We start from the raw sequence: 234,101 nt of genomic DNA on the forward strand, positions 1-234,101 counted from the left end.
GGATTTCAGCCTTTTCTCTGAAGGTGGGAAGCTCAATTGCCTAAACAGTTACGAGCCTTGGAGTTGCATTCCTTGTCCTTTGAGACAGATTATAAAATGTAAGGAGATATGTCTTAGCCTCTTTAGAGATTTCCAGACCGTCCATTTCAACCATGGAAACGGAGTCCTAAAACTTTTTTAAAAAATATTTCTATATTTATTTGACTGCACTGGGTCTTGGTCACAGCACTCAGGATCTTCAATCTTCCTTGTAGCATATGGGATCTAGTTCCCTTACCTGGTATGCAACCTGGCCTGCTGCATTGGGAGCTTGGAGTGTTAGCCACTGGAGCACCAGGGAAGTCCCAGGAGTCCTACAACTTTCTTGGGCTATAAATTGTTGACCCATTTTGAAATTTATTAAATTATTTTCACCCATAAATTTACACCAGAGTCATCCAAAATTAGGCCTAAATAGATTTCATTAGATCTTAAACAAAGGAGTACGTCTCTCCTTCAGTGTGTTACGAAGGGATACATTCAAAAGTGGGTGATGAAAGAGCCTGAACAAAATAGCTGAAAACAGAGAAGTGTGTAGTCTCACTCAAACCTGCAAGTGCATCGCGGAAAAAAGGCACATTACCTTTGGAATATTTTTTAGGAAAAATCTTTATGATACTAAGAGAATTTTCTAAGAATTTAATATAAAATATAACCTACACATATATTGGGAAAATACATAGAGTACAAAGGCATCTATTTGTATGGATAATAAGAGGTCTCAGACATGCCATTTTCACTAAAAAGGATGGGAGGGATTGGGGGCAGGAGGAGAAGGGGAGGACAGAGGATGAGATGGCTGGATGGCATCACTGACTAGATGGACGTGAGTTTGAGTGAACTCTGGGAGTTGGTGATGGACAGGGAGGCCTGGTGTGCTGCGATTCATGGGGTCGCAAAGAGTCGGACACGACTGAGCAACTGAACTGACTGAACTGAACTGAAGACTTCATTACAATAAAAGGGGAGGAGGGTTTATAATAAAAGGAACAGAAAGTATCAAGACATGAACTAGGGCAAACAAGGGAAAGGATGTCTTAGGAAAACAATAATCTGTCTTGACTGGAATGTAAAAGGAGTATGGATTAGAGCTGCAGGGTAACAACAAATTTTTTGGTTGTGCATCTAATTTGGTAGTGCATTTGAAATAAAGGTGCTGTCTGTTTTACTTACCTAAGACTGGTTTAAGGATTATACGTAAGTTTCAAAATGGGAGTGTCTAAGAACTTTCGATTCCTCTCAAAGATTTACCAGTGATCAAACTCATTACACTTACTAATGTATAAATTGACTGGAACTGAGTATTTGAATTAAGGAGTATTTGTGTATAAAATCATATAGTAAAAAAAGCACTGATTTCACTAAAATAAATATACTTACACAATATTTAGTTTTATAAAAGCAGATGTATGCTCAAATACTAGATTGGTCTCTTTAACAAACTGTCAGGCTCCTTTGTACTTAATGGGAAGGTTACATATATGTTAAAATGCTGAGCAATATAGTAAAATAAGTCTAGGATTTTTACTTTCTCTGTTTTCCAAAGATTAAATGTTTTTATCCACTAACAATAACCTAGTTAGTTACATCCATACTAGTCATGATACTAGTCATGCCAGTGTTTATAAATACAGTAGAATCACTGAAGATATTTTTGCCCTCCAAAATAAAAGCTGTATGCTTTATGGAAAATCTTTAATGAAGAAAGAAGAATAAAATGATGGCAACATTTAAAAGATGATGGAAATCTAGACAATATCAGATTTGAAGGGAAATTTTGAATAGTTTGTTCTTTCTAAAAAATAAAAAGACAAGATATATATTAATAGATTCAAGAGCTTACACTTTGAGGAATAGGTAGTTGGGTAATATTCAGTTTTCTCAGGCAACCTCCTGGGGCCGCTGTTGACCAAAGGGAAGATAAACGTTTTCAGTTCTGCAGGAGTGGCCGGCAGTGTTTTCTTTCTTGCTTTGTCCTGTACACATCGGAATGCAGACGCACCTTCTGCAAATCGTACCCTCAAATCACAGAAGTCCAGGGTGCTGTGTTGATTATTTAAACATTCCAGAGACATCTTGAAGAGCAGCTTCCCAGGAAGTTCAAGAAATGCTTAGGAGCTTCAGAAAAGCTGAAACAATGAAAAGTCAGGTACTGTTTCTCTTCCTGCTGTCATTGTTGCGCGGGGCAATCTCCCAGCAGATCCAGTACTCTATTCCAGAGGAGCTGGACAAGGGCTCATGGGTGGGGAACCTGGCCAAGGATCTAAGGCTCAGTGTCCAGGAGTGGCCAGCTCGAAAACTGCGGATTAGTGCAGAGGACTTTTTCAGTGTGAGAGCAGAGAATGGGGATTTGCTAGTGAGTGGCAGGATAGATCGAGAGAAGATTTGCGGGAGAAAATCTGAGTGTGCTGTAGAATTTGAAATGGTTGCTGACAATCCAATGACTATTTTCCATGTAAGTGTTGCAATTCAAGATATTAATGACAATGCACCACGTTTCATTGCAAAAAGCATTGACTTGGAAATCTCTGAGTTAGCCTTACCAGGGGTAAAATTCCCTCTGGATTCTGCACAAGATGCAGATGTAGATGGTAACTCACTGAAGAAATATTTCATCAGCCACAATGAGCACTTCTCTCTGTCAATGAAGGAAAGTCCTGATGGAAGTAATTACCCAGAATTACTGCTGGAAAAACCTCTGGACAGAGAACAGCAGAATTCCCACCATTTAATCCTGACTGCCATGGATGGTGGGGACCCACCTCTAAGTGGCACTACCCTGATCAGGATACAGGTCACTGATGCCAATGATAATGCTCCAGTGTTCAGCCAGGACACTTACAGGGTTAGCCTCCAAGAAAATGTGCCCTGGGGAACCTCCGTGCTGCACGTGATGGCCACTGACCAGGACGAGGGCATTAATGCAGAAATCACCTATGCCTTCCTCAATGCCCCAGCAACTACCAGCCTCCTCTTCATTCTCAATCCAAATACTGGTGACATCACAACCAATGGTACATTGGACTTTGAAGAGACAAGTAGATACATGTTGGGTGTTGAAGCCAAGGATGGAGGAGTACACACGGCTCACTGTAATGTTCAGATTGAAATTGTTGATGAGAATGACAATGCCCCAGAGGTGACATTCATGTCCTTCTCTAACCAGATTCCTGAGGGCTCAGACCTGGGAACTGTAATAGCCCTCATTAAAGTTCAAGACCAGGATTCTGAGCAAAATGGTTTGGTAACATGCTATGTTCAGGAAGAAGTTCCCTTCAAATTAGAATCCACCTCTAAGAATTACTACAAACTAGTGATTGATGGTGCCCTAGACCGAGAGCAGAAGGCAGAGTACAATGTCACCATCGCAGCCACTGACAAAGGCAAGCCTGCCCTTTCCTCCAGTACAAGCGTCACCCTATATATCCGCGATGTCAACGACAACGCTCCGGTTTTCCACCAGGCCACGTATGTGGTCCACGTGGCAGAAAATAACCCACCTGGCGCTTCCATCGCGCATGTCAGCGCCTCCGACCCTGACCTGGGGCCCAATGGCCACGTCTCCTACTCCATCGTGGCCAGCGACCTGGAGCCGCGCGCGCTGTCGTCCTACGTGTCCGTGAACCCGCAGAGCGGAGTGGTGTTCGCGCAGCGCGCCTTCGACCACGAGCAACTGCATGCCTTCCAGCTGACACTGCAGGCCCGCGACCACGGCTCGCCAGCGCTCAGCTCCAACGTGAGCCTGCGCGTGCTGGTGGGCGACCGCAATGACAATGCGCCCAGGGTGCTGTACCCGGCGCTGGGGCCCGACGGCTCGGCGCTCTTCGACACGGTGCCCCGCGCCGCGCAGCCCGGCTACTTAGTCACCAAAGTGGTGGCGGTGGACGCCGATTCTGGACACAACGCCTGGCTGTCCTACCACGTGCTGCAGGCCAGCGAGCCCGGACTGTTCAGCGTGGGGCTGCGCACGGGCGAGGTGCGCACGGCGAGGGCCTTGGGCGACAGGGACGCGGCCCGCCAGCGCCTGCTGGTCGCTGTGCGCGATGGGGGACAGCCGCCCCTCTCGGCCACCGCCACGCTGCTCCTGGTTTTCGCCGACAGCCTGCAGGAGGCGCTGCCGGACCTCAGCGACCAGCCCGCGCCGTCTGACCCCCAAGCTGAGCTGCAGTTTTACCTGGTGGTGGCCTTGGCCTTGATCTCGGTGCTTTTCCTCCTCGCGGTGATTCTGGCGGTCGCCCTGCACCTGCGACGCTCCTCCAGCCCTGCTGCTTGGGGCTGCTTTAAGCCTGGTCTCAGTTCCAAGTCTGCACCTGGGGTTCTCCCCAACTACAGTGAGGGAACATTGCCCTATTCCTACAATCTGTGCGTTGCTTCACAATCAGCTAAGACAGAATTTAATTTTCACAATGTGACCCTGGAAACGGCTCCCCCTGGGGATCTCCTAGGTGAAGATCCCTCTATGGATATAGGTACCAGTAATGAAGATCCCCAAATCGCCTATGATTCCTCTTTTTCCCATCACGTGAGTTTTTGCAGACTTAATTAAATTTTATTGCTGTATTTTATTTTCAATAGTGCATCATTAATTTTGGTCCTTGTTCACTGTTCTAGTGATGGTAGTGGGAGAGGAGGTATGTTGGATGGGTTGAGATTGGTTTCTTGATTGCTCAGTAGTCTTGATGGTTAATTATTACTGGTTGTTACTTCTCAATTTGCACTCTTGGCATTTCTATACATCAGCAAATCCTCCTAAAAACAGCTTTTTCTGTCACCGCCCTTAGTAATAGCACTGCCCTTACATAGTTGATGTGTAATGTGCCTTTTTTTTTAAACGTACTAACATTTCTTTCTTCTTAAGTTAAAATTTTTGTTCATTTTCATCAAATACATTTTAGTTGTTTATCTTTTTCTGTGATGTATTAATATAACCTTCAATAATTAAGTCTCAGCACTTTTTTGCTTTATCATACATAGCAAAAACTGACAGGTTTCATATTTGAATCACTAACTTTGGGTCTTTTTTCCCATTTTGTAAACTGTCAAGAGTAATTTCCTTGACCATCCTTAAATAATTAGTTTTTGTACCCTATCTACTTTGTCACTGCTATAATGAGGAATGTAATGGACATTTTTTTGCATACAGAGACTTTTCCATAATTTTTTAACATAGACTTCTGATAAGTGAGTCAAATTTTTTTCAAAACATTATATTTTACCTCCCAACCCCCAGAAAGTTGTGGGTTTTTTGAGGACTGTGAAAAATACCTTCAACCTACTCTCCAAAGTCAGAGAATTTTAAAAGCTCTGAATAATTAATGGAGTTTTGAGTCTGGTCAAAATTTATGAGTAATTTCTAGAAACTAAATATTATGTGAGTAATAATTAAAGAACTGAGTACTTGCTGCTTTATCTCAAATTTTCTCAGATTAGTAAACTGCTCTAAGTATTCATTAATAAGAAAGCTATAAAACATGCATTATTAAAATATTTCCTTTTTACCAATTATTTCTAAAATCAAAACTAAAGTTATAAGTAATAGTAAGATAATACCTTCTGGATGTGTCCTAATATGGAGAAGATCACTGAAACACCATATGCTCTTTATAGTGCTTCAGTTTAACTTTTCTTTTTACCTTTATTACTTCTTTTAACATCAGTTATTTATGCCTTGTTTTAGGTTTTGCAGCTTCATTAATGACTCGTTCGTTAAGCATTGAAAAATTATTCGAGTATATACTCAATGAAATATGCTATTCTAGAGTTTGAGGACTCACTGTGAACATGATCCTCACAGATATAACCTGTGGTCTCAAATCTTCTTATATAAAATCAATGAACAAATATCCTTCCCAAAGCTATTATCATATTTGTCAAGCCCATTTGCAAAGGGGTAAAACTAGCTCCTAAACAGTAGATATTTTCTAACAAGGGAATTAAAAACTTGCCCCAGATTTTAAAGGGTCAATCATGTGAGAAAACTTGTTTCTGTGTAGGTTGGGACTAGAACCCAGATCTCCAACTTCTTGGACACTGTCTTTTCAACTATTTATTCTTCTATTTTTCAAGTATAACCTTGCTTTTGGGGAGGGGTAAACATAGCCTTTTTGCAATGCAAATTGAAATTGAGCTATGAGAATAATGCAACAAACTTAAAAGAGGTAGAAAAATTCTTCAAAAAAACTTGTCTCTGAAAAAACAAATTACTTTATCAGGCTTACTGTACAGGAAGCTTTGGATCAATTATAGATTTTCACTGCAGAATTAAACAGCAGATGTTTGGTTTTGATTATTTTGGAGAAAATTGAACACGGAAAAGAAATGGTGTACAAGCGATCCTTTCTTTACCAAGAATAGATTGCAGTAACAGGTTAGGACTCTGAGTGTCGCTGTTCACCAGTCGGGGGAAAAAAGAACCAGGAATTTAATCCGTACCACAAGATTTCTGCATCACAACGCACTGGCTTTGGGGTTTTAGAAAGCTTCTTCGAACAGGACCCCCGAGAGCTCCAACATCCAACGGTGAAAGTACCTTATCCTAGACCCCAAAGATCCTGGGAATCCCCAAGCCTCCACCAAGGGAACACCCAAGCGCGCAAGCTATTCCGCCGCGGGGCTGTCATGGCGTCTCCTCCTTTCTGCCCAAGATGCAACCGGCTAATCTGGATCTGTGTTCTCCTGGGGGCCCTGTGGAAAATCCGGGCCGAACAGATCCGCTACTCGGTGCCTGAGGAGATGGAAAAGGGCTCCTTCGTGGGCAACATCGCCAAGGACCTGGGGCTGGAACCCCAGGAGCTGGCGAAGCGCGGAGTCCGCATCGTCTCCAGAGGTAGGACGCAGCTCTTTGCTCTGAACCCGCGAAGCGGCAGCTTGGTCACCGCGGGCAGGATAGATCGGGAGGAGCTCTGTGACAGATCTCCCAAATGTGTAGTAAACCTAGAGATTCTCTTAGAAGACAAAGTGAAGATTTTTGGAGTTGAAGTGGAAATAATTGATGTTAATGATAATGCGCCCGACTTTGGGGCAGAGCAAAGGGAAATAAAAGTCGCTGAAAGTGAAAACCCTGGGACAAGGTTTCCTCTTCCTGAAGCTTTTGATCCGGATATAGGGATAAACTCCCTACAGGGTTACCAGCTCAGCTCGAATGTCCACTTCTCCCTAGACGTGCAAAGCGGAGCTGATGGGATTAAGTATCCTGAGCTGGTACTGGAGCACGCCCTGGACCGTGAGGAAGAGGCGGTTCACCACCTCATTTTGACCGCCTTTGACGGAGGCGACCCGGTTTACTCTGGCACTGCCAAGATTCTTGTAACACTTGTGGATACCAACGACAATGCCCCAGTATTCACTCAGCCCGAGTACCACATCAGTGTGCGGGAAAATGTGACGGTGGGCTCCAGGCTACTCACTGTAAAAGCCACTGATCCAGATGAAGGAGCCAATGGAGAAGTCACATATTCTTTCCGGAAAGTAAGAGATAAAATATCCCAGCTATTCCAGTTGAATTCTCTGACTGGGGACATAACGATATTGGGAGGTTTGGATTATGAGGACTCTGGATTCTATGATATAGATGTAGAAGCCCATGATGGACCTGGTCTCCGAGCCAGAAGTAAGGTACTGGTGACAATTCTGGATGTAAATGACAATGCTCCAGAAGTCACAGTTACATCTCTCACCAGCGCTATCCAAGAAACTTCTTCCCCAGGCACAGTAATTGCACTTTTCAATGTGCATGACAGTGATTCAGGAGAGAATGGCCTTGTCACGTGTTCCATTCTGGATAACCTGCCATTCACACTTGAAAAGACCTATGGAAATTATTATCAGTTGTTGACACTCAGGGCTCTAGATAGGGAAGAGGTGTCAGAATATAACATCACTGTAACTGCCACTGACCATGGAACTCCGCCATTGTCTACAGAAACATACATCTCACTAAATGTGGCAGACGTCAATGACAATCCACCTGCCTTTCCTTATGCTTCCTACATGGCCTACATTCCAGAAAACAACCCCAGGGGAGCCTCCATCTTCTCTGTGACAGCCCAGGACCCTGATAGTAACCAGAATTCAAGGGTCACTTACTCTCTGGCTGAGGACACACTGCAGGGGTCGCCTCTCTCCACCTACGTCTCTATAAACAAGGACACTGGAGTCATGTATGCTTTGCAGTCCTTTGACTATGAGCAAGTTAGAGACCTGCAGCTACTGGTGACTGCTAGTGACAGCGGGGACCCACCCCTCAGCACCAACGTGTCTGTGAGCATATTTGTGCTGGACCAGAATGACAATGCACCCGAAATCCTATACCCCGCCCTCCCCACTGATGGTTCCATGGGTGTGGAGCTGGCACCCCGCTCCGCAGAGCCTGGCTACCTGGTCACCAAAGTGGTGGCAGTGGACAGAGACTCGGGACAGAACGCCTGGCTGTCCTATCGCCTGCTCAAGGCCAGTGACCCAGGGCTCTTCGCCGTGGGGCTGCACACGGGCGAGGTGCGCACAGCGCGGGCCCTGCTGGACAGAGACGCGCTCAAGCAGAGCCTGGTGGTGGCAGTCCAGGACCACGGCCAGCCCCCTCTCTCGGCCACCGTCACGCTCACGGTGGCTGTAGCTGACAGCATCCCAGACATCCTGACTGACCTAGGCAGCCTGAAGCCCTCAGTGGACCCTGACGACTCAGGCCTCACACTCTACCTGGTGGTGGCGGTGGCCGCGGTCTCCTGTGTCTTCCTCGCCTTTGTCATTGTGCTACTGGCTCTCAGACTGCGGCACTGGCACACGTCGCGTCTGTTCCAGGCTTCGGGCAGCGGGTTGGCTGGCGTGCCGGCGTCTCAGTTTGTGGGCGTGGACGGGGTGCGGGCTTTCCTGCAGACCTATTCGCACGAGGTCTCGCTCACGGCGGACTCTCGGGGGAGTCACGTGATCTTCCCGCAGCCGAACTACGCGGACACGCTCATCAGTAGGGAGAGCTGTGAGAAAAGCGAGCCTCTCCTGATATCTCAAGATTTACTGGAAACAAAAGGAGAATCCAGTCTTAATCAGGTGAGTCAAATCTTGCCACACTGAAACGTAGGGAGAGAACTCCATAAATGTCTCCAATTATATTTCATATATATATGTGTGTGTGTGTGTACATATATAGATCAATAAAACACTTTTTTTTTTGTATTCTGTTGCTTTAAAGTGGAAAGACAGATGATTCTTCAGTTATTATTTATCCTTTGTAACCTTCATTTGGTTACACTGTCAGTAGCAATTTCTTAATTTTATACTTGTAACATCTCACATCTTTAAAGCCATTATTCTTTAGGCATTACTGAAAGGATAGACTAGAATTGTAAAATAGGAAGCAATTGTGTAAATTCATATTAACACATTCTCTTGTATGAGGCTATTGTTTCATCTCTATTGAGTATTTTTAAATTTCCTCTTTACACCCTACTGTGTTTTGCTTGAAATTTGCTTCTCTTTCCTTTGAGACAGGTGTTTTCCATTATGATTAAACAATAACAACTTATAAATATTGGAGAATATGTTTAAATTTTGGATATAACTTTCACAGGGATAATTTCTCAATCAGATTGATACATTTCACATATTATGATTTTACAGTTTCTGATGTGAAGTGACTATGTATGATTTCTTTGGTGCAGGTGATTGTCAAAAATATTACCAATTTAATTCCACTCATATTTAATAGATTGCGGAAGTGATTTTAATAACTTTTAAATTACCTATTATGGTATCACTGTGAGACCCTTTTTGATTTCTAAGGAAAGCTTAATTGGACTATGCCTCAATTAAGCTTAAGAAGAAGAGTTTGAGTTTCTAAATGCCTTTGTCTTCATGGGAAATTGTGGTGCAATCCATAGAGTAAAAGAAGAATGTGTATGATACATGTAACTGGCATGGAGAGTGGAAAAAGAAAATACTGATAATAAATGTATATTGAGAAGCAAATCGTATGTGAGGAGAGATCATTTAAAATAGTGAAGCTTAAAAATATAATTTGGAAATATCACTTGTCCTGAGACTATGACAGACATATTTGGATTCTTGCATTTAAAATGCATTTCTAGAATCAGAGTGATACTTTTTTTTTTTCAGTGCCTAGGAGGTAGGTAGGTTATTTATAACTAGTATAACATGAAAAATACATTGTTGTTTGAGTAGACATCGGGTTTCTTTTATAAAATAATATTTCTGGTTAAATTGTTGCACAATTATATGATGGGCTAGTGCATAACTATAAGAAATTAAAAAATAGGAAACCTCTTTATGTACTACTGTCAGAAAATGTTATCTTCAAGACATAATGAGTGAAAGAAGCAAGATGTAGAACATGGAATATTGTTTACTTCATTTTGTGTCTCCCTATAAAGGGAGAACATTTATAAAATTCTACTGAATGATACAAAACACACTAATGGAATAATACACTAAAAACATAACACTGATTTCTCCTGAGAGAAATGTGTTGTTTAAAGAGAGGGAGAGCCAGGAAAACATGACATGTGTACCTTTTGAATCTGGAACTTTATGAATGTATGCCTATTTAAAAACAAATATTCCTTTTAAGTTTTTTTTTTTTAAAAAAGGAGAAAAAAATAGTTTTTTGCAACACCTTTAGAACACATTAGTGCAGTTTCTGGGAAAAACCTCTGGGCGTCGCTGTAGGTCAAAAGAAGGGAGAGAAGATAATCAGAGATGCATTTGGGAGCCTCTAAGAGGTTGACTTCCTGCTCAAACAGAGGAGGCCAGTACTGGTTTGGATACAAGAAACAAAAGCAGGAAAAAGTGACCCTACCCCGGATTTTGCCACCCCGGAGGGCTTATTTCTCCTCCCGACCAAGAAGCAGAGCAGCAGTGGAGGGAGACGGGATGAGGCTGAGCACTGAGACGAGCGGCCGGACGCGGTGGCGGCAGGTACTGTTACCGTTCCTGCTATCTTTATTCCGCGGGGCTCTCCCAAACCAAATTCGCTACTCAATTCCCGAGGAGCTGGCCAAAAACTCGGTTGTAGGAAATCTTGCTAAAGATCTAGGGCTCAGTGTCCCGGACTTGTCGGCCAGGAAGCTGCGGATTAGCGCGGAGAAGGAATATTTCGTTGTAAAACCTGAAAGCGGTGAATTACTTGTGAGTAACAGAATAGACCGAGAAGAGATTTGTGGGAGGAAGCCTCTGTGCGTTCTAGATTTCGATACTGTCGCCGAAAACCCACTTAATATTTTCCACGTAACAGTAATAGTAGAGGATATAAATGACAATACTCCGCTATTCAAACAGAGTAAGATTGATTTAAAAATTGGAGAATCCACTAAGCCAGGTAAAACATTTCCACTAGACCCGGCACTAGATTCGGATGCTGGTCCTAATTCACTGCAAAGATATTACCTTAATGGCAATGAGTACTTTGATCTCAGAGAGATACAGACTCCAGATGGACGTAAATATCCTGAGCTGATTCTGAAACATTCTCTGGACAGAGAAGAGCAGAATTTTCATCAACTGCTACTGACAGCTGTAGACGGTGGGGACCCACCCCAGAGTGGCACCACCCAGATCCAAATCCAAGTTACAGATGCCAATGATAACCCCCCGGTGTTCAGCCAGGACGTGTACAGAGTCAGCCTGCAAGAGGGTGTGCCACCTGGCTTCTTAGTACTTCGAGTGACAGCCACCGATCAGGACGAAGGAGTCAACGCGGAGATCACCTACTTCTTTCATAATGTGGATGAACAAGTGAAACAGTTTTTTAACTTAAATCAAAGAACAGGAGAAATCACGTCAAATGATGATTTTGATTTTGAAATTGCTAATAGTTACACTCTCCGTATAGAAGCGAAAGATCCTGGAGATCTAGCAGCCCACTGCAGTGTCCAAGTCGACATTCTTGATGAGAATGATTGTGCACCTGAAATGATTGTGACTTCAGTATTTACTCCCCTACCAGAGGATTCACCACCAGGAACACTGATCGCCTTGATAAAAACTAAAGATAGAGACTCTGGAGAAAATGGGGAAGTTTACTGCCAAATTTTGGGAAAGGCCGAGTTTATATTGAAATCTTACTTGAAGAACTATTACAAGCTAACAACAGACAAGACCTTGGACCGAGAGGAGATCTCAGAATACAATATCACAGTAATGGCCACCGACAGAGGTAATCCGCCCCTCTCTTCTAGTATAACCATCACCCTGCACATCGCAGATGTCAACGACAACACTCCGGTTTTCCACCAGGCCTCCTACGTGGTCCACGTGCCAGAAAACAACCCACCTGGAGCTTCCATCGCGCATGTCAGCGCCTCCGACCCTGACCTAGGGCCCAATGGCCACGTCTCCTACTCCATCGTGGCCAGCGACCTGGAGCCGCGCGCGCTGTCGTCCTACGTGTCCGTGAACCCGCAGAGTGGCGTGGTGTTCGCACAGCGCGCCTTCGACCACGAGCAGCTTCGCGCCTTCGAACTGACGCTGCAGGCCCGGGACCACGGCTCGCCAGCGCTCAGCTCCAACGTGAGCCTGCGCGTGCTGGTGGGCGACCGCAACGACAATGCGCCCAGGGTCCTGTACCCGGCGCTGGGGCCCGACGGCTCGGCGCTCTTCGACACGGTGCCCCGCGCCGCGCAGCCCGGCTACTTAGTCACCAAAGTGGTGGCGGTGGACGCCGATTCTGGACACAACGCCTGGCTGTCCTACCACGTGCTGCAGGCCAGCGAGCCCGGACTGTTCAGCGTGGGGCTGCGCACGGGCGAGGTGCGCACGGCGAGGGCCTTGGGCGACAGGGACGCGGCCCGCCAGCGCCTGCTGGTCGCTGTGCGCGATGGGGGACAGCCGCCCCTCTCGGCCACCGCCACGCTGCTCCTGGTTTTCGCCGACAGCCTGCAGGAGGCGCTGCCGGACCTCAGCGACCAGCCCGCGCCGTCTGACCCCCAAGCTGAGCTGCAGTTTTACCTGGTGGTGGCCTTGGCCTTGATCTCGGTGCTTTTCCTCCTGGCGGTGATTCTGGCGGTCGCCCTGCACCTGCGACGCTCCTCCAGCCCTGCTGCTTGGGGCTGCTTTAAGCCTGGTCTCTGTGTCAAGTCTGCACCTGGAGTTCTCCCCCACTACAGTGAGGGAACGTTGCCCTATTCCTACAATCTGTGCGTTGCCTCTCAATCAGCTAAGACGGAATTTAATATTCTCAATATCACCCCAGAAGTGGTTCCCCCTCAGGATCTCCTCTGCGAAGATGCCTCTTGGGTGCCAAGTACTAATCATGGAGATGCTGGTGTCCCATTTGCCTCGGATACTATTTTAAAGGTGAGTTTTAATTCAATTCACTTATTTTGCGGTTTCAATGTTTCTTAATAAATCACCTGAGTGGAGTAGAAGTCTTCAATTCATATTTCATTGTTTTGTAGGTAGAATTTAATTTTTTTTTTTTTTTTTTTTTGCCTAAACGTCTTAGTCTTATTTAAGCAAATCTTTGACATAGGTTGCATATCTTATGGAGAAGGCAGTGGCAACCCACTCCAGTACTCTTGCCTGGAAAATCCCATGGGTGGAGGGGAGGAGCCTGGTAGGCTACAGTCCATGGGGTTGCGAAGAGTCGGAGAGGACTGAGCGACTTCACTTTCACTTTTCACTTTCATGCCTTGGAGAAGGAAATGGCAACCCACTCCAGTGTGTTTTGCCTGGAGAATCCCAGGGATGGGGGAGCCTGGTGGGCTGCCGTCTCTGGGGTCGCACAGAGTGACTTAGCAGCAGCAGCAGCCTATCTTATGGGTGGGATTTATTTATCCGTGTGGGTGCTCAGTTGTTCAGTCGTGTCTAACTCTTTACGATTCTATGGATGTAGACCACCATGTTCTTCTGTCCTTGGGATTATCCTGGAATACTGGAGTAGGTTATGATTTCCTTCTCCAGGAGATCTTCCGGACCCTGGGATCGGACTCACACCTCTTGCATCTCCTGCATTGGCAGGCAGATTCTTTACCACTGAGCCACCTGGGAAGCCCCTTATTTACCCATAGTTACAAACTTTTCTACATAAGATACTTTGGTTTCTTCCTCATCTTTACGTTCCTTCCCTCTGGAAGTTTATAACTGTTGAGAACTTAAGCTCTTTGTTTTTCCTTCAGAGTCTTTATATTAGTTTCATTCGTTTTAGCTATGCTTCCTCTTAGAAGTATAGTACTTAAGAGTAAAGAGATCTCCCAATCTCACTAGTTTGGAAAACTGAGAACCCAAGAAAGAAGAATTTTAGTCAATGATATGGCCTGTCAACAGCAGAGCATAGGTAGGACTGACATGAACACCAGCACTCTAAGCATCTTTACAAGCTAAGTGTCTTGGGATCCCAGATCTATTTTAAAAGGTCATGCAAAGTTTGAGGTATGCAGTGTCTGCTAATAAGAATGTGTTTAATAAATGGGAGAAATGTTTTCTCTGTCATGTACAGTAACAAATTGCTCTTTTGAAAAATCATACATTGAGAAAATTTTTGTGACCTTTTCTCACACTGTTTACTTAAAACTTCATTTTTAAAGTTTTCTAGATATAAATGTAAAATACTTTTATTTTCTTCATTTTCCTGTGAGGTGTCTTTAAGTAAAAATTGCTCTCTCACTTAATGGACTCTCTGAAATCACCTTTCTTTTTAGTCATGACATATTTCTTTTTTGCTATCATATAAAGATGATAACATTAAATATCTGTCTTAATAGAAAGGCCACTTACTGCCTGCTCAATGATAAGTATCTGGACTTGTTTTTCTGTTTGGGTGATGAACTAAATCCTTTTCAGCCACAATCACTATACTGATTTTCCCCAGGTGTAACTGTAAAACATCTAACTCCAACTCAGACATAGTAATTAGAAAATATAAATAACGCATAGTTAATTCAACTCGAAATCTCAATGTGATATAGTGTAGCTGCCAAGTGTGAAAATCTTGAAACTTTCTCAAAGACTTCAGAAGTAACAAAAAGCAAAAAAAACTAAAAACCCTTTATTTCCTCTGCATATGACAACTAATACAATTTGCATAATACAGTGGGCCTTTTTTCAAAGGTCTATTGAGAGCTAGGATTGTTTTCTTGGTGTTCTTATGTACAAATGGGCATATTTTCATAAACATATCCTAATTAAAAATGAGATCTTAAAGCCTACAAAAACTTCTGATGTCCTAATTAGATGGGCTCAATATAAGTAAGTGAATAAAGGGCATAGGCTCAATGGCACATTAAATAAAACTTTCTAAAGAAGTAAAAAAGAGAGGGAGAGGATATATGTATACTTATGGCTGATTTGTGTTGTATTTAGAAACTAACACAACACTGTAAAACAATTATCCTCCAAATAAAAACATTTTTTTAAATAGTAAAAAGTGCAAATTCTCAGGCCTGACTCCAGACTAACTGAATCAGCAGTTCTGGGCCCACCAGCATTTCCTTTCTAACAAGCTCTCGAGTGACTCTCCAGGTGACTCTCTCACAGGCAGAGCGGGGGAGAACCAATTCTGCCTGATCTCCAAACCACCCCTCACCCCAGACCAAAATCTATGTCTGGTCCCTTTCCAATCTATATGATGTGCATGGTTCATCAGAGTTTCTGCCATAAACCAAAGAAGAAGAAACCTGCCCCATTTGAACAATAGGAACACCCTCTAATCACTTAATTCTCTCTTCAAAGAATAAATAAGAATTTTTAAAAAGTAAAAAAGAATAATTATATTAATCTCAGAATTAATCTTGTAGAAGTCTTTTGTTATTTCAGAATTAAATATTATTTTTATATAAACAATGTCATGTAATCTATTAAGGATACGGAAAATTATTAAAATAAAATATAATTAAACATTTTTGACATGAAAACAGAATTGGTGTAGTAACTAGTTATAACTCTGAGCGTCGCTGTTCACCAAGTGGGAATGAAGCTGCCGCTGATGCGATCAGACTCCGCTCCTTCCGCACAAAACACGCGCCGATCAGAGAAGCTCCTGGGAAGTCGCCCTCCCGCGCCCCTCTTCTCATAAGGGAACTGTTCCCGTTGGCTTTAGAGAAATAAGGAAACAGCAGGCTGGAACCAGGACTAAGAGAAAACTGGTCTGAGAGAGGCAATGGCGGATCCACTGAGGGGTTGGGGCTGCAGTGAGCCGTTCCTGCTCTTCATTCTCCTGGGGACGCTGTGGGAAGCTGGGGCCGGGCACATCCGCTACTCGGTACCAGAGGAGCTGGACAAAGGCTCCTTCGTGGGTAACATCGCCAAGGATCTCGGGCTGGAGCCCCGGGAGCTGGAGGAGCGCGGAGTCCGCATCGTCTCCAGAGGTAGGACGCAACTCTTTGCTCTGAATCCGCGAAGCGGCAGCTTAGTCACTGCAGACAGGATAGACCGGGAGGAGCTCTGCGCTCAGAGCGCGCGGTGTCTAGTGAGTTTTAACATCTTGGTTGAGAATAAAATGAAAATGTATGGGGTAGAAGTAGAAATAACTGATATTAATGATAACTTCCCGCGTTTCCGGGATGAGGAAGTAAAAGTAAAAGTCAATGAAAATGCGGCAGTGGGAACACCATTAGTACTTCCCTTCGCTCGAGATGCGGATGTGGGTGTGAACTCCCTCCAGAGGTACCAGCTCAGCTCCAATATACACTTCTCTTTGGATGAGAAAAGCGGAGGAGATGGACAGAAATATCCAGAGCTGGTACTGGAACAGCCCTTGGATCGCGAGAAAGTACCTGTTCATGATCTCCTCCTCACAGCTCTAGATGGCGGAGACCCCATACTCTCTGGTACTACGCACATCCACGTGATGGTCCTCGATGCAAACGATAATGCTCCCCTGTTCACCCAACCGGAGTACAGAGTGAGTGTTCCAGAGAACATAGCTGTCGGCACTCGGCTGCTCACACTAACTGCTACGGATCCAGATGAGGGAATAAATGGGAAATTGACATACTCTTTTCGCAATGAAGAAGAAAAAATTTCAGAGACTTTCCAACTTGATTCCAACTTGGGTGAAATCTCAACTGTGCAACCACTGGATTATGAAGAATCCAGATTCTATAACATGGAAGTGGTAGCTCAAGATGGAGGTGCTCTTCTTGCCAGCGCTAAGGTACTAATCACAGTACAGGACGTGAATGACAATGCGCCTGAAGTACTCCTCACCTCTCTGTCCAGTACCGTCTCTGAAGACTGTCTTCCGGGAACCATAATTGCGCTGTTTAGCGTACATGATGGTGATTCTGGAGAGAATGGCGAGATTGTGTGTTCTATTCCCAGGAACTTGCCCTTTAAACTGGAAAAGTCAGTTGATAATTACTATCACTTATTGACAACTAGAGCCCTGGACAGAGAAGAGATCTCAGATTACAACATCACAGTAACTGTCACTGACTGTGGAAATCCACCACTGTCTACAGAAAACCACATCTTCCTGAAAGTGGCAGACATCAACGACAACCCTCCCATTTTCCTTCACACCTCATACTACACCTACATCCCAGAAAACAACCCCAGAGGCATCTCGATCTTCTCTGTGAATGCCCACGATCCCGACAGCGGCAAGAACGCCCAGGTCACTTATGCTCTGGCTGAGGACAAATTTCAGGGAATGCCTCTGTCATCCTATGTGTCCATCAACTCTGACACGGGAGCCCTGTATGCACTGAGGTCTTTTGACTATGAGCAGGTTAGAGAACTGCAACTGTGGGTGACAGCCAGTGACAATGGAGACCCTCCACTCAGCAGCAATGTGTCCCTGAGCCTGTTCATCCTGGACCAGAACGACAACGCACCTGAAATCTTGTATCCTGCCCTCCCCATCGATGGCTCCACGGGTGTGGAGCTGGCACCCCGCTCTGCAGAGCCTGGCTACCTGGTCACCAAGGTGGTGGCAGTGGACAGAGACTCAGGACAGAACGCCTGGCTGTCCTACCGCCTGCTCAAGGCCAGCGAGCCAGGACTCTTCACAGTGGGGCTGCACACAGGCGAGGTGCGCACAGCGCGGGCGCTGCTGGACAGAGATGCAATCAAGCAGAACCTGGTGGTGGTGGTCCAAGATCATGGCCAGCCTCCTCTTTCTGCCACCGTCACGCTCACGGTGGCTGTGGCTGACAGCATCCCAGATGTGCTGGCCGACTTGGGCAGCCTCGAACCCTCCACTGACCCTGACGACTCAGGGCTCACTTTGTACCTGGTGGTGGCTGTGGCCTCGGTCTCCTGCGTCTTCCTCGCCTTTGTCATCGCGCTGCTGACTCTCAGACTGCGGCGCTGGTACACGTCGCGCGCCCTGCAGGCTTCGGGCAGCGGGTTGGCAGGCTTGCCCGCCTCTCACTTTGTGGGCGTGGACGGGGTGCGGGCTTTCCTTCAGACCTATTCGCACGAGGTCTCGCTCACCGCGGACTCTCGAGGGAGTCACGTGATCTTCCCGCAGCCCAACTACGCAGACACGCTCATCAGCCAGGAGAGCTGTGAGAAAAGCGAGCCTCTCCTGATACCTGAGAAGATAAGCGCAAAGGAAAGAGAGCTAGAAGTTCTTCAGGTGAGTTTTCTTTTTCAGTAGGGATGCTTGGAGCATTTTCTTCATTTGTTTTCATCATTTTTCTCCCACATTCAAAATCGCTTAATTATGTAGTGAATCATTATTTATTTGCTTTATTTACTGATGAACTTGATTTAATTTGATAATTGATGTTTTCTCCATTTGTTTTCTCATTATATTTTGAGTTTAATGTTTCTTTCTATAATGTGTGGGTATTTTAGAAACTCTAGCTGATCTCCAGATGCTTAAGTGAAGCAAGGATTTTTTTTTTTTAAGTGGCTATACATAATCATTTTATCCAAAGACTTTCTTATACTAGAACTGTTTGTTAATAGGTGTTTAATTAGTCCTAATTGTTGGATGTAATGTTCTCTTTTGAATATTTGCCTAAATACCATAGTACATACATTTGGAAAAAGTATTCCACAGCATTGGTATTTTAGTACCTGCAATTTAGTAATAATAATTTGCATAAATAAGTGGAAGAATATAGAAAACATGATGAATATCAGAAAGACAGATTAAATTTATAGTGATAATATCTGTGGCATTCTAAAATCTGGAAAGCTTGGGTTAAATTATGTAATAATTGGACATGTGTATTTGTTGAGAGAGGAATTCAATAAGATGGAGCCTTTGAATTGTGGTTTAGAATAAATTCTGTGATGCAGTTTAAAATCTCCAACTAGATACAGTCATTGAATACAAATATGCCATACGCTTGGCATCTTTTGGTTACACACAACCCCTCCACCTTTCAGGATCAATATGGACCTAAATGTTTGCATTTCTGCAAGTGCAGGTACAGTTCCACTTTATTACAAGAGTTTAAGATCTGTATTTGGAAAGTCAATTAATGAAATAAAATTCAACTGATGAAATAAGACAGGACAAGAGAAATTAAAGATAAAATCCTCTGTGTTTGTTTTATCCTCCTCCCTCCCTAGTATGCAGCGTATATCTGCATTACAGGCTAACCAGAGCTCCTCAGAGATGGGAATGCCTGCCTGGCTGTAAAAATCAGTATTTTTTTCTTCTGATGCTATCTGTGTAACTTCTTAAAAGAATAGTGCTCTTTCCCAGCTCTGTAGGGGGTCACAGTGACTTTCTGCTTGTTTTGTACTGCTTACCTGGACCATGGATCCTTGGTGAACTTTACACAAAGTATCAGTACATTATTTTTATATATGATCCTTTGTCTCTAAAAAAATGCATATTACTGTGCCTTCAACTTCTAACAGGTGGAGCAGTTCTCAGAACTTTCTGAGAAGCTGCTTCCTTGGTTATAATCCTCAGTTTGGTTTGAATAAAATTCCCTTTTTTTTTTCTTCCTAACTTGATAGTTAATTAAATCTTCACTGACACAACTTTAAAAAGACTTGAAAATTTAAAAAGTATTTCTCAGGGATGTACTCATCTTAAACTATGAGATTTTTCTGATGAAATACGACTTACTGGTCTATGTGTCTCAAATTTCATGAATATGTCTTATATAATGGACGAATTGTGTGCCCTATTCATTTTTGTATATGGTTTGCTGGAGATGATTTTTAGATCTGTTTTTAAAAAGATTTTTCAATCTTTTAAATTCTGTACTTTCAACAACTTGAACATCAGCTGCAAATTATGAATAAACAGGGAAAATGGGAATATTATTAACAGACCTGTAGGTTACATTACTTAATAACATGAAAGGGTTATCATGCATTTGGGAATGTGAGACCACTTGACTTTTCTTTTTTAATATTTATATGAAGGGAATCTAATTATATATGGGTAATTTTGACCTCACTGCATACAATGTGCAGACTCACTGAATAGTGAATTCATCCAAAGAGTAGCAAGAGACCTATCTCTGTGATAGGTACAGATGCCATTCACTCATGCATGAAAACTCACTTTTCATTATTTTTGAAGTAAAAGAATACTGTATAGATTTGGGTATATGCTCTAGGCTCTTTTTCATGCAATGGGAAAAAATATTTTCTATATCTCTATAACCTTCAATAGCCTTTACATAATAAAATGTTTGATCTACACACTGTGAGTGTATATACTATGTATACTCTATACTCTTAAATATTTGAATCTTTAGTTTCATATGTGTTCTGAAAAAAACTTCCCTGTACTAACTGAAGTGTTCATACAGTGGTAAAAAAAAAAAAAAAAAAAAGAAAAGAAAGGGGGGCACTTGCTCAGTCATATTTTGAAGCAAAGTCTTGTTATTTTATGTTCGTATTAGAGATACCAGTGAATTTCTGTTTAGCATCCTGGATAAATCAGTTTTTCCACTGTAAGATGAGTTCTACATTGTTATACATCTTCTAAGCTTTATAATGATAATGTATTATGTGGTTAAAAAACTATTTCTGAATTAATATTCTAATATTCACCTATCAGAAACATGGAAATTGGAGTGCTTATTGATATGAAAGAGTGTCTATAACAAAGAGTTGAGATAATCAGATAGTTGAAAGGCAACCAAGAAAAAGTGGACTACGTAGATCACTTTCTCTGGAATATATCTTTATGAGGATTCATACTTCACTTCCAAAATCCAAATAATTCACCATTGCTGAGCTACATAAGAAGAAACAGTACAATTAAAGACAATGGTAACATAGTGTGGAAAAAAATAAGCTTAGTGAAATAGTTTTAAAATTATGGTCATTTAATAAAAATAGACTTGGAAACTAAGGAAAAGAGAGTTTCTTGCTTCTTACCATACTTCTGTTTTATAAGGACAACCAGTCTCCTTGCTATCCATCAATTATTTGGAGAAGATTATAACATCTATCTTTACTAAAACTAAAAGCTGTGAGATTTATAACTTTTATAAGTTAGAAGGAAAGAAAGAGCGAAATAACAATACATATCAAGATATTTCATGAATTTTAATATTATACTTTCTGCCACCACTTTCATTTGTGTCACTTTCCGGATATTATTTTATTTGGTCCTCAATTTTACTAAGGCACACAGGAAAGATGTTATTATGGCTACTGTATGAAATGGAAACTAAAAGCACGATGACGCCAATAAACATCTTCAGCAAGATACCTCTGGCTTTGAGGAATAAAAATCACCTGATTTGGAGGCATAAAGTTCAAGTTCGAAGAAATTATAGAGAGAAAGAAGATATAGTAAATATTTGAAATGCTAAAATCCTTATAGCATGGGACAAATGAGTATATCAGGACACAATGGACCTGTCTTCTAGCCGGCTCTGTATTTGGAGCTGATTTAGTAATCACTAACGCAGTTCTGCAGCCGAGTCGCGGGGCGCCGCTGTTGCCTAGTGCTGAACAAAAAGTATCGGCTTCTTCTGACGCAAAGGAATCTCCTGTGGACCGCGAAATCGCGAGATCTGTGCACTTTCAGGTTTTCTGCGGCGGAAATATCTATGCGAGAATCGGTCTGTCAAGATCTGTCAAGGAGTCTATCCTGCTCAGAAGTCCTTGGGATAATTTAGCGGTCACAGCTCTTCTGAATCAGAAAGGCAAAGGCGCGGAGGGTGGGATGGGACACCGCTTGGGACCGAAGCTCCAGGCTGGGCGGAGGCGAATGCTGTTTCTCTTCCTGCTGTCTTTGTTCCGCCCGGCGCTTTCAGAGCAAATCCGCTACACTATTCCAGAGGAGCTGGCCAGGGGCTCGCTGGTGGGGAACCTCGCCAAGGATCTGGGGCTTGGCCTGCGAGATTTGCCTACTCGGAACCTGCGGGTTAGTGCAGAGAAGAAATTCTTCACAGTGAACACCGATAACGGAGACTTACTTGTGAGCGACCGTATAGACCGAGAGCAGGTTTGTGGCAGGAAATCAACGTGTGTTCTGGAATTCGAAATGGTCGCTGAAAAGCCTTTGAACTTTTTTCATATAACCGTGGAGATTCAGGATGTCAACGACAACCCACCGACCTTTAGCCAAAATGTCACTGAGCTGGAAATCAGTGAAATGACCCCAACTGGAGCCACCTTTGCCCTGGAATCTGCACAAGATTCAGATGTAGGTGTCAATTCCCTGCAGCAGTACTACCTCAGCCCTGACCCCCATTTCTCTTTGATCCAGAAGGAGAACCCAGACGGCAGTAGATACCCGGAACTGGTAGTGAAGGCTCCTCTGGACAGAGAAGAGCAGTCCTGCCACCACCTGGTCCTCATGGCTGTGGATGGGGGTGAGCCAGCCAGAAGCTGCACTACCCAGATCAGGGTAGTTGTGGCAGACGCAAATGATAACCCCCCAGTGTTCACCCAGGACGTGTACAGGGTCAGTGTTCCAGAGAACCTACCCCTGGGTTCCTCTGTGCTAAGAGTGAGGGCCACTGACTTGGATGAGGGCATCAATGCCGAGATCGCCTACACTTTTATTAACGTTGACAAGGCAGTAAGACAACTGTTCAAGCTGGACAGTAAAACAGGGGAACTCACCACCGTTGGAGGACTGGACTTTGAAGAGAGAGAGAGCTACACGATTGGGGTGGAAGCAAAGGATGGTGGACATCACACTGCCCACTGCAAAATACAAATAGACATTTTGGATGAAAATGACAATGTTCCTGAGATAACCCTGGATTCTGAATCTAAATATATAAAAGAAGACACTGAGCTTGGGACTGTTGTTGCTTTGATCAAAACACATGATCTAGATTCTGGATTTAATGGGGAAGTCTTATGCCAAATAAAAGGAAATTTCCCATTTAAAATAGTTCAAGATACAAAAAACACGTACAAGCTGGTGACTGAAAGAGTCTTAGATCGAGAGAAGACTCCAGAATACAATGTCACTATCACAGCTACGGACAAAGGCAAGCCGCCCCTTTCCTCTAAAAGAAGTGTCACCTTGAAAGTCGCCGACGTCAACGACAACGTTCCGCTTTTCCACCAGGCCTCCTACGTGGTCCATGTGCCAGAAAACAACCCACCTGGCACTTCCATCGCCCAAGTTAACGCTTCGGATCCCGATTTGGGGCCCAACGGCCAGGTCTCCTACTCCATCATGGCCAGCGACCTGGAGCCGCGCGCGCTGTCGTCCTACGTGTCCGTGAACCCGCAGAGTGGCGTGGTGTTCGCGCAGCGCGCCTTCGACCACGAGCAGTTGCGCGCCTTCGAGTTGACGCTGCAGGCCCGCGACCACGGCTCACCCACTCTCAGCGCCAACGTGAGCCTGCGCGTGCTAGTGGGCGACCGCAACGACAACGCGCCCAGGGTGCTGTACCCGGCGCTGGGGCCCGACGGCTCGGCGCTCTTCGACACGGTGCCCCGCGCCGCGCAGCCCGGCTACCTAGTCACCAAGGTGGTGGCGGTGGACGCCGATTCTGGACACAACGCTTGGCTGTCCTATCACGTGCTGCAGGCCAGCGAGCCCGGACTGTTCAGCGTGGGGCTGCGCACAGGCGAGGTGCGGACGGCCCGGGCCTTGGGCGACAGGGACGCGGCCCGCCAGCGCCTGCTGGTCGCTGTGCGCGATGGGGGACAGCCGCCTCTCTCAGCCACCGCCACGCTGCTCCTGGTTTTCGCCGACAGCCTGCAGGAGGCGCTGCCGGACCTCAGTGACCGCCCGGCACCCCCTGACCCCCAGGCTGAGCTGCAGTTTTACCTGGTGGTGGCCTTGGCCTTGATCTCCGTGCTCTTCCTCCTCTCGGTGATTCTGGCAGTCGCCCTAAGTTTGCGGCGCTCCTCCAACCCTGCTACTTGGAGTTGCTTTCAAACTAGTTTTTGCTCCAAAACTGGACCTGGAGTCCTCCCCAACTATGGGGAAGGGACTTTACCTTATTCCTACAATCTGTGTGCTGCCGCACATTCCTCAAAGACTGAGTTTAAATTTCTCAATATAAAGCCTGAAAATGCTCCACCACAAGACCTTCTATGTAATGAAGCCTTTTGTCTTGAAAGTACCAGTAATGACAATGCCCAAGTGACTTCTAATTCAGTCAATTTGCAACAGGTGAGTTACTTCAAAACCTTTTCCTCCCATAAATATCATTAGGTTTCAGATAATTATTTTAGAAGTTAAAAAGTATGCAGGCTAACTCTAGCAGTTTTTGGTGTTTTCTTGATTTTTCTGGGCATAGAATGGGGATGAGAGGGGGTCTTAGAAATTCTTTGATCATTTATCTGTGTTGCAGTAGTTCTTTCATAGAATGCCACTTAGTAATACTCTTGAAATTTCTATTAATTCTAAAACAGTCTGTCCAGAAACATTTTTAATATGCTAGTATCTTACATTCTCACTGTAAGATGTTATTTATATCTATGTAGACAATTAAGTGAATTACATAAATTCAGGGTAGTCAGTCCTAAACATTGTTATACATAATATAAATATAAGAATACTTTTTCACTGTAGCCTATATATTTTCACTTTCATTGCATTTTCTTTAAAGTATACACAAATATTGGCTAAATAGTGCAGTTCTTAATCTATGTTAATAAAAATAGGTAATAACATCTAAAAATGACAACTCCTGTAACATAGTGGTGGATTGGTTCTAAACCTGTTCGTGGTTGTTGGTGCCCTTATTGAAAATTAGACAAATATAAACGATGGTGGAGTGTGGAGTTCAAAATTTACCGAAAAGTGTAAAAGTATTTGTGTTCTCCAAGACCCTAAGAGATGTCACAAAAATAAGCATCATTCCAAGAAACATTTAAAATTTCAGAATATGATATTTTATTTTTCCAAATGCTTTTAATTCTTGGGGAGAGAAATATTGAGTGTCATCTATACAGATTTAGCAGAAATAAGACCCTTTGTATTGATGGTTTCCGCAGAACAGTGCAGTATTAAGATAGGACTCTAAGCGTCGCTGTTCACTAACCCGGGTAAGGAAAGCGGTGAGAACTCGAGTTATATCCTCAAAGCACAAAGCAGATTATACAGGAAAAGCTCTGCCGCTGCGCAGAAAGCCTTCCCTAAATCGATTCGCATCTGATCACTGCTTGTTTATTGGCCTTGACCGCCAATTCTGAGACGCTCCAAACTGATGCGAACGTGTCCCCCCAGCTCATAATCCCAGGGAAGTCCAGAACGAGCCAGTAATGGCGGTTCTGCAAAGCCGCTGGCATTATAGCGGGTTGATCCTGCTCTTCATACTCCTGGGGACGCTGCGGGAGGCCAGGGCCGGGCAGATCCATTACTCCATTCCTGAGGAGCTGGACAAAGGCTCCTTCGTGGGCAACATTGCCAGGGATCTCGGGCTGGAGCCCCAGGAGCTGGCGGAGCGCGGAGTCCGAATCGTCTCCAGAGGTAGGATGCAGCTCTTTGCTCTGAACTCGCGAAGCGGCAGCTTGGTCACCGCGGGCAGGATAGACAGGGAGGAGCTCTGCGCTCAGAGGGCTCGATGTCTGGTGAATTTTAACATCCTTGTTGAGGATAAATTGAATCTTTTTCCCGTGGAAGTGGAAATAGTGGACATTAATGACAATGCACCCCGATTCTTAAGGGAAGAATTGGAAGTAAAAATTATCGAAAACGCAGCCTTATCCTCTCGATTTCCACTAATGGAGGTCTATGACCCGGATGTGGGAGTGAACTCTCTCCAGGGCTTCAAGCTCAGCGAGAATAGTCACTTCTCCGTGGAAATGCCGGGTAAAGCTGATGGGCCCAAATACCCAGAGCTGGTGCTGGAGCGCGCACTGGACCGGGAGGAACAAGCCATTCACCGCCTGGTCCTTACTGCCACGGATGGTGGTGACCCTGCCCGCTCCAGTGTGGCTCGAATCCTGGTAACTGTCCTAGATGCAAATGACAACGCTCCAGTCTTTACTCAGCCTGTGTATCGTGTGAATGTCCCTGAAAATCTGCCAGTAGGTACGCCAGTGTTGTCGGTAAATGCCACGGACCAGGATGAAGGAGTCCACGCAGAAGTAACATATTCTGTAGTGAGGATAACAGAAAAAATCTCAAAGACTTTCTGCCTGAATGTTTTGACTGGAGAGATATCAACTTCTGCAGTTCTAGACTATGAAGACACTAGCTTTTATGAGCTGGATATTGAAGCCCGGGATGGCCCAGGTCTACAAGACAGAGCCAAAGTCTTAATTACTATCTTGGATGTAAATGACAATGTACCAGAAGTGGTAGTTACATCTGGAAGCAGATCAGTTGCTGAAAGTACACCACCAGGCACAGTGATCATTCTTTTTCAAGTATATGATCGAGACTCTGGACTGAATGGCCTGGTAACATGTTCTATCTCAAAAAGTTTGCCATTTGAACTGGAAAAACCAGTAGACAATTATTATCGACTAGTGACGAGTACAGTTCTAGATAGAGAACAGGTATCCACATACAACATCACTGTGACAGCCACCGACAAAGGAATACCACCTCTGTCTACAGAAATGCTCATCTCCCTAAATGTGGCAGACATCAATGATAACCCACCTGCTTTTCCCCATACCTCCTACTCTGTCTATATTCCTGAGAACAATCCCAGAGGTGCCTCCATTTTCTCAGTGACTGCACATGATCCTGACAATCGTGAGAATGCCCAGGTTACCTATTCCTTAGCTGAAGACACCATCCAGGGGGTACCTCTGTCCTCCTACATCTCCATCAACTCTGACACTGGCATCCTGTATGCATTGCACTCCTTCGACTATGAACAGTTTCGTGACCTGCAGTTGAGAGTGATTGCAAGTGACAGTGGGGACCCACCACTCAGCAGCAATGTGTCTCTGAGCATATTTGTGCTGGACCGGAATGACAACACACCTGAGATTCTGTACCCCGTCCTCCCTACTGATGGCTCTACTGGTGTGGAGCTGGCACCTCGCTCTGCAGAGCCAGGCTACCTGGTCACCAAGGTGGTGGCAGTAGACAGAGATTCAGGCCAGAACGCCTGGCTGTCCTACCGTCTGCTCAAGGCCAGTGAACCAGGGCTCTTTGTGGTGGGACTGCACACGGGCGAAGTGCGCACAGCGCGGGCCCTGCTGGACAGAGATGCTCTCAAGCAGAGCCTGGTTGTGGCAGTCCAGGATCATGGTCAGCCCCCTCTTTCTGCCACCGTCACGCTCACGGTGGCTGTGGCCGACAGCATCCCAGATGTCCTGGCGGACCTGGGCAGCCTGGAGGTCCCTCACGACTCTGACGCTTCAGGCCTCACGCTGTACCTGGTGGTGGCTGTGGCTGCGGTGTCCTGTGTCTTCCTTGCCTTTGTCATCGTGCTACTGGCTCTCAGATTGCGGCATTGGCACCTGTCGCGTCTGCTCCAGACTTCGGGCAGTGGGTTGGCTCGCGTGCCCGCCTCTCACTTTGTGGGCGTGGACGGGGTGCGGGCTTTCCTGCAGACCTATTCGCACGAGGTCTCGCTCACGGCGGACTCTCGGGGGAGTCACGTGATCTTCCCGCAGCCGAACTACGCGGACACGCTCATCAGCCAGGAGAGCTGTGGGAAAAGCGAGCCTCTCTTGATTCAGGAAGATTTTTGTAAAGCGCAAGACTCCACTGTTCAGGTGAGGTTATTTGTTTTATTGTTCTTATTTGAACAGTAAAAGTTAAAATTCTCTCGGTTCAGTGCCTGATATTCTTAGTCTTTTGCAGTGAATTATATAGTTTTGAGAAGATTTTTCTTTTGTATCAGTAGAGGTCTGTTAAATCTTAGTTTTCTCAAATTTCACCCCCAAACCTTAATAAAGTATGTATCGAATTTCCTTTAACTTTTCTCCTCTTGGCAAGCTCTTTGTGCCATGGGTTGCTTTCCTCTTGCTTCTTAGTTATTGTTTTTCTATTATGTGGCATATCTGAGATTCTTTGTTTTATAATGTGAAAAAACCCAGAATTATGGCATCTGATAAGGAAGATCTTTTTTCTTCCCGGTGTTAACTAAAGCAAGTATTTTCTAAAATGATGGAATCTATGAGAGATATTTTCCCTCTTAACTAATTAGGAATAAAAAATGATTTTATAATAAATAAGAGAAATTGATGTATGAAGACCTGAATAATATTCCTAGAACTATCTGTTATTCTTTTCAGGACAATCGCAATATCTATAGCCTTCAAGTTAAAATTTAAGTTAAAAAGACTTGTCTTATATACCTCACATAAACTCTGGGAAAAGAAAATAATTTTATTAAAAAACATTCAAACTATAAAGTAGTACAGTGAGCAAATACTTGTTTACATCACCATTATTATAATTTTGGATTGATAACAAATAAGTATAAGTGCCTGATGCTGTATGCCTACTACAATGATTTTTTTGCAGTCTGCGTGTTTGATAGTATTTAAAAATGAATGTGAATTGTTAGATGTGGCAAGTAGTGTCCACTTACAAGATGTATCTCTAAAAATAGAGGACTAGTGAATGAGAATGAAGGATTAATAGTATTCAAATAAGAATTTAAATGATTTATCATATTTAGCCCAGATAAAATAAAGCTTTTGTTACTCGGGAACTCTATTCAAATATTTAAGGAAGGAAGAGTTGTCATTTAAAAGAATGATTACTCAATTCATCATAGCGCAAAGGTGTGAATAAAACTATGGCTTGAGTAGAAAGCAGCAAAGTTCTGAGTTGTTAAACAGAAAATGAATTGCCTTAGGAGCTAGAAGATTCTGTTACTGGTGCTTTTCAAAAATAAGTTGATGGTCCTGAGATTAATGGAATACAGGAGATAATATAATTTGATGAGTTGTTGAACTTCAAGCTAGCCAAGCTCTTTTCCAATCCTGAGTTTAGGGTTCTATTATTTGATAATACAATGGATTTGCCACTTGTGCATCTTGATTTGGTATGCACATGTAAAATAGACAATTCAGAAAATGCCTTGAAAATGAATGAGAACCTCATTTGTAACCTGAAATTGTCAGTATTCATAAAGAAAGATAATACTGAGTTATCTTTAAGTTAACCGCTAAGGATAGTTAACGCATGTTTTTCTAAATCAGTGTTTACTTTCAACAATTGTTATATAATTATTTATTTCAAGGTTTCAAGTGTATATGACTAACCTAAAGATTACAATCATACACATTTCAAATATAATTTTTTGGACAACATTTGTGATATGATTCTTTAGTGGTTTAATCAGAATTTAATGGTAAATAATTTTAAAGACTTCAATCCTGGGTATTGGTCATGGGAGTCAGATGGGCTTTTATAGAAATATTAAGATTTGTTTCATGTACTCTGAGAGTGTGTTATTTTAGTATAATACCAACTCTGGATGATTAAGCTAATCTTATACATCCATTGTTAAAAAGCAAAGCTCACTAATGGTCTCATGGCTGGTAGACTGGTTTATTTTCTTATCTGCTGAGTAACTGAGATACGAGGCTAGTTTTCTTTATTCTCTTAACTGAATTACCTGTGAGTATTTCATTTAATCAAATAAAATGTCTCACTGACAGAAAACCTATTAGATTCTACTCTCACAGTAGTCATTCGTTCATGTGAACTGACCAAGTCTCAAATCCTGGCAATCATGGAATTTGCTACGTTGTGACTGAGGCTCCTTTGACTTACATACTACAGGTCATTATTAATAAGATAAGAAGTCTGATAGTTTGAGCATATAATGATTTGGAAGCACCAGGGGAAAAAAAGTCTACCAAAGTATTGGGCTGCTTTATTACCCAATTCTGATGAAATGTTTGGAATGGAGATCAAAGGGGAAAGAGTAAAATCTCTGAGAGGATCATTGGAAGAAATATACATCTTTGCCTGGGGGTGAATACCTAAACACAATGCCAAACAAATGTTTCTTCAATAGAAAAAAGTTGCTTAAAGAAAAGAGAAGACTTCCCTGGTGGTGCAGTGGTTAAGAATCCATGAGTTGGATCCCTGGTCCTACAAGAACCCACATGCTTTGAGGCAACTAAGCCTGTTGCTCCACAACCACTGAAGCCCTAGAGCCTGTGCTCCAAACAAGAGAATCCACTACATGAGAAGCCCATGCACCGCAATTAGAGAGTGGCCCATGCTCACTGAAGCTAGAACCCAGCACAACTAAAAATAAATAAAGGGAAAAAAAGGAGCAAAAGTAAATAACTTACTGCCTGGGAAGACAAATAAACTTTCCATAAATTTTTTTATGTAAATAAATGATTCTTCCCAACAACTCAACCAATAATAACACACTCCCTTTAAAAGTACAACATTATTTCAATCTTATGCAGTAATTTTATGTTATACTTAAACACCTTGGTGGTTGAGTAGAGATCTTTAATATTTTATGTTGTAGAGTAACTTAAAAAACTTGATTATCTCCTTTATCTAGATTTTGTTTAGCTCTAAAGAAGGTACCCAGAAGTGTTAGGTTAATCAAAACTTTTTAAAAATAGTAGAATAAGAGATGGATATGAGATAATGCTATAAATTTTGAAGTATCAGGTAGAAAAAAATCATGACATTGGGAGTCATGATATCTGTACATGAAAGTTTTATTTGAAAATGTCTGCAAGTACTCATGATCTTTAATTACCATATACTTATACCAACAAGAAATTCAAGATTGCTACTGAACAAATAGTTTTAAATTCCTATTTATGTAGTTAATCTGAAATACTCATATTGTTTCCCTTGAACAAAAAGTAAGATCTTTTATCTACTTGAAAGTGAAAGTGAAGTTGCTCAGTTGTGTCCCACTCTTTTCGACCCCATGGACTGTAGCCTACCAGGCTCCTCTGTCCGTGAGATTTTCCAGGCAAGAGTACTGGAGTGGGCTGCCATTTCCTTTTCCAGGGGATCTTCCCATCCCAGGGATTGAACCCGGGTCTTCCGCACTGCAGACAGATGCTTTGCCGTCTGAGCCACATAGTGAAAGCAAATATGATATGAATTATTTTGATAGATTAAAATTTCTAGATTGATAGATTAAACATTTCATTCAAAGTATTCCCTGTATTTTGTAGTAATGCCACCAAAGACCAGAAATAGATTACTTAGTTGCAGACTTGTCACCGACTGAGGTAAATTTGTATAGTATTACTTCTAGTTCTCCCTTCTGGTGCTGCTAGCTACTCCCCAGGGCTTAAAATAATTTATAAAGCAAGGCTATTTCTTACCAGGTTTTCATTTCAAAACAGGCCACTCTCTTCTGCAACTATGTGAAAGAAACTTTGTTTTATTTCCACCAGCAAAGAGTAACCTCGGATCCATCAACAATTGAGTTTTACTTCATTAATAGCAGTGGAGCAATGAGTACCTCTAAGGATCTGCTCAGGATAGTCCAGCATGTATGCTCAAAGGTTGTTCAGAGACCCATCTTTTCTCAAGTATAGGGTATGATGATTATTTAAATTGCATAATTAAAAGAAGCAGTGATACCAACACTTATGAATCCACAGCCAGTGGAATCTGCAAATTTCTGTCTTCTCTACAAAATGAGTTGCTTCTATAGCTGATTGTAGCTGCTTGGCTTCTCACCTATTTCTAATGGCACCAGTCAAGGCCAACGATGATTCCCTTTTTTTCTTCTTAGGAGATTGGGAGTGTGGATATTTCTATTCCTACATTGGTTCTATGATTATATAGTCAAGGATAAAGCAATTCCCTCTCATTTTAAAATTTATTAAAATAAAGGAATTGAACTAAACAGTCTCTAAGGTTTCATTCAATAAAAAGTTATTACATTACTCCTCTGTGTATTAAAGATAAAATGGACTCTCTGCCTTATTACATAGCTGTGTCTAGAACATAGAATATGTTCAGTATTATTGAATTAATTTAAATATGCTGATATAAATGTTTCTACATAATATCTTACATATACAGATCTTTTACACACCTTTTAAAAATAAATCATACTTGTTTTATCTCCATGACTGATTTTTATCTATGTGAACTGAAGTGTGAGGCAGTGTCTAACAATCATTTCAAAGTTGCAATGCAGAGCAGAGAATTTAAAAGAAATTATCTGGGATTAATAAACACCCATCCATGAACATTGTTACATTGTCACAGTTTTTTAAAATTTATTTTAAATGATATATCAGAGATGCATGAATTGAAGAAATAAAAGAATTTCAAAGGATAAAACAACTTTCTGAAAAATCAGTTATTTTGCTTCAGTATGGTGCAGTAACTTAGTAAGGACTCTGAGCGCCGCTGTTCACCAATCGGGAAAAATGGTTCACAAGATCCGCCGGAACCACTGAGCTTTTACATCACAAAGAAACGCCAGACTGAGATAAACTGTCTTCCAAGCTGCACTAAATTCAGGCCTCTATACCACTGGATTCTGGGTTTCTTTTCCGAATACACAGGGCTTCACGCAGACGTCCTGTCATCCAGAAATACAACAGGAGATAGGCCAGTGTCTAAAGATCAGCAGGACAAGAATGGCGGCTCGGCAGAGGGGAGGGGACTACAGAGCATTCATCCTGCTCTCCATCCTCCTGGGGACCCAGAGCGAAGTCTGGGCAGCACAGATTCTCTACTCCGTGCCGGAGGAGACAGAGACGGGGTCTTTTGTCGGTAATATCGCCAAGGATCTGGGACTGGAGCCAAAGGACCTGGCGGAGCGCGGGGTCCGCATCGTCTCCAGAGGTAGGACGCAGCTCTTCTCTCTGAATCCGCGAAGCGGCAGCTTGGTCACCGCGGGCAGGATAGACCGGGAGGAGCTCTGCGCCCAGAGCGCGCGGTGTCTGGTGAACTTTAACATCCTGGTGGAAGATAAAATGAATCTTTATCGTATAGAAGTGGAAATAATGGATATTAATGACAACGCTCCTAAATTCTTGACGGAAGAAATGAATGTGAAAATAATGGAAAATACAGCTCCTGGGGTACGATTTCCGTTAAATGAGGCTAGGGATCCGGATGTGGGCACGAACTCTCTCCAGAGCTACCACCTCAGCCCCAATCGCCACTTCTCCCTGGTTGTGCACACCGGAGAGGATGGAACTAAATATCCGGAATTAGTGCTGGAACAGGTACTGGACCGGGAAGAAGTGGCAACTCACCACCTTCTCCTCACCGCCTCTGACGGCGGTGACCCACCACGATCCGGAACCGCCCGTGTCCAAGTAACAGCGGTGGACGTGAATGATCATGCGCCATTCTTCTCTTTGCCCCAGTACCAAGTAACTGTCCCTGAGAACGTGCCAGTGGGCACAAGACTGCTGACGATAAGTGCTATAGATCTGGATGAGGGAGTGAACGGGGAAGTGACATACTCTTTTCCGAAAATTACTCCAAAAATTCTACAGATATTCCAGCTGAACTCTCACACAGGAGAATTATCGACTCTAGATGGCCTAGATTATGAAGAATCTGGCTACTATGAAATGGAAGTTCAAGCTCAGGATGGTCCTGGTAGTATGACAAGGGCTAAAGTACTGATCACAATTTTAGATGTGAATGACAATGCCCCGGAAGTGACTGTAACATCTGTAAGCAGCTCAATCCCCGAAGACACTCCTCCTGGAACAGTAGTGGCGCTTTTCTATCTTCAAGACCGAGATTCTGGGAAGAATGGCCAGGTGACCTGCACTATTTCAGAAGATCTGCCTTTTAAATTAGAAAGATCTATAGACAACTATTACAGATTGGTGACAGCAGAAAACCTAGACCGGGAAAAATTCTCTACGTATAACATCACGCTGAAAGCCACAGATGGTGGAAGCCCACCCTTGTCCACGACAACTCACATCGCCATGAATGTGGCAGACACCAACGACAACCCACCTGCCTTCCTGCAGTCCTCATACTTTGTCTATGTGCCTGAGAATAACCCCAGAGGCACCTCCATCTTCTCAGTGACTGCACATGACCCTGACAGCAATGAGAATGCCCGTGTCACATACTCCCTATCTGAAGATACTCTCCAGGGGCCATCTGTGTCCTCCTACGTCTCCATCAACTCAGGTACTGGTGTGCTCTATGCACTGCACTCCTTCGACTATGAGCAGTTTCGGGACCTGCAGTTGAGAGTGACTGCAAGTGACAGTGGGGACCCACCACTCAGCAGCAATGTGTCTCTGAGCATATTTGTGCTGGACCAGAATGACAACACACCTGAGATTCTATACCCTTCCCTCCCCACTGACGGTTCTACTGGTGTGGAGCTGGCACCCCGTTCTGCAGAGCCTGGCTACCTGGTCACCAAGGTGGTGGCAGTGGACAGAGACTCGGGACAGAACGCCTGGCTGTCCTACCGTCTGCTCAAGGCCAGTGAGCCAGGGCTCTTTGTGGTGGGACTGCACACGGGCGAGGTGCGCACAGCACGGGCCCTGCTGGACAGAGACGCGCTCAAGCAGAGCTTGGTGGTGGCAGTCCAGGATCATGGGCAGCCCCCTCTCTCGGCCACTGTCACACTCACGGTGGCTGTGGCCGACAGCATCCCAGATGTCCTGGCAGACCTGGGTGGCCCGGAGGTCCCGCATGACTCTGATGCTTCAGGCCTCACGCTGTACCTGGTGGTGGCTGTGGCTGCAGTGTCCTGTGTCTTCCTCGCCTTTGTCATCGTGCTACTGGCGCTCAGACTGCGGCGTTGGTGCAGATCTCACATGCTGCAAGCTTCGGGAGGTGTCCCCGGAAGTGTACCGGCATCTCAGTTTGTGGGCGTGGATGGGGTGCGGGCTTTCCTGCAGACCTATTCGCATGAGGTCTCGCTCACCGCAGACTCTCGGAGGAGTCACGTGATCTTCCCACAACCCAACTATGCAGACACACTCATCAGCCAGGAGAGCTATGAGAAAAAGGATCCCTTGTTAACATCCATAGATTTTCTTGAATGTAAGGATGAAGCCCACAGTATTCAGGTGAGTTCAGTCATTCATTCATCTTTATATGGTCGAGAAATTATATTTTGTGTAAATGTTATTGTTTTTCGAAATGCGTGATTTGAAGATGGAGTTAAAAAAACTTTCAAGTGATAAAGCAAGATTGTTTATTTCAGTGGTGATTTTTTAACATGGAACACTTATTGACAGAGTGTTTTAGTACCATATTTACGGTGAAAGCATATGGACAAGATTGTGAATAAGTGGATAATCACATTTTTATGTTTTGCAATTATGTTCCTCATGGTATTCTTAATTCATGTATTTTATAAATGAGAATGAATTGTTAAATCTTATTACACAAGGTTAGCAGGAAAGTACACCTCAGCCTCCTCAGAATTCTCTTTAGATCAGATCTGTAAAAGGTTGTTGAAGACATTTTCAGTCTGCAAACTTTTTTTTCTGTGCCCTGCTTCCACTTCCATGTACCTCTCTTTGGTGGCCTTGAAACATCTTAGTTGCTCTTGACCTATTTAAACTTTAATCGCCTATTAAAGCCAGATTCTGGTAGAAGTTTTGTTGATGCTTAAAGGATGAAATTTATGTGTCAGGCTTCACTAAGATCTTTATCAATGACAGACATGGAGTCTAATGGCATACTAAAGATTGTTGTCCAAAATCAATAAAATGAGATATCAAATAAAGTGTTAAGTGTTATAAGTAACATTTGTGAAATAGGCCATTGCATGTTTTTAACCCAAATTTTGATGTGTTGTCTTAGTGATGCAGTCACGCAAAGTGTGTATGTTGGCTCTACAAGTAGGGGAGTTGGGATGCTGGCTTTATGAAACAACCATGTCATACACTCAAGTCCTAGAGCAGAAGTGAATTTTACTTATTGGGTCTGTTGAAAAATTCAGAGACAATTTAATCTGTAATTAACTACATCTTCACTTGTTATATAACATTTTAGTAAAACTCAATACAGCAGTTGACTAGTATCAAGAAGTAGTTGATGACAAGGTAATCTTGTTTGAATGTTAAGAGAACAATTTTTTTCTAGCATAAAGTCTAGCATATGTTTTTCTTCCATAAGGTGGTGGTTTGCATCTAAAGATCTGTGCAATCCTGTGGAAGTACATTTCATATATTCTGTAACATTCAGATGTACAGTCACTAGGGGGAGAGGACAGTGTTACATTTTGTGGGGCAGAAATGTGATTATAAGATATTTTGAAAAAGAACCCTCCAATTAAATTTATTATTAAAAATACTTTTAAACAAAGGGGAGAGATCATCACTAAAGTCAGTGAGCTATTATACATTTTCTAGGGACTGTTTCCTTCAACTGTCATTATGGGATGTGATAAGTACAAAAGTGGGAACAAGTGCCTCAGTACAATAGACCTTGTTAGTGAGTTTGTGATGCAAAGCAAAATATAATTTTCCCCTGGTAGTTTTGGAGACTCAAGTTGAATTTTATACCCAGGAAAATAATCATGCAATGGGAAGGAGAGGATAGGCTCTTTTCTGAAAGGCTATAATCATTTCTTCAAGTGAGATCTCAGAATTGAAAACCAAATGTTACTATAAAGAAATTGCTAAAATTATTTTGGAACAAGAGAGGGATGTATAAATTGTGCCTTTTGAAAGACATAATTTCACCATTACTGTTGCCATCTGGGAAGAAAAATGGAAATAGGTACAAAAAATGTAAGGAAGAATAAGGAAAAAGGTGACAAGGAAAGAAAGATGAAACCTTATCCAATATATTGCTAATTAATGAGTACTTACAACAGCTATGAGCTGAGATCCTTTGAGCCAAATCTGTGTTATAGTTATCCTATTACTAGTGCGGATTTGAAGGTTGGGGAGTAATTATGTCAACGTATAGATGTTTATGTATTAAACCTACCGATTGACCTAAAAACCTGGAAAGTTGGGATGATGACGCTTCTAATAGTACGAATTAAATATTACCAAATATGCGTGCGTACTCAGTCGCTAAGTCGTGTCCAACTCTTGACACCATGGATTCCTCTGTTCATGGGATTTCCCAAACAAGAATACCAGAATGGGTTGCCATTTCCTTCCCCAGGGGATCTTCCCGACCCAGGAGTCAAACACGCGCCTCCAGCATGACAGGTGGATTCTTTACCGCTGAGCCACCTGGGAAGCGTGTTCTTAAACATACTTACGTCTTTAAAAAATGATTTTTCAGCTGGATACACGGTGGTAGTGACGGTAGCTGGTTAAACTGAAGCAGCAGGGGCTGCAGTTTCACAGTGCGGACTCTGGGCGCCGCTGTTGGCCAAAGTCGAGAGCTTGGCGCTGGCGATCCCGTCGCGCAGCCGCAGAGCACTTTCCCTGTCAAGACGCTAGGGTTGTCTTTCCACCGATTCCTCCTCTGGAGAAGAAACCCTGCCTGACCCTCACGCCGAAAATAAAGCTGTTGGGAGCTCCGGACAACTGCAACATTATTTGTAATCCGGCGTCTCCAAGCCGGTGAGCAAACTAAGGGGGGAAGCAAGAGGGATGGGGAGCGGCGCTGGGAAGAGCGGCTGGGCTGAGAGGCGGCCAGTGCTCTTTCCGTTCCTGCTGTCTTTGTTCTGCCTGGCGCTCTCTGAGCAGATCCACTACAGGATTCCCGAGGAGATGCCCGAGGGCTCGGTGGTGGGGAATCTCGCCAAGGACCTGAGACTCAGTGTCCACGAATTACCGACTCGAAAACTGCGCGTCAGTTCGGAGAAGCCTTACTTCACGGTGAGCGCGGAGAGCGGGGAGTTACTTGTGAGCAGCAGGCTAGACCGGGAGCAGATATGCGGGAAGAAGTCAGCTTGTGCTCTGGAATTTGAGGTTGTTGCTGAAAATCCATTGAACTTTTATCACGTGAATGTAGAGATCGAGGATGTCAATGACCACACGCCTAAATTCTCGCAAAATGCCTTTGAGCTGCAAATAAGTGAGTCCACAAAGTCCGGGGCACGATTTATTTTAGGATCTGCCCATGATGCAGATATTGGTACCAATTCCCTACAGAATTACCAGCTCAGTCCTGATGATCATTTCTCACTTGTGATTAAAGAGAAGTTGGATGGCAGTAAATACCCTGAGCTGGTACTAATGACACCTTTAGACAGAGAAGAACAGAAATCCTACCACTTGACCTTGACGGCCTTGGACTTCGGGGATCCACCCCTGAGCAGTGCTGCACAGATACAAGTCCTGGTAACTGATGCCAACGATAACCCTCCAGTGTTCAGCCAAGAACTATACAGGGTGGAGCTTCCAGAAAATGTGCTTCCAGGTACCACTGTGCTTAGAGTAATGGCCACTGACCAAGATGACGGTGTCAATGCCGAGATCACTTTCTCTTTCACTGAAGCAGGCCAGATTACCCAGTTTGACCTGAATTCTAATACTGGGGAAATTATTATTCTAAATACATTAGATTTTGAGGAAGTGAAAGAATATTCCATAGTTTTGGAAGCAAAGGATGGTGGAGGAATGATTGCCCAGTGTACAGTGGAGATAGAAGTCCTAGACATAAATGACAATGCCCCAGAAGTGGTATTCCAATCTCTACCGGATTTTATTATGGAGGACACCAAGCTGGGAACACACATTGCTTTGCTCAAAATCCGAGACAAGGATTCCGGACACAATGGAGAGGTTATTTGTAAATTAGAAGGCGATGTTCCATTTAAAGTACTGACTTCTTCAAGAAACACATATAAATTAGTTACAGATGGAGTTCTAGACCGCGAACAGACCCCTGGGTATAACATCACCATCACAGCCACTGACAAAGGCAAGCCACCCCTCTCCTCCAGCTCAAGCATCACGCTGCACATCGGTGATGTAAACGACAACATGCCAGTTTTTGAACGGGCTTCCTATGTGGTCCATGTAGCAGAGAACAATCCTCCTGGTGCCTCCATCACTCAAGTAAGCGCCTCCGACCCTGACCTAGGGCCCAATGGCCACGTCTCCTACTCCATCGTGGCCAGCGACCTGGAGCCACGCGCGCTGTCGTCCTACGTGTCCGTGAACCCGCAGAGCGGCGTGGTGTTCGCGCAGCGCGCCTTCGACCACGAGCAGCTACGCGTTTTCGAACTGACACTGCAGGCCCGCGACCACGGCTCGCCAGCGCTCAGCTCCAACGTGAGCCTGCGCGTGCTGGTGGGCGACCGCAACGACAACGCGCCCAGGGTGCTGTACCCGGCGCTGGGGCCCGACGGCTCGGCGCTCTTCGACACGGTGCCCCGCGCCGCGCAGCCCGGCTACCTGGTCACCAAAGTGGTGGCGGTGGACGCCGATTCTGGACACAACGCCTGGCTGTCCTACCATGTGCTGCAGGCCAGCGAGCCCGGACTGTTCAGCGTGGGGCTGCGCACGGGCGAGGTGCGCACGGCGAGGGCCTTGGGCGACAGGGACGCGGCCCGCCAGCGCCTGCTGGTCGCTGTGCGCGATGGGGGACAGCCGCCCCTCTCGGCCACCACCACGCTGCTCCTGGTTTTCGCCGACAGCCTGCAGGAGGCGCTGCCGGACCTCAGTGACCGGCCCTCGCCCTCTGACCCCCAGGCTGAGCTGCAGTTTTACCTGGTGGTGGCCTTGGCCTTGATCTCGGTGCTCTTCCTCCTGGCGGTGATTCTGGCGGTCGCCCTACACCTGCGACGCTCCTCCAGCCCTGCTGCTTGGGGCTGCTTTAAGCCTGGTCTCTGTGTCAAGTCTGAACCTGGGGTTCTCCCCAACTACAGTGAAGGAACTTTACCTTATTCGTACAATCTGTGCGTTGCCCATACTGGAAAGACAGAGTTTAATTTTCTAAAATGTAGTGAGCAGTTGAGTTCAGGACAAAACATACTTTCTGGTGATTCATCTGGAGCCTTATTTCCCTTTTGTAATTCCAATGAGTCGACTTCTCATCAGGTGAGTTTCCTGTAAGTATAACCCGCTTTTTATTGTGTCGACAGTTCTCCATATTCATAGGAAAAAAGTGGCACATCTCTGTTTTAGTTCATTTTGCTTCATTGAGGTTTGAAGATACTCCAGTTTTGTTTTGATTTTTCACATTGATGATTTATGGCAAGCCTGAGTCAATCAAGTCTATATTCACCATTTGTACAACAGCATTTCCTCACTTCATGTGTCTGTGTTGCTGCTGCTGCTGCTAAGTCGCTTCAGTCTGACTCTGTGTGACCCCATAGACAGCAGCCCACCAGGCTCTGTGGTCCCTGGGATTCTCCAGGCAAGAACACTGGAGTGGGTTGCCATTTCCCATTTGGTAAATCTCAAAGTATTTCAAACTTTTTAAAATTATAGTCATCATGTGAAAGTGAAAGTGTGAAAGTGTTAGTCCCTCAGTCATGTCCCATTCTGCGACCCCATGGACCCAGCACTGGAGACCACCAGGCTCATCTGTCCATGGAATTCTCCAGACAAGAATACTGGAGTGAGTAGTCATTCTCTTCTCTAAGGGATCTTCCCTACCCAGGGATTGAACCCTGGTTTCCTGCATTGCAGGCAGGTTCTTCATCATCTGAGCCACTAGGGAAGCCCTGTGGTGATCTATAATCAGTGATCTTGGATGTTACCATTACAAAAAGATTATGTTCGACCCACCAAAGGCTCCAGTGATGGTTAGTGTTTTTTAGCAATAAAGTATTTTTAATTAAGGTATGTACTTTTTTAGATATAATGCTATTGCATACTTAAAACATAACTTTTATACACACTGGGAAACCAAAACTTTCGTGACCCACTTTATTGTGCTGTTCTCTTTATTGTAGTGGTCTGGAACCAAACATAAAATGTCTCCAAATGCATCTATACAAATTTTAGATCTAAACATTGTCTTAAGAATGTAGTAACCAGTCAAAAAGCTGTCATACCATTTTTCAAAGGAGGTTGAATTCAGAGAAATTATGTGTCTTTTAGTGGTGTCTTACCGGGTTCATATTATAAAGCAGTGAAGTTGTGTTTTTTTTCCACAGGGGAAACTTTTGGCAATGTTATATGGTTTCCCATAAAGCTACTGAGATTTTTCTCTAAATTTTTCTTTCTACAGATTAATAAATGATTTTTTTTTCAACTAGACATACTGTAAATGTAAAAGTAGGCAATCATATAAATCTTAAAAGAAAAACAAGCTGAAATTAGATATTTTTCTTAATTGATTTAGCTGTTATTGTTTCCATACTAATCTGATACTTTGTTTCCTATATTTACTTCTCTTTTGCTTCAAAGCACTAGAATAAGGTCGATTAACCTAGATTTTTATGTAGATGTACCTACTGTAATTCTGTTCATTGTACTATGTGTATAAATGTGTGTAAAATCATTTTACTTGACTAAGTGCAGCACAGGTTCACTATGCTCATCAGAAAATAAAAGCATGTTCTCCTTACTTGCAGCATAGGTTTTTCAGGATTAACCTGTAGTAATGCTCATTCTATAGGCTCCTCCATCAAAGAAAACACAATGTTTTGGCCTCTGTTGTTCCTCTTACACACACTTCTCCTACATAATTTTTGAAATGTCTGTTTTGCAGACCTAAACTAATATAGCTAGAGGTCTTCTAGTCATTCTACTATCTCTAGGAGAAAATGGAATGTTGAAATCTTCAAATTTAGACAAGATTAGCAGTCTCAAGTGGATACAGTTACATATACAAGATAGCAATACATTGTATCAGGCTTTTGCTGTACTTCCCTTAGTAACTGCTTCAATTAATGGCCATTTTACAAACTGCTGAAGGAAAAAGACATTTATTCTTGCACTGGCACTTTTTGACTCAGTGATAATTATGTGTTTCTTACTTTTGTGATTCTTTTGATCAAAGTAGTAGTTAAGGTAAAATTACCTTTAGGCTATTTGTTTACCTTTAGAAGTTAACTAAGTTGGCTTTAAAATGTAATCACCTCTCATAGGCAGAAGAATAGATAGAAATTTGCTTTCGATTATATATTCATTTGTACCTTTCAAGTATTTTCTATTCAAATAGAAATTATATAAAATTTAGTCTGTGATATAACTTGAAAGTAAAAGCATTTATCCTATTAAAATTTCACAATATTAATTTCAAAACACTACTGGGTGACTAAAATGGCATTTTAAAAAGAAAATTAAAAGGCAACCACTCTACAGAAAGTTTACTATATTGATTAAATTGGTTTAAAACCAAATAAAACAACTTCTGAATCAGTCATCTCCAATAGGTATATTTTAGCCTAAAAATGAATTAATTTCCAGTAATGAGTGGGATTCTTACTTAGTTGATAATAGATACTGAAGATATTAACAATAATGCTTAGAGCATAATAAATAAAATTTTATTTTTAAAACAGTAAATACAGTACAGAACTTTGAGTAATTTAATATGATATAAACCCCAAAATCTGGTTATGTAATAATACTTTGTAAGACTTTAACCCTATTTCATTCCATATTCTTGGAAATTATTTTTAAAATATGAGTTCAGGGATAATTTATTCCAAACAGACTATAGAAAACAAGTAGCAATTTTCCCCCTAGCAATCTAGCATAGGATATTACAAATGTAAGTGACTGCAGTAACTGCCTAGGACTCTGAGCGCCGCTGTTCACCTACTTGGAGATAAAGTAACCAAAAACCAGCCGGAAACTCAGGGCTCTCACCTCACAAGAGATCCGCAGATCTCACAAACCAACTGGAGGCCTGCGGCAAAATTCCATCCCTAAATTTGGGATACTCCAACTTTCCAGAAGATGATCTCTATAACTTCAGGAACAAGGTAAACAAAACATATATGCCCAGTGAAGATTCTGAGTGGATTCCATAGCGAAAGAACAATGGCCGCTCCGAAGAATTACGGAGGACGCGGCGAGCTGGTACTGCTGTGCGCGCTGCTGGGTGCGCTGGGAAAGATCGGGAGAGGACAGATCCACTACTCTGTGCCTGAAGAGACCGACAAAGGATCCTTCGTGGGTAACATCTCCAAGGACCTGGGGCTGGAGTCACAAGAGCTTTCGAAGCACGGAGTCCGCATCGTCTCCAGAGGTAGGACGCAGCTCTTTGCTCTAAATCCGCGAAGCGGCAGCTTGGTCACCGCGGGCAGGATAGACCGGGAGGAGCTCTGCGCTCAGAGCGCGCGATGTTTTGTAAATATTAACATCCTAGTTGAGGATGAAGGGAAACTTTGGGGAATAGAAGTAGAAATCACTGACATCAACGATAATAACCCGAAATTCCAGGTCGAAAATCTGGAAGTAAAAATTAACGAAATTGCTCTGCCCGGAACACGTTATCCATTGCCAGAGGCTGTGGACCCGGATGTGGGCTTGAATTCCCTGCAGAGCTACCAGCTCAGCCCCAATAACCACTTCTCCCTGGACGTGCAAACTGGAGACGACGGAGCTGTAAGCCCAGAGCTGGTGCTGGAGCGCGCCCTGGACCGCGAGGAGGAGGCTGCTCACTACCTGGTCCTCATCGCCACGGATGGAGGCGAACCGCGTCGCTCCAGCACAGTGCACATCCGAGTGACAGTGTTGGATACAAACGACAATGCCCCGGTTTTTGCTCAACCGATTTACCGAGTGAAAGTCCCAGAGAACGTGCCCCCGGGGACCCGGCTGCTTACCGTAAGCGCTAGCGACCCGGATGAAGGAACCAACGGGGAAGTGGCTTATAAATTCTGGAAAATTAGTGAAAAACAATCTCCGTTATTCCAGCTGAATGAAAATACTGGCGAAATATCAACAGCGAAGAGTTTAGATTATGAAGAATGTGCATTTTATGATATGGAAATACAAGCTGAAGATGTGGGGGCACTTCTGGGGCGGACCAAAGTACTCATTTCAGTGGAAGATGTCAATGACAACAGACCCGAAGTGACCATTACATCTTTGTTTAGCCCAGTCCTGGAAAATACTCTTCCTGGGACAGTAATTGCCTTCTTGAATGTGCATGACCGAGACTCTGGGAAGAATGGTCAAGTTGTCTGTTATACACGTGATAATTTACCTTTTCAATTAGAAAAATCTATTGATAATTATTATAGATTGGTGACTTGGAAATATTTGGACCGAGAAAAGATCTCTATGTATAATATCACAGTGGCAGCCTCAGATCTAGGAACCCCACCTCTGTCTACTGAAATTCATATTGCCCTGCAAGTGGCAGACATCAATGACAATCCACCCATTTTCCCTCACGCCTCCTACTCAGCCTATATCCCAGAGAACAACCCCAGAGGTGCCTCCATCTTCTCTGTGACTGCTCATGACCACGACAGTGGCAGCAATGCCCAGGTCACTTACTCTCTGACCAAAGGCAGCATCATGGCGGTGCCTCTCTCCTCTTACGTCTCCATCAGCTCTGACACTGGTGTCCTGTATGCTCTGCACTCCTTTGACTATGAGCAGATCCAAGACTTGCAACTACTGGTGACAGCCCGTGACAATGGGGACCCTCAACTCAGCAGCAATGTGTCCCTGAGCCTGTTCATACTGGACCAGAACGACAATGCACCAGAGATTCTGTACCCCATGCTTCCCACTGATGGCTCCACGGGTGTGGAGCTGGCACCTCGCTCTGCAGAGCCAGGCTACCTTGTTACCAAGGTAGTGGCAGTGGACAGAGACTCAGGCCAGAACGCCTGGCTGTCCTACCGCCTACTCAAGGCCAGTGAGCCAGGGCTCTTCACGGTGGGGCTGCACACAGGCGAGGTACGCACGGCACGGGCCCTGCTGGACAGAGATGCGCTCAAGCAGAGCCTGGTGATGACAGTCCACGACCATGGGCAGCCCCCTCTCTCAGCCACCGTCACACTCACTGTGGCCGTGGCAGATAGCATCCCAGATGTCCTTGCTGACCTGGGTAGCATCAGGACCCTAACCAACTCTGAGGATTCAGACCTCACACTGTACCTGGTGGTGGCAGTGGCTGTTGTTTCCTGCATCTTCCTTGCCTTTGTCATCGTGCTGCTGTCGCTCAGACTATGGCGGTGGCACAAATCAAGACTTCTCCAGGCTTCCAGTGGTAGGTTAGCAGGCCTGCCAGCCTCAGGATTTGTGGGCATGGAAGGAGTACAGGCTTTCCTGCAGACCTACTCCCATGAAGTCTCCCTTACCTCTGACTCTCCGAGGAGTCACATGATCTTCCCCCAGCCCAACTATGCTGACATGCTCATTAGCCAAGACAGCTGTGAGAAAAATGATTCCTTGTTAACATCCATAGATTTTCATGAATGTAGGGATGAAGCTGCTGCTGTTCAGGTGAGTTTGGTTCATTGTTTATGTTTATTTCTTAGAGGAATTATATTTTTTTATAAATTTAATTTGTGTTTTGAAACATGCATTGTAAAGAAAGTTTAAAGATAGCTTTTAAGGTGTACCACAGAGTTTGGGGTTTGTGTTAGTGATACAATAAAATTGAGTTCTAATCATAATTGTTTCATCTGCTTTCCAAAGGCTTAGACAAGACTGTTTAAATATGAACTCTTAACTTCTTAAAACTTTTCATATTTTACCATAATTATCATCTATTCATTTAAGAAATAGCTACCCAACCACATAAGGTCAGTTCATTTTATATATAGGAATATATATGTGTGTGTGTACATGTGTATATGTATAGACACATAAAGGTATATATAAATTAGAACTTACAAAAATTATTGAGGTTTCTTAACCCTTGTATTAGCTTAGTAAAAGTAAAATACATGTCAGAATTTTTAGGATTCTTAGGATTTCACCTAAAACTAAGTTCTTGAAATTTTTCTTCAGTTTAAACCTCTTTTATGAGCTCTGTGTCTGTATCAGTACCCTTCAAAGCTTTAATACTTCTTGTATCTCAAAGCAAACATATTTTAAAGGGTGGTGGTAGGTAAGATTGGTTCCCAAATGTTGTGTGTCAGTGGTCACCCAGGACTCATACCAATGGAGACATGGCATCTAAAGCCTAAAATGGCCATTGCCCTCCCCATCAAATTTGAAATAAAATGTCATCTTAAAATTGTTGAAAGTTACCTCTGTAAAATGCAGAAGAACACATTTTATTAGAATTCCAGTGAGCTGTTTTGACTGTACAGTCATGTGAAATGTGCTGTGTTCTCAAGGTTAGAGTTTGAGAGTGTTAGTTTTAAGAAAAGAAGTTACATGTACACAAATTCTAAACAAACCAATTGGTTCAATTAAAAATGATTCCATTTGGACTTCTGCATCCCTTGTTATAGCATTTAAATAAAACTAATGGTTGATTTGTCATCAGATGAGAGTGGAAAGTACAATGAATTATTTGTTATCAACTAAAAAGACATTTCTGAGGGATTGTGCTGTTTCTCCTCCAATCCACAGATAATGGTAGGAATTAGCTTTATATTCTGTAGTGTTTAGGTGTACAGTCACTTACGGAGACAACTATTTTGTTGACACTTTGCAAATTTAAAAAGTGAATGGAAAGTTGCCCCAGTACTCTTGCTGAAAGCATTCACTAATTGCAATAATAATAATAATAACAACCAATGGAGTAAAATAATGAGAACAAATGTCACTATATTCAGTGAATTTATGTAAATAAATTTACCATGAACTCAGTTCCTCCAATTCAGTATAAAATGTATACATAGATAAGGAAGTAATGCATTCTACTAGAATATCCCTTTGTGACTTTGTATTGACGGACAGACAAGTATTTCAATACATTTTAAGGGTGAATTTATATAAGATGTTGGGTATGACATGAGCCAGTTAATTCTGAGAAATGAAGTAGAAGGTACACCAAATAATCTCTGGCTACATCATAGGGACAGTTTCTTTGAATGAATACTTCTTGAGTTAGAGTAAAAAGAAATTATTTTGTAAAGAGAGTGTTGATATCAGAGATGTTTAAGGATTGGTGCAAAATTACACAACTTTACAAAATAATTTGCACTAGTATTGATGTTCTCTAATATATGTGACATGAAGTAGCACTGATTATGTAGACATATGGGGTAAACTAGGAATCAACGAAAGAAGCTTTAAAATTTTTTATATATCATAGCTAATAAACAGAAATGATTCATGGAATTGGTAGACAACAAACTCTCTGAGGGCAAGACCTGTGTCTTTTTCATTGTTCTATTGCCACTGACAAGGACAGTGCTTAGCACAAAGCAAAAGTTCAGTGTATGTTTGCAGAATGGTGAAATAAATGGACCAATATATATTAACTTTGTAAACAAACCCAACATGAATGATATTTCTAACAATTTAGAAACAAGACTTTAAATAAGCCTTGATGATTTAAAATATTAAATATATTAACGTAAAAATATGGCTTGTTAAATTTTAAACTGAAGCTGCAGGGGCTGTAGTTTACCAGTGCGGACTCTGGGCGCCGCTGTTGGCCAAAGTGGAGAACTTGGTACAGGGGACGTCCTCGCGCAGCCGCAGCTCACGTTCCCTGTCTCAGACTCGCTAGCGTAAGCCTTTCCAACGTTTACTTCTCTAGAGAAGAAACCCTGCCTGACCCTCATAAAGCTGCTGGGAGCTCCGGACGACTGCAACATAGACATTAGTTGTAATCCGGCATCTCCAGGCCGGTGAGCAAACTAAGACGGGGGGTAGCGGGGGCGGGCAAGAGGGATGGGGAGCGGCGCTGGGAAGAGCGGCTGGGCTGAGAGGCGGCCAGTGCTCTTTCCGTTCCTGCTGTCTTTGTTCTGCCTGGCGCTCTCTGAGCAGATCCACTACAGGATTCCCGAGGAGATGCCCGAGGGCTCGGTGGTGGGGAATCTCGCCAAGGACCTGAGACTCAGTGTCCACGAATTACCGACTCGAAAACTGCGCGTCAGTTCAGAGAAGCCTTACTTCACGGTGAGCGCGGAGAGCGGGGAGTTACTTGTGAGCAGCAGGCTAGACCGGGAGCAGATATGCGGGAAGAAGTCAGCTTGTGCTCTGGAATTTGAGGTTGTTGCTGAAAATCCATTGAACTTTTATCACGTGAATGTAGAGATCGAGGATGTTAATGACCACACTCCAAAATTCTCGCAAAATTCCTTTGAGCTGCAAATAAGTGAGTCTACGCCGCCAGGCACGCGATTTATATTAGAAGTCGCGGAAGATGCAGATATTGGCTTAAACTCTCTGCAGACTTATAAACTTTCTCTTAGCCCTAGTTTCTCGTTGATAAATAAGGAAAAACAAGATGGTAGTAAATTCCCGGAACTGGTATTGGAGAAACCCTTAGACCGGGAACAACAGAGTTACCATCGTTTAGTACTGACTGCCTCAGACGGTGGCGATCCACCCCTAAGTGGCACTATTGAGCTCCAGATCCAGGTCACTGATGCCAATGATAACCCCCCGGTATTTACCCAGGACGTATACCGAGTCAACCTTGGAGAAAACGTGCCCCCAGGCACCACTGTGTTGCAGGTGTCAGCCACCGATCAGGACGAGGGCGTCAACTCAGAAATTGCTTATTCCTTCTACAGGTCCGGGCAAGTCTTCGGTCTGAATTCAAAGAGTGGGGAAATTACAACTCTAAAAACACTGGATTTCGAAGAAATCAAAGAATATTCCATCGTGGTGGAAGGGAGGGATGGCGGAGGACTGGTTGCACAGTGTACAGTTGAAATTAGCATTCAAGATGAAAATGACAACAGACCAGATATTACATTCCATTCTCTAGTCGAAATGATTCTGGAAAACGCAGTGCCGGGAACTCTGATTGCTTTGATCAAAATACATGACAGAGATTCCGGGGAGAATGGGGAGGTTAATTGTCGATTAGAGGGTGAAGTGCCTTTTCAGATAATCTCTTCCTCCAAAAATTCATACAAGTTGGTAACAGCCGGGACCCTGGACCGAGAGCAGATCCCGGAGTACAATGTCACCATCGTGGCCACTGACAAGGGCAAGCCGCCTCTCTGCACCCATACAAGTGTTACCTTGCATATTACTGATGTCAACGACAATGCTCCGGTTTTCCACCAGGCCTCCTACGTCGTCCACGTGGCAGAAAACAACCCGCCTGGAGCTTCCATCGAACAAGTCAGGGCCTCTGACCCTGACCTAGGGCCCAACGGCCACGTCTCTTACTCCATCGTGGCCAGCGACCTGGAGCCACGCGCGCTGTCGTCCTACGTGTCCGTGAACCCGCAGAGCGGCGTGGTGTTCGCGCAGCGCGCCTTCGACCACGAGCAGCTACGCGCTTTCGAACTGACGCTGCAGGCCCGCGACCACGGCTCGCCAGCGCTCAGCTCCAACGTGAGCCTGCGCGTGCTGGTGGGCGACCGCAACGACAACGCGCCCAGGGTGCTGTACCCGGCGCTGGGGCACGATGGCTCGGCGCTCTTCGACACGGTGCCGCGCGCCGCGCAGCCCGGCTACCTGGTCACCAAGGTGGTGGCAGTGGACGCAGACTCTGGACACAACGCCTGGCTGTCCTACCACGTGCTGCAGGCCAGCGAGCCCGGACTGTTCAGCGTGGGGCTGCGCACGGGCGAGGTGCGCACGGCGAGGGCCTTGGGCGACAGGGACGCGGCCCGCCAGCGCCTGCTGGTCGCTGTGCGCGATGGGGGACAGCCGCCCCTCTCGGCCACCGCCACGCTGCTCCTGGTTTTCGCCGACAGCCTGCAGGAGGCGCTGCCGGACCTCAGTGACCGGCCCTCGCCCTCTGACCCCCAAGCTGAGCTGCAGTTTTACCTGGTGGTGGCCTTGGCCTTGATCTCGGTGCTCTTCCTCCTGGCGGTGATTCTGGCGGTCGCCCTACACCTGCGACGCTCCTCCAGCCCTGCTGCTTGGGGCTGCTTTAAGCCTGGTCTCTGTGTCAAGTCTGGACCCGTGGTTCCTCCCAACTACAGTGAAGGAACTTTACCTTATTCGTACAATCTGTGTGTTGCCCATACTGGAAAGACAGAGTTTAATTTTCTAAAATGTAGTGAGCAGTTGAGTTCAGGACAAGATATACTTTGTGGTGATTCGTCTGGGGCCTTATTTCCACTCTGTAATTCCAGTGAGTCGACTTCCCATCCCGAAACTCTAATGGCGGTGAGTTCCATTTAAGTATCTACTCTTTTTCATCATCTTTGCAATTTTTTATTCACATGAAAATATATTGCATTTTTTAAGTCTAACGAGTTGCTTAGGAATAATTAGAGCTCATCCGAAAGCTGTATATCCAGCCTTCAAGGGGAATGGTGAATTAAGAATAGATATGTGACATAATATCTTACCCAGTTAAGATTTACCAAGTTGAGAGAGTATGCTCTATGCTTCACAACAAAAGTCTTTTTGCCAATTTCTTATCTCTTTTCTAATCTAATGAAATTTACCCATTGCTTTTTTATTCTTCATTTAACATATTTAGATGTTTGTTATATATAAGTAAACATTAAATTTAAAGTAGGTAGTCACTTCATTATTTACAGCAAAAAAGCTACTACTAGGTATCTTCCTTCACTGATTTCACTGGTAGTTTACATCTCTTTCTTATATTTATTCCTCATGTCTAGTTCCTTAAATCTACATATCTGTGAGTCTTTGAAGTCCTTAATATTTAGAGAAAAAAATACAGTGTGGTATATTGTGTGAGAAAGACTCAGTGAACTCATCAGAAAATCCAAGTCATTATCTAAGTTCCTTCAAATTTCCTTGAATGCAAAATCCTCTTCTTTATAGTTAACAGAAGGAGATACTTGATAAGAGAAAAGGAAATGCTGCTCCCTCTATCACTTGCTCTCACACCTGACCTATTTTTTTGAAGCAGAAAGAGAGGAAAGTCACTGTATTTGTCTTATTACTTGGAGCCCTAAACATTAGTGACTAGTGACATCCTTCTATCTGTAGGAGGGAAGGAGAATTCTGAATTACTTTTAAGGCAAAAATCTACTAATTTCAAGCACATAAAAGATGCCATTACATAAGCATCTGTCTTTTGCTTGTTTTCTATTAGGAACTGCTTCAGTAAATAATTTCTTTACAAATTGCTGAAAGAAATTTCTTATTGTGGTACATAATTTGTTCTACATCTTGTGGGTTTTTTTACCTCAAATTATTACTTGAGTTTAGATGACCCTTATAATAGGAAGTTTAAGATTATATTAATATTGCTAATTTCTTGATGAAAAAACTGAAATAGAAACTTACTTTTCAGTGAATGTTATTTGAATCTTCCAAATGCTGTAGGCTGTGCATGCACTATGAATTCACATAGAAAACTAAATATTTTAAAAATTAAAATAGCTTAAAAGTTTAACAACCATAACTATGTAAATTTTAAAAATCCCAACCTACTTAAAGTTTAGCAATATTAGATGAGAAAATCTAGTATCATTATGTAATTAAATTTTGTAAACAAAATCTTAAGGAAACTTTACCCCAAGAATCTCACCATGAAAGTTAATGTCTTATAAAACAGCTTCAAATTGAGTAATCTATATATTCATTCAATATAATTATGTAAATATAAATGTACATATAAAATAAGAAAAATATGGATATATTTCCAAAGAGGATTGCACATTTTAATCACTTCAGAAATTAACGACCTATAGAAAACAGTTGAAACATTATAAAAATGAAATTTGAATAATTTACATATCTAGAAAGAGCAAAACGCTATAAAAATGATAGTAAGGTTGTCTGATATTAATGACATTTAATAGAAATTTCATGTCATTTCACTTCCAACTAAAATATCCACAAGTGGTCATTGCTTTTGAAATATAAATGCACGACACAGAGAAATCTAAAATCATAATGGTAAGAGAGTAGTGTTTTGTCAGTCATCTATAGCAAAAATATTTCACATCTCAGTGGGTGTAGTAACGGCTTAGGACTCTGAGCGCCGCTGTTCACCAACTCTAAGAAAAGCTCAGTCAGCTTTCGGTCCCGGTATTAGAGTCTGCAACTCCACAAAGCCGCTCGGATCCCACAAACAGACTCCGGGGCTGCAGAGTAACTCAGCCTCTGAACTTGGGGCACTACGGGTTTCTCCTGAGAAAAAAGATCGCCATAATTTGCAGGAGGAAAACAGAAGCTAAGGAATCAGCGTTCACAGCAAGTATTCCGAAGAAAAAACCTTTAGTGAAGCAACAATGGCCGCTCCAAGGAATCGCCTGCACCACAGAAGACTGTTCCTGTTGTGCCTTTTCCTGGGGAGGCTGTGGGAGACGGGGGCGAGCCAGATCCGCTACTCGATACCTGAAGAGACAGAAACAGGCTACATCGTGGGGAATATCTCCAAGGACCTGGGGCTGGAGCTCCGCGAGCTGGCAGAGCGGGGCGTCCGCATCGTCTCCAGAGGTAGGACGCAGCTGTTTGCTCTAAATCCACGAAGCGGCAGCTTGGTCACCGTGGGCAGGATAGACCGGGAGGACCTCTGCGCTCAGAGCGCGCGGTGTCTGGTGAACTTTAAAGTCCTGGTTGAAGACAGGGTGCAGCTTCACGGAATAGAAATAGAAGTCACTGATATCAACGATAATAACCCGAAATTCCAGGTCGAAAATCTGGAAGTAAAAATTAACGAAATTGCTCTGCCCGGAACACGTTATCCATTGCCAGAGGCTGTGGACCCGGATGTGGGCTTGAATTCCCTGCAGAGCTACCAGCTCAGCCCCAATAACCACTTCTCCCTGGACGTGCAAACTGGAGACGACGGAGCTGTAAGCCCAGAGCTGGTGCTGGAGCGCGCCCTGGACCGCGAGGAGGAGGCTGCTCACTACCTGGTCCTCATCGCCACGGATGGAGGCGAACCGCGTCGCTCCAGCACAGTGCACATCCGAGTGACAGTGTTGGATACAAACGACAATGCCCCGGTTTTTGCTCAACCGATTTACCGAGTGAAAGTCCCAGAGAACGTGCCCCCGGGGACCCGGCTGCTTACCGTAAGCGCTAGCGACCCGGATGAAGGAACCAACGGGGAAGTGGCTTATAAATTCTGGAAAATTAGTGAAAAACAATCTCCGTTATTCCAGCTGAATGAAAATACTGGCGAAATATCAACAACGAAGAGTTTAGATTATGAAGAATGTGCGTTTTATGAGATGGAAATACAGGCAGAAGATGGTGGGGCATTGAAGGATCGGACCAAAGTACTCATTTCAGTAGAAGATATCAATGATAATAGACCTGAAGTGACCATTACATCGTTATTTAGTCCAGTGAGGGAAGATGCTCCTCAAGGAACAATAATCGTTCTTTTCAATGCTCACGACCGAGACTCTGGTAAGAATGGCCAAGTTGTCTGTTCCATCGAGGAGATTCTACCTTTTCAGTTAGAAAAATCAGTAGAAGACTATTATAGATTGCTGATAGTCCAAAATCTTGACAGAGAAAAAACCTCAGAATATAACATCACAGTGACTGCAACAGATAGAGGAACACCACCTCAGTCCACGGAAATTCACATCACCCTGCACGTGGTTGACATCAACGACAATCCACCCTCCTTCTCTCAAACTTCCTACTCTGTCTACCTCCCAGAGAACAATCTTAGAGGCACCTCCATCTTCTCTGTGACAGCCCATGACCCAGACAGCAACGAGAATGCTCGAGTTATTTACTCGCTAGAGGAAGACACCATCCAAGGGGCGCCTCTCTCCTCCTATGTTTCTATCAACTCGGACACTGGTGTGCTCTTCGCACTGCGCTCCTTTGACTATGAGCAGTTTCGAGATCTTCAAATGCAGGTGAGGGCAAGCGACAGTGGGGACCCACCACTCAGCAGCAACGTGTCACTGAGCATATTTGTGCTGGACCAGAACGACAACGTGCCAGAAATCCTGTATCCTGCCCTCCCCACTGATGGCTCCACGGGGGTGGAACTCGCACCCCGCTCTGCAGAGCCAGGATACCTGATTACCAAGGTGGTGGCAGTGGACAGAGACTCAGGCCAGAATGCCTGGCTGTCCTACCGCCTGCTCAAGGCCAGTGAGCCAGGACTCTTTTCTGTGGGGCTGCACACGGGCGAGGTGCGCACAGCGCGGGCCCTGCTAGACAGAGATGCGATCAAGCAGAGCCTGGTGGTGGGGGTCCAGGACCACGGCCAGCCCCCTCTCTCTACCACCGTCACGTTCACGGTGGCTGTGGCCGACAGCATCCCCGACGTCCTGGCTGATCTAGGCAACCTTGACTCTCCTGCCAACCCCGAGGACTCCGACCTCACACTCTACCTGGTGGTGGCGGTGGCCGCAGTCTCCTGTGTCTTCCTCGCCTTTGTCATTGTGCTACTGGCGCTTAGGCTGAGGCACTGGCACATGTCGCGTCTGCTCCAGGCTTCGGGCAGTGGGTTGGCTGGCGTGCCGGCGTCTCAGTTTGTGGGCGTGGATGGGGTTCGGGCTTTCCTGCAGACCTATTCGCACGAGGTCTCGCTCACCGCGGACTCAAGGAGGAGTCACATGATCTTCCCGCAGCCGAATTACGCTGACACGCTCATCAGTCAGGAAAGCTGTGAGAAAAGCGAGCCTTTGTGCGTTTCAGATGATTCCAGGTTTCCTGTAGAAGACAGCCCTTTCGTTCCAGTGAGTTCGACTTTTTCTTTACTTTAAAAAAAAAATTGGTTTTCTCTTTAAGTGCTTTCATTTAAGGTAAGTTGATGTTAACATATTTCTCACCATACATTTAAATTTTCACTAAGCCTGATTTTTTGCTCTAACATCTGTAAGAGTCAGACGCGACTTAGCGACTGAACAACAATATAGGAGGCATTTATTGGTTACATCGTTGAAACAATCTTTGCTTTTTCATAATAATTAACCTAGGGTCAGTGGAAACCCTCTTGGGACAGCCCTCATCATCAGGCACTGGGCATGGCTCTTTGGCTAAGGTTGCTTGAGTAGTGACCACAGTTCACTACTAATTCTTAGGACGGGTTTCTATTCCTGAAATTTATTATTTTTGTTGTCTGCAATGGCTGCATTGTGAAATTCTTACTCTAAAAACATGTCTATAGCTGATGCTATTTTTGTAAGGGTAAATTAATAAGAAATACATTCTATTTGGAGAACTAAGTGAAAGCTCAAATTCAATGCTTCTCTTCTGTTTCTATGACCAGACAACACCCCTTAGAGGTGATGTGTTTCAGGTCACATGTTTGTAGACGTTGTTTGCATTTAGAGATCATTTCTGAGGATGATTCAAGCTTCAGTTATTAGTTCCATATCCTCATACAGTATGTTTTATTCTTTTAATGGTGAAAAAATGCTCTTTATAAACAATAGACATTTAATTTCAGTGAAAAATTTTAACACCATTGGTTCTCATCCTCTTAATACTATAATTATTAATAGTTTGAAACTCTCCTATAGTTTATATTTGCTGAAGAGCAGTTTCTTAGACTGGACCCTATGAGAAGACAAAACATGGGAAGCAAAAATTATTCTTCAAGTGTTACTTATGACCCAATACTCCAACTTTTGAGGCTAGAAATAAATTTGGATATGGGAGATGCTTTAGGAAAATATTCTCAGGAATTACTAGGGAGGTTCTAAGAATATTTCACTGGCTTTTAGATATAAAGAAAATAATTATTATTATGTAATGTGATTTTTAACACAATGTGATTTCAAGTAATAAATGACATTGTAGGAGACTTTGAAAATAATATTTGAAATTGACTCAAAATTCTATTTTAAACATGCTGAACATAAGGGCTAAACATGTCTGTCCGTCATACAGATGTTTTAATTATTTCAAATACTCTTTATTCCTAAGCAAGTAGGAAAGACATAATGCATTGCTCAGGGTCATATTTTTAACCATGCAATAGGAAAGCTATCATTTAAAGTTTCTGTCTTGGGGAGTAACCTTTAGTACTTGGTATACATAAATACTAAAATATGTGTTAATGTGGAAAAAGTAATAACAGAAATATTTATGAAGACTGTATATCATGGTAGGTGACTACTATTCTCTGCCATAAAAGGTGACTTGTCTTTAAAAACAGTCCATAAGGCTCTTTGGATGGATGATTGGGCAGACTGTGGAAAATGCTGAATTCTTGTTTTGTTAAATCAGGCAGGACTTTTGCATTGGTAAACAGTTTATATAATAGGCTTAAGGATAAAATTCTTCCCCATATTAATGTCTTGTCTTTAAAGAAGAGTTAATTAAAATATCTTGGATATCTTCAAAACAATGAGGTAATGAAATATGTAGTAAAGAATACCTTGTGTTGACCATCTTTGCAATTGGGTGAGGGGTAAATGAAGGTTCAATAATAATGCTCCCTAACTTCTTTTATAAGTTTGAAATTTTCCACAATAAACTTCTTGAAAAACTAAGTATAAAGACACTGCCCATATACTTTACTAAACTTGGGCAATTACATAACTATATATCTATAGATAGATATATATTCTGAGCTTCCTTGGTGGCTCAGTGGTAAAGAATTTGCCTGCCAATGCAGGAGACACCGATTCGATCCCTGGTCCAGGAAGATTCCCCGGAGAAGGAAATAGCAACCTACTCCAGTATTCTTGCTTGGAAAAAAAACATGGATAGAAGATCCTGGCGGGCTACAGTCCATGGGGTCGCAAAGAGTTGGACACAACCTACCGTCTGAAAAACAACACATTCTGAAGAGAAACTGTCTCAAGACGACAATATGAGACTGCGATCCCACACGAGGCCTCTGGGCGCCGCTGTCGGCCAGTGCAGGGCTAGCGCTGATACCCGAGATTCCTCAGCCTCCAGGCTGGGATTTCCAGCGCAGCTACCGATAGAAGGAAGCCCGCTCACACACCCAGGCTCCTCTGTGCCCAGCACAAACGGATTCCCAGCTCTGCCTGTCCTGGGCAGAAAGTTTTTCTACTGATGCCGTGAACTGCAGTTTCTTTGGCTTTTCGGAAAGATTGGGACCCAGCGAGAACTAAAGCGCGCAATGGGAGGGAGCTGCACGCAGACACGCCCGGCTGACCGGAGGCAGGTACTGTTTCTCTTCCTGCTGCCTTTGTTCTACCCCGCGCTCTGCGAGCAGATCCGCTACTCGATTCCCGAGGAGCTGGCCAAGGGCTCCGTGGTAGGGAATCTCGCCAGGGATCTAGGGCTCAGTGTCCTGGATGTGTCGGCTCGAAAGCTGCGAGTTAGCGCGGAGAAGCTGCTCTTCAACGTAGACGCGGAGAGCGGGGACTTACTTGTGAAGGACCGAATAGACCGTGAGCAGATATGCAAAGAGAGAAGAAGATGTGAATTGCAGTTGGAAGCTGTGGTGGAAAATCCTTTAAATATTTTTCATATCATTGTGGTTGTTGAGGATATTAATGACCATGCTCCTCAATTCGATAAAAAGGAAATACATTTAGACATTTTTGAATCTGTATCCGCAGGTGCACGAATATCCCTGGACCCTGCCACTGACCCCGATATAAACATGAACTCAATTAAAGATTATCAGATAAATCCTAACCCTTATTTCTCATTAATGGTTAGAGTTAATTCTGACGGTGGCAGATACCCAGAATTATCCTTGGAGAAACCCCTAGACCGAGAAGAGCAGCGATCCCATAGTTTGATATTGACTGCCTTGGATGGAGGGGACCCTGCACGAAGTGCCACCGCTCAAATAGAAATCTCTGTCAAGGACACCAATGATAACCCCCCGGTGTTCAGCCAAGATGAATATAGACTTAGCGTTAGTGAAAATCTACCCCCCGGGTCCTCCGTGTTGCTGGTGACAGCCACTGACCAGGATGAGGGGGCCAATGCTGAAATAAACTACTACTTCAGGAGCACTGCTCAGAGTACAAGACACAAGTTCTCATTGGATGAGAAAACAGGCATGATTAAGAATAACCAGTCATTGGATTTTGAGGATATAGAAAGATACACCATGGAAGTGGAAGCAAAGGACGGAGGTGGTCTCTCTTCCCAATGTAAAGTAATCATAGATATCCTCGATGAAAACGACAACATCCCGGAAATAATCATTACTTCTCTCTCTGATCAGATTTTGGAGGGTTCTCTACCAGGAATGGTTGTTGCCCTTTTCAAAACACGGGACCGGGATTCTGGAGGAAATGGAGAAGTCACCTGTCATGTAGGAAGAGATGTTCCTTTCAAGATTTATTCTTCTTCTAATAATTACTACAAGCTGGTGACAGATGGGGATCTAGACCGAGAGCAGACTCTGGAATACAACGTCACCATCACAGCCACTGACCGGGGCAAGCCTCCTCTCTCCTCCAGCACTACCATTACCCTATGCATCACGGACATCAACGACAACGCTCCGGTTTTCCACCAGGCCTCCTACATCGTCCACGTGGGAGAAAATAACCCGCCTGGAGCTTCCATCGCGCAAGTCAGCGCCTCCGACCCTGACCTAGGACCCAATGGCTACGTCTCCTACTCCATCGTGGCCAGCGACCTGGAGCCACGCGCGCTGTCGTCCTACGTGTCCGTGAACCCGCAGAGCGGCGTGGTGTTCGCACAGCGCGCCTTCGACCACGAGCAGCTACGCGCTTTCGAACTGATGCTGCAGGCCCGCGACCACGGCTCGCCAGCGCTCAGCTCCAACGTGAGCCTGCTCGTGCTAGTGGGCGACCGCAACGACAACGCGCCCAGGGTGCTGTACCCGGCGCTGGGGCCCGACGGCTCGGCGCTCTTCGACACGGTGCCCCGCGCCGCGCAGCCCGGCTACCTGGTCACCAAGGTGGTGGCGGTGGACGCAGACTCTGGACACAACGCCTGGCTGTCCTACCACGTGCTGCAGGCCAGCGAGCCCGGACTGTTCAGCGTGGGGCTGCACACAGGCGAGGTGCGCACGGCGAGGGCTTTGGGCGACAGGGACGCGGCCCGCCAGCGCCTGCTGGTCGCTGTGCGCGATGGGGGACAGCCGCCCCTCTCGGCCACCGCCACGCTGCTCCTGGTTTTCGCCGACAGCCTGCAGGAGGCGCTGCCGGACCTCAGTGACCGGCCCTCGCCCTCTGACCCCCAAGCTGAGCTGCAGTTTTACCTGGTGGTGGCCTTGGCCTTGATCTCGGTGCTCTTCCTCCTGGCGGTGATTCTGGCGGTCGCCCTACACCTGCGACGCTCCTCCAGCCCTGCTGCTTGGGGCTGCTTTAAGCCTGGTCTCTGTGTCAAGTCTGGACCCGTGGTTCCTCCCAACTACAGTGAAGGAACTTTACCTTATTCGTACAATCTGTGTGTTGCCCATACTGGAAAGACAGAGTTTAATTTTCTAAGATGTAGTGAGCCTTTGCATCCCCCTCAAGACATAGTGTGTGGTGATTCTCCTGTGGCCCTAATTCCACTTCATAGTGGGAATGACTTGGCTACACATCCTGAGACCCTGACACCGGTAAGTTTCATTTTTTTTCTTCTGTAATATTCTATTTTTTTCATATGTTGGGCATACTATTTCACTTTTACATCTAGAATCATATTTAGAAAATCCATAACTAATCACTGTCTTGTCTTTTCAGTTTTTACTGACTACATTTTCAACACTCATCTTGTTCATAAGTTGCTCTGTAATTCAGAAAGGATGTAACTAAATTGGAGATATCTTTTCAAGCCTAAGTTAGCAAAACAGGCTGTGGTCTTGGCTTCTTACCAGATAAATAAATAGTTTGAAGTTTAATAATATTCACGTACTCCTTAAATATCAAAGCAGATGCTCATATCAAAGAAACATGTGTTGCAGATAATCCTGTATGTGCATTCTGGTATCTTCATTTATTTTAACATTTTTAAAAACTGTTGGGACTTCCCTGGAAGTCCAGTGGTTAAGACTCTGTGCTTCCAATACAAGAGGTGGGATTTCAACCCTTGGTCAGGGAACTAAGATCCTGCATGGTGCAGCCAAAAATAAAATAAAATAAAACTAGATTATAAAAAAATATAAATAAAACTAAGCATTTGAGGGGACATAGCGAGCAGATCCACGAATCCCTGAAATTGCATGCAAAGTTACAGATGTATGCAGTTTTCCTGGCAGAGGAGTCAAAACTTTCATTCTATTGCCAAGTGTTGCTACGGGCCCCAAATCATAATACTACCCTAGAGGAATTTCTCTCTTCAATTTTTGGTCCTTCTGGTTTTTCTTTTATATATTTTTTTCGTGGTACTCAAATTATACTCTTTCCAAATCTTTTTTCCTCTACATTGAAGATAAGGAATTTCCCAGAAAGCAAATGAAATGTCATTGTGCTCTGTGCTCAATCTCTGACTCTGATTATCTTTGAAGACAAAAGATAAAATCTTTAAAGAGTTAAATGGGGGGGGGGGGGAAGCATAATGACATAAATGTTTCTAAAGAACCTGTTCTCTCTTTATGAAAGAAGTGAACCTCCAAACTCCTCATCTTTGAGGAGAGACCTACTACTGGATTGATGGGGATATACATCTGAAGATGTGGGGGCCAGTTTATTTTGTACTTCCATATAAAATGCAAAGAGATTATTTATAGTGCCATCAACACCCTGGTGAAAACAGGTCATTTGATATGCTTATTCTTTAAAAACCCACATTACTATTTCTAACTCTGTTTTAAAAAATTGTTTTATAGCACTTGTATGTATTCTCTTCCCATTGCAATAGAGACATGTTCCTTTTAGTTTGTGGCTACCAGCTCAACTCATTTGGGTCAAGTTAACTTCTAATAACCTATAATAAAAATACATTTTCCAAAAAAATTCATTGAGGCACAATAAAACTATTTTAGAAAAATTTGAAAGCCCTTTACACAATCTTAATGCTAAACAAATATAATTAGTTAACCAATATAAAATTTAAAAATCTTAAGTGAATTAAAAGGGATTATCTCATAATAATATCTATATGAATGTCTACTAAACACTGTTGGACCATTTAAATCAGAATTTCAAAATAAAATTGTAAGGCTTTTCTGAATATAGCTAGAAGCTCACAGGAAAGAAAAAAAGCATTACTTACCTTTAAAAGTGGATATATTTCTATTGGGAAAATAAGTGTTGCAAATATAAATTTAATCGACCATTATTTAATACTCCGTAGTACTTTCGTTCCACTTTATTCCACCGAGTAATGGCAGTCCACCTCCAGTATTCTTGCCTGGGAAATCCCATGGACAGAGGAGCCTGGCGGGCTACAACCCATGGGATCTCAAAAGAGTCGGACGCGACTTAGGGACTAAACAACAACAAGAAAACTACAGATATCCGTTGAGAAACCAAAGAAGAAATGTAAAATAAAATAAAATATACAACAAAAAATAGAGTCCCCTTTGTTTTCTATTGCGTACATAAGTGGGTGCAGTAACTTCTGAGGACTCTGAGCGCCGCTGTTCACCTACTACGAGAGAACCGCAGCCAGCGCTCAATCCGGATTCTCAGGGCTCCAGCTACACAAAGCCCCACGGTTCCTGCAAACCAGCTCCAGGGCTGCAGCGAAACTCACTTCAGAATTTAAGGTGCGCAGGCCGCAGAGACTTCCTGCACCCAGAGTAAGAAAAAGGAATCAGCCAAAACACAGCGTGCCCAGTGAGGACATAGCGAGAATCCAGTCACCAGACAACAATGGCCGCTCAAAGGAATCGCTCCTACCTCAGCGCGCTGGTCCAGCTCTGCCTTCTCCTCTGTATGTCGTGGGAGACCGAAGCTCGGCAGATCCGCTACTCGGTTCCCGAGGAGTTAGAGAAAGGCTCTTTTGTGGGCAACATCTCCAAAGACTTGGGACTGGAGCCCCGGGAGCTAGCGGAGCGAGGAGTCCGCATCGTCTCCAGAGGTAGGACGCAGCTTTTTGCTCTGAACCCGCGAAGCGGCAGCTTGGTCACCGCAGGCAGGATAGACCGGGAGGAGCTCTGCGCTCAGAGCGCGCGGTGTCTGGTGAGTTTTAACATTCTTGTGGAAGATAGGGTGAAACTTTTCGGAGTAGAAATAGAAGTAACTGATATCAATGATAATGCACCAAAATTTCAAGCAGAAAATCTAGATGTAAAAATTAATGAAAACGTCGCTCCAGGAATGCGTTTTCCTCTCCCGGAAGCTGTTGATCCAGATGTGGGCGTGAACTCCCTACAGAGCTACCAGCTCAGCTCCAATAAGCACTTCTCTCTGGCAGTTCAAAGCCGTGTCAGTGGCGTTAAGTCCCCGGAGCTGGTGCTGGAGCACGCCCTGGATCGCGAGGAAGAGGCAATGCACCGTCTGGTTCTCACTGCCGTCGACGGGGGAGACCCTCTCCGGTCTGGCACTGTCCACATCAGTGTGACTGTTTTCGATGCAAATGACAATGCACCCGTTTTCAGTTTGCCTGAATACCGAGTGAGTGTTTCGGAGAACTTGCCTGTGGGCTCACGGCTGTTGACAGTAACCGCCACCGACAGGGATGAAGGTGCCAATGGAGAAGTGACATATTCATTCCGAAAATTACCTGACACACAATTGTTGAAATTCCAACTAAACAAAAATACTGGGGAAATAAAGCTATCAGAAAATCTAGATTACGAAGAGACCGGTTTCTATGAAATAGAAATACAAGCTGAAGATGGAGGGGCATATCTTGCAACTGCTAAAGTATTGATTACAATAGAAGATGTAAATGACAACAGTCCAGAGGTAACCATCACATCTCTGTTTAGTCCCCTGATGGAAGATTCACCTTTGGGGACTGTTATAGCTCTTTTAAATGTGCATGATCTGGACTCTGGGCAGAATGGACAGGTCACCTGTTCCATATTGGGGAATCTACCATTTAAATTAGAAAAATCGATTGATAGTTATTATAGATTGGTGACACACAAAGTTCTTGACAGGGAACAGGTATCCTCTTACAATATCACATTAAAAGCCACAGATGGAGGAAGTCCACCCCTATCAACAGAAACTCACTTCATCCTTCAAGTGGCAGATATCAATGACAACCCACCTACCTTCTCTCACATCTCCTACTTTACCTATATCCCAGAGAACAACCCCAGAGGGGCCTCCATCTTCTCAGTGACTGCACTGGACCCAGACAGCAAAGAAAATGCCCAGGTTATTTACTCCCTGGCTGAAGACACTATCCAGGGGGCACCACTATCCTCCTATGTCTCCATCAATTCTGACACAGGAGTCCTATATGCACTGCGATCCTTCGACTATGAGCAGTTCCGTAATCTGAAGATTCAAGTGACAGCCACTGACAGTGGGGACCCACCACTCAGCAGCAACGTATCACTGAGCATATTCGTGCTGGACCAGAATGACAACGCGCCAGAAATCCTGTATCCTGCCCTCCCTACCGATGGCTCCACAGGCGTGGAACTGGCACCCCGCTCTGCAGAGCCAGGATACCTGGTTACCAAGGTGGTGGCAGTGGACAGAGACTCAGGCCAGAATGCCTGGCTGTCCTACCGCCTGCTCAAGGCCAGCGAGCCAGGACTCTTCTCTGTGGGGCTGCACACGGGCGAGGTGCGCACAGCGCGGGCCCTGCTGGACAGAGATGCGCTCAAGCAGAGCCTGGTGGTGGTGGTCCAGGACCACGGGCAGCCCCCTCTCTCGGCCACCGTCACGCTCACAGTGGCTGTGGCCGATAGCATCCCAGATGTTCTTGCTGATCTGGGCAGCTTGGAGGTCCCGCCGGCCTCTGATGCTTCAGACCTCACCCTGTATCTGGTGGTGGCGGTGGCCGCGGTCTCCTGCGTCTTCCTCGCCTTTGTCATTGTACTGGTGGCGCTCAAGCTGAGAGGCTGGCACACGTCGCGTCTGCTCCAGGCTTCCGGAGGCGGATTGGGTGTACCAGCCTCGCACTTTGTGGGTGTGGACGGGGTACGGACTTTCCTGCAGACCTATTCCCACGAGGTCTCTCTCACCGCGGACTCGCGGAGGAGTCATGTGATCTTTCCGCAACCCAACTACGCGGACACACTCATCAGCCAGGAGAGCTGTGAGAAAAAAGATCCTCTGTCTTTGTTAGATGATTCGAAGTTTCCTGTAGAAGATACCCCTTTGGTGCCAGTGAGTTCTATCTTTGCTCCTTTTCTCACCTTTAAGAATTATGATCAGTTTTACTCCTAGGTTTGCAGCATTATCGTGGGATCCTAATCCTATTTTTTTCACGTTTTCCTCCATTTCAGTGGCATTCACTTCTTGCTAAAACATTGAGGAATAGAACTTGATAGTTATTAAGACTGATATGTTTTTACTTTCTGGAAAATATTCACTTAATCCCAGTGAAGATTTATTATCATAGGCTATTATGCTTAGCTTCACAGAGTCTTGTGTTTTATAGTTTTGTTGTATGATACTGGCAATTCCTAAGAGAGGACTTTCATATGGAAGTGTCTTGTCAATTTGTGTGCTCTCCTGGTGGCTACACGCTGAAATCCTTAGACAACCCTGCCTCTTGTTTTGAAGTCAGGCCTAGTAAGAATAGGTAAATGTCAGAAACAAATGCATTAGCTTACTGGAAATCCTACCCATTTTCAGTAATATTCCATTAACAATTCGTAACAACGTGTGCTTAAATTTTTGAAGTATAATCATACCTGGTAACACTGCAGCATCCATTTTGCCAGTGATTCTCATTTCATGCTGTCATGTGGAAGATATACCATTTTAATTTTACTTTCCTTGTTCTATAGGGACTCTAGAGAACCGATAAAAGGTATTATGTTAAGCAGACTTGAGGTTCTGCTTTCTCTGTACTTTTTTGTTAAATTCTCCAATCTCTAAGGCTGAAATATATATATAATTTAGGGAGATAGATTGGTACATGTTCCCAAGTACAGGAGCAAAGAGGTATGCCAAAGTCATTTCAGTGACTATAGAGAGAATGGAAACTGAAACTCTGAAAACTCTGAAATTTATAGTCAAAATAAACTTAAAGTTAAAAAAAGTCATTTCTGCATGAGAGGTGAATCAAAGCAGAGAAGTACACAGAATTCTGAACAGATGATCAGTGGAATTACTGATGAGTCCATTTAAAGTGATGATAGTGATGTGTTTGCTTTGATCTCTTACTATTCTATTAATTTATTATTAATATTCTTCTAAACTAATATGGTAGCATAAGGTCAAATCATGCCCTAATGTGTTTTAAAGTGTTTATGAGACCATAATTTTTTTCCCCATGTCATTCAACTTTTGTTCAAGGATATGTCTGTGGAAAAAGAGCATAGTTATTATCTTTGGAGTTATAGTTAATAATTTTTATTTTTTAACTTCCAAATAATTGAATCATTTAAATGTCTGACCATGAGAGTCAAAATTATTCTGCATATATTTCAAATAATGTTATTATTTTGAAAAAACACAGGTTTAAAAAAACCTACTCTGTTGGCATGGTAGCTATTGTTAGCAAATATCTTGAAATATAATTATTTAAAAGCAATATAGGTCACCTTAGATGATGGTAATGAATACTAAAGTGGTTGTATTCTAGTTCTTAAATATGGTGGGATGGATTAAGCCTAGATTGAAGACCAAAAATAATTTTTATGCTTATCTTTAGTACTTTCCTTTGTGGAAACTTACTCTTAAAAGGATCTACTGTGATTGCCTCTGGATAGAACTGGATAGCAGAAAGCAATGGAATAGGAGACCTGTTTTGCATTCTACATTCTTCTGTGCCTTTTAGATTTTTTAAAGAACTATTTCACCCTATTCAAAATCTATGTAAAATTTTAACATATAAAATATTGGTTTAGCCAAAAAGTTCGTTCGGGTTTTCCCGTAAGATGTTACAAACTTTTGGTCAACCCAATATATGATAGTTTTGACCATGTGAAAAAAAAAAGTTTCATGAAGAAAACAGAATCACCGGAGGAATAAGGTTCAAATATTTCAGCTGCGATCATCTTGTCTTTAAAGACTTCCTGAAATAAAGCAGAAAACGTAATCTGCGGTTCCACACGAAGCCTCTGGGCGCCGCTGTCGGCCAGTGCAGGGCAAGCTCTGAAGCCCGGGATTCCTCAGCCTCTAGCCAGGGATTTCCTGCGCAGCCACCAACACAGAGAGAAGGAAACCCGCTTATACACTGGAGCTCCTGGCCGCGCATTCTCCCTAGCACACAAGGATTCCCAGCCCCTAGACTGGGGGTTCCGCCTGTCCTGGGCCAAATGCTTTACCGGTGTGCCATGTGCACTTTCTCCAACTAGAAAGACTGGGACCCAGCAAGAACTAGAGTGCGCAATGGGAGGGAGCTGCACGCAGACACGCCCGGCTGACCGGAGGCAGGTACTGTTTCTCTTCCTGCTGCCTTTGTTCTACCCCGCGCTCTGCGAGCAGATCCGCTACTCGATTCCCGAGGAGCTGGCCAAGGGCTCCGTGGTAGGGAATCTCGCCAGGGATCTAGGGCTCAGTGTCCTGGATGTGTCGGCTCGAAAGCTGCGAGTTAGCGCGGAGAAGCTGCTCTTCAACGTAGACGCGGAGAGCGGGGACTTACTTGTGAAGGACCGAATAGACCGTGAGCAGATATGCAAAGAGAGAAGATGTGAATTGCAGTTGGAAGCCGTGGTAGAAAATCCTTTAAATATTTTTCATATCATTGTGGTTGTTGAAGATATTAATGACCATGCTCCTCAATTCCATAAGGATGAAATATACTTAGAAATCAGTGAATCTGTCAGCCCGGGGACTGGAACAATTCTTGAGCCTGCAAATGATCCCGATATTAGTATGAATTCACTGAGCAAATACCAACTAAGTTCTAATGAGTATTTCTCGTTAGTGGTGAAAGACAATCCTGACGGGGGCAAATATCCAGAACTGGTATTGAAGAAGGTCCTAGACCGAGAAACGGAGAGCGTTCACCATTTGGTGCTGACAGCCTTAGACAGCGGGGATCCGCCGCAAAGCGGCACAGCTCAGATCCGAGTCCTGGTGGTGGATGCCAACGATAATCCCCCTGTGTTCAGCCAAGATGTGTACAAGGTCAGCCTTCGGGAAGATGTGCCCCCAGGCACCTTCGTGCTGAGGGTGAGCGCTACCGATCAAGACGAAGGCGTCAATGCAGAGATCACCTACTCATTCCTTGGTGTGGCTGATACAGCCCGGCACGTGTTCTCTCTGGATTCTGCTACAGGAAACATCATAACTCATCAACCCTTGGATTATGAAAATGTAGGAAGATACGCCATGGTTGTGGAAGCAAAGGACAGAGGATCGCTCTCTACACGGTGTAAAGTAATTATTGAGGTTTTGGACGAAAATGACAACAGCCCAGAAATAATCATCACCTCTCTCTCAGATCAAATTTTGGAGGATTCCCCGCCAGGAATGGTTGTGGCTCTCTTCAAAACACGGGACCAGGATTCCAAGGAAAATGGAGAAGTCACGTGTAATTTAAGTAGAGACATTCCGTTTAAAATTCATTCTTCTTCTAATAATTACTACAAGTTAGTAACAGATGGGGCCCTGGACAGAGAACGGACTCCGGAATACAACGTCACTATCACAGCCATTGACCGGGGCAAACCGCCCCTCTCCTCCAGCACTACCATTACCCTACGCATCACCGATGTCAACGACAACGCTCCGGTTTTCCACCAGGCTTCCTATGTGGTCCATGTGGTAGAGAACAACCCACCCGGCGCTTCCATCGCCCAAGTCAGCGCTCGCGACCCAGACCTGGGACCCAACGGCCAGGTGGTCTACTCCATCGTGGCCAGCGACCTGGAGCCACGCGCGCTGTCGTCCTACGTGTCCGTGAACCCGCAGAGCGGCGTGGTGTTCGCGCAGCGCGCTTGACCACGAGCAGTTGCGCGCATTCGAACTGACGCTGCAGGCCCGCGACCACGGCTCGCCAGCGCTCAGCTCCAACGTGAGCCTGCGTGTGCTGGTGGGCGACCGCAACGACAACGCGCCCAGGGTGCTGTACCCGGCGCTGGGGCCCGACGGCTCGGCGCTCTTCGACACGGTGCCGCGCGCCGCTCAGCCCGGCTACCTGGTCACCAAGGTGGTGGCGGTGGACGCAGACTCTGGACACAACGCCTGGCTGTCCTACCACGTGCTGCAGGCCAGCGAGCCCGGACTGTTCAGCGTGGGGCTGCGCACGGGCGAGGTGCGCACGGCGAGGGCTTTGGGCGACAGGGACGCGGCCCGCCAGCGCCTGCTGGTCGCTGTGCGCGATGGGGGACAGCCGCCCCTCTCGGCCACCGCCACGCTGCTCCTGGTTTTCGCCGACAGCCTGCAGGAGGCGCTGCCGGACCTCAGTGACCGGCCCTCGCTCTCTGACCCCCAGGCCGAGCTGCAGTTTTACCTGGTGGTGGCCTTGGCCTTGATCTCGGTGCTCTTCCTCCTTACGGTGATTCTGGCCATCGCTGTGCGCCTTCGAAGCTCTTCCAGCCCCAGCGCTAGGGGCTTCTTTGGGTCTATTCTTTGTTCTAAGTCTGGTCCTGAGATTCCTCATACCTACAGTGAGGGAACGTTGCCCTATGCCTATAATTTATGTGTGCCTGGGAATCAAACTAATCCAGAACTTAATTTTCTCACATCTGTTGAACACTGTCCTGCCACACAAGATATTCTCAACAAAGATAGCTCTTCAGTGCTATTGGATAGCATTTTAACTCCTAGTATTGAAGCAGATAAGAACACTTTTAAACAGGTAAGTACTTAATACTTTTTATATTCCAGTATGCCAATATATTCTAATATAGCACTGTTATTTTGAGATTTTAGATTCCATCTCTTGATAAAATTCCTAAAATAAATCTATTTCAAACTCAAGGGTATTACTGTTAAGACTAAAGTTTAAGACGCTGCAAACCCTCTACTATTCAAATATATTTTAAGGTGAAGTATATAGAGAAGGCTCAGGTCGATTTTTCATGAAATAGAATACTTTTTTTTTTTTGGCGGTGGCATGTGGGATATTAGTTCTCTGACCAGGGATTGAAGCTGCACCTCTTTGCACTAGAAGCATGGAGTCTCAACCACTGTACCACAAGGGAAATCCCTAGAATACCTTTAAATTAAGGATAAAGATTTATGCTGTGGTATTTTAAATGACAACTCTAATGCGATCCACATTGTCTCCAATGTTTATTTTACGCAACAAAGAAACATTGGTAAGAATTACAGTCTTAATCCTAACTGATAATTTTGTTGGAACCGTGCTAGTTACACAACCACAAATACTGCTCCCTTTAGTCAATAAAAAACAAAGGGAATCAAATCTAACCTGCAAGTTTTCAGTTCCAGTAGTCTGAAATTATTTTAGCAAGCCTTTTTAATAGTTATTCTTTTCATAAGTGCTCTTGGTAAACCTTTAACATCATATCACATAACTTTATTGTCTGCAATTTTATGCTTTACAAATACTTGTGATTCTCAAAGAGGGGAGTGTAATAACTTCTGAACAGGAGCAATAGTTGCGTTTTTCTTTCTCGTTGCAATAATAAGATTGGGCTCCAGGCGCCGCTGTTCACCAATTAGGGAACGAGAAGCTGCAAGCTACAGAGTCCCTCTCTCCCTCCCTCCTACCTCTTCCTCACAAAGCTGAGTGAGGTGGATACTTACAGATCCTGATGCTGAAAACTTAAAAGTACTTCTCTTCGCTCTCTAATATATTTTTGGATGTAGTCAGCCAGGGACTTCGTAGATACATAAGCTGATTCAGAACCTAAAGGCTCAATAAACCGCGGAATATCGGCTCAGCCATGGCGAAGCGGCAACTGCTTCTGGATTGCAGCGGGCTGGTCCTACTGTATATTTTCCTGGGGACGCTGCGGGAGTTGGGGGCCGTGCAGATCCGATACTTGGTGCCGGAAGAGACAGACAAAGGCTTCTTCGTGGGCAATGTTTCCAAGGACCTGGGGCTGGAGCCCAGGGAACTGGCGGAGCGCGGAGTCCGCATTGTCTCCAGAGGAAAGACGCAGCTTTTCGCTCTAAATCCGCGAAGTGGCAGTTTGATCACCGCGGGTAGGATAGACCGGGAGGAGCTATGTGAGGCGATTTCCTCCTGTTTTTTAAACATGGAGATACTTGTGGAAGATACCCTGAAGATTTACGGAGTGGAGGTGGAAATAATGGATATTAATGATAACGCCCCTAGCTTCCAGGAGGAGGAAGTAGAGATAAAAGTCAGTGAACACGCAACTCTGGGATCGCGATTTCCTCTTCCTAACGCTAGGGATCCAGACGTGGGAATGAACTCCCTCCAGCGCTACCAGCTCAGTCCTAACAGTTACTTTTCCTTGCAAGTACGAGGCAGTATGGATGGGGCCAAGAATCCTGAGCTAGTGCTGGAGGGGAGCCTGGACCGGGAAACACAGGCTGCTCATCACCTCCTCCTCACAGCCTTAGATGGAGGAGATCCCATCCGCCAGGGCACTGTTCCGGTTCGCGTGGTGGTCCTCGATGTAAATGATCATATCCCCAAATTTACACAATCTACATATGAAGTGAGCGTTCCTGAGAACCTCAGCTCTGGAACTCGGGTGCTCACGGTGAATGCAACTGACCCAGATGAGGGAATCAACGGGCAAGTAGTGTATTCATTCCGAAATGTGGAAAGCAAAGCTTCTAAAATATTCCAGTTGAATTCTCTATCTGGAGATGTCTTAATACAGGGTTCTCTGGATTTTGAGAAATATAGATTCTATGAGATGGAAATTCAAGCCCAAGATGGCGGAGGTCTCTCTACCACTGCTAAAATGTTGGTCACAGTTGTGGATGTGAATGATAATGCTCCAGAAATAACTATCACATCTTCTACTAATTCGGTGCTGGAAAACTCTCCTCCGGGTACGGTGATTGCTCTTCTAAATGTGCAAGATCAAGACTCTGGAGAAAATGGTCAAGTTTCCTGTTTCATTCCAAATAATCTGCCTTTTAAACTAGAAAAGACTTACGGAAATTATTACAAGTTGATAACAAACAGAGCATTGGACAGGGAGCAGGTTCAGAGCTATGATATAACACTGACAGCAACAGATCAGGGAAGTCCACCCTTGTCTACAGAAACTCACATTTTACTGAATGTAGCAGATGACAATGATAACCCACCCACTTTTACGGACTCCTCTTATTCTGCCTACATTCTGGAAAACAACCCCAGAGGGGCCTCCTTCTTCTCGGTGACTGCACTTGACCAGGACAGCAAAGAGAATGCCCAGGTCACTTATTCTCTGGCAGAGGATACCCTCCAGGGAGCACCTCTATCCTCCTACATCTCCATAAACTCAGACACTGGCATTCTGTATGCTCTGTGTTCCTTCGACTACGAACAGTTCCATGAACTGCACTTGTGGGTGACAGCGCATGACAGTGGGAACCCACCACTCAGCAGCAACGTATCACTGAGCATATTTGTGCTGGACCAGAATGACAATGTACCCGAAATCCTATACCCCGCCCTCCCCACGGATGGCTCCACAGGCGTGGAGCTAGCACCCCGCTCCGCAGAGCCCGGCTACCTGGTCACCAAGGTGGTGGCAGTGGACAGAGACTCAGGACAGAACGCCTGGTTGTCCTACCGCCTGCTCAAGGCCAGTGAGCCAGGGCTGTTCTCGGTGGGGCTGCACACGGGCGAGGTGCGCACAGCGCGGGCCCTGCTGGACAGAGACGCGCTCAAGCAGAGCCTGGTGGTGGCAGTCCAGGACCACGGGCAGCCCCCTCTCTCGGCCACCGTCACGCTCAAGGTGGCTGTGGCTGACAGCATCCCAGATGTCCTGGCTGATCTAGGCAGCCTGGAGTCTCCAGCCAGCCCCGAAGACTCAGGCCTCACACTCTATCTGGTGGTGGCGGTGGCCGCGGTCTCCTGTGTCTTCCTCGCCTTTGTCATTGTGCTACTGGCTCTCAGACTGCGGCGCTGGCACATGTCGCGTCTGCTCCAGGCTTCCGGCAACGAGTTGGCTGGCGTGCCGGCGTCTCAGTTTGTGGGCGTGGACGGGGTGCGGGCTTTCCTGCAGACCTATTCGCACGAGGTCTCGCTCACCGCGGACTCTCGGGGAAGTCACGTGATCTTCCCGCAGCCTAACTACGCGGACACGCTTGTCAGTCAAGAGAGCTGTGGGAAAAGCGAGCCTCTTTTGATAACTGAAGATTCAGTTACAGGTTTAGGCAAATGTGATCCTACTGGTAATCAGGTGAGAGTTATTTCCTGCCTTCCAATTGTTGATGTCTGTGCATAGGTCTTTTAAGATTACTTTTTTTTCCCCCTGAGCCTATTGTATGAACTGTTTGGGAGGGGGTGTATGTTCTTGTATAAAGCAAAGCATGTGAAATTCTGTACTTTACCTTTAATCAGGTTATCATCATTTTCCAGGAAGGTTTTGTGAAAGTTTTTTTCTTCTTTTGGTCCTGGCAGGTTCTTTTGTTTCTTTGTTTTAATTTCAGAGGTCCAGTTCTGTTATCATTGGTTTTAAATTGAATTTTAGTAATATTTTTCTATCATCAGTGTTTGGCTATAAATGTAAACTGGTTGTGTTCAAGTTAATGATTCATAAACATTTTTATTTATTTCATTTCAGCTTTGTATTGCCTCCACAGATTTATACTTATATTCTACCATTATTTGTTTTACTTCTAATACTCATGTTGACTCAACAGCATACTTACTCTAGCTCTTTTTCTTCATCTATAATACATATACACACATACTCACACATATACACTTTTACACATAGAAGCTTTTTTTTCTGAGCACAAAACAATTCTCTTTTGACTTTTGGTGATTAGTAATGTTTAGCTTCTGTTGATTATTTCAACCTTATCTCATTTCTTTGCCTCATTAAAATAAGACATACTGACTCCCTTTTAAATATGAGGCTCTCTTGGGAGAGAAAATGTAGAACATATTTTTCACCTTAAGTTCTAGACATCTTTTCTATTTATACAGTGAAGTCATTAGATTGTTCTGAAGAAGTAGTTGAATTGTAGAACTGGTATTATTTCCTTTTATTCTTTTACTTGAACTTCAGTGTCTGTGTATTGTTGAAGAATTTTTTTAATGTAGTAAATTCTCCTATAGAAATAATTTTTAATTTTGATCCAGTGCTTCTCAAAAAGCTATTTTCAAATCTGCTAAACATGTTTACATTTTTTAGATTTATTCATATGGAATATTTTGTGAATATAAGAGATGGAGTGGGTATTTAGACTTCATGAGATTGATTTAGCTGGTATTCCTCTGGATATTTTGTTTGTTTTCAGTATGCTTAGGAGTCTTGGACTCATCTTTATTTCCTTTGCAAACTCACTTTAAAGCATTTTATTGAAGTATGGTTGATTTACAGTGTTAATTTGTGCTGCATAGAAAGATTGATTCCATTCTGTGGAATACACACACACACACACACACACACACACACACACACGGGCTTCCCTCATAGCTCAGTTGATAAAGAATCCACCTGCAATGCAGAAGACCCCAGTTAGATTCCTGGGTCAGGAAGATCCTCTGGAGAAGGGATAAGCTACCCACTTCAGTATTCTTGGACTTCCCTTGTGGCTCAGCTGGTAAAGAATCCGCCTGCAATGCAGGAGACCCTAGTTAGATTACTGGGTCAGGAAGATCCTCTGGAGAAGGGAAAGGCTACCCACCCCAGTATTCTGGCCTAGAGAATTCCTTGGACTGTATATTACATGGGCTGTCAGAGAGTCGGACACAGGTGAGCAACCTTCACTATATACATACGCTTTTTTCTCATTACGGTTTATCACAGGATGTTGAATATAGTTCCTTGTGCTATACAGTAGGCCTTGTTGTTCATCCATCCTTATAATAGTTTGCATCTGCTAATCCCAAACTCTCAATCCTTCCCTCCTTCACCCCTTCTCCCCCTTGGCAATGACAAGTCTATTCTCTATATCTGTGTGTAAACTCATTTTTTAAATTGAAGTATAGTTGATTTACAACATTGTGTTACTTTCATGTAAACTCATTTTTATATTAAATAGTAGTACACTCAATTCTTGGGGCTTCCATGATGGCTCAGATGGTAAAGAATTTGCCTACAATGAAGGAGACCTGGGTTTGATCTCTGACTGGGGAAGATCCCCTGGAGAAGGGAATGGCTACCCACTCCAGTATTCTTGCCTGGAGAATTCCATGGACAGAGGATCCTGGTGGGCTACAATCCATGGGGTCACAAAGAGCTAGACACAACTGAATGATTCATACTTTCACTTTTTTTTTTTCATAATCAGTTCTTACGTTCAGAACCACCTTGTTATTGAACCTAATAGTTACCTAATAGTGTGTTATCTGAAGCAATGCTTAGGAAAGTTAAGGGAAGAAAGAAAACTTTTCTAGGGTATTGATCTCAGGAATCATCTCCATAGTCAACAATTCAGCTCAACACTCTCACAGCACTTCTAGATATTTCGCCCAGATTACTTGCATATTCACCTTTCCTTTTAAGATATCCCTTCTCATTTCAGAACTGACCTTACTATGATTAACTATAAATTGAGTATCTAATGTTTGAGCAAAAAGAATTTCAGCTGTAAGGAAAGGGAAGTCCTGCAACAGCTGCCTAAATTTGTCTTGAAGTCAAAAAAACGTTGAGTGTTTTGAGCATCATCAGGATAGAATTTATGCTTATGAGATTCCAAACTGAGGAAAAAGATTTAAGGCATTTTACTTGAATGAAAACTAGCTGAATAAAAAGAATATGAGGCTTTTGCTGGGAGAGGGAGGTTGTTCCGTATTTTTAAAAAACATAATCTGAACTAGTTAGGAGTTGGCAACCAAGATCTTAGAGAACAAAATGGAAAGGCTGGTTTTGACACTTGAGATTAAGAAGGTTATTTTGATTAGAGATATCTTAGAGAACAAAATGGAAAGGCTGGTTTTGACACTTGAGATTAAGAAGGTTATTTTGATTAGAGATAGATAAAGTTCTGTTGAGATGCAACTTAAGGTACAGTTAAATAAAAGGATAAAACTAAAACGCTCACATTTCATGTCATCAAATTCCTATAGTAACCTACTAGGGTACCCTTTTACATTTATGATGAAAGTGTAAAACACTTCATAATTCTTTTCATAAATCTCTTTGATAAGTAACAAGGAAGACTTTATGGTATTGGCTATTCTTATCCTGAGTAATGCCCTATACAGCTCCGATCTCACCTTCTCTGATGAAGGGAGGAAACTCATATGCATATCAGATTGAAGATAATACTGGGTATCATTTCACAGCTGTCAAAATTTCCCCAAACCACTTGGTGGGGCTGTTTTTCCACGTGGTCTTCATGGAGAGAAGACTACTTTTGTTCTTCCAATATGTGCATTTCCTCTGATTAGAAAAAGACAAACTTTCCTCATTATTGGATTAATGGCTCTTCTATAGGATCTCACCTCTAAGGAGCCCTGTTTGGTTATAAACACTGGAGAATAGACCTATCCAAAACTCCTAAACTGCCTCATTCACCATAAATCAGTTCAACATATCTGCTGGAATACTGAATCCCATTATTTACAAAGCTTCGGACCGCAGTTTGCTAAATAGACTCCGAGCGCCGCTGTTGGCCAATGCGCTGCAAGAACTAGCTTTCCGTGTCTACCCGAGTGATTTCTTGAGCAGTCACACAATCAAGTCCGAAGAAGAGTAGCCAGTTCTCAGGTTGCTACTCCGAAAATCTGATTCCGGAATACCGATTGGGTTGTCTTCAAACTGGGAGCGTTGAGTTTTCTATGTGGTCGATGTAAATATTTTAAACGAAATTTGCAAACCATCTCTTCACATCGGAGGCTGCAGCATCGCAGAGAAGAATGGGAAATAGGGCGAAGCAGAGAAGCAGTACCCGGCGCCGGCAAGTAGTCTTTCCTTTCTTGCTGCCTTTGTTCTGCCGGGCGCTTTCCGAACAGATCCTGCTATTCTATTCCAGAAGAAATGACCAGAGGCTCCGTGGTGGGGAATCTGGCCGAGGACCTGGGGCTACATGTACAGGATTTATTGACCCGCAACCTCATAGTTCTGAGAAAGTATACTTTACTGTAAACACGGAGAATGGGAACTTGTGAGTGACAGAATAGATTGGGAGTCGCTCTGTCCCCAAAACCCTTTGTGTGTTGTACCCTTGGAAATTGTAGCAGAGAATCCTCTAAATGTTTTTCACATAAACGTGATGATAGAAGATATAAATGACAATCCACCTCATTTCCCCCAAAATAACATCGTTATACAAATCAACGAGTTTGCAATTCCAGGAACTCGGTTTGGTCTGGAATCAGCTATCGATGCAGATGTAGGGCCTAACTCTCTTCAGAGTTACCAACTGAGCTATAGTGAGCATTTCTCTCTGATGGCTGAGTATAAGGCTGAAGGCAAGAATGCCCCAGAATTAGTGCTGGAGAAGCCCCTGGACAGGGAGCAACAGAGTTCCCACCTCCTGATCTTCACAGCAGTGGAAGGCGGTGATCCCGTCCAAACTGGCACCACTCAAATCAGGGTCAAGGTCACTGATGCCAATGATAACCCCCCAGTGTTCAGTCAGGATGTGTACAAAGTTAGCCTGCGTGAGAACTCACCCCCAGGCACTTTTGTGCTAAAGGTGAAGGCCACTGACCAGGATGAGGGCATCAGTGCAGAAATCACCTACTCCTTCAAAACACTGCGAGGTATTGGAAACATGTTTGTGCTGGATCATCAAAGTGGAGAAATTAAATCCAACGATCCTATAGATTTTGAAATCAGTAGCAGTTATACCATAAGCATAGAAGCCAAGGACGGTGGAGGCATGACCGGTGAGTGTAAAATTATATTGGACATTGTAGATGAGAACGACAATGCCCCAGAGGTGGTTTTCACTTCGGTGTCTAGTTCCATAACCGAGGATGCAGAACCCGGAACCGTGATTGCTCTGTTCAAAACACATGATAAAGATTTGGGAGAAAATGGGGAGGTCACATGTCTCATAAAAGAAAAAGTTCCTTTTCGAATTGAATCTTCCGCCAATAATTACTACAAGCTTGTGACAGATGGCGCCCTGGACCGGGAGCAGACCCCGGAGTACAATGTCACCATCGCAGCCACAGACAGGGGCAAGCCGCCCCTCTCCTCCAGCAGAAGCGTCACTCTACGAATCACCGATGTCAACGACAATGCTCCAGTTTTCCACCAGGCCTCCTACGTGGTCCACGTAGCAGAGAACAATCCACCCGGCGCCTCCATCGCGCAAGTCAGCGCCTCCGACCCAGACCTGGGACCCAATGGCCGTGTCTCCTACTCCATCGTGGCCAGCGACCTGGAGCCACGAGCGATGTCGTCTTACCTGTCCGTGAACCCGCAGAGCGGCGTGGTGTTCGCGCAGCGCGCCTTCGACCACGAGCAGCTGCGCGCCTTCGAGCTGACGCTTCAGGCCCGCGACCACGGCTCGCCAGCGCTCAGCTCCAACGTGAGCCTGCGCGTGCTAGTGGGCGACCGCAACGACAACGCACCCAGGGTGCTGTACCCGGCGTTGGGGCCCGACGGCTCGGCGCTCTTCGACACGGTGCCCCGCGCCGCGCAGCCCGGCTACCTAGTCACCAAGGTAGTGGCGGTGGACGCCGACTCTGGACACAACGCCTGGCTGTCCTACCACGTGCTGCAGGCCAGCGAGCCCGGACTGTTCAGCGTGGGGCTACGTACGGGCGAGGTGCGCACGGCGAGGGCTTTGGGCGACAGGGACGCGGCCCGCCAGCGCCTGCTGGTCGCTGTGCGCGATGGGGGACAGCCGCCCCTCTCGGCCACCGCCACGCTGCTCCTGGTTTTCGCCGACAGCCTGCAGGAGGCGCTGCCGGACCTCAGTGACCGGCCCTCGCCCTCTGACCCCCAAGCTGAGCTGCAGTTTTACCTGGTGGTGGCCTTGGCCTTGATCTCGGTGCTCTTCCTCCTTGTGGTGATTCTGGCCGTCGTCCTGAGCTTTCGACGCTCCTCTAGCCTGGCCACCTGGGGCTGTTTTTAGCTGATCTCTGTTCTAAGACTGGACCTGAGGTTCTCCCCAACTACAGTGAGGGGACTTTGCCTTATTCCTACAATCTGTGCGTTTCGGATTCTCAGAAAACAAGGTTCGACTTTCTCACCTTGACACCAGAAGTGGTGTCCCCACAAGATCTTTCCAATGAAGCTTCTTTGGTAGTAAGTGTCACTGAAGAGAATAACAAGTTAAGCTGTAACTCTGTTGCCTCTATTCAAGTGAGTTTTAATGAATGTCTTTCATCTGCATATGGGTTTGGATTATTTTGAAACCAATATTTAACCAAGAAAAAACCTTAAACAGATTATATCTACTATCACTTCACTTTTGTTTGCCCACTCTGTCTTTTCTGTTTCTTTCTGGGTAGATCAGCAACTCTTATTATTAACCCTCAAGTATTTTAAATATTTTGACAATTTCATGAGTTATTCTATTATCCCCCCACAAAATCTCTCTTACTGTGAGATGTGGATACTATAATGCTGCTGCCATTCAAATATTTTTAATGGAAGCATAATTGTTTTTCCTGTGAGTGTTTCTCTTTTTTAGAACATCAATATCTTAGCATATAAGGCTTTTCTTTACTCTCTTAACTACAAAGTTAGAGGGGAATGCATACAAACTTTAAGGACATAATAATGACTACATAATATTTAGGTACATTTGCTAGGGATTCTTTGAGTACCACTGAACAGATAAATTTTATGTCCTACCTTTTCTCAGAGCTACCTGTTGATTTCATTGCAGTGTTAAAGATGTTATTTATGGTATACCTGCCACTTATGCTTATCCTCATAATATAAATATTTACATATGTGAAAGCACAATAGATTTCCCCCCCTATATTTTGGTGGGCTTCCAAATATATTACCAGTAAATGTCAGTAACTGGAATTTGGTGTTTCCCAGAAAAAGGTGAGTTTATAATATTTTGGTTTCTAATTTTCCTAGACATTGTCTTTTTTAACTGAAGTATAGTTGATTTACAGTGTTGTGTTAGTTTCTTATGTACAGCAGTGATTCATATATACATATTCTTTTTTCAAATTCTTTTCCAATGTGGTTTATCACAGGATGTTGATCCTAAACATTCTTTTGAAATATATTAGTACAGTCCTACCCATATCCCCAGCAAATGCTAGTTGGAATGCTTTCTTTTTTTATTTTATTGTGATTGTGCCCTTCCTACCATCTCATTGCAGCTTCTCCTTTGACTTTGGATGTGGGGTATCTTTTTTGGTGGGTTCTGCATCTTTCTGTCCATGGTTACTTAGCAATTCATTGTGATTTTTGGCGCTCTTGAAGGAGTTGGTGAGCACATGTCTTTCTACTCTGCCATCTTGAACCAGTGTCTCTGGAATGCTTCTATTTTGTTCTAAAAATGTGTGTCTTCTTCACGTGATTTCCTGTCAAGTGTGATTCTGATAATGTGTACAATCACATTTCTTATTTTTAGGTTGCCGTATTATTGTAAAAATTTGATTTTTAAACGCTAAATGTCAACAACCTGTTAAAGTAGTTCTTTCATTTAGGCAAATTTAAGAATCTACTGAAAAATTTTGCCCCAGATTTTAGTTGAGTGAGAATTTTAAAATTATTGTTATATAATTTCTCAAAACATGAAACGCCTTACGAGATTCCCATAATAGGTATGTATGTGTGCTGGGGGTGATACCAAAGCCGGTGTACTAAAATTACATGGTTAAATTTACTGTGTATAGAAACTTCATGTAAAAGCTCATCAGAAAAATCAGAATATACATACAGGTACAGAAAATAATCTCAGGAAGGTGGCTGTTTATGAGAAGTTTAGGGAAATAAAAAGAAGTTCACTGAAATTCCAAAAAAGATGAAGTAGTTTTAGTTGGGTCCACTTTCATCCCTATTTGAAGAACAGTAGGTGGAGCTATTTAAGGTCTAGAAACCAAAATGGTTTCCCGGACTTTAAGACTGTGCAGTAATTGGTTAGGACTCTGAGTGCCGCTGTTCACCAACCAGGGAGAGAAGAGCAGAGAGAGATCCTGCCAGCCATGCACGCGCGTGAAGCACAAAGCACAGAAAAAAATTAACCATCTCTCGGACTGTGAGGAAACTGAGCAGAAGAGCTCGGTTCCCCAAACTGTAGACTGTTAAGGACGAATGAGCTGATCCGGACTTCGGTGATCAAGGGAAGAACTGGAAGTAATACTCAAGGAAAGTGACAATGATTCCTGCGCGAATGCACGGGGACTGCAAAAAGCTAGTCTTGCTGGTAGTTCTCCTGGGGGTTCTGTGGGAAACTGGAGGCACACAAATCTATTATTCAGTTCCCGAGGAGCTGGAGAAAGGCTCTAGGGTGGGGAACATCGCCAAGGATCTGGGGTTGGAGCCTCAGGAACTGGAGGAGCGCGGAGTCCGCATCGTCTCCAGAGGTAGGACACAACTTTTCGCTCTGAATCCGCGAAGCGGCAGCTTGGTCACCGCGGGCAGGATAGACCGGGAGGAGCTCTGTATGGGGGCCGTTAAGTGTCAACTAAATCTGGAGATTCTGATGGAGGATCAAGTGAAAATATACGGGGTAGTGGTAGAAGTGAGAGACATTAATGATAACGCCCCATATTTCCAGGAAGGTGAATTAGAAATAAAAATGAGTGAAAACGCAGCTAAAGGGATGAGGTTCCCCCTTCCCCACGCTTGGGATCCGGATATAGGGAAGAATTCACTCCAGAGCTACCATCTCAGCAGTCATACTCACTTCTCTCTTGACGTGCAAAGCGGAGCAGATGGTAATAAGTACCCGGAATTGGTGCTGGAGCGCGCCCTGGACCGCGAGGAAAAGGCCATTCACCACCTGGTTCTCACGGCCTCGGACGGGGGCGATCCAGTCCGCACTAGCACTGCGCGCATCCGTGTGATGGTCCTTGATGCGAACGACAACGCACCAGCGTTTGCTCAATCCGAGTACCGTGTGAGCGTTCCAGAGAATGTGGCCTTGGGCACTAAACTGCTTCTGGTAAATGCCACCGACCCTGATGAAGGATCCAATGCGGAAGTGATGTATTCCTTCCGGTATGTGGACAATAAAGCGGCCCAACTTTTCGAGCTAGATTGTAATTTAGGGACAATTTCAACAATAGGGGAGTTGAACTACGAGGAATCAGGATTCTACGAGATGGAAGTGCAAGCAACGGATAACGCAGGATATTCTGCACGAGCCAAAGTCCTGATCACAGTTTTGGATGTGAATGACAACGCCCCTGAAGTAGTAGTCACTTCTCTCTCCAGCTCCATTCCGGAAAACTCTCCCAGAGGGACGTTAATTGCCCTTTTAAATGTAAATGATCAAGACTCTGGGGAAAATGGACGAGTAACCTGTTTCGTCCAAAGGAATCTGCCCTTTAAATTAGAAAAGTCTTATGGAAATTATTATAGTTTAATGACAGACACACTCCTAGACCGAGAACTGGTTCCTAGCTACAATATCACCGTGATGGCCACTGATCGAGGAAGTCCGCCCCTGTCCACGGAAACTCACATCATCTTGAACGTGGCAGACATCAACGACAACGCGCCTGCCTTCTCTCAAGCCTCCTACTCGGCATATATCCTAGAAAACAACCCCAGAGGAGCTTCCATCATCTCCGTGACCGCCTATGACCCCGACTATGGAGAGAATGCCCAAGTCACTTACTCCTTGATGGAGGACACTCTCCAGGGAGCTCCCTTGTCCTCCTACGTCTCCATAAACTCAGACACTGGTGTCCTGTATGCGCTCCGCTCCTTCGACTATGAACAATTCCGAGACTTAGAGCTACAAGTGATGGCACATGACAGCGGGGACCTTCCACTCAGCAGCAACGTTTCTCTGAGCCTGTTCGTGCTGGACCAGAACGACAACTCGCCAGAGATCCTCTTCCCCGTCGTACCTACCGATGGCTCCACAGGCGTAGAGCTAGCACCCCGCTCCGCAGAGCCCGGCTACCTGGTCACCAAGGTGGTGGCAGTGGACAGAGACTCAGGACAGAACGCCTGGCTGTCCTACCGCCTGCTCAAGGCCAGTGAACCAGGGCTTTTCGCCGTGGGGCTGCACACGGGCGAGGTGCGCACAGCGCGGGCCCTGCTGGACAGAGACGCGCTCAAGCAGAGCCTGGTGGTGGCAGTCCAGGACCACGGGCAGCCCCCTCTCTCGGCCACCGTCACGCTCAAGGTGGCTGTGGCTGACAGCATCCCAGATGTCCTGGCTGATCTAGGCAGCCTGGAGTCTCCAGCCAGCTTCGACGACTTAGGCCTCACACTCTATCTGGTGGTGGCGGTGGCCGCGGTCTCCTGTGTCTTCCTCGCCTTTGTCATTGTGCTACTGGCGCTCAGATTGCGGAGCTGGCACATGTCGCGTCTGTTCCAGGCTTCCGGCAACGGGTTGGCTGGCGTGCCGGCGTCTCAGTTTGTGGGCGTGGACGGGGTGCGGGCTTTCCTGCAGACCTATTCTCACGAGGTCTCGCTCACCGCGGACTCTCGGGGGAGTCACGTGATCTTCCCGCAGCCGAACTACGCGGACACGCTCATCAGTCAGGAGAGCTGTGAGAAAAGCGAGCCTCACTTGCTCTCAGGCGATTCCGGGTTTTCTAAAGATAATGGTGCATTAATTCAGGTGAGTGCATATCAAGTATTCTCCTAGCTTTGAGCAAGATACCTCTTATTATGGGTGATTAATATTTATTCGGAATCTATTAAACAGACCCCAAGATATTTATATGAACATTGTGGACACCGATGACCACCCGGCGGTCTTCCTTCAGGCCCTCCCTCACACCTTATTTATAATAATTTAAAATATATATTGTATATTCATATATTAAATTTTATATCTACTTTATGAAGTACTTTTTAATACTATTATTTTTCTAATTTAATTTACCAGCCATACCAATTCTTATGAGTTACCAACTCTTCCTGGCTTTCATTGATGTTTTAATTTTTCATTGGCCATGCAACAGTTTTATGTTGAACATCCGATGATAGTTTATCTGTTAAGAACACAGACTCTTCTAGAGAGGATAAATCTCATTCAATGAAAAGTCTATAAATGATATTTTATGTAAAGTTTTATAAATAGAGGGACTTCTGCTGCTACTGCTGCTGCTGCTGCTGCTAAGTTGCTTCAGTCGTGTCCGACTCTGTGTGATCCCATAGACGGCCTCCTACCAGGCTCCTCTGTTCCTGGGATTCTCCAGGCAAGAACACTGGAGTGGGTTGCCATTTCCTTCTCCAATGCATGAAAGTGAAAAGTGAAAGTGAAGTGGCTCAGTTGTGTCGGACTCTTAGCAACCCCATGGACTGCAGCCTACCAGGCTCCTCCATCCATGGGATTTTCCAATCAAGAGTACTGGAGTAGGGTGCCATTGCCTTCTCCGAGAGGAACTTCTAACTACACACAAAATTGTTTAACAATTTCGTAAATTGCATTTAGTTTCTTTTAAAGTGCAGTGATTCTGGTCATTAGAGATGTATACATTATACTTTCTCAGAATCCTAAGTCATTTCATGGTTTCAAATTATTCACAAAATCCCAAATATCATGAGTTTATTCTTATGCATTTAAAACTTTCTCACTGAAATATATAGTGTAAGTGTTGTCATGAGGAAAAACTGAAGAGATTATTTTTTCAATCCCTATTGTAAATTTCAGGAATACAAGTCTGTATGTTCCCAGGTTAGATATTTCTTTTGCCCGTTTTATCTACATGGATGATCTTAATGATGTTTCTGTGAAATATTCAGAGTTGACAAATTGTGTTTTGAGCACATTTTTGATATCATGGTAAATTTATAATAATTCTTCAAGTGTAAAATTTCCCATAATTCTCACATACATGGAAAATTTTCTTGAAAATGTACAAAGTCTGTTTTCTTGTATCCTTATGCTTATTGTAGAATGTCAAACAGAAATCAAATGCTATAATATATTACTCTTGGGAAAGCATTGCTGGAACCTATGAGAAGCCTGGTTTCTTTTGTGAATTCTTATAAAGGGGTAGGAAAGTATAGCATCCTAATTATTTTCTCCTGACTTGTTGCCTTTCTATTTTCAAAAATATAATAGTTAATTAAAACCTAGACTTATAAAAGAGATTGAAAACCATTTGGGGAATGAAAGATAATCACATTGCCCTAAAATGAGACAGTTGTTGCTACTGAAATTTACATGTCACTTTATGGTTCTTAACCAAGACAATAAAAGGAAGCATAGAATGGGTCTACCTGTCAGATTTTTTTAATGAAGTTTTTGAGCTTATTGAGAATAGCAGTTTGTATTGACATTAAGTTCCAGATGGAATTTTTAAAAATAATTTTAAAAAGTATGTATTTACTTATTTGGCTGTGTCAGGTCTTTTTGTGGCACACAGAACCTTCAATTTTCTTTGCAGCATATGGTATCTTTAGTTGCAGCATGCAGGCTCTTTTGGTGGTGTCATGGCATCAGAACTCTTAATTGCTTCATGTGGGATCTAGTTCCCTGACTAGGATTTGAACCTGGGCCCCCTGGATTGAGTGCACATAGTCCCAGCAACTGGACCACCAGGGAAGCCCCCCAAATGGAATTTAGTAAGTAGACCTTTCTAAATAATATCAGGGAAAACAGAGGGAAGCATAACTTCTATTGTTTTGTAAAAGCTATCAAAATGTTTATCAGGTGGCCAGTTTCATGTGTCCGTTGATTCAATGAAAGATGTAAATTAGTCCAATTATGTTTATTTCTATTCACATAACCTCATTTAGGGACAAACCATTCAGAGCTAGGGTAATGATTAGTGATGACCTTTAGGCTGTATCTCAAGTATCAGTGATCTCAATTATGCTTCCAGTATAAGCTAAATTGGTTTCATTAAATACTTGTTGAATGAATGAATGGACAAATTTATGTGCTCTGGACATTACCTAATATCGGTACTCTAAGACGTAGTGTGATAAACAGCAGCTGTATAATGAAGTGTGTGTGATCTTTAACATTATTTAATTGCTTTCAGGTTCAGCAAAATAAGAATTGTAATATGGAATCTGAAAGATGGTGGTGAAGACTAGTGATAACATATAATATAAACCATCTAGTTCATAATATGTACTTAATTAACAGGAAATGCCCCCCCTTTCTTTAAAACATTGTCAATAGAAAAAGAAGTTGTGCTTTCATTATCACAACACTTAATATTCTGTTGGGAAAAATAATAACTTGTGTGCATCTCCAGATAATACAATGGGATGACCCGTGAGTGGAAGTAAAACTTTTCTAAGAAGTTTATGAAAGCTGCTATAAAAATCTTAAGCGCTTAGGCACATTTGAGAAGACCCTGTTTCAAGTTGTAAAAGATAGAGGGAGGATTGTTTTTGATGAGACAATTTTATGAGTGTGAAGTTTGCTCTGTCTGAACCATGGTTTTACTTAAATAAGGATCTTATCTAAGGACCATTTACTCCAGTAGAATTGCCAGGATGATTTAAGTGCAAAATGGATCACTGAAACCTGAGAGTTGGAGTTATTTGGTTTTGGCCACCTGAGAATTTAAGTTAATAGCTGCACAAAATATCAATCTTAGCTTTAGGTTATTTGTTGATAATTTCAGATTGATAGATAATTGGGATATTTGTTGATTGGTTTTTTAGAGTAATTGGGCAGTAGGTTTGGATGTTTATGTTTCTTCTGGTTTCAGTAATGAAATTATGTAAAGAACTTTTATCTTCCTCTGTGTTATATGAAAGGTGGATATGCATTCACTTAATCTATTAAGTTAATCAAAGTATTCAACTACCACTTTAAAGTTGTAGTTCCACTATTTTACAGCACCTAAAATTGGACTGTAATCTGTCAGCAGACATTCTTCCTTGACTTCCATTCTGTAAGAGATATTATCTTCCTTAAAGCAGCAGTGGCCTAGGATCCTTGCTAAGTCTGTACAACTTGTTGAGACTACTCAACTCATAGATTATTTTAAATGGTATTAAAAGACTAATGATAAATGAGTAGATTGTAATACAGTTTCCTCAGTTACACTTAACAGAGTATAACTCTGATCATAAATTGATTCAGTTCAGTTCAGTTCGGTCGCTCAGTCGTGTCCGACTCTTTTCGACTACATGAATCACAGCACACCAGGCCTCCCTGTCTATTACCATCTCCCAGAGTTCACTCAAACTCGTGTCCATCGAGTCAGTGATGCCATCCAGCCATCTCATCCTCTATCGTCCCCTTCTCCTCCTGCCCCCAATCCCTCCCAGCATCAGAGTCTTTTCCAATGAGTCAACTCTTCGCATGAGGTGGCCAAAGTACTGGAGTTTCAGCTTTAGCATCATTCCTTCCAGAAAACACCCAGGGCTGATCTCCTTTGGAATGGACTGGTTGGATCTCCTTGCAGTCCAAGGAACTCTCAAGTGTCTTCTCCAACACCACAGTTCAAAAGCATCAATTCTTTGGCGCTCAGCTTTCTTCACAGTCCAACTCTCACATCCATACATGACTACTGGAAAAATGATAGCCTTGACTAGACAGACCTTTGTTGGCAAAGCAATGTCTCTGCTTTTGAATATGCTATCTAGGTTGGTCATAACTTTCCTTCCAAGGAGTAAGCATCTTTTAATTTCATGGCTGCAATCACCATTTGCAGTGATTTTGGAGCCCCCCAAAGTAAAGTCTGACACTGTTTCCACTGTTTCCCCATCTATTTCCCATGAAGTGATGGGACCAGATGCCATGATCTTCGTTTTCTGAATGTTGAGCTTTAAGCCAACTTATTCACTCTCCACTTTCACTTTCATCAAGAGGCTTTTTAGTTCCTCTTCACTTTCTGCCGTAAGGGTGGTGTCATCTGCATATCTGAGGTTATTGATATTTCTCCTGGCAATCTTGATTCCAGCTTGTGCTTCTTCCAGCCCAGCGTTTCTCATGATGTACTCTGCATATAAGTTAAAGAAGCAGGATGACTATATACAGCCTTGATGTACTCCTTTTCCTATTTGGAACCAGTCTGTGGTTTATCTATATGTAAAAAGAAATCAGTATTTCCACAATTTCTCCAAGAGAAGCCATGAAAGGATCTAATATGTTTAATAATCATTGAGAACAAGTGTAATTTCTTAGTTCATCTTTAGTTCTCTGAAAAATTTCACACAGTAGTTTGTATACATTCTAAATAATAAAAGGCTTGAATTCAGTGATTAGAAAGTAGTATCCTGGGAGAAAATCATAATGCAAAACCCATTTTATTTGTGCTTTCCTTCTACATCAAACTCCTAAAAAGAGCCAACTCTCTGATCTATCTAACTCTAAGGAATTGGAGATTAATTAAAATTTTAAAATAGATGCCACAGTCCATAAGATTTCTATATTGTGAAACTTCCTAGAAGCTTTCTATATGTTTACAACTGAAGATCCAGCCAGTAGTTCATCCTGAGACTGTGTCTATGAAAAAAGTAAAGTCTTTTCCCCACCAAAAAATAAAGAGGAAAAACATTAAAAAATAAATAAAAAGAAAGACTCAACCTAATAATATTTTTAAATGACAAGAAGAAATAAAAAGAAGTCATCACTTCGACTGCGTATGCTGGAGTCATCGAGAATATAAATCTCCAAGAATATTTAATTGCCCAAGTAAGACTGTGCTACTGCCTTTCAGCTTGCAGATTCCAGTAAGAAACAGCTTTTTCTCTTTGTTCTCAACTCTTCAGAACCTTGGCTTCTGATTTCTTCAGTTTGCAGTTCTAGAGTAGAGACCCAGAGTACTGCTATCAGCCCATGTGGAAACAGATAAACAGGAGATCCCATTATGTTTCCTCTGGGTGGCTGTCCTAATCAGACCTTGTGAAAAATCTGGGGCTGGTTGTCCAGAAATTAATGGGCTCAGAAGTTTCAGGTTAATGTGGAAAAACAATACCTCACTTGAAGTGAAGAAAGTGGGGATGGACCTGGAGCTGATATGCCCACACACTACGTTTTGTATCAAACATTATAAATAGTAGTTGAAAATTCTTTTAATGTTTTTCACATTAATATATTCAAAATATAAATGATAATACTCCCCAGTTCAGCAGGAATGCTGTTGTGTTAAATATGTTAGTTGACTCAGCCTGGAGCAAGATTTGCAATAGTACCTGTAAAAGATCCTAATGTTGAAAGCAGTTCCTTTGCAAAATTATCATGCTAGCGGCAACTGTGTATTTGTCTTGGAAGTGAGAGACCAACAGTGGAAACAAATAGACTGAACTTGTTAGAGAAATCAGTAGCCTGAGAAAAGCAGAGGTCGAATCACTTAGTCCTGACAGCATTAGATAGCAAGGAGCACCAGAAGCAGGACTGCTCAGATCCCAACTGAGTTGGTGGGATCCAACTGAGTTGACCCAGTTGGTGGTCAACACCAACTACAGCCTCCCAACCTCCGATTTCAGCCAGACTCTATACAGAGTCAGCCTTCAAGAAGACATGCCCCTGGGCATCTCTGTGCTGAGACTGAGGGCTGCTGACCTGGACAAAGGCATAAAAGTGGAGATCAGGAATGCCTGTGGATCCCAGCATACCCATATCCAGTTTGGCCTTCATCGTGGTAGAGGAGAAATAAAAACTTCAAATAAATTGGAATATGAAGAGATTAAAGAGTATTCCATGGTTTGAAAGGAAGGAATGAGGGGGTGTGTGTGAGGGCGGGGAGGGTGGATTGATTTCCCAGCATTGTTGAAATCAAAATTCTAGATGATGACAACAAAGTACTGGAGATTTTTTTTTTGCCATACCTGATGGCTTATGGGATCTTAGTTCCCCAATCAGGCATTGAACCCTCGACCTCATCAGTGAAAGCTCAGCATCCTAACCACTGGACCACCAGGGAATTCCCCCAGAGATAGTTTTTACTTCTATTCTTGTAATTCCTGAAGATTCTGCTCCTCAGATAGTAACTGCTCTGTTTTAAAACACAGAATCTAGATTCAGGAGAAAACAGGGAGGTCACGTGTCTGGTACAAGAAAATGCACTTGTAGAATTGAATCTTCCACCAGTAATTGCTACAAGGTTGTCATGGATGGGGCCCTAGAGTGGGAGCAAACCCTGGAGTACACTGTCACCCTCACAGCTGCTGACCGAAGTAAGCCACCACTCTCCTCCAGAAGAAGCATCTGGCAGCACAGTGGCTAGCAGTGTCGACAACACGTGCCAGTTTTCCCTCAGGCCTCATACGTGGTCCACGTGGATGCAAACAACCCTCCTGGCACCTCCACTGCCCAAGTGTGCATCTCACATCCCAATCTGGGACCCAGTGGCCATATCTCCTACTCAACTGTGACAGATTCAAATACTTCAAGCGAATTGGAGCTAATGCAGAATGCCAAATCAAGACTGTTCCTTGTGACCAGGTAATTTTACAAATGGATCCAAATAATGGTAGCATACCATTTTACCAAACTTGCAGATTATAAACAATTCAAGAATTATATAATAACATTTGCAAGTAAAACTCCCAATTGTATTAATACTACAAGTTTTTTGGAAGCTTGTGGTCTGAAATAGAACAACCACAACCACACACATGAAAATAGTTACCTTTGGAAAGTGAAAATAGGTAAAATGGATAACATGGAAGCTCTGAAAAAAGTGAAAGGAGGATTACTGGTAAGTAAGGAGAAAGAGAATATTAAGAAGAAGATGCATTGGAGTGTGCCTGATTTTTAGTCACGGTAGGGTTCCTTTGTTGGTGTGGATTCTGTTGTCCAAGATATGTTAATTTTATTATAAATTCTGCTTAGCTGTTGGTTTCTAAAAGGAATTCAACAAATCAGATAATTTGGCATCTTCAAACTGGATTCTGATGCTTACCTGAAAAATTTGCTAAAGCTTGAAAACCAAGAAAAGGCAAGCATTTCAACAATATGTGTCACTTTATATATTGGATTTACCTTATTTAACATTGTTCTGGCAGTATGTTAGAGAAGGCAGTGAATATTCCTGGTGAACAAAGGGCACATATTTGACTCTTCTATTGGAGAAGGCAATGGCACCCCACTCCAGTACTCTTGCCTGGCAAATGCCATGGACGGAGGAGCCTGGTAGGCTGCAGTCCATGGGGTCCCTAAGAGTCAGACACGACTGAGTGACTTCACTTTCACTTTCCACTTTCATGCATTGGAGAAGGAAATGGCAACCCACTCCAGTGTTCTTGCCTGGAGAATCCCATGGACAGAGAAGCCTGGTAGGCTGCAGTCCGTGGGGTCGCACAGAGTAGGACACGACTGAAGCGACTTAGCGGCAACTCTTCTGTTTACCTTATTTAAAGTAGATTTTTGCATATGTGGTACGAGGCAGTGATTCAGTGAGGTAGGGGTCAAGATTCTTTTTTCCCATACGGATACCCAGTTTTTCCAACATCACTTGTCAAAAAGATTTCCCTTTTCCTATTGAACTGCTTTGGCACCCCTGTCGAAAATCGTTTGATCGATATATGTGGGTCTGTTTCTAGATTCTCCATCATATGTCATTGATCTGTCTATGCCTTTGCCACTACCACCCTGGCTTGATTATTCTAACTTTATAAGTCTTGATGTCAGGTAAGAACGTCTCCCAAGTTTTTCTCCTTTTTTCAGTGCCGTTTTGACTATTCTTAGCCCTTTGCCTGTCCACATAAATTAAAATTGTCTTGTCATTTTCCATAGGGGAAAAGCCCTCAGGGATTTTAAAGGGGATTGATTGCCTTGAATCTATTATCTATTGGTGGAGGGGTTATCTTAACAATGTTGAGACTTGCAATCCAGGTGGATAGTATATATCTCATATTTCTGTTTATTTAGGTCTTAAGTTCTATCAACAATGTTTTAGGTCTTGTATATCTTTATTTCTACACATTTGATGGTTTGGGATATTGTAAAATGTATTTCTTGTTTCATTTTCTGGTTGTTCATTGCTCGTTTATAGAAAAACTATTGATTTTGTATATTGCACATGCTTTTGAAAAGCAAGAGGTGTGAGATGCTCTATTCTCATGTCGTGTGAGAATATAATGTAAGAGAATATAGTATTAGCTTAAACCATCTCTACATAAGTTCAGCCTTCCCCTTCTCTGCAGAAATAGGTTGGAAGAGTCCACCCCAAACCAGAGAAAATACTAGTGTCTGCCCTTAGTCTAGTAGTGGATTGATCATTCATTCATTTTTGTAACAAATATTTATTAACCGCCTACTATATGCAAGGCACTGTCCTAGGTGCCAAGGATGCAGCAATAACAAGGCCATTATGATTTCTGCATTAATGGGCCCCCAGTCTAAGATACAAACCTTTACAGGTCTGATATATGCCACCAAGGAGAAAAGCAGGATGCTAAGAGAGCTTGTAATATAGAAGGCTATTCTGGTTTGAAGGGTCAGTAAGTCTTCTATCAGGAAATAATTCTTAGCATGCTGTCTGAAGGATGAATATAAATTAGCTGGGTAACAAGGAGATTAAAGAAGAAATTGTCAGCCAGAGGGAATAGTAAAGGACTTTAAAAAAGAAAAAAGGTAAGCAATTAAAAAGGGCTGCAGAGGCTAGAAACGGAAAATGAGTGAGATATTTTTTAAGTAACCTTGTACTTAGGAGCTATTGAAAGATTTTATAAAAGGCAGAGACGTGCTATGATTTCAGTTTTTAAAAGATTACTCTGATTGCTGTGTGGTGAATTGATTTATGAGGGTTATAAATGGAAGTAGGGAGAACAGATGATAGACTGTTCCTGGTAAGAAATGATGCTGGACTGCATTCAAGAGAAGGTTGTACATATAAATTGGGTAGATTGGAGATATATTTAGGAAACATATTCAACAAGACAATAATGGAGTGGGTTGGATGTAAACTCCTTAAGGCCAAGGGACTGTTTATTGTTATAGTCTTAATTGGGCTTCCCTGGTGGCTCAGACGGTAAAGCGTCTGCCCGAAATTTGGGAGACCTGGGTTCGATTCCTGGGTCGGGAAGATCCCCTGGAGAAGGAAATGGCAATCCACTCCAGCACTCTTGCCTGGAAAATCCCATAGATGGAGGAGCCTGATAGGCTACAGTCCATGTGACTTCACTTCACTTCACTTCATAGTCTTAATTGAACTAATCTTGTTACCTGGCACATGATAGATTCTCAATGAAATACTGTTGACTGAATAAATACAAAGGATGAAAAGGAGGACACAAGAATCATTTCCAGGTTTCTGAATGAAGGAACTGGATGCACAAAGGTACCATTTAGTGATATGTGGAAGGCTAGAGAAGGGTAGATTTCAGAGAAATCAAGAATTGAGTTGTAAGCATGTTAAGTTTAAGAGTCTGAGAAACATCCAGGTGCCAATATTGAGTGTGGTTGGACATATGGTCACCATTTTTAAAAATGAACTTATTGAGGTATTATTGAGATATAAAAAGTTGTACTTATTTAATACATACAACTTGGTGAGCTTAGAGATAAGTATACTCTAGTGAAACCATCGGAGAAGGCAATGGTACCCCACTCCAGTACTCTTGCCTGGAAAATCCCAAGGATGGAGGAGCCTGGTAGGCTACAGTCCATGGGGTCGCTAAGAGTTGGGCACGACTGAGCGACTTCACTTTCACTTTTCACTTTCATGCATTGGAGAAGGTAATGGCAACCCACTCCAGTGTTCTTGCCTGGAGAATCCCAGGGACGGCCGAGCCTGGTGGGCTGCCGTGTATGGGGTCACACAGAGTCGGACACGACTGAAGCGACTTAGCAGCAGTGAAACCATCACCACAACCAATGCCACAAATTTCTATCACCTCCAAAACTTTCCTCCCACCCTCTCTATTTCCCCTGGAGAGGGAAATAGCTACCCACTCCAGTATTCTTACCTGGAGAATTCCATGGACAGAGGAGCCTGGCGGGCTACATCCATGGGGTTGCAAGGAGTTGAACACTACTGAGCGACTAACACTTTCTCTTTTTTGTGTATGTGTGTGGTAAAAACAAAGTGATTATGTGTTCTTAAAATCTTTTTATAAAAGGTTTCCACTTGCTGTAGGAAAAAATACCCAGTGTATGACTGCATGCTATTGCATGAGCTGACCCCTGCCTACCTCTTGAACTTTTTCAAGGCACTCTTCCCCTCATGCTCTACACTATATTATTTTTCCAGTTTGATGCAGGAATGATGCATTTTTTTGTTTTCTTTGCCTGAAACACATTTTTCCCCCATTATTCCTCTCTTCATTGACTAACAGAAATCAGAAATCTTAATATGCAGATATGCAGAAATCTTACTCTTTTTTTTTTTTGTGAGAACCAATGCTGTTTTTTAAAAAATTAAACTTTTTATTTTGAATTGGAGTATAGCTGATTAACAATGTTGTGATAGTTTCAGGTGGACAGCAAAGGGACTCAGCCATCCATATACATGTATCCGTTCTCCCCAAACTGCCTTCCCATCCAGGCTGCCACAGAACATTGAGTAGAGTTCCATGTGCTCTGTTTTATTATTTTGATTTTTGAACCATGTAAATGTGTTTCCTATCATAAAATAAAGAAAATTACTGAGATTGAGGTAGATTGCAGATTTACAAGGACTTGAAAAGACATCCCTGAGATATTTTTAAGTGGGAAAAGCAAGTTGCAGAACAGTGTATGTATTGTAAAATGATCCCTGTTGTGGAAACAAACAGCACGCACGTTCACGTATACATAAAAATGCTTGAAAGTAAACATAATCAGGTACTAACAGTAGTAACCTCTTGGGGGTGAGTCTGGAGGTAAGGTGAGGGTGGTGAGGGGAATTTATTTTCTTGAATCTCCTTTTAAATCAAAGTATTATTTATATACAGTGAAATGCAAGGGTTGTATTTTTGAGTTTTGACACATGTATACACCCATATAATCTACCCACATGAAAATATGGGAAATTTCTATACGCTCAAAGGCAAAAGAAGTTCTATGACCATTAATAATGTTGATTTCTGGGAATTCCCTAGAAGTCCAGAGGTTAGGGCCCCAGGCTTCCACTTCAAGGGGTGAGGGTTCCATCCCTGGCTGAGGAATTAAGATCCCACAAGCCTCACGGTGCTGTCCAAAAAATTACTGTTGGTCTCAACTTGATGCTTAATCACTGTTATTTCACATAAGGAATATTTATTTAGAACAGGGGTCCTCAAGCCCCGTGCTATGGACTGGTAGTGGTCTGTGGCCTGTTAGGAACTGGATTGCAGAGCAAGAGGTGAGCTGCTGGCAAGCAAGTAAAGCTTCATCTGCCTCTCCCCATGGCTGACATGACTGCCTGAACCATCTTATTTCAACTGCTGACCACTGAAGGGCCATTGCCAACCATTGGTCAGGACAATAACTTGCTTTTTGCACTTGCCACAGGATCTCCCTCCAAGGGGAACACATTAAATGTTCCCCTTTAATGTGTTAAAGACACATTTACACACAGGGTCCTTTAATGACCCTGGGACTGACAGTTAAGTCCCCAGTGGTTTGGGTTTGCATGTGCCACGGGGTATGTGAGCAACAGAATAAGAAAGGAACTTATAGATTTCATCTGTCTTCTATCTGGCCCCACCTCAGAGTACTAAGGTAATTAATCAGAGATACTTCCTGGAGAAAAGCACTGCTGTGTTAACCTGTGGTCTTGTTATTCGTCCTCTTCAGTACTCAGCACAGCTGGGGATGCTGAGAGAGGACAGGCCAAGACCAAAAACTCAGGCAGGGCTGGTATTATCTCAGTGTTGTTACTGCTTGTATTTTGCTCAAAGGTCATGATATTTTCTGTACTGTGCCTATTAAACAGGAGAAGGCAATGGCAACCCACTCCAGTACTATAGCCTGGAAAATCCCAAGGACGGAGGAGCCTGGTAGGCTGTAGTCCCTGGGGTCGCTAGGAGTCAGACACGACTGAGCGACTTCACTTTCACTTTTCGCTTTCATGCATTGGAGAAGGAAATGGCACCCCACTCCAGTGTTCTTGCCTGGAGAATCCCAGGGACAGGGGAGCCTGGTGGGCTGCTGTCTATGGGGTCTCACAGGGTCGGACACGACTGAAGTGACTTAGCAGCAGCAGCAGCAGCAACCTATTAAACATCTTACATTTTATCCCTAGGCGGAGCAGAGGGAATCTGTTCACAGACTGGGCAACAGCGGTGGCCTCACTGTGAAATGTGTGTGATTGCTGGGTGTGCAGGGAGATGCTTCTATTGATGTAGAGTAGCAGGTAGAAGTACTGGCTAAACATACATGCCTTAAATAATACTAGACATGCAATAACTCTCCTGTCTGAGGAGACACACCAATGAGACAAGTGGTCCTTCAAAACAGGATGGCTCTGGACATGCTAACAGCAGCACAAGGTGGGACCTGTGCTCTCATTCAAACTCAGTGTTGTGTATATGCCGGGTGACTCCCACAGTATTTCCTCTGCTATGAAAGCTTTAGACCAGGACAACACTACCATAGATTCCTTCTCCATCGAGCTGGTAAGCACTTGTCTCTAGAATTTGCCCCTATCCTGGTGAATGACTATTTTTGGCATACTAGGTATCTCACTCTGGAGAAGGCAATGGCACCCCACTCCAGTACTCTTGCCTGGAAAATCCCGTGGATGGAGGAGCCTGGAAAGCTGCAGTCCATGGGGTCGCTGAGGATCAGACATGACTGAGAGACTTCACTTTCACTTTTCACTTTCATGCATTGGAAAAGGAAATGGCAACCCACTCCAGTGTTCTTGCCTGGAGAATCCCAGGGATGGGGCATCCTGGTGGGCTGCCATTTGTGGGGTTGCAGAGAGTCTGACACAACTGAAGTGACTCAGCAGTTATCTCACTCTTGATAGTCTTTAGCTGCAGTATTGCGTTGTGGTATGTGGTTGCAGTGCACTTATGCATACCTGACCCCAGGGATATCCTGGAAGAGAGGGTGGACCAAGTTGTAAAGGTCATGCTGAGTATGTAGGGGCGGAGTATATGATCAGGGCACTCAGGACAGCTGTTTTCTTGCTCAGTCCATCTGCTGTTTTACCAGTCCCGGCATCGCTTACCCCCTACTCACGTGTATCCACTCGTCTTAATATAGGGTTTAATGAGTAACTAAGTGCTTGCCCCCTGCCCCAGCAGCTGGTTTCCCTGGTAACTGATAAGCCAACCTGACCTCATTTCCCGCCTAAAAATGGTAGCCTCCATTTTCCATGAGTAGCAAAGTTGGTCGGAGAAGGCAATGGCATCTCACTCCAGTACTCTTGCTTGAAAAATCCCATGGATGGAGGAGTCTGGTAGGCTGCGGTCCATGGAGTCGCTAACAGTCGGATACAACTGAATCGACTTAGCAGCAGCAGCAGCAGCGAAGTTGTTGCCAAGTCCTGACTGCTGTGTGCTGTTCACAGTGGGGTATTGCTCCACGACCTTCTGACTTCTAAAATTCCCTGTCCGACAAATTATTGATGTCTCTGTCACGGTCTCTGGGCTTTCTTCACTTTTGCAGCTGGACAACTACAGAGCTAATAGGCCTGCAGGCTGCAGCCTAACACTGTAAAGGTAAACTTAGTTTCTTAAGTATCCTTTCAGCGTTTCTTTATACAAATATGGGTGAATTGTGGATACGTGTTTTTATTTCCCCACTTTTCTTACAAAAGAGATAACATACTGTACACTGTTTTATATCTTGCTTTCTTCACTCCTCAAAATGTATCCTTGAAAAATATTTTCATATAATACATTAAAAAGTTTTTTTTTAATACCTGCTTAGTGTTCTATTGTGCTGTTAATCAGTCTCCTGGTTAATAAATTAATACATGGATTGTTCCAGTCTTCAAACATTACAAACACTGAGTTGAATAGCCTTGTACCTACATTATTTTGTATGTATACAGTAAATTTGTGGGATAACTTTTCAGAAGTGGAATTGCTGTGTCAAAGGAAAAAAATAGGCTTGTAATTTTGATAGGTACCTTCACAGCAAGTGTTTTTAAACTTTTTATTTAGAAATAATTTCAAATTTACCAAAGGGTTGCAAGAATTGTACAAAGAATTGTATACAATTTCCCTACTTACTGGTTTTAAATGTTTATTTGTTTGGCTTTGTTGTAGGATGTGGGAGCTTTAATCTTTGGTTGGGGTGTGCGGGATCTCTAGCTGTGGCATGCAGGATCTAGTTCCCTGACCAGGGATAGCACCTGGGCCTCCTGCATTGGTAGCGTGGTCTTAGCCCTGGACCATTAGGCAAGCCCCTACCCACTTGTTAATGCTTTGTCTTTTGCTACATCTCCTTTACATTTCTCTCTTTATCATTCATATATGTGTGTACACATGTGTGTATACCTATTCATGTCTGTACACGTTACTATTTTTATGAATCATTTGAGAATAACTTGTAGGTATGTCTCATTATTTCTGAGCACTTCATTATGTATTTTCTAACAAGGACATTCTTTAGATAACTGAATATCAATAATGAAAATCAGAACGTTTAACATTGATACAATATGATTGTCTGTACCTTGTATATTCAAATTTTACCCATACTTTACAGTAATTCTTTCAAGTCCAGGTGCACACATTGCATTTAGTTGTCATGTCTCTTTAGTTTACCTTAATCTGAAACAGTTCTTCAGCCTTGCTTTGTCTTGTGCTGATATTTTAAAAAAAACTGTAAGTCATGGATTCATAGAATGCCCTTAATTTTGGTTTGTTTTATGCTTCCTTGTGATTATATCTAAAGTAGGCCTTTTTGGGTAGTGTATTGGTTATCCATTGCTGTGTAACAAATTAGCTCAAGATTTAAAGACTTAACAAACATTTATTATCGTGAACATTTTGTGACCAGGAGTCTTGAGTTTGGTTTAATTCCTCAGAGGTTGCTGGAATGAGGGCCTCGGCTTCTCTCTAGCTGTTAGCTCAAGTCCTGCCTTGGTTTCTTGTCGTGTGCACCTCTTGCGTGGATGTTTGTGTGTGTGTGTGCTCAGTTGTGTCCGACTCTTTGCCACCCACCAGGCTTTCCTGTCCATGGAATTTCCCAGGCAAGAATACTGGATTGGGTTGCCATTTTCTCCTCCAGGAATCTGGCTTCTATCAGTCAAAGTACTGTGCTCAAAGTTACTTGTAATATGGTTATGTTATTCATTTGAAATTAAGTGTATTTGTTTCTATTGCATGCAATTTTAGTTTTTCCACACTCTAATAAGTGCTGATTAGTATTTTTGAATATGTAAAGCATTTACATAATTAAAGTCAAAACTTTGTTTTAAGTTATACTCAGTAAATTGTCACTCCTCCTTTATCTCTTCTGCCTCATTCGTAAGTCACTGTGTCTTTTTGCAAAAAAAAAATGTATATATATATTTATATTTTCTTATTTCTTTCTTACACAAAAAGTAACAGGCTATGCAGTCGTTCCTGGCTTTTTACAGTTACAGTATACATACATTTCACTTACCACAGTTGAAATAATACCATTCTCCTAAAAACAGTTCAAACTTTGGTCTCCGTAGTATATTAACTGAGTAACTGCATGAAGTACAAATTTTGCTGTTGACCCTCTTGTCCACAGATTACTTTGCAAATAATAAATGTGCACCATGATCAGTGACCAGTCGCGTGGCTTCTTCCAGTCAGGTAGTGACTGGTCATTGTGCGTCTGTCATTTAGCTCATGTACAAATAGCAGAGCATATAGTTGTGTTGGCGTCTTGTCTCCCAGTGATAAAACCACATGACATTGTATAAAAATGTATGGAGGGAATTGACGGACAAAAATGAAAGTGCAGCCAAGAAACAAAAGTGTAAAGACTCTCAGTAAAATTTGAATTGAACATAGAGTTACAGAATAGATGGTGGCCACAGGAATGTTGACACTGTTGCCTTTAAGAGTCTGGAGAAGTGCAGCCAAAGGAAGTTAGTGAAGTTGAACATAATGACACAAGTGAGGAAAGTGGCTGTGATGAAAAAATGATGCTCCAGGAAAAATATGACACCAGCAAAATGTTCACATTACAGGAACTCTCAGAGATATACTTTTGACTTTGAAAGCTCAGAGGATACATATCATGTTGGAAGTTGATCCAAACATTAAAAGGTGTATGACAGTTGGCCAAGGCATAGAAAAGATGCTTGCTGTGTAAGTTATAGGATGAGAAGAAGCCAAACCATCTTCAAACTCTTCTTGATAAGTTTTTGTTCTTTGGCTGTGTTGGGTCTTCGTTGCTGTGCGTGGACTTTCTCTTGTTGCAGCAGCTTCTCTTGTTGTGGAGCACAGGCTCTAGGGCACTTGGGCTTCAGGAGTTGTGGCGAATGGGCTTAGTTGCCCCAGGGCATGTGGAATCTTCCCAGACCAGGGATAGAACCTATGTCGCCTGCATTGGCAGATGGATTCTTTACTACTGGACCACCAGAGAAGTCTGATAAGATTTTTATTAAGAAATAAAGCCCTTTAATTCTCAGTGGTTCTAGTGTTTTAGATTATGATGTGGTAATTAAATATTGCTGTTTAATGGCCCTACAAGGGATTCTTTAATGTTTTCATTTTAAAAATTGTAAAGGTCATGGAATAATCATATTTCCCCACATTGTTTATTAAGGTCACTTGTTACACAGTTTCAGCTTACATGGTCATTTTTACAGTCCTGCACTGCCTTGCAGAGTGAGAGCTGATTGTATGTACTCTTTTGAACTTTGCTTTAAAATTTCTTTAAAGTCAATTTCATTGCAGTATTATATATGTGTGTGTGTGTGTGTGTGTGTGTGTGTGTGTGTGTGTGTGTATAATGTACCTTTTACAATTATACAGCCAAGGTGGATTTTGACAGATAGTTACACCTGTGTGACCACTGCTATAATCAAAATATAGAACATTTCTATAACATTAGAAAGTTCCTTCATGCTCCTTCAAAATCAGATCCTCACATCCCCGGCTCCAGGCCAATACTGATCTGCTTCCTGTCACTGCAATCCAGAATTTTATCTAAATGGAATCCTACAACTTGTACTCATTTGTATCTGCCTTCTTTTGCTCAACATATTTTTGGAATTCATTCATATTGTTGCATGTACCAGTAGCTTGTTCGTTTTTATTGCTGAGCAGTATTGTGTTATGTAGGCTTCTCTGATGGCTCAGTGGTAAAGAATTTCCCTGCCAATGCAGGAGATGTGGGTTTGATCCCTGGATGGGAAAGATCACCTGGAGAAAGGGATGGCACCCACTTCCGTATTCTTGCCTGGAAAATTCCATGGACAGAGGAGCATGATGAGCTAGCATCTGGGAGGTTGCAGAGTCAGACACGACTGAGCATGCACACATATGCATGTTGTATTATGTAAATATCACAATTTGTGTATCCACTCACCTGTTGATGGACATTTGGGTGGTTCTCAGTTAGGTGGTGTTCTGGATTAAGGTTATATGAACATTTATTGTACAAGTCTTTTTGTATGTGGCACAGAGGTCTTCCCAGGTGGCACAGAGGTAAAGAATCTGCCTGCCAGTGTAGAAGACACAAGAAACACAGGTTTGATCCTTGGATCAGGAAGATCCCTTGGAATAGGAAATGGCAACCCATTCCAGTGTTCTTGCCTGGAAAATTCCATGGACAGAAGAGCCTGACAGGCTACAGTCCATGGGGTTGCAAAGAGTCAGACATGGCTAAGCATAGCACAGCAACCTCTTTTCGTAGGCCTTATTTTGTAAAAAAAAAAATATATATATATGTGTGTGTGTGTGTGTGTGTGTGTTATTTCTTGGATAAATAACTAAAAGCATGATTGCTGGGTCATATAATACAGAAGGTTTATATTTAGCTTTAGAAGTTTAGAAACTGGGTTTCAAAGCAGTGGTATCACTTTACATTCACATCAGAAGTGTAAGAGAGTTCCACATGCTTCATATCGTCACCAATGCTTCCTATTGCCAGACTTTTAAATTTTAGCCACCGTAGTGGGTGTGTAGTACTCTATCATTGTGACTTTGTTTTCCTGTTGAATAAAGATAGTGAACATCTTTTCATGTGTTTATTAGCTATTTTTCCTTTTTTAAAAGATAAGTTAATTTTTGGTTGTGCTGGGTCTTTGTTGCTGTGCCCGCACTTTCTCTCCTTGTAGAGAGTGGACGCTACTCCAGCTGCAGTGTGGGCTTCTCTTTGCAGTGGATTCTCTGGTTGCAGAGCACGGGCTCTTGGTCTCACAGGCTTCAGTAGTTGCAGCATGTGGGCTCTGTGGTTGTGGCTTGGTGGCTGTAGGTTGAGGGGGCTTCAGTAGTTGCAGGGGCTCATCAGTCGTGGCTCGCAGACCCTAGAGCATGCGGGCTTCAGTCGTTGAGACACATGGGCTCTAGAGCTTGAGCTCAGTAGTTGTGGCACACGGGCTTAGTTGCTGCACGGTATGTAGAATCCTCCCAGAACATGGATCGAACCCGTGTCTCCCGCATTAGCAGGTGGACTCCCACCCACTGTGCCACCAGGGAAGTCCCTTTATTAGCTGTTTGCATGTTTTCTTCTTGAAGACTGGATCTTTTGTTCATCACTATCTGAGTTGTCTTCTTAAAATTGAGTTATGAAAGTTTTCAAAAATGTATTCTGTATCTGAGTTTTTTAGCACATGTTTTGTGGTTATTGTGACTTGTCTTAAAGGCTGACTTTTCATTTTCTTAGTATCTTTTGAAGAGTCAAAGTTATAATTTTGATAAAACCCAGTTTATCAATTTCTTTCTTTTATAATTGTATTACTTATGTTCTGTTTAAGAAGTCTTTGGCTGTTGAAAGTTCTTATCATTTTCTCCTGTATTTTCCTCCAGAAATTTTATAGTTTTATCATTTATAGTTTGGTCTACAATTCATTTCATGTTTATGCTTGTATATGGTGTGAAGTAAGAGTAAAGTTTCATATTTTTCCCAAGGGATAGTGAGTTGTCCCTTTGAAAACTTTTGCTGAGAACACTATCAGTTCCCCATTAAATAATCTTGGCACCTTCCTTAAAAATCATTTGACCATAGATTTCTGGAATCTCTTGTTCTAATGCATATATATTTGTAGCATTGTAATAAAGCCTTGAAATCAGGTAGTATTGTCCAATTTTGTTTTCCTTTTCAAAATTGTTTTTGCTATTCTAGATATTTTAATTTTATATAATAAATTTTGTTATCATCCTGTCACTTTAAAAAAAAAGCTTCTGGATTTTGATTAGGGTTTCATTGAATCTATAGCTTCAATTTGGGAAAAAGTAGCTATTAAATTTTTCAATCCGTGAACATGAAATGTCTCTTAAGAATTCTTTCGTATTTCTAAGCAGTATTTTGTGTTTTTCAGTGTGCAGATCGTCTTATGTTCTGTTTTTTTTATTGAATTATAGATGATTTATAATGTTGTGCCAATCTCTGCTATACAGGAAAGTGGCTGTTATACACACATATGCATTCTTTTTTATACTCTTTTGGGATAAACCATAATGGAAATTGGATATAGTTTCCTGTACTACACAGTAGGACCTTGTTTATCTATTTTAAATGTAATAGTTTGCACCTACCAATTGCAAACTCCTAATCCATCCCTCTCCCTCCTCCCATCCCCCTTGGCAACCACAAGTCTGATCTCTATGTCTGTGAGTCTGTTTCTGTTTTGTAGATAGGTTCATTTGTGCCATATTTTAGGTTCCACATAGAAGTGATATCATATGATATCATCCTTCTGACTTACTTCACTTAGTATGCTAATCTCTAGTTGCATTCATGTTGCTGAAAATGGTATTATTTCTTTTTATGGCTGAGTAGTATTCCATTGTATATACTTACCACATCTTTATCCATTCATCTATCAGTACATATTTAGGTTATTTCCATGTTTTGGCTGTTGTGAATAGTGCTGCTATGAATATAAGGATACATGTGTCATTTTAAATGGTGGTATTTCCCTGGTGGCTCAGATGCTAAAGAATCTGCCTGTAATGTGGGAGATCTGGGTTTGATCCCTGGGTTGGAAAGATCTCGTAAAGAAAGAAATGGCAATCCACTCCAGTATTCTTGCCTGGAGAATTCCATGGATAAAGGAGCCTGGTGGGCTGTAGTCCATGGCGGTCACAGAGAGTCCAACACGACTGTGCAACTTTCACTTTGTCTGGATATATGCTGATGGGTGGGATTGCTGGATCATATGGTAATTCTATTTTTAGTTCTCTGAGAAACATCAATACTGTTTTCCATAGTGGCTGCACCAAGTTACATTCCTACCAACAGTATAGGAGGGTTCCCTTTTCTCCTCACCCTCTCCAGCATGTGTTATTTGTAGACTTTTAAATGATGGCCGTTCCGACTGGTGTGATGTGTGGTACCTTATTTGTAGTTTTGATTTGCATTTCTCTATTAGTCACATTGAGCATCTTTTCACGTGCCTACTGACCATCTGTATATCTTCTTTGAAGAAATGTCTATTTTTTTTCATTGGGGTTTCTGTTTTTTGTTGTTAAGTTGTATGAGCTGTTTGTACATTTTGGCAATTAAGCGCTTGTCAATTGTATCATTTGCAAGTATCTTCTCCCATTCCATAGGTGTGTTTTTTTTTTTTTGGTTTCCCTTGCTATGCAAAAGCGTTTAAGTTTGATTAAGTCCCATTTGTTTATTGTTGTTTTGGAAGACAGACCTAAGAAAACATTGGTATGATTTATGTCAGAGAATGCCTATGCTCTTTTCTAGTTTTATGGTGTCATGTCTTATGTTTAAGTCTTTAAGTCACTTTAAGTTTATTTTTGTGCCTGATGTGAGGGTGTGTTCTAACTTCATTGATTTTACATGCAGTTTTCCAACTTTCCCGGTACCACTTGCTAAAGAGACTGTCTTTTTTCCTGTTTTATATTCTTGCCTCCTTTGTTGAAAACTGTATATGTGTGTGTTTATTTCTGGTCTCTCTTTTCTGTTCCACATGTCTATTTTTGTACCAATACCACATTCTTTTGATTACTGTAACTTTGTAGTATGGTCTGAAGTTGAGGAAGGTCATGCCTCCTGCTTTGTTTTTACCTCAGGTCTGCTTTGGCAGTTCTGGGTCTTTTATGGTTCCATTTAGGTTTGGGATTATTTTTTCTAGTTCTGTGGAAAATGTCATGGATAAGTTGATAGGGGTCACATTAAATCGGTAGACTGATTTGGAGAGTATTGCCATTTTAACAATATTAATTATGCCAATCTAAGAGAATGGGTTGTCTTTCCATTTCTTTGAATCCTTTTTAATTTCCTTTATTAATGTTTTATAGTTCTCAGTGTTTAAGTCTTTTGCTTCCTTGGTCACATTTATTCCTAGGTTTTATTTTTGGTATTCTAAAAAGTTTTTTTTTACATTCCTTATCCGGTATTTCATCATTAGTGTAAAGAAATGCAGCTGATTTCTGAATGTCAATCATCATCTTATGTTTTGATAAATTCATTGCTTAGCATTTAATGTTTTCTGTAAATGGCATTTTAAAATTTCATTTTCTAATTAATAATTGCTGTATACAGAATTATAGTTAATTTTTGTGTATTGACCTTCTGTCCTGAGTGCTCAATAAGTGGCCTAATTAGATCTACAATTTTTTTGGTAGATTCTTTAGGTTTCTCTGCATATACAATATGTTTTCTGCAAATAAAGACAAAGCGAGGATGTCTACTTGTACTTGCTCTATTGCATTGATTAATACTTTGAGGACAAAATTAAATATAAATGGTGGGAGTGGAAATCCTTGTTTTGGTTCTGATCTTTTCTGAGGAAAAGCATTTACTCTTTCCTCATTATAACTCCATGAACCTAGATTGAGGAAGTTCCCTCTATTTCTAGTTTGTTGAGAGTTTATCATTGAGTGTTAAATTTTTGTCAAATTTTTTCATCTGTTGAACTGATCATATAACTTTTCTATTTAACTCTGTTTAATATTGATTTTGAATGTTTAATATTGTTTTAATATGTTTAATCATATATCAATTGAATGCATTAATATTAATAAAATATAAATATATTAATCACATATTGATTTTGAATGTTTAATCAACTTTGCAGTTTTAGAATATACTCAACTTGGTCATCATAGTCTAGTCTTTTCTTGATTGCTGGACTCAATATAGTAATACTATGTATATTTTTTCATGAATGTTTATGAAATATACTGATCTGTAGTTTACTCATAATTTCTTTGTCTGATTTTTTTAGGGTAACAATTTTTGGTTTCATTGATTTTTTATTCTTTATATGTTCATTTCATTAATTTCTACTCATCTTTATTATTTCCTATTTTTTATTTAGTTTAACTGCTTAAGGTTGTAGCTAGAATCATTGGCTTTTCTTTTTTAAAAAATATAAGCATTTAAATAAATTTTCTCTGATCTTTAGCTGCAGCCTACTGATTTTGGATTTGACATTTCCATTATAGTTCAGTTCATAATATTTTATAATACATCCTGCAGTTTCTTATTTGACCCATGATTTATTTAAAAGTGTGTGGTTTAATTTCCAAGTATTTTGCTGCTGCTGCTGCTAAGTTGCTTCAGTCGCGTCCGACTCTTTGCGACCCCATGGACTGCAGCCTACCAGGCTCCTCTGTCCATGGGATTTTCCAGGCAAGAGTACTGGAGTGGGTTGCCATTGCCTTCTCCGTCCAAGTATTTTAGGATTGCCCAAATAACTTTTCATCATCAATTTATTCTATGTTGATTGATCTTCCTTGAACACCTGAAAACAGTGTGTATTCTGCTGTTAGTTATCTGGGTCAAATTGGTTGATTGTGTCATTCAGGCCTTCTGTATCTTTACTGATTTTTGTGTACTCTATCACTGACAGAGGAGAGATGAAATCTCTAACTAAAAATATAGATTTCTCTTTCTCTGTTCAAGTATATCAGTTTTGATTCATTTGTTGTTTCATCTATTAAGCTGTATTATTTGGTACATATACTTTTCTTAACATTTTATTTATTTATTGGACATGCAGCATGTGGGATCTTAGTTCCCCAACCAGGGATTGAACCCATGCCACCTCCATTGGAAGCTCAGAGTCTTAACCACTGGACCACCAGGGAAGTCCCAAGTACATGTACTTTTAAAAGCTTTTATTTAAAAATCATTATAGACTCACAGGAAGTTGCAAAGACAGTACAGAGGTCCCAAGTATTCATCACCCAGCTTCCTCTAATAGTATCTTTCTTTTTAGTTTATCAAAGCCAGGAAATTAACATTGCTATAATCTACAGACCTTATTCAAATTTCAGCAATTTTTACATGTACTCATTTGTGTATGTATACGTATAGTTCTATGCAAATTTATCATCTGCATGCATTTATGTAACTACCACCACAATCAAATACAGAATTATTCCATCACTGCAAAGAACTGCCTCATATTGCCCTAACCCCCAGTGACAACCAATCAGTTTACCATTCCTATAATTTTGTCATTCTATATATACCATTATATAAATGGTAGCATATACTATGTAACATTTTGAGATTAACTTTTTTTTTTTACTCAACATAATGCTCTTAAGATCTTTCAGTGTTGTTGCAGGTATCAAAATCAATGTTTCTTTTTACTGCTGAGTAATATCCCATTAGGGATAAACCACAGTTAACTTTGCCTCTTGGAAGACATCTAGGTTGTTTCCAATTGGGGGTTATTACAAATAAGGCTGCTATGAACATTGTGTACAAGTTTTTGTGATATGTTGTATTTCTGTAGCTTATATGCCCAGAAGTGCAATTGCTGTATCAAATGGTAAGCCTATGGTTAGTTTCCAGAGGATTTGACCATTAGAGTCCCAACAGCAATTTATAAGAGATCCAGGTTTCCCCGTATTTTTTACCAGCATTTGATATTGTCACTGTTTTTGTATTTTATCTGCTTTAATAAGTGTATGATATTTCTTGGTTTTAATTTCTGTATTGGCTAATAATAATCTTTTCATATGCATATTTGCCATCAATTTAGTGAGAAGCCTGTTTTTGTGTTTTGCCAATTTTCTATTTGGATATTTTTATTACTGTTGAATTTTGAGAATTATTTTTATATTCTAGATATGAACTTTTGTCAGATACATGACAGATATATGAACTTATGTCAGATACATAGTCTTCCAGCCTATAGCTTATTTTTTCATCTTCTTCCTAGTCTCTTCCTAAAGCAAAAGTTTGAAATTTTAATGATGTGCAATTTATCTTATGGATCATACTTTTGGTGTCATATCTAAGAACTGTTCACATACCCTAAGTCCTGAAGATTTTTTTCTCCTATGTTTTCCTCTAACATAGGCATTTAGGTATTTATACAAGAAATGAAAAACATATTCTGTCTTTTAGATTGAAAATCCATTCTTTTCTTTTTTCGGTCAAGCTATGTGGTTTCTGGGATCTTAGTTCCCCAAACAGGGATGGAACCCATACCCGCTTCAGTGGAAGCATGGAATCCTAACCCCTGGACCACCAGGGAATTGCTGAGAGTCAGTTTTTTAAACTATGGATGACCATTGGTCTCAGTACCATTTGTTGAAAAGACTACATTGAATCGCTTGCGCCTTTGTCAAAGAACACTTGACCTTGGGACTTTCCTGGGATCCAGTGCTTTCACCACTGTGGCCCAGGTTCAATCCCTGGTCAGGAACTAAGATCTCACAAGCCTCGGAGCCAAAACAAAAACAAACCACTTGGCCAAACAAAGTTGAAGGGAGGGGTATGCTGGGATTTAAGAAAGATGTCTTTTATTCCTCAGGAAATGGAAGAATGAAAGAGTTGGTAGGAACCATGTTAAGACCACAGAGGAGGCAGGCAGCCTTAGTGTGAAGTTACACCATGAAGAATACCACTGTATGTTAAATAGAGGAAGGAAAGAAATTGGTCTTTGTGATGTATTTATGCCTCTGGATCAAACTAATCATGACACCTACTTACTCCTGGACTTGAGTTATGTGAGCCAATAAATCTTTATGGCTTAAAAAAAAAAATTGGCCTTACTTTTGTAGGTCTGTTTCTCAGTTCTCTATTTTGTTTCATTGAACTGTGTGTCTTGATTACTGTGACTATTTTATAAGTCTTAAAGTGGGTTAGATTAATTTCTCCAACTTCTTTTTCAAGATTGTTTTAGCTATTCTAGGGCCTGTGCCTTTACATATAATTTTGGGATATGCTTGTCTATGTTACAAAAAACATTTGCTTGTATTTTGATAGGAGTCACAACTTAAAGTGGGGGGAACTGACATCTTTACTGAGTCTTCCAGTCCATAAATACTGTGTGTCTTTCTCTCCATTTGTTTACTCTGATTTCTTTCATCAGTGTTTTTTTTTTTTCCTCAAATCAAGAGTTTTTATTGTCTCTTTAAAACATCACAACTGAGTCCATAGAACCATCTATCTTGTTGTTTCTGCAGCAGGATCACTGAGATCTTATTCATCAGCCTGCTGAACTGTTCCTTTTTCAGAAACATAGATACCATCCAAAAATTTTCTGATATCCTTGTTTTTAACTGTGGTGGCTTGCTGAATCAAAGCAGCTGAATTTGACACAAGTTCAATGTCATTTCCTTCAAGAATCAACTCATCTTTCTGGGCTTGAGATACTGAACAGGCAACCCCTGGCCTCATTCGAACCCTGCGTATGTATTTTTCACCCAAAAAATTTCGGATTTCCACAAGAGAACCATTCTCCTGAATAACAACATTGATGGGGAAGTGGGCATACACCGACCTCATCTTGTAACGGAAACCCAGTGTAACACCCTTGATCATGTTCTGTACTTGACTACAGATTGTGTGAACAGTGGCCAGTTCCTTTCTGTTTCCCCACCATTTGTCAACACGGAGCCTCTTCTTTTTCTTTCCAAGGAGACTGAGTTCTACATTGATGTGATTGAAGTCCCTCCGCAGGGTGCCTCTGGGGCCCTTCACAATAACTGTCCGTCCCTTCAAGTTAATGTCGACATTTTCTGGGATGTCGACAGTCTGGTTGCTGAGAATGGTCTTCGTTCTCGCAGTAGATGCGGCAAAGAGCTCATCAGTGTTTAAAAAGTTTCAGCCTACAAGTTCTGTGAATATTCTGTTAGTTATTCCTAAGAATTTTACTTTTTGAATAGTTGTTAACTGGTGTCAGGTTTTTAATTTCAGTTCCACGTGTTCAATGATAGTATATAGAAATAGAATACATTTTTATATGTTGATCTTGTATCCTACAGCCTTGCTGAAGTCACTTTCTGGTTCTAGGAGTTTTCTTGTAGATTCTTTGGGATTTTCCTATGTAGACAATCATATTATCTGCAAGAAGCACAGTATTACTTCTTTGTTTCCATCTGTATGTCTTTTCTTTCTTTTTCTAGCCTACTGCACTGTCTATCTAGAACTTCTAGTATGTTAAAAAATAATGACAGACATCTTTGTCTTACCGGGGGGAATTTAGCCTTTTAAGTATAGTATTTGTTTTAGGTTTGTGTGGTTGCTCTTTATTACTCTAGGAAGAGCTCCCCTATTCCTTGCTTTCTTGGGGTGTTTTTTCCCATAAACGGGTATTAAATTTTGTCACATGCTTTTTCTGCATCAGTGTGTATGATCATGTGGTTTTTCTTCTTTGGCCTATTGATAAAGTGAATTATATTAACTCAAATATTGACTCAGCCTTGCATCCCTGAAATAAACTCCACTTGGTCATGAAGTGTAGTTCTTTTGACATATTGCTGAATTCTATTTGCTAATAATTTTTAAAGAGTTTTTGTACCTGTATTCATGAGGAGTATTGTTTTGTAGTTTTCTCTTTTGTGCTTTCTTTGTTTGCTTTTGATATCAGGGTAATAGTTACTTCATTAAAGGAAATGGAGAGTGTTTTCTGTTTTCTCAGAGACTAGGCAGAATTCATGTCCACTCTTCTTTAAAAATTTGGTAGAATTTTAGTGTGGGTTACTTAAAGTGACTCAGACTTCATGCAAATGAGAGAAGAGTTTTCATTGAAATACTTGGATTTCAGGGTCTGGATGGTTAGGAAATTAGGGAAAATCATATGCAGACCCTATAGCATGCTCAAGTGTGCCTGCTTTGAGCAGAGATTTGGTTTGTGTGTGTGTGTGTGGCTAAGAGGAAAACAGAAAAGTCAGACAATATGCCCATTAAACTATTATATCTATTGTATATTGATTATATGGCTTTCCTCATACTTGGAGAGAAACTGCTAAAGACCTGTTTTTCCCCAGCTTCTAGTTATCATTCTTGTCCGTAAGTATCATTTCTGATGTCAATGACTTCAAAAGGTCATTTATTTTATCTGAATGAAAATGGTGGCATTAAGATTGTGGAAATTATGTAAAACCTGAAATAGTGTCTAATAGCAGCTGAGGATTGTAAAGCACCTTGACGTAATTACTCATGCGAGACAAACCTCTTATTTTCTGTTTAGCTGTGCATATTTAAAGGGTTGAAAATCATTTCTTTGACTATATTTTTTCACATAACTTTAGCATTTTCTAGATAATAACCATGACTGGATATTTCAGTTGAACAAAAGCAGTTGTAATCTGCCTTTTGTTTTTTAAGATCACTGGAAACTTGAATTTGATAAAAAATTTTATAATTTTGTGCTACTTGAAGTTTCTAAAATTATGTTGTATGAAACATGTATTGTGTAAATACTTGATGCTATGTTCATGAAATGATGCTTCTGAAATCAAAGCTTCTCTTACAACATGAAGTATCAGTGTGTATACTCAGATATATAAATGGTTGCCTCCATAGATTGTCTACTTTTTAAAACTGGAAGTACAGAATTTTCTTCTGGAGCCTATTATACAGAGTGAAGTAAGCCAGAAAGAAAAACACCAATACAGTATACTAACACAAATATATGGAATTTAGAAAGATGGTAACAATAACCCTGTATACGAGACAGCAAAAGAGACACTGATGTATAGAACAGTCTTTTGGACTCTGTGGGAGAGGGAGAGGGTGGGATGATTTGGGAGAATGGCATTGAAACATGTATAATATTATATATGAAACAAGTCACCAGTCCAGGTTCGATGCACGATACTGGATGCTTGGGGCTGGTGCACTGGGACGACCCAGAGGGATGGTATGGGGAGGGAGGAGGGAGGAGGGTTCAGGATGGGGAACACGTGTATACCTGTGGCAGATTGATGTTGATATATGGCAAAACCAATACAATATTGTAAAGTTAAAAAATTAAAAAAAAATAAAATTAGAAAAAACCCCCAAAATTGTGTGTTCTTCAAAGTTGTAGCTGGAGAAAGTATGCTGTTGGAGAATCAGTTAGTGTGGGACAAGTTGATTAAAGAGCATCGATACTGCAACATGACTTTGTGCCAAGACTGAGCAATTTCGTTGCATTCCTCCAAATGGGGTCAGAGCTCTACTTCTTGTTTAATTAGACTCCAAAACAAGGTCTAAAAATTGAATGCAGTTGGAGATTGCCCCAAAATCTAGTACATACTGTATTATACCACTTATACGTTGATTGCCTTTTCTCAATTGCTTCAAACATAACACTGTCAGTTGAGCTTGAATCAGACTTGAATGAATTAATTACTGTTGAAAAAAGATGCCCTGTGGAATTGTCTCTTTTTGATTAAAGCCTCATTTGACTTAAGTGGTGAAAGCTTTTTTATTTTTGTTTCAAATGCTACCTATAGTTGTTATCAGCACTTGTATTCTGCAGCTTGCTTTCCTAGGATTGGGAATTTGGGACTTGATGTGTAGTGAATCAGTAAGGGTACATTTTGCTTATTGGTATGCTGTGATCCAAGGGAATCTGAAATGTCTTACCAAAATAAAGATAAAAAAAAAATTTGGTAGAATTCTCCAGTACAACCATCTGGGCCTAGAGATTTCTTTTGGGGAATTTTAAGCTCTGAATTCAGTTTCTCTACTAGCTATAGAACTATTTAGATAATCCAACATGCTGTGATTTATAGGGTCGCAAAGAGTTGGACATAACTGAGCGACTGAACTGAACTGATATTACACTGGGTAGCTTGTGGCATCTTTTAGTTTTGAGTAATTGATCCATCTCATCCAGATTGTCAAGTTTATGTGTAAACAGTTGTTCGTAATATCCCCTTATTTTCTTTTTAATGTCTGTGAGGTCTGTAGTGATACCCACTGTTTCATTGTGGATATTGGTCTTGCTAGAGTTTGTCAGTTTTGTTTACCAATTTTATTGATTTTCAAATAACCAGCTTTTTGTGCCATCAAATTTCTCAATTTTTCTATTTTCAGTTCTATTGATGTATATTTTTCTTTTAAAACAGTTCTATTGAGATATAATTTACATATCATAAACCTCACTCATTTTGAGGGTGACAAGTTAGACCAGTTTTAGTACTTTGTACTGCTGTACAGCCATCTGCACTATCCAGTTTGAGAACATTTCCCTTGTGTCTGTTGGCAGTGAATTCTCACTCCCACACTGCACGCACCATGTGGCATGTGGGATCTTAGTTCCTCAACCAGGGATTGAACCTGTGCTCCCTGCAGTAGAAGTGCAGAGTCTTGACTGCTGGACTGACAAAAGAAGTCTCAAAATATGTAGTTTTTTGTGTGTGTTGGCTTTTTTTACTTGGCATAATATTTTTGAGGTCCATCCATATTGTAGTATGTATCAACACTTTATTCCTTTTATTGTGAATAGTATTTCATTGTATGGATATACCACATTCTGTTCATCCATTTATCCATTGATGGATATTTGAGTTGATTCCAGTTTGGGGCTATTGTGAAAAATGTTGCTGTGAACATCTGCTACAAAGCTTTGTATGAATACATGTTTTAATTGATCTTGGATACGTACCTTGGAGTTCAATTTGATTGATTTTTGCTATTGAATTTAGTATTTTTTGCTTTGTTTGCTTTGTGTTTATTTAGCTCTTTTTCTCATTTCTTGACCTGAGATTATAGGTTATTGATTTGAGAATTTTTATCTTTATTTTAGTGCTGTATAGTTCCCTCTCAGCAATGCTTTATGCACCCTATAAATTCTGATATGTTGTATTTTCATTTTCATTCAGTCAGTAAATTTTTAAATTTTATTTGAGACTTATTCTTTAACCCATGGATTATTCAGAACTGTGTTTTACATCCAAATGTCTGATTTTCCTATTGACTTTCTATTACTGAATTTTAGTTTAATTCCAGGGTGTTCAAAGCATATATTATGAGTGATTTCAAATCTTTTTAAATTGTTGAGCTTTGTTTTAAGGTCCTGGATATGATCAGAATGTTCCATGGGTACTTGAATAGAATATGTATTCTGTTTTAGAGTGGAATGTTCTGTTAGTGTCGATTAGACTCTGTTAGTTGATGATGTTATTCACTTTTTCAATATCCTAGTTAGTAATCCTAACAATTATTGAAAAAGAACTTTATCAATTGTTTACCTATATGTTCTTGTTAGCAGTTCCATCAGTTGTCAAATTGTTGAAGTCTCTACATATATTTTGGTGAATTTGTCTATTTTACCTTTCAGTTACAAGTTTCTGCTTCATGTGTTTTGAAGTTCTTTGGTTTGGTACATACACATTTAGGATGGCTGTGTCTTCTTGGTGGACTGATCCTCTTATTATGTAATGGCTGTCTTTGTCCCTTTTAATTTTCTCTGGGTAGATAGACAAATGAGATTTTAAAATTTTCTTGAATCTTGATACATTGTCCTTTTTGTCATTTTGAAATGTCTCAGTTTATCTCTGTTAACACACACTGTTTTAAGGTCTACTTTTTTCTCATAGCCACTCAAGTTTTCTTATAGTTAGCATTGCATAGTATATCTTTTTCCATTCTTTTTATATAAAGTGTTTTTTCTGTAGAAGGACATAGTGAGCTTTTTTTATCCATCACTGATCTTTAGTTGGTATGTTAAGATTAGTTCCATTTAATGTAATAAGATTAGTTTCATTTAATGTAATATTGATATGATTATGTCTGTCATTGTGGTCTTTATTTTCTCCTCTATTTATTGTTTTTTTTCCTTATGAAACTTTAAAAAACTTTTATATTGGATTACAGTTGATTTTCCCTGTTGTATTAGTTTCGGGTAGTACAGCTGATTCAGTTATACATATATCCATTCTTTTTCAGATTCTTTCCCCCTGTAGGTTATTAAAGAATTTTTAGTAGATTTTCCTGTGCTATATGGTACAACCTTGTTGATTATCTCTTTTATATATAGTACTGTGTATATGTCAATCCCAACTCCTGATTCATCCCTCCCACGTTTCCCTTTTGGTAATCCTAAACTTGTTTTTGAACTCTGTGAGTCTGTTTCTGTTTTGAATGTAAGTTCATCTGTATCATTTTTTTTTAGATTCCACATATAAATTATATGATATTTATCTTTTTCAGATTTACCTTAGTACGATAATCTCTAGGTCCATCCATGTTGCTGCAAATGGCATTATTTAATTTTTTATGACTCATATTCCATACCACATCTTCCTTATCCATTCTTCCACCAGTGGACCTTGAGGTTGTTTCTATGTCCTGGTTATTGTAAATAGTGCTGCAGTGAACATTAGGGTACATGTATCCATGGGTTTTGATATAGCGGTCTGTGTGTATTTATAGACACACACACACACGAGATTGTTTTAAGTTGCTGGTCTCTTAATTTCAAATGCATTTCTAATATCCTGCATTTATCCTTTCCTTTTCTCATGATTGCTTTTTTTTTTCATCCTTCAACATTATTTCTTCAAATATATTTTATTTCTGATTGCTGGTTTTGATAATCATATGTGTGGATGATTTCCTTCATTTCATGTATGCTTGCCTTTATCAGTAAGCTGCTTTCCCATTCTTCAATTTTCTTGTTTCTATTTGTGGCCTTTTCTTTTCCACTGAGAGAAGTGCCTTTAGCATGTGTTGTAAAGCTTATTTGCTGGTGCTAAATTCTGTCAGCTTTTGCTGTCTGTGAAGTTTTTGATTTCTCTTGTCAGGTCTGAAGAAGAGTCCTGCTGGGTGGAGTATTCTGGTTACAGTATTTTTCCTTTTTATTACTTTAAATGTATCGTACCACTTCCTTCTGGCCTGCAGAGTTTCTGCTGAAAAATCAACGGATAACCTAATGGGAGTTCCCTTGTATGTTATTTGTTGGTTTTCCCTTGTGGCTTTTAATATTTTCCCCTTGTCTTTAATTTTTGTGAGTTTGATCAATATGTGTCTTGGCATGTTCCTCCTTGGGTGTATGCTGTATGGGACTCTCTGTTCTTCCTGGACTTGAGTGAGTGTCTCCTTTCCCATGTCAAGGAAGTTTTCAGCTTAGAGTCTCTTCAACTATTTTCTTGGAGCCTTTGTCTCTTTTCCTTCTGAGACTCCTATAATGTGAATGTTGGTGTGTTTAATGTTATCTCAGAGGTTTCTGAGACTGTCCTCATTTCTTTTCATTGTTTTTTCTTTATTCTGTTCCATGGCAGTGATTTCTAACCATCTATCTTTCAGATCACTTATTCGTTCCTCTGCTTCATGTATTCTTCTGTTGATTCCTTCTAGTGTATTTTTTTTTTAATTTCAGTTATTGTATTGTTTATCTCATTTTGTTTGTTTTTTAGATCTTCTGATTCATGGGGTCGCAAAAAGTCGGACGCGACTGAGCGACTGAACTGAACTGAACTCTTTATTAAAAATTTCTTGTATTTTCTCAGTCTATGAGTCCATTCTTCTTCTGAGATCTTGGATCATCTTTACTGTCATTGCTCTGAATTCTTTCTCAATTAGACTGCCTATCTGTACTTCACTTAGTTCTTCTGGGGTTTTATTTTGTTCCTTCATCTGGAACATACTTCTCTGTTATCTCATTTTGTCTAACTTTCTGTGGTTGTCTTCTTTCCACAGGCTGCAGGATCATAGTTCCTCTTACTTCTGGTGTCTGCCCCATGGTGGGGGGAGGTGGGTCTTGTCTCTGTGGTGGGAAGGGCTGTGTCAGGGGGTGTGTTTAGCAGTGGCTATGAGCTCAGGAGCCTGAGCTGCTGCTGATGGGGCTGTGTTCCCCCCAGCTGGTTGTTTGGCCCGAGGCATCCCAGCACTGGAGCTTTTAGGCTGTTGGTCAGCTCTTGGTGCCAAAATAGCAACCTCTGGGGGAGTCCATGCCAATCAGTATTTCCTGGGGCCTCTGCCACCAGTGCTCTTACCCCAACAGTGAGCCAAAGCCAACCCCACCTCCCCAGGAGACCTTCTAATATCTATGGATAGGTTCCAGTATCTATGGGTAGGTCTAGCCCAGTCTTCTGTGGAGTCACTGCTTTGTGCTGGGTCCCTGTGCATGTCGTATCTGTGTGCATCCACAAGAGTGGAATCTGTTTCCCTCAGTCCTGTGAAGCCCTGCTGTCCTTCAAAACCAAATGCTCTGGAGGCTCCTCCTCCCGATCCCAGACCCTCAGACTGGGGAGCCTCATGTGGAGATTAGAACTCTCACTCCTTTGGGTGATCCTCTGCAATACAGTCTTTTCTTCTTTTTTTTTTTAGTTTGTGGGTCGCCCAGCTGGCCAGTATGGGATTTCTTTTTTTTGGTAGTGTCATGCAGTTTATGGGATCTCAGTTCCTTGACTAGGGATTGAACCCAGGCCACAGAAGTGAAAGCACCAAATCCTAACCTCTAGGCCACCTAGAGGACTCCCTGTAGGATTTCTTGAAAGTGCCCCTCCTAACATTTTGTTGTGGCTTCTTTGTCTTTGGATGTAAAAACTCTTTTTTGGTAGATCCAGCCTTTTCTGTCGACGGTTGTTCAGCAGTTGTTTGTGATTTTGGTGTTTACATGAGAGAAGGTGAGTTTGAGTTCTTCCGCTCCACCATTTTGTCCAGGATTGAGGGGCTGCTTTTAGTCTGGATGCTTGCTGCTGCTTTTCTCAGTGTGTGCTGGCTGTTATCCCCTTGATGTGTGTGGCAGGTATGGCAGCCCTGTACATGTTCCTGATATAGCAGGTGGGATGGCAGTAATTGGTGCTTTTTGCCAGTTAGTTAATTCTTTCTTTGATTGTTTCCTGTCTTCTTTTATATTATTGTTTAGTATTCTGTTTTGTCTCAGACACTACTTTATTTGGTATCCTCCTTGATGTTCAAGTGTTTTTCTAAGGTTTACACTATACATCTTTAACTTATGTCAATAAATATAATAGAATTTGAGTAATATTATGCCAGTGTAACAGTATACTTCCATTTCCCTCCTTTTCTTTTATTGGTACCATTGTTGCCCTATGTTTTACTGCTGCACTATTTTGAGCCCCACACTGTTATTTTTGCTTTAAATAATTATCTTTTAAAGAAATTTAAAAATGAAAAGTCTTTAATATGCAACTTGCATTTTTATCATTTCTGTCATTGATTCCTTACACAGATCCATGTTTTCAGTGGTGTCACTTTTTCTTTTGACTAAAGAACTTCCTTTAATGTTTCCTGCAGTATAGATCTGGTTGCAGATTTTCCAGGTTTTTATTTGAAAAAAATCTTTATTTCACCTTCATTTTTGTAAAGTACTTTTGGTGGATATAGAATTCTGGGTTGCCAATTTATTTCTTTTAATACTTTAAAGATATAGTTCCTCTTTCTTCTGCCTTGCACTATTTTTGATGCAGAGTCTATTTTTGATGCAGATCTTTCTTTTGTTTGTTCTCTTTAATTTCCACTGGCTGCTTCTAAATTACTCTCTTTATCAATGGATTTCAGAAATTTGATTTTGATGAACCTTGGTGTGTTTTTCTTTATTGTGTTTTCTTTATAGTGAATTTTTTGTGGTGTATTTAATCCTACTTCTTGATTCTGTGGGTCTATAATTTCCTTTGAATTTAGGAAGTTTGGGGCTATATTCAAATACTATTTATCTGCCCCTCCCCGCCCCCACACACACATACAAAATTAGAGAACTCAGACTTCACTTATATTAGGCCACTTGATATTTTCCCACAGCATCCTGAAGGGCTGTTTATCTTTTTCAGTCATTTTCCCTCTGAAAATTGCCTCCAGGTTTAAAAAAAAAAAAAGGTTTCTGGGGCTCATTTCAATGCTTCCCTTCTCTCAGTCTTGCACTCCTTTTGTGCCAATGTCTAAAGGCATTTTTCTACATATTTTTATAAATTTTCTATTTGCTTAAAGTCATATAGCTAGTTCCACATTGTCAGAAGAAGAGCTTTTCACTTTGCTTTTTGCATTAACAATATATTCTGGAAGTCATTCTATATCATTTTACAAAGATCTTTTTTTGTCGCTTCACAAAACTCGATTGTATTTGTTTGTATCATAGTCTATTCAACCAACTAAGGTTTTCCATTTAAGTAGTTTCCAGTCTTTTTGCAGTTATAAATAACACTGTAATGAATAACCTGGTGCATATGTATTTTCATAATTTTTGAGGTGTATATTTAGGGTAAATTTCTAACACTGTGATTGCTAAGTCATAGGGTAAGTACATATGTGATTCTGTTAGATATAACTATTTCCCTACATACAGATTGTACCATTTTGCATTCCAGTAGATGAGAATGCTTATTTTTCCTAGCCTCATCTACAGAATGTTGCCACCCTTTTTAATTTTTGCTAATCTAATCAGTTTTTTTAAATCTCAAAATCACTTTGATTAGAATAGGTCTCATTACTGTTGAAGTTAAATACCTTTTCATATGTTTAAGAGGCAGTTTATTTCTTTTAAAAATTGTGTGCTCATTTTTTCATCTCATTTTTCTATTTTGAATTTTTTGAGTGTTTTGTCCTAAATTTTTAAAAAGTTATTTATACGTTTAGCAATATTAGCCCTTTGCCCAAGAAATAAGTTGTAAATATTTTCTCCCAGTATGTCATTTTCTTTCAATTTTGTTTATGGTATTTTTGTATAGGAACATTTCCCCCCTGCATTTTTATGTAATCAAATGAGTTAGTCTTTTCCTATATGCATTTAGGTTTTCAGTAATAGTTAGAAAGCTTTGTCCACACTCAGGTTATAGAAAAATCCATTAGTTTTCTTTTAGTACTTGTATGTTTTTGTTTGTACATTTAGATCCTTGATCTATATGGACTTTATTCTTGTGTGTGCTGAGGTATGGAACTAATTTTATCTTTTTTTCCTCCCCTAAATGGCTATCCAGTTTCCCAGTACTTTTTATTAAAAACTTCATACATAAAAAAATAAAAATAAAAACTTCATACATGTCTCAGTGATTTGAGACTACATCTTGATTATGTACTAAGCTTCTGTATTGCCAGAAAGTTTTAAAGATCAGAAAGTTACACTTCTTTCTCACTCAGTTATCAATATATATTTAAGTCAATTACTTCGTTTAGAAAAAATAACTCATACAAGACTACCTGTTTCAAAAAATGTGTAATAATTTTGGTAACAATATACTAGCATACTGGGGGAAAATTAAACAAATCTCATCTCTCTAAAGAGACGTAAGTCCTCTTGGGATATTTTCATGTGGACAAATTTCCTGGCACATTTAAGTTCTGTGGTATAATAAACAGTAATCGTACTAATTGATCAAGACTAGAAGAGAAGGTCATTCAAATTGAAGGAGAGGTAGACCTGTTTGTTTTCCCTTAAACTTTGATTTCTAAATCACTGGTCGTAGTTCCAAACTATTAATGAAATACTTTCTTATTCTTAAGGTTCATAGATCATCTTTTCAAATCAAATATGCAAAATATTTTTCACATAAACTTCAGATGAACATCACAGAAATATTAAGGCTAAACCATTCAGCTTCCTCCAAATCCTTGAATATCCCACCTGTCCAAATTGTGATACATGTTGATCTGTTGATTATCTGTTCTTACATAATTGCTCCTTAAATTATCCCTTAATTTGACTTTGAGGATGTTCCTCAAATAGGCAAATTAGATTGAATTCAAAGATTACTAGATGGTCCAGTGATTAAGACTTTGCCTTCCAGTGCAGGGGGGCCGTGTTCAATCCTTGGTCAGAGAGTTAAGGTCCCACATGCCTCAGGGGCAAAAAGTGAAAATTGCTCATTTGTGTCCAGCTCTTTGCCACGCCATGGATTGTAGCCTGCCAGGCTCCTCTGTCCGTGGAATTCTTCAGGCCAGAATACTGGAGTGGGTAGCCATTCCCTTCTCTAGGGAATCTTCCTAACTCAGGGATGGAACCCAGGTCTCCCACATTGCATGCAGATTCTTTACCATCTGAGCCACCAGGGAAGGCCCAGGGGCAAAAAAACTAAAATATAAAAAAGAAGCATTATTGAAACAAATTCAATAAACTTTTAAAATGGTCCATAACCAAAAAAATCTTTAAAAAAATTAAATTGATTGTGGCAATCATTAAAAAAAAAAAAAGATTGTTGTTCAGTTGCTAAGTCATGTTCCGACTCTTTGCAATCCCATGGACTGCAGCACGCCAGGCTTCCCTGTCCTTCACTGTCTCCCCGAGTTTGCTCAGACTCATGTCCATTGAGTTGGTGATGCCATCCAACCATCCCCTCCTCTATCACCCCCTTCTCCTCCTGCCCTCAGTTTTTCCCGGCATCAGGGTCTTTTCCAATGAGTTGGCTCTTTTCATCAGATGGCCACAGTATTGGAGCTTCAGCAACAGTCCTTCCAATGAATATTCAGGTTGATTTCCTTTAGGATTGACTGGTTTGATCTCCTTGCAGTCCAGGGGACTCTCAGGAGTCTTCTCCAGCTCCACAATTTGAAAGCATCAATTCTTCAGCAGTCAGCCTTCTTTATGGTTCCAACTTTCACATCTATACATGACTACTGGAAAAACTATAGCTTTGACTAGACAGACTTTTGTTGGCAAAGTGATGTCTCTGCTTTTAATATGCTGTCTAGGTTTGTCATAGCTTTTCTTCCAAGGAGCAAACATCTTTTAATTTCATGGCTGCAATCACCATCTGCAGTGATTTTGGAGGCCAAGAAAACAAAGTCTGTCATGATTTCCATGTTTCCCCATCTTTTTGCCATGAAGTGATGGGACTGAATGCTCTGATCTTAGTTTTTTGAATGTTGAGCTGTAAGCCAGTTTTTCACTCATCTTTTTCACCTTCATCAAGAGGCCTTTTAGTTCCTTTTCACTTTCTGCCATAAGGGTGGTATCATCTGCATATCTGAGGTTATTGATATTTCTCTTGGCAATCTTTCTTTCATCTTGTGATTCATCCAGTCCAGCATTTCACATGATGTACTCTGCATATAAGTTCAATAAGCAGGGTGACAATATACAGCCTTGATGTAATCCTTTCCCAATTTTGAACCAGTCTGTTGTTCCATGTCTGGTTCTAACTGTTGCCTCTTGACCTGGTTACAGGTTTCTCAGGAGGCAGGTAAGGTGGTCTCTTATTCCCGTCTCTTAAGAATTTTCTAGATTGTTGTGATCCACACAGTCAAAGGTTTCAGTATAGTCACTGAAGTGGAAGTAGATGTTTTTCTGGATTTCTCTTGCTTTTTCTATGACCCAAATTGTTGGCAAATTGATCTGTGGTTCCTCTGCCTTTTCTAAACCCCACTTGTACATATGGAAATTCTCAGTTCACATACAGTTGAAGCCTAGCTTGAAGGATTTTGAGCATTACCTTGCTAGCATGTGAAATGAGCAAGATCGTGCAGTAGTTTGAGCATTCTTTGGCATTGCTCTTCTTTGGGATTGGAATGAAAACTGACATTTTCCAGTCCTGTGGTCACTGCTGAGTTTTCCAAATTTGCTTGCACTCTAAGGGCAGCATGTTCACAGCATCATCTTTTAGGATTTGAATTAGCTCAGCTAGTATTCCATCACCTCCACTAGTTTTGTTCATAGTAATCCTTCCTAAGGCCCACTTGACTTCACACTGCAGGATGTCTGGCTTGAGGTGAGTGACCACACCATCGTGGTTATCCAGGTCATTAAGACCTTTTTTGTACAGTTCTTCTGTGTAGTCTTGCCACCTCTTCTTAATCTCTTTTGCTTCTATTTTAGGTCCATATCATTTCTGACCTTTATTGTGCCCATCTTTGTATGAAATGTCCCCTTGCTATCTCTAATTTTCTTGAAGACATCTCTAGTCTTTCCCATTCTGTTGTTTTCCTCTATTTCTTTGCATTGTTCACTTAAGAATGCCTTTTTATCTCTCCTTACTATTCTCTGGAACTCTGCATTCAGATGCGTATATCTTTTCTTTTCTCTACCTTTCGCTTCACTTTTCTCAGCTATTTGTAAGGCCTCCTCAGACAACCATTTTGCCTTGTTGCATTTCCTAATTTTGGAAATGGTTTTGGTCACCACCTGCTGTACAATGTTACAAATCTCTGTCCATAGTTCTTCAGTCACTCTGTCTATCAGATCTAAACCCTTGAATCTATTTGTCACTTCCACTGTATAATCATAAGGGATTTGATTTAGGTCATACCAGAATGATCAAGTGGTTTTCCCTACCCTCTTCAATTTAAGCCTGAATTTTGCAATAAGGAGCTCATGATCTGAACCACAGTCAGCTCTTGGTCTTTTTTTTGCTGATCCTGTGGAGCTTTGGCTGCAAAGAGTATAATCAATCTGATTTTGGTATGACCATCTGATGTCCATGTGTGAGTCATTTCTTCCGTTTTTGGAAGAGAGTGTTTGCTATGACCAGTGCATTCTCTTGGCAAAACTGTTAGCCTTTGCCCTGCTTCATTTTGTACTCCAAGGCCAAACTTGCCTGTTATTCCAGGTATCTCTTGACTTCCTACTTTTGCATTCGTCTCCTGTGATGAAAAGGACATCTTTTGGTGTTAGTTCTAGGAGGTCTTGTAGGTCTTCATAGAACCATTCAACTTCAGTTTCTTCAGCATTAGTGGTTGGGGCGTAAACTTGGATTACTGTAATGTTGAATGGTTTGCCTTGAAAACAAACAGAGACCATTTAGTAATTTTTGAGATCACGCCCAAGTGCTGCATTTCAGACCCTTTTGTTGACTATGAGGGTTAATAGTAAAAAAAAAAAAAAAAAGATTACTAGATAATATTTGGGTTTTTAGAGGATAATACCTATGTTTTTCCTTGAATTCATTAATTTAATAGTACCATAAGTTTTTCTGATATTGATCCTTTTAGAGTAAATAATATTAGGTAGTTACCTAATATTTTAAAACATAATACTAGGCAATACTTCTCTGTGCCAGGCAAGGCCATTTTCATGGAAATGTGAATTGTGCAGTCATACTGGTCCCCATCCTTTGAAGAGCCCAGCATTTGGTTTAATGCTCTGCTGTCAACATTTTGAAACTGTAGTACATTTTATTTTTAATTAAAATATTTTTTATTATATTTTTTGACTGCACTGGATCCTTTTGTACATGGGCCTTCTCTAGTCACAGTGAGCCGTTACTCTTTGCTGCAGTGCTTGGGCTTCTTACTGCAGTGGCTTCTGTTGCAGAGCACGGGCTCAGTAGTTGTGGTACTTAATTGTGGGGTCAACTAAGCCCCCTCCCCCCCCCGTGTGTAGAATCTCCCTGGACCAGGGATTGAACTCATGTTCCCTACATTGGCAGGTTGATTCTCAACCATTGGACCACCAGGGAAGCCCTGTAGTAATCTTTTTTCTTAATATATCTATTTTATTGAAGTATAGTTGACTTACAATGTTTCAGGTGCACAGCAAGGTGATTCTTGACACATATATTATTTTTGAAATTACTTTCCTTTATAGGTTATTATAAGATATTGACTATATTTCCCTATGCTATATAGTAAACTTTTGTTGCTTGTTATATATCTTTTAAAATTAGAAATCTAGCATTCTACTCATACTAAGTCAAACAAGTGGATTCAAAATGTCATAAATTTTTGTTAGGCAAAAATTAATAAATTTTCTAAAATACATATATTATACATATTATTTATATATGTGTATACAAAAGCTTTTCTATTGCATCTTGATAGAGGCTTGAAAAAGAGCATAAAAAAGAGATGGAGAAATTGGAAAACATAAGCTAAATGAAATGGTAGCACTGAATACTGAATATGAAATAGAAAAAGTGAAACAAACTAGATAAAAGTTAAAGATCAAAAAAAAAAAAAGTTAAAGATCATCGTATCGTCCAGTTGTTTTTAAACATGGCTGCTCATTAGAAACATATCTGGAGCTCTGGAGAAAAAGCAATACCTGGGCATTTACATTTTTCAAAAAATTTCAAGATAATTCTGGTATGCATCTGGATTTTAAAGTGATTACAGGTTTTGCTATTAAATAGTAGTTTTGGTGATATAGGGTTCTTTTATTTTTCTTTTCACCAATCATGATACAGTGGTATTATGTGAGTAATAGTTACATAATCATAATAGTGAAAGATGTTTATCAGTTTTCACAATTGTCAGACAAAAAATAAAAGATAATTACAATTGCAAGTCATAATGGGAACATGATTAACCTAACAATATAAAATAATTACATACAATTTGGGGGGGGGTCAAGCAGTGATATGGTAAGTGGAGTGCATACATGCACGTTTTCATCCACCAGCCAGTCTATGTCTTTTGGTTGGTGTGTTTAATCTATTTACATTTAAGGTAATTATCCATATGTAGATCCTATTACCATTTTCTTAATTGTTTGGGGTTTATTCTCTGTAGGTCTTTTCCTTCTTTTGTGTTTCCTGCCTAGAGAAGTTCCTTTAGCATTCATTGTAAAAGCTGGTTTGGTGGTGCTGAATTCTCTTGACTTTTGCTTGTCTGGAAAGTTTTTTATTTCTCCATCATATGTGAATGAGAGTCTTGCTGGGTAGCGTGTTCTTGGTTTTAGGTTCTTCCCTTTCATTACTTTCAATATATCGTGCCATTCCCTTCTGGCTTGTAGAGTTTCTGTTGAAAAATCAGCTGATAGCCTGATGGAAGTTTCCTTGTATGTTATTTGTCTTTTTGTTGTTGTTGCTTTTAATATTTTATCTTTGTCTTTGATTTTTGTCAGTTTGATTACTATATGTCTTGGTGTGTTCCTCCTTGGGTTTATACTGCTTGGGATTCTCTATGCTTCCTGGACTTGGTTGACTATTTCCTTTCCCATGTTAGGGAAATTGAAAGTCGCTTAGTCATGTCCAACTCTTTGTGACCCCATGGACTGTACAGTGTGTGGAATTCTCCAGGCCAGAATACCGAGTGGGTAGCTTTTCTCTTCTCCAGGGGATCTTCCCAACCCAGGGATTGAACCCAGATCTCATGCATTGCAGGTGGATTCTTTATCAGCTGAGACACAAGGGAAGCCCAAGAATAGTGGAGTGGGTAGCCTATCCCTTTTACAGGGGATCTTCCCGACCCAGGAATCGAACCTGGGTCTCCTGCATTGCAGGTGGATTCTTTACCAACTGACCTATCAGGGAAGCCCAATTCCCATGTTAGGGAAGTTTTCAGCTATTATCTCTTCAAATGTTTTCTCAGGTCCTTTCTTTCTTCTCCTTCTGGGACTCCTATAATGTGAATGTTGATATGTTTAATGTTGTCCCAGCAGTCTCTTAGGCTGTCTTCATTTCTTTTCATCCTATTTTCTGTATTCTGTTCTATGGCAGTGATTTCCACCATCCTGTTCTCTAGGTCATTTATGCATTCTTCTGCCTCAGTTATTCTGCTATTGATTCCTTTTAGTGTATTGTTCATCTCTGTTTATTTGTTCTTTAGTTCTTATAGGTCTTTGGTAAACATCTTCCCCATTGTTTTCCTGAGATCCTGAATCATCTTTACTAACAATATTCTGAGTTCTTTTTCTGGAAGGTTGTGTGTCTCTACTTTATTTCGTTTTTCTGGGGTTTTGTCTTGTCCCTTCATCTGGGACATAACTTTGTGCTTTTCCATTGTGATCAACTTTCTGTAATATGGCTTTTCTTTTAGTTGCTGCGGGACTGTGCTTCTTGCTTCTTCTGTCTGCCCTCTGATGGATGAGGCTAAGAGGCTTGTGTAAGCTTCCTGATGGGAGGGACTGGCAATGGGAAAAACGGGGTCTTGCTCTGGTGGACAGGGCTTTGCTCAGTAAAGCTTTAATCCAATTATCTGCTGATGGATGGGGTTGCACTCCCTCACTGTTGGTTGTTTGGCCTGAGGCGACCCAGCCCTGGGGTCTGCAGGCTCTATGGTTGGGTTAATGGTGAACTCCAAGAGGGTTTATGCCAAGGGGGACTTTCCCAGCCTGATGCTGCCTATACCCCAACCCTGTGGTGAGCCCCTGCCAGTCCACGCTTCCACAGGAGACCCTCCAACACTAGAGGTAGTTTTGGTTTTGTCTTCTGTGGAGTCACTGCTCCTCTCCTATGGGTCTTGTTGCATGCAAGATTTTGTTTGTACCCTCCGAGATTGGAGTCTGTGTTTCCCCCAGTCCTGTGAAAGTCCTATAATCAAATCCCATTGGCCTTCAAAGCCAGATTCCCTGGGGATCCCCAGGCTGGGAAGCCTGACATGGGGTTCAGAACCTACACAACAATGGGAGAACTTCTTTGGTATTATTTTTCTCCAATTTGTGGGTCACCCACTGACGGGGTATGGGATTTGATTTTATCGTGATTGTGCCCCTCCTATCATCTGGCTGCAGCATCTTCTTTGTCTTTGGATGTGCAGTATCTTTTTTTGGTGGGTTCTAGTACCCTCCTGTCAGTGGTGGTTCAACAGGTAGTTGCACTTTCCTCCTGTAGTAATTTTTAAACAAGGAGTTCCCTTGTTTTCATTTTGCACTGGTCCTGCAAATTATGTAGCCAGTCCTGGTACCAAGCAATGTATTTAGTAAGGAGAGTATATAATTTAATAGATATTTTTGAAAGATTCTTTAGGTTTCCACATGTGAAATGGAGTTTAGGGAAAGTGAAAGAGGAAGTAAGAAGACCAGAGGGGAAGCTGACAGCATTTAAGGTGGTGGTGGTAAAGGGGAAAGTAATCAATATATTCAAAGTATAGTTTGGAGGTAGTAAGGATTGACATGAACTGGTAATGAATAAATGTAGGAATATAGAGAAAGATGTTAAGAATGACCTGAGAATTTTTTTTTTTTTCTTTGCCTGCATGTGTCTTCCTTGAGCCCTGAGGATGTTCTCTAGTTGTGGCAAGTGGGCTGAGTTGCCTGTTAGCATGTGGGATTTTAGTTCCTGGGCCAGGGATTGAATCCACTTCCCCTGTGTTGCAATACAGATTCTCAAGCATTGGACCACCAGGGAAGTCCCAAGAATGCCCTGAGAATTTATTTTTGGGGTCATGTTTGCTTTTTCTTTCCCTCTTCCCCCCCCCCGCCCCTACACACCCTTAAACCTAAGGAAGCAGGTTCTGAGAAGACAGTACAGTGGCCTTGGCCTCCGGGGATCCAAGGGCCACATGTGTGGCCCAAAGGAAGAGGTGGGCCAGGGTGCGCTGGGTGGGTGGTGGTAGCAATAACAGGAGTATCGACACGTTGCAGTTTGTGTGGGCGTGCTGGACTGGTTCAACCGCAGTGTTCTACGGGCAACCGGCCAGCAAAATCCACATCTTCCACCTCAGACCACTTGGTCAAGGCGTGGTTCATGAGCATCTTCAGGTCTGCTAGCTCAGTTGGGTTCTTAATCAGGCATTTATTTACAAATTCCTGAAAGTCCTGGGTGAACATGCCTGTTGGGCAGCTTGGGAGAAGGCTCATTGATGATGTAGTCCAGCTGCTCAAAGATCGCCATGGCTGGCTGTCTGTCCATCCTGTGACTGCTGATGGGGCTTCCAGGGTGACCTGAGAATTTCTGACTAGAAGTGGCCCTTATTAGATGAGGAAAGTTGGAGAGAAAACATTTTTTGAGGCTGTGGTTAATAGTTGGGTTTGACACTATGCTAAGTGAAAGAAGCCAGATACAAAGGCTGTGCATTTGTTTTTCTATTGCAGTGTAGTTGATTTGCAGTGTTGTGTTCATTTCTGTGCATAGCAGAGTGACTCAGTTTTACACGTATACATTCTTTTTTGTATTCTTTTCTATTATGGTTTGTCTCAGGAGATTGGATATAGTTCCCTGTGATGTACACATAGGACCTTATTGTTGATCCATTCTAAATGTAGTAGTTTGCATCTGCCAACCCCAAACTCCAGATGGTCCCTATCCCTCCTCCCTCCCCCTTGGCAACGGCTAGTCTGCTCTCTATGTCTGCAAGTCTGTTTCTGCTTTGTAGATAAGTTCATTCATGTCTTATTTTTTATTTGTTTTTATTTGATATGTGAGATCTTAGTTCTCCAATCAGGGATCAAACTCACGTCCCTTGCATTGGGAGTGCAGAGTCTTAACCACTAGACCACCAGAAAAGTCCCATTTGTGCTGCATTGTAGATTCCACATATAAGTGACATCATAGGGTATTTGTCTTTCTCTGACTTACTTCAATTATTATGAAAATTTCTAGTTGCATCCCTGTTGCTGCAGATGACATTACTGTGTTCTTTTTTATGGCCGAGTAATATTCTATTGTATATATGTACCACATCTTCTTTATCCATTCTTCTGTCGATGGACATTTAGGTTGTTTGCATGTCTTGACTATTGTGAATAGTGCTGCTGTATCTTTTAAAATTAGTTTCGTCTGAATATATGCCCAGGAGTGGAATTGCTGGGTCATGATGGTCACAGTTTTAATTTTCTGAGAAATCTCTTTACTGTTTTCCATAGTGGCTACACCAACTTACATTCCTGCCAACAGTGTGTTATTTGTAGACTTTTTAAAAAATTTATTTATTTATGGCTTCTCTGGGTCGTCTTTACAGTGCGTGGGCTTCTCATTGTGATGGCTTCTCTTGTTGCAAAGCACTGGCTCTAGAGCACAGACTCAGTCATTGCAGTGCTTGGGCTTAGTTGCTCCTTGGTTTTTGGGATCCCCCCAGACCAGAGGTTGAACCTGTGTGCCCTGCATTGCCAGGCGGATTCTTAACCACTGGACCACCAGGGAAGTCCTGTAGACTTTTTAATCATGGTCATTTTGACGTGTGTGACTTGGTATTTCATCTATAATTCCTTTTTTGTGTGTGAAATTTCTAGAGAAAGCAAAACTATATAATAAGTAGATCAGTGGCTATCTGAAGCTTTGGATGGGAACAAGAATTGACTGCAGACAGGCATAAAGGATTTTGGGGGTTGACGGCAGTATTCTAAAACTGGATTGTCGTGTTGGTTTTGTAACTATATTAAATTGCTAAAATCACTAATCGTCCATGTGAGCTCTATGATAAGTACAGAGTTGTGAAAAGATTAACACAAAAGATTGAGAGGACTTCCCTGGCAGTCCAGTGGTTAAGACTTTGCACTTCCAATGCAGGGGCTGTGGGTTCCATCCCTTGTGGGGGAACTAAGATCCCACATGCTGCATTGTGTGGCCAAAAAGTAAATATTAATAAAGATATAATAGAATATAATTTGTAATCTTTATTCTTAAAAAAGAAAAGATTGATATAGCTGTGATGTGTCAGGGAGTACTATTGTTATTCCCATTTTATAGATAAAAATTAAAAATAAAAGCTTCAGGACTTCCCTGGTGGCTCAGGGGTAAAAAATCTACCTACTAGTGGAGAAGACACGGGGTTGGATCCCTGATCTGGGAGGATCCCACATGCCGCGGAGCAACTAAGCCCATGCACCACAACTACTGCGCCTGTGCTCCAGAGCTGGGGAGCCACAACTACGGAAGCTTGCATGCCCTGAAGCCTGTGCTGTGCAACAGGAGAGGCCACCCCAATGACAAGGCCTCACACTGCAACTAGAGAGTAGCCCCTCTTGCCACAACTAGAGTAAAAACCTGTGCAGCAACAAATACCCAGCACAGCCAAAAATACATAAATAAAATTAAAAAAATAAAGGCTTCACGGTTATAGAGCTACTAAGTATAATATGCAGTATTGGAACTTGAGTCTTTTTTGACACTAAGGCATACTCTTGACCACTGTAATATATTCACTTTCTATTTTAAAATTGTTTGCTGCATCTTGTTGATCAGAGGCTCTCTTGGAATCATAAAACAGAGAGGAAAAAAAGATGGAGACTGGAAAATTCTATCGATCCTGTACACTAGTACTTCCATTTTCACTGGATGTAGGTGACAGCAAGTTTTTTGTCCAGTGTGAGTTACATGACCACACCTTACTTGGCTCTTTGGCAAACTATGTTTTCTTTTCAAATCATTAAGTTAAACAGTTTAATTAGGGCCACTGGTAGCTTTAAAGGCAGAGACTGTATCTTCCAAAAATGTTCTCTCCTAGGGAAAACGGATACACACAAATGAATATATATAATCTTTACTGCTTTTTATGATTACCATTAGCATAAAGATTACTATATTGATTAGCATTAAGTATGGGGAAATGTTGGTCAAAGGGTAACATTTTTAGTTATAAAATGAATAATTTGTGGAATCTGATGTACAATGTGGTGACTATAGTTAACAATATTGTAGTGTAACTTGAAATTTGTTAAGAGTAAATCTTAAGCGTTCTTACCACACACATTAAAAAGTGGTAACTAGATGAGGTGGTGGTTGTGTTAACTATATTGTGTTGATCACCTCACTATATATATATATATATTAAATCATGTTGTACCCCTTTTAAATTCATATAATTTGATCAATTATACTTCCATAAAGCTGGAAAAAATGAAGCATTAAGTGCCTGCTGTGCTAGTCACTGAGGAAGTAAGTGATAATCAAAACAGGCATGGTCTCTGCCTTTTTGCAGCTTTATTTAGTCACTTTTTAGTGGGAGAAGCAGGCATTATTCTTAAGCACTATAGAATTATAAAATTTTAAATTGTTCTATATTCAACAAAGGAAAATATAAGGTTGTCTGAGGGAGCATAACAAAGGATCCTGATTTTAACTAGGGTCGAAGAGAAGACCTCTATTAGGAAATTACATTTAAACTGAGACCTGAAAGATCAGTAGAAATAACCAAAGGGAAGGAAAGGAAAAAAAAACTTTCCTGGTAGAGGAGCAGCCTGCGTGGAGAGCTTCGTTGCTGACCACACAGCAGCGTAATAGAATATCTAGGGGAAAGCTTGAGAACTTGGATACTAGGCAAAAGATGGTCCTGAGGAGCTGTGAGCTGGAGAATCTTCTGATCCAATTAAAAATTTAAGAACATCACTCTGGCTACTGTGAACAGCGGATCCAAGGAGGGTTCAGTTCTGTTGCTCAATCGTGTCTGACTCTTTGTGACCCTGTGGACTGCAGCACACCAGGCCTCCCTGTCCATCACCAACTCCCTGAGTTTACTCAAACTCATGTCCATTGAGTCTCCTCCTGCCCTTAATCTTTCCCAGCATCAGGGTCTTTTCAAATGAATCAGTTCTTCACATCAGGTGGCCAAAGTATTGGAGTTTCATCTTCAACATCAGTCCTTCCAGTGAATATTCAGGACTGATTTCCTTTAGGATAGACTGGTTGGAGAATGGAATGGCAAACCACTTCAGTATTCTTGCCTTGAGAACCCCATGAACAGTATGAAAAGGAGGGTTTTGTTGGCTAATGAAGAGGTCTTAGGAAAACTATGGGATTTATTGTTAAAGGGAAAATTATTTCAGCTTTTAAAAGCTAGTTTTTGAACACCAGAATGTTGGTTAAGTTGTGAATGGGGGCAAATGTTTGATAAATCAGTACATCTGAAAAACCCACTAGATCAGTGCTTCTCAAACTTTAATGTACGTTCATATCACCCTGGCATTTTGTTAAAATGCAGTTCTGATTCAGTAGGTCTGGAGCGGGAACATTTCTAACAAGCTCCCATGTGATATCCATGCTCTTGGTCTTTGGCTCACACTTCGAGTAGCAAGTGACTGGGCTACTATATATGAACTAAATTCTATATTCTAATTGTCTAATACCTATCAGCCTTCGTAGTTGTTTGGACAGTTGTCAATTTTGAGTATTTAAAAACTAGAGGTTTTAAAAGATGAATTAAAGTATTGACATAGGTCAAATATGGCTTTTCATCTCTTCTATAAATAACCTATATATACTTACTTCCTATATACTTATTTAACCTGTCCTCTGCTGCTTGGCCTCAAGTTTCAGTTAAACTTCAGAAAGGACTATATGCAATTAATGTGTACAGAAATAATATGTGATTCTTTACGTCTAGTATTTAATGGGAGATGTATATCATTGACTTGCTCTGATGCCAGGATTTTATCTGCCTTATTGATTTAATAAGATAGGAACACAGGAACCCTTAGAGGGTAGTTTGTTTTCAAAGGATGTATGACTGGGTTCTAACTTATACTTGACTCTCTTATTCATTATCCTAGTCATTAGTGTTTTGTTTGATTACAATCTTAAATGCAGAAAAACTCAGACTCTTCATTCCCTGGCTAAAGGTTTTGTATTTTGGATATCCCAATAATTTTATAAAGGTCCCAGGTGGTAAATAAAACCTGGTCATTTTTCTTTTTTTTGCGTTGGTGGGGGGGGAGTGAAGAAGGGATGTTAACCTTTATTAGCAATGCAGCGTCTCTTTGTGGCATGCCTCCTGATCTTGAGAAACAGATTGATCAAGTAAAGAGAAACTTTAGAAATTATGCTTTCTGATTGAGATTATGCTTGTTGGAACATATAGGATAGAAAAATTTCACATGCTCCCTCATTGTTAAGAAATAAGAACTAAGCAATAACATTCAATTTAAAAAGATATCTGAAGTATGTTTTTAAATTTCACAAAACAAAGTTAAACCAAACAGTGGTAGCTCCTGTAGATTTTTCTCTACTGGGGAAGTGACCGGAATGCTACAGCCGCATTTGTTAAGAAAGAAAACAAAAATTGTTATTAACACCTCAAAAAAAAAATGCTAAATGCCTCTCTACTAGTAGAGTCCAGCTAGGTGAGTTTTACCTAGTCCTCCAGTAAACCAGGTAACGTTATGTCGTTTTTTGGTTAGGTTTGAACCCCGTTTTAGGGATTAAAGATAGCGGTTAAAATGTTTAACAGGGCTTTTTGTTCGGCTTTTAGACTTGCAGGAAGGCCAGCTTCAGCACCCCGTAGCTGGCTTTCCAGCTAAGGTAGGTTTCGGATGTGCAGCTTCTGCCAAGGTGCTCTGGCTGTAAACTCTGGAAGGAAGCCAAAGGAAAGAAGTTCCCGGCGCTAGTGCTTATCCCGCTCAGAGGGTCCGGCGCTGGCGCATTTTTCGTGCAGTTATTGGCTGGGACTCTGCGTGCCGCTGTCGGCCAATGGAGACGCTGGAGATCTGGCCCCGGCCCGTCCCCTCTCGGCGCCGCGGGATGAGGCCGAGACTGAACAGCCGGCGAGCAAATCAGCGGCATCCAGAAAGCCATGTCCGACTCGGAGCCCAGCGCCCGAGCGCTAACCCGCTGAAAGTTTCTCGGGAAAGAAGCCTGGACGATCTGGACCCTGCTAAGAGGAACTGTCTTTGAGTGAGATGGTCCCAGAGGCCTGGAGGGGCGGACTGGTAAGCACCGGGAGAGTGGTGGGAGTTTTGTTGCTTCTGGGTGCCTTGCACAAGGCTTCCGCCGCCGTCATTCGCTATGAGATCCTGGAGGAAAGAGAGAAGGGTTTCGTGGTGGGCAACGTGGTCAGGGACCTTGACTTGGATCTCGGCAGCCTGTCAGCTCGCAGGCTCCGGGTGGTGTCCGGAGCTAGCCGAAGATTCTTTGAGGTGAACTGGGAGACCGGAGAGATGTTCGTGAACGATCGCCTGGATCGAGAGGAGCTGTGTGGGACCCTGCCCTCCTGTACCATAACTCTGGAGTTGGTAGTGGAGAGGCCGCTAGAGTTGTTTAGCGCGGAAGTGGTGATCCAAGATATCAACGACAACAATCCCTCTTTTCCTACTCGGGAAATGAAATTGGAGATTAGCGAGGCCGTGGCGCCAGGAACGCGCTTTCCGCTCGAGAGCGCGCACGATCCCGATGTGGGAAGCAACTCTTTACAAACCTACGAGCTGAGCCGAAACGAGTACTTTGCGCTTCGAGTGCAGACTCGGGAAGACAGCACTAAGTACGCAGAGCTGGTCCTGGAGCGCGCCCTGGACCGGGAGCGAGAACCAGATCTCCAGCTGGTGCTGACGGCGTTGGATGGAGGAACTCCGGCTCGCTCCGCCAGCCTTCCTATTCGAATCGTTGTGCTGGACGCGAATGACAATGCACCCACCTTCAACCAGTCCTTGTACCGGGCGCGTGTCCTGGAGGATGCACCCCCCGGCACTCGTGTGGTCCAAGTCCGTGCCACCGATCTGGATGAAGGCCCCAACGGCGAAATCATTTACTCCTTCGGCAGCCACAACCGTGCTGGCGTGCGGGAACTATTCTCCTTGGACCTTGTTACCGGGGTGCTGACAGTCAAGGGTCGACTGGACTTCGAAGACGCCAAACTCCATGAGATTTACATACAGGCCAAAGACAAGGGCGCCAATCCCGAAGGAGCACACTGTAAAGTTTTGGTAGAGGTTGTGGACGTAAATGACAATGCTCCGGAGATCACAGTCACCTCTGTGTACAGCCCAGTCCCCGAGGACGCCCCTCTCGGAACTGTCATTGCTTTACTCAGTGTGACCGATCTGGATGCTGGGGAGAACGGGCTGGTGACATGCGAGGTTCCACCAGGTCTCCCTTTTAGCCTTACATCTTCCCTCAAGAATTACTTCACTTTGAAAACCAGCGCAGCCCTGGATCGGGAGACGGTGCCAGAATACAACCTCAGCATCACGGCTCGAGATGCGGGAACCCCTTCCCTCTCAGCCCTCACGACAGTGCGGGTGCAAGTGTCGGACATCAACGACAACCCTCCACAATCTTCCCAGTCTTCCTACAATGTTTACGTTGAGGAAAATAACCTGCCTGGTGTTCCAATACTAAACCTAAGTGTCTGGGACCCCGACGCCCCGCAGAATGCTCGCCTTTCCTTCTTTCTCTTAGAGCAAGGAGCTGAAACAGGCCTAGTGGGTCGCTATTTTACGATAAATCGTGACAGTGGCGTCGTGTCGTCCTTAGTGCCCCTGGACCATGAGGATCGGCGTGAGTTTGAGTTAACAGCTCACATCAGTGATGGGGGCACTCCTGTCCTGGCTACCAACATAAGTGTGAATGTATTTGTCACTGATCGCAATGACAATGCCCCCCAGGTCCTATACCCCCGGCCTGGCCAGAGCTCAGTGGAGATGCTGCCTCGAGGTACTGCTGCTGGCTACCTGGTCACACGGGTGGTGGGCTGGGACCCAGATGCAGGGCACAACGCCTGGCTCTCCTACAGCCTCTTGGGAGCCCCTAACCAGAGCCTTTTTGCTGTGGGACTTCACACGGGTCAAATCACCACTGCCCGCCCAGTACAGGATACAGATTCACCCAGGCAGACTCTCACGGTATTGATCAGAGACAATGGGGAGCCATCGCTGTCCACTACTGCGACCCTGACTGTGTCAGTAACTGAGGAATCTCCTGAAGCCCTGGCTGAGTTCCCCGCTGGCTCTGCCCCCAGGGAGCAGAATAAAAATCTCACCTTTTATCTACTTCTCTCTCTAATCCTGGTCTCCGTGGGGTTCGCAGTCACAGTATTAGGAGTGATCATATTCAAAGTTTACAAATGGAAGCAGTCCAGGGACCTATACCGAGCCCCGGTGAGCTCCCTGTACCGAACACCAGGGCCCTCTCTGCACGCAGATGCTGTGCGGGGAGGCCTGATGGCCCCACACCTTTACCATCAGGTGTACCTTACCACTGACTCGAGACGCAGTGACCCACTGCTGAAGAAACCGGGTGCTGCAAGCCCACTGGCCAGCCGCCAGAACACTCTGCGGAGCCTCGATCCAGTGTTCTATAGGCAAGTGTTGGGTGCAGAGAGCTCCCCTCCTGGACAGGTAAGGGTTAGCAAGTCACCCTGGAATGATATTAATGCTTTTTTATTCCTGCATCACTTTTAGGAATGTATGTAGCCATCTTCATTTTCAGTCATCAAGATGTTTTCCTAATGATGCATCCACATTTTTACTTGGCTTTTCCCAGATCAACCGTCGTGCCTTTTCGGGGAAGGAGATGGCCCAGCTAGAGTGTGGTTTGTGGTCCCACACAGTGTGGAGTTAATTCACTCATCTGTGGACACAATTCACACCCTCAGCATTCACTTGCCATAGCAACTAACCAATCGTACTAAAGGGCCATTAAGCTTTAACTCACCATCTCAGCACTCAGAGCTTAGCTTGGTATCATTTGCATTGAGTACAAGTTAATGGAAACCTCTAGCCAGTGGCAGCTGCTAGGAGTATAAAAACTACCTCATCTGTCCATCTTTCAAATGATTGCCACATCTGCATTAAAACTAATGGTTTGCTGATAATTTTCCTTTGACTGCACAGATCCTCTTCCTCATTCTCAGATGGCTTTCTATGAAAGAAATAAAATTCTAGAGTCCTTTAAATTTTATTTCAAGGACACAACAGGAAATTTTGTGGACATTACTTACATGTGCATTATAGAAAATTTGGAAAAAATGGAAAAATATAAGAAAAAATTAAAACTAATTTTATTCCCAAACCCAAAGGTAACCACCATTCATTGTAAAAGTAAAAGTAATATTTATTTTTAAAATAAATTCAGAAGGACATAAAGTACAAAATGAAAGTTCTTTTTGCCCTAAATGTTAATTCCTATCCTTTCATCATTATTATTATTATTTTGGTATAAATGTAGTGTGACAGGCAGATTCATACCCTGAGAAAAAGATAAAGCTTTCATTTATTCAGGATAGTGTCCAGGCCTTTGTTTTGGAGTGCAACTTAAACACACTTCTATTTGTGGGAGAACGACTATAACTTTGTTACTAGTAAGTATATTATTGCTATCAACCTTTGGGTCTGGCAGTTAGACATAGGAAGCTCCACCACTTATCATCCATGAGTCCATGGCCACGTTAAATTTTCTAGACCCATTTTTAGTATGTGGAAAAGAAGTAGCAAGAGTTTTATAAGATTAGTGCATGATACAATATATGCACGGTGTTTGTTGTGTCATAGTTCCAAAAAATTCTTTAAATACTAACCTGGAGACAGTTCAAGATGACAAAGCAGAGGCATATATGGAAAGGCTAAGGAAGGATGAAAGCCAGAGAGAAGCAGCTGCTGCTTTTCTGGTCAGACTGGAAAAAACTGGCATTTTCCTTTGAATGATGTTCTCAAACGTGGTTGCACACCAGAATTACCTAGGGACCTTTTAAAAATCCTGAAGCCCAGGCCACATCCCAGATGGAATAAAGCAGTCTCTTGGAATGGAACACAGGCATTGGTATTTTTTGAAGGTCCTCAAGTGATTCCAGTGTGAAGACAAATTTGAAAAGCTTTGCCCTAAGACATGCCTGTCCATCAATTAGCATGTTTTTGAAACTAAGTTATTTTGAAGTTCACAGAACCAGCAGCCAGCCTTGTTTTGCCAGGCTGAACTTAAAAAAATTCTATAATGTTATTTTTCAACCTTAAATTATTATATAGAATAGCTCTAGGAAAGCACTATAGGGAAAATGTGAGATATTTCAGTCATCTAAGGAGAAAAATCTTCCTCAACCACTAGCACCTGGGCAACTATTTCTTTAAAAATTTAGAGCTCAGCAATGGGTATGGTGTTTCTTTTAGGGGTGAAAACATTTTCTTCTAATTATACTGTAGTGTTTGCATCATTTTAGTATATGTGAATGTACTAAAAACCGTTAAATTGTACATTTTAAAGGGGTGAATTGTATGGTGTAATGGATAAATTATGTAGCTCAATACAACTGTGTTAAAAATCTAGAGATGGGAGAATTACATACTTGGCATAAAAAGGTCAAGTCTAGGATATATAGGATTCGGGCTTTATGATCCTCCAGTTCAAGTATTAATATTATAGATATGTTTGTTTTGGTGTCAACTTGCAAATAAAAGGGATTGAGATCTATAAGAGGTCTAGTTCTTAGATATTAAAGCCAGCAAAAAGGGTCAGCTGATGGCTACAGGGATGACAAACGGTTAGGAAAATGATTTAAGATGTTACAGAAAGAGGTTTTATTTCTTTCTAGACAGTCTAGAAGTGCAAGTGGGGAGACCCTAATACTGCACTTGATAGACTTTACACAAGTCTCCTAACATTTCTGAGCTTGTGTTCTCCAATATAAACTCTTCCAAAATTGTGTGAGAATGAAAAGTAATGTATATAAAATGTATAAATATAAAATACTCATGAAGTACAAGCATTCAATAGATACCTGTTGACTAACAAGTGATAATAGCACTAATTCACCGTGTATTGGTGAATGTACCAGACACTTTAAAAGATGAAAAGGCACAGTCCCTGCTCCTGTGGCACATGGAGTACCATAGGAGACAGACATGCACACACTCCCACAAAAATGGTAAGGGAGATCTGTATAATACAGGAAGCAATGGGAGCAAAGGAAAGGAAACACCCCAGTCAGCCTGGGGAAATCAGGAAGAATTCATACTGGTGATGATGCTTGATCTGAGAATGAAAGTTGAGTAGTAGTTTATCAGATAATAAAGGGGAAAGGCGAGTAGAGAGGGACCCTTGCAGGAAATTCCATGCAGAGGGATAATGTTTTTTTTAATATTGCTGAACCTTAAAGTGTATTTGTAAAACAACTTTTGCAGGAGATAAAGTGAAGCAAGTAGGCAGGAGTTAAATCTTGAGTTACCTTTAGGCTGTGCCAAGATTTTTTATTTTATTCTATATCCGTGATAGTCATTGCAGAATTTTGAACTGATATAATGTCGTCAGAGTTTTTGTTTGCTTGTTTTGGAGTGATTATTCTGGTAGCCATAAATGAAATGTGTGTGAGTGTGCTTAGTTACTCAGTCATGTTCAACTCTTTGCAACCCCATGAACTGTAACCCACTAGGCTCCTCTGTGCATGGAATTGTCCAGGCAAGAATGGTGAAATGAGTTGCCATAATGGATTGGGGATATTGGGACTGGAGACTAAAGAAGATTTGAATGTGTACTCAGTCATGTCTGACTCTTTGCCACCCCATGGACTGTAGCCCACCAGGCTCCTTTGTCCATGGGACTTTCCAGGCAAGATTACTGGAGTGAGTTGCCATTTCCTCTTCCAGGGGATATTCCCGGCCCAGGGATTGAACCCATGTCTCCTGCATTTGCAGGCAGATTCTTTACCACTAACTGAGCCACCTGGGGAAGCCCTGTAATGTAACATGGGGCTATTATATTACATTTAGAACATTTAGACGGCTATTATAGTATTTGAGAAGATTGAGAAATGCTTGAACCAGCACAATGACAAGTATAGATTGAGGGACGTAACTATAGTGAAATTATCAGCACTTATTCATTGACATGATAAAGGGAAGATGGAAGAGGAATGAGTCAAGAATGATCCTCCTTATCCCTCCCCACTGGCAGCTTCAGGGGAAGATGGTGTCATTCTACTGAGATAGTGAATCCTGGCATAAACACCTTATAAGTCCGACGGATTTACACCTGTCATTCCCATGGGAGAAGGTTTAGGTGTTTGGGGCTGAAAGAACACAGAAAGCAGATACCTCCCTTTGAGACCAAAATGTTGGTTGCTGGCCTCACCATCGAAAGGATATTCATGAAGATCAAGGGTTTGGGAAAACACCTGGGAGGATAACCTCTGGTTTTGCTACTGGTTTTGGAAATCCCATGGTCAGAGGAGCCTGGCAGGCCATGGGGTCACCAAGAGTCAGATACGACTTAACTAAACACTACCACCAACAATAATTGGCAGCCTAGGTGAGGATTCAGATGAATTTTCTAAAAATCTCACATGCAAATCGGGATAGATTTTTCTCTTTGTGTTCTGGTGTGTTTGTGACTCCAGTTAGAGTTTGCAGGTAACTACAGTGTGAATTGAACAATCTTTCTGCATTTGTGCAAGGTGGTAGCCAGGCTCCAGGGAGGGTGAGATCAAGTCTCCCTTGCCAAAAGGCCCCCTAGGGCTCGGTGAAAAACTTGGCTCTTTTGAAACAGTCACAGTTGGTAATTAACAACATATCAAGCATACCATGGTGTCAAATAAAGGAGATTTGTAGGCACTGGTGCTGTTGGTAGCTGATCTCAATCATTCAAGAAAGCTATTAAATCTGTGAACATTAGCATTCTGCCAGGTAATGAGATTTAGTCCTTAGCGTCTCCCAAACAAGCTGATTCTTTACTGATTTGGAACGTCTCCCTCTCCTGGCTTCTCCCCCTCTCCTTCATTCCTTCCATACTGTCCTTGAAATTAATGAATGGCAATTTAGTATATCACCAGTGACTATCCGAGTAAGAGAGATTTGGTTTCTGCTGCGCCTTCTGTTACAACAGAAATGTGTACTGCATAAATTTAATAGGCTGCATTAATGTGTAAGCCTTTTCTGCAAAGAGATGGATATGTTTCTGAATAATATGCAGAGGGGCAGAGTTTTTTGTATAAAGCAGTGCTTCTAATTAGCTGTTGCTCTAATACAATCAGAATGAGGCAGAAGCTACTCCTTTAGAATATTGGTGGATGACAACACTGGCTTGAACAAAGTGACCAGTCTCAAATGGCTACTCACTCTCTGGGCTGCAGGTTGCTAGGGCTCTCAGGCTGTCGCTGTTTTCCCTGCCGAAAAGGGGCGGGGTGAGGTGGGGTGGGGATTGGTGAATTAGGGGAAAAAAACAAAAACATATATGTTGTCTGCCTCTCTATAGAGGTAATAACCCATGGGGGGAAAATGCTGTTGAGCGGGAGGAAGGCGAAAAGATAGGTGGGTTTTGTGGGGTTTTTTTTCCCCTTCTTCCAATACTGCGTCGCATTAACCCTGCTGCTATTGGGACGTTCTCTGCTTAGCCTATTGGCTGAGCCCAGGAGTCGCTGTCTGCCAATCGGGTAGAGGAAGGCAGACAAATCTACCCCGCCACCAGCAAAAAACGGCGCGTAACCCTTGCGGCGCCGGCCCAGCCGCGCCAGAGCTGGCGTGGGGAAAGGAGATAGGTGTCTCCAGCTGCTGTGGCTGTTTGGGGCGGGTCAGCTTCTGGGGCTTCTCAGGACCAGATAGAGAACTAGCGGGCAGCAGCAATGCTCGGCAAGGTGAGAGGTTGGGTACAAATCTGCCGGGGGGCTACCCTTTTGTTCCTTTTTTGCCACCTGGGTTACGTTGGTGGGCAGATCCGATACCCGGTCCCAGAGGAGTCACAGGAAGGGACTTTTGTGGGGAATGTCGCCCAAGATTTCCTGCTGGATACCGAGAGCTTGGCAGCTCGCAGGCTGCAGGTCGCTGGAGAGGTGAACCAAAGACACTTCCGTGTGGATTTGGACAGCGGTGCCCTGCTCATCAAGAATCCAATCGATCGAGAGGCACTGTGTGGGCTCAGTGCCAGCTGTATTGTGCCCCTGGAGTTTGTAACAGAAGGGCCTTTGGAAATGTACCGAGCAGAGGTAGAAATTGTGGATGTGAATGATCACGCCCCCCGATTCCCTCGGCAGCAGCTGGACTTGGAAATTGGGGAGGCAGCTCCTCCAGGACAGCGTTTCCCCTTGGAAAAGGCTCAGGATGCAGATGTGGGGAGCAACTCCATCAGCAGCTATAGACTAAGCTCCAATGAACACTTTGCCCTAGATGTCAAGAAGCGCAGCGACGGCAGCCTGGTCCCAGAGCTGCTCTTGGAGAAACCTTTGGATCGGGAAAAGCAGTCAGACTACCGCCTAGTGCTGACTGCTGTGGATGGCGGGAACCCCCCGAGATCTGGCACGGCAGAGCTGCGGGTGTCAGTGCTGGACGTGAATGACAACGCCCCAGCCTTCCAGCAATCCAGCTATAGGATTAGCGTCTTGGAGAGCGCGCCAGCCGGCATGCTGCTCATCCAGCTCAATGCCTCCGACCCAGACCTGGGTCCCAGTGGTAACGTCACCTTTTCTTTCAGTGGTCACACCCCTGATCGTGTGAGAAGCCTCTTCAGCCTGCACCCCACTAATGGAAAGCTTACTCTTCAAGGACCCCTAGACTTTGAGAGTGAGAATTACTATGAATTTGATGTGCGGGCTCGAGACGGGGGCTCTCCAGCCATGGAGCAACATTGCAGCCTTCGGGTGGATCTCCTAGATGTGAATGACAACGCCCCCCACATCACAGTGACCTCAGAGCTGGGGACTCTCCCCGAGAGTGCAGAGCCTGGCACTGTGGTGGCACTCATCAGTGTGCAGGACCCTGACTCAGGTTCAAATGGGGATGTGAGCCTCCGTATTCCTGACCATTTGCCCTTTGCCCTCAAGTCTGCCTTCAGGAACCAGTTCTCCCTGGTGACTGCTGGGCCCTTGGACCGAGAGGCCAAATCCAGCTATGATATCATGGTCACTGCTTCTGATGCCGGGAGCCCTCCTCTGAGTACCCACAGGACCATTTTCCTTAACATTTCGGATGTGAATGATAACCCACCCTCTTTCTTCCAGAGGTCACATGAGGTGTTTGTTCCAGAGAACAATCGCCCAGGGGACCTGCTCTGCTCCCTTGCGGCCTCTGATCCCGACTCTGGCTTGAATGCGCTTATCTCCTACTCTCTCCTCGAGCCCAGAAATCGAGATGTGTCAGCATCTTCCTTCATCTCCCTGAACCCCCAGACGGGAGCTGTTCATGCGACTCGATCCTTTGACTATGAGCAAACACAGACGCTGCAGTTTGAGGTGCAAGCCCGGGATCGGGGCAATCCACCCCTTAGTAGCACTGTGACTGTTCGTCTGTTTGTGCTGGACCTCAATGACAATGCCCCAGCTGTACTCCGCCCTAGGGCTCGGCCTGGTTCCTTATGTCCCCAAGCACTGCCTCCATCAGTTGGTGCTGGCCACCTAGTCACAAAGGTGACCGCTGTGGACTTGGATTCAGGTTACAATGCTTGGGTTTCGTATCAGCTCCTGGAGGCCCCAGATCCCAGCCTGTTTGCAGTCTCCCGCTATGCCGGGGAGGTGCGGACTGCTGTTCCCATCCCAGCTGATCTCCCGCCTCAGAAGCTGGTCATTGTGGTAAAGGACAGTGGTAGCCCACCACTCTCTACCTCTGTCACTCTCCTGGTGTCCTTGGAAGAAGACACTCATCCAGTTGTCCCTGATCTTCGAGAGTCTTCAGCTCCAAGGGAAGGAGAATCCCGCTTGACCCTCTACTTGGCTGTATCTCTAGTGGCAATTTGCTTTGTTTCCTTTGGCTCATTCGTGGCGCTCATCTCGAAGTGCCTGCGTGGGGCTGCCTGTGGAATGACCTGCTTTCCTGCTGGCACCTGTGCCTGTCTCACCCGGTCTCGAAGGAGGGAGGGGCTTCCTCCTTCCAATGGGATCCTCCGAATCCAGCTAGGGTCAGATGATCCTATCAAGTTTGTTGATGTGGGCGGCCACTCTCATGGCTGTACACCCTTGGCTTCTGCACCCACTCGGAGTGATAGCTTCATGATGGTGAAGTCACCCAGTGCACCTATGGCAGGGGAACCCGTTCGCCCAAGCTGCCCACCCTCTGATCTTCTCTATGGGCTAGAGGTGAGACCTTTGCAGGCTCAGCCAATGCTTGAGGGTTATTCAGATGCAGGCATGTGGCTGGGCCTTGTCCCAGAGAATATATTGGTCTCTCTGTAAGAGCCTGTAGTGATGTTGCCACTTCTGTGAGTGGTGACTGTGTGGTAGATGATGTGCTTAAGAAGCGTTTTGTGAATTAACCAGGCAGTTTTCACAGATTAATACTTGGGGTGGATTATGCCCTTGTCTGAGAGTAAGAAATGAAAGTGAGTGATCAAGAGATGGGGTGTTGTGGAAACACGCTGCTGGAATGTGGAGCACATGGAAGGCTCTCGTGTACGAGGTGCACCTAAACCCAGGTAGTGACTTTTTCTCCTCTTCCTGAATGAGGGGTCAGGGTTTGGAATACCTTAATTCTAGGTTACCATTCCCCAGTGGACTGAGGGAAACTTATATCTTTGCTCCACAGTGTCATCTACTCCCTCACCCACTGTGAAAGGGACTCTCTGCTTAAAATGTTGTTGTTGTTTGGTGTTCAGCCACTAAGTTCCATCTGACTCTTTGCAACCCTGGACTGTAGCCCACCAGACTCCTCTGTCCATGGGATTTCCCAGGCAAGAATACTGGAGTGGGTTGCCTTCTCCAGGGGATCTTTCCAACCCAGGGATCGAACCCACATCTCCTGCATTGGCAGGTGGATTCTTTACCACTGAGCCAGCAGGGAAGCCCCTCTTGAAACATAAGAGGAAAGAGCCAAGGGATTAGAGAGGCAACAAGGTGGAAGCAAGGGTCTTTTTGTCCGAGGTCTTCAGGTCTCCCAATCAAGTCCCCATTGGGATCGGAGCTAGATGCAGTCGACTGGGGCAGAGGAACATTACCTCTTTGGGAGAGGGGAAGGCAGTAAGTAAAATCACTAAGTATCAAAACCTGTCTTGCTGCTGAGGAATTCATAGAGACAGCCAATCTGGGAGTTTTTAAGTAGAGTTCTTCTGAATTGATGAAACCATGAAGCCTTGAGACCATGCCTAGATTCTAGCCACCTTCCTTGGGTGACCTGGATCAGTCCTAGAAGTATTCTCATCCCCCACCGCAAGCTGTGATGCCCATTCCATAGCTCATGTGGAATCTCAGAAAAAGAGAATCCTTATAGCCATCGATGACATTGAGATTCCTCAAGGTACTGCTGGAGAGTCCAAGCAAGACTCTGAAGGGTCCTAACAAATCTTTTCTTTCACTCTGGCAGTGTTTGGCAGAATGGGATAGGGAGGGGGTAACACGTGGGCTTTGCTTCCTGGAGAAGGACAACATTTTGATGGTTCAAGTGAAATAGTGGGAGTTTCTGAAGTTACACAGGAAGTTGCTGGGACAGAACCCTGAGAAGTTTTGTACCACTTTGTCTTCCCTGTTGAGCACCATCTGAGCTGTCAAACTTTGCTGCCAAGGGAACTGAATCAACCTGCAGCACGAAATAAGTGGGGAGGTAGGAGGCTTCTGTGACACGGATTTGCAGCGCCGGTTCCTAAGGTTTCCAGGACTGAGGAGACTTTATAATTGGTTGAGAGGAGACAGACTTTTGGGCCAATCAGACTTAGAGCCGAGGTGGGGGATCTGATCTTCTAGCCCGCCTCTCCTCCCCCAGCTCCCCAGCTCCACTCAGATTCAATTCCCCTCCCCCCCAACCCACCCCCGCCATTTGGTGACTAAGAAGAACTGCTGCAGGCAGACAAACCTCGGAGCAGTTTTTAAGAGGCTGGAAGGAGACATAAGAGATTTCAGCTGCTACATTCCAAGGCCTGAGTCTACCTTGGAGACAGGACAGCACAGAGTCAGTGTCCAGGAAGGGACTTCTGGGTCATGGGACCAAAGACACCCCCACAGCTCGCTGGGAAATGGCAAGTGCTGTGCATGTTGTCCTTGTGCTGCTGGGGCTGGGTGTCTGGGCAGCTTCATTACTCTGTGGTGGAGGAGTCTGAGCCAGGGACGCTGGTGGGGAACGTTGCTCAGGATCTAGGCTTAAAGGTGGCAGATCTGTTGAGCCGCCGGCTGCGGTTGGGCGCTGAGGAGAATGGGCAATATTTTTCCCTGAGCTTGATGAGTGGTGCTCTGGCAGTGAATCAGAAAATTGACCGAGAGAGCCTGTGTGCAGCCAGCACCAGCTGCCTGCTGCCAGTACAGGTGGTGACCGAACACCCCCTGGAACTAATCCGTGTAGAGGTGGAAATCCTGGATCTCAATGACAACTCTCCGAGCTTTGCCACCCCCGAGCGAGAGATACGCATCTCAGAGTCAGCTGCACTGGGGGCACGGTTCCCACTGGATAGTGCCCAGGATCCTGACGTGGGCACCAATACTGTGAGCTTCTATACTCTAAGCCCCAGCAGCCACTTTTCTCTGAATGTGAAGACCCTAAAAGATGGGAAGCTGTTCCCAGAACTGGTGCTGGAGCAGCAGCTAGACCGTGAAACCCAGGCAAGACATCAGCTGGTGCTCACTGCTGTGGATGGGGGCGTCCCAGCCCGCTCAGGGACCACCCTTATCTCTGTCACTGTGCTGGATATCAATGATAATGCTCCAACCTTCCAGTCCTCAGTTCTACGTGTGGGACTCCCAGAGAATGCACCCGTGGGCACACTGCTGCTGCGCCTCAACGCCACTGATCCAGACGAGGGCACCAATGGCCAACTAGACTATTCTTTTGGAGACCATACATCTGAGGCAGTGCGGAACCTCTTTGGCCTAGACCCTAGCAGTGGAGCAATCCATGTGTTGGGTCCCATTGACTTCGAGGAGTCAAGTTTTTATGAAATTCATGCAAGAGCCCGTGACCAGGGACAGCCAGCCATGGAAGGCCACTGTGTGATTCAAGTGGATGTAGGGGATGCCAATGACAATGCCCCAGAGGTACTACTGGCCTCTTTGGTCAACCCTGTCCTGGAGAGCACACCAGTGGGCACGGTAGTGGGATTGTTTAATGTGCGGGACCGAGACTCAGGGAGAAATGGTGAAGTGAGCCTTGATCTCTCTCCAGACCTGCCATTTCAGATTAAACCTTCTGAGAACCACTACTCACTCCTAACCAGTCAGCCTTTGGACCGTGAGGCTACATCCCACTATATCATTGAGCTGCTGGCCCATGATGCGGGCTCGCCTCCCTTGCACGCACATCTCACCATCAGGCTCAACATTTCAGATGTAAATGACAACACACCCTACTTCACCCAGCAGCTCTACATGGCTTACATCCCAGAAAACCGGCCTCCAGGCTCCCTTCTCTGCACCGTGGCTGCCTCCGATCCAGACACTGGGGATAACGCCCGCCTTACCTACTCTATTGTAGGGAACCAGATTCAGGGCTCTCCAGCCTCCTCCTTTGTGTATGTCAACCCCGAGGATGGGCGGATCTTTGCCCAGCGTACTTTCGACTACGAACTGCTGCAGATGCTGCAGATTGTGGTGGGCGTTCGAGACTCTGGCTCTCCCCCGTTGCACGCCAACACCTCTCTCCACGTGTTTGTCCTGGACCAGAATGATAATGCCCCAACTGTGCTGCACCCTAGACCGGGTCGGGAATTCTCACTCCCCCAGCGTCTCCCTCGATCTGCCCCTCCTGGCTCCTTGGTCACCAAGGTGACAGCTGTAGATGCTGATGCAGGCCACAATGCCTGGCTCTCCTATTCATTGTTGCCACAGTCCACAGCCCCAGGGCTGTTCCTGGTATCTGCACACACTGGTGAGGTGCGAACAGCCCGGGCCTTACTGGAGGATGACGCTGACACCCAGCAGGTGGTGGTCCTGGTGAGGGACAATGGTGACCCTTCACTCTCCTCCACAGCCACAGTGCTGCTGGTTCTGGAAGATGAGGACCCTGAGGAAATGCCCAAATCCAGGGACTTCCTCACACACCCTCCTGAGCGTTCAGACCTTACCCTTTACCTCATTGTGGCTCTTGCGGCCACCAGCCTCTTATCCTTAGTCACCTTCACCTTTCTGTCAGCTAAGTGCCTTCGGGGGGACGGGGATGGGGGTGGGGGTCAGTGCTGCGGGCGCCAGGACTCGCCCTCCCGGGAGTTCTATAAGCAATCCAGCCCCAACCTACAGGTGAGCTCAGACGGCACACTCAAGTATATGGAGGTGACGCTGCGGCCCACAGACTCGCACAGCCATTGCTACAGGACGTGCTTTTCACCAGCCTCTGACGGCAGTGACTTCACTTTTCTAAGGCCCCTCAGCGTTCAGCAGCCCTCAGCTTTCGCACCGGAGCCCGACGCCTTCCGGTCCCGCTCTAACACACTGCTGGAGCGGAGCCAGGTGAGGGCTCTGCGCTACCCCTGGGGGCGGAAATGGAAACGCCGCCCACCCACATCAGGGACTTTGAACTTGGCATCTGCTCCCTCTGGTGGGGTTTGACTCTAATGTCTGTCGAATGTCGGGACTGGATGGATTGTGCAGAAGCAGAGGTGTGGCCGAGGCAGGGATGGGGCGCTGTGCCTGGGGAAGTGATGGCAACTGTGGGTGAGGGGGGAGAGAGGATAGGGCAGACAGAAAAGCATGGGGTCTGGCGATCACTCTGGTGTTTTCCATCAGATCCAGGTCTGGGTAGAGGCAGCCACAGATCCCTTTCTGCAGCCAACCTCCTAGGCTCCAATGCAGGCACGCTTTGCTGGTCTTGAGGTTTCTTCTTAGGTTTCTTCCCACTCTCTTGACTGGTGACTTCACTGTGATTCACAACCCTCTTTATTCCCACATCAAACCAACACGTCTGTGGTTGGCCCATGTGCCACGCACAGCGCACAGGCTCCCCACGCTGCACCTGCGCACGCCCCTCGCACCTGGCCATCCTTGTCCTCATACGCCGCCTTTAACTGCCAGCTGATTGCAAAGGGGTGTCCCGACAGCTCACAGCTTCCCTCCCACCTTGCTGCCAGCCTCAGAGGTTTTAACCTGAGGGAAATACCAGGTCTTGGCCGCCCCACTTATCCCCGCCCCGGCCTGGACTGGTCGCCTCCTGGTGGGCCTCTTGGTGGCCCGAGTCGCTAGTGCTGCAGCCACTGGGGGCGCTCTAGGTGCGGGGCGGGCGGGACTCTGTGACCCATGGGCTGGTGGGTCAGTCTGGGCCCAGACACTGAGCAGAGTTTGGTGGGCGCCTCCTGCCCAGAAGCCTTGCTCAGGAAGGCCACAATGCCCTGTGGCTCAAGGGGCAGTGGGGCCGGCCTGGGACAAGTGAACAGACCTCTGTAGGACAGGCCGCCTCGGCCCTCTGTGGCACCACCGACCCGTCCTATGGCTGGAAGTGGGAACCTGGAGCACCTGGGTTCTGGATACTAAGACATAGGCGTTTGGCGCCGTCGTGCCCACATGGGCCCAGCGATCTACCATCAGGGCTTTGTGTGCTCAGTTGCTTCAGTTGTGTCTGATTCTTTGCCACCCTATGGACTGTAGCCCACCAGACTCCTGACCATGTGATTTTTCCAGGTGAGAATATTGGAGTGGAGTGCCATTTCCTTCTCCATGTCGGGGACTTTGGAGTTGACCAAAGCTTCCTTCATAGTTCAGTCAGTAAAGAATCTGCCTGCAATGCAGGAGACCCAGGTTCGATTCCTGCATCGGGAAGATCCCCTGGAGAAGGAAATGGCAATCCACTCCAGTATTCTTGCCTGGAAAATCCCAGACAGAGGAGCCTGACTGTAGTCCATTGGGTCACAAGAGTCAGACACAACTTAGCAACTAAACCACCATAAACTGCCACCAAAGTATCTAAGACTCTGGCAAGCCCTTCCTTCCCCTGCTGTTGGAAAACCATGACCTCTGCCAGAAACCAGCAGGTGGTTTCATATTTGGGGAAATGTTTGTTGTAAAATAACGTAATTTTCTATAACTCCAGGAGCTTTTAGTCAAAATATGTCTGTACTCCACTCTGCCCCTACCGAATCAATTATATTTTGGAGCAACACCACCATGGGATTCTGATAGCTGATTGAGAGAACCTTACTACGGATTTCCTCTAAGAACCAAAGCATCTCCTTTGCTCTTCCCCACACTTATGTTGGGTAGGTACTAGCACTCCTCACCCTCCCTTATAACTGAGTTTCACAGAGGTCAAGTGACTTGCTCAAGTTCACATGGTAAGTGATAGACAAAGATCTAATCTAGATTTGTTTAACTCCAGAATCTCTGCTTTCAGTCACTTGGTACTTCTAAAGGTGGAGAACAGGAGGGATGGTTTACACCTGCTGGGACAAGGCAAAGGTGGACATTCTTTCCCCTTTCAGGGCGTTGCTTGTGGAGAAAAGTCTGCTGGGGCTCCTTATCCCTGAGCAGCCCTAACTGGACAAACCTGGACCCGCTGTCCTTATGTAGGCTGTGGGTTCTCCTCGGTCCTGTCCTCCGGTCTGTCATGGCTCCTGCATCTCGGTTTAAATTGTGCTGTGTCGAAGAATACTGTGACTGAGAGCTGGGCATCCCTGTGCCCTTCCCATGGCATCTGCAGAATGGTGCTGGTGACTCCTGTGGTACCTGGAATGCTAAGTTTCTGGGTTTCCTCACATCACTGCCACCTGTGAGACTTAAGAGTGTGTCATTTGGCAGCCCTGAGTCTTCCTTCTCCCCCGTATAATTGGAGATGCTCACACCTCTCTCTCCTCTCCTGGGAGTGAGTGTGAGAATTAACTACCAGAGCAGTCCAGAATGGCGAGGAAACAGCTCTAGGAGTGCTCTATGAGAGTGTGTGATGGGGTAATACACCCTCTGGCAAGGCTGGGAGGAACTTGAAAGTGAGGTGGCTGGCTCAAGTCCCACACCTTCATCCAGGTGGGGGATGGCTACAGATCTGTGCCTTGGGAGCCCTGGAGATTGACTTGGCTCTGCTTGGAGGCTGTGGGAGCTTGATCTCTGCTGGGCTCCATCCCAGCAGTTCTCTCCGTCCCAGACAGAGCAGCCTTGTTCTCTCCTCCTCAGTCACAGCCATTGTCTGGCACAGAATTCTGGGGGTGAGAGGTGTCCTGGGGCTTGAATGCCCTGCAAAGGCCCAGTCTGGCGTGACTCCTAAATTAATAATGTATTTAGCTGTGGGAAGGGATCCTTGAGAGAGAGGGTCTGAAGGTGTCCTTCTGAATGTGTAAAGGCCCAGCCTGGCATGAAAAGGGTTACCAGGAACAGCAGCCATCTTGCCGCAGAGGGTGCTTTGTTCCCAGCTGAGGAGCTGAATGAAATTCTTTCTAGGGCTGGTGGAATTCTCATCCAAAAGCCTCCCCTGCCACTTTGAGGGCCCTTCTCTGCGCGTGCATGCACACACACACACACATCCCGGTACCCCTTGAACCTCAGCTCAGGAGTTCTGAGGTGGGGGGCAGGGAAGAAGGGGCAATTTGCTTAGGGAAGGAACCTGAGTTTGTTCACTGTGATTGGATAAATGTCATTTTACTTCTTTGGGATCTCAGACCTCTGAGACCTGAGGGTATAATTTATCTTTGAAAACGAGCCCTCCCCACCCTCACTTTAGCCCTTTTTGGTACTCAGCCTCTTTCCCTCTGCTTTCTCCACAGCAAGCCCCACCCAACACGGATTGGCGATTCTCTCAGGCCCAGAGACCCGGCACCAGCGGGTAGGTGACTGCCTCTCCAGCCCACCCTCTTCTCTGCGGCACTTTCCTCAGTGCTGACGTGGGAGGAGATGGGGGGAGAGAAGGGGAGGGCTCAGCTTTGGCTACAAATGGCTTCCTCCCTCAGTTCCAGATTTCAGGAAGGTTTTGGGGTATTGGGGGCTGGTGCACAAACCCCAGAAGGAAGAGGCTTCTAATGTGGCTGTTTTGGGAACACACACTCATCCCATTCCCTTAGCCCCACCACCCAAACCTTTTCTTGTGTCTTGGGGGCTCTGTTGGAGCTAAGCATGGTCATAAGGTTGGTCTCTGGGTGGAGAGGAGGCTTTTTATACCTATCTGTCTGGCTCCGTCCCCCTGGCCCAGATTTGGCTGCCCTCCATCCTGACTGGGGTTCAGGCAGAGGAATCTGGGACAGAAGGAGGAGAGGAGAAACTGTCAGTAGTCAGAGGCTCCTCCAGAGCCTGCAAGAAGGAGCTGAGGCTGAGGGGAGGGAAGCCAGGCGGCTGCAGGTGGGGCTGAGGTGGGAGAGCCGCCTTGGAGGGGCAGGTCGCCCAGGCCCCCGGCCCTGCCTTCTCCGCTTGCAGGCCTCTGGTCTCTCCACTCTCAACCGTCCTCAGCTCAGAGCCCATCTTAGTCTGCCTCTCCCTCCTCCTCGTCTCTCTCTGTTTCTGTCTTTATTGCTGTGTCTCGGTCCCTACCGTTTGTGTCCACCTGCACTGATCTGTGCCTTGCGCTGCGCCTGCTATGGCTAGGTGCTCAATAAATGTGGAATCAATGAATAAATGTGACTCCTCCTTAGTCTCAGTCTCTGTTTCTCCTTTTCTCTCTGTCTCTGCCTTCCTCTCACTGTCCCTGACTTCTCTTCTGCCTCTTCTCCTTTGATCACTTCCTAGTGTTCTTCTGTCTCCAATCTCTATTTCTCACTATTTTTGCTTTCCTCTCTGTTCTCAGCCTGTGTTTCTTTGTTTCTGTATATCTAAGTCTCTTTTCTGTCTCTTTTTGCCTCATTCTCTGTTGCTCTTTATTTATCTCTAGGTTTTTATCCTGACTTTTACTCTGCGTCCCTCTCCCTGTCTGTCATTTCTTAAAACTTGTGGGCAAGCCAGCACACAACGTAGGCGCCTGTACCCCGCAGGCGCTCTCCCTCCCCTGCCCCTCACACACAGAGCCTTTGATCCCTGCTGTCCCCAGTACACCCTCCCTTCCAGGCTGCCCCAGCTGCCCAGATCAATCTGGTATGAATTCCTGCTAAGACAGGAACACCCTGGGGCAGGGGTGGAGTGGGGGAGGACTTCAGCAAAAGACCTGCAGTTGGTCTGAGGGGAGAGGGGTGGGCTCTGGGCCAGGCCTCCCTGTTAGAAGTCGGGAGCCTGGTGGAGTCCAATAGGCCCAGAAGACAGAGAGGGGCGCCGAGCTTGGGCTGCCTTCCCAGCTCCTTGCTAGCTGGACACTTGCTGCCCACGTTCCATCCAAATGCTACAGGTGCTGAGTCCTCACTGCCACCAGAGCCCAGGACACCTTGGTGCAAGGTGGAGACTCAGGTCCTGGGCTTGTGAATCCTGCCTCTGGTATCGTGGTCTCAGGCAGTTCCTGGCTGAGGCCCCTACAAGGCAGCAAACCTGACGATTTGGATTGCCCTTGCCCTCCTCTTGACCCCCGCTGTCTCCTTTCTCCCTGCTGGTCTTGCCAGCCTTCCTGCAGGTTATCCATTAGGTCATTCGTTTATTCGTTCATGTATTTATTTATTCAACAAATATTTATTGAGCATCTACTATGAGCCAGGCCCTTTGCTGAACACTAGTGTATAACAGTGAACAAGCAGATACGATCCCTGTACTCATAGGCTTCCATGCCAGCAAGGAAGACAGAAAATTGACAACAAATTACACTAAAAACATTTCTAGTTAAAAATCACAGTAAGTTCTTTTTTTTTTTTTTTAATTTTTTTTTTTTCACAGTAAGTTCTAAGACAGTTATGTGAGTGTAATGAGGGAGGGGGATAGAGAACGGAAGTGACATTTGAGCTGAGGTGATGAGAAATACAGGGCAGTTTGTGTTTCCTTGGCCCTCCACCACCCCAGGCCACGTGCTGGCCCTGAAGCAGAGCTCACTGCTGCCTTGGCAGCCTCAGCAGTGGACTAGGACGTGCCCTCTGGGGCACTTACCCCACTCTCAAGTCCCTTTTCATTATGTGAGAGACTTGGTAGCCTAACTACACGTGGGAGCTCTTGAGATGGAGGAGAAGGCTCAGGAACTCTCCCTTCCTCGGGTAGCTTGAAGGGGACGGAATCAAGAATTCTGATTGAGCTGCAACAGGGGCCCAGACAAAATCATTGTTAGGGGCCTGGTTCAACAACTGTGATTTCCCTCTTTCATTCATCCAGTAAATAGTAACAGGTGGTTTCTGTTTTAGGTATAGGAGATATAAGATAGACATAATCTCTGCCCTCAGGGAGTTTATAGTGTGTTGAGGGAGACAAATATTAATCAAATAATTACTCAAAAAAAATTGTGAGATTCCAGCTATCCTAAGTGCAATGAAGAGCATACAGTAGGTCTTGAGAGTATACAGTAGGGATGTGACCTAGCCAGGGGGCAGGAGGACATCAGGAAGAAATGAGGTTGAGAATCAACCAGCTGAAGAAAGGGGAAAGGCATTCCAGGTGGAGGAAAGAGCATTTGCCAAGGCCCTGTGGTGAGCCCTCTCATGATCAACAGAGTGGTGGGAGTTCTTCCCTGCTGCCAATCTGATGAGTCGAGGGGAGCGAGAGGATGAAGAAGGGCGGTTTCTCTCATTCAGGTGAACCCTGGTTCTGGCCCATCTCAGCCACTGGCACACCAGGTTCAGAGCAGGGCTAGTGTTGAGTTCTTCAGTAAACCTGGTTCAGGTTCAAGCCAGTGCTGTGGCACATTGCCTGGACAAAAGGGAGTTTTCTGAAGTCCTTGCCTGCCAGGGGCTCCTCTTCTCTTCCACCATCTATGCTCAGTTGTATCCTTGGCTTCTAGTCCCAACAGCTGTTGTCTCAAGCCTGAGCCCAGCAAGCCAGTTCTCCTTTTCTCAGGCTGTGCCCCAGGCCCCTCCCCGCCGCTGTTCCCAGCCTCTGCCCAGAGGAGACTCTCCATTTGGCTTCCCCTGGTCCCCACACTGTTCTGCTTTGATGGTACCACACTGCCCTTCCCCTTCTATTCCGCCTTCCGCAGGGGACACTATCTTTCCCTCTGTTTGGGCAGCCATTCAACAAACAAACCAATAGCAATTTACTTTTTTCTGCTCATAATCCTTGCTCATTATAGAAACATGAGAAATAGAGAAAACAGTTTTTAAAATCACTCATAATTTTACAACCCAGGGAAACCACCACTAACTTTTTTAATACAGAAAATTTCAAATCTATGCAAGAGTAGAGACACTGGTGTAATGAGACTCTCTGGCCTCACTCTCCATCTTCAGCTAACCCTCTGACTTGTTTCGTGTCTCCCTCCTCCCACCGAATTATTTTAAAACAAATCACAGCCGTTGTATTTCATCAGTCTTCACTATCTTTCACAGATGATTCATTTTTTAAACACACAAACACTAAAAGTAATTGATTAATAGTAATAATAATATTAATTAATATCATCAAATACTTAGTCTGTATTCAGATTTCCCCAGTTATATATTGCTCTCTGATAACCTGTTTGTGTGCTTATCCAAATTAAGGTCCACATTTTGTAACTGCTTGAGAGTCTGATGTCTTAAGCTCTCTTAATATTTTTAAATGTATTTCAAACTTTTTTCTTGGTACACTTAGCACGCGCAAGCGGCTGCTCTTGCTTTTTCTGCTGTTGCTTTTGTTTCTGCCACTGCTGCTTTTTAAAATCTAATCATCTAGACGAACTGATCAGACTTGTTCACAGGATATCAGCACATTTTAATCCCAGTCAAGTAGTATATTTCTCACTAGTTTTGTTTGTTTTTGTTAGTAATTGAGGTCATACTGTCCATCAATATTGTAGCCTGTTTTTTTTTTTCTCTTTGCACCACATCATAAGAAAAGTTCTTCATAAGTCATTTAATTATTGCATAATAGCCTCTCTAATGGGTAAACATTTTAGCTGATACAGACAGGCTTTTACTACATTAAAAAGATACACATGCACTTAGATTGAACACAGTTAAGCCCAGGCTAAGGTCAGGGGTGACTTCCCCATATTTCTCCTTGTTTTGAGCAGGATGCAGGGAGCGTTTAACCGCAGCCTGGCCTCTGGGGTTGTCCCTCACACACACACCCCCAGCACACCAGAATACAAACTCCTTAGGGCAAGATCATATCGTCTCTTAAATCCTAGGGCCTGTCACAGGCACTGACACTTGGAAAATGGTCAGTTAGATGTAGTCCGTCTCCTTCACTATTATTTTTCACTGTTCCTCAAATCCTGAAAGAGTTCCCATCCCTCCTGAAGCCCAGTATGTTGTTATGTATAAGATCAGAGGCTTTGGAGTCACATTAGGCCAGTTTTGTGTGATTTCACAACAGCTGCCTCTTGCCAGCTGTGTGGTTTTGGGAAAGTCTCTCAACCTCTCTGAGCCCCGGTTTCATCCGCTGGGAAATAAGGATAATAACACTTACCTGTGGGTGTTTCTTGGGCTGAAATAGACAATATGTATATAATTTAGTCAGCCCAGTACCCAGAAATAAGAAGCTCTCAGTAAACGGCTCAACAAGAACTCTCTCTCTGCTCATCTCCTGCCCATGTGCTTGGCCTCCAGCCTTCAGTCATTTCCTAAGAACCCTCCTCGCAGCCCCGCCCAGTCTGTCATGGTTCCAGGCCCACCTTTCCACTCACCTTCATTCCCTCAACACCATCACCCACCAGCACAGGGTGTCTGACCCTGTTGTCCGCTCCAAGCCCCCTGCTGCTCGCCCCATCTGCTCTCCCCACTGTATCCACATTAGGCCCTTTGTCTCAGCCTGAGCCCTCCTGCCTCAGCCCTGCCCCACCAGGGGAGCCCAGGGAGAGCTCAGTCTGCCTGCAAGTGAGGACTCCTGGGTTGTCATGGAGACAGAGGTGGCTGAGGCTCCATCACTGGGCTCTTGCCCTCCCAGAGGTGCCCCCCATCCCTCAGTCTTCTCATGGGAGCAGCAGTGATCTTCTTCTTTTTTTAATGCCAAGAACTTAATGGTTCATTAGTCACTCAACAATATTACAAATATTTTAAAATTACTTAATATAAAGAGTTGGCAGCAAACTATTCTATTACAGAGTTAAATTACCAGTACAACAGACTGGAGATTTAGACATCTGGAAGGTAACAGTAAAAGAAACTAAAATATTTTAATAAAAAATTCAAGTTGGAGGAGTTTACCTACCTTAACAGTGATCTTTAAATACTTAATTGACAACCCCCTTTTATATACCTCAGAGATTTCCCAGAGCTCTTAGGATAAGAACACAATCTCCAGTGTACACTTTGTAGCCCCACCACCACGTCCCGTAGCAGCCACACTGGCTTTGTTAGTGCTTTGAGCTCGCTGAGCTTTGCCCAGCCTCAGAGGCTGGGGCTTTTTGCTCCTTTTGCTTGGAAAGCTCTTCCAACACTACCCTTCTCCTAGTTGACTTTACTGTATCACTCGAGTTTTTACTTTAAAATGGCTCAAACCTCTTAAAGTTGAAAGAATACTATGATGAACATCCAGATACTCTTTTAAACTTAGATTCATCAGTCGTTAAAATTTTGTACATTTATTTTCTCTTTTCTCTCTGGCGACATGCACACACACACACCCTGAACCATTTGAGAGTTGCAGACCTAAAAACATTTGAAGTACTTCAGTATCTCTCTCCTGATAACAATAACATTCTCATACATAACCACAAAAGAATGCTCACATTTGAAGACTTTAACATTAATGCAGTAATACACAGTCCACTAGCAGATTTTCATAAACATTCCCCAAATGTCCTTTTAACCTGGTTTTTTTTTAACGCCAGAATTCAATCAAGGAGTGTAAATTGCATTGGCTTGTTACCTCTCTTTCATCTCCTTTAATCTAAAACAGCCTCCTTGCCTTTTGAAGGTTTTGTGTGTGTGTGTGTGATGACATAGACATGTTTTAAAGACTGCAGGCCAGTTGTCTTTCCAAACATCCCAGAGTCTGTGTTTGGGGATCATTTTCTCACAATGGGGCCAGGTCACGCAGTCTGGTAGGAATACTGTGGGGGGGACGCTGCTCTTTGTGCTGGGAATCATTTGTTGTCGGTTTGTCTCATGGTCAGTGTTGCTCAGTTTGTTCACCGGGTTAAAGCGGTGCCCCCAGATCTCCGTGTTACAAAGGTGCTTTCACAGTGCTGGTGACTAGCCAGTGATCTGTGGGTGATATTTAAGTATTCACTGCTACCTTGCCTGAATTGGTCTTTACATCGGCAGTTACAGAGCATTGATTTTCTATCCTCCGACTTTTCTTTGACTGGCATTCTCCAGATCACCTGGATGGTTTCTTCAGATTTAAACTCCCTGTCTCTTCTTCGGGGAAGCCTGCACTGACTGGCTCCCTAACCCCGATGAGGTCAGTACTCTCTTACACCCCTGCTCTCTGCCTCTGTGGCACTTGTCACAATTACAATTCAGTGATCGTGTAATTATTTACTATCAGCCTGTCATTGGAGACTGAACACCGGGCTATTTCAATCATGTTCACAGCTACAAACCCAGCACCCAGCCCCGTGTCTGGTACACAATAATTGCTCAATAAATACTGGTTGAATAAGTGAATCCAGAGTTCCAGCTCTTGCCACTCTACAGAGGGAGAAATGACCTGCCTGCTTTCTCCTCCAGCCCTAACTCTACCTTTGCTGTGACAGCAAAGAGGGCGCCACTCGGCAGCTGGTGGGCCTTAGACACGTCCGCTGCCTGAGTTCCAGATCAGGAAAAACCACAAGCGAGGACAGACCTCGGAAAAAGCATAAAGCTGTTCTTGACTCTGCTTGGCCAGGCCACCGTGATAAACACACACACTTTTACACTCCGTCCCTCCCCCACCCCAACTTCAGGGCCTGCCTTCAGGGCCTGCCCTCCAGCCCCTCCCCTGGTGCAAAATGCTTCTTACCTCATAGTGACCTAACTTTCTCAGTAGGGCTCTCCTCATTAATTCAGGCAACAAGCATTCACTGAGGAATTTCAGTGTTCCAGACAGTGCAGAGGTCAACTAATAGACTGTGTCAGGCTGCTTCCGCTTCCCCTCGAAAATGGAAATCATCTGAGCCTTGGAAATTCTCTTAAAAGCATAGGAGTAAAATTACTATGGGAAAAAGTCCAGGTCAGGGTACCATTCCTTAGAGTTCAGGGTAACGTTTTTAACAATTATGAATCACCTCGTGTTTTTCTCACTGTTTAGAGCATCTAAAGTTGTTAACTAGGTGCTTCAGTAGGAAACAGGCACAGCCCTGTTCCCAAAGCTCGAGGAACTGGGTCTGTGGGTGGAGCGGATTTGGGGAGGGGTGGGTAGGGGGGTGGGACAGTGGCAGTCCCTGTGGGCCTAGAGCTGCCACAGAGCAGCCAGTGAGGGTGGGAACACGGCAGAGGCACCTAACCCAGCCTGGGTGGGCTCAGGGGTCCCCTCTGACAAACTTATTCGCTTTACGTTGCCAAGGCAGAGGTAAGAAGCTTGCATTCTAGGGAGCAGTATCTGACTAAAAGGAGCTGGTAAGAGAGAGTGAAGGAGTCAGGAATGGGACTCAGAAAGGGTTCACGATAGAATGCTGGGAGTGGGGTTCTTGGGAAATAGGAAGGGCTGGTTCTCAGGCGCCTGTGGATTTTATCCTGAGGCCTGAGTGAGCCCCCAAAGCATATCAGGGTTGAGTTTTAGCAGCTTCTCCCCCAGCCCCAGCGTCTCGTGGGCCTCCCAGCCTCTGCCTTTGGGTTCTGTCTAGGTTCTCAGGCCTTTCCCTAGCTGTGGCACCTTCTTTCCTGTTTCCCACCCTCCACTGTCCTCTGGAGAGGGTCTGCTCTCCCTTACTGTGAGCCACTGCTCCCTCGCAGTGGTCGGGGGATGCAGCTTGCAGTGAGTCCTGCCCGCTCCCTCCAAGGGCCATGGTGTCTGAAACGACAGGTAGAAAGCTGATTTGGGGGACTGGCAGGTGGGGTCTGGCTTCTGAAGGATTGTGTAAGCTCCCTCCTACCTTGCTGAAAGGGGCAGGTCTTGGGTGAGAGCTGGGGTTGGGCACTAGATCTGGGGGCCCTGAGCGGGGACAGGAAGGGCGGGGTGGGGTGGCTTGGGAGAGCACGCTCACCAGCCCACTCTTTCTGCAGATCCCAAAATGGCGATGAAACCGGCACCTGGCCCAACAACCAGTTCGACACAGAGATGCTACAAGCCATGATCTTGGCCTCCGCCAGTGGTAAGTTGTGCCAACACGTGTGGAGTGGGAGACCTGGGGTCCTGGGGTGCATCCCACAGCACCGTGCCCCGAGACTGGCTTCCAGCCTATACGTCAGCTGGTCTACACAGCCCTTAATTCCAGAAAAGACAGATTAGAGAGTAGCTGAGGGATGGGGGCTCTGGGATGCCCGGAGGGAGTGAACAAGGAAAGATCCTTGGAGGAGAAGTAGGGAGCAGTGTTTACAAGTGTTGCCCCAGAAGGGACACCTATAGGTTGGGTCCTAGCTCTGCCACTTGCCATCTTTGTGCCTTTGATCAATTAATCTCTCTAAACTTCAGTTTCCTCAATCAAGAAAGTGGGAACAGAGACCTCAAAGGGTTGCTGTGAGGATTCAGTGAAACGATATGGCAAAGCATGGAGTACCGGGGCCTGCAGCCTGATCCGTACCCGCCCTGAAGCCAGGGAAGTGGGTGTGGATACTCCCAGTAGGAAACACACGCCGGACCTGTGGGGACCCCTTCTCTTTTTTCTTTGTTGCCCCCACTTCCAGAGCAGGATTTTGGTTTTCCCACAAGGTAACAAAGACCTTCAACGATAGAGATTCAGGTGATGCTACTCCTCAGGGATGACAGCCAAGAGTCCTGGGCATGGAGGGAGAATGACATCATTAGTACTGAAGAGTGCAGGCTCTGGAGGCAGGCCGGCCTGGATTCCAGTCCTGGCACCACCGCTTGGCTGCGAGTCCTCCAGCAAGTGACTCGTTCCCTCTGGGCTGCGGTCTCACTAACTATAACATCGGACCAGGAACAACAGCTCTCACTGTAGTGTCACAGGAGCCTCGGGACAGGATTGGCAGAGAGGAAGGGCACAGGGGTGAAAGTACGTGGAAGTCCGCAGTGGTAAAAATTGATAGATGGTGGTCTCTTTTGACCCTTGGTGGGATGGAAGGTAGAATTAGAATAATGCCTGTTTAATAAGCACTAGCTTCTGGAGCGACTAACCCTGGGCTTACATGGAGGCTGGCGGAGGACTCAGGCACTGGCCTCACTCAGTGAGCTGAGAGCCCCACTGTCCAGTGTCTCTGGAGGCCTGGTTAGTGGAGAATCAGATAAAGGCACAGCAGTCATCGCTGCCGTCATGCCTGCATGCTGCCCCAGCTCATGCTCAGCAAGCTTGGTGGGCCTCATGTCGGTGGATCTTCTCACAACTCTGCAAGGCAGGTCTGAGTCCTTCCATTTGACAGATGAGGGGACTGAGAAGCTGCTTGCTCGAAGGCCCCCATTTTGAGCTGCAGACTAGAGGTTCTAACCCAGCTTGCTCCTAAGTTCATGCCCTGTCTGCTCCAGTAACCACGTCTGCCTTTCCATCAGCCTCAGTTTCCCTTTTAGGCGAACAGGTTTCTCTCAATGCTGCATTATTCTCCCAGATTGGGGTTCCAGATAAAATACAGGATGGCCAGTTAAATTTTAACAACAAATAGTATTTTAGCATAAGTAGGTCCCAAATGTTAGAACTGGGACATAACTATACTAAAATAAAAAAAATTTACATGAAATTCACATTTAACTGGTCACCCTTTATTTTCATTTGTTTAGTCTGACAAGGCTTCCCTGGATGTCTGTGAGGCCGTGGGGGCCAGGCCCATGGCTGATGAAGAGGAAGGGAGCAGCGGCAGGGGCACCAGCCTTCTGGGAAGACAGGGCTGGCCTAGGTTCAGGGGGTGGGGAGGGGCAGTGGGGCGGGGGCTGCTGTAATTCTAGAGAGGCCAGACCCTGAGTATGAGAGACGCAGGTGGTGGGGTCTGAGAAGACGCCAAGTTGGACTCTTGAGGGAAGTAAACAGACAGTAAGGTATATTTAGCTGTTGTGGCTTTAAACCCTAAAGCCAGGAAGCAGCCTTTTTAGCCTAAATCCAGATTTTAAAAACAGAAACGGAGTCAGTATTTATAGCCCCAGACCCTCCCAGGAGGTCCCTGGGGTCACCGAAGGCTGCCTGCCCTGTCAGGGTTCCACCCTCCAGCCCACACAGGGCCTGACCCGGGAGTAAACCCTGGCCCTGGGGGATGGACCCTGGGGGTGGAGGTGGCAGGCTCAGGCCCTACTCTCACTTTCACACCCGATTCCTGGCCCTGGAGTCAGAGAGGTTCCTGGAGTCCAGCCCAGCCAGGCCTGTGGGGCCGCTGAGGGCGAGTGAGTGGGGAGAATAAGTACCTTGGGAGGCTTTTTACATAAACATTTGAGGGGAAGGTGTGCTCTCCAGGAGGCTGCGGTCTGTGGCTCCCACCCTGGTGAGTGAGCAGGCCTTCCGGGCTGTTTGGAGCTTCTGCCTTCAGCCCCTGGGTAGGGACGGCAGGGCAGAGGGGGAACGCTGGGGCTGGGAGCCGTTTCCCTGAGGTGAGGCTGGAGTGGGAGAGGGGAGTGGAGGCAGGCAGTGCCTTAACCTCTTCCTTGCTGCTCTTCAGAGTCTGTTTCTCCTTGTGCTCAGGGAAGATCCCAGTTCCTGCCCAAACTAAGTCTTGCAGGGTAGAAGGAGGTGCCCTTCTGCAGACTTGATTCTCCAGAAGATGAGAGCCTGCTGTCCAACTGAGGTTGGGGTCAGACAGGACCTTGGTCAAGGTCATATGGCTGGCTCTTAGTGGCAGAGCTGACCGGACAGAATTCCAGGCTGGCCTGTTTCTGTGTTACACCCTGGGTTTCCCAATCTTCTTCCCTCCTGGCTAGCCCCACCTCAGTGCATCCCATAACGCAGGCCGACATCAGGTCTGTGCTTCTAGGGAGGGGGTGGCAGGGGCAGGCTTTGTCATTTTTGTCTGCTCGGGTGCTTCTTAGAGATCCTGGGTGTGTTGTAGGATGTGGGTGGGCCTAGCTTCCAGTTATCCAATCCCGCCCTTCCTATCTTTCTATTTCTGCCTCCCTTCCCCCTTTTGGTGCCCATCTCTCCCCCTCTCTCTCTCTCACTGGCGCCTCTGACGTCTCCCCTCTTTGCCCCTAAATCACTTGGGAACCCTGGCTCTTGAAGCTAGATCTGGGCCCCTCCCCCCAACACTTATATTCCCAGACAGCAGGGAGGGGCGGGGCGGTGGAGGACCGGCTCCCTCCTGGAGTTAATTAGAGAAAATGTAGAAATGTCAGTGGAATGAAAGGGCTAGGGGAAAGAGAGAAGGAAGTGGGCTCTGCTCCCTCCCACCCAGCCCACTTCCCCGCCCCTTGAAGGCCCCAGACGTAGGGATTTGGGACTTGAAATGGAGGTTGTGGAAACCTGAGCCTGGAATGAAGAGGCGGAAAGACTGGGGCTCCTCTCTCCTTTGCTTTCCCTTGCGTCCCTCCCCCTCTGATGCTGTTCTATGAAAATATTTCCTGTCTCTCTATTTCTCAATCCTTGGTTGATGTCCCAGGATTACTCAGCCTCTCTGGGTTTAGTCACTCTCCCTGTGCACTTCCAGGGTCTAGGGTGGGGATAGAGGAAGGCCAGTTGGGAGCCCTTCTGCTGGACAGGTCTGGGCTGGGCGTTCTGGGGCTTTAACTCTCTAGCTGCCAGAGGACTCCAACAGGAGCCGTCCTGAACTCAGCGGAGTCATCAAAACCCTGTGGTGTTCTTTTTTTTTTTTAACCCCCTGGAGGTAGGGGGCATGGAGGGGAGAAGCCGTGACACCCGGTATGGTGACGGTGACAGTGATGAGGGTGATGGTGATTTTGGCAACAGCAAGCCTTCAGTGAGCTCTCTCTAAGTGCCCAGGCACTGCGTGAAGCACTTTCTCCTGGAATCCTCACAAAACCTCAGTGAAGTAGGGTCTTCTGTATTTCTCTCCCTTCAATGTGCCACACATCACCTGGAGCCACGTGTCACCTGGATACGGTGTTCAAATGCAGATTCTGAGAGGCTGTGATTCTGTCAAGCTCCCAGGGAACTTGCAGTCCTCGGGACCCCAGTTTCTCCTTGTGCAGAGCAGGAAGCCGGGCTCTGTGATGTCACCTACTCTGCCATTGTGAGCCTGGGGCCACATTGGACCTAAGACAGTTGGTCAGTCATCATCTTCTCAGCCTCTCCCCTTCTTCACCCTCAGAGTAGTGATGAGGTTCAGGCCTCTGCTGGTGGTGACCATACCCTACAGCTACACCTAGGATGTACTTAGGCCTCACCCCCACCCCTCCCCACCCCCCTGTCCTGGCTGGTGTGGCCTCGGGCAAGTCTTTTACCTCCTCTGACCCTGACTTCTCTCACCTCTATAGCAGGGTACTACCACACACCTCCCTGGAGTGTTGCGTGCAGGTTAGACACCATCATGCACACGCAGCATCTAGCAAGGTCCCTGGCACAGAGTAGGCATCAATTGCTGTTCTGAAATGAATCCCTGGAGGAGCCCCCACCCCTCACTCAAAACAGAATGACTCAGTGCCCACTCTGTGCTTGGCACTGGGTGAAACAGGCTAGGAACCTGCAGGAACCATGGAGGTCTAGCATGGAGACCAGAGAGGCTGCCCCGAGAAAGGCTGGGGCAGGGGCTCAAGAGCCAAGTCTCAGCCTGGAGAGAGATGATGGCTAGCGTGTTTGATGCCCTCGCCAGGCAGTGGGCACTATTCCAGGTGCTTGATGTATGTAATCTCAGTTACAACGTGCTTGTAATCCTGGTTAGCCTTCACCAAACCAGAGGAGGTAGGTACCTTTATTATTCTCATTTTGCAATTCAGAAATCTGAGGAGACACAGGGAGGTTAAGGAAGGCTTGGCTAGTAGGTAAAAGAGCTGGGAAAACAAACCTAGGTGGCCACTCTGGAGCCTCTTAGTTCTACCCTTGTGGGTCAGGATGGCATGTCCACTGCTGTCCCTGCTGGTGCTAGAAGAGAGGGACTTGGGGACCCTGAGGTTTAGCCCCTGACCTTCCCTTGTCTCTGCAGAAGCCGCTGATGGGAGCTCCACCCTGGGAGGGGGCACCGGCACCATGGGCTTGAGTGCCCGCTACGGGCCCCAGTTCACCCTGCAGCATGTGCCCGACTACCGCCAGAATGTCTACATCCCTGGCAGCAACGCCACTCTGACCAACGCAGCTGGCAAGCGTGATGGCAAGGCCCCGGCAGGGGGCAATGGCAACAAGAAGAAGTCAGGCAAGAAGGAAAAGAAGTAACATGGAGGCCAGGCCCAAAGCCACAGGGCAGCCTCCCTCCCCAACCAGTCCAGCCTCTCCCTACCTGTGCCCAAGCCTCGGATTTCAGGGCTCACCCCCAGGAAACTGGTAGGGGCCCAGGCCGTGCTCCCCTTGGGAAATGGAAACAAGTGCCCGGTCAACACCCCCCACCCCTGCCCCCAGGGAATTGAATATGCAAAGGGAGTTCTGCTGGGAACCCCCATCCAATCACTTGCTGTGCCCATGGGGGTAGTGGGGTTTGTGTAGACACCATTTATCACACCCCCTTCAGTTACAGCTGAACTCCTCCATCTTACAAATTCAATCAGGCCCATCCCCGACCTCCCTCCTGCCTACACCACCCTTCTCTTTCTTAAGGTGGTTGGGGTGTTGAGGTACCTGGTGACCTAAAAAGGCTCATAGTTCTAAAGAGTTGGAAGGGCATCATGACTTCTTGACCTCTCCTTCAATTCTCAAACTTGCCCCAAAAGCATGGTTTGGTGCCAGTCCCTTCGCCTCCTTCCAGAACCTGAGACCAAGCTCAAGTTTTTGGGAGACATGGTCACCATTCCCATGGTACTGATGCTTGCTGGATTTAGGGAGGGCATTCTGCTACCATGCCTCTTCCCAACACCCTGGGGACCAGTCCTCTGTTCTGTTCTGTTTGTCATCATTTAATGTTCCCACTGCATGCTGTGACTTCCCCCTCCCCAAACAAGAGACCCCACTGCATGTTCTGAGACAGTGTGGGGTGCTAAGATAAAGAAGGGTGTGGGTGTGGATGGAGGGTGGACAAAGCTTGGTCCTGTCAGTTAACAGGGTCTTGCAGGAGGCTCTGTATGCCCCAGGGTACCGACCAGATCCCCAGGTTCCAGCCAGAAGCCATGCCCCAGGCTGGACCCTCATCTCCCATGTACAGGGCAGCCTGGCAGCCAGCGTTGGGCTGAGCTTCCAGAACCGGTGGGTTTGAACTGGCCTTGTGGTCCAAGGCAGCTCTGAACAGGATTGGGACAGGTCCCCTGGAGAGGTCAGAGGGGCCTCTGTGGGTGCTGGGTACTCCAGAGGTGCTTCTGTGGAAGGATCCGTGTGGCCCCAGTAGGGAGGGAGGGGCCCGCTCAGCTATTTTTGGTCCCTGGGTTGGGAAGGACGGGAGCTAGAGCAGGGACCAAGTGGACAGAAAGTGTCAGCCTGAGATCAGGGCTTCTCCACAGGGCGCCTCCTGCCCCAGCGGCCCCAGCCCTTCACCTTGCCAGGTGCCATTCCTTCTCTGTGAAGGCCACTGCCCAGGCCCCCAGTCCGCCCCCTCGTGGCCAGAGCCTGGTTAAAGTCCCCCAGTGCCTCCTTGTGCATAGATCTTCCTCTGCTCACCCCTCTGCCCCCGGGGTCCCGCTCACCCAGCGGGGCTTCTCGAGAACCCCACTCCGGCCCTTATTTAGTATAGGAACCCCCTCCCTCTTTCGGCTGGTGTAGAATAACCAATAGTGTATAGTGCGGCGTATTTTTCCGTGATGGCGAGCGGGCGGCCGGCTCCGCGCAGCCGTCTGTCCCCGAACCCGCCCGCGGCGGCCCGTGCTGTGTTTTGTGCTGTGTCCACGCGCTGCGGCGACCCCCTTCCCGCGTACTGACTCCTCTAAGCGCTTCTCTTTGCATAGTCACGTAGCTCCCAACCCCACCCCCTTCCTGTGTCTCACGCAAGTTTTATACTCTAATATTTATATGGCTTTTTTTTCTTTGAAAAATTAAAAGGTTTCTTCTGAAAGGTGGGCTGTTTCTGTGTAAGAGATGGGGGCTCCTGGCGTGTATGGATGAAGTGATGAACTCAGAGTAGTATGCTAGAAGAGCGGGATCGGGAGGCGATGATTGTGTTGCGTCTTGGTTTTGTGTCACTGCCTGAGTATCTGTGTATAATTGTTAAATGCGGCTGTGTATGCGTGCAGCACGATTGTGCACATATAATAGGTGTCTGGTTGACCGTAATGGTGCCTGTGGGACTGTACACTGTGTGTGTAATCGGCTTGCGGGTCCGCAGTGGAGGAGGGATTTCTGAGCGCGACGTGGCAGTGCGCAGTTGTCTGCCGCTGTCTCCAGGCAGAAGAGCAGACCCGTGCGAGGGGGCGGCGCGCGCTGAACACAGAGCTGGAGCGGGGGCCGTGGACGCTTCCCGAGTTCCGCCCCTTCCCTGCTCAAGTGACCACTCTGAGCGCCCTCCCGGCTGCGCGGGAGGAGGGTGGACTCTCCTTTGCCCGCCCTCTTCCACCCCCACCCCTCCCCCCACCTCAGGGGGCTTGGGAATGCCGCGAGGGTGGGAGGGAGGGAATGCCAGAAGCCCAGTGAACAGCTTGCCCCTGATTTCCCATCTGGAATTCACATTCTAGGTTACACTCTGTAGCAAAGCCATGGAAACGCAGGGTTCGCCGCTTCCTTGCGTGTGTGCAGGAAAGGGGGAGGGGGGCGTCCAGGGGACAGAGGGCACGCCGGACATCGGATTGACATCGGATTACCCGCAAACCAAACGGCCTCCCTCCTTTCTCGGCGCTTTTACTACTGGCCTAGCCCACCTCCCGCCGCCTCCAAGGAAAGATGGATTGGAGGTTGCTGCTGCCAAAGCTGCAGGCAACAGAGTGGGAGGAAAGGCCAGAAGGCGCGGAAGGATAGAAAGACCCACTAGGGTTATCAGGCCGGGTCGGTGAGGGTGAGGGCATGCCCAGCGGCAGGGTGGGGGTGGCTGTCTCTGGACATCCTGTGTACTCCTGGAGCGGGTCAAGCGTCTGCCAGCGCCTGAAGTCTGTTGTCATGGAAACCGAGCCTTCCACATAAGCTTCTGGGGGCGGCCTTCTTGCGGGGGAGGAAGGGTGGTGTGCGCGGCCTGAGATGCAAGCAGGGTGTTGTTTCTGAGAGCCAGGCTGCAGAGGGCGGGGTGTCGCCCTGGTTGTATTCCAGGTGCGGCAGGAGACTGGCAGAGCAGAGCGTGTGAGCAGCTGTGGTTGGTCCCCTCATTGGTGCGTGTGCCTGTGCGGCCTAAGCCAGAAACGCATGGCCCCCGGGGGTAGGGAGGAAGGACGCAGGGAGCCCACCTCCACATCCCCAGACATCCTGGAGAGAGAGCTGCCCAGGCTGCAGGGCTACCTAATGAGGCTTTTAGTTCCAGAGCTGCCCAAATGGCCTCCTGTCCTCTCCAAGCCCCACCTTGTCTATCCTGGTCTGGTCTGTAAGGTTTCTTTGTGCAGGCCACTGCGTGCTCAAACAAGTCTGAGTATCAAGACGTCTGTCTTTTGACCTCTACTGGGCAGGCTCAGGTTCCCACCCCAGGGTAAGCCCTAGCCGGGAAGGTGGTCTGTGGCCACCAAGTGTGTCCACAGGGAGGGGAATGTGGGAGAATGGCAGTCACAGGCTTCCCTTAGCAAGAGAGGCCTAGGTACTGCCAGGAAACTGCAGGTGAGGTCTGGAGTCATGGGGAGGTGGGGGTGGAGTCCCAGAAAAGGGTTCTGAGCTAACAGGCAGCAATGCAGAAGGGCAGGGGCTGAACTGGGGCCCCACTCCCTTACAGAGGCAGCCAGCCCTGCACCCATCCAGCACTCAAAGGTGCCGCCACCCTTCTGATGATTTGTCAAGTCAGTCACAGGCTTGAGGCAGGACAACCGGGGAGGAGCCTGGATGACAGTGAAGAGTGCAGAAATTCACAAGGAAGCTGTAAGGCAGTACTGTTTCAATGCTTTATTAACAGTTGGAGACAAACCCAACAAACTGGAGGTGATGACATCCCAGAAGCCCAAGAGGCGAGGGAAACAGGTTTGCATTTTGTCCCTTTATTATTATTATTAAATGCATCTTAGCAAAAGTAGATTAAAAAAGAAAGGGTCAAAGCCCCAGATGTCAGCAGGGAGGAGAGGACTGAGGGGAGTAGCAGGCCCCCCACCCCCACCATAGTCCTCCCAGCACTAGCTCAGGGGGGCTGCTGGCGCCCCTTTGCACACAGGCTCTAGCAACCAGAACCCTTCTGCCCAGCCTCAAGGCCTCCCTGGGGGCGCCTGAGGTCTCCTAAGCTCCCCTTGCTCTAAGAACTCTACTTTAGGGCCAGGCCTTTCCAGTGCCATTCTCGCCCCCTACCTGGGGGTGGCGGGAAGCTAAGAGGAGCACAGGAGGGCAAAGTGTTACCTTTAGCCAGAGAATCTGAGCTTCCTGTGGCTGTGGCCACCGAAATATGTGGCCTTCCCACTGCTGAAGAGAGAACAGGGTGGGGCGTCCCTGGGCCCACTTCTCCAGAGCGTCCAGTTAGCATCTGCACATTTGGCTTGATAAATATATTAAATTTATAAAAACTCTTTGTTGTTTGAGAGCTCCTATTACGCTTAGGCCTGGTCCAGCTCAACCAGAGAAGAGCCGCCTCTGGCCCCCAAGTCAGATGTTGGGGGTGAGAGTCTGCACTGGCCTTGAGGGCCCAGAGGCTTCAGGGCTGAATGGAGGTCCAGGGCCTTGCTCAGAATTGAGGCTTGTGGTGAGAAATCCCAGGGACTCTGGAACCTGCCATCAAAGCCTCTTATATTATGGAGGTGAAAGGAGGAAGGCTTATTTTTCTTTAAAAAAAAAATTCATATAAAAATAGATCCATTTGCAAAACAATTTCTCAACCAGGAGGCTCCACCTCCCCTTTCCTTGGAGACAGAGGGTAAGGTGTGGGGATGGTCACAGGACAGCCCACACTTTCAGATGAGACCAAAGCTCTGGGGAGGGCGTGAGGAGGGCCCGTGGCTCAGCCGCTGGGGGCTGGTACGGGGGAGGGTTGAGAGAGGCCAGGGCAGGTGCACAGCACGGCAGCAGGCTGGGGGCGGCTCCGCCCCACCCTGCCCTGCCTGCCTGCCCGCCCCCAGGCCCTGGCCTAGGCAGATCCTCCTTGTTTGGGGAGGTCTTTCTCAAATGGTGGGGTGGGAGGGGGATCTGCTCCCCACTTCCTTGGAAGCACCTCCCAGTGCCTCCCCACCAATAATAGACAACAGGAGCCGGGGCAGGCAGAGCAGAGCTGGGGGATGGAGCCCAGAGGTTCCTAAGCCCATGCTGCTCTCAGGACCAGAGAACACACAACAGAAAAGCACAAACCCAGCACAACTGACCTAGGCAAAGCCCACTAGAGAGGCAGGGGCTGAGAGAGCAGGTGGGCCTTGTCTGAGATGAGGCCCCGGAGAACAGTGGAGACACTTGGGGTTAAGGCAGCAAACACGGAGCCTGCTTTGGTAACGAGCCAGGACTGCCCCGGTTGGGCTTGGGCCCCCCACACTTCTGGCTTCCAGGCAGCTGAAGCTGTGTGCGATGGGCAGAGAGCAGCATGCCGGAGAGTAAGGTGGGGTCAGGGTGATGGGAGCGGCCACCGCAGAGGAACACCTCCGCGACCCTTCAGGCACATGCTGCAGGCGGGACAGTCGGGGGCTCCACCGAGGAGCTGCCGTGGCCCCAGGACCTGGCTTAGCTTGCACGGCCGAGCAACTCTGTGGTCTCCTCGAGGATGGTGGGGACTTCCTCACTCTTCTTAGGCATCTTGGCAGGAACACAGGTCATGGCATCCTCCTTGGTCAGCTCTGAGACTAGCTGAGATGTGGCTGCACACGCTGCCTTCCTGACACCTGCAAGAGAAGACACAAGCCATCCTGTCCACAGAAGGCCAGTTTCCAATCCCTCTCCATCTCTACGGCAGATACTCGGCCAGAAGCCATGCACACGCATTGGCCAGGTCAGTTCAGAGGCCCTTCTTGTACAGGACGGGGAGAGAGCCAAGAACACATGGAAGATACCTTTGTGGGGGCAGGAGTAGGGGCAGAGCATGGTGCAAGCAGGAGAGCAAGTCTGGCTCTCACATTCCTTGTGACAAGCAGTACAAGAGTGTAAATACAGCTCTGCAGACAGAGCGGGGCTCAAGTATCAGCAGGGAGAGCGATAAGTACTCAAAATCTGTTTTCTCATTGGAGAGTCATTGGATGTAAACAGACTCAAGCTTAGTAAACAATAGTAGTATTTTGTTTTCTTGGCAGTCCTCATGGAAGCTCCTAGGCCAAAATCACTGTCAGCCAGCCCAGGGCAGGGAAGGCTGTGTGGCGGCCAGAGGGGCTCCTGCAGAGAGGAGCAGCAGCCGTGCACTGTCACACATGAGGCCACCCCACCTGTGTTCAACCCTCCCGCTTGGGCCATGCCCACGCAGCGAGCTCTTGTCCAGCTCTTCAAGGGCAGCAGTGGTGATCCAAAGGCCAAGGGCAGGTGTGCAGTGTGTGTGGGTGTGTGAAGGGAGAAGGGTGAGGGAAGGTATGTTGGGGAGGCCAGAAGGAACCCTACAGAGGCCTCAGCCTGACAGGCTAAGGGCTAGTGAAGCTTCAGTGGCCACCCTAAATAGGAAGAGAAGAACCAGTCCCTCCACGAGTTCCTGTCCTAACTGCTGGGAGTTGTCCCAGACACTCATTAATTCATAGACTCCACGTTCCTGGTCCTGTATCCTCAAGCAGAAAGCCGATCCTTGGGACCGAGCCTGTCTCCAGCTGTCTGCCGCTTGGCCTCAGAGTGGCCCAGAGAGACTGCGGGGCACAAAGAGCAGCCTGCCTGGGGTCAGAGAAGCCAGAGACAAAGGCCACAGATGCTGTAATTCCCATTCTATGAAATGTCTAGAATGGGCAAATCCAGAGACAGTAGATGTGTGGTTGCAAGGGCCTGGGGGAGGTGTTAAAGGGGGTGTGACTGCTAATGGGCATGGGGTCTTTTTTGGGGGTGATGAAATGTTCTGGAATTAGTGGTGATGGCTGTACAACCTTGTGAGTATACTGAAACCACAGCTGTATACTTTAAAGGGGTGCATTTTAGGAATGTGATTGATACATCAATTAAAATAACAAAAAACCCAGCTCTGGGTCACAGGAAGCTGGGTGGAGAAAGCAGCGCCTAAACCTTGAAGAAGCAGACAGAGGACAGAAGGCCACACTCTCGAGTGCAGGACAGGGCAGCAGCGGGTGTGAGCAGGAAGAGGTCCTGAAGAGCCAGTGAAGCAAGCGTCCACCCTGCCTTCTTGGGACCAGCAAAAAGCTTGAGGTGGGACGGAAGCCAAACAGGGTCAGGGGGCCCAGGCTTTCCCCAGGGCTGTCGGCCTCTGCAGAAGCGTGACCAAGTCTACACACAGGTAAGAGGGAGCACACGGCATGCCCACAGGTTACCAATTTATAGATCTCCTCCTCCTCCTCCCAGGGACTGGGATTGTCTAATAAGAGGAGAAAGACCAGTGAAGAGCCTGGCTGGCAGGCACAGGGGGAAGGCATGCGGCGGAGACCACAGGATTTCACATCCCTTGTGATGCTGCCTCAGGGACTGAGCAGGGAGGGAAGGGGCCCATGGGAGTGCAACCAGGATGGTCGTCTATCTCCAGCAAAATCTGCTTCACACCTGCTTGGTTTTTGCTCTTTTTTGAAATACTCCCTCCTCTAGGACCCTACTTCTCATGTCCGGAAAGGTGGTGGCTGATTCTTCGAATTCAGTCACCAGCACTTGAGAAAATATTCCAATTATATTTGTTTGTATGTGACTCAAGGGCTAAGTACATGTTAAAATACTACTTCCTGACTCTGGACCCAGGGAAAAGGAACTACAGGAGCATTCATCTTGGACAACATGGGCAAAGTCAGAATTCAAGTGGGAAGTATCTTTAGCTGTTTCTCTCTTGGGTTTCTTTCTCTCAACTCAGAAGATACCAGTTTGTACCTAGTCAAGCATGTCTCTATATTCTTCTAGATTAAAAAAGCTGCTGATGCATTACAGATTCATAAAAATGGAGTGGAGGGTAAGTTGGGAAAGACCAAAATTTCCCTTTTAAGCCTAGAAAGTGGGGATACCTGATGTGGCCTAAGGTCAGAACAAGAAAACTCCTGTGGGAACTGGGAACAGGATCAAGGAATCCTGGCCGCCACCCCAGCTTCAGGGCCGCAGCTTGACCCTCCAGCAGATGCCCTCCGAGCCTTTCCCTAACTTGCGTACTTGTTGAGACTATTGAAAAGTAGCTGCAGAAGCATATTTTGCTTCTATGGGACCAGGGAGCCCTAACCTTGAGACACTGGTCAAAGCTCTCTTAGGCCAGATCCCTACACGTTAGGGCTGAGCCAGATAAAAACACCAGCAAAATCAGGCATAGATGAATTAGAAAAAGGTATTTATAAAACACAGGCTAGGAACTGCTACTCTGGAGGAAGCACTCTTGTTAACGAGCTTCCTTAGGGAAGAGGAAACTGGGGCAGGTGCGCAGTCGTCGCCCCTGAAGAGCTCAGCCCTGTCTGAAGCACTAATTCCTGTCCTATTTTTATTAATACACAAGTGGAGGGAGATATAAGTGGTGGTAGAGGAAACACTCTTAAGTTCTCTAGACATGTGGACATTGGAAATTTCCCTGAACCGATTTCACCACATCCAGGCTCTCCTTGGCAGAAGGAGAGTGTAAGAGTATTTCTGGCCCACACAGAGGGCTCACCATCATTTCCTGCTCCTCACACAGGCCTTGTGGAAAGAGTCCTGGACCTGGATTCATAAAAGCAGGCTCCAGTTCTGGCTCTACCAGCAGATCTTGGCAAGACCTTACCTGGATTTCAAGCCCTGTTACCTAAGAGAAGGTGAGCTGCTAAACACTGGAGATCTTTAGAGCTAGTCCCAACTCTAAGGTTCTATCCGTGTAGGGGGAGCTTAGCAGGAAGCTGGGAAGTGGCAGGGGGAAGGAAAGGCAGACGGAGATGAATTTCTTTCTTCCCTTCACTTTTATCCCAGTGAGCAGATGGCCTGTATATAAGAAGCCACAGTTCAGACATGGAGATAAAGTTGAGTCACTAAAACCAGAAGCTGACTCAGACAGCCTGAAATATCTGCTGTAATACAATCACATGGATTCTTCCCCCTGACACTCACAGCATTGTTCTCCCACGCCCTGCAGATCACAGCAGTTTACATGTCACTTTTAATGAACCAGCCCTGATAGTCACTCTCCTCTTCCAGCTCCTCAATGGGTCTTTGTACACTGGTCACTCCCTCGGGTCTCCAGAGACCAGAAGATTTTTTAAAACATTCCTTTAAATCCGAGGGCAGAAGCTAGTGTCTTTGACTATGGACAGCTGCCTCTCTGGGATTGAAGAGGGCTGTGAGGCAGACCTGTGTGACAGCACTCTGGTTTTCTGGCTCAGGGCAGCCAGTCGGCAGCAGTAGTCAGAGACAGCCAAGCAAAGGGTGAATCAACTATGTCCAGTAGCCACTCAGGGAAACCCCCAGTCACCAAAGCCTTTACAGTTTTACAGTGTGGCCTTCTGTGTCCAACCTTTCTTTTCTCCTCTTAACCCAACTCTCCTCTTAGACATGAAGAAACTGAGTCCCAGAAACTTGTCTCGAGTAATCTAGACAGCATCAGTTAGATCTGACATTGGGTCTTCTGACCCCGTCTAGACCTGTGCTCTCGGTGCTCGACTGTGCTGCCTGGCCTTCTGTTTCATGGCTCCAAGCCACTTACTCGGAAGTGAATGTACCAATGTCTACAGGGCTTATCAGAGTAACAGGAAATGTTTCCCCTGAGAGCTTCTCCCAGATATGTCCAGTGTGTTTAGTGACCCCAGAGCCCAGAAAGATAAGGATGGAGCCAATTCTAAAAGCATGTAGTTGTCATTTTCACCTAAGTCTCCTCCTCCTCCTTTTTGCACTGGGAAACAGTACTTTGACTAATTCAGGTCTTCTGCTGACAGGTTAGGTTTTACCAAAATCCCTGCTGCTTCGGCCTGTAAGTCCTGGTTTCCCACCTGGGAAGAAGTGGGCAATGGGGCATCCCCAGGAGAGGGAAGCCATTGATGTCTGGTTCCCTGTGTTCAGGAAGCATCTGGGATTCTGGTTCAGTTCCACTGGAAGAAAATGAAAAGGGAATTCCCCACCTCAAGTCTGATGAAGGCTGGCAGTTAGCTAACAGGATGGAGGAAAACAGGGAGAGGTGGTGTGTTTTTGTTTATCTGGAAACACTTAATGTCAGGCCACATCACGTTATATGGTGGGGAGGAAACAATGTCACAAGACTCTCTAAAGACTAAACGCAAAAAATACTACTAGTTCACACTCTACCACACCCAGATCTAGAAGACCAAACGTATATCTCCGAAGATCTAAACCCACCATACTCACCTCTCCTCCTCTAGAGAGGCTGTACGCAGAGGATGCCAGCAAACAGAGTTCTAACTAGACATTCTTCTGTTTGGGAAGGTTTTGAAGTCATACGGAAGGGCCCTCAGTAGGGAATTTCCCTCCGGGTATTCAGCATATTGGCAGAAACAGGCAGGCATTCTCATAGTGATCCAGTGTTTGGGCCAGGGCACTGTGTGGGGCGAGCACACTCCATGCCCTGGATTGTAAGGTCCTCTTAACAGGCTAAGGCAGGTGCCATCGGCCTACAGATGTCACTGTTAATAGCTCAGCAGTGGCCAAAGCAAACCGCACAACCTGTACAACAGCCTCGAAGTGAAGTTCCTATCACACAGGCCTACAGAACGCATCGGCCAGGGAATAGGGAACAAAGCTTAAGGCCGCCTTTTCTGTAATGCCCACCCTTCAACCTAGGAAGGAAGCCCACATTCCCAGTCCTAAAGGGCCTTCACCAGACTGTGCAGTGCAGGTTGTGAGGAGGAGCTCTGGACCTACGTTCTTCTGGAACAGTCTCTGCCCACTATACACTTCCTCAAAGGCGATTTATCTGTTGATCCTTCCCCACACTAATGCCTGGATCATTTGTCCTATCCCCGTAATTCTTCTTAGAGGCTCTGGCTCAACGTAATCCACTTAAATCTTCTGAAAGGCAGGTGAGGGGGGCGGTAAACAGGGACAGTGAGAGCGGTACAGGCTGACTAGCCCTCGGGAAAAGGAGGTTCTCAGACACGGCATGAGCTTCGGTCAAGATGCTCCTCCACACCCTTATTTAACACATCTGGAGAGAATGACACCCAGCCTTCTCTCTATAGGATTCTGAACTATTACCCTCTGTGTCTTCTGTTTGTGAAACTGAGAGTAAGGACGCTTATTTTCCTTGTATTCCTATATCTAATGTATGGTTTTGAATTTACATCAATTTTTTGTTACCCAGATGCCTACCCATATCTGTGTCTTGCACAATGCTTAGCCTACATTTCTGCCTCAAGAATGAAGAGAAATGTAAGAAAAACCAAATGCAGTATGTTGTCAGTCCCGCAAATCCTAGTTCTCCACGTCAGTCCTTTCTAACAATTAGAAGAGGACTGGATAATCCACTCTACATGCAGGGACATTGTGGGGAAGTTTATAAACCCTCAGAACATCATCACCTGCTCTTAGCCTAAAATGAGCAGGAGCAGAGAGGCTTCACCGCCTTCCTTCAGCACCCAGGCTGGGCTCCATTTGCTGACTTACCCTGACGGGGTCCTCTCTTCCGTCGGAATGCTGCGCCTGACTGCAGGGCTTCCAGAAGACTGTCCATCACACCTGTCTCATCACCCTCTGTCGTGAACAAAGATGGAGATGTAAGCTTTTCAGCCTGAGCAGCATCCATGGGTTGAGCCCCACACAAAAAAATGCATTTCCGCTGTATGTATAGCTTGCCCTTGTCCACAGTTTCTGGGGGCTCAGCACACAGCGGGCTCAATCTCAGGTTTCACAGTCCATGTTTACTTGTGTCTGTTTGCAAATGGTTAAAACATTAGGTTTCACTGGCTACCAGCCACTGCAGACCCTGGATAATGTTCCTGCAGTGCCGCCGCCCTTCCCATCCCCATCAAAACCAGCACAGAGAACTGCCCGACTCTAAGACTGGGGTGAGTACAGAGGCTGGGATTATGAAGTTAATAAGGAACTAGGTCACTCTCTTTATCCTACATAAACCCCTCATGGAAAGCCTGGTGTCAGTTTCAGAGCAGGGCTGAGGAGAGACCACCTCTCAAGAGTGCATTTCACTTAAGTACTGCCCCCAGTGGCTGCATCTTCCTGAAGTCAGCTCAGAATCTAAGAGGAGCTGCTGGTTGGAATACAAAGAGTTAATGTAGAATCCTTATTCCAGCTCGGCTCTGTTTCCATGGCAACAGCTAAGGGTGGTGAAATCTTAAACTGAAATCCCTAGGAGCCAGCAGGCTGCCAGCTGTAAAGCTGGACTCACTGCTCCCAGCGCCACCTGCTGGCTGAATGCCACCAGTGCAGCTGACCTACATTCCAACCTCATTTATTTGCCCTGGGGACGTGGTCCAGGGCAGGGTCCCCTGTGCTGACTGATGATGTGTGCAGCCTTCATCCCACAAATCAGCTGGACTCCACCTTTCCCTATTACACCCTAAACAATAACTAGGCACAAACTCTAGAGGCTTGGGGAGAAGGGGGGAAAGGTGAAGGATATACCTCACGTGGGCTTGTTTATTATTAGAGCAAAGTTTGTGGCTTACATACAACTGGAGTAAGGGCAGGGGAACTGCTTCCCAAAAAAATATAAAGAAAAAATAGAAATGCAGGGTGCTTCAGGTCCCTAATCATACCACAACAGGAGTGGCCAAAGTCAAGTCCCTGCGAGCAAAAATGCTAGAGCCCCTCACCCCTTGTGCTCAGCGCAGCGCTGATTCTTGCCAGACCCAGCAGCCCGGAGAACCTCTTTACTTAGATGGCTCGTAGCCCCTCGGGGTCAAGAAGGGTGGCATCAGCTCAGGGCCATGTAATGGATGCTGAATTTCCGCTGCCCACAGAGAGAGCAGCCAGAGAGCGCAGGGAGTCGGCAGCAGGAAAGCAGCAGAAACAGGAAACAGAGGGCCAGTAATTGAGGCCATATGTTTCAACAAAGACATGCTTCTGAGAGTGAAATACAAAGTCCACTGAAGAAAGAAGAAGGTGGCCAGCTCCCCTGCCCCCTTTGCAGAAGTGCAGTCCATTTACAGTCTGATAGGTGGGTACAACCGTGCGAAGGTCCTGGGGACACAACATTTGGCGAAATAAGCAGAAAGGGAAGACAAACCATTAAAAGACAGGAGCAGGGCCAGGAACACAATCTGAGGGAAAGAGCACAAGATGTTGTAGAGGGTATGAAAACCGGACAGGGAAATTTTTGGACAAGCAGAAGGCAAGTATACATATTACAGCAACACTAAGTCACTGCAGAGACGAGACATAGTGCAGGACAGCAAAGGAGGGAAAAGACAGAGTGGAGCACTGGAGCGTGTGTGTTCAGAGCCACGGTTAAAGTCCAGCGTCAGGACCGTGGAGGCAGAAGGCTGCCAGCAGCATCTGCCAGGAGCTGTGCTCAGACATGAGCTGTGCTCTGGCCTCTAGATTCTAGACAGAGCAGCCTTCCAACTGATCCTGTCTCAGCCCATCGGCCCTTCGCTTCTCACCAGCATTCATGTCTATGAGTTGCTCTCTCTTCTGCTGCTTCTCCAACCGCTCCTTCTCTGCTTTCTCCTTGGCCAGCTTTGCTCGCCGCATCTTCTCCTCTGTCTCCCGCCGCTTCTGGTTCTCCTTGACAGCTTGCTAGGGGGAGAGGGGAGTGAACACATGGGCACGAAGGCACTCACACATGTGCACACCCACCACCAACCAACATGAACCCAGTGGAAAGTGAGAAAGATGGACAGAAGCACCACTTCGCAGGCCTCCCTGTGTCCGACTCTTCCAACCCCATGGACTGTAGGCTGGTCAGGCTCTTCTGTCCATGGGACTTCCCACACAAGAATACTAGAGTGGGTTGCCATTCCCTTCTGCAGGGGATCTTCCCGACCCAGGGATTGAACTCTTGTCTCCTGCTTGGCAGGCAGATTCTTTACCACTGAGCCACCAAGGAAGGCCATCCCTGCTTACCACAAACATATTCTTAAAGTTGTGCAGATCCATGAAGAATTCTTCCACAGACAACTTCTTGGGGTCAAAGAGGAAGTACTCGCCCAGCTCCTTGTAGAGCGCCTCCATGTTGGAATGCATCATCCGCAGCTTGTTGTACTGTTCCTGCGCATCCTTCACAAAGCTGTGCAGCAGCAAGTCAAGGACCAACACCAGGAAGCAGACCAGCTTCTCCAGCCCTGCGAACACTCACATGTGCGTACTGCTATCTGTACACATGGATGCGTAGCACAGCACTGTTCATATTAGCAAAACCCAGAAGCAATTGAAACATCCAAACAGGGAAATAGTACACCATTGACTATGGTATTCCTACAGAACAGGGGCTGGCAAGTCAAAAAAGAGACTGTTCTGCATCTACTGCTGTGGAAACGGGGCCAAAACATATTAAATGCTAAGGCAATACAATGCAGTTTTCATGAAAATAAATTCATCAGATTGCAAATCAGAAGTCCAGTGGCAGTAGTCATCTTTGGGAAGGGGCGGGGAGGGGATATGTTGTGTGTGTATGATGGGGCGGGGAGCAAGGTCTCAAAGCAGACTTAGACTTTATCTGCAAGGCTTGATGCAAAACACAACAATGAGAGTGCTTTCAATAACTCTGTTCTTAGCGAAACACATTTTCTGAAGAGGAAGAATTGTATGCCGTCAGTTTATCCTGTCTCCCTCCATGGGAAGTTTTCTTTTCCTAGGTGGCAACTCTCTCCTTTCAAGAAAGGATATGGTCATTTTTTCAACAAACTTGTCTTTCTCATCTGTGGCAGCTGGGAAATTCTGAATATCACGTTCCACGTCGGAAATCTGTTTCTTCATCTGATCTAGGTTCTTTTGCAAGTTTTCAGCAGAAACTAAAGTAGACACAGAAACAGACAGCAAGAGCTCACTACCTCCAGCCTCAAGACCCTACTCTGTCCTTCAGGGCACAGCTATGGTCTGTACTTAATTATTTTAGTTCTCTTATGTACTCTCCAATTGTTTCACACATTTTTCCAGTGAAACTAAAATTACTTGATGATTAAACCTCCAACCTTCATAATACTAAGAAGAGAAGAGAGGCTTCATTTAATTTAACAACAATCTATGAAATCCCTCAGGATCTTGTTCTCATTTATTTTAGAGAACAGGGTTTGAGAGGAAGGAGACATAAACAGAAATACAAAGGGAGGGCAGAAATCTGTTCCCATTTCTACGAAATGCTGCTTTTTCTTTGCCTAGTCCCAGAATGGCGAGGCCTGGTTTTTGTTATTCCAGTCTATGCTTTCTGAATAAGAAAAGCTGTTGACTTAAACGACAAACACCTACCTTTCTTTCCTCCAGTTGCTTCCTGGTGTCTGATGTTTTCCTAAAGGGGAAGAGTGCTTCCCGTTCGCACACATGGAGCTCTCCTACTTCCTCTTCTGCCCCATACCCCTCCCTGTGGCTTAGACACCACACCAGCATCCTCCCATTCCTCTTTACAACTGTCTGAACTGAAAATGATCTAAAATCTAGATTGATTCTTTCCCTGCCCTGAGCAGAGATTTCTGGGGCTTGGAACCCCCTTCTAGCTTCATCCCAATCTGCCTCACCTCGGCTGGCTTTCTCCACGTGGGCAAGCTCGTCTGGGAACTTCAGGACCTCGGGATGATCATTCTCACACAACTCAGCCAAGAAGTGCAACAATGTCATCTTCTGATCTGTGGACTTGGTGTCTCGAAGCTTGGAGGGGAAAAGGGGAAGAGGGTGAGTCCTGACACCCAAGGCCACCTAGACCAACAGCAGTCTGCCATACTGGGCTCCTGGAGGCCACGGCCTCCCTTCCATTGTCCCGCTCACCTTACAAAGGAAGCTGATGTTGAAGCCAAAAGCACCAGCATTCCTGGAGCCAGCATTCATATAGTTTCCGACAAGCAAGGTTATCTCCAGGAGGCTAGAGAAGTTCTCGCTCTTTCGCACCTCCTCACACGCGGCAGTCACCGAGACGATCTCGGGCTTGATGTTCTCCACCTGCTCCCCGAACTGCAGCTTGAAGAGGATGGCGTTGAGGCGAGGCCGCAGGCGGGGTACTGCACCCATCTGCGGAGAGACAAGGAGTCCACTACAGCCAGCAGAGAGAGAGAAGAGGAAGGAAAGGATACAGGCCTACGCCTCCTATAGCAGGATCTGAGTTACAGCGTAGGGAGGAGAAAGAAAGATGGGTTCAAAATGGACAAGAGGCTGGAAGCAAGTGTCCCGATGCTCTTGTGGAAGAGGGAGTCAGAGAAGAGCCTGAGCCAGAGGCCCCACTCACCACCACACCAAACTGCTCTGACTCAGCCAAATCATCATATTCATCCTTCAGTTCAGAAAGCATTTTTAACTGCTCTGGCTCTGGCATCTGCTTAATGAGGTTCTGAAAGAGAGAAGGGATTGTCTCAGTTAGAGCGGGGTGAGCCAACAATGGGAGCCCCCTGTCAGGCCCTCACTCTGCCTGAGGACCACTAAGAAAGAAACATGGGCTGGGGTCAGGTGGTTGGGGAGGCATCCAGTGAGACGGCAGGACTTTTGAAAAATATACCAGAAATAACCTGATTACCAGAGGGATGGAAGCTTATCCAAAGCTAGCATTCTTTAAGTCAATGATATTTAAGAGAGTCCTCATGGTCTAAGCAGAGAGGAGACAGACTGGTGCTGAGTGATGCAGAGAGCCAGCGCCAGGAAGAGCCTGCTCCTTACCTGGATCATGGACTCAGTGAGAACAGCCTCATTCACCTCCAAGATGACATTCTTAATCTCATGATAAGGCATGCGGAAGGAACCCAAAAAGATTGCTGCCAGGAAATGAGATACAAAAGACATGTTTTTCTCAGTCTCTTCCACCTTCCAGCCCATCCTACAAACCTACGTTGGACAATTTTCCTAGGAATACTCTTGAAGTCACGATCAGAAGCCTCCACCAGCTCCTCACTGCCTGTATAGTTAATATCCAGGTTTCTGAGCCGTGTTTCAGGCTCCCACCTCCCAGTTTTCCCCTGTGCGAACCCCCACATTTGTATCACTCACACACCAGCCACACTGTTCCAAGCACCACATTCTACAAACACTGTGACTGACTCCTTGTCTTTGCTCACACAGGAAATCTTTGATCTATCTATATACATCAAAAACATTCATCCCATTCTATTTTAGTTCCTCATTCCCTGACTCTATCCTCAGAGCTGCCACTGCCTTGAAATGCTCTGATTTTTAAACTGCTATATCCCACACCCTAACAAACACTTCTCATCCTTCCAGCTCTCGCTTACTAGTTCCCAAATTGACTCTTCAACCTCATCGGCGTGCTCTTGCATGCACACACTCTCTCATGATAGAGACGACCATTCCATTTTCTCTGAATGTCTCAGTTCTAGCTGGCTTTCTCTGTTTAACCCAGACCCTGTGGTGTGCCCTTTCACTCCCGCCCTATTACTACTACAATTCTTACTCTCTGGTTTCTCCTCCTTCCAGTCCCTGGTTAACCCAGCCATCTCATCTTCTTCCCTTACACCTGGGCTGATGGACACCACAGATCAGATTCTATGAAGTGGCCCTGATGGTGGCCAGGAACCCTCTGCGTGTCCCCAGTCCATGATCTCTTGCCAGCTCCTCCATAAAAAATGACCCTGTTCTCCCAAATGTCCCACCACTTCCTTATTTGTTCTAAAAAGATCTTGCTTCTTTTTAATGTGGAAAATTGAAGGTACTGGTCAAATTACTTGCTAAGCTTTCTCTTATGAGCACTGGGGCTCTCAGCTGGAACCAGAAAAGCTGGAACTAGGAAAGGCTTGAGTAAGGACTATTTTGGAATCATCTAGAAGAAAATGTACACTGACACTTCTCTAAGTTTAGCAGAACTATATCCATGCACCCAGCCTTTTCTCACGTTTCAACAGCACAGGTGGCCCTAAGGGCCTCTTCCTTCAGCATATACAGACAGCCTTCCACATCCATGGATACAGAGGGCAGACTGTTCCACACCGTTTTATATAAAGGACTTGAGTACTTGTGGACTGTGGTATCGCTGGAGGTCCTGGAACCCCACAGATATCAGGGACAACTATACACATAATCAAACCTTTTCTATCTCAAACAAAAAAAGAAACTAAAAACACCAGTCTATTCTCTCTTCCACATTCTCATTAACTCTTCTGTCCCCACAAAGTCTGGAAAAATGACAATCATTTGTTGAGTGCATATTCCATGTAAGACCTAGTATCATAAACATAATCTACACATATGATCTCATTTAACCCTATTTATAATAATGTGTAAGTTTGTATTATTAGCCGCATTTGACAGAAAAGGAAACTAATACTTAAGAACTTAACCTACCTGTCCAAGGTCACACTGCTACTAAGGACTGGAGCCAGGACTTAAATACAAATGGAGTCCAGAGTTCTGTTCGTACCACTGATGCTATACTGAAATGATTCCTGCCCAGGTCACTGCCTTTCCTAATGCCAGATCCTGATTTTATTCGACCGCTACTCCCACTTTTAGGACTGTGTCAGACTATTTTCCTTGCTGCTCCTTTCCAGTTTTTTTGAGGACTCCCCTTTTTGTTACTTGTCTCCTCAATGTTAATAACCTTAAAAGTAAATTAATGGTTTTAACTCTGACTCATAGGCTATCCTCCTAAATTCATATCTCCAGTCAGACCTTCCACCTGATATACCCAAATGCCTAATACACTCCTGGAGAGTCCCACAGGAATCTTAAATTCTGTCCTAAAATTAAATCAATCATTTCTACCCACCACCATTAAGCCTCTCATTCACGTCCACCACTTCCCCCACAAAAGACAGGAAAATCCAGCAGGAGCAGATTCTACTTCCATAAAGGGTTCCACTCTCTATAGAGGGATCTTAACCCAAGAAAACATCTTTCTCCTCTCTATCAATCACTAAGTTCCATTAATTCTCTCTTCTTGGTATCTTCTGCCTTCATATCCATTCTTACAACTTCAGTTTCAGCCCTGATCACCTCTCATCTAGTTAAAAGCAATAACATAACACATCTTCCCGTCTCCCCATCTCCTAGCAATCCAGCCTCAAAAATCACTGCTGAAGTAGTCCTCCCCAAAATTACAGAGGGCTGTATCTCTCACTTTTTAAATTAAAATCCCTCCAATAACTTCCACAGTTTTCAGGTCAAAATACATACCTCTTAGCCTAAGCCTATCAAGACGTCTGTATCATCTAGCCTACTTCTTGAAAACTTCTTCAACCACCACTCCCCCACAAATGGCCTTTACTCAGCTGCTCTCAACTACTGCACTTCCTGAACTGGGACAATGTTACCTCATGCCTCTGTGCCTTCACACACGCTGATCCCTATGCCTGAAATGAGACAAGCCAGCTCTCACCCTTCCTTTAGTCTGCTGTTAAGTTTTAACCCACTTAGAATGACCTCGAGGCTGAGCTCCCTCCAGCACTCCTCCCACTTGGTCCAGACCTTGCCCAGCGCTCTAATAATCATCCACGCACACCTCCATCACAGCACTCACCAAACTGTGCTATTATCATATTTACTTTTTCATCTCCACCAGGCATATGGCTCATGAGGATGACCTTATTCGGTTTTGCCTCCCCGCCATAGAAAAGGCATTTAATAATCACTGAATCACTAAACAATACTTCCTAGACCATCCTAAACTCAATTCTCTTCCTAAATTTTGTTTTCCATATTGATATCATTCAACTGGAAATAACAATGTACTACCCACAGTCTTTTATCATTTTCTAAAATAAAAATCACTCATTTTTACGTTGCTAGAGATAATCTTGAGAAGAGCAACTATTATGCCTCACATCACTTTAGTTCCCATAAAAAGACTTACCTACAGACACTAGTTAGTGATATTTGTTGTCAATGATCTAATATTATATAGTCAAGAATGATGTAAAAGCTTACTATTCTCATTATATTACTGACTTAACGAGGACACATACCCAGAAGTTAACTGTGTGATCTTGGCTAAGTCGTAACATCTGAACTTTAGTTTTCTCACTTGGTAAAATGGGGGCAATAGCCACGTCACCCCACTGTGAGTGGCTTTTATGGAATCCATACCCTTTCATCTCTGAACACGTGCCTAGTATGTGCCTAATAGAGCCTGAAAGCTGGGAGACCCTCAAATATTTGTTGAACGAATATTTAAATCTTTATTACTCAACATAAAGTCAGGAGATCGACAGTTAGAGTGAACAAAAAAATGAACATTCATCCTGATCATTAAATACAACCTATAACAACTCTGCAGAGGAGTTTTGATCTGAAATTTGCCAGCAAACAGAGTTATAAGTATAAGGATAAAGTTCAGAACAGAAGTCTTTGAAGCTACTGATCCTACTCTGAGAAGCACAGGATTTACATTATTTGTTCTAACCACAAAGTTATTTTACATTTAACTGAAGTCATGCCAGTACCCACCTATAAAGGAAATACTTAAAAGAAAATGAGAAAGAAGGAAATATGCGATGGGTAGAAAATTTTTGTTAGATTTTCTATGGATGCAATGGAAATACTTAGGGCTCTGAAATAAAACCTGAGGCTTAACTCTCGGACCGGTCTCTTATTCGCTATGTGGCGAGGCAAATTCCTTACAGTCCTATTGCCTTTATTTTCTTACCATAAAACTAGATACTAACAACCATGTGGTACTATTGAAGGGAGTAGATATCAGATATTTACTATGCAATGCCAAGTATACAGCAAGAATTATTAAGTTTCATATCAAGGGACCCTGGATCCACCAGAATTAGGCTCTCAGAAGAACTCCTTCACATTTCAAATTGCTGGGATCGCAGTTACTCACAGAGATTCTGGGCTGTCTTGGAATCCAACACCTTTAACTCTTTCACTTTTTTCTTTTGCAGAGATTTCTTTTCTTCTCCACCTTCCTGATCCTTCTTGGCTAGTGAGGGAAAGATTAGAAAAGTATGATTAAGGACAGGCCACATCTATCCCAAAAGGAACTACTGTCCCATTCTAGAGAGGCCTTCACTTCTCTATCCGTAATGGTCTTCCTACTAAAGTTCCTCAAAGCTAACCTCCTCTTTAACCACCCAATCTTCTATTAGTGACTTCCCTCTCTAGCCGAAATAAATATGCCATTTTCATTTCTTTAATAGTTAATAATACTTTCTCACCCAGAGTCTATCTACTTGTAGGGAACAGCAAACATTCTTTCTGTAGAAGACCAAATAGTAAGCATTTTAGGCTTTGCAGACTATTGTGGTCTATTTCAACAGCTCAACTCTGCCACTACAGCAGGAAAGCTGTCAGAGACTATACATAAACCAATGGGCACGACTATGTCTCCAATGAAATTTTATTTACAAAAACAAGTGGTCCACTTAAGAGTTATGGTTTGCCAGTCCCTGTACTAGAGTCTTCCACTAGCGTTATCCTTTTGTGCTATTATTACTTCTCTTTCAAGACCTATCTTGATCATGAATTCCCTATAAACATTTTCTTGATTTCCCCAAATGGTTATGATTTCTCCCTGAATCCCCACTGTACCTGATACATCTTTACAGCAAGTCCTCTCACTGACTTTGTTATAAGCAAACATAGTCTCTCCTTCACAAGAGAAAGACTTTGTTATTCTTCTCTGAAAATACAGCGTAAAAATATATTGCTAGTAAGATCTTCAGTATCATGTTCGTACACACACAGAAGGTATACTGTATACTCCTTTTACACTCTTCTCAGATTATTCAAAGCCAATGTATTCTTCCCTGATAATGGAGTCACTCTCTGCATTGAAGAGCTAATTTTCCTGGTATTTGTTATTTAGATTTCATTCAACGATTAATAATTCAATGTTCATGATATTTCACATGTATCATCTTGATCTTTTTAAATCCTGTGTTTCTTTTTAAGTGTGCATACCTTCCCACCCCATTTGGATTTTGAACTTCAAGAGCATGGGCAAAATAATCCTTCGCTGTATCACTCCCTCAGCACTTGGCACGACAGCTAGCTAGTAACATTCTCTCAAAAATGATGTACACTGCCCGCTGAGAAGGACTGAGGAGCAGGTAGAAAGGAAAATAGGACTGGGCAGACAGTTGTAAAATATTTTGTCAACTTTTCAGAAAGCTGTATGAGACTATCTTGGTAAGGAGTATCAAGAAAGTGACCAAGCGAATTGCTTCTGAGGAGAAGAGCAGGGTGCTTGAGTATGGACATGGGAGGAATACTATTCAACACAAACCCTATTATACTATTTGAGTTTTAAACCATTGAAAAGTATTACCTGGTATAAATAAATAAGAAAGAAAACAAATGAAAAGAAAGTTATATGGCAAATGATACAAAGAACTATTAATAAAAAACACATCCTTTGGCCTGATACTTCTAACTGAAGAAGGAAAATGCTAAATAGATGAAGATTAGTTATTTAAATAAAGACTTATTGAGTACCCATATGTGCCAGGCTCTGTTCCGGGCACCAGGAATACAACAAAATACAGAAAAACTCCTGCCTTCATGGAACTTATATTCTAACAAAGAGAAACAGACAATAAATCAGCTAATAGATAAAACAGTACATAGTGGTCATAAGTGCTATGAAAAGAAAACCAAGTAGGGAAGAGAATTGGGGGTTTAGATGAGGGGATGAATTATAACTTGAGTGGGGTGACCAGGGAAGGTTTTAGTGAGAATGTCACATGACAGTAAAAACCTTTTATAAGGTGAGAAACCAAAGCAATTCAGGCAGCAGGAACAACAAATGCAAAAGCCTGATGGAAAGAAGAAAAACAAAAACCTCATTACTGGTGGAGTGGATGGAATGAGGGGGAGAGCTGGAGTGAAGTCAGAGAGGATCTAAAGACAGATCATATAAAAATGAAAATCAGAGGTAGTCAGATAAAAATTTAGACTTAAAACACCCAGACTGTATCATAAAAACTTAGAAGCAGAGCGGCAAACTGCAAGTAAATCTCTCATTTATACAGTAAAATGAAAGACAGAGATCACTGCTGATGTTGAAAAATAGAAAAATAGACTTGTGTTGCTTGGTGATAAGATAAAAATAAAATACAACTATATGTAGAATTCAAGACAAGTACTAGAAGTAATGAAGAACTGCTAATGAACAATTTAGTAAAGATGACAGATAAAAGACAAGCATACCAACTTCCAGTTTCACCAAAATGGAGTATCCCCATGTGGAGGAAATACTATTATGTCTAAAAATTGGGGAAGGTATAGGGACCAAAATTGAAATACAGTTTCTATACTTCACACGGACTGGTAAGACACAAATCATTAGACTGGGATAAGTACATAATAATACAATACCGAGAGCAATACCTAAGCAAACTGTATAAAGTGATATACTCAGGCATTAAAAATATATCAAAATGGTATAAAAAATATTTTTTAAAAAACCCACAGAAAAGTAAGGAAAAAGAGGAAACATACAGAAAACACAGTGGCAGACTTAAGCCGTAACATATCAGTAGTTACCTTTAATATAAAGATCTAAACCCAGGCATCTCACCCTCCACCTCAGTAAAGGCTGAAGCGCAGGGATGGCCTGTGGCCCCCTACCCATGTCTCTTCTTACTCCTTTAACATGTGCCTAAGGCATGCTGTGTCAGGACCTGCCAGCAATGAAACCTTGTGTTTTGGGGTTCTCTGATGCGTGTTGCTGAGGTGCACCTTGCAATCATAGTAAGAACCACACAGGCTGGTCCAGCCACAACACTGGCCTACGTGATTGCCCCCAGACACGCCCAAGTAACAGCACTGCTAGGCTGAGACCTACACAAAACACTGGCAGAGTAGGTTAACAAAAGATACAATAATATGTTGTCTGTAAGAAATCTTCTTCAAATACAAAGGCTGAATGTAAAAGGCTAAAAACAGATATACCATGCAAGCATAAACAAACAAAAAAAAAGTACAGTGGCTATACGCTATCCAATGAACAGATTTCGGAGCAAAGAAAATAGCTGGAGACAATGAAGGACATTACATGATGATTAAAGGATCACTGCCTTGTCATGGCGAAGGGACTTGTCTAACTCAGTGAAGCTACGAGCTATGAGTCATGCCATGCAGGGCCACCCAAGACGGACGGGTCATAGTGGACGGTTCTGACAAAATGTGATCCACCGGGGGAGCGAATGGCAAACCAACCCAGAATTCTTGCCGACAGATGAGCCCCCCAGGTCAGGAAGTGTCCAACATGCTACCGAGGAAGAACAGAGAATAACTACTAATAGCTCCAAAAAGAATAAAGCACCTGGGCCAAAGTGGAAACGATGCTCAGTTATGGATGTGTCTGGTGATGACAGTAAAATCCAATTAATTCAATGATGATAGTAAAGAACAGTATATTACACAGGAACCTGGAATGTTAGGTCCATGAATCAAGGTAAATTGGATGTGGCCAAGCAGGAGATGGCAAGAGTAAACACCGACATCTTAGCAATCAGTGAACTAAAATGGACGGGAATGGGTGAATTTGATTCAGATAACTGTTATATCTACTACTGTGGGCAGAAATCCCACAGAAGAAATGGAGTAGCCCTCATAGTCAACAAAAGAACCTGAAATGCAGTACTTGGGTGTAACCTCAAAAATGACACAACGATCTCAGTTCGTTTCCAAGGCAAATCATTGAACATCACAGTAATCCAAGTCTATGCTGCTACCACTGATGCCAAAGAAGCTGATCAGTTCTATGAAGATCTACAAGACATCCTAGAACTAACACGAAAAAAGAGATGTCCTATTCATCCTAAGAGACTGGAATGCAAAAGTAAGAAGTCAAGAGATACCTGGAATAAACAGGTAAGTATGGCTTTGGAATACAAAATGAAGCAGGGCAAAGGCTAACAGAATTTTTCCAGGAGAACTGGTCATAGCAAACACCCTTTTTCAACAACACAAGAGACAACTTACAGATGGACATCACCAAATAGTCAATACCAAAATCAGATTGATTACATTCTTTGTAGTTGAAGATGGAAAAGCTCTATACAGTCAGCAGGAACAAGACCTGGAGCTGACTGTGGCTCAGATCATGAGCTTCTCATAGCAAAATTCAGGCTTAAAGAAAGTAGAGAAAACCACTTGGCCAGTCAGGTATGATCTAAGTCAAATTCCCTATGTTACACAGCGGAGGTGAACTAGATTTAGTAAACAGAATGCCTGAAGAACTATGGACAGAGGTTCATAATATTGTACAGGAGGCAGTCAACAAAACCATCCCAAAGAGAGGGGAGAAGGCAAAGTGATTGTCTGAGGAAGCTTTACAAATAGCTGAGAAAAGAGGAGAAGTGAAAAGCAAAGGGCAAAAGGGAAAGGTATACCCAACCGCATGCAGAGTTCCAGAGAACAATAAGGAGAGACAAGAAGGCCTTCTTCAATGAGCAATGCACAGAAATAGAGGAAAACAACAGAAGAGCAAAGACTAGAGATCTCTTTAAGAAAATTGGAGATATCAAAGAAACATTTCATCCCAAGATTGACACAATGAAGGACAGAAATGGTAAAGACCTAACAGAAGCAGAACAGATCAAGAAGAGATGGCATGAGTACACAGAAGAACTGTACAAAAAAAGATCTTAATGACCCGGATAACCATGAGAGTGCGGTCCACTCACCCAGAGCCAGACATTCTGGAGTGTGAAGTCAAGTGGGCCTTAGGAAGCATTGCTACCAATAAAGCTAGTGGAGATGATGGAATTCCAGCAGAGATGGAATTTAAAATTCTAAAAGATGATGCTATTAAAGGGCTGCACTCAATATGTCAGCAAATTTGGAAAACGCAGCAGTGGTGACATGGCTAGGAAAGGTCAATCTTCATCCCAATTCCTAAGAAGGGCAGTACCAAAGAATGTTCACACTACCGGACAATTGCACTCATCTCACATGCTAGTAAGGTTATGCTCAAAATCCTCCAAGCTAGGCTTCAACAGTACATGAACCAAGAACTTCTAGATGTTCAAGCTGGGTTTAGAAAAGGTAGAGGAACCAGAGACCAAATTGCCAACATTAGCTGGATCACAGAGAAAGCAAGGGAATTTCAGAAAAACATCTACCTCTGTTTCATTGAGTAAAGCCTTTGACAGTGTGGATCATAACAAACTGTGAACAACTCTGAAAGAGATGGGAATACCAGACCATCTTACCTGTCTCCTGAGAAACATGTATGTGGGCCAAGAAGCAACAGTTAGAACCTTATATGGAACAACTGACTGGTTCAAAATTGAAAAAGGAGAATGACAAGGGTGTTTTTTGTTTTTAAGAGTGTTTATTGTCACCCTGTTAACTTATATACAAGAGCACATCATGCAACATGCCAGGCTGGATGAGTGGCAAGCTGGAATCAAGATTGCTGGGAGAAATACCAACAACCTTAGACATGCAGATGATACCATTTTAATGGCAGAAAGCAAAGAGGAACTAAAGACCCTTTTGATGAGAGTGAATGGAGAGAGTGAAAAAGCCAACTTAAAACTCAGTATTAAAAAAACTAAGATCATGACATCTGGTCCCATCACTTCATGGCAAATAGAAGGGGAAAAAGTGGAAGCAGTGACAGATTTCTTCTTCCTGTGTTCTAAAATCACTGCAGATTGTGACTGCAGCCATGAAATTAGATGATTGCTCCTTGGCAGGAAATCTATGACAAACCTAGACAATGTCTTAAAAAGCAAAGACATCACTTTGCCGACAGAGGTCTATATAGTCAAGGCTATGGACTTTCCAGCAGTCATGTACAGATGTGAGAGTGGGACCATAAAGGAGGCAGAGCGCCAAAGCATTGATGCTTTCTAAGTGTGGTACTGGAGAAGACTTGAGAGTCCCTTGGACAACAAGGAAATCAAATCAGCCAATCTTCAGGAAAATCAACCTTTAATACTCATTCGAAGGACTGATGCTGAAGCTGAAGTTCTAACACTTTGGCTACCTAATGCGAACAGCCAACTCCTTGGAAAAGGCCCTGATGCTGGGAAACATGGAAGGCAAAAAAAGAGGGCGACAGAGGATGAGATGGTTGGATGGCATCACTGATTCAATGGACAAGAATGTGGGCAAACTCCAGGAGATGGTGAGGGACAGGGAAGCCTGGCATGCTGCAGTCTATGGGGTGGCAAAGAGCAGGACGTGACTTGGCAACAGAACAACCATCACCACCAGGAAGACATAACAACTCTAAATGTGTAATGTACCAAACAACAGAGCCTTAAATGTAAGAAACAAAGACTGCTAAGAGATGAAATGAGAAGACCAGTATAGCCAAGCCATGATAATACTTTAAGATATTAATATCCTATCTCAGTAATGGCTGGAACTCTATACAAAAAATCATCAAAGATATAGAAGTGAACAGTAAAATCAATCAACAGGGTCTAATTGATATATACAGAACACTTCACCCAACAATAGCAGAATAAATTCTTTTAAGGTGCTCACTGAATATCTACCAAGAAAAATATCTACTTGGGCCATAAAATAAACCTCAACAAATTTAAAGGATTAAAATCATAGATCATGTTCTCTGACCATAAAGGTATCAAACTGTTAATATAAATAACAGAAAGATACAGAAAATATTCAAACACTTAGAAACTAAAGAACCACTTCTAAATAATTTGTGGGTCCAAAGAGAAAGACTCAAGATAAAACTTAAAAATACATTAGAAATGAATGAAAATGAAAGTCTGACATATCAAAATGTATGGGGCATAGTTGAAGCACTGCTGAGAGGGAAATTGACTTGCTAAGTTTACATTACATGTTGTCTGGAGCTATTTGTAAGGAGGCCTTACAAACAGCTGACAAAAGAAGAGAAGTGAAAGGCAAAGGAGAAAAGGAAGGATTTACCCATTTGAATGCAGAGTTCCAAAGAATAGCAAGGAGAGATAAGAAAGCCTTCCTCAGTGATCAGTGCAAAGAAATAAAGGAAAACAAGAGAATGAGAAAGACTAGAGATCTCTTCAAGAAAATGAGAGATACCAAGGAAACATTTCATGCGAAGATGAGTACAATAAAGGACAGAAATGGTATGGACCTAACAGAAGCAGAAGATATTAAGAAGAAGTGCCAAGAATGCACAGAAGAACTAAACAAAAAAGATCATGACAGAGATAACCACGATACTGTGATCACTTACCTAGAGCCAGACATCCTGGAATGCAAAGTCAAGTGGGCCTTAGGAAACATCACTTCAAACAAAGCTAGTGGAGATGATGGAATTCCAGTTGAGCTATTTCAAATCCTAAAAGATGATGCTGTGAAAGTGCTGCACTCTATATGCCAGCAAATCTGGAAAACTCAGCAGTGGCCACAGGACTGGAAAAGGTCAGTTTTCATTCCATTTCCAAAGAAAGGCAATGCCAAAGAATGCTCAAACTACCGCACAATTGCACTCATCTCACATGCTAGTAAAGTAATGCTCAAAATTCTCCAAGTCAGGCTTCAGCAATACATGAACTGTGAACTTCCAGATGTTCAGGCTGGATTTAGAAAAGGAAGAGGAACCAGAGATCAAACTGTCAACATCCACTGGATCATAGAAAAAGCAAGAGAATGTCAAAACCATCTACTTTTGCTTTATTGACTACACCAAAGCCTTTGACTGTGTGGATCACAACAAACTGGAAAATTCTTAAAGAGATGGATATATCAGACCACCTGACCTGCCTCCTGAGAAATCTGTATGCAGGTCAAGAAGCAACAGTTAGAACTGGACATGGAACAACAGACTGGTTCCAAATTGGGAAAGAAGTACGTTAAGGCTGTATATTGTCACCCTGCTTATTTAACTTATATGCAGAGTACATCATGTGAATTGCCAGGCTGGATGAAGCACAAGCTGGAATCAAGATTGCCAGTAAAAATATCAATAACCTCAGATATGCAGATGACACCACCCTTATGGCAGAAAGTGAAGAACTATTAAAGAGCCTCTTGATGAAAGTGAAAGAAGAGAGTAAAAAAGTTAGCTTAAAACTCAACATTCAGGAAACCAACATCATGGCACCCAGTCCAAATAGAGGGGGAAAAAATGGAAACAGTGACAGACTTATTTTTTGGGCTTCAAAATCACTGCAGATGATGACTGCAGCCATGAAATTAAAAGATGCTTTCTCCTTGCAAGAAAAGCTATGACCAATCTAGACAGCATATTAAAAAGTGGAGACAGTACTTTACCAACAAAAGTCTGTCTAGTCAAAGCTATGGTTCTTCCAGTAGTCATGTATGATGTGAGAGCTTTCTATAAAGAAAGCTGAGCACTGAAGAATTGATGCTTTTGAACTGTGGTGTTGGAGAAGACGCTTGAGAGTCCCTTGGACTGCAAGGAGATCAAACTAATCAATCCTGAAAGAAATCAGTCCTGAATATCCACTGGAAAGACTGATGCTGAAGCTGAAACTCCAATACTTTGGCCACCTGATGCGAAGAACTGACTCATTGGAAAAGACCCTGATGCTGGGAAAGATTGAAGGCGGGAGGAGAAGGGGACGATAGAGTGTGAGATGGTTGGATGGCATCACTGATTCAATGGACATGAGTTTGAATAGGCTCCGGGAGTTGGTGATGGACAGGGAAGCCTGGTGTCCTGCAGTCCATGGGGTCTCAAAGAGTTGGACACAACTGAGCCACTGAACTGAACTGAAGTTTACATTAGAAAAGAAAGAACTCAAATCAGTAATTTCCTACTTTTAGAAAAATGCACATATATAGAATCTAGAAAAATGGTTCTGAAGAGTTTATTTACAGGGCAGCAATGGAGAAACAGACATAGAGAACAGACTTATGGACATGGGGAGAAGGGAGGAGATGGTGAGATGTATGGAAAGAGTAACATGGAAACTTACATTACCATATGTAAAATAGATAGCCAACAGGAATTTGCTGTATGGCTCAGGAAACTCAAACGGGCTCTGTATCAACCTAGAGGGGTGGGATGGGGAGGGAGTTGGGAGGGAGGCTCAAAAGGGAAGGGATATACGTATGTCTATGGCTGATTCATGTTGAGGTTTGACAGAAAACAATGGAATTCTGTAAAGCAATTATCCTTCAATAAAAATAAATAAATAAATAAAAAGAAACTAGAAAAGAAGAAGAAGAAAAAACAAAAAACCCCATAGCAGGCAAAAGGAAGGAAATATAAAAGAACAGAAATCAATAACAATAAAACAACAGAAAAAAGTCAGTGACACAAAAAGCTGGTTTAAAAAATAAATCAATATAAACCTCTAGAAAGGCTGACAAAGGTAAAAACAGAGAAGACCTCTCTGTCTCCAATATCAGGAACAAAGCGATATGACTTTAGATCCTGCAGCCATTAGGAGGATAATAAGAGAACACTATAAATAACTTAGTACTTATAAACTGAACAATCTACCAAAAAATAGACCAATTCTTCAAAACCCACAAACTACCAAAAAGTCAACCAGGATGAAACAGGTAACTTGAGTCCTACTGAAATCATTTAAAAAACTGAATTCATAACTAAAAGTCTCCTGAACAGAAAATCTCCTGGCCACAAGGCTTCACTAGAGAATTTTACCAAACATTTAAAGAAAAATTAATGCCAATCTCCTTCAGAAAATAGAAAGAGAGGAAATACTTCCTACATCATTTCAATGCCACCAAACTATCCACTTTAATTGGTTAATTTATGTTAAATGAATTTCACTTAATAAAAAAATTTGTAATTTTTAAACACTGTTTAAGATGTTTAAAATCACTAATTAAATCAGTAAAGTTTGAATATGGATTGTATATTAGATAACAGTGTTATATCAATGATAAATTTCCTAAATCTGGTAACTTCACTGTGGTTATGGAAAAGAATGCCCTTGTAACTTAGGAGAAACATGCTTAAGAATTTAGGGGTAAAAGGCCATGATGTTGGTACTTTATCTCTGAAACAGCTCAGTTAAAAAAGGAAGAAAATATTCATAGCAGCATTATTCGTAACAGCCAAAACACAGAAACAACTCGTCTGTCAACTGACAAATGGAAAGACAAAATGTATAGTCATACAATGGAGTATTCAGTTCAGTTCAGTAGCTCAGTCGTGTCCAACTATTTGCAACCCCATGAATCGCAGCACACCAGGCCTCCTTGTCCATCACCAACTCCCGGATTTCACTCAAACTCACGTCCATCAAGTTGGTGATGCCATCCAGCCATCTCATCCTCTGTCGTCCCCTTCTCCTCCTGCCCCCAATCCCTCCCAGCATCAGAGTCTTTTCCAATGAGTCAACTCTTCCCATGAGGTGGCCAAAGTACTGGAGTTTCAGCTTTAGCATCAATCCTTCCAATGAACACCCAGGGCTGATCTCCTTCAGAATGGACTGGTTGGATCTCCTTGCAGGAGATAATAATTGGAGCCCCCAAAATTATTAGGCCATAAAAAGGAATGAAGTGCTAATACATGCTGCAACATGGGTGAACCGTGCAAACCTTGCAAATGGTTACTGGAAAAGGCAGACACAAAAGTGCAAATATTGTGTGATTACACTGATACAAAACATCTATAGGACAGGCAAATTGAGACAGAAAGTAGATTAGTGGTTGCCAAGCTGGGGGAAAAGGAAGTGGAGACTGAATGCTAATGAATTGAGGGTTTCTTTTTTATGTATTGAGAATGTTCTAGAATTAATGCAGTGGCTGCACCACTGTGTGATATACAAAAAGACCATGGAATTGTACATATTAAGGATGTGTACAATACATACATACATACTTAATACAATATATACATATGGGAAATAGATGGGGAAACAGTGGAAAATGTCAGACTTTATTTTTTGGGGCTCCAAAATCACTGCAAATGGTGACTGCAGCCATGAAATTAAAAGACGCTTACTCCTTGGAAGGAAAGTTATGACCAACCTAGATAGCATATTCAAAAGCAGAGACATTGCTTTGCCAACAAAGGTCCGTCTAGTCAAGGCTATGGTTTTTCCCGTGGTCATGTATGGATGTGAGAGTTGGACTATGAAGAAGGCTGAGCGCTGAAGAATTGATGCTTTTGAACTGTGGTGTTGGAGAAGACTCTTGAGAGTCCCTTGGACTGCAAGGAGATCCAACCAGTCCATTCTGAAGGAGATCAGCCCTGGGATTTCTTTGGAAGGAATGATGCTAAAGCTGAAACTCCAGTACTTTGGCCACCTCATGGGAAGAGTTGACTCATTGGAAAAGACTCTGATGCTGGGAGGGATTGGGGCAGGAGGAGAAGGGGGACGACAGAGGATGAGATGGCTGGATGGCATCACTGACTCGATGGATGTGAGTCTGGGTGAACTCCGGGAGTTGGTGATGGACAGGGAGGCCTGGCGTGCTGCGATTCATGGGGTCGCAAAGAGTCGGACACGACTGAGCGACTGAACTGAACTGAACTGAACAATGAACTATAGGTCTAGATAGAAACTCTGAAATTAGTAACCTTCTAAAAGAAATCATAGGGAGTTTCCTGGAAGTTCACGGGTTAGAACTCAATGCTTTCACTGCCATGGCCTGGGTTCAATCCCTAGCTAAGGAACTAAGCTCGCGCAAGCCTTGTGGCATAGCAAAAAAGGGGGAAAAAAAGGAAAGAAATTGGAAAAGTTTTCACCACTTTGGAGGGGGCAAAGATCTCTCAGAAACAAAAAGTACAAATCATGTGGTAGGAAGAAATCTAAGGTGGCCTCCTAGGATTTTCTTGGAGTTCTAAGAAAGTAGGAGTTCCCTTCTAATGCACATACCCTGTATAACTCCCTTGAATGTGAGTGGCTTGACCTATTCTGGGGAGCCCTTTAAAACAAAGGTTTAGATCTCAGAGACAAGAGAAGTCAGAGAGATTTGAAACTGAAGCAGATGCTCTCCTGTCATTCTTAAAAAAGTTGCTGCCATGCTCTGGAGAAGGCTATACGGCAGGAAATGATGGGCAGCCTCTGCAAGCTGAGAAGAGTCAATGGCTGATGGCCAGCCAGAGGAAAGGAACCTGTGTCCTACAATTATAAGGAACTGGATTCAGTCAAATACTATGTGAGTGTGGCAGAGGACACTGGGCTCCAGAAGGCAATCAGCCCAGTCAGAACACTGACTTCAGTTTCGTGTGACCTTGAGCAGAGAGAATCTAGCTAACTTGGATTCCAGACCCATGCAAACTGTGAGATAATAAATCTATGTTGTTTAAAACCATTAAGTTTGTGGTAACTTGTTACACAGCAATAGAAAATTATATAAAACATAAAACAAAAAATGGATAAAGTGGACTATCAAAATTTATAACTTGTATTCTTTGAAAGACACTGTTAAGAAATAAAGACATGTGACACACTGAGAGAAAACGGCCTGCGCAGCAGCTCCTTGACTAGGAATTGAACCTGTGTCCCTTGCATTGGAAGCATGGAGTCTTAACCAATGGACTGCCAGGGAAGTCCCTGCAAAACACATTTTTGATAAAGGACTAGCATTCAGAACAAATATAAAAAAGTCTCATAAGTTAACTATAAGAAAATAAACACCCCAATTTTTAAAAATAAGCAAAAGACATTGGACACATCAGCAGAGAGGATACACAGATGAAATGGTAAGTAAGCTCAGATAAGGTGTTCAACATCATTAGCTCATTAGGAATATGAACTAAGAATTAAATTAATTAGAGATTAAAACTATAATGCTCAAGCTATTATAATCACTAAAATGGAAAAACAAACAAACTGATAAATACTAAGTGCTGGCAAGGATGCAAAGCACCTGCAACTTTCATAATTGATAGTGGAAATGAAAAAAATGGTATAACCACTTTGGAAGGTAAGCTGAAAACAGTCTGGCAGTTTCTTATACAGTTAAACATACATTCATTGTAACTATGACCCAACAATTCCATTCCTAGGCATTTGTCCAAAAAAATAAAAACATGTATGTTCAGACAATATCTTGCATGTAAATGTTTCTATTGGCTTTATTCATAATTGCCAAAAACTGGATTCAACCCAAATGTCCATCACCAGTGAATGAACATAAAGAAACACTACTCAGCAATAAAAGGCAATGACCACGCATGCAAACAACATGGACAAATCTCAAATACATGATGCTAGGTCAAAGAATTCAGACTTAAAACGCCTTAGTGTATGATTTCATATATCTGACATTCTGAAAAAGAAAAAACTGTAGGCAAAAGAAAACACATCAGCCGCTGCCAGGGCTTAGTGGTGAGGAGAAGGGGACGAACAAATGGGGAGGAAGAAACTTTAAGAGTGATGAAACTGTTCTCTATCTGCCTGTATACATTTGTCAAAACTCACAGAACTGTACACATAAAAAGGATAAATCTTATTATATGCAAATAATACCTCAACAAACCTAAACACATTGCATCTTCAAAGCCAATAAAATGCTACAATAACTCTAGGAGTGATAAAATGAACAAATGAAGTTCTTAATAAGAAATAATAATAAACAGACAAGATTCTAGAAAAAGATATGAAACACATTATATGCTAAAGTAAAAACTGAGATCAGTTAAAAAAGTATAGTCTAGGACTTCCCAAGTGGCTTTAGTGGTAAAGAACCCGCCTGCCAATGCAGGAGACACAAGAGTTGGGTCTCTTTGATCCCTGGGAGGAGGGCATGACAACCCACTCTGGTATTCTTGCCTGGGGAATCCCATGGACAGAGGAGCCTGGCAAGCTACAGTCCATGGGGTTGCAAAGAGTTAGACATGGCTAAAGCAAATTAGCATGCATACACACACACACACAGTATATAAATAGATATAGTGTATATCTAGTGTCCTCAGGACAAGCTGCTGAGCACATGCCATTGATTTTTTTTAAAAAGTACAGTCTAATATAGGAATTGGTAAACTTTTTCTTAAATTACTAGAAAATAAACATATGGCTCTATGGGACACATCACCAGAGAGGATACACAGATAGTAAGTAAGCTCAGAGAAGGTGCTCAATATCATTAACTCATTAGGAATATGAATTTTCTAACTGCAATTTCTGTTGCAATTACTCAGCTCTGCTGGTACAATATTAAAGAAGTCAGAGACAATATGTAATCAAGTAGGCATGGCCGTGTTCCAATAAAACTTTCTTAACAAAAGTGGGTTGGCCATAGTTTTCTGACTACTGATCTCATCAATAGTGTTGGAACAACTGGTTCTCCATTTTAAAGGAAAATAGCTAAGATCTTAACTTTATACTATTTAAAAAACAAACTGCAAATACATTAAACAGCTAAATGTTAAAAACAGAAATACAGGGGCTTCCCTGGTGGGTCAGTGGTAAAGAATTTATCTGCCAATGCAGGAGACATAGATTCGATCCCTGATTCGGGTGGATGCCACGGGCCTCGGAGCAACTGAGCCTGTGTGCCATAACTACTGAGCCTGTGCTCTAGAGCCTGGGAACTGCAGCTGTTGGGCCCATGTGCTGCAACTACTAAAGCCCACGGGTTCTAGAGCCCATGCTCCTCAACTCTTAAGAGAAGCCACCACAATGAGAAGCCCTGGCACCATAATTAGAGAGTAGCCTCTATTCTCTGCAACCAGAGAAAGCCCAAGCAGCAACAAAAATCCAGCACAGCCAAAAATAAAAATAAATAAATAAATTCATTAAAAAAAAAAAATGCATTATAATTCTGAATAAAAGAAAACTTCCCTAAGAATAATGCAAAATCAAGATGGTATTAAGGAAAAGACAGACTGATTTCAGTATATAAAATTTTTGTTTTTCAATGTAGTAAAATTCATCAGAAAAAATATGAAAAGAAATTAAAATTTCCATTTCCAGTATTAGAGGTCAAGTCTTCCATGGAAAAATACCTTAAAATGCTGGTATGGTATTTAAAAATCACCTTGAAGCACAGAAGAGCTAAGAAGATGGTGATGAACTGCTCCAGAGAAGTAAGCAGGTCACTGGAGCACTGTTCGTGTTATTCTGAGCTCTGTGCAGCAAGGGTGCACAGGGGTCAAGATCCAGTTCCTGAGCCATACAGTAAGTTCCTGTTGGCTGTCTATTTGTATCAACCTAGAGGGGTGGGATGGGGAGGGAGATGGGAGGGAGGTTCAAAAGGGAGGCGATATACGTATACCTATGGCTGATTCATGTTGAAATTTGACAGAAAACAACAAAATTCTGTAAAGCAATTGATTATCCTTCAATAAAAAAAAAAGATCCAGTTCCTGCCTAATGTGGGGAATCTCATACAAGACTCCTCTTTTGTTGGGAACCCAAAAGATTATATCCTCAGAGATAAAAGTGAACATAACAGGTTTGCACTTGGGAGTCCTAGAAAACTTACACTCCACGAACAGGGTGAACCAGAGGTAGATCAAGCCTTTCCAAAACCACAACCAAGACTTGGCATAGCGCGCTCCCTGACTGGTTTAAGGTGATCTGCCCACACACCTATTTGTCTACAGAGGAAAACACAACAGGAACAGATTTATGTATGATCCAGACACTGCATCTAGCCAATGAGAATTGACAAGCCAGCCTTTTAGGGCTCCCCTGGTGGCTCAGACAGTAAAGAATCTGCCTGCAATGCAGGAAAACCTGTTTCAACCCCTGGATCAGGAAGACTCCTTGGAGAAGGGAATGGCTACCCACTCCAGTGTTCTTGCCTGGAGAATTCCATGGACAGAGAAGCCTGGCAGGCTATACTCCGTGGAATCACAAAGAGTCAGACACAATAACAGCTAACATGTTCAAGAATACAGAGGAAAAAAATAAAAATAGATGAAGAAGTTTGTCAGAGAAATAAAATTTACTAAAAATAGAAATGAATGGACATTCTAGAACTAAATAAAATTAAGAGCTCAGTCATGTATGGGTGTGAGAGTTGGACTATGAAGAAAGCTGAGCACCGAAGAATGATGCTTTTGAACTGTGGTGTTGGAGAAGACTCTTGAGAGTCCCTTGGACTACAAGGAGATCCAACCAGTCCATTCTGAAGGAGATCAGCCCTGGGATTTCTTTGGAAGGAATGATGTTAAAGCTGAAACTCCAGTACTTTGGCCACCTCATGGGAAGAGTTGACTCATTGGAAAAGACTCTGATGCTGGGAGGGATTGGGGGCAGGAGGAGAAGGGGACGACAGAGGATGAGATGGCTGGATGGCATCACTGACTTGATGGACTTGAGTCTGGGTGAACTCTGGAAGTTGGTGATGGACAGGGAGGCCTGGCGTGCTGCGATTCATGGGGTCGCAAAGAGTCGGACACGACTGAGCGACTGAACTGAACTGAACTAAACTGAACTGAAAGAAAGAAAGAATGCATTGGAGAAGGAAATGGCAACCCACTCCAGTGTTCTTGCCTGGAAAATCCCAGAGATGGGGGAGCCTGGTGGGCTGCTGTCTATGGGGTCGCACAGAGTCGGACACGACTGAAGTGACTTAGCATAGCATAGCAAAGAAATAAAGAAAAGAAAGTGAAGTCACTCAGTTGTGTCCGACTCTTTGCAACCGCATGGACTGTAGCCTACCAAGCTCCTCCGTCCATGGAATTTTCCAGGCAAGAGTACTGGAATGGGGTGCCATTAGACGGGTTTAACTAGAGACACAGTAGAAGTTGATGAATTGAAAGACAGATCAATATACAAACTAGAGCCAAGAGATAAAAGATGAAAAGTAACAAAAAGAGCGTAAGGGACATGTGAAGATGTCCAACATATGAGTAACTGGAGGCCCAGGAAGAGAAGAAAGGACTGGACAGAGCAATTAATAATACAGTGCTATAAAGTTGGGCTTCCCATGTGGCGCTAGTGGTAAACAACCCACCTGTCAATGAAGGAGACATAAGAAAGGTGAGTTCGATCTAAAATTTTGTTAAGAGGACAGATTTCATGTTAAGTGATCTTAAAAGAAAATGAAAATAAAGGGACATAAGAAATCTTTTGGAGGTGAGGGATATGTTTATTACCTTGATTGTAGTGATGATATCACAGGTATATGTATATGTCCAAACTCATCAAAATGTATACATTAATTAAGTGCAATTTTTTGGATATTAAATACACCCGAATAAAGCTGGAGGCTGGAGAGGGAGTTTGAGGGAGAATGGATACATGTATATGTACGGCTGAGTCTCTTTGCTGTCTACCTGAAACTATAACAACATTGTTAATCAGTTATACGCCAATATAAAATAAAAAGTTTTTTTAAAAAACCTAGAGGCTAGAGAAAGGGGAGAAACATGACTTGGAGCATAGGAAGAGTCCCACAATTTCAGTCTTAAACAGATGCCTTAGATAGGTACGCAGAGAAAGTAAAATATTAAAAATAATAAAACCAAAAGAAACAAGCCCCATGACACATACACATAAAATGGAATGTTAAATATGATACTATTGGCACCAAATCTGAAAGCAAAGTAAAATGCCAATAATTAAAGGACAAGAACAACTAGACAGAAGCAATATTTGAAGAGAAAATTGCTGCTAATTTTCTAAAAGTGATGAAAGACTGCAATACACAGAACCAAAAGCTTGGAGAATCCCAAGTATAAATACAAAGAAAACCACATGATGGCACATCACAGTAAAACTTCTAAAAGCCAGAAAAAAAAAAGTCTCCCAAAGTAGCAGGAGGTAGAACATGTTATCCTCAAAAGAACAAAAAAACAGACAGTGGAGGGCTGTTTTGTGTGTGTGCGTTTTCTTTTTAAGGAAAAACAAAAAATATCCTTCAAAAATACAAGTGAAATAAAGATATATCCATATAAAAACAGAGACTTCATTACCACTAGACTAAAATAAATAATAAAAGGGACATGCATTTATTCAAGCAGAAAAAAAAAGTATTCCCAAAAGGAAATACAGAAATGTAGGTAGGAAGGAAAAACACTACAAAGGAGTTTTTAAGTGAATACTGATATGATAAAATAATAGTAAATGTTTGTAGGGTTTAAAAAATAATGTTTAAAATATTTTTAAAAGAATTAAAATGAGCTTCTGCACAACAAAGGAAACTATAAGCAAAGTGAAAAGGCAGCCTTCAGAAATGGGAGAAAATAATAGCAAATGAAGCAACGGACAAACAACTAATCTCAAAAATATATAAGCAACTCCTACAGCTCAATTCCAGAAAAATAAATGACCCAATCAAAAAATGGGCCAAAGAACTAAATAGACATTTCTTCAAAGAAGACATACAGATGACTAACAAACACATGAAAAGATGCTCAACATCACTCATTATCAGAGAAATGCAAATCAAAACCACTATGAGGTACCATTTCACGCCAGTCAGAATGGCTGTGATCCAAAAATCTCCAAGCAATAAATGCTGGAGAGGGTGTGGAGGAAAGGGAACCCTCTTACACTGTTGGTGGGAATGCAAACTAGTATAGCCACTATGGAGAACAGTGTGGAGATTCCTTAAAAAACTGGAAATAGAACTGCCTTATGACCCAGCAATCCCACTGCTGGGCATACACACTGAGGAAACCAGAATTTAAAGAGACATGTGTACCCCAATGTTCATCACAGCACAGTTTATAATAGCCAGGACATGGAAGCAACCTAGATATCCATCAGCAGATGAATGGATAAGAAAGCTATGGTACATATACACAATGGAGTATTACTCAGCCATTAAAAAGAATACATTTGAATCAGTTCTAATGAGGTGGATGAAACTGGAGCCTATTATACAGAGTGAAGTAAGCCAGAAAGAAAAACACCAATACAGTATACTAACGCATATACATGGAATTTAGAAAGATGGTAACAATAACCCTGTATACGAGACAGCAAAAGAGACACTGATGTATAGAACAGTCTTTTGGACTCTGTGGGAGAGGGAGAGGGTGGGATGATTTGGGAGAATGGCATTGAAACACGTATAATATCATATATGAAACGAGTCGCCAGTCCAGGTTCGATGCACAATACTGGATGCTTGGGGCTGGTGCACTGGGACGACCCAGAGGGATGGTATGGGGAGGGAGGAGGGAGGAGGGTTCAGGATGGGGAACACATGTATACCTGTGGCTGATTCATTTCGATATATGGCAAAACCAATACAATATTGTAAAGTTAAAAAAAAAAAAATTAAAATGCAAGACATGCATAATTCAAAAAATTTGTGTTTAAAGTATTATAAAGTTCCAACATTACTTGGAATGTGGTAAAAGTTCTAATTTATATTAGGTTGTAGTAAGTTAAGCATGCATGTTGTAATTTCTAAGGTACACACTAAAAGGATAATAAAAAATGTATAAATAAGAATAAGGGAAATGTGAAATAAAAAAGTTTTAAATGAATCAATAAGAACAGAAAAAAAGGAGGCAAACTGGAAAAATCAAACAGAAACAAATAGCAATTTGGTATATATCAATTCAAGTGAATTAAATACTTTGCAATGAAAAGACTAATGTCATCAGACTGGATTTATGAAACACACACGAAGTATATACTGTCAAGGGACACACTTTAAATAAAGACACAGAAGTCTTAGGACAAAACAGTGGAAGAAAATATACTAACCAAAAGAAAGCTTATGTACCTAGTATCCGATGAAAATTTTGTCTCTAATAATTCTACTGCCTTGAATGCTGCATATTTCATAGTGATAAAGGGTCAATCCACAAGGAAAATATAATAGTTCTAAATCTAAATACATCTAATAATTTAGTTTCAAAATATATAAAGTAAAAATTGAACTAAAAGAAGAAAAGGGTAAATTCATAACTGCAGCAGAAGAATTAATACCCTTTGTATAGTAACTAATGAAACAAGCAGACAAAAACTTGGAAGGGATTTGGAAAATCTGAACACATCTAACAAACTTGAGCTAGTTGCTATATTAGAACAATGCACCCAACAATGACAAATTACACCTTTTTTTCATATGCATATGGAGAAGGCAATGGCACCCCACTCCAGTACTCTTGCCTGGAAAATCCCATGGACAGAGGAGCCTGGTAGGCTGCAGTCCATGGGGTCGCTAAGAGTCAGACACGACTGAGCGACTTCACTTCACTTTCACTTTTCATGTGCATATAGAACATTTACCAAAATTACCAACATTTACCACATGCTGTTAAACAACCATCAACAGGAGAATGTTGGAACCCACCAAAAAGAGATACCCCACATCCAAGAACAAAGGAGAAACCAAAACAAGAGTGTAGGAGGGGGCACAATCATGTTTAAAATCAATCCTAATACCCTCCAGAGACACTTAGAGGGCACAAACAAAAACTTGTGTGCACCAGGACCCAGGGAAAGGAGCAGCGATCCCCACAAGAGACTGAGCCAGACCTGCCTGTGAGTGTTTGAGAAGCTCCTGCGGAGGCATGGGTCAGCAGCGGCCTGTGGCGGGGACAGAGACTCTGGCAGCAGCAGACCTGGGAGGTGCGGCCTGTGGCACAAGTCTTCTGGAGGCGGTCCTCATTAGCCCCACTACAGAGCCGATGGGAAAGAGTTCTTGCACTGTTGCAAAAGTTCTAGGCCCCAAATTGACTTTCCAACCTGGATCCTGGACTTCCTGGATCCAGGAAAGGGACTGAGAATCCCCAGGGAATCTGACTTTGAAGGTCAGTGGGATTTAATTACAGAACTTCCACAGGACAGGGGAAACAAGACTCTTGGAGGGCACAAACAAAACCTGATGCACACCAGGACCCAGGAGAAAGGAGCAGTGACCCCACAAGAGACTGAGCCAGACTTGCCTGTGAGCCTTTGGGAGTCTCCAGCAGAGGCGTGGGTCAACAGTGGGCTGCAGTGGGGTCAGGGGCACTGAATACAACAGTCCTAGGCCTAAGTCCCTTCGGAGGAAGTTGCCATTACCCCTACCACAGTTTGTCCTTAGGCCAAACTACAGGGAGAGAACACAGCCCCACCCATCAGCAGAAAACTGAATTAAAGGTATACTGACTATGGCCCTGATCACCAGAGCAAGACCCAGTTTTCCCCACAGCCAGTCCCTTCCATCAGGAAGCTTACACAAAGCTCTTAACTTCATCCGAGGACAGACAGAATGAAAACCACAACCACAGAAAGATAACCAAATGATCACATGGATCACAGTTTTGTGTAACTTAATGAAACTGAGAGAGCTAATTCTTAGGTAGCATGATAAGGAGTGCAGGGCCCTCAAGGAGAAAGGGGTCTGAGGCCCTCGAGGAGGAGAAAGGGGTTTGGGACACTCAAGGAGGAGAAAAGGACAAATATTTTTTTCTACATTCCTTCATCTTAGTCACATAAGAGGTCACTTTAAGCCCAGAGATAACAACTATGCAATAAAACAACTAATCTTGCTCAAGAAAATATGACACTGAAAGATGAACTCCCCAGGTCAGTAGGTGCCCAAATGCTACTAGGGAAGAGTGGAGAAATAACTCCAGAAAGAATGAAGAGACGGAGCCAAAGCAAAAACAACGCCCAATTGTGGATGTGACTGGAGATGGAAGTAAAGTCCGATGCTATAAAGAACAATATTGCATAGGAACCTGGAATGTTAGGTCCATGAATATTGGAAGTGGTCAAACAGGAGATGGCAAGTGTGAACGTCGACATTCTAGGAATCAGCAAACTAAAATGGACTGGAATGAGAGAATTTAATTCAGATGACCATTATATCTACTACTGTGGGTAGGAATCCATCAGAAGAAATGGAGTAGTCCTCATAGTTAACAAGAGTATCCGAAATGCAGTACTTGGGTTCAATCTCAGAAACAACAGAAGGATCTCTGTTTGTTTCCAAGGCAAACCATTCAGTATCACAGTAATCCAAGTCTATGCCCCTACCAGTAATGCTGAAGAAGCTGAAGTTGAATGGTTCTATGAAGACCTACAAGACTTTCTAGAAATAACACCCAAAAAAGAATGTCCTTTTCATCATAGGGGACTGGAATGCAAAAGTAGGAAGTCAAGAGATACCTGGATTAACAGGCAAATTTAGTCTTCTAGTACAAAATGAAGCAGGGCAAAGGCTAACAGAGTTTTGCCAAGAGAACGTACTGGTCATAGCAAACGCCCTCTTCCAACAACACAAGAGGCAACTCTACACATGGACATTACCAGATGGTCAATACAGAAATCAAACTGATAATATTCTTTATAGCCAAAGATGGAGAAGCTCTATACAGTCAGCTAAAACAAGATTGGCAGCTGACCGTGTCTCAGATCATGAATCCTTATTGCGAAATTCAGGCTCAAATTGAAGACAGTACGGAAAACCACTAGACCATTCGGGTTCGACCTAAAGAAAATCCCCTATGATTATACAATGGAAGTGACAAATAGATTCAAGTGATTTGATCTGATAGACAGAGTGCCTGAAGAACTATGGGCAGAGGTTCCTGACACTGTACAGGAGGCAGTGATCAAGACCATCTCCAAGAAAAAGAAATGCAAAATGGCAGAATAGTTGTCTGAGGAGGCCTTACAAATAGCTGAGAAAAGAAGAGAAGCGAAAGGCAAAGGAGAAAAGGAAAGATATACCCATTTGAATGCAGAGTTCCAAAGAACAGCAAGGGGAAAGATAGGAAAGCCTTCTTGAGTGAACAGCGCAAAGAGGAAAACAACGGAATGAGAAAGACTAGAGATCTCTTCAAGAAAATGAGAGATACCAAAGGAACATTTCATGCAAAGATTGGTGCAGTAAAGGACAGAAATGGTGTGGTCCTAACAGAAGCAGAAGATGTTAAAAAGAGGTGGCAAGAATTCACAAAAGAACCAAAAAGGTCTTAATGACCTGGATAACCATGAGGGTGTGATCACTCACCTAGAGCCTGGAATGGGAAGTCAAGTGGGCCTTAGGAAGCATTACTATCAACAAAGCTAGTGGAGGTGATGGAATTTCAGTTGAGTTGTTTCAAATCCTAAAAGATAATGCTATCAAAGTGCTGCAGTCAATATGCCAGCAAATGTGGAAAACTCAGCAGTGGGCACAGGACTGGAAAAGTTCAGTTTTCATTCCAATCCCAAAGAAAGGCAATGCCAAAGAATGTTCAAACTACCGCACAATCTTGCTCATTTCACATGCTAGCAATGTAATGCTCAAAATATTTCAAGTTAGGCTTTAACAGTAAGTGAACTGAGAACTTCCAGATATACAAGCTGGGTTTAGAAAAGGCAGAGGAACCAGAGGTAAAACTGTCAACATTTGTTGGGATCACAGAAAAAAGCAAGGGAATTTCAGAAAAACATGTACTTCTGCTTCACTGACTATGCTAAAGCCTTTGACTATATGGATTACAACAAACTGTGGAAAATTCTTAAAGAGATGGGAATACCAGACCACCTTACCTGCCTCCTGAGAAACCTGTATTCAGGCCAAGAAGCAATGTTTAGAACTAGACATGGAACAATGAACTGCCTCAAAATTGGGAAAGGAGTACGTCAAAGCTGTATATTGTCACCTCTCACTTAACTTATATACATCTGGGCTGGATGAAGCTCAAGCTAGAATCAAGATTGCTGGGAGAAATATCAATAACCTCAGATATGCAAATGATATCACCCTTACAGAAGAAAACAAAGAGGAACTGCAGAGCCTCTTGATGAAGGTGAAAGAGGTGAGTAAAAAGCTGGCTTAAAACTCAACATTAAAAAAACTAAGATCATGGCAAACAGATGGAGGGAAAAAATGGAAACAATGACAGACTTTATTTTTGTGAGCTGCAAAATCACTGCAGATGGTGACTGCAGCCATTAAATTAAAAGATGCTTGCTCCTTGGAAGAAAAGCTATGGCAAACCTAGACAGCATATTAAAAAGCAGAGACATCATTTTGCCAACAAAGGTCTGCCTAGTCAAAGCTACGGCTTTTCCAGTAGTCATGTAAGGATGTGAGAGTTGGATCTAAAGAAGGCTGAGAGCCGAAGAATGGATGCTTTCAAACTGTGGTGCTGGAGAAGACTCTTGAGAGTCCCTCGGACAGCAAGGACATCAAACCAGTCAATCCTAAAAGAAATCAACCCTAAATATTCACTGGACGGACTGATGCTGAAGCTGAAGTTCCAATACTTTGGCTACCTGATGTGAAGAGATGATTCACTGGAAAAGACCCTGATGCTGGGAAAGACAGAGGGCAAGAGGAAAAGGGAGGGTGACAGAGGTGAGGTGGTTGGATAACATCATTGACTCAATGGATTTGAGTTTGAGCAAACTCTGAGAGATAGTGAAGGACAGGAAAGCCTGGTGTGCTGCAGTCTACGGGGTCACAAAGAGTTGGACACGAATGAGCGACTGAACAATGACAACAACTACATGTTCAGCAAACCCAGAAATTTCAAATCATTTGAATTATGTTCTCTGATCAGACTAGTATTAGGTTAGAAATCAGTAAAAGGATAACTACAAAGTTCCCAATTGTTTGGCTATTCTATAAATATCCAAATAACTGGAGTCCGATAAGAAATTAGAAAATATTTTTAACAGAATGAAATCAACATATTACATAGAACAGATGGGACTAACAGAAAACACAAAATAAGATGGTTGATTTAAATCCCTGTAGCTTAAAAGGTAAAGAATCTGCCTGCGAGGCAGGAGACCAGGGTTCGATCCCTGAGCTGGAAAGTTCCTCCGGAGAAGGAAATGGCAATCCACTGCAGTATTCTTGCCTGGAGAATTCCATGGACAGAGAAGCCTGGCAGGCTACAGTCCGTGGGGATGCAAAGAGTCAGACACAACTGAGCAACTAACACACACACACACACACACACACACACACAGATTTAAATCCAAATATTTCAACAATTATGTCAAATGTAGAGAGACTATATGCTCCACTTGAGACTGATATTATAGATGATGAAGGTATATTAATATTAGACAACACAGTCTTCCAGGCAACACAAAGCATCAAGAAGATAAACAAGGACATACTAGAATAGTAAGGGTTTAGTTTGTCAGGAAAATATAAGAATTTTGAATTTGTAAGCAACTAATAACAATATATATTTATATATTAAGATATATAAAGCAATAGAAAAAGGATAGTCTTAATTTATTCATGAGAATACATTAGACAAATCCAAACTGAGAGACATTTTACAAACCAACTGGGCAAAGTTATAAAAAATAAAGATGGAGAACTACAACAAGGAGTCTGACTCCATTTTTGGTTTAAGTGTTAACAGCTTTTAAGCCTTACCGCTCCCACTTCCCCTTGCGTCCCACATCTGGGCACAAGAACTGGAAGCCTCAGTGCCCAGGTACCAGTGGAGATTCAAACTATTCAGGGACCCTGTGCAGGAACTCTCAGCCTGGCCCTACCCTAAGTAGAATAAAAACTCAGGCCGGTCTCCTTCTCTTAGCCTTTCAAGCCATTTCAAAGATGTTTGAGAGGACTATCCTCCTCTTCTCAGAGACCTCAATTATCTGTTAATAAACCTTTTCATACCCTCTTGATATGTTTGGGGAGTGTCATCATTCTTAACATCCAAACCAAATTATGAGTAGGGGTCCATACGCCTTTGCAGGTGACCACAACAGAAATTATTCCCAATTAAAGAAGACTAAAGGACAACTCATTGGAAAAGACTGATGCTGGGAGGGATTGGGGGCAGGCGGAGAAGGGGACGACAGAGGATGAGATGGCTGGATGGCATCACCAACTCGATAGATGTGAGTTTGAGTGAACTCTGGGAGTTGGTGATGGATAGGGAGGCCTGGCGTGCTGCAATTCATGGGGTTGCAACGAGTCGGACACGACTGAGCGACTGAACTGATCTGAACTGAAAGGACAACTGAATGCAATACATGATCCATTAATTTTTTCTGTAAAGGATGTCACCGTGACAATTGGCAAAATCTAAAGGTCAGATTTAAAAACACTATTACATTAATGTTAATTTCCTAATTTTGATGTGGTTATGGATCTACCTTTAGGAAATGCACACTGAAGGATAAAGAGGCAACCAATCTGTATGCTTCAGGAAAAAATGACAACACACACACACAGAGATAAGGCAAATGTGGTAAAATGTTAACATTAGGAATATGCAAGAAGGTTTTTGTTTTATTCTAGCAACTTTTCTGTAAGTCTGAAAATATGTTGATAAATTAAAAGATAAATATAAAGCAAAACCCAACAGAATTACAACGTTACATTCACAAAGTGGGATGTTTTAACCATTTCTCTAAGTAACTAATAAAACAAACAAACAAAAGTAAAGCTACAGAAAATTTAAGCAACACAATTAACAACCAGGACCTAATGGAGATACACAGAACACTTGATGCAACTGAAGAATACATACATTCATTTCAAGTCAATATAGAACGTTTATATTTAACAGTATTCCCAGTCATAAAGGAAAACTTTACAAATTTTTAAGACTAAATCACAAGAGTACTGACTAGTTGAAACAAAGTGAAAGTTGCTCAGTTGTGCCCAACTCTTTATGACCCCATGGACTATATATATATAGTCCATGGAACTCTCCAGGCCAGAACACTGGAGTACGTAGCCTTTCCCTTCTCCAGGGGATCGTCCCAACCCAGGGATTGAACCCAAGTCTCTTGCATTGCAGGCAGATTCTTTACCAGCTGAGCCACAAGGAAAATCCAAGAATACTACAGTGGGTAGCCTATGCCTTTTCTTTCTTTTTTTTTTTTTTTTTTTTGCCTATGCCTTTTCTAGCGGATCTTCCGGACCCACGAATCAAACCAGGGTCTCCTGCATTGCAAGTGGAGTCTTTATCAACTGAGCTATGAGGGAAGCCCAATTAGGCTTCACCTAATGTTCTGTATTAGCGAGGTGGTATACTTTAGCCACCATGGACAATGCTATCAAGTGTGCTGGGAAGGGAGGAAGGCTCTCTGCATGTGGAAAAGCTCCAACTCCTCTCCTTCAGACATTGCAACAGTAACAACCAGACAACCAAGGCATATGGGCCAGTCCAACAGGTAATGCTGTGAGAAATAAATTACCTCAAGGGATGAAGTTACCTCAGCAATTACCTTCCTTTTTGTTCCCCCTAATTAAAGCTATTGTTTTTCCAGTAGTTATGTATGGATGTGAGAGCTGGACCATAAAGAAGGCTGAGCGCCAAAGAACTGATGCTTTTGAACTGTGGTGATGGAAAGATTCTTGAGAGTCCCTTGGACACCAAAGAGATCAAACCAGTAAATCCTAAGGGAAATCAACCCGAATATTCCATTGGAAGGACTAGTGCTGCAGCTGAAGTTCCAATACTTTGGCCACCTGATGCGAAGAGCCAACTCCTTGGAAAACACCCTGATGCTGGGAAAGATTGAGGGCAAGAGGAGAAGGGGGTGACAGAGGATGAGATGGCTGGATGGCATCACTGACTCAAAGGACATGAGTTTGAGCAAGCTCCGGGAGACAGTGAAGCCTGGCGTGCTGCAGTCCATGGGCTCGCAAAGAGATGGACATGATTTAGCAACTGAACAACAACAATATATATGAAAAAAAGAGACTGAAAACTAATGATTTAACCAACCACTTCAAGAAATTAGAACAGTAAAATAAACACTAAAGAAAACTTTTTAAAGAAAATAAAGGTAAAAGCAGAAATTAATGAGCACAGAGGTTAACAAAGTCAGTAGTTCTTTGTTTTTTTTTAAGAAAATTTTAAAAATCTCTGGTGAGACTGATCAGTATTTAAAAATGAGAGAGACCAATTAGGCACTCAACATCAGGAACAACAACAACAAAAAAAAGAGAACTGAATTAAATATGCTTTGCATATTATAATGAATAATTTCATACAAAATGTATGTGAGAATTGAGATGAAATGGACAAATTTCTAGAAAAACATAACTTACCAAAACTGACTCAACAAGAGAAAACCTGATCAGTCCTTGTAACTATGAACGATATTAAATTGGTAGTCAACATTTCCTAGGAGACTAGATGACTTTGCCAGCTGATTATTTCAAACAGTCAAGGAATAAATAATTCCCCTAATCTTATGCAAAAATTCTTCCACAGTTTAGAAAAAGGAAGTATTCCTCAACTCACACTATGAGGTTAGCATAATCTTTAATAGCAAAATGTGAAAGAACAAAAAATCATAGGTTACTTTTACTCATAAACCTAGGCACAAAATTTGTAAAATACCAGCAAACTGAACTAAGCAATATAAAATAAAAAGGATAATAAATAATGCCCAAATTGGATTTATTTTAGGAATGCAAGATTAGTGTTAACTGAAACCAATTATTATGCTTCACCACAATTACACACTGAAAGAGAAAATTATGTGATAATCCTAACAGCATAGAAAAGCATTTGATCAAATTCAATACCCATTCATGATAAATATGCTCAGCAAACTAGGAATACAAGATAATTTCTTCAATATGACAGAGTATTTACTGAAAGTTGAAAGCAAAAACCATGCTTAAAGGTAAAATGTTGAAAACTTTGTCTTTGAGATAAGGAGTAAGACAAGAATATTCAACGTTATCTATCACTTCATTCAAAAACACTGAGGTGTCTGGTGCGTGGTCTGATTCAGTGCAGTAAGGCAAGAAAAAACAATCTTAAGAATTAGAAAGGAAGAAATAACACTCTCATCTTAAGATAATGATTTTGTTGTTATTTAGTTGCTAACTTGTGTCCAACTCTTGGTGACCCCCATGAACTGTAGCCTCTGTCCCAGGCTCCTCTGGCCATGGGATTTTCCAGGCGAGAATACTGGAGTGGGTAGCCATTTCCTTCTCCAGGGGATCTTCCCAACCCAGGGATCAAACCATGGTCTCCTGCATTGCAAGCAGATTCTTTACTGCCTGAGCTACCAGGGAAGCTCCAAAAAAATCTACAGATAAAGAAATTTTAAATACCAAATAAAAATATGAAGTTTTTTCCCTAATATTTCCCTAATATTAAATTTATTAGGAATAAATTTAATAAAAGTTGTGTAAGACCTCTATACAGAAACAATACAGCTTTACTGAAAAACATTTAAAATGACAAGTGAATGTAGACTTTAAGATTCATAGATTAAAAGACTTGATAACAAGATGCCAATTCTTCCTAGATTGATTTATATAGTCAGTAGAATAAAAATCTCAACAGGTTTCTTTTTTTAAGCTGACAAGGTGATTCTAAAAAAGAGCTTGTACATTCTTGGAAAAGCAGCAAAAGATAGGAGATTACTAATACACTTTATAGAAGCATAATAATCAAGATTGTATGGTACTGGCATTGGAATAGACAAAATGATCAACCAGAAGGAGAGCACAGTTCAGAAAACAGACCTAGGCATAAAAGGCACTTGATATATAACACAGAGTATGTCCAAAGGAGATCAGTCCTGGGTGTTCATCGGAAGGACTGATGCTGAGGCTGAAACTCCAATACTTTGGCCACCTCATGCGAAGAGTTGACTCACTGGAAAAGACCCTGATGCTGGGAGGGAATTGGGGGCAGGGGGAGAAGGGGACGACAGAGGATGAGATGGCTGGATGGCATCACCAACTCGATGCACATGAGTTTGGGTGAACTCCAGGAGTTGGTGATGGACAGGGAGGCCTGGCGTGCTGTGATTCATGGGGTCGCATAGAGTTGGACACGACTGAGCAACTGAACTGAACTGAACTAACTGAGCATGTCAGATATCCCAATTAATGGGAGTGGAGCTAAGGGTCCATATAAAAAAAGAAATTGTACCCATATGCAAATAAATCAAACACAAATCAATTAAAAACCTCAATGTGAAAGGAAAAACTATAGGATTAATTATCTTGATGACTAAAGGATTTCTTAAACAAGACACAGCACACATTACTCATAAAGGAAAAGACTGGTAAATCTAAGCACTTCATATAAAGAACTTTCATTAAGACACTGTTCAAAAAAAAAAGAGAAAAGCCACAAAGTCAGAGAAGATGTTTGTGACAAAGGACCAATATCTAGGCTATACAAATAATTTCTTTTGTATTGGAACAGCACTATTTTGCAATCCTAATGAACAAACAGATCTATGTACTAACAATCAGCAGCCATTAACATCACAAAAGGGAGAGCCACAGATTGCGTGCCTTCTGAAGAGGATCTCAACCCAGGCTCCTCTGGCCATGGGATTTTCCAGGCGAGAATACTGGAGTGGGTAGCCATTTCCTTCTCCAGGGGATCTTCCCAACCCAGGGATCAAACCATGATCAAACACCTATTACAAAGAAGTTTTGGTGAAAAACAAACAAATGGAGTTGGTTCTGACTAAGCTTCTGGATCCAACTGCTAATTTACAGCAAATACAGGGTACAGAAACTATACACTATACTACGGGAATACAATTGCAAAGCTGCTATTATGGTAAACACTACAGGACAAATGATAGTTTTTTACAATGAATGAATTTCAAGGGGGAAAGAAGAGTAAGAGGAAAACCCAATAAGATTTAAGAGATGAAGATATTTTAAAAAAATGGGTAAAACTAAGATACAGTGTTTAGGAATATAAACTTGGGTGATAAAACTTAAAAAAAAAAAAAAAAGAGACCACACATTTTATTGGGATTATGGTTTCTATTTTAGAGGGAAGAGGTACATGAATTTTCCTAGGAGTTTCCTGTAAAGTTCCTATCTCCTGACATGTGGCATTTCAAGGGTATTGACATTATAATAATTCATTAAGTTACACATCTGTTTTATGTAGCTTTCTATATTTTTTTATACTTAATAAAAAATTAAAATATGAAAAGAAGATCTAAAAATTAGATAATGATAAGTTGGTGGAGAGGAAAGGGTAGTAATATAACTATTAAATTCTCATTTTCCTAATAGGGAGGTAATAGATAAAAATCTTCAATTTACTAAAAAACAGAGGCAAAAGCACAGTATTTAAATAGGTATTACTATACAATACAGAAGATTGTCCATGAGACCGATAAAATTTTTTTTAAAAAGAGGGGTTTAATATTCAGGTAAGAAATAAAGTATGACCCAAGGTTATAGTAGGGATGGAGACAGAAATAAGATGAATTTGAGAATTACCTAATAAAAAGAATCAAATAGGCTTGATGTAACCAAATACTGAACTCTGGTTATACACGTGCTTCAAAGTGTTATGACTTAGCAATTCTGAAGGCACTTATTAATGTGTACTGTAAGAATGAGCAAACACTAAAAACATTACTAAATAGGTTGTGGCTAACAAGAGCCACCTAAAAGGCATCTATGCTGTGAGGAGTCAGGGCGGTGGTTACTCTGAGTCAAGGAGGGAGGAGTAAGATATCATTTGTAGCTGGAAATGGGTAAGATGAGTTTCCCAAGTCTTAGTAACATTCTGTTTCTTGACTGGGTGTCAATTACACAGATTAAAATTTCATTTTTAATTTCGTGAAAATTCATCAACCCATACATATATGATCTATACACTTCAAGCTAGAGCAAAAGACAGACACACACACTTCTGATTACAACAATATAAACATATATATACAGTGTAAGCAAAGACTACAGAGGAATGTAGACAAATTTAAATGGCTCCATTTGTTAATGTACTGAGACAATGTAAATGTCTAAATGTTTAAAACTGTCATCCACCAGGGAACTGTGAAAAATGCTAGATAAGCATGGGTCCGGACACCACCTATAACATTTTCACATCCTTGGATAGCTGGCCCTGAGAGAGGTAGAGATCCACTGACAACCAACAGGAAAGATACAGTCAAAATGTAAAACCCATAGAATACTCCAATTAGTTGCCGTCTCAGCACTGTTATAGGAATGATGCATTAATTCAGGATACAAGCATGACAGTATCGTACAACCTTCTCAATGACTCCAGCCCCTATTTTTGCCACATCAAGGATGGGAAACCTAGAACAAAGTCCTCATGTCTCAAACGAAAAATGACATCAAAAGCTAATTTCAATCTAGAGAATTGTGTAAAATTCATGTGGGACAAACACAGAAATGGATACAGACAGCACTTCAGCAGAGAGGGAAGGAAGAGAATCTTATTTGCAAATGGATGTGCTTCTCTGCTGACAACAGCAGAAGAGACACCCTTTATCACTCAGGAGACTCCAGGAGAAAGCGTGTTAGTGCCAGGGTCTAGCTGCTGCAAACTTGACCTCTAGAAGATTCTTAGCACTTTGGCTAATGGGTACTACAGCTTCCAAACCAGGTGCTCAGCCAACCTAGTCTCCAAGGACCAGACTTTTTGAGTGCCCTGCCAGCCCTGCCAAGAAGTCAGCTCCTAAAACGTCCCCTCTGTAACCTGTGCTCTTGCCCAAAGCAAGGGAACAGACTGCCTGCTGTGGCTGCTGAAAGTCAGAGTCACTGACCCATTTCCAAAGGGGAAAAAGAGCATCAGGAGTCAAGAGATTTCATCTCATCATCTGCATCTAGGCCCGCCTCTGGGGTTATCTCTGACAAGGTCATAGGGATGCTATAATCCTGAAGCTGCAGAAGAATTTTCACACATGCCCATCCCCTACACAACAGTATTTTTTTCTTTCTGTAGAGCAGTCTATGAAGTATTCCTAACTAATTAAGTCTGATCAGGGAGAAAGGCTACAATGAAGTAGAAAAGAAGTGTCTGGGAGATAAAGTGATCTGGGATCACCGTGGGATGCAGCTATTACAGAGCAGGTAAATTTGGTGTCCCAAAGCTTAAAACCTCTCCTTTAATTCCCCAGAAAGAGCATGGTCCACTTCAACCATGTTCTCTGTTGAGAGCAACCTGTGAACTTCTCTGAAGACTTTGGGTAGGTAACAGACTATCATGTCAGGAGTCACAAGCCACTGTCCTAGTAAAAGCCTCCGCCCCTCTCCCTCTGCGGGCTGCAGAGCACTGCACCTTCACTTCCTCTGCCAGCACCTCTGGGGAAATCCAAACGATGGGAGGCTCTGCTGTGTGAGGAAGACACGTTCGGCTCTGAACCTCCTCAGTCCCAATCTGAGAGAGCCTCCCTCACTCCTTAAGAAATGAAGTCCATACACACACTGCAAGATGAGAAAACAGACAAAGCCAGCTAGAGAGGAAACCTAGAGACACCAACAAATTGCAATGTAGATTTTGTCTGGCTCTAATTCAAATGAACTTAAAATACTACTTTAACAACACTGAGTGGATATGTGTTGATTAATTAAAGAATTTTTCAGATGTGGAAATATGATTCCCTTTCTTAAAAAGTTCTTATTTTTTGATACACATTCTCAACTAAGGATATTAAATGATATGACTAATGAGAATATGCTTTAGAATAACTGGAGTGGTGAGGAGGAGGCTGATGCAGGTACATGAAACAAGACTAGCCAAGAGTTAAGTTTTCAAACTGGGTGATGGAGACAGGTATTCATACTATTCTCTTCATATATGTGTGTGTGTACACACATGTGTACATATGTATCAAACGTGTGGGGAGAGGGGTTACATTTTCAAAAATAAAAGTGTTTTTTTTAAGTCACACTGTTTCTCTAGAGTCACCAGAGAATCTGATTCTCCTCAGACAAGTGAGCGAAAAGGGTATCTTTTCTTCTTAGCTGATTCTTTAATTGAGGATACCCAGCCTAAACATCTCTGCAGTAAAACCACTGAAACCCAGGCTTAAGATTCTTGATAAGCCAAAGGGGATGTACTGCCTGCCTTCTCAAAGCCAGCACCCTGCCACGGCTAGTTGGTGTCCAGCAGCCAGGCATCACTGTTCTTTGCTCAGCTGGCAGGGACTTGAGCATCTATTGCTCAGCATGCAGGCAGCCTGCAGCAAGGTAAGTCCCTGATGAGCAAGTGCTGAGTAAAGATCTGAAGCCCTGCCTCAGCCTGCTCCCTCCCTCCCCCAGCCAGGCTCCTCCCTTGCAGATTTCTTTTTTTTTTCTGCGTCACAAACACAAAATGGAGTTAGCTGGGAGCAAAAACAATCTGTCTAAAATGGCTGAATGCAGCAGGGAGTGCCAGGCAATAAAGCGAAGGGAAAGGGCACCCCCTGCTGTCCAATTCAGGGACCCTATTTTTCTTTTATCACTATTTTTGCATATGTCAAAACAATCAATCCTACAGAGTCCAAGCTAATTTTGTCATGAATCTTGATATCTATATTGAATTCTAACTTTTGGAGAGTAGAAATTGAGGCTAAGAAGGGAAAATAATTCTCAGTTTCTAAAGACAGAGCAGAGTCAAGTCACAAGGTCAGCAGCCCAAGTCCCAGTTGTTATTTGGTTATGATTAGTAATGGTTCCTAAGAGCCCTCAGAATGGAAGGGAGGTCCATCTCCGTGCAGTATTCCCCAACTTCAGGATGAGCTAATGGCCCCCGGAGTCCAACTATAGCCATCACTTCCCCAGGAATTCCTGCTGTGGACTTCTCTCAATGAAGACCACAAACAGGAAACGAGGAGTGGTGAGTTGCCTGACATCCTGGCAACTAAGTTCCCAAGAGTCGCAGGTGGGAGTGACTAAGCGGGGTAGGAAAAAGGATTTGGGGGAAATACTGCTGAGAGCACAAGACTGGCTCTAAAGCCAGTTACACCTGAAGGGATGAAAGATTCAGGCTGATGTATAAAACAACTCCACCTATCCTTAATTCTCACTCACTGACTCAGGACCACACACTACATGCTCTGCCCAGGATGAAGCCTGAGGCATCTGTCCCTATTCTATGGGGAACACCCTCCATAATCTTATGCTACAGCTCCTTTGAGTAAACTGAATACTTTATGACTAAAGGACAGCACATGAGAAAGATGGGAAAAGCAGAAGTATGTTGAGAAATCCATGGAGCCAAGGCACCAATGGTTTTCACTACTTAAATGAGGCAGCACAAACATGTGAGTTTATCCAATGTCCATAAAGTGAGATAACAGCAATACATACAACACACATGAGCACAGACTCATAATAGGAAGTTTTTTAAAAAAATGGACTCTGGTACCACTGCAGTTCTCTCTCGAAAAAAAAAAAATTGGGTCTTTATAGAAGAGGCGTAGGTCTCTTCAGCATATCTGAAAGATTAGAATACTGTGTTAGATCTCTAGGAAACAATAACAGGCTTTCTGTGAGGATAACACAGCTATGGCATCACCAAGTCTACCTGGCATACAATAAACTATGTCTCCAAAGCTCTACAAGAACTCTTTGATTCTGGGAAGAGGACAGAGCAAGAGAAGCCTATCATGTGCTAATGTAAGGTGCCCGTGGGCAGGATTTCTACTTTACATTCCCCCTCACTGTGATATGAGGGAAATTGAGCACCCTCAAAGTCACTCAGAGGTATACACCACTGTGGGGAGGATAGTGGGGAGACAGATAAACAGCATGCCAGTCGAACAGCTGTTTATCCCTGCCCAAAGGTAACCAAATTTCTATCACTGACCTCTTAGCCAAAACAAATACCCATCTGCTAAATCACACAGAAATGGATAGTCACAGATGTGCAAGCTGTAAAGAAGAATGAAGCAAACTCGCAGAAATGGATAAACCTGAAGGTCAAGAACGAGGCCAGATAGAATTCCAAATCTATAAGAACCTAGTGCTGAGAGTTAGCAAGAAGGGGGCACAAAGAAGTATGAAAGGGTGGCAGAAAAGCAGTGTTCAGAATCTGGGCACTTTATAAGCAATCTGCTCATTCAGACAATAATACAGTCATTGAGCTTCTCACAGATACTTTCCCAGCACACCCAGGACAGTGACTCAGTAAGGGAGTGCTAACAACCAGAGCAGCTTCAGAAATGTGGGTGGATAGGGGCTCGAAGGATGGGCACTGTCCCAAGCAAGTCAGCAAAAGGGTAGGACAGGTTTATGCAAGGGAACAGGAGGGCGAGAGGGCAGGAGAAAAGGCATCAAATTAAGGTACTAGGAATAAAAACTTCTCCTTTCTTAAAAAAATGAATCAGGACCTAAATAAGGGGTTGACATATTTTTATACTCTCTTTTAACCTGTATGTTCCCTTCCATCTCCTTTTCTCTCTTGAGAGTCATTTGTTAAAGAAATCAGGACACTGGTCACGATGAAAGGTGAAGAGCACTGGCACAGGGCCAGGATGGTACCCAGGAGTGGGCACCTCAGCTTTTTCTGACATTCCTGCCTTCTTGCTCCTCCTGTCAGTAATGCTAAATTTCAGAGCCCAAAAGACCTGGGGTAAAATCCTGGCTTGGTATTTACTTGCTATGAGCTCTCAGTAAACAAAGGACATATGCATATCTGTCAGTTATAAAATGAAGATGATACCTATTTGGCAGCATTGTTTCAATAATCAGAAAGAATAGGTGATAAGCCTCTGTCACAGTATCTGACATTAAATACATATTCTGGGATAAGATGGAATGAGAAGATAAAATAGCTTCATCTTTTTCTAGGTGCTGGGAGCAGTTTTAGTCTTTGCCCAGCCTCACCCCCTCTTACCACCGCCCTCAACCTAAATACAGAGTAAACTGCAGACTTCTAAGCCATTCTCTGTAACAAAGGATCCTAGAAATATCCTCCATTTTATTTTGGGTTTTGGGAGGGGAAGTAACGGGGTAAAAGTATAACAAAGAGAACAGATGGAATAAACACCCAGCCCCCAGCCTGAATCTGCAGATGCAGCTGCTGGTTTTCGTCACACTGCTGTTTTTTTCCTTTCTTTGTTCCTAAGGTGGAAGCCAGGATAGGGTGGGGAAGAGTGGGGAGAAGGGGTGGGGATGGGGACAGGACCGTCATCAGTTACAGAAAGTCACCTGATAGTCTCCTCCAATCCCTGGTCTCTGACCTCACAATGTGGAACCTGAGCCAAAATGGCTCAACTGCGCACACCCCGTGGCTGAAAAGAGAAATGCAAGCAGAGCAGGAGGAAAGCAAGCCAAATAGGAAAAGGGGGATTTGGAAGGATTTGAGCAGTTTTTCTCGCAAAGAAGAAATTTAAACACACAGACAGGCAGACAGAAGAGTGTCTAATCTTCTCATCTAACAGATCCAAGAGAAACAAATCACAACTTTTAAAACAGAGCTGAAATCACTGTGGGATTGGGAGAGAATGGCCATCCCATCTTGCAGATGAGGGGCTACCAATGCCCTTCTGTTGACTCGGGTTCTGGGGTTCCCTTACCCAGGGGAGTGCACAAAAGAACAGTCATTTAAAAGTTGTAGTCTGACTTTTCAAAGAGAAGCAGGCTAGGATTACCAGGGAGAATGAAGTAAAAGATGCTGTTACCTACTCCACAGAACTGGATAATAGAGCTCCGATGTCTTTGCAAGGATTCATTTATTAGGTCCAAATACTTCTAGAAACCTCATTTTCACACATCCTGGCCACTAGCAAATTTCCTTTTTAACCCTCTTGTCTCCTATTATAAAAATAAGTTGACCATAGTATAGAAAAGTTGAAATGAAAAAAACCCAGCACCCTAACAAAATCTATTACAGTATTCTGGTATATTTCCTTTCAGACTTTTATTTCTGCATTTTTTCCCCATAAAACACAATTGCAATAAGGGTTGTATATGACTGTTTCCTGCTTTTTCCCACGTAACACTCTATCATGAGCATTCTTCCATGTTGCTCCAAAGGCGATGGGCCAGAGTCATAAAATGGGACAGTTACAGGGTATTAAGTTCTACGGGAATTTTCTCCAGAACAAAAACTACATAGGAAGGCCATGCCCTTTCATGGCTAGTGACACAAAGCTCTGCTCCTGCTCCAATGAAGTAGATGGAGGTCTGGAGGGCCCATAGCCGAAATTCTCCAGAAATTCTCAAGTCTCTCTTCCCCACACCATATTGGCTGTAAGGCTATAATATAAACTGTTGTGTCTTCAGAGTTGGTGTGGGTAACTAACGAATTTACGCAAGAAAAGCAGGGAGAACAAAATAACACACGGGCACACTAAGATGCAGTGAGATCAAATGGGTCACTGGAGGGACTGTTTCCAAAAACGGACGGATTACTTCATTACTGTACATATTTCTGTCTTACTGTAGTGTTTTATTATAAAAGTGACAACTAAAAAGTTTTAAATTTATAATTTTTCTAAATGAGAAAGATCTCTACGCACTAATAAGAAAAATCTCCAGGATACAGGAGCAAGGTATAGAAAAGTACAGATAGCACTTTTGGTAAAGGGAGAGAAGATAAAAATCTGTTTTAGTATGTGCTACAAAGGCAGTTTTCAAAAACACTTAAAGAAACTAATAAAATGGCTATTTCTTGGGAGTTCCCTGGCAGTCCAGAGGTCAGGACTCAGTGCTTTCACTGCCGTGGCCCAGTTTCAATCCCTGCTCAGACAACTAGGATCCCACAAGCTGTGCAATTCAGCCAGGGACAGAGAACGTTGGGATGGATGAATACTAGGAAGGGAATGAGACTTTTAAAAATATCATCTTGACTTCTGAAGTACCTATATTGTTTGCATAGAAAATGAGGTAATACAGAAGCAGAAATGAAAGCCCCAGAAGAAACATTCTATAGTGAAGACACCCTTGGTACTCCCTGAAAACTAGTATGTCCTTATGTTTGGAGGGACATTTGTCTCCTACCAGCAGAAAACCAAGTTCAGACCCAATGACTCCTAAGGACTACAGGGGATCCTCCGAACAGTGCTTTTCTCTTGAGGCACCAGTGCCAGGCTCCAGTAAGAAGCCCAAGAGCACCAATCACTCTTCTGCAAAACCCGCCCAAAGCCCAGCTCTGCTCTGACACTTCCCTGAGACCCTGTTCCTCTTACTAAACACATCTCCAATCTCTACCGACTCCAGGTGTCCATGGTGAGAGAATAACCAAACGTGAGTAAGAGTTATTCCCAGTCAGATGCAACACCCTTCCATCATGAGCTAGACCCCTTCCAGCCCCTCACAACTCCACCTCTGCCGTATGGGCTGAGAGAGCACTCAGCACCTGCCCTCCATCCACCCTCTCCAGGCCAGTCAGTTTCTCAGTGCTCCCAGCTACTTCACTGACTCCAGAGAACTTCTTGAGAGCCTTCCCTTCTAAGATGCCTGTTGAGATCTGGCTGGGAATACAGCAAGAAAAGAAGTTTGTAAAAGCAAGTGTGGTAGCAGTTAATAGAAAATGTCATACTGTTTCCTAACTAATCTGCATGACCTCCATAAAAACAAGGGTAATTGTACAATATTCACTCTGACAGAGACATCAAAAATGTTATTACCAGAAGAAGTAAAAGGCAGCTTTCAGACTATGGCAGAGAATGGAAGACAGTGAGCAGAAAATGGAAAAAGAAATAAACACTGAGGTAATGGATTGAGCCATATTAATGTATCTATAACAAAATTATATGAGGAACTTGTTAAAAACATACCCTTCTACAGTCCCCATAACTCAGAATCTCTGCAGGTATAGAGCCCAGGTATTTACATCCTCACGTAATCTTTATATGCACTCAAGTTTGGGAATTACTGGGAGAAACAGATATTCAAAGATAGGGACTAACTGCACTAAGACGATAGGAGCTAAAGCAATATTCATCCCATACAGGATGGCTTAAGTCTCAGACAGTGCCACACAAAAGGACATTTTGTCAGCAATCAAATCTGGAATCTGTAGGCAATGGGAGATGGGACCTTGAGTTTAAAAGCTACAGTTGCACTCTGTGTGTCTAGAATAGTAACAGAGGCACACACTAAAGTCTGAATAGCTAGAGAGAAGCTCTAACACTGGGATTATTTTAAGATAATCAGAAGTTAATAAATGACAGAAGGGTTGACTATATACAAAAACCTTTTTGCACCAGCAAATTCTACCCAAGGCAGGCTAGGGGAATTCCCTGAAGTAAATTAATTCAGTACAGTATCTCTGGGAAATGATCAGTAAATAATCAGGGGGTAGGGACTTCCCTGCTGGTCCAGTGGTTAACTCTCTCAGCTCCCAAAGCAGGGGGCCCAGGTTCAATCTCTGGTCAGGGAACTAGATCCCACATGCTGCAACTAAGACCTGGTGCAGCCAAATAAATGAATAAATAAATAAAATAAAATAAAATAAATAATCAGGGGGTAGTTCTATTACATGCTTGAAGTACCTATTTAGTAGAAACTAGGACAAAGATGATATTATGAATGTGTATATAATGGGGTTACAAATATATACATATAATGAACTACCAAAATGGTAAAATATCAATATAAGCCTTTCTTTAAGTCTCTGAAAGGAAGGCTGTTTTCATGAAGCTATCAGACTAAAACGAAAACAAAACCAAAAACATTCTCCAGCCTCTGGGTCCCCAGAGAACAGTAACATTGCTCCTCCAGGAATATAAGCGGCAATGCGACAAGATCCTTTTCTTAAAGGGCAAGCTACAGCTTCCTGTCTTCATTTTTACTTACAGTCCTCCAAGTGAATTTCCTGACCGGTAGAGGGCAGCATACCAGGCAGAGCGTATTTGAATACAACAGAGGTTGCCGCTCTCTAACGTGACTGCATCACTACCAGACGTAACAATGACACAGCTAAAATAGAAGAGTTCCATGTGCCATCTGGTGGCGAAAAAGGAAAAGCGCACACTGCAGATAAAACATATCAAATTCCTCTAGTTGAGAAGGAATTAAAGTTAATTAGCTTTATCTGATGACATCCTTCCTCAAATCTCCACGAGTAAGTCTTCTGTGGAATCTGTATCAGCAGCCTTCATGCATAAGTGTTAAAGTTTTACACCAGTTTAGCTTTCTATCCCCAAATACCTGTTGTAAGCAAGGAGCAACTCCTAACGCCTGGCCCCACTGTATGGAATAAGAAGCATAACTCAGGACAAAACAAGCAAACCACACAAGAAATTGAAAGGCTGTCAAAACAAGAGTGAGATGTAGACAGCACCAAAGAAAGCTTATCCAAGAAAAAAAGAAAAGTACAGTATGAGAACCATAAGTTTAGAACTAAAAGGTATCTTTATCTATCTCATTTTACAGGTGAGGAAAGAGTCAAGGTAGTTAAGATAACCTTTGGTTCAATCTCATTAGTGATCAGATAACGAGTTAACACTTTTGCCTTATCAGAAATTAGCCAGTTTGGAAGGAAGTATAAAGTGGTACAATTCTACACCTAGTAATTTGGGTCCAGAAATTTTATTTTTAATAATTTACTATGCAGAAATACAAGTATGCAGGGATAAATAGAAAATGTTTCTAGCAGCATTGCCTGTTATATAAAAATTAGTAATTTAAATTCTCAATAAAGGATCATCTTGTACTATTTTATCTGACAGAATTCAACCATCCATTAGAAATAATGAGGTAGAATATGAAAAACCATATATATATATATGTATAACTGAATCACTTTGCTGTAGACCAGAAACACAGCATTATAAATCAACTTATAAATTAAAAAAAAGAAAAATAATGAGGTAGATCTATAGCTAATGATATCAAGAGATGCTGAAACATGTCACGCAAAATACAGAGTAGTATATACCAAATGGGATATACACATCTCATTAAAAATATGTATATTCCCTCATATTTCTATAATGTTATCTTTTAATTCCTCTGCCCCTTAATTTTCCAGTAAGGTTCTATTTGAAAAGTTCCCACATTTTCTTCTCTGAACTAAAGAAGAAAAGAATTTTGCCTATTCCTTTATTAGAATAACATATACATATGAAAGGTACCTGGCTGGTCACTCTGAGAGGTGAGAAGGAGAATTTATACTTTCAGTGTGTTCTATACATTTGTTGAAGTGAGGATATGTTAGACCAGAAACTGGCTTTAGACAGGAACACAGTCACAGAGGAAGACACAGAAAGTAGGTAAAAGGAATGGTGGGAGTCTGTGTAACTTCTGATTGTTTCAACTTTTTCAGTGAAGTAGGAGAGTAGGGAACTGAATGGACTAGAAATGTTTAATATCTGATTGCCTAGTAAGGCCAAGCAACATTGCAAATTGAGCAGAGGAGAGGAAGGAAAAAGAACAGCCAGTGAAGCAGGAGAAAGAGACTGTGCTGTTCTGAGAGCCAAGCAAGTAAAGCGTATCAAGGAGAGCAGGTTGCATCCTTTTCTCCAGTGTGTTTGCTTATACAGCTACAGGTGCAGGATGGAGAGACGCAATCAACCAGGACTGTGATCCTGCCAACCAAGCATGATGAAATGAGAGAAAGAGGGAAGGATTATTATAATTTTGATGATAATTTTACCTGAGGAGAGTGAAATCTTCTAGGAGGTGAGGGATGGTGAAAAAAGAAGGATAAATGAAGTGGCTTCCTAGTGGGTTCAGGACTTCCCTGGTGGCTCAGATGGTAAAGCATCTGCCTACAATTGCGAGAGAGCAGGGTTCGATGCCTGGGTCGGGAAGATCCTCTGGAGAAGGAAACAGCAACCCACTCCAGTACTCTTGCCTAGAAAAGCCCATGGATGGAGGAGCGTGGTAGGCTACAGTCCACGGGGTCACAAAGAGTCCGACACGACTGAGTGACTTCACTTTCACTTTCTTTCCTAGTGGGGTTGGAAGATTGCTGGGGTTAGGGTACCAAAGACAGTGAGGTAAAAAGATGGAAGGTGGTGCTATTAGGAAACACCCTCTCAATCCTTTTTCTGTTTCTAAACTTATATCCACAGAACCCTGTTTTTAATTTGGGGACCATATCTTGGGTTCTCTAAAACCAAACTACTTCAGCATTTTATTTTATGCTCTTCCTATGCTTCAATCTCTCTTCACTTAGCTTTCTATCTAGTTTTTACTACACTGATGGATACATATATATATTTTGGGACATGAATTGTATCTTACTGCTACTGCTACTGCTAAGTCACTTCAGTCGTGTCCGACTCTGTGTGATCCCACAGACGGCAGCCACTAGTCTCCCCTGTCCCTGGGATTCTCCAGGCAAGAACACTGGAGTGGGTTGCCATTTCCTTCTCCAATGCATGAAAGTGAAAAGTGAAAGTGAAGTCGCTCAGTTGTGTCCGACTCTTAGCGACCCCATGGACTGCAGCCTACCAGGCTCCTCCATCCATGTGATTCTCTAGGCAAAGTACTGGAGTGGGGTGCCACTGCCTTCTCTGGAATTGTATCTTACACAAGAAAAAAAAAGAAAAAGAAGGTGGGTAGTTTGAAATTGAGATTGCAGAGGGGCTGCAGTTCTGGTGATGATGGTGTACTTCAGATGGGTGAGATGGGGTGGAGTACAGATCACTGGAAAAGAAGAATGTAAGGAAATGTGAGGCCAGAATACTGACAGGGTCATGACCCTTCTGTATAGAAACTGCTAAGAATTAAGACAGAAGGAGTCCTGGAGTACTGCAGAGGAGGGATAACTTGGGGTGTTAGCAGATGACAGCAAAGAGAGAAACTGGGTGATTATGATTCCATGTAATGAGATTCAAAATTATGGGTTTTTAGGAAAGAAAAAGATGGACTGATCTGAAAGTGGCAACGAAGAACAAAGGGGACATCGATCCTATACACTGGGCTGAGGAGTGTGAGAGGAACGAAACAACACATGCGAGGGCAAGAGGGAAAGCAGTGTTGAAGGAAAGCCAAGCTGCTGTTAGAGCAACAGAGTAAAGTTGATGACACAGGAGATTCTGTTAGCAATGGGCCATGAATTCCAGAGGGCACAGTGGACGCATGTCAAGAGCTCAGATGAGATGGGAGGAGGAGGCGGAAGAGGAGACACACAGAACCTGATAGGGATTCGAGTATGAGAGATAAGGACAGCCTGGGATTCTGGGACTTCCTGTGGTGGGTGACATAAACCAACATAAATGACACAATATTAGATTCAGTGGGTTCAAGGCAAACAGTGACGGCAAGGTTTAGAGTACAGTGCGTATGTGCTGTGGTTCTTTTACACTACTGATGATGGACGGTCACAACCCAGAGAAGGTGTAGTGCTTATTCCACAGGCAGGAGTCCTTATGACCCTAGGTGATACAGGTAGATTTATGTCTTTAAATCACAGGGGAGTATTATCTGATATTACAGAACTTCCCAACTGCTCTGGGCTAACAGTTTGACCCTGCTCAAAATCCAAGACAAATTAGCAATTAAAAGACAAATGTTCACTTGAACAGCACTTCTGGTCCTAATCCTATACTCCTGAGAGGGTAGGGAATTCATGAAACAAGATACCTTTCTGTGGAAAGACTCACTGAGTAAGGCAGAGCATGATGAGCTCTTAGAAAACCTTGCATCTAGAGGTTAAAGTTCCAGAGGCTGTAAAGATTCACTAGAATGTTTTCTGATAAAGATCCGACTGGGTGGGTGCCACCTAGTGGACAGAAGAGGCTCACAGGGAACAGACCCTGAGGCCCCTTTAGGGAAAGATGGGGTTGCGTCCCCAACTCAGGCACCTGACACAGCCTGCAGCCTGAAGCAAGCAGGCTCTGGAAGAGCAGCAGACCGATGAACCCACCACTTGTTATCAACAGTTCCGACCTATACTACAGCACAAACCTAGGAATCCGGACTCACATAGTCAAACCCTAATTAGAATACTGTTATTTATGAAATCCTCAGCTTTTTGTCAGCATCTTAATTTCAAAATTAAGAGCTTTTTCAAAATTACTGTCACTAACCACTTGTTGAACTGCTCTGATGCTCACTATTCTGGAAATGCACCTCACACTTTAACAGGGCGAGGGCTGATGCCACATATTGTCCACCGCACACCTACTAAGGATGATTAGCCTGTGGATCTTGTAACTCCAGAAGTTTTTTTGGAAGGAAGAAATAAACCTAAAAAGAAAAACATCACTGTACTCAGAACATCAGTTTTCACTTACCAGCCTACATTTTAAGAGGCTATACTTCTAATGGGAACATGATTATCTACAAGAGAGTAAGAGAAGAAAAGCAGAATGAAAAACTAAAACTAGTTACCTTGTATATACAAATAATGACCTGAGGCTACCACGGTGATGAAAATGTTCCCAAAGAAAAGATGAAAAAGAATAAAATTTAACTACTGAACATGTTCTTAGGAATTCAAGAAGTAGATTCAATAAAGAAACTATAATAAAAGATTCCTTGCTGATCACCCGAAGGAAGTGAGAGAGTGAAAAAGTACTAGATGTTTTGTAGCACTATCAAATCAAAATTCAAAATATTCTCTGTCAAGGAATAAATCAACTAAGTAAATCCCTGATTTACAGAAAGCAGGAGATCAGAAACAAAAGAATAATCCTTAGGAGAAAAATCCATACAGGATTCTGTCAACTGAGCGACTTCACTTTCACTTTTCACTTGCTTGCATTGGAGAAGGAAATGGCAACCCACTTGTGTTCTTGCCTGGAGAATCCCAGGGACGGCGGAGCCTGGTGGGCTGCCGTCTCTGGGGTCGCACAGAGTTGGACAATGACTAAAGCAACTTAGCAGCAGCAGCAGTATCAATTTGGGGACACTTCCTCTCTCTTAGCTCTTGTCTTAGTTAACAGCACACATCTTCCTGAACCTTAATGAAGCAATGGCTGGAGACCTCTGACTACAAGAGGCAGATGTCAAGAGTGAGGTGGATGTTGTCTTTAATGGTCATTCCTGGAGGAACCAGTCACTATAAGAGAGGTTTCAGCTATCACTAAAATGTAAGAGGAATACAGCCACACTTAACAAACAGCAGAGAGTTGTATTTAGCAAGTGAGAGAGGAAACAATGTAATATTATGAAAACCTTGTGTCCAAATGACTTCCTCATCAAGACTGGCAACTGCTGGGCTGAAATCATCTAAGCAAGACATCTACTGTACTAGACACGCATGCTGTACTTCTCCAGCTGGATTAGTTTGACTAGAGTTGAATATACTGTAATCAGAAAATGGCTTCTCTTCTTCAACCCTAAATATCTGATATCTTACTTTCCCTAATCGAATGTTGCTCCTTTTTTGTATTCATAAGAGTCACTTCCAATTCAAGAATACTGGTGCCATGATGAACGAGGTGGTAGCAGAAGCCAGCACATCCCCCTCTTCAAGCTTTGATGTGGATCTCAGCCTTCTGAAGCTCTTAAGAGCAGGAACATACACATCTGGAAAGCAGGGGGCTAGAGCAGGACTTTGGAGTCCCAGTCTGGAGTCTGAATCCTGCCTCTGGCAGTTACCATAGAGCCTTGAAAAAATTATTTAACCAGTATCTCTACTTCTTCATCTGGAAGATGAAATAGAGTGGTAATGGTGACTGAGACGGTAAAGAATCTGCCTGCAATGCGAGAGACTGGGATTTGATCCCTGAGTCAGGAAGATCCCTGGAGCAGGGAATGGCTACCCACTCCAGTATTCTTGACTGGAGAATGCCTTGGACAGAGAGGAACCTGGCAGGCTACAGTCCATGGGGTCGCAAAGAATCAGCCACAACTGAGTGACTAACACTACTACTACTACTGAGTATTTACCTATCATTTAATTATAGCATCAATATTAAGACTGTGAATGAGAGACTTGGTTACTGAAACTGGTTACCTACTTGAAAAAAGGATTAAGAATGAAGGTATTCTGCAATGTCATGCTAGAGATGCTCAAAGAACCAGAAACCTTGCCTTCACACTGAGGACTCTAGTTCCTCTGAGTCCTCACGTCTGAAGTTTCTATAGCTTGAAATTCTTTACCTGATGAAAACCTAAACTCTAAGAATCCTAGTCTTTTTTACTAAAATGTTTTTGGGGGGCCAGGTTGAAAGAAATGGGGTTCCTGGGAAGAGTCTGTATTAAGTTTGCCAACCACAGCACCAAGAAGGGGAGGCTCAAAACTGCTGAGGAAAGGCAGAGCAGGTGAGGTCCCTGGATCACAGTGCATGCTGAGGCACTGGGTCCACATACAGCACCTCCACCGGCTACTTGGATGTCAAAGCAACTATCCTGTCCCCAAGAAACACACATTAGAACCAGCCCTGACATTCAAATACTGCTTATATCACCACAGATGTGCAGAATAAGTCAAAGGGAAGGAAAGCAAGAAAATGTAGAAGGAAAAAAAAAATCAAAGTCAGTGAAACACTGAAAATCCAAAGAAGAAATAATTTTTAAAGGAAGAAGTATTTGTTTTGGGTAGGAAGATAATTGGAAACATAGAGATCTAGTGTGGTTGATGACAAGTAGGAAAGTTTCATTGCTGGGAGTACTGCAGATAACTGTTAAGAGTTGGATAAACTATAAGTACTTGTTTGGCAGGAAAAAAATATCTCTCCCAGGAATTTCTTAAAGTGATCAAAATTTAGGCTGTTTAGAAAACTGCTCATGTTTTAATAATTTTCAAGACTATTCTCTCTGCTGCTGCTGCTGCTAAGTCACTTCAGTCATGTCCGACTCTGTGTGACCCCATAGACAGCAGCCCACCAGGCTCTGCCGTCCCTGGGATTCTCCAGGCAAGAACACTGGAGTGGGTTGCCATTTCCTTCTCCAATGCATGAAAGTGAAAAGTCAAAGTGAAGTCGCTCAGTCGTGTCCGACTCTTCACAACCCCATGGACTGCAGCCTACCAGGCTCCTCTGTCCATGGGATTTTCCAGGCAAGAGTACTGGAGTGGGTTGCCATTGCCTTCTCCAACCCTCTCTAGTGCTTCCTAATAAAAAAGAATGGGAAATTAAGACAGGGTGACAATTTAACATCTGAAAGTCCTAACTATAAAGATATTTAAAGACTAAGTAGAACTGTCCTTAGTCAAAGTAACAACAAACTATTAATGATGATTATTACTGCATGAAAATCAAAACTGACACTAAATTGACTAAGTCATACTTATTCTTTTCAGATTAAGATACAGCTATTTCTAAGAATAATTTAAGGGGGTGGGGAAGCCAAAGCTGTCAGGAAGTTAGAATCATCAGTGACTACAAAGTAGTTTCCAGGGCAGAAACTGAGACTAAAGGAACACTGAAAAGTTTGGTTACACTATTGAAAAATAATAAAAGATGAGTAAGGTCTTGCTTAGGTATTTAAAAAACATTATACACCAATTCATAGTGGGAATGTAATGCCGAGGAAAACCACTAAACTGAAGAAAAGTCTGCTGCAATCAACAGCAATACAAATGTACAGAATAAAAGAAGGATGGTGACGGAGCAGGGAGGAAAAGGAATCCTTTCATTTGCAGTGGCACTCAGGGAAGCTACCAGAAAGAAAGTGACAGAGATTGTAGAGTCTGTGAACTTACAAATTAGCAAATTTGATATTGATTTTCATTGTCACCAACCAGTCTTTGTTGATATTCTAGAGTAGTACAAATCCTTATCACAGCGTTTTTAACCAAGAGAGTGGAAGTAATTTTCTGGGCTGAACTTTAGTTCAGAAGGTGATAAATCTCTTACAGGAAAAGACAATTTTGCCCTGAATGCTAGGGCAGCAAGACAGGCCTAAGCACTGTGATCTTTGACTCCCAGATACACACATATACCTAAGGGCTGCCAGCAGCATGGGTTGTTTTGGGTTTTTGTTTTTGTTTTGGCCCTGCCATGCTTTCCTGGGGGCTCAGATGATAAAAAATCTGCCTGCAAAGAAGGGACCTGGGTTCAATCTCTGGGTCAGAAATTTCCCCCAGAGAAGTGAATGGCTGCCCACTCCAGTATTCTGCCTGGAGAATCCCATGGACAGAGGAGCCTGGCAGGCTACGGTCCATGGGGTAGCAAAGAGTTGGACATGACTGAACAATTAACAGAGGTATGCCATGTAGCATGTGGGATGAGGCCCCAACCAGGGACCAAACTTGGGCCTCTGCAGTGAAAGCACTGAATCCTCATCACTAGGCAGCAGGGTACTCTCTCCATTAGGTTTCTTAGTAGAACAAAGTGGAGCCTAGTCTCATCAGATCACTTAAGGAAAAAGGTAGTAATTGTCTTTAAAAATGCTTATTTACTGGTGAAGGGGAATGCTCTGACTGGTGAAGGGGAATGCTCTAAAGTTGCACTCAATTGTTATCACCAGGATCAAAATAAACCTCTAAATAAACAAAAAAGCTGGTAGAAGTTGGAAATACAAAATTATTAGGTTCTATTATTAGGCATAACAGTATTTTTCAAATACTGCATCCCTCTAGGGAAATAACTACAATGCCCCATCACAAAACAGCATGAAACCACAAAAATTAG

At 43.5% G+C, this 234,101-nt stretch overlaps 14 protein-coding genes, 1 long non-coding RNA gene and 1 pseudogene across 15 annotated transcripts; 13 read left to right on the top strand and 3 right to left on the bottom strand.

Moving 5' to 3' along the window:
* The first annotated feature begins 10,920 nt into the window (after window positions 1-10,920).
* LOC102278452 (protocadherin gamma-B2) lies at window positions 10,921-14,860 on the top strand. Its single transcript, XM_070374751.1, has 2 exons — window positions 10,921-13,341; window positions 14,855-14,860. Exons 1-2 carry the CDS (start codon window positions 10,921-10,923, stop codon window positions 14,858-14,860), a joined length of 2,427 nt encoding a protein of 808 aa, XP_070230852.1.
* LOC102267983 (protocadherin gamma-A5) lies at window positions 13,448-22,078 on the top strand. The gene is made up of 2 exons (XM_005900219.2): window positions 13,448-18,565; window positions 20,966-22,078. The coding sequence occupies exons 1-2, from the start codon at window positions 16,142-16,144 to the stop codon at window positions 20,990-20,992; spliced, it is 2,451 nt and encodes an 816-aa protein (XP_005900281.2). The 5' UTR covers window positions 13,448-16,141; the 3' UTR covers window positions 20,993-22,078.
* LOC102278730 (protocadherin gamma-B3) lies at window positions 21,595-25,600 on the top strand. The gene is made up of 3 exons (XM_014479571.2): window positions 21,595-21,708; window positions 21,947-24,505; window positions 25,565-25,600. The coding sequence occupies exons 1-3, from the start codon at window positions 21,595-21,597 to the stop codon at window positions 25,598-25,600; spliced, it is 2,709 nt and encodes a 902-aa protein (XP_014335057.2).
* On the top strand, window positions 24,517-32,847 carry LOC138988558 (protocadherin gamma-A6-like). The gene is made up of 2 exons (XM_070374498.1): window positions 24,517-28,017; window positions 31,594-32,847. The coding sequence occupies exons 1-2, from the start codon at window positions 25,600-25,602 to the stop codon at window positions 31,786-31,788; spliced, it is 2,613 nt and encodes an 870-aa protein (XP_070230599.1). The 5' UTR covers window positions 24,517-25,599; the 3' UTR covers window positions 31,789-32,847.
* LOC102279004 (protocadherin gamma-A7) lies at window positions 32,848-37,614 on the top strand. The gene is made up of 2 exons (XM_014479572.2): window positions 32,848-35,271; window positions 37,519-37,614. Exons 1-2 carry the CDS (start codon window positions 32,848-32,850, stop codon window positions 37,612-37,614), a joined length of 2,520 nt encoding a protein of 839 aa, XP_014335058.2.
* LOC102279290 (protocadherin gamma-B4) lies at window positions 35,278-40,179 on the top strand. Its single transcript, XM_070374505.1, has one exon. It carries the CDS (start codon window positions 37,768-37,770, stop codon window positions 40,177-40,179), a length of 2,412 nt encoding a protein of 803 aa, XP_070230606.1. The 5' UTR covers window positions 35,278-37,767.
* Window positions 40,180-40,182: 3 nt separating this feature from the next.
* LOC138988561 (protocadherin gamma-A8-like) lies at window positions 40,183-43,606 on the top strand. Its single transcript, XM_070374508.1, has 2 exons — window positions 40,183-43,273; window positions 43,468-43,606. Exons 1-2 carry the CDS (start codon window positions 43,066-43,068, stop codon window positions 43,491-43,493), a joined length of 234 nt encoding a protein of 77 aa, XP_070230609.1. The 5' UTR covers window positions 40,183-43,065; the 3' UTR covers window positions 43,494-43,606.
* On the top strand, window positions 43,547-47,677 carry LOC102279582 (protocadherin gamma-A8). The gene is made up of 3 exons (XM_070374752.1): window positions 43,547-43,552; window positions 43,645-45,489; window positions 47,579-47,677. The coding sequence occupies exons 1-3, from the start codon at window positions 43,547-43,549 to the stop codon at window positions 47,675-47,677; spliced, it is 1,950 nt and encodes a 649-aa protein (XP_070230853.1).
* Window positions 47,678-47,841: 164 nt separating this feature from the next.
* LOC102279859 (protocadherin gamma-B5) lies at window positions 47,842-50,262 on the top strand. Its single transcript, XM_070374753.1, has one exon. The coding sequence runs from the start codon at window positions 47,842-47,844 to the stop codon at window positions 50,260-50,262; it is 2,421 nt and encodes an 806-aa protein (XP_070230854.1).
* A 2,005-nt stretch (window positions 50,263-52,267) lies between these two features.
* On the bottom strand, window positions 52,268-54,509 carry LOC138988562 (uncharacterized). Its single transcript, XR_011464834.1, has 3 exons — window positions 54,372-54,509; window positions 53,084-53,137; window positions 52,268-52,401 (listed from the first exon to the last, which is right to left on the bottom strand). It is a non-coding gene; the product is annotated as an uncharacterized lncRNA (long non-coding RNA).
* Window positions 54,510-61,694: 7,185 nt separating this feature from the next.
* On the top strand, window positions 61,695-64,175 carry LOC106701059 (protocadherin gamma-A10). The gene has a single exon (XM_014479582.2). It carries the CDS (start codon window positions 61,695-61,697, stop codon window positions 64,173-64,175), a length of 2,481 nt encoding a protein of 826 aa, XP_014335068.2.
* A 1,896-nt stretch (window positions 64,176-66,071) lies between these two features.
* LOC102267002 (protocadherin gamma-B7) lies at window positions 66,072-166,144 on the top strand. Its single transcript, XM_070374497.1, is given in 5 exon segments — window positions 66,072-67,843; window positions 67,845-68,706; window positions 150,842-150,900; window positions 159,194-159,282; window positions 164,159-166,144. Coding segments are annotated over 5 exon segments (2,790 nt in total). The 5' UTR covers window positions 66,072-66,290; the 3' UTR covers window positions 164,386-166,144.
* Window positions 75,090-78,119, top strand: LOC102280419 (protocadherin gamma-B1). The gene has a single exon (XM_005900249.3). The coding sequence runs from the start codon at window positions 76,179-76,181 to the stop codon at window positions 77,994-77,996; it is 1,818 nt and encodes a 605-aa protein (XP_005900311.3). The 5' UTR covers window positions 75,090-76,178; the 3' UTR covers window positions 77,997-78,119.
* On the bottom strand, window positions 108,254-108,959 carry LOC138988467 (large ribosomal subunit protein uL6 pseudogene; annotated as a pseudogene).
* Window positions 143,335-150,830, top strand: PCDHGC5 (protocadherin gamma subfamily C, 5). The gene is given in 2 exon segments (XM_070374501.1): window positions 143,335-147,619; window positions 147,621-150,830. Coding segments are annotated over 2 exon segments (2,520 nt in total). The 5' UTR covers window positions 143,335-145,154; the 3' UTR covers window positions 147,676-150,830.
* Window positions 166,145-168,079: 1,935 nt separating the features above from the next.
* LOC138988560 (protein diaphanous homolog 1-like) lies at window positions 168,080-185,845 on the bottom strand. Its single transcript, XM_070374506.1, has 12 exons — window positions 185,779-185,845; window positions 185,072-185,170; window positions 180,952-181,046; window positions 180,527-180,628; window positions 180,073-180,312; window positions 179,826-179,955; window positions 178,980-179,105; window positions 178,219-178,382; window positions 177,756-177,891; window positions 175,801-175,887; window positions 171,570-171,613; window positions 168,080-170,000 (listed from the first exon to the last, which is right to left on the bottom strand). The coding sequence occupies exons 1-12, from the start codon at window positions 185,828-185,830 to the stop codon at window positions 169,962-169,964; spliced, it is 1,314 nt and encodes a 437-aa protein (XP_070230607.1). The 5' UTR covers window positions 185,831-185,845; the 3' UTR covers window positions 168,080-169,961.
* Window positions 185,846-234,101: the final 48,256 nt, after the last annotated feature.

The sequence above is a fragment of the Bos mutus genome, chromosome 7, assembly GCF_027580195.1.
Source record: "Bos mutus isolate GX-2022 chromosome 7, NWIPB_WYAK_1.1, whole genome shotgun sequence".
Classification (NCBI taxonomy): Eukaryota; Metazoa; Chordata; class Mammalia; order Artiodactyla; family Bovidae; genus Bos; species Bos mutus.

Bases quoted from the DNA above. Each gene is read 5' to 3' on its own strand.
- LOC138988560 (XM_070374506.1), bottom strand. From the start codon at position 185,830: ATGTTTGCTTATAACAAAGTCAGTGAGAGGACTTGCTGTAAAGATGTA. The intron at 175,888-177,755 runs GTGAGAAGCGAA...TGTTCACGACAG, and splicing joins ACTCATAGACATGAATGCTG to AGGGTGATGAGACAGGTGTG. The intron at 171,614-175,800 runs GTAAGTCAGCAA...TCCTCTTATTAG, and splicing joins GAAGAGAGGACCCCGTCAGG to ACAATCCCAGTCCCTGGGAG.
- LOC102279582 (XM_070374752.1), top strand. The intron at 45,490-47,578 runs GTGAGTTTGGTT...GTAGTTTACCAG, and splicing joins ATGAAGCTGCTGCTGTTCAG to TGCGGACTCTGGGCGCCGCT.
- LOC138988561 (XM_070374508.1), top strand. From the start codon at position 43,066: ATGGCCGCTCCGAAGAATTACGGAGGACGCGGCGAGCTGGTACTGCTG. The intron at 43,274-43,467 runs GTAGGACGCAGC...CCGAAATTCCAG, and splicing joins AGTCCGCATCGTCTCCAGAG to GTCGAAAATCTGGAAGTAAA.
- LOC102278452 (XM_070374751.1), top strand. From the start codon at position 10,921: ATGAGGCTGAGCACTGAGACGAGCGGCCGGACGCGGTGGCGGCAGGTA.
- LOC138988558 (XM_070374498.1), top strand. From the start codon at position 25,600: ATGGCGGTTCTGCAAAGCCGCTGGCATTATAGCGGGTTGATCCTGCTC. The intron at 28,018-31,593 runs GTGAGGTTATTT...ATTTCAAAACAG, and splicing joins CGCAAGACTCCACTGTTCAG to GCCACTCTCTTCTGCAACTA.
- LOC102280419 (XM_005900249.3), top strand. From the start codon at position 76,179: ATGATAGAAGATATAAATGACAATCCACCTCATTTCCCCCAAAATAAC.
- LOC102279859 (XM_070374753.1), top strand. From the start codon at position 47,842: ATGGGGAGCGGCGCTGGGAAGAGCGGCTGGGCTGAGAGGCGGCCAGTG.
- LOC102267983 (XM_005900219.2), top strand. From the start codon at position 16,142: ATGGCGGATCCACTGAGGGGTTGGGGCTGCAGTGAGCCGTTCCTGCTC. The intron at 18,566-20,965 runs GTGAGTTTTCTT...TTCACCTATCAG, and splicing joins GAGAGCTAGAAGTTCTTCAG to AAACATGGAAATTGGAGTGC.
- LOC102279290 (XM_070374505.1), top strand. From the start codon at position 37,768: ATGGGGAGCGGCGCTGGGAAGAGCGGCTGGGCTGAGAGGCGGCCAGTG.
- LOC102278730 (XM_014479571.2), top strand. From the start codon at position 21,595: ATGACGCCAATAAACATCTTCAGCAAGATACCTCTGGCTTTGAGGAAT. The intron at 21,709-21,946 runs GTAAATATTTGA...GTGCACTTTCAG, and splicing joins ATAGAGAGAAAGAAGATATA to GTTTTCTGCGGCGGAAATAT. The intron at 24,506-25,564 runs GTGAGTTACTTC...GTGTCCCCCCAG, and splicing joins ATTCAGTCAATTTGCAACAG to CTCATAATCCCAGGGAAGTC.
- LOC106701059 (XM_014479582.2), top strand. From the start codon at position 61,695: ATGGCCGCTCAAAGGAATCGCTCCTACCTCAGCGCGCTGGTCCAGCTC.
- LOC102279004 (XM_014479572.2), top strand. From the start codon at position 32,848: ATGGCGGCTCGGCAGAGGGGAGGGGACTACAGAGCATTCATCCTGCTC. The intron at 35,272-37,518 runs GTGAGTTCAGTC...GCAGTTTCACAG, and splicing joins ATGAAGCCCACAGTATTCAG to TGCGGACTCTGGGCGCCGCT.